This window comes from Acanthaster planci, linkage group LG08 (genome assembly GCF_054643075.1).
Source record: "Acanthaster planci isolate LZ-2023a linkage group LG08, COTS_SCS, whole genome shotgun sequence".
Taxonomy (NCBI): Eukaryota; Metazoa; Echinodermata; class Asteroidea; order Valvatida; family Acanthasteridae; genus Acanthaster; species Acanthaster planci.
The window spans coordinates 20,798,272-21,062,426 of record NC_141784.1 but is presented as its reverse complement, the minus strand read 5'-3'; the positions used below and the strand labels follow the sequence as shown (position 1 = coordinate 21,062,426).

Genomic DNA, 264,155 nt, shown 5'->3' with positions numbered 1-264,155 from the left:
CTTCCTTGGATGTCCATGGAGGATACCAGGATAACAATTATGCTGGGGGGGTCGATGACCGGTAGCAAGGTAACCATTGAAATATGGAGAGCCAGTCTTTCTTCTGACAGGTGCACTCTGTTATGCATGGATAGCAGTGACGGCATCCAATTGTTTGTTTTTCCCATCCTTTGCTTGCAGGTTTTTTTTTTACGGCAGTCATGTTAAAATTGGAATCAAATTTCTCATCTAGTCATTGTGCCACCAATGGAGCTCACTCCATCTGGTTTCACTGGTGTACGTGTGGTTTCCTGGTACCCATGCCATTAACGATAAGCATGATTGTGGAACATGTGCTGTTGTACTTTTCACCTTTGTACATGGACTAGTTCCTTTGTAAGAGGTGTAATTTAACAAGAGGCTCTTTGAGCAGTTAAAAGGTTTGTTGTCAAGATCAACGAAGGTATGTTAGGAGAAACGTGGTTGTTTTCTCGCTGCTCACTTCCAGTGTTTGTACTTCCAAGAACAGATGGGAGATGAAAATTGGACATTACGACCTTGCCTGTTGGACCAGTGTTGATACTTACATATTTCCTTTCTTGAAATAGCAGCAAACAATATTTCAAGTTTCCTGTAACACTTAAACTATCCTCCCTGACAACAAAAGCCGTAAATCAGGTTCTTATTCAACGTGCTTGAATCGACCAGGCTGCGTTTCCTTCTTCAGCCCCCCTTCAGTGTTTCTCGCTTGTAATTGACAGAAAAGCATTTCTTTAAATTGTGTCTCCAGATAACATTTCCAGTTTGCTTTTGCAAGGTCAATTTGACCATGCCTTGTCCAATGAAGTCACAATGTTTTGACTTTCCTTGTGTCTATTGTAAAAATTTAATCCTGGGTAAATGGATGTGTCTAGAATTGGCCCTGCGCCAAAAGCAGATAATACCACTTTGTGGATTTTTACTATCTCCAGCTGGCCATATCAGACCGAGATGTTTTTCAAATACCATCCGTTGTGCTGCAAGGCTCATAAACTGCATCTAGTTCTCGTTATTTTAGGACCCTCTCACATCAGTTCCCATGTGTACGTCCCTTTTCCCAGTTTTCATGTCCTCACTTTGGATGTTACAGAACTGAATTTATCTTCTTGAAGTGACAAGTGGCCACTTTGCCAATCGTAAGGGCTGTTTCATTATTCATGTGTACTGTGAGCTTTTAAATTCCTCTTTCTGGCGATATTTAAATCCACCTGCCTGTAGAAATTGTCTGATTCATCCTTATTGATCCTCTCAATCCCCACTTCTAATTCATCTCTCGGTAATGGAATCGAACAAAGAGCCAAAATAGTGATCGACAATAAAGACTGACTGTCTGGGGGGAAAACAGAACAAGATAGAAAAAAAAAATGAAATTGAAAAGTGGCTCCAATTTTGTACTGCTAATTTGTATCTAATTGGCCGTTAAGACTTTTAAAAGACTAAAGATATTGTGGGACCTTGTGTCTTGCGGTGTCCAATCGACCGTTCAGCGCACAGGCAGACAGTTGGGCTTCTATATATGGGGTCTCCATTCAGTAACCCAGGATCCCTGGCACCACAACGACTATCGTAAAAATGTATAAAAAAACTCTGCTTCCAGTAGTCTGTGGTGACGGAACAGAAAAAAAAATTAAGCTGTTGTTCACTTTGTTTGAAGTATTTGCTGGTTTTTTTTTTTCTAATGGGGGAATGTTTTGTGTGCAGTCATCATGCCTCATTAGTCAAGCATAACTCCGCATTGTCGGCAGTGAAGTTCCAAGAGCTTTTGTTTTGCCCATTGAAAAAAGGCTGGTACCATATTATAGCCGAAACATGTCTGCTGTATAGTCCTGAATGGTGGTTGCACTATACACTGACATTGTCTGTGGTCTGTTGATATACAGTGTCAATGTTCTCCCGAGGACTACTATGGATCATTGAGTCTTGTGTGAGCAATTTTTTTTTATTTCGTCATTCTTTCTTACAAATGCCCACAGATAATACCCAGGCTGTGTTTCCTGGACTTTGACCCTTGTCTTTTTCTTGTTTTCTCAAATATTTTCGCCTAGTAGCAACACTTTCCTTTTCCTTCATAAATTTTATTTTTTTGTCATGACTTGTTTGGGGACTACAGTTCTAACTGCCTCACCAAAGACAGTCACTGCTTTTTGGTTTGTAGCAAAAAACCACCTCCTCATCCAGAAAGGCCAAACTTGGTCTTTATATCATTTTTGAACCAGTTCAATTGTCATCAGCCAATCATATTACCTGTCTGGTGCTTAAACCCTCTCTTGTAAGCTGTTTAAAGAATTTCCCCTCACCATGAGTTTGGAAACCGGACCATGAGAACCCCTCGTTAATCATTTAGAAAAATCTGTTTGCACTCAAGGACTTTTGGGAAATTTCTGGCCCTGATGTTGTCACGGGTTAGTTTCTTTGGCTGCAGCATTAGTAGGGTTTGTATCTATATTGTAAATTGACAATTCTGATTTTGTCCCATTCCTTTGATGCCGAGGCAGAAGAAGAAAGTTCACAGCTGAAGAGCAGAATCAAATGGTTGTAAAAAGACAGGTGGTGAAAAGGATAGCTGTATATTAAGCCCACCCATGTAAAAAAAAACACACACAAAAAAAATTATAATGTAGAAAATTTGAATGGTGAGGGAATGAGCAGACTGGAGCAGGGAGAGACGCCAGTGATAATAAAGACAATTAGGAAATGGATACAGTTTGAAATTACTGATGAAGCATAACATTTCATCCCCTTGGCGCCGAAGTTAAATTAACAGCCTTGCTAATGGTAAAAAAGAACCTCTCCTTGTTTTTATGTCTTCGGAAGTATAGCCACCCATTTTGCTGATGTGTGAAACAGAACAAAAATTTGGCAGGATGCCAGACTTGAAGACTGTAATGGTTTTATTTTGCAGTTAGATTTCATCGTCATTGTCATCATTTGGATTGTCATTATTGTCACCATTGTCGACAGCGGTCCTTGTTCTTCTCTGATTAGGGTATTGCTACTGTCTCTCCTTACAACCCCCACCACCCCTTCCATCTAGACAGGGTCTGCAACAAACAGACAGTGAGGATTGCCGACCACTCAGGCAGACAGTTAACTGTTTCCTAATCAATTACACTGGTAGATTACATCGTTGGTTATCAGTGTAGACTTAAACTCCGCCCCCTTCTCTTCTCCCTCCCCCCCCCCACATCTGCTAACTCACTCGGTCTCGGGGGGGGGGGGGTTGCTATGAATTAGTACGTGCATCACAAAGTGGCGTCAGTGTTTAGAGTATGATTGCTAGTTGGCCAGTCAGCCTGGCACAGCATTGTTAGTTCAGCGGCACTTCCCCGAAATAAATAGTTCACTTATTTAATTTTTCATGCCCCGAGACTGTCATTAGCTTGCCTCGTGATTCACATTTGATTTCACTTTTTGTTGTTGCTGGGGCAATTTTTAACATTCGTGAATCAAGGGAACTTGACTTTTTTGTGGTTGGTGCAATTTTTGGTCAACACAATTTGGTGAAACATATACTCATGATAGTCAACTAACAGTGACAGTAAATTGCACTAGAGATCCTTCTGTCCAAATATTTTCAGTCCTTTCTACTTGACCTTTTGTGACGAAGCCATCAATGTAGCTCGCAAATTCAAGCAGAAAGAACAGTTCCAAGTTACTCTGTCAGAGATCTGTTTCAAATCCAATCCAGTTGGTAAGTTTGTCAGTTTTCCTCAATCTCTAACAGTCCCAAATCCTCCAATTTCAGTATGATTTTACATACACCCAACACCCTGGGGCAATAATACTGCACGTTGGTCCATTGAAATCTAATGCATGGACATCATAGGGGAAGGGACACTGACACCGTCCCCCCTCCCCTTAAAAAAGCGAACCCAGGGGGGCACCAATTTGTTTTAAAAAACCCTCCAAATTGGCCCCTTTGCAGTGTTAATAATAGAGTACCTCACTCGTCTCCACAACTCCCATAAATGTCCTCCCCTGGTAAAAAAACAAATCCTACCGACGCCCATGAATCTAATGCCACATCAGGTAAATACTTACCTGAAATGCAATGTAATCCCAAATATGCTTGAACACATATAAGTTGTGCTGTGTAAGGTAATTTTTACTGTTTTTTCCCCGTTGAAATCCCTGGCCGCAGTGCGCATGTCTAGCACATTCTAGATCTCAAACATGTTCACTGTGTGTTGACTGATGATTTCAATGTCTCCGTCCTCCAGGTCATTTGGTGCAGAAATGAAGCGAGCAGTCCATACAGTGTAATCAGAGGACTTCCCTAGGGTAGCCGGTGCTCAGACAACCGACCAAGATAAAAATTGCTCCCGTGAGGATGCCACTAATAAACATTGCGCCTCTTAAAAAAAACAAATGGATCATTAAGCGGACCAGACAAGGGTGGGAGTCGTGGTATCTGCCTCAAGCAGAAGCGCCCCCTCATCGGTTGAGAAGACCGTATTGGTCAGAAGTGTTCATTTTGTTGGTAGTGATGCAACCATAATGCATGCATTTCCTAGTTGTTCAGGAACCAACAAAGTTCAGTTCTGACCAAGAGAGCCTCCTTTGTTGAGAAAATAGCGTCCTCTCTTGGTCCAGCTGGAGGCTCGTAGCAGCTGAGGAGAAGATTGGGTGGAAGAGGAGTTATGACTGCATCATCCCTCCGGAATGTTCCTCCAATGTTGTACTTCATCAGCATGCTTTGCTGCACTCACTGCTGTATTCAATGAGGCAATAGCGATTTTCAAAGTTGGGGGGGGAGGCATTTGTGAGACCATAAGGGATCAGCCATTAAAGGACCTGCCAAAGGGGTGGGGCTATTACCCCAAGTCGAAAAAGTGGGGGCCTCTCTATTTCCGCTGCTTGTGCTGCGAGAGGGCCTTATATGAGAGCATGGCTGACGGGAAAATGCCATGGTCCCATAGCTTGGACAATGATGGATAGTTTAGGTTCACTGTTTTGAACAACTGTAATGGAGGAGGGGTGGGCTATCACTACCGAAAAGAGACATAGGGTCTCTGCATCGTCTGATGGATCACCTGTTAATAAAAAGTAATATGTATGCACGTGGGGGTGGGCGCTTGTGTTGACATGCGATGGTTGCAGGTTAAGTGAAGATAATTTAAATTACCACGTGGTAAGCAAGCTAAAGTTAATGTCATATAACAGTGCAAGGAGAAGGCTGTTATCCGCAGACACTGTTTGGCTTCTGTGTGAAAGAGTTGGCCTCTGTTTGCACATGGCGTGAGGCAACGAGTGCGATTTTCTATCTGACAGGTTTTAAGAAGAGCGTAATCATAACTACATCCATTATCTGTCATAAAACCCTCTTCGTTGCTGTCAGCAGAGTTTGAAAGGGTTAAGACCAGAGCTTGGGAAATGTGACAAAAGTGAATGGAAATCAAAGTTTGAGGTCCTGTAATTAGATGGTTTTGAAAAAGCAAAGGGATTTTCTTGTAGTTTCCAGATGAAGGACGACAAAAGCAGGATTGCAACTTTATTATGTGGAATAAAAGCGTCAACAATTTTTGAAAGTTGTGAAGACCATTTGTCAAGATGCATAAGTCAGAAAGCGTAAACTCAGAAGTGATATGTGACCAGGGATCGCATTCAACGCCATGATGCTGGCGATATTTCCCCACAGATATTTCCTGCCCTTGTGTCTCAATGTAACTGTTGTCTGAATGAACAAAAGAACACAAAGAAGGTAGACGACACAGTTTTTGAAGGAAGGTCGAGCTCGGTGATATATACCGCACTGTAGTGATACGTATACACCAGATGGTGATTACGGATACAAGGAAAGGATAATTTGTTCTGCAACATTATGCAAAAGAAATTTGAATTATTCATCAACTTGTGGGAGTTTACACAAAAACTGCAGGCGTTCCTTTCAATGCTCAGAATTTGGCTAGAAGTACCGGGCTAATTAACTTTGTTTCTATAGAAATGAGTGTAGTAAAGTGTCCTGCTTGTGGACAGCAGTGACGTTTAGCTAGCAGGGTTCAAACCTACTTGCCAGGATCCCCATTGCAAATGACTGTTTAGCACTCTAAGTATAGGGCACACACAAAAAAAGACCCTCTCAAAAAACCCCCAAAAACTAAAAACAAAAGCTGTGAGCAGGTGTCATCATGCGTTGGTCAATCACAATGCGCGAAATCTGTCGACCCAATGCGTGTTTGGAAATGGTCGACAGATTTCGCGCATTGTGATTGGCTAACGCGTTGCAAACTCTGGGAGGCGCACTATTGTAAATCGCCCATATTCTGTGGAACCCACTCCCCCTTATCTTGCCATGGCCCCGCCCACGTTACTACCATTGTCTCGTCTTGAAACGCAAAGGTTTGCTGTAGACCTTTTTCCAGTGATGTCACGGTCGTGCTGGACTTATGATGTGTTGTGATGGTTGAAGCTACCCCCCCATGCCTTTATGCGATCACCGTGGGCAAGGCAGTCCACACGTGGTGGTATTGTTTACATTTACTCACGTGGGTGAAAAAAATCTAAAGCCGTTCAGCTGAATTATGAGATGATATGGAAAACTTAGCACATTTTGGCTCCACTTGTGAATAATGTGGTGGAATCATTCCACAAAACCTCGAACTAATGAGAACTACAAAATATTTGTACTGGTAGTGAGACTAACAGTATTAACCATTTCGCCCCAAACCTCTGATTGGAAGACCCCCATACAAAGACATAAGGGATTTCAATCACATTCTCTTTTCGTAATCGTGCACTTAGCCATCTTTAGATTTGTTCCCATAAAATACATAATTTACGGGTTCTTCAGACGGAGACGTACGTTTTCCTAATCCATGCCATATTCTGTTTACTGGAGTTATTACTGCACGTGGCAATTCCTATCTTTCCCCTTTAAATAATTCGTAGGTTCTGGATTTACCGTCATAAGCGATGGGAACGTACGGTACGGAACGAATGAATCTTATAAATAAAATTAATAAAGGGTCTGAAAATAAGCAGTGGTACGCTTGGCAGACAAATGTTCTTGAATTTTTTTCAGGTCAACAGACTTTTTTCTCTCGCAAGCATTACCTACCAAAGTTTTGTTTCGACTACCAAAGTTTGAAGGGAGTTTATTCATGGCTAACATCATACGATTTTGCTTGAGCAGGGCTACTCAGTGGGAAAATCGAAATTGTTCCTTCGTAAGTTATTCACGGTCCGCCTGTTATTGCTCTAGAATAAAAATCGAGGACCTGAAGGACATTACATTCTGTCCAACACAGCGCAACCGCTTGTTTAATAATTACATTTAGCTGGTTGAGAAAAAAAAGGCCGACCTTGTTGTTTTTCCCGGGAGTCTGCAAACTGTCCAATTTTCTTCGATGATACTTGCTCGTCCCCATCGAAGCTAAAAAAAAAATTGGGGCTGTACGCGGCAGGCCTGGAATACATGAAGTTTGCTCCACTCTCGTCTCTCCTCTCAGCAATAATTTGTGTTTCGGCTCGCGTCCCACGGGCGCCTTGCCACGCACTTAATGATCGCACACAGCCTTACAAATGATAAACATATCTGTGAAAAATCATTTTCCAATGCGGCTGTAACTCCCCCTCCGGCGCCCGTGAGTTCGCGCGTCGGGCCGGCCCGCTCTCGCAGTTATGCATCACAGCCGCTAGACGCGACCGCAGATTAATATTTTGAGTGTGTGTATATACATTTTTCTAAGGCCATTTAAAAGGCTTGGCGTTGTAAGTGGGGGAGGGGGGGGGGTTGTATACGGCTGTCTTCGTAACGTCTCCGGAACATTGGATGGTGGTCTTAATGAGACAGAACCGAAGTAGCCGGTTGATGAGCCGAGAGCCAGGCATTGTTGCGTACGAAGCAAGTCTCTCGTGAACGGGACGGAACAGGAACGCGTCGCCATACAACGGACAGACATCCGTTATCGCTGCACTCAAACAGTCGCTCTTGCCGGTGGAAATTTCAAATTGCGTGTGAGTGATGGGGAAAAAAATCGCTTTTATTTGCGGTTTTTTCCAGCCTTTCCATCTCAGTACTCGGGGTTTCAGCCCCTCCTGATTGGGATTTTTATCTGTTAACCTGGTCTCATCCTTTCTTTTGTGTTTCTTTTCAATCTCATAAAAACTAAATTATATCTTTTTCGATCTGTTCTGACATTGCCTCTTGAACAGTCCTGATGAGTTTGTCCTTGGCTGTGGAATTAGAAAGCATGGTTTTCTCCATGCTGGATTTGGTAGTTCGAGCAGGAAAACGAAGGGTCGAATCTCACTGAATCTTTCCACGAACTCCACTCAATTCCCGTTTCATAATTAGGGATTTTCGGGGTGTCGAAACCATCCTGTCACCGGAGGTTTTTTTCCCTTCACCAATCGGTGCCAAACTTGGGTCTTGTGTTCCAATTTTACGGGTCAGATGGCGCGCCATATTCCGCCATCAATTTAAGTTTTATTGATGACAGTTGGGCTCTCTCAAGCTTGTCCTTTGTTTCCAAAAAATTAAATAAGGGTTATCTTTATGTAATTAGTCCGTTGACTGTGTGTCTCCATGCAGTGAGAAGAGACGTGGTCTAAAATTCAAGCCTACCATAGTTAAAGCAGAGACATACTGTCTGATGTTATTTCTGAAAGACAAACACGCCTTCGCCAATCAACCAAAGATGATGTACAGTGTCCATAACTCTTGGACACTACGCAACTGATTTGAATATTGCTGAACGTGTCAGCCAATTAGAGTCGCTCTTCAGAGAAAACTGACCACCGATTGGACACTTCCAATTCACTCTGAATTCATTCACATCGGTTCACACTTCTACACTGTAAGCCAATCACGGGCTATACGTGTGTCGCATGTCAATAAGCTAACTTTGAGTGATGGATGCGCGGGGTCTAGTCGCGTGAGAGTGTCTTGCTCGTCAGCCCGTGGCGCGGCCCCCAGGCCCGACGCGCCGCTCAAAGCGAGTCTCCCCTTAACGCTCTTAACGCGTTATCGCCGCCTAATCAGTGATTAACTGCCCGTGTATCGCCACCGGCCGAAGGCCTATCCGCAACTGTGATTAACGGATCCGATGCGCATGAGCAGTTGACGAGACAGAAGGAAAAACCCTTCTTCTCCGTTAGGTCTGAAATGGCTGGGCGTGTGCCTTGTCCTTCTTAAGATGATAAAGTTGTTTTTTTCCCTTCAGTAACATTAATCCTGTATGAGCATACGGGGAAAAGGCAACATGCTCAGCATGCTCCTTCTAGAAAGCTAGGCATCTCCGTCATAAAAGACACTAGACCACACGAACCAATCTTCCGATCGCTGTGGGCTGGTTGACTACGTTTGGGCTTATAGCTCAATTCTTCACCAGAAAACAGGAAAGGCATGGTATAAAGCAATCAAAGAGACGATAGAAATTACTGATTTCCAAAACAACTTTATTCGCGAGAAAATCCCAATATCAACATGTATGTTTTTTTTTCGCGGGAAAGTTACTTTGCTGAATCTTCCCTCGAGCCAGCAAAATGCCGTATGGGGGGGGGGTCATGCACCGAAAGTTCTGCTGCATGGCTTTGAACGCGAAAACGCATATTAGGCGCCTGATACGTTGACCAGCCGAGTATTGAACTCGACTGGTGGCCTTTAGCATCTTGCCGTGGCAAAATTTCCCCTGCATCCGTTGATACGTCGTTGTCACCCCTCAAGATAACTGCTCTGTCGTCGGCTGTACGTCTTTAATGTCCCCACCCATCTCTAGTCCACATCTACGGCTGGCCTTTGACGCTTGGCAGTCTGGCCTTATTAAGCGAGAGAGAGAGAAGAGTCGCACGACCTGGCAGAGATCAAAACCCTTGCGTCTGTAACTCTGCCCTGACCTCGGAAATAGACAACAATCTTCACTCGAGCCTGCACGTGTGTGTATATGGCGACTTTTAAACCGAGATTACCTTAGTCCGTAGCAAATGGATTATAGCGGTGTATCGGGCCGGGCGCTGACTGATAGCATTGCTATTGCAGACGATCCCTCAGATAATGCCAGCAGCCAGCGCCATCAAAGCAGACACTTTGGCGTGTAAAAGGCTTTATTTGCGAATTTAATAGTTTGCTGATGGACTTGAGTTAAGAAGCGGCGACTTAAGTGTGTGCTTACAGACCGCTTCAAACGATACTTTGATGGGACGTTTACTTCGAGTGCAATTTTTGACTTTCCTTCTCATTTTGGTTCCGTAGCCATCGGTGATATTAATGCAAAGCTTGTTTAACTGGTCGCATCAAACAGCGCACTGCTTTGTTGTGGCTGATATACAAAGCAGGTCAAAACCATTTTGGCCAATCAAAGTGCGTGTTTGTGGTGAACTTGGGAGACGTTAAAAGTGACGTTCGCAAGCCTTTTTGTCCAATCAATTGTCTACTCTCGTGTGACATGCAAATTAGGGTTGAACTTAGAACCAATCACTGAACTCGGTGGTCAGTAAGTCGAACCCCCGGGAAGAAACACAACAGTTGTTGTCCAGAAGATTGTGAGTGTTGTCGAGGAAGCTCAGTGTGATTTCAGAAAGGTAGAATCGGGTTTCAGAAAATCCGAAGATTGATGGCCCATCGCGGAAGGAAAGTGCACTGGCTGGAAGGGAACAAGTCCGGACCACAAACACTCGGGTACTAAAACTCGTTTTCATTCATAAATATTTACACGGTGTAGTGTATACGTCGCATGGTTAATGAGGCTCGTCTAAGCTTGCACGCCTATAGGGTGAAGCGCACTTTGAAGAAAATGAAATACTGGTGACAATTAATTTACGGCCTCAGATGACAGGATCGGAATCTGGAGATGTAAAACACCCGGTAATGTTTATACCCCCCCCCCCATCCGGGAGGCGAGATAGACTGTCAATGGTTTTGACTTCTACTCATTGATACGGTTTTACGTTGTGGAGGTAAGGTTTGCTTTCCTGTCTACAAGCCCGATGACTCTTCGAGTATTGAAACACATGCACTTGAACAAATTGAATCCTCAACCCTACACCTGACTTCATTTTCCCCGAGAATCGAGGAGAAAATGGCGTAAATGTTGAAATATGTCACGAAATGAAAGGTTGACTCGGCGCTGACTCGCGATTGTGGGCCCTGTGCGGAACCAAGAAAGGGCGCAATTTTCATAGAAACAGAGTCTCCTTTGGTGGGAAATTCACTTTGCTGGATCTCGAACGACTGTGAAATCGCATCGCTACCAACAAAATGAACACTCTCCACCAACATGGCTCTGTTCAACCGATGAGGGGGTGCTTCTGCTCAAGGCGGATAGCGTTGATCTTTTCGTCGCGCGGTCAACGACACCACCATGATGAACTCGTGCAAAAAGGAACAACGCCCTTACCCTCACAATTTCAAGGTGCCTTTATAAGCTCCTTTGTCGTCGTTTTGTCTGGCGTGTAATAACTTTGGATGCTACCGCCGGCAATTATTTTAATCTGCTTGTACACGATGTATCTGTGCTTTGGTCTCGTTCATGGGTTTGGTTCTAGCCATAAATTTTCATGCTTATCAAGGGACTCGTCCAGGGTTCATTTTTTGGTCTAATTACGAGCAACGCTAATGGTGCATAGTACGCTGTCTGAAATAATAGAAGCGCGTGTTTTGTTGACCAAAACTTTAGACAAGTATCAAAAACCAAATTAAATATTGAAACCACCGAGGAATCTGAAAACAAAGAGGAAAAGAATAAGGAGTAAGTCTGCATTGGTCTGTGTTGAGATTTCGTTTCTCTTCGTTGCCAATGAAGCCCCATGAAATCCCCACTAAAATGTGATTTTTGCCGGAGAATTTTGACAAAGACAATTTTGGTATAAAGTTAAAAGTGTCTTGCGGTTTTTTTAAATCGGAACTTTTTTCTAATGGTGCAAAGAAAGTCAAGGCAATCGCTTCCCTTTTTATGTTGTGATTCAACTGGCTACATAATTGGAAACCTTACATTACTAACTTCTGTTGCCTGTGCTTGGATTACCACTGAAGAATTAAACATAATTTTTCGATCCTTTTGGAAATGCATTTAATATGTTTTCCAGCCACAGACGCGGGTACTGTACATGCGCAATACATAAGAGAGCAAATCTGGTATAGGGAATTCTTGTCACGTACCATCCATGCAGTGAGCGCCGAACGGCTTGAAAAGGTGTCACAGCACATGCAGACATTCGTCGGGGAAAGGGGGGGGGGTTCAATGTTGCCGACACAAAATACCATTGAAATATGGAAAGTGGAAGGCCAGCAAATAAAGAGAGGAGTTAAAGTTGAACGGAAATTGGAAACAAAACAAACGATTGCGGTGTCCGGGATCGATGGGCGCCCAGTTAGCGCGGCCTGTGGGCTCCATCTGCTACGTCGGCCCCACGGGGGAGGCAACAGCGAGGGACTTACCGCCAGGAATCCCAGACATTAATATGATTTTAATTTCACATATCTTCGGCATCAGATCAGAGGGGTGAAACTGTGTTAAACAAACTGAAAAGCCACATGGCTTGCGAGATGACGAGACGCCGGGCTTTGAGCGTTTCTTTGAAGCACTGTGTTTAGTTTTTGTCTATTGTCTCCTCGTGGAGTCAACTGTGACGGTTCTGTATGTGGGAGCGAGCGTTTTGGTTGAATGAGGAGTCTGTTTGTCCAGTGTCTGGTCGTCCCGCATAGTTGCTTGTTGGTTGGTCAGTTGTTAATCACGATTGGTAGGTGGTTGGTCGGTTTGGTGGTCTGTGTGTCTCTAGCTTGTTTGTGTGTTTGTTGGTTGGTCGGTGTGGGCAGCTGGGTTGGTTAGTTCGCTACGGTTGGTTATGTCGCTAGGAATAAAATCCTAGGTAGGTTGCTGGTCACAGTGGTCGGTTGGTTGGGATACACCTATGATCGGTTACGTTGGTTGGTTGGCTGCGCATGCAATGTTTTTGTACAAATACATGTAATTTCTTGGTCATTTTGTGGGTTGATCGGCGAAATGTTGACTGGTTTGCCGATGGGTTGGCTGGCTAGTTGATCGGTTGGTCGGTTGACTGACTGACTGGCTGAGGGTTTCTATCATGGCCTTGTGTTCTTGTCTCTTAGTTTTCCAACGGCATTTCTCGTCTTGTATTAATCGATCGATCTCCAGTTTAGACATTGACCCGTGTATTTCCTGCACCGGAGTCAGGAACGAAAATTGCACCAATATTTTGTAATTTTCGTGGACTTGAAGCTGTGATTCTTCCCCTCCCTTTTTCAAATCACAAAAACATTGTGTAGCTTCATACTCCCCCGTTAAGTTATTGATCAGGGCGCCCTTGAATAATTTCCCCGAATTTCAGCGCGGATTTTTTTCCCGTTCCGCAGGGATTTTTTCTCCATTCACGGTCTAGACCGTAGACAGTGCCGTCTGCCGTTTGGACGGCAGCCGTTTAAGCTCACATCGAACCGTCACACGCAACTGACGTGCCACGTGTTGCGTTAATATTGTTAAAGCTACCCGGTCACTCTTTACTCAATCTGTCCTCCCAAAGTATGAAACATTTTCCTCTTCTCTGATTGTGAATGGATGAAAATAACAAATCCTTGCACTGGAGACGGCGCGCTCGCAAGGGTGTTTTGAGCTACATAAAGCGACCTCGATGCGCGATACGGTAGGGGCACGTTGTATGTTGGGCCTGGGATGCTTTGTAGATGATCTCAGTAAATTGCTTTTCCGGAAATCGTGTCTTTGTGGCGTCAAACTTGTGACTCCAGGATATTGTTTTTGTCGCCCGTATGGAAAAGTATTTTGGTCAAGTATGTCTCCCCCTGTATATACCCAAGTGAAAATGTGAGCATTACAGTGATGGTCTTGAATGCCAGAGATTAAACTGGGCAAAAGAGAACGAGGAACAATGTTACACGACCGTATGTCGTCTCAAGCTTGAATCAGACTGGTTCTTAGCTCACTTCCTCCATCACTGCGTACCGATTATAGGACGGAACAAGACTTTGCGTCCCTCGGAAATGGTTGTTCTTAGCTGAGTATGGTATGACCGAAGAGGGCCGACCATAAATATTCACATAACTTGTGCTTTCCTTTTCTCGTCCGAATAGGACATGAGACATACAGAGGTCGTGTTCGAAAATGTCAGCAAAATGCTCACGAATATATTTTTAGTGAATGTAGACATAAGATTGGGCATTTCTTGGATCAGCCAAGTTGGCGCATTGGTGCAAGATGACCTTGCAAATAGATGATCCAAAAGGTAGGCTTTGTAGCGAGTTTCTCTTCTTTGAGATGGTTTGTTGGTCAAACTTGCACTGAGATAACCTCTTCAATCATGGAATTATCGAAACCAACCATCACCTTGCTGCCTGGATACATAATCAAGATTATCACGGTGAACAATGGAATACAAAACACACCTAGATTGATGCGTCCACAGCCGGTGAGCTCACATCTACAATCATACATGCAGGCAATCGTAAGTGGTGATCTCCATCGAGACGAGGCCTGCGATGTAGTCTCTTGGCTGTTAATGGTAAACCTCATTGGCGCCGTGGAGTCAGTCCACGCCGTCCTGATGATATGAGGCAAAGTTATACAGGCAATGCAGAATGGAAAAGTTGATTCCATTTATGTCAGGACGATTAATGGATGATCAGCCATAAGAGGGCTTGTAATAAACCGGCCGTGAATCACATAGTGGTATTAAAGGCTACGAGACGGATAACCGTCATTGTTAAAGTGTGGAGTGCCTAACGTGCTATCATGTGGCTGGGTATTGTAACTGTAATCACCTAAGTCAAAATTATCATATTTTTCTGTAGATATTGATTTAATCATGAACCCCTCTATATTTAAACCAGGTTTTTTAAAAAATATTTTCTGTTTCCATAGCCGTTCTAGACGAACTAGTAACGAGGTTCAGCTTCGGTGATTGAGAAAAGGATTTGCAACCTAGCTTTGACGCGTTATGAAGAACTTATGAAGAACTTGGCTAGGGGTGTGGTTGTGGGTTGGGTCGGTGATGAGATGGTGGTCGTGGTTAGTTATTACGACAATGATGGCCAGAAGATGAGGGATAAGAGCTCCAGACTTTTCTCAGTATGAAGCCGATCAACCTCGTCATATATACAAAAACATTCGCGTCTACCCGACGCGAAAGCGTCAACGTGACGTTGTACGCACCAACTTCAAAGCTCCCATCTCATAGAACGTGATGCGCTGGTTTACCCAGAATTTTCTCGTCGTTTTATACTCACTCTGCGGTACGCGTTCGTGATTTATTTCCCCTTTCCAAACCCTCACACAGTCAGTACCTATGTTAATCTTTTACCCATCTCTGGGTTAAAAAAACCAGATGGAGGCGTCTTCGTCTCACGAACTGACTGCCTGCCGGCCGCGCCTGGGAAAGGACACGGGCGATTAAGACAGGCCGGCCGGCTCTGCCGAAATTAACACTGCATAGAAAGTCATGCATTTCTTTAAGAGAACATCTCTGTGGAATTTTAGTACAATGGGACGTTAAAATACACCGCTAATTTCTTTGTTTTCATTAGAAAGTGATATTGTTATAAGATGTGTATTTAGTGGTTTATTGGCTAACCAGGACTCAGGGACGGTGTTTGAACGGACCCTCCTCCAGGATCGGAGGAAACACCCACAGAAGGTCTCCTCATGGTCCATGTTTGATTCAATTTTGACGCAAGGATCGGTTTATAAGGAGAGTATAACTCCACCATCCTGCCAGTCGCTGTCCTTTCATCCCAACTCACTTTACAAAACCTTTTCGTTATTTTTTCTTTCTGTCCTGATCATCACTTACGATCGTCTCATTAATTCCACCGCTCTTCGGGATCAGTTGAGGACCCTTTGTCGTCAGGTTAATAAAACATTTACGAGATATCTCATGAATTCCATCTGCCTGTTGAGACACACCCAATACCTCGACCCCCCCATCCAATCCTCACTAAATCTTGTCACCATTGCAGCCCGCACAGATGCCATACGCGTTTAATTCTTCTAATTTTCCAATTTCTGCCAGAAGTCTTACACCGGAAACCTTGTCTGCAGCACTAGCGGGTGTATCAGTGTCCGCGCCGTCTTTTTTAGGGGGATGCTTCGCCAAGATAATGCCGCTTTGATAATTTAATTTCATCTCACATCTGCTAGAAAGTTCATTGGTCTCTGTTCTAGCTTCTCAAAACTTGAAGTGGCGACAAAAGTAATATATATTTATTCAGTGCTGGGGTGATAGAATTAAGTCAAGTATGGACCTCTTTGCTTTTCACGGATGTATCGTGATTTGTACTGAATCACTGTTTAATTTAAAGGACTTTGCATGAGAGAGCTTAGAACTCGGAGGCTTAATTGTTCGGGGTTCGAACCCTCGACTGTCAGGTTTTTTAACGCAGGTGTATCGGCCATCCGAATACTCCAGATACCAGGGTTTCCTGGCCGTTAATTCGAAACCATTGTGAGTTTATGACCGGACGAGTTCGCATCGGTTTTGAATGCAAACGCGACTAGTCTTTTCCATCACTACCAATGTGTCCTGTCACGACTTAACATTATGAACTGCGACAGATTCTAGGCGTTATTTGACTCTTAAACTTCAGAAAAAAAAGTAGATACCGTCACCGGACAATGTTTGCCATGGAAGCTATTCTGCTTGGGTAATTTTTCTCCTGACAGGGGGAGGTCCGTCCGACAAGGCTGTTTGTTCCTGTTGTCGCCCGAGTAATCTCTGCAGTTCGACACGGCTTGACGCTCTCGCCTGCTGACGATGACGACCTGACGGCCAGCTTGCCTCGCATGACTGAGCTTAGTGGAAAGAGAAAACGATCTGATCCGGTTCGCTTTTAGTTTGATTAAAAAAAAGGTGAAAAAAGCTCAGAATGAAACGTAGGCAAGAAACGTTGGATGTAGGCAAGAAACTTATAGTAGGCCTAATGGTAAAGACAATATTTGAATGAAAACGACTGAGTTACAATTCAAATTCCCCGCGTTGAAATCCATTCTTCTAAATGCATCAAGTGGGCTGCTCTCTTTTTCCTCAAAATAGGCACACACCATGACAAAGCAAGTCCATCGTGTATACAAACCTGAGAGAAGTGAACCCGGACAAATTGAGAATCTCATTGTGCAGTGTGTGAAGTTTGAAACTAGAAAGTCACTTCTTAGTTGGCCTGATGCAAAATAAAGAAACTTCGTGAGACTCAAAGAACAACAACAACAAATAATAATAATAATAAAAATCGATCTTTTAAAGATAAATTCTGCTGCCAAGGCTTCAAATACGTGTTCATAAGAGTTGGGAGGTAACCACCTGGAAAAAAAGGGGGGGAGGGGGGATTTGCAAAATCTCCCCCCACACAAATTCTTCCATCGTCATTCAGCAAAGACAAATAACAAACGCGTGCCTGTCAACCACCGCAGTGACAGCACGTGCCGTGTCTTATCGATAAGATATCCCTGCCTTGTCCCGTCCATGAACTTCTGACAGAAGTCGAGCTGATGACCTGTGAAGAAGAGTGAGCATAATCGAAGTACCACTGCCGATCCTCTTCTTAAAGGTATGCTACCTCATCTATCGAGGTTTATCCAGTCCGTTTACACATCTACCCGTCTGTCGTTTAAAGCCGGAATATGATCAAAGCTGCCGTCAAAATTCAAATTCGTACCTTCTTTTGTACAAGAGGACAAAAAGAATGTTTGCTTTAAGAATTGACATAAAGTGTTATCATTTCCAGTACTCCTAAATTATTCAATAATTTGCTGTGTTCTGAATGATAGTTATCTCGATTTCGTTTGCAGTGTTGCCATGAGTACCTTTCATTTTTAGAGAACTTGAATTTAAAAAGCGTCTTGTCACTTTTTGTATTGTCGGTAGCGGATTGAAGGAATATCATCCAGTGTCATTTTTCAGTAACGTGGGGGAGAAAGATCGTAAAGGGGGGGGGGGAGATTAAATCCTTTTCCAAGGAAGTTCCTGCCGCTCCTTTTTCAAATATATTTACCACCCGTTGAATAATTCAGTATTGACGTCACGAAATATACATGTCCATGTACTGTACACAAGTCATGGGTGCTGTGTGACCGATTCCTTCGTCTTTTTGAAGGTTTTATTAAGACATTGAAAACATTTATTGCAGGTCCTGAACAGGACTCATGCGTTTTGTAAATTTGATATAACATCTTGAAGTTTAGGGGACAGCTACTTTCAGGTTTAAGACAAAGATATGACTGAAATCAAAATGTCCCTGAAGAATTCGGTTGCTTGCAAGACACCACGGGCTCTGTTTCGAAGAAAGTCTTCATTAATTGGCAGTAATTTGTTAAGCTCAAAGAATAACGGCTAAAAGAGGTGGGGTGTAGAATTAGTTAATGCTTCTGCCCTAGAGGTTGAGAAGCCTACATGTAAAATTGTATTACCGAGCACCGAAGCAGGAAATTTGCGGTTTCAGAGTCCCCATTCCCCAAGTTTCAGACTCTCCGAAGAGAAGTTTCGAGAGGTATACTCTTGTACCAAGGCCTGTAATCTAATTGGGAGGAGCGGTGACAGAGACTGTCAACGCATGACCTAACACCGATGATGGTCGGAAAGGATTGATTAAGGTCGAGTTACCCCAGGTGACCGAGCAGGGGGTGATTGACTGGTACCGGGGATCGCAGCGGCGGCCCTGTATACCTCCCAGCCTGACCTGTGCTCCGTCGCATTCGAGCTGATGACGGTGGAAAACTTAGGATTTTTGTGAGCGCGCGTTGGTGATGTACTAGATTTGAGGGGGGGAGGGGCCTACATGACATTGTTTCAGAGGGCAAGTGAAAAACAATGATTTTATGATCCTAGACTGAACGTAGTTACAGTTAACGTTTAATGCCACTCCCCAACATTGCTTGATGAACACAGCCTTCCGTGGATTCCTTAACAAAAGAACACCAATCCATAACTTTCCATAAAATTACTGTTTATTCAATTTATTAAATCTCCTTTCCAGCGATTTCGAGGGCACTTGACTTAGCCTCTAAAATGGTCGAGTTTTAGGTAAGAATATTTAATGGTCATTGTTTGGCCCGTAGTCATGGGTCTCAGTGTATCTACCCCACTTACGGTAGGCTACCACAACCGTTTCACGAATGTTTACAATCTGCATAATAATTGGAAAATTGGAATAAAATTTTGCCGAATTAGCCCCACTTTTAAACTCTGTTACCAACAGTCTTAATTATGTGCTTCTCATAATTATTACTGTATAACCCACGTCACAGAAACACCGTAATACGACCCGATCTGTAAGATTTTCTCTTCAAACTTGCGGGACAATCATTATGCTGGATAAAGAGATGTGAACTAAAGGACGGGACTCTAAATTAAAGTGGTTGATGATTTCATTTCGCATCAATTCAAAAACTCTTAAGTACTTCAAGATCATATGTTTGCAAAGGGTTGTCTTATTCCTATGCAGACAAAATTTCACGATGACGCAAATTTGCAATCGACGGATATTCACAAACCGTGACCAGTCGCTCTCCTTTGGTTGTCGTTAGCGGGCGCAAAGAAAACCCACATTGACGTAAATAATTTTACAAGAAGAGAATCATTTATTGTACACACAAAAATAAACATCCGTTTTAAAAGACGTCTTGTTCTGACGTGAACATCTGTTTGCTTTACGTGCAGAAGTTTTTCTCATAACGTGGTAATATATAGCCATGCACAAATGGACTTTTTCATAATCACCGGCCGAGACTTTTTCAATGTACTAGTTGCATGGAATGAAAGAATGTCGTATTATTGATCTGAATTGTCTTACTTTGGTGTCTCTGATAAAGTCAAGGCCAAGATCGTTTCCAGGGTAATGAGAGGTGACGACAAAAACACTCCTGACTCCCCATTCCTAGCTATGCATTTCGTTTTCCAAAGCGGTCAAAAAATCCTAAAAACTGTTCGATCGGGCAGCAAATAATGTATAAGGCTAGATAAAACTGGACCGATGAAAATGTATAGGGCTAGATAAAACTGGACCGATGAAAATGTTGATCACAAAAGATAAATATTAATATTGTTTTCTGCAAAATAAATAATGCTCCTACGTTTTGAGCGAGACACTCATCCATGACGAGCCATAGGCACACACACACACGTCAATCTCGTCATCAACTCGTCTGGCAGACAGTCAGTCTCAGATTAAAACTGCTATACAACCCGGCAACCCGCAGCCCCCCCCCGTTCACAAATTCATAACACGTTTATGTAACAACTGGCCAAATACACATCGAAAAAAATCCCTGAAAACGAACGCGTAATGATATCCATATAGATGTGTTTTGCAGAGTTTTTGGAGTAGACATTTGGCGCCCAGTGTCATTAGATGTGCACACAGGCGGAAATTCTATGGCTTCCCTGCCATATTTGCAGGCGACATCCAAGGTTAGGGCTAGACCATGGCTCATATGCAATATTAATTGTCATTTCTTGGAGACGAGGGGGAATCACCCCATACACAGATTAGATGAATCAAATGTCATATGTATGTGAAAGCTGGCCGATATGTGTGAATTCAAAGGTGCTTGAAGGTTTTTTTTTTAATCGTTTGAAGAAAGAGTCACAAGGAAATAAAAAGTTTATCAATCCGGGGTCTAACAAAATGGCAATTAGTCAGTATGAACGTCTTTCAAAGGTGTTTAAAAATTGTTTTCCTATGTAAAGTTTATCAACAATAGCTCTGCATATCTAACATTACAGTGCTGCAAGCATTTCAGGAGATGAAAATACAAAAGCCTCTTTTGTGTAAATATCAAAGTTGTCAACTATTTTCAAAGTTGCACTTTGTGTCGGTGGTATGTTGAATCTTTAATGATGGGTTTCGCCTTTACAGTGCGTGTTGTGAATGTAATTCGGTGTGAGGGGTAAAAATCCATTATTAAAACAGTATCAAAGGTATTTTAATAATCCAAAACAGTGGAAGGTGCAAAAGTTTGGAACTCTTTGAAAGAAAGGCATTCGCAAACAAAAGTTGCTTAGGGATAAACTTATTGTTCGTCTTTCTTTATAACCAAGATGTCTTCAGGACAGTCTGAAGAGAAATGGCATAATTTACAGAACAGTTGGGCCACCTTCTGAGAAATGTTCATCTCGTTTCAATGCAATTACCGTAATACAAAAACCAGCACTCTCACACCGCAAGGTCAAATCATTAATATATTTGACATGTGCTTGCGAGTTAATAAACCAAAAAAAAAAACTGCACAAAACAGAAAACCACCAGCACTTATACTAGAAAGAACGCAAACAGACGGCCCTTAATCTCAAAATTACAAGCCATATTTTCCAGCTCTGGGTTTTTGAGGTATCAGGGGACAATCTCACGGCGCCTGGTCGGTATCTCGAGACTGAACATCGGGGCGAAATGTGCGACCTTCCTCCACGGCCTGTCACTCTTAATTAGCGTCGGAGGCCGTTGAAAATAACTTTTAACGGACAAGTTGAACCGACAACACTCACGGAAACCACTCACCGACTGCTTGAAACCTAGGCCATGCCACAGTGGGACCATTGAACAGTAAATGAACCAACAGCTGGAGTTAAAATTCCGAGTCGCATAATCTCCGTCATTTGCTCATATCTGCTAAATTTTAATTGACACAGGAACTTTCCTACTATAATTATTGTTTTGCTGTTTGGGAAACAACATTTTAATTCGTGAAGCTTTTTTTCTGGTTTGAAAAAAAAGTCTATTATTTTCATATTTTTTATTTATTATTCATTATTTCGATTTGGGCCAATTTGGTGCTTGCTCAGAGAGAAACATCCCTATACTTCACTTGAAACTCACAACGCATCAATTCAGCTACATACTTGCAATTGTGGACAAATCATGACTAACCTGACATAAGCAAGCGAACCGCGCGAGTAAGATTTGAAGATATGCCAAGTGGACGGACGAGTAAACTGTGCGCCATGTTGGCCGTCACGCGCAGGTTAATTAAGTGTCTTTAGAATGGTCAAGAGATGGTCCTACGAATGAATAAAGACGGGTGTGTTATTCAGTGGCTCAGCCCAAAACTAAGATCGTCTTCCGATCACAGAGACAGACTTTAACGACCATACAAGAATCTTCTCTAGTCCGACCAATCGTCTCGATAGAATGTACAATGTTACAATATTTGAGACATGACAGCGATACAATGAACATTTGATAACATAATTGACTTATCTTGTTTATTCCTTCCAAACAACCCGGCCTAGTGACTGGAGAAATGGTTGCAAGAGTGCACTCCGAGGTAAACAGGTTCCATTGCTCACAATGTTGGCTGGGGTATAGACAAATCGTCGCCCTCAAACACGACACCGGTACTGTGCACGTGTTCAGGACGCTGGCCTTGATATTTTCATGTGAACAGAAGCACAGAATTGTTAATCTAAAACACACGGAAATGGTGTGTAAGTTTCTAAAGACTGGTAACAATCCACCAAAGGTTTTTTCCATATTTGGTAAAATAGTCCTGTCTTTGACGACGTCATCAAGAACAGACATTAATCAGAAAAATGTCTGTTTCTAGAGCAGCTCCGAATTTCAGAATGGAAAACAGGCCTATTGGCACACATTCAATTCCTATCCTTTTCTTGATCCAGCGAAACATTGGAACACCGGCTCAAATTCCTATTTTTCTGGTCTGAACAAGCTGGCATCAATACTTGCCGACACAAATAAAAACAACCAGAAATGTTATTTTTTGATAACTAATCATAACAAGAAGATCAGCAACAATGACGGACAACCTACCGTCTTGCCTCCGCACAGCTGTGGCCGATTTTCCGCACAATTGGTATCAAAGGAAGATACCGCGTATTGGGGCCGTGCGTGGCCCGTCCTTTCTGGCCGACCCGAACGGGTCGATGACAGGCCGGCAACACCACAGTCAAAGCGGCCGCATTACACCTGATATTTATAGTAAGGCACTGTAAAATAATATTGATAATCTTTGTTCAACACGGGATCTGCCGCCTGGTACTGAAGCGACGGTTTTGAGACAACTGTAGCTGCAGAGGTCACACACATGGTAATTTTTCTATTTTTATGACTAAGGCGGTCTCTCCGATAAGGTGAAGGAATTTTGTTCAGTTTATTTTATCAAATGCCGCAAAATGTTCATATAACAATGTCCCACAATGCTCCGAATTCGTCACATTCGTAACTCACCACTTCCGTGAGCGAATTCTGATCATATTAATAGAGTACATGTGGATTGACAACTGAAGCCCTATCTGTGCATTACTTGTACGTATCTTATACGGGAGAATCTGAACGGTAGAGGGCGCTTCTTTTAAGACTGTGCCGTCGGCACGATGTTTGGGCGGACAGAGCGCAGCATGGCGTACGGGCAAGAGTTATATTCCAGTAGGGTGTACATTAACCTTTGTACATGTATTTCCAAAGGTGATTTGATGGGGCAATCCTGATAAAAATTTCAGCCCTTTCGACACCCTTGGGAGAAAGTGATGTCTCTTTGTCAGAATAATGCAAACAAATGGAAGAAGACTGGTCCCAAACCACTTTTTCCCGTCGAGTTGTAACTCGCCTTTGTTGCATTCGAGTGTCATACTTCACAAACGCAGTAATTTTTTCGCATTCAAAACTGAAAGGTTTTTTATTTAACTCGAAAGAGGAGTTTCGAAAGAGCCACGGCTACCTTCAAAAGCTATCTCTAAGTTAACAAATAATGGGCAGATATCGCTAATTAATTTGATCAATCCCATGCAACGATGACATTATCTTGGCGTATTATCAAGCGCTTCCATGAGCCGAGTGATCCGGGAACACGGGGCCAGAGAGCCGCCGGCCGCTACCCGCCAGCTACGCTCAATCTTCCACGGTGACATTGCGTCATGTCAACTCACTCCCTCTGGACGTCAAGTCAACAGCGGATTAAGCCCTTTTCGTACACTGACTCCAGCGCACTTCAGTGTCTACCATCGACGTGAGTGATCAGTGCATGCGCCAACCCACACCGGAATCAGTGCACGGTTGGGCTGGTTGGCTCCAGAAAGTCTGGGATCCCGGGTCGACTACACGTCGCGCTCCGCGCGCTGCCGCGTCCAGCAAAAACGCATGAATCACCCAGGCCTGGGCTTTTATTCCTCGGACCGCTTAGAATAAAGAGGAAGAGAGAGAGAGAGAGAGAGAGAGGGGGGGGGGAGAAAAAATGCCAGGGATGTTTTATTATTTGATTTCTTGCCGTTTCTTTTACGCCTACCATTGTTTTCATTTACCGCTGGAAAATAACGACGGGCAACAAGGCGAGTATCATCTCCGCTGTGGCTCGCTGCTTGACGGGAAGGGCAAGTCGACCGTCCGGATCGCTCTTCAGTCTCCGCCGATGATGAATTTCCTTGTTTTTGTTGCCGGTGTTTGCTTGCAAATGCTGAAGCTTGACTGATCTTTTTAATTTCGAGCGCAAATTACCCCTCAGAATGATGATAGGTACACAAACCGGTGCCCCATTACCATTTTTTTCTCAGGGGCGATAATTAAAGTTTTTGCCACAATTCATCTGTGGGATCTAACATCTCACACAGGGGGCAGGGTCAATGATAGGGTAATACGATTCACATGACACTGCGCACAGCCCTTTGTTCTCACAGTACCGAGTTCCCATCCATGCGAACCGATCTTAATATCTAGAATTTTACTGAACATTTCCAAGGCCTTTTTCCAGAAAGTCCCCTCCCAATCTACGCGTGCTTCATGCCTGGTTATCGTCGTCTTGTTCCCGTTTTGTCTCCCATCAACCACCACACGAGGCTCACAACGTGTCCTTTGCACCACCTTCGCTCATTTTATGTCAAAGCAATCCTTCCTATACATCAACCCAGTAAATGACACCAGTCAGCTTCGCTGGGATCCACACATCAACAAACATGCTCCCATCATGGCGTACACACCTAGCAATACAGGCTTTCCAGCACATACAACTCGGCATCCATTAATCTGTCTACCCAGCAACGTGCACACCGCCCAAGTCCAGTCATCATGCTGTCTTAAGCAATCAATTTCACAATCCATACCACAAGTCACATCCTCAATGTGCACAGCATTCTATTGTTTCACACCATGGCAATAATACTCCATTGAATAGATACAATAACCATGCATGCTAGTATTGGATGATTTGATCAAATACCACGCACTCTGTCAATCAAAACTCAATGAAAGTATGAATTGGAGGCCAAAGCACCAGAAAACCACGCCCATCCCTCTAATTTTAAGCTCAATGAGACAGCTCTTCAGCATATTCACATAATTTGGAAAAAGTCAAGGATGACACATACATATCAAGAGTGCATATTAAATTGTTTTTATTGGTAACAACCATCTGCCTCATCTCTGTAAATGCAATGTGAATCATTTCTGGTGTATAAAAGAAAATCTGTCCGTAAGTGTACAGAAATGGGGGTATATCTTAACTAACATGGATTTCCATGGAGGGGGATTTGTTTTTTTTTCGATCTGTGTTTGTTAATAACAAAGAGGAGAGTACAACCGCACCATAAATTACATTGTAAAAATGAGTCCATATTTACAGTATTATAATATATAATATATATATAATATATAAAATATTATATTAGATCTAGAAGTGTACATAAAATGTCTGCAGATTGGGACAGTGTCAACGTGGTCTGGTCAGGATAACCTCAAGCCAGCAGGGGCAAGAGGTGATGAACTGCCGAGAGTAACGGGGTCCCCATCCTTTGATGAAGCTGATGCGGATGGAGTGCGGATCCACTGGTCCATCTGGGGGTTCGGGCTCTCGCCTGGCGTGCTCCAGCATCTGCGACTTGGCAAAGTCGAAGATCTTGATGGAGAAGCCCGGCAGGAGCTTATGCACGGTCAACGTCCGAGAAGGGGGCAGGGCATCCAGCGTAGGGGAGTTGACAAATAAGGCAAAGTTGCTACGGTTATACATCCACACGCCGTCCACTTCCCGGCTCAAGGTCAGCCCGCAGCCGACCTTCCTTCGAGTTCTGATGACGGATTCCGAGCGCTCCTCGCGGTGTAACGACCGGAGGCAGAACCCGTCTCCGTGAGGTAGTTCATAGAAGATATTTACAGAGTCCAAGAATACTGTGTACATGCGTCCCACTCGTGACCGGTGCTCCCAATATGCTATATGACACCAGTGAGGCTGCCCTCTACTGTCCTGAGCATCTGTGCAAAGGAGAAACAAAAAGGAAAATCAAACAACATAATCAACGTCGCACAAAAAGTCAGTGACACTGGAAAAATTGACTTTACAGGTGATTTCCTGGTTTAAGAAAAAGGGAAAGGAATAGGGAGGAGTTGAGGGCTAGATGGGCTGAAATTTATCGGAAGTTCAAAACCTCAAACCTTCAGCTACCCGTTCTAGCCATAAATGCCCCTTTTAATTGAAAGACTGTTTTCTCTGAAAACAACAACAACAACAGCAGCAGCAGCAGCAGCAACAGCAACAGCAGCAACAACAACAACCCTCCTTGTCTAGTCTCAATACCTTTATACATGTACTTCGCTAACTGCCATCAACATTTCTATTCTCATGAACTTTGATAGCATCTCCATGATCAACCATGCAGGTACTTTCTGATTGTAAATCCTCCTACAGACACTCTGCAATATTGACAGCAACAACCTCCATTCTTATTTCCATTCTAGCATCTCCTTTCCCAACCCCCAAGTTTTTTCTACACCACATGAATAGCACAGGAATGCCACTGACCAAAACAAATGCTCTTTCCACCTGTCTCTAATTTTTCTTGCATGAAGGGGGCACCAGACCCCTGACATGGTAAAAAAAAAAAATAAAAAAATCTCTCCGGCCTTCTGTAAAATTACTGCAGAGACGAACAAGGCGAGACAGCAAGCAGCCTTCAATCTTAAAAAGCGTGGGACCGACCAAAGCAGTAGAGACAGTTATGAAGCAAAATGAAAAATAGCCAGCATTTCAATTCCAGGCCAGACTTTGCTAAGGCTGAAAGGGCTATTAATCACTGCACGATGTTGACTGCAAGTGAGCAGGGGCAGACCCCTGGCTCTACCCAAGGATTGCCAGAGAGAGGACAAGGAACAAAATACCGGCTAGGAACGCAAAAAGAGTCTGAGACACAAGGACACAGAGTAAATTTCTGGCCACATTTGAATTCTCGACTTGGAAAGCATATCATGTTCCTTGTTATCAGGTGTAATTGAATACTCCTAATAAAACGTAATATGGGCTGCATACATGCTCTCTCGACAGTAGAGAAACCCATTACATGTTGGCCATGAACTGCAGTCTATTCTATGTCATTCCATTAAAACCATGTACCCATTACAAAAATTCCATTAACAACACAAACACTTGGTTGAGGTTTCTAATTTCATTGGTCTGGATAGACTAAATAATCAAATACAACATAAACAACTTTCAGCACCCATTAGGAACCCATGTAAAAAAAGTAACAAATTTGTAAGTGAAAAAATTCAAAAATGACAACGGTGAAAATTTCCAACATTGCCATCTCACAACCTCCCTGCCAAGATCTTGACACGGGACCCAAAGTACATATTTAGATGACCCAGTTTCTACAGGCATGCCTTGTCAAGTATACCATAACAAATACAACAGCAAGTTATATACAAAAATTTATCTGGCCAGCAGGGCATAAAACAAGTACAGCCAAAAAACCCTGTCTAGGGCCCCTGTTCTATCTGCAGATATCTAGTGACAGTGAACATAAATCACCAGTCTCTTTTTTTCCCCTTGTGCCTTCTCCCCTTTCCACTCAATCATCAAGGCTTGTGTACATGCAGTCTTCAAAAGGGTCTTGCTTTTCCTCTTAAACGAGCCAGGGATGGTTTGTATGTATTAGTACTCTCCACCAAGCCTTTATGATATGGGGGATTACTTCATTTACATATATCTGGTTTAAAAGGGTAGTTTTGCGGTCTGCTTTACTCTTGTATTTTTTTCCTTCATGTTTTAGAAAATGCCCAAAGCCTTGTAAATTTTGGGTTAAGCTCTGGAAAAGATACTGGGGTTATTTTGTATCAAATTTGTCAGCACTGTGCTTTTGGGGTCTGTTCCGGGCAAAATCGTGATACCACCTACTATTACATTTCATTTTGCCTCGGTAGAGATGTCAGTGGAGTCATTTGTCTGATATAAATGAAGATGTTACACATCTGTGGGAGTATATTCAACATTAGTCTCAGAACCTGCAGCACTGAGCATCCATCCGCACCTGGTAACAACACCAGTAACTCAGGACTTCGACATGATGCCTTCACATTACAAAACAGACAGGACCCAGATCACTGGTGGGTGGGGGATAAATACAAGAGAAAGGATCTAAAACTGACATCTCAAACCCCTGCCAAAACCACCAGCTGAAGAAAAAATGGTATATGTTATGCAATCAGAATCTGCATAAGTGTGTGCTGTGAACACAGGGGGAGAAAGTCAGTAATGTTTCAGAAGGGATGGGGGGGGAGAGGAAACACTGCTGCCTTGAGAACTGCCTAGGCTCTGTTCCGTCTCCAAGGCTGAGCAGCCAGGAGGAGGAAGTCCTCAGCAGCTGTTGTGAGGTTGGGTCTCTGGGGATCGCCAGCCCCAGTTACAGCAGCAGGCTTTCTGACCTCCTATGAGCTTAATATGGTCCAGTGGAGACTGGTTGTCTGCCGGCCAAGGTTAGTTGGCCAGCGACTGGCAGGATGCTGGGGTGAACAAGCTGGTTTTTATGTCGTGGTCAGGGATTGCAGGATGGCTGGTACAGGCTAACAGCACATGGTTGAACGGTTAAGGAATTAATGAGATACTCGCAGCCGGCTGTTTTCTTTTCTTTCTTACCCCCCCTTCCTTTTTTTGGAGCCAGGATTGAATGAGAAAGGCAAACTAAGGCCAGAGGCGGCCATTTTGGTGTGCATGTGTATGCATTCATTGCATTGTATTCACACAGTATTCAATACTGCCAATGGAAATTTGTTAACTTCTGGGTAGGCAATAAGGCCACGATGCCGGGTACGGTTTAGCACACTCTTGGAAAGTACTGTGACATACAATTCCATGACTGTGAACGGTACGACGACCTCCAATCACGAGGATGTGATCAACATTTTATGTGGACCCATTTTTATTAAGACAGATAGTGTGTCCATATTCCTTGTCAAACTTGGCAGAAATACAAGCACATAATCACAAACGTCTAAGTTGAAATTCACTGTCAGGAAAAAGCCCCCTCTCAAGGAAAAAAAAATCTCATTCATAAATATGTAAATAAGAATTTAATACTGCCAGAATGGATTTGCCCATCTGGGAAAACATCACAGTTTAGCCTATGTCCCATGTTGACTTTATGGCTTGGGACCAGCATGTGTGTTATGCATGTTCACAGGAGGATTTTGTGGTTAGCGGTGGCAAGCTTTTCAGTGTTCTGGGGGAACCAAAGATGAAAGAAAGAGAAAGTTCCCCCCCCCCAGTCTGTGAACAGAAAGTAGCCAATTTACCCTTGGTCTTTGAAAGCTGGGGACCTCTAGGCTCCTAGTACTACACACAACAGGGACCCAAACGCCAGTGTTTTGATATACCCATGGCACTGTGAAAACAAGGTATTGTCAGCGCTGGGGCTGCTTGTTATGTTCAGACCGACGGTAAGGATATATAACTGGAGGGCTTTTATTCCTTAAGTCACAACCTCCACTCACAATTATGCCTCGTAAAAAGATAAACTTGGTCTTTTGACTGAAAGGCCCAAACACTGGCTCCCCCCCCTTTCTTTTTTCTCAGGTAGGTGACGTTTTTTTTTCTTTTCCGCTTCCATTTTGAAAGGGAATAAAGGGCCACGGTGGTATTGTCCCATCCCGATCAGATTCAACAAGGGTTCTGTGTAGACGGACGAAGAGGAATTTGGTTGTAATGGACTTCTCCAGAGCATGCATAATCGTGATAATGGGTTATTGTATTCATTTCTGCAGAACCTCCAATGTGAAAGAGAAAACTCTAACAAGTTGACAACAAAACTGAGAAATCTGATCCTTGACCCTTGAGGTCATTATGTTTTTGTAATACCAAATCAGAAAGTCAAAATAGACAGAATCTGGGGGAAAAAACTTCCAGAAACATTTTTTCCAAGATTTATTTTGACAGGTTAAAAGACCAAATGAAAGCATTTCTTTGTCATAAATGTACCGTAAGTTGTGATCTGGCCCTTTGGAATGCTCTGACAGACTAAGTAAACTTCAGGGAAAAAAAACAAAACATAACAAAACACAACAAAAACCCCACCATGATATACATGTACAATATCCATATTTTATAGAAACATGATATCAAAATTATCAGTGCCCAAAATATTAATAAACTCCTGAGTGGTCTGATCTCTGTGTCTCTCATTCCAGCGAGGTGGAAAGATTGGAGGGAAAAAAACCTTCAGGACGGAAAAAAAACTTCAAAACATAAACAGCATAGTCAGTTAATATTGATACAACACTAGCAGTGTGGCTGCCTCTCAATAGCTACCTAGCGACAACCCTAGATATTGAAATCATGATAATAGATCATACGAACGCTAAGGGTCAGCAGTGGGCAGACTTCCATCCAACTTGCATTAAATGGAAAATTAATAGACTGGATGTATTTAATAATCATGAGATTGGAGGGGCCATTTAGAAAAGCGGTCAAATGGGGGAAAGGGTGGTGTTCCATGGCACTGTTCAAAAGTTATATCTAGTGCCCTGTTAGTGGAATAATTGTTTTTAAAAAATATGCTAATGCCATGCAGGTATTCTGGTCTCACTGACAAAATAATGACCTCTCTGTCAAAGACAAGGGACAGGCACATCTATTCTTTCCCTTTAAGTTTGAATCAAATGGTGACATAGTGGTTTCTAAAGCTGTGAATGTGTGGCATAATGTTTGGGGCCAATTTTGGACCTTTGTTCCCTTCGTGGCTTAGATCATGAGCTGAGAACATACATTTCACTGGTACAAAATTACAAAATTTATGAGATTCACTTCCGACTACACAATGTATTTGAACAGGGAACATGTATTTTATTTATTGTCAAAACAGATCCGAGAGAGCTTTCATTTCAGAATTTCATTACACAGTTGTGTGTACCTAACCTACCTGCATTATTCCCACAAAAAATCCCCACATTATTCCATGGGTAATTATACCGTCTATTTTAATGTCATGCACTTCGATGGATTTCATTTTAAGTCGTTTGTAGTATACACAGACTTAATTATCATGAACAACATATTCAAGAAGGTTAAAACAAATCTGAACAAAGCACCTGTTTTAATCAATATTAGAGAGTGGTGTGCCTACCTGCAAAATTCTCTACCACAAACATTTTGGCAATGATCATGCAAAACAGCAAGTTTTAAAATTGAAATAAATACAGTACTCTCAAGGCCGGGATTAGTCTTTATGTCGTTTTCAAAATAATCATGTACTTCTTGTTGATCAGCTGTTTAGTAATTCACCATTTGGGCTATTTCACAGTGAATAAATCATTTTGAAGGTTCAAAATCAAGATGAAATAATCAAAAGCACAGTTTCTAAAGAATTCCCAAGGGTTTACTCCACCACAAGTGAGCAGACATCACAAAATGAATTGTAAGGTGAGTTCTGTTGAAGTTTACATTGGGAAGGGCAAGCTGAGTATTATGGGAGGGGGTGGAGTTGAGGACTCATTGATTTACATGGATACTCATGAGGTTTCTCAGCAACTTGCAACTCTAGGGCTTAGCTGTCTTCATGGATTTTTGGAGGGCTCGGATATCTGTGTCTGTACTACTGAATCCACATTTTCTCTTATTTGCTTTTTGCATTTATGATAATGATGACGACAGATGATAACGACCTAAACAGATATGTCAGGTTTAACAAACTCTGACCTTCTGAATACTTCTACAGGGTTACAGTTGGCCAATATGAACATCTAACAAAAGAAGTACGGTGTAATAACAATGGATGCTCATTGTTATAGTGCACTGTGTTTCTTTTGTTAGATATTCGTAGTGTGGACTGATAAACGGCAAGATTGCTATCTAAACTTCCTCTAAACATCCAATCGGGGCAAGTCTTGCGTTAAATTATTTCCTTTTTATTCCCATGGGGAGAGCCACTGAAAATCTGACTGTAATACAGGATTTTAACAGCACGCAGGATTGCTGGAGATTTTTTGAAACAAGCTCACCAAGCAAGGTGTATAGTCACTCTGACAGATTTGTGGCCTTTTCTATTGCTGCATGTAAATCTCCTATTTTTGAAAAAATAATGATCATTTCTTAAATTATGAAGACAAAAATAAACACTTTAAACCCTTAATCGAAGATTAAATTGGCCAGTAACATTCTAATTTTCTGCCACTTGAATGACTTTTCTTTGAAGTCTCTTGAAGGGAACAGTGCAAGTTTGACGACTGACCTTCTGGCCAGGATTTATGAACGCTAACTGTGCTCACAGGCTTAGAAATAACAAACAGGACCAGGAGCAGCTGGGCAAAAAGGACTCTCTGGGAAGGTCAGTTTTCAAAAATTCCAGACCAAAATTAGGACCCTGTACTGGACAGTCAGACACTTGTCCTGGTGGAAACGTATTTGAGAGGAAAGGGGGACGAGAAATGGTGCTAGGCTTCGACTGGTCACCAGTTAGGCATACAAGCAACACCAGGCATTGTGGCTGGTACCCTGGGTTTTGTTATCAGATGCAGTCAAGATGGGATTTTTTCACAATTTCTACCATCTACCTCCTCCCACCTACTGTAAGGCCGCAGCCATCAGCTAATGGGCCCTGGCTAGCACCCACACCCTTACCTTGCCACTGATAATAAATCACAATCCCATTTGATGTCTACAGGAGTGCCACCTCTCCTTTTATCCCAGTGGCAGTAATTTCAAGAGGAGGGGCCTCATTAATATCAGAAACACAATACACCTTGGTACTGTGGATCACCATCCCACCATTTTCTGTTCCAAGGGGCGCTGATAAGTAAAGACAGGGTGGATAAACCTAGACAGAAACACAATTTAGGGGGAAGGGATCTTCCAAAATTCCAAAGGAATGCCCCTGCCTGATTGTGAGAAGGATCTATTAAGACAGTGGCAGGTTTGGCTGGTGACAGTGGACAGCATGGGTCGGGCATGGCTCCGATATGGACCTGCAACTTATGCTCTGGCATTCTCCACTTAAAGCCAGCCAACAGGGTGCCAGCAATTTACCCAGGATGCTTATGCTCACAAGAAAAGCTATCTGATTAAAGCCAGGATCAGAATGGGGGACGTTATGTGTAGGCTCAGAAGAGCCAAGGCACCCAGAGTTGCAGGCTCAACTTACTCCCCAGGCATTCTTTGCTCTCTCAGGGCCAAACAAAACCTCCTTACAAAGTGTAATGAGCTGTTCCCGACACTCATGCAAAAAGGGGACCCCCACGCTGGGTGGGGAAAAAAAGTCCTGGCCAAATGGTGTTTTTTTTTTCTGTCTTTTTTTCTTTTCAGGAGTGAGGTCCTTCTCGGATTGCCACCAAGAGAAGGAAAGGGGAAGAGAGGGGAGGGAAATTAAGAATTATGTTCTTTCTATAGAGTCCTTTTTGCAGTGAATACCACCACTGGACAAACAGGGGCGTATGCAGTAAAGCGTGGAGTCACCTGAAAAAGAAAAAATGTGGCTGTTTACTTTGGGGCCCCCCTGTGTGCCCAGAACAAGGGCGGTCTCCAACTATGTCGGGTGGTTTCCAACTGTGTCCAATCAGGCAGAATGAAGCAGGGAGAAAGGTAGACTATTGGTGTATCAGCTGTGCCCAGCCGCGGCCTAACAGTAAGGGAGTCTTGGGTACACCCTGAATATCATGAAGCACGAGGTGCATATTTTTCTCAGAGATGTCTGAATGGGAGACGCTGGGTGCGTGCTGTGTATCATGCTCCCTTCCCTGCTTTTGATCTCTGCCGTATTTTTTTCCTACCTCGCCATTCCATCACCCATTTGCAATGATCAAATTAGATGGCTGAAAACCAAGAAAAAAAATCTTTTGGAAGTGAAAACAACTGTGCAAAGGGGTGACACTACTGAAATTATTCCACCATGACATTCTCCAAGGTTTGTGGGGGCAGGCATGGCTTACAGTATCCATGTGATTCTACCTCCATGCAGTATCGAAGTGTTGCTCCCGTCTCAAAATATTCTACTCCAAAGGTGCAGCCAACAGCTGCGTCACTCCTCTGCAAAAATTTCTCGGCTGCAGGGCTGTAGGGAGTGCGTCCACGTTTTAAAACACCATACAGAACTCTTTCCACTTGCTACTGTACCCTTCTTTGGGTACAATTAAGATTGGACGAGGACTTCCAATTAAATTTCCCCTCCAATGGGACTACTAAAGACTTCAATTTCGATCAAATGGGGTTATTAAGTGTAATTCATATTGCAAGTTACACAGTTGATTGGATTGATTCCTTCGACTCAAAGTCTCCATGTAGACTCAGGCCGCATCTGAATCTCTTGCCTAGAGCTAGGTCTAGGTCCTCGCTCTATTGGAAATGTGTGGAGATGCGCAGAAAATAGACCTAGCCGTAGTTCTGTAAGCCCGTTTTGGACACGGCCTCAGACTTACAATGTTCTTACATTTTCTAATTGGGGGAACTTGAAATAATTGGCTATGCATTACTGAAATCAATATTACGGGGAAATAAAAAATTCAAGTACCAAGCTTCAAATCTTACGAGACAGATAACAGCATCAGTGCTTGAACATAATTATTTAAAATACGGCACAAGTGATCAGATATCACTTTAATTAAAGGAAATGACCACATAAAGGAACTCCATCAACTTAGCAATTAGACATTATTATTTTATTGCTGCTCAACTATTTTGGTTGCCATCTTCTGTACGTGTGTGTTTGCAACTTTTACCTGCAAATTTAAATGAATAAATGAAATGAAATAAAATCCTGATCAGTGAACCTAGCAAATGTGACAATTGTTGCACTGGTTTATGTAACCCCAGTGATTTTTTGCCAGATACCCTACTTGAAGTTTGGAGTACTAGTGATTCCACCACAAAAATGGGTCAGGAAATTTCCAGCGTCACGGACAAACACAGCCGTGCGAAAATCCACACTTCCTTGGCAAAGCAATCTGATTAGAGCTTCTTTCGTCTCATTTCCCGTGTTAACTGTTAACTAGCTAGCCTTCAGAGACGGGGAGGGGGGGCTGGACAGTGGGCACACTAATAAACTGTTTTCCACCTAGTTTTATCTTGCCACAAGGACACCCATGCACACCACACGCTCACACAATAACACACACACATACCACCACAGTTTGGAAAAGACATTCTGAAGGGTGGTGACACTGATCGTGACTGGCAGTCAGTGGTGTGTGCTTCCAAGCCCCCAAGTTCAATGCAGTTCACAGGCTTGCGTACCAGGTCAGTGCACCACACCAGCCTAAATTGGTTACGGAGGAGTGGCGTCGCCAGGACTTGAGCACTTTTAAATATGTGGCCGGGGCTAAAATCTCATTTATTACCCGAGGGTGGATGGAGTCTGGATTGTAGATGTGCAGTATGTTTGCTTGACATCACGACTGCTGAGGGGAATGGGCTTTCTACACAGGAGATCAAACTTGAATGTTATTCACATATTTCACCACAGCATTTTGAGTTTGGGCTGACGCTACCGACGGCATAGTTTGATGCCTATAGTACATTCTGTACAAACTTCTGCTCAAGACACACACCCTTCCCTGTATAATCCTAAGGGGTTCCAAAGATATAGTTGGTGAGCCATTTCATCTACCTTGTCCTTTAGTTTCAAGTCAAAAGGCCTGCACTGAAGATTTTCGCACCCAAACCTCCCTCTCCTGAATTCTACACAAGTGAGCAGATGTTTTGAAACAATATTTAAGTCCAAATCAAAGTTTGGCTTCTTGGTTTTTAGAGGCTTTTTTAAAAAGGTACACATTCAAGGTTCATATCAGAAGTGCTTCCCTTTTACTACACGTAACGTCAGGTACCAGACCAGACAAGCACTTTCTACCATACATGTACACATACACCACATGGTCTGTAGAACGTTTTCAATATCAGAAAAGGAATCTTCTGGGTTTCTGCAGTTCTTTCGAGTGTTCTTCAACTTTCCTACCCCTCATTAGCATGATGTTGTCACAAGCCCAAAGCCTTTAGCAACTACCAGTATGCTACCCAACCCACAGCCCCAAATGGGCTGCGAAGGGCACCAGACTATGCCTTGCCTCTACCCTTGGCTTGGTTTCCTTTTTTCAGTGACAGCATCCAACAAAATTCCTGACTTTTACATTTGGTTCAGTTTTCATAACAAGGCCATCAAAGCTCAAACCATACAACCAAAAAGCCCCAGCTGATGTCATTCCTGTCTGAATATTTACGTCCTGCAAATCTGTACTCAGATCACTGACAAAGCAAAAGAAATGACAACGCAACAGACTGACATAAACCTTTCAGAAATGGCCACTACAATATAAGAATCCACACTGTGCGTACTTCATTCCGCAGTATGGACACAATCCCAGCAATGTACCTTTATCTCTCTCCCTGGCTGAACCAACCCCCCCCCTTCCTATCTCCCTGACCCCTGGCTGATTCTCCCTGGCGACAGTCACTGGATGCCTGAGGGAACCGTTACTTCTTTCACATCATGCTCAAGACATGCTCAGGCACTCCCTGTCTCAGCATCACCTTCTAATGCGTCAATCCACTCCATGTTCGCGTCTGCCGACGTACTGCACATTACTGGGGAAACACTGCCTGATAACGGGAAAGATTTACATCAGCACGTAGACATTTAATGCCTCCTTCGAACCCCAATTTGTAATAATTCCTTTGAATCCGTTCCCTCTCTGACATTTTGATACATTTTGAATTCCTGATTTCCAGTCCAGCTAATGCCTTTCTTGTATTCAAAGAAGCATCCCATTTTTGATTGAGTTTTGGACACTGAATTTCACCCGACTTTCAACAATGGACCAAATCCTTCCAGAAAGGGTCCACAATATATTTAGGTAAACAATTTTGTGCTTTATAGTAATTTTGTGCTTGATTATATGATATATGCCTACAAGTCAGAAATGTACATAAACAATGAATCAAGTGTATAAATGTGCACACTAAGCCATCAATGGTATCAAATCCAGGAAAAGTGTTTGACATTGAGTGAGACTCACTGAACGTGATGAATATCTCAGGTCCCACCGATGTCTTTCAATCCTCTTTTTACAGTTTCATGGAAACGTTAACATTTTCAGTTTCAATATTTCTCTGCATGTAGCTGCAGCTACTTATGCATAATTTTTTTTCCTCAGGTGCAGAGGAGGAAATAATTCACATGTTCAAATCCTACATACATGAGATCGTCCATAACTCAAAGTGTAATATGAACTACAACAAAGGCAAACATATCTCGCCACATTAAGATACAGATGAGCGTATCGACTACATGCTGTGCGCCTGCCCACGACAGGCCATTAGCGGACGGCCCTTAATGTTAGCAAGATATTAAATATGAATGTAAGTATCAGGCACCAACCAGACATGCATCCCGGAACTGTAATGTAGTTAACCACCACCTTAACTAGATATACGTCCAGGTGCGACCCATCAACCCTCAGCAACGGAGGTCACTGACACCTCACTGCCAACCTCACTGCAGCACTTCACTAACAGCACCTTGAGTCAAACTACGGATAATCTAATAAGAGGCGGGCCGCCACTGGAGGAAACACAGTGGAGAAGTATAGAGGTTCTTGTGCACAGGACAAATGTGAAAGGTAGTCTTGAAGGGAAAATTAAAGACTGTGTTTCATTCTTCCTTTTTGTCTCTCTTCTTTCTTGCTTGGATTGTTGGCCAGGTGAGGTTTTTTAGTGTTGTGGCAAAATTGTTAAAAAGCCTTAGTGAAAAGGGACAGACAATTACACGGCCTTACTCAGAACCTGCGCATAACCTTGGGCTGAATGATTTGATTAACTGTGCACAGTGCTCGTGGGATCTCCAATGTACAAAATGTTTACCTACTAAACATGCCCCACAAGAGTCGAGTTGAAGCGGCAAATGTTTCGGCACCTTTGATACAAATATTAATTAGATAAGCCAGATATCGGAACCTTCAAAACATATCTTATTGATGAGCTTCCTTTTTGAATAAATTTGACATTGTCACTGACCCTTGCACTGTTGACGAGATACAAACTTTTCTAACTTGTAGTGAAGTGCATGCATGCAAAGAATGGATATTTTATTGTACTTCCGTGTGTTTCCGCTCACAACCTGACGAACTAGTCACTGAAAAATGTATTTATTAAATGCTTCACCTGACTCTCAAATAAGCAGTTTTCCTGTGGCATTATCTCCCTAGAGTTGATGGAATGACAAGAGATAAAAAACAAATCATTACCCACATTTTGAAAAAAAAGATGGAGCTGAAAAAAAATTGACATTCCAATGACAGTCGGAGATAAACAGTGACTTTGAAGTTGAGAGAGGTCTGTCACAGCAACCGGGAGGGCTGCAGGCACCGTCCCTGCGGTGCCCCAGCCCCTGTGATGGCGTCTGTGGATAACCTTTGACCTTTCTGTTTGGAGAAAGGCCACCCAGGCGAGCAGCCAGGGCAGGGATCTAACATCAACACTATCTGATGGCAAGTGCTATGTCAACCCTGCACTGCTACATTAATCAACCCAGTCCGTGAGCCCCAGCATGGCAGCAGCCATGAGAGCTGCTGAGCTCGTGTAAAAGCTTCATCCCACCACAGCTCTCCGACTGATTGGATGGGGCTCGCCAAACAAAACAAATTTTACTCCAAACTCTGCATCACGCTTGGTGCTTTAACTACAGCACACACAAGCGTGTGTGTACATTTTGTCTTGAGAGAGAGCCTTTTCTCCGTCTGAAAATCACAAGAAAATGATTACGCTGTTTAAATTAACCTGCACCGCTGTGACATATTTAGAGATTGTATATTTCCTTAACAGGGAAAGCCATGTCCCTCAAGAGTCAATGGGGAACTTTTATTACCAGTTGACAGATACTAAGTTTATTTTGGAATGAGAACACGTCGGGAGGTTCTTTCAAATGAAAATCTCTCCAGTGAAACAAAATAGAGTTGTCACAAAAGAGCTCTTGTCTTCTCATCGCAACTGTTCTAACTCCTATTGGAACACTTTCTGGGCTAATTATTCCCAACTACGGTAAGACATTGAAGATTAATTCATGGTACACAAAATGTTGCAGCCCAGTGCATCAAAACATGTCACACATAGGCCCAACAAAACTCATCCTTGAAAAATAATAAATCTGTTAGTTTTGTCTGACCTTTGAACCCCTTCTTACTTGTTAGTTGCTATGGAACATTATAGTTTCCATAATGTGATCTGGGCTATTAATCAGCTCTCACCATCTGCAGCCACAAACAACGACAGCCCAAATGCTAAATGTTTCCCTCAAGTGACACCAACTGCTCATCTGAAAGCATGAACTATGAAGACGGGGAACCATTATCAGCCAACACAACGGGCCTTCTTAGCAACGGAAAATTGGCTACTGTGAGAGAACAAAACTCGTAAGTGCCCTTGGCCAGTCCACTCCCACCAAAGAATTTATATTCAAAATGTTTGCTCCTAATAATGGGGGGGCGGAGGGGGTGTCGGCCGGATAGTGGGTAGAAATGACCATGTTGCTGGATTGGATGATGAATGGAAGACCATCATAGCGCGCATCACAGAAAAACCAAGGGGCGCAATCGATAAGTACTAAGCATGTTGATGATGGCTTGCTACATATCTGAGATGCACACACAAAAAAACAGAAGAGGCCTGACCACTTGGAAATGTACATGTATGCCTGCTGCAATTTTCAAGGACTTAGTGGGAAGTTAGGGGCCATTAACCCTTACCACACATATTATGAGTGACACAACTCATAAAAGTTGAAACAATTTTCCAACATAATTTCTCTTATCATAATTTGCTTCTTGTTAGTGTTAACCTCCAAACTTCAGCCTCCACCATCAAGTTGACGGCCATTGTATCCAACTGAAACTAGAAACAAAAACAACAAATATGAAGAGGCCGAACAAAGAGGCAACAAAACCTTACTCAAAGTACACTTGGGAAAAAAATCACTGCTCCGGATCTTCAAAATAGTTCTACCCAAAGCTCAAAGAATCAGGATGCTTTTATTTACGCTAAGCCACAGGGTAAACAGACGAGGAGAAACACACTTTCCTTGCCATACTGTGAAACCTTTCCATGAATGAGAATGGGTACACATCAGCTGATGAATACCCCCTCCTGAAGTTGATTGTCCTTGACGAGATCTCTCCTTTTTTTAGGCCACTGTTTGCCCACGCACAAAGGGCTCCCTAAAATGCAAGACACTTGGCATTTCTTACCGGCTTTGGCAAACAGACATTCTCCGCTGTCTGTAGCTTACTTCAGCTTATTGTGAGCTACGATATTCTGACATTATCAAAAGAAGCTGGGATTTTCAGAAGTGACTTTGAGCCTTCTGAGCGACAAATCAACGACTGTACAGTTCCCAACCCCCTTCCCCCTAAAAAGGAAAGTCACGGGAAAAAGGGTGTCCAAACACAGGGAATTATCTTTGGAGAGGGAAACTTGAAACTGCACCCTTTTGGAAGGTAAACCAGAGAGTGAAGTAGGCCTATATCTCACTTCAGGTATGCTTGGGCATATCACTTGGTAACTCACCACCGCCAACAAGCTTCATTATTTAAGTCCGATGACGCCAGTCTCTGGTGATAAGGACCCCCCCCATATCAAACGCTTTAACAGCAAATCCCCTTTACTATTTACCAATCCCCTTTGCTGAGATAAAAAGTATCAAGTACATAGAGGTCAGTTAGTGCGCCAAATCTTCTCCGCATGGTTACTTTCCTCTGACCAGGAGAATGACATGAGCAAAAGAAAGCTTTGCCATGCGCGCAGATCATACCCAGAACAGGAGTTTTCACTATCACATTTTTTTTTGGGAGGGGAGGTTCCTTTTAAATTTATTGGCATTTTCCACATCCTCAGAGAAAAAAAAAACGGAATTTAAAAAAAAGCTGGAAACACATTTGATGAAAGTGGGGCATTTGGGACTTTGCCAAGAGCCTTTTATCTAGTCTTTAAGAGCCTTGGCTCATTAAATTTCCGAAATTCAGACATTAAGCTTTCCTATTCTCCATCTTTCCTGCAAGCAGTCTTGACTCCTCAATCACTGGCCACTATAAACTCTACACCACTTAAGTTGGCTGTTTACGGTTGCAATAAATAATGCCACAGCAAATGTTTACTTAATGTTCCTTGGGAAAAAAACAACACTGAATACAGCATGGGCCCCCTTGATCTCAACTGTGAAATCTGGAAGAATTTTGCCACTGATTGTCTCAGGAAACTTGGAACAGTTTGCTTCAGATTTGCAGACCTTTGAAGTTGAAACACCAGATTCAAACTCGCTATTATTGGGCAGTTTATAATCCTGTAATGGAATCAATCTCTAATGCTTCAGAATTCAATTTTGCATGAGTCTGCACATATTACCAGAGATGTTATAGCCAGCCATATTTTAGTGCTAGGCAACTTTGTAATGGCAAAGGGAGGAAGTGAAAAAACCACAGTCTCGGGGGTCATGGCCAGGGGTCCAGGGGCCCCCTCGAGGGAACCCCAGATCACTTTTTCAGTGAGTTTTTCTCTCCAAATTGATTAAGAGTTCAACTTTTTAAATTTCTTCAAGGTAAAAAATCTAAAATTTTCATGGTAACTGATGTTTTGCTGGCATTTTTAAGGATTTTTGTGCTGGTCAGTGGGCTGTTTCTTCAAGCTTAGTGCCGGAGAAGGCTGTGGTGGAGATACCCGACTGGTGCCGACCAGCGTAGCTGTAACACTGATTACCAGCTTTATTTCTGCGGAAATACTTCAAGCCTGTGGAATTGGAAGTTGACACATTCACAAAGGCCGGAAAATGAGAATTTGGCATTTTCTCACTTTTCAATAAATGATGGCTTCAAAATTTTTGAGTCAAAGAGTGTTGAATCTTTCCTGGGAACACGACCTATCTGTTTAACGAGAAGCAAAAAACAGCCCAAACTTTTGTCCATGCTCTGAAAAGCAACACAAAGCCCACGCGCATATGAATGAACAAACCCCCTTCCCTGAAAGACAGGGAAGAATTTGATGGCATTTACAGAGAGGGGATCTCTGTGTACACACCAACCACAACAACATTCTAGGCTCCAACACCATTTTCGCTCCCCTTTCTGCCGTCCACCCTAAACCCTCTTGTGTACACCCTCACCATAGGTCGCCCTGCAGCTTTTCTCCTGGCCCATTCAAATGCAAATGCCAAGAGCCACTTGGGCCAGTGCTTTTTTTTCCCCGATGGTAAGCCCTTCGAAGTCAAACCTCTGTGCAAGGCTAAATGTACATGTATACATGTCTGCTCTGCTCGCCCATCACTTAGCTTATCAGTCTGCTTCAAACACATGTTCATTCAGATGAAGAGAGGATTTGAAAGGAAAGGATGGTGTGGGAAAACAAAGTCTATGGTATTTATTTCCCATCGGAGACTTCTGAGAGTTATTACGGTAACCTCAACAATTCTCTACTCATATTGAAGCTGATCTTGACTTAAACCCTGGATCTGACCCAAATTTTAGTGGGCCGTCCCTGAACTTCGTTGGCTCAGGTAGGTTTTCCAGCTTTATGAGAAAGCCTGTCCAAAGTTAATATTCTCCATGTTCCGCTGATGCCCTATTGAGATAACCGTGGCATTTCCATGTCTCCTCAGTGGGAAGGCTCCACAACTTCTGTAACATGGCTCTCGCCAGTGCTTCCAATCCTATCTTGATGGGGCTACTTGAAATATTTCCGTGTCCAAACAGATAATCATACACAATCACTCAACTTTATTAAACTATTTAAGCGATGCCATGTTATCGAATACAAGAGTGTGCCATAGGGACAAAGGGCACGTTGATGGCACACAACCTACTCCACTGTACACAGGGCCCCTGAACGGTGGTTACACATTGCTGGCTACAAACAGGGCCGAGAGTATCCAACCAAAAGGTCAAAGGTTGATGGCAGAATAAGAGTTGGTCAAGAGCAAGGTCAATCTAGAAATAATCTGGCTGGAAAAACAACGGGGAGATACAAGAGCCCAACTGGAATGCAATGAAAAGCAATTCTATCCAAGTTGATGATGTCCCCATGCAGACAATTCTTTACCTTTAGGAATATCTGTTTACCCCTTCCATTTCTCCTGGGAGTTTGTATTTTTCTAATCTATCTTTAAGTAACTGACTGAATTATAAGTTTTTGCAAGTGTAGGAAGTATTAACTTCGATGAGCATATTCGCCACTAGCAACTGCTTCTCACTGGAACTTACTTCTACATGATGGCTATAAAAGATCTAACAAATACTTGTAATTTTTATTTGAAAGTCTTCTGAGGTTGAAGGTGCCATGAAGTAAAAGGCAAATGTGAACCCTGCTGAACATTCTCCAATAAAGTCATAGACATCTGGATGATTTCTTTTTTTTCTGCACCTACGGTTTGTGACAATGACATGCGACAGCAACTCTTCACAGCCAGAGTAAAAAAATCCCGCACTGGAACACACCCTTATTCAAATAACTCTGTCGAAAGTGGAACATAGATCACTGTTTCCCTCCCTTCATTCACTTCAAGCCTGTCCGGTTCCTATAATTCCATGCTTCATTTAATACAGAATTTTAGTGACAGGCATTCAGGCACACCGGAAGGGGCTCATGCTCTAAACAAAAATGTGGGTTTCTCCCAAGGTCACTTGGAAATAAAACCAAATTCATGGGATTACGCTGCTTTGCTCAAATTAAGAATCTGCATTTCAGACAAATACATGAAGAGCCCTGCACTCGTCCTGATCCATACCACACTTCACCCTCTTCGCTGTTCCAGTGTCGTGGGTTTTTTTCAAACCACAACACTACCGTGTTAACTTTGTGCCTGGCATACTTTTGCTCAGCAAGCATGGCTTAATAAGAATAACCATTATATCTTTTACTTTATTACATGTAAGGAGACATGTTTTAGTGGAAGGGGTGAAGCTGAGGGTTATGGCCGACTGGTTCTGTGAAGGAAGGCAGAATGCTAATTTAAGCTACGCTTTTGCTAACCCACCAGAACTCCTGACATTCAATGGTGGGACAGACACAAGCTGGCACAAATTTAAGCAGCGATTATTCTGCTCTGGGCTGTCATTTTCTAACTTTCAGGAATAAATTTTTAGTTCATGCTAGATTAGCAATCAGATAAGTCAAGGATGGTCATTAAGAATACATTATACAAATATTACTTGAACAACAAAATACTGACTGGTAGCATTTCGCTGGGCTCTGCCTTTCCTGTAATTCCTTAACAGTAAATCAAAGAAAACACCTATAAAACCCCGGTTTTGCACTTCAATGCAAATCCAATGATCATAGACGAACAATATAAACATTTAAAAGCCTTGTCTGACTTTGGGCTCTTGGTGGCAGAGAGTCTCAGCCAATATGGGCACACAATGAAAGAGCTCCATTTTCAAAACTGGGTTCTTCAAAACTTCACGACTAGCACGATCTGGTCTTCTTCAGTAGACTCCTGAGGCCAACCGGAGCAAGCTAGTCATTTCTGCGTGGGTAACCACTTAGCCTTCACAGTATATCACATGCTGTAACCGAATGGTACCGGATAAAAAGGCAAATGAACAAACAAGCCAGCCCATGGCTACAACCTTTCTGGAAGGAAAAGGCCAATTTCTAAATACAACTGTTAACTTTGAGCAATATAAAAAAACTCCCGAAGTCTGATTAACTAAATACAGCCCAGATTTCTGATGTTTAGTCAAGTCAAGCCCCTAGCCACGAGCCAGAACATTATGCTTACTAGAGAGGCCACAAAAAGGAAGACAGCGATCTTTCAGTGGCTAGATTGGGTCCCTAGCAATGAACAACTTCCTTCATGGGTTTAAGGAAACTGTGGGGGGGGAGGAGGAGAAATACCTGGGCTTCCAACATTTTCTCCTCGGGGCAATATCCTGGGACAATCTGGAAACACTTGCTCATCCAAACACTTGAACACTTTCCATGTTTCCTCCGCTCTCTTTTTCCTGTCGGTAATGAGACAGTCATGTGGATATGATTGCAATGCTACAGGGCCTCTCTAAACTTCTCAAACAGACTTCTAGAAGATTACAAAATGTGAAGGTGTAATCCAACAGTGCTCATCATGAAGTGTGCAGCGTTTCCCACCAAACAAAAAACAAACACAGCAGACACAGTTTGGCTACAAGACAGAAGTAAGCAAGCGATCAAAATACATGTAACTGCAACAGGATCACTGCTGATTCAATGTATAAGATTGGGTTTACATTGCTTACTTCTTTAAAACCGACAGTGACGGTGTTAACAACTACAAGACCAACATTTTCCAATTTTTAAGTAATTGCTTGGTTTTCAGCACTTTCAATAAGTTCAAGAAAATAATTTGGATGATGACATCATCTCTGCAATCCTGCTTTCATAGCCTGACTCCTGCCGTCCTGGTGCAACAGTGACGGGCAAAGATGTTAGGTATATACTTCTGTTGCCTGAAACCAGGCTACCATCTTACACGTTTGCACTAAAACAGATGGAGAGAAATCAGAGATGTCACGGTATACTGCACCACTGACTCGCTGCTGACAAACCCTGACTTGTCAAGTGGGATAGAGCATGCTGGGTAAGCTGGCTGTACATGCATGCTCAAGGGAAACCGAACTGTCTTTGGGGTTGACTATGAAAACATATGTGACCTATGGGTACCAACAGCCCCAGCGTGAGGGCTTCGGAAAGGGAAACAGATAGTCCAGATGTGGTTGTGGGATTAAAATGTGGTGACCTGAGGTTTCAATTCAAGAAGTAGCAACTGAAAAACTTTTATTGTAAAAGTAGAATTTGTTTGGTTGTAAGTTCGTTCACTCCTCTAACAGTCCGGAATGACATTCTCCCACACTTTTATTTATAACATGTATTTTGGTTTTTTAAATTATTCTTTTGGGGGGAAAATTGTGCAGGTATTGAAAGTCTGCATGAAATACTGCATGCAATGATCTAACAGGAACCTGTCGTAAAAAGAGAGCAGAATGGTAAATGTTAACTTGTACCACAGGATTTGTCAAATTTCAAGACTGAGTTCTTGATACTGTTGGTCTTCCCGGAAAGCAGCGAGCCTTAACCATGTCCATGAAAAAAAAAAAAGCTAAAAAGTGCATTCGGGTGGCACGCCTGTTACACGTACTGATCCACCGGCTCAATGTGGTACCCCGTTGGTCTTCTCTGTTTGACTGGACATGTTTGCCTCTTCCCCCATCGGAGCGGGGGAAATAATTTGCTAGCAATCACACGATGGGGTCTCCTCCGTGCGTGTATTTTTGGAATTGTTGTCTTGGGCTCCTGGCTCCAGTGTCGGGGCTTTTCACAAGATCGCTTTAATCACGTAGAGAGTATGCCATTGGAATCAACTGATGGGGGGGAGGGGAAGACCATGCTCCCCTAAATATTACAGTGTGGGAGTCCTTGCAGTATAATAAGCAAATCACCAGTACTCAGGAGGTTTTCATTTGTTCAGTGTCATATATTCAGAAATTGTACCTGTGCAGCCTTCAGTCAACAAGGTCAAAAAGATGACTTGGGTATTTGTTTCCATGATCTCCCTCCCCAATAAATTAACATATTTGTCAAGTGTTTGCCGTGTGAATAGTTTCATCCTTCAGTAATTACAGAATCCTCCCATAATTATTGCAGCTCAGGCCCAAAAGAAAAAGCAAGCATAAATTTTGAAGATTAGGCAGAGGATTGTGCAGAATCACTCGGATTAGTACTACTCCCTACACTACAGCTTCTCCCTACCCCCTGTCGGGCCCCATGGCAAGACAAGCAGCCTTTCTTGCCTCATTTATCAAACTCTCCTTCCAGCTCTTCCCTTCCCAGCCACTACCCCCTCCAGGTATCAAGGCTCAGGGCCGGTGCAAGCTCCTGTTCCCCTCACTCCATCACGGCCAGGCCAACAGGGTATAAAAATAAGAGCCAGAGTACAAACTAATGAAAATAACACCCCAAAGAATTACACCAGCTCCAAGTATGTCAGAGGTAAACCTTTTTACTGAAGGGCCTACCCCATCCAGCTCACCCTGCAGGTCCCGGGAGTCCTGCCCCCCTTAAAAAAAAGCCACTAAAGTTTACTTAGGAAGAAATCCAGAGCAAGACCTTGGTAATCTGATCTGGAGTCCACTGTTGTCAGGTTTCATACATGCAAGCCAACACTACCAAGCAAAGCTGTAGCCAGACCCACAAGGACATAGTCAGTTTTTTCACTGCATTAACATATTTTCTCTTTGCATCTGAACATGAAGCATTTATGCAGAGGGATAAGTTGATAAGGAAGGTGATTACCAGTAGTTAAGAATGTTACAACTCTTCTACCCAGATTCAATTCTTAGCAAATCAGAATGAACATTAACTTGATTGCCCTGATGATTCAGTGCAGGAAACTTTGCCTAAATAAAATAAAAACCGTAAGCTTTGTTTTTAGCTTTTAAGAACTTAAGAAGGACGGAGAGAGTCTTGTAACGTTTACAAGTGTAATTCCAACTTGAACCAATTTTGTAGCTGGTAAGATTATGTAAACTCTTGGCAAGTCTGTAGATCTAATAGTATTTCTAATCTGGCACACCTGTTTTGACTTTTGTAATTTTTGCCAGCTGTGTTTTTCTCTTGGGACCCTGGTGAAGGATGCCTTGTTGAGTGACAAACGCACGCTCTCTCCTTGAATACCTCTGCCACATGCAGGCCCCTGACAGTTGTGCTTACACCTAGTACCTACTTCCCTCCAAAGAAAAGAGAGAGATTTCTCATAACCCTACGCTCCCCAAATCTCCAAAAAACAGACCTGTGAAGACACTAGGTGTATACCTACTGATCACTGCTTTAGTCTTCTGTGTACTAGAGAGAACTGGCCCCCAAAAAAGTGGTCAGAAAAAGCATGTTTCACCTGGAATAGGATCTCACTGCAAATGAACAGTGGTTGTGAGGTATATGTCATTTCAATTCACATTACTTTATGTTTGGGGGAAGGGGTGGGACAAGAGAGGAGGGGGGGGTACGGCAGTGCTGCTAAGCGCATTTCCCTTCCTAAGCACATTTTCTCCTGTAGGCCTACACCTGAATTCCAAAATACCCTTTGACAACAAAAAGCCTGTTCCTTTTCTCCCTTTTTTCCCCCTTCTGGATGGGTGTTTCCAAAGGACTAGAATGCCATCACTGCTAATCTGCCCCTCACTTGTTCCACAACGCTGCACATGAATCCATCTCCACAACAGTCAATCTTTTCTGTAACGGGTACTGTTCTCTTGAAGGTCCTGGTCGTTTGTTTGTTTTTTTTTCCCCTGTTGTATGGCCCCTATTGTAACTTGTGTCAAAATTCTCCATGTACGGCCCCTTGTTACGCGTGGGGAAAATTTCTGATGCTCCAACATTCACCACAAAAAGGCTGTACTGCTAGACTACCCGTGCAATAAATGCACTCGGGGTTGTGACGATGGAATGAACCGACTGCGACTTGATGGGTTGAGGAGAATAGAACACGGAGAGCCACAGCTATTAGCTATGATTGAAAGACGATGTGTAGCACCAGTTAATGACCCACAGCATGCAGGACAGGGGAGATTTAATGAGGCATAACAAGGAAAAAGTCAAAGTGGATTTGCAAGCCCCAAAATGAATGTAACAAAAAAATGAAGCGAACAAATCCACCATTAAAATGTCTGCTAAAATGATAGGGAGATTTGCTGTATGGTCGCTTAACATTTTATGAGCCAAAGAGGCAATTTGGCAACTAATTGGTCTGGGAGGGGATACAAGAGGATGGCTTATTGCAAAGATCGCTGGACTGTGGATGAGCAGTAAAGCAGAGATACATTTTGCTACCAGAATCGGTCACAACTTTGTGTTCCCTCAGCACAAAAAGCCCAAAGGAATTTAACAACCAATCCACATTAACAACAAATAAGAATCTAACCCCAACCTAAGAACCACAACCAATGCTCACAGACATTTAATTGGCATGCCGATCAGGATTTCCCTGGCCAATTCGGTAATTACCAGGGGGAGTAAGACGCCTTGCTGCAATGGCCACATTCTCCTCCAGCCCAAGCTAACAGTACAGACCTCGGCTGAGCCAGCCTAGCTGGTGCCAGAGTGGCTGGAGAGGCATGGCCCGGCCAAAGACAGTGGAGCCACAGTGGTGAGGCCTGGGTGTACATGTACATGTACATGGGTTTGTGCAAAAGCTTTTACCAGGCATTCACTGCCTTATGCTAATGTCCAGAGCTCTTCTGGTCAGTTAGGCTGTGGGCCATCAGCGAAGCCACAGAAGAGAGGGGGGGATCTTGGGTCACTATTCTATTGCTGTTCCACTTCTGAGAATCATTCCTCCCAGGACGAAGACAGAATAAAAGGGGGAAAAGATCATTTGACCATGATTTGACATACCTCATACATGCAGAGATGCTGATCTTCACTATGTATTTTTTCTTTTAACGTCAGCATTCCGAGAGGTTTCCCACACCATTTACTGAGAATCCCAGCCTTCATTCAATTTCACTGAATTGGAAAGGTCATTTCAAACCAAGCCAATCTTATTCAGGTTTGTTGAACTGCACACAAAATACAGCATGTTACAGAGTTCCATGGATGATAAGGAATAAAAACAGAATAACATCCAGTTTAAGGATATCTAAAATTACTTCACAACAGCCAATTTTAGTTTGAGGCTAAACAAACCTTTGACAAGCGAAGCATACCCCATATACCGGTGCCTCGTTCGATATTCTTCAGTGAGATGCAACCACAAATTACCTTACATTTGTCACCTTCAAGATGTGCCTAATAAAAACTTAGGCCAATAATTTTAATTAATTGCAGGAAAAACATTTCAAGCCCTGTACAACTAATCCACACCTCTGACTGACTTATTCCCCCCCCCCCCCAAAAAATATGGCATGAGTGGGTGGGTGACAGCAAGTGCTCGCCCACAGTGCGGCAGTGCAGAGGCACATCTCCAATTCTAATCATCCCCCCCCAAGCGTCTTCTTGGGGCAGCTTTGATACTCCCGAGGGGGTTGGTGAGGGATACATTGCCAGGAGGTAATGACCACAGGGGGATCAGCCTTGCAAATGAGTTGATGGCATATAGGTGTGAGGGAGGTAGGCCCACAGGAATGCACAAATGCCTGATTGCTGGCAATATTTCACCAGGCCAAGTGGCAATGGGGGGAAAAAACGCCAGCAGCAACATAAGCAGTTCAACTTTGAAACAATTTCCACCAGTTATCAATGCAAACCATTCAGAATTCACTCCACTGCAATTTTCAGCCCGCTTCGATGTGTTACAAAGGTGAAACAATCAATATCAACCTACTTGAAAGAAAATCAGAACACACAGATCACTGGCCTACACAGGAAGCATGACGTAAACTGGATCCATTTCAAGAACAGTCATGGCGCCAGCTAATACCAACAAATACCATGAACAGAGACCATTGTCTCTGCAGCTTAATCCCCACATTGGCCAGAGCAAAAGGAGACAAGTCAATGTGCCTGGTTCTTGTAATACAGATTAGGGCCCAGGGATTTGGGATTTAGACCGCCTTCAGAAGAACTAATGACTTCAGCACACTTTTTTATGTCCACACAGCAACAGACAAAGTTGGACAAATCCTTTCCTGACAATAAACAGTCTTTGGGAAGCTTTTATTTACTCACCCGCCCTAATGGAACATAAAGATAAGACATCAATTACCAAAGAACTAAATAGAAGCCTTGCTCAATCATTGCATTGACGCACACTCGTGAAATAGTTTAACATTTACGATGCATGAGGTATGTTATTGTGTGCAAGAACTTTTTTACAGAACCATATTTTATGAGTTCACTTAGTCCAAGGACAAAACAACTATTAGCTTTTTCCATCACTCCATTCCAATATTTCCAATTAACAACTGTAACACTTAGGTTTTTTCACGTTCATAACTTTTCTGCTATTGGAAATTTCTCAGTAAAAAAAGAAACTTTAAAATTTGAAACCTAAATTTGTTTGTTCTTTAGTAAGTTTGCAGTAGTGATATTTAATATTTATGGCTTGGTTGAGCCGAGTCTTTGTTTAGTTTGAGTTAAAGAAATTTAACATTGACTTTAAGAATGTCTGTGAAATCCCACGCCATGTTCACCGAAATACGACTTCCAAAGACTGCTTTCAATATAAAAACATCAGCATAAATCATCTTTGGGCAGGAAGAACTCTTTCAGGTAACTGAAAAACAAGTAGTCATGTCCAACATCTGACTTCGACCGTACCCAACTCTTCCAACTTTTAACCTGAGCTGCACATTTACGCAGTGAATCTTTGAGTCGATTAATCATAGGCGAGGACATTACTACTATTGCACAGGCATGAACTCATATACAATGTATTCAACTTGTATGACAGCACTTCCTTCAGAAAGTAACAAATTAGTACAAATGTTTAGAAATTAATCATGGGCTGATTCATGATCAGACTAGAGATGTTGACACTGTGTTAGTTCGACACTAAAACAGATTTGAATGATGCCTTTCAATGCTACTGGACGATCAGGATATCCATGACGGCCAGGATTGCAATGGCATGACCATTTAATACATTTGGAAATTCAACATTTTGAAAGAACAAGCACCTTCTTATCTTAATACCTTTAATTGTGAAAAGTTCTTTCCTTCCAATTTCAGAAACGTATTCCAGTCCTGTTAGATTAGGGTATAGTAAATGGACATGATGGATTTTGGAATGGATGATTACGGGGGAGGGGGAAAGTTAACAGGGGTTTGAACTGTTTCACGAACCTGCATCTGCGTAGGGTTGATGCCGCTGACTTGGTGTATTTCCTGTTTCGGTGCTTTCGCCAAAATCCACAGTGGAGCCAGTCGTAGAGATGGAGGCCTGGGTGAAACGACTCTGGCTGAGGCTGGCGGCTGAAAGGTGGAGGCAAGGAATGAGGGAAAATAAAAACCATCTGTTATTGTCCAGCATAAAAGGTGGAAGTAATTACCAGCCTTCTATTGCAAATACTGTGCTCACTGTCAGTTGCCAGGACTTGGCTCTGAAACGCATGGGAGCCACTTGCTGAACTTTGCAGCATGAACGGTGCCAGTGAGGATTAGCAGCTACTGTGGGAGGCCAATTAAGAGTAGCTTTTCCATTCTTTAAGAAAAGACATGCTTTTACAGCTCCTACATAATGGCAGGTGTTGAGATTTGAGATGCCATGTTGAATAGATGGTTTAGCAGTCACTCATGAATATGCAGGACAAAATGTTGACTGACTTCAGCCAAGAAAAAGAAACTTGGATTATAAGTAATTTTCATTGTGCTTTAAATGCTTTAATAATTCTGATAAAAAATTAACTCCAGCACAGTTTCCCTTAATATTGTTATTCTTAAGGTTCATATTAATTTTGTGCACAATTTCGCTCCAATAGTTTCATTTTTTTTTTTAAATGCCTGTGGGTCAAACCCAATGTAACACCAACCTTCCGTTTTGGACCTCTCGACCGGAAATCTACTGTATGGAGGTGGCGGCGATTCTACAATGCAACACACAAAAAAAAAAACACAGGAGAGAAAACGTAAGAAATTCCTACTAACACTGTGTCTGTGTGTGTGGAGGTCAGCATTATGAGAAGACAGAAAGGGGAGAAAAAAAATGCTGGAGCATCCCCGCTGTGCACGAATAGACAAGCCAGGCCTGGCAGCGCTGTTAATTGGGGCGAAAGACTCCGGCTTGATCGGCACATAAATAACCGCGGCGCCATGTTGGTAAATCGAATGCGTGACTCAATAGCGAGCCCTGCAGCCAAGCCAGCCAGCTCGAGCGAGCCACCCAGGCGGGGCCCGCTATGGCGCGCGCCAAGGCATGCTTGCCTAGCCTCGCCTCACCAATGCATTTATAAATTCACAATTAAAATCGCTTGCATGTTTATACTTTTCCAGGTTAAGTCATCCACGGACAGTGGAGGGAAACTCCAACAGTGGAATGCAAAAATCATACACAATTTACAATCGATTCGAAATTCTAACATGAATGCTTGAAATTTCTATAGGCGTCTCTCAGCGCTCCGGACCGATCAATCATTGGCATGGAACTTCAATGATTAAAAACGTCTAGAAAAATCCCTCTGTAAAAGATGTCAGACATAGAAGACATTCCCATTCTATAACAACATGGTGAACGTGTCGAATTCTTTGATCTTCAGTGAAACATGTGAAAGATATGTGAAAGAAAAATCGGTTAAAAAGCGGGTGCGATGCGGCACATTGAAGTTTAGCGACTTCTTACGTGCACGTGCCGGCTGTCAGGTCATTTTTCCTCAACTGGCTGTAGTGTTCATTTTCTCGTTCGTGAATCTGCAAAAATTTGTCCGAATTTTTTCCTTCTTACCTGGCTGACACAAACGGCTGAGATGATAAGGGTTGCAGCATACATTTCCTGAGCTAAGGTCTTCCAAATCCCGGTCGGATTGACAGCAGAAATGAAGTCTCTTGAGTTCGGCAGCATGTTTGAGATCAGGCCAGCGGTAGAGCTGACAGCACAACACGTGCGGCAGCGTGGTCCGTCCCCTCCCCAGCCGTATCTCCCCCTTGGGTAGGGGGACACAGGCGGTGGTAGTGGTTCCACGGCTTTCCACGGCATCGAGCAAGAGCTCAAGTTGCCGGTCCTTGAGTCGTTTCAGGAGGCTGTGGGCGGCTGATTTGAACTCGGAGTCGATCTCCGAGTCGCGGTCGAATCCCTGACTATCGGGGCCTTGTTCGCCGGTGGGGCAAGCACCACCACCACGGCTCCTCCAGAGTCGCCGGATAAGTACCGTGCGCTTGGACTTGAACATGCGACATAGGATTGGAGCACACGGTCATAGCCCACGGAGTCTCTCAATGACCATTCCATACGCTGGACCCCTCAAAGCAAGTTAAATCCACTCCGATCTCGCGGCATTCAAGGTAGGTAGAATCATGCAGCAGCAAGGGGCTGGCATGAACGCACCGGCCCTGCTCGGTTGAGTGGTGGTTGATGAGGGCCTTGCTGTACGGCAATCCAGCTCTTCACACAGTATCTCTTTCCACACACCATTCGTTATCTCGGTAATGAATGCTCACCCAGCGTGCCTGGCTAAGCCTTATGTGTAGGTTCACCCCCGCGGTCAGATCGCGTCGTCATACGGTTGGGCCACAGTCAGTGCGTTGGCCTACTCCGCGGCAAGGTGACGCCAGCACAGCGCCTCGCATCCACAACCCGATTACGTACACTTCCGCAGCACCAATGCGAGGACAAATCCCACTGGTACATGCATCAGGCTATCCTGGATCGTCCACAGTCACGATCTCCAACTTACAACTTCCATGCAGAGGAAAAAAGATCAAGAATCACAACACTAGGCACGATAATAACACGAGCACATGTGACCCAAACCATGTACAACGTACATCTGAAGAAAATGTACACGAGAATTTTTCTTACTACACTGAATTATGAGCTCACAGCTACGCGCGCTCTGATTGGCTAGCTTTGGTCACGGGACGTCTAGACATTTTGGCGCGGCTCGAGTCTGAAATGATTGTTGAGCAAATAACATGGCGCTGTCCCAAAGATCGCAGCTACTCCCTCCGGTGAGGCATAGGGACCGCCTTCAATCATGCCGAACGTAGTCACACACGCTGTGCCAGCATCAATGCAGCGAAATTAAATAAAGGTGACAAACTTGATCTTGCAAAAATGGCATGAACAAAAAACAAAACAAAATAAAATACGAACAAACCTACGCGGTTATTGACCTTTTGTCTGGAGTGAAACAGTGTCCGGATTGCACGTTCGAGCATGTACCAAATGATGTAGGCCCTAGTGACACTCCCGGTTAAAATTAATACAAAAGATTTGTTTTCATAAATGTCACGAGAATTAAAACTTTCAATTCTCGTGACATTTATGAATCTTTATCTTGACTTTATTGCCATTTACTTCATAATTGAAATCGACATGGACGTGTAAATTCATCGTATGACAAAACAATCAAGGAAAACACTGACACCACCATGGCCGAACCAAAAGAATTAAAGCCTGTGACTAAACCATTAGACATTCTTCATAGACATATGACTAGGGGTATCATAATACATAGTTCATGACGTCGAAATTATCATTTTTTTCAAGCCATTTTAAAAAGGTTCTTCTAAAAGGTTCTTCTAAAGGTTCTTCTAAAATCTAGTCATTTACTTAGGTCCACCATGAAAGATTCCTCTAATCCATGGGCCCGCAGCTACAAACTCCACCCCAAAACTCGGAGGTCTTGCCTTGCATGCATTTTGCTAGAACGCGATAACGAAGTTGACGCGAGGAACGTGAATGAAATCCCGCGATCATGAGTGCAATTATCAAAGTCATACATTAACGTCGATCGCTTCATGAATCTATGGCCACATCTCACGTGCATGGGCGGGGCTAGAGGTCGCTGGGAGAAAGCATGTCACATTGTCATTAAACAAACCACAAATATCGAAATCAGGTTTCATTTTTGAAAACTCTTTGTATCTGCACTTTCAAATAGAAACAAGACCTTGGAATGCAGGATTCACCACTGCACACAGAAAGCCCGAAGGCGTAGTCTTCAAACCACCCAGGTATAGGTGGTGTACTTTTCAACACTGTACAAAAAAAGAACAGCGTCATATGATTTAAAAAGAATTAGCAGTGATCAACATTACGAGAGAAAGATGATCATGCATAGCCCCTTTAAAATCTTCGCTTAAATGCGGCGCGTCAGGGAGGCACCGTTAGCGAGGCAGCAGCGACGCACTTCGGCCCCACGGGCAAAACGGTTCTTCGGAGGTGTTTCCGGAACTCCGACACGTCCGTGCATTTTTGGGGGCTAATTTACGTATTACTATGGTATTAATATTACCCACGCGTTGTTGTCCCCTTGCAGAGAGGAGATCTGCGAGTCCTTGTTTTCGTCTTTAGGCCAAAGGGCCAGGTTTAAGGAGAAAGAAAAAAATAAAAAGAGAAACTTTCTTCATCTCCCCAGGCCGACCGACCCACTTGAGAATACCAAGAAATTGTCTAGATGGCTCGTCTGCCAGTCTGACCCTACAAGAAGGCTACCTCTAAGTGATCAAAAGTTAAGACCTGGAATTTGAAAAGGCTGTATAAATGTTAAGACTTTAAAAGCCGTGTGTTTAATCCTGTTACCACGCACTGAAGTGGTGCACTTTTAATGAGTAGGCCCACATGTTTGCAGCGTATCATTGAGTTCCAAGTGATATACGACCTTTGTTGTAAGTGATCAAAAACTAATTCGCTTTGTGAAAATGGTTTCGGATAAATGTTCGTCGCGGTCCGAAAAGATAAGCTTACTTTAAGTTCAACATCGCCGGGTATGCGAGGGACGCGCAGCGTCCATCTCGTCGGTGAACTTACTTCAGGGGGAGGAAGTGTGATTGTTGAGAATGATGACAAGTTTCAAAGATCGTCCTCCACACGAGCGACTCCAGCTCCTGTTCCGCTTCGGAGAAAATGCAGTGTTCCGCTGTTGCGACTTAAGCGCGTGGCTTTTTCGGGGAACAATTATATTATTTATTGACATATTTATAAATTTGAGATCTATTTGCGAGGGTTCAGGTAGGAGAACAGACTACACTGTGGGGTTCATTGTGAGTAATAATCATTGATTGTAAGGCAAAACCAGTGACACGCGGTTCATCACCAAGGTACGGTTCTTTCCGCTGAACTATCGGAAATCAACTCCTATGCCATCCCCAGACAATGGAACGATTTTTTTGTTGCAGTAAATTGTATACATTTTTGGCGACGGTCGCGCATGCACGCACGCAGGCGACGGGGAAGAGGTGATTTTTCAAAGGGTGTCGCCCCGAGCTATCAATGGTTTGGGGTTGGTCCAACAGACTGTGGCAGGATGCGCCGATACGGCGGAGCCTTCCATTCAACGCGGTCTTTTGTCGAAACCTATGTCACCGTCCCGAGTCACTGGCGGAACACTGACCAAAATCCACGGGCCCATTGTCCTGGGGATCTTCTCGGCGCCCACTGGTGTCAAAAGGCTTTGGAGGTTCTGACGGTGAACTGACAAAAAAAAACCAAGCGGATGAGGATTCGGTATGACCGGTAGAGTTGAGGCAAAGTGGCGTCCAGAGGCATCCGTATCAACACTACAGGATAGCTGCAGGTCACTCGGAACCTGCAGACAGTACTTGAAATCTTTCATTCGGTCTCGGATAAACTTGGATCAAGAGCATTAGAATCTAAAACTGCCGAATCTCACGTTCCCAGAAATGCTCATCATGTTGACTTCGAGAAAAATGATAATACAAAGGAAATAAAGCAATGATCATAAAGCAGAAGGGTAAATTAAGTTAAGTTTGTTATTCTGTCTGATGAAGCGCAGGGCTTTTTTCCTGCAAATTTCGAATTTAAGACTCTAGGCCTACACCGTGTTTATCAAAGCTGCTTGGTATTTCACTTTTAAACAGTTAGGCTGATCTAATCGTTTCATGAAGGCTCAGCCTATTCCGTTGAACTGCAAAATAAGAAGGGAGACATATCTAGTTGAACCACAAGGAAAAGTCATCATTTCGTGTAGTTGATGCTTATTGTATAATGTCACCAATCTAATTGCTACATTCGAAAGCTTAGACTCAGTTCAAGCAGTTTATGGGCTGTCTGAAGTTGAAGTTTGAAACACGAAGTCTCGAAGATATTCGTTGGTATTGGGGATACGGATTTTTTTCTTAACTTGATCGTGTAACATTGGTTTAAAATCGATTAGAATACTGGATATATTGACAACTAATTTAGCACTGAAATTTAATGACGAACTTTTCAATTGATTTATCAACTAATTTATTATTAGCTAAAACTATTCTGTTATATGAAGGGAATTCATGTGCTGAAGAAACTTATTCTACCGTTCATGAAACACAGTCCCTTTTATCAAAATTTGATTTGCATGCTCGTGAGTGAGACGTCAGCTTTGTTCAGAAGATCCCCAAGTGTCAACTCGCTCGGTTTATCTTTTCAATGAGAAGCAACGCCCGCCCTCTTGCGGTTGTTTCTGCTTGTTCTAATAACTCACTGACGGCGCCATCATGTCGTCGTCGGTAATTTCACAGAGCGTTCACTACAAAACGACAATGGTAAGGATGCGACCTTAATGAGCCAGCAACTTAGTTAAACCCCGAGACATTTTTTTTTATAAATGATTTTTTCTCAAGCACTCAACAACCACATCAAAGCTTTCAATTTAAAAGCAATTCAATAATACATTTTCTGTTTTTTTTATGGTTGATTTTTCTTGGGTTATATATTTGCTTTTTAACCTGACTTTTGGACCAATATTAGTTTCTCCAGTATCTAAGTTCTTTCAATTCTTACTTCATTATTGATATATCACAACAGTTTTAACGAACTAAAATAATTCAAAAATTAGAAAGTAAATGTAGTTATTAGTGGAGTAGTTTCTCCCGCCTACAAAAGGATCAGGATTTTATTCATTTATCTCCAACACCTTCTCTTTTGAAAAAAGTGGCCGTGCGAGCAATTTTTTTCCCCACAAAGCCTGGGCATGTGCACTTTTTTTCGGATCATTTTGGCCAAGTGGGCAAAGAAATTTGCAGTTGTGTTCCCTCCGGGGTTCAATGAACAAGAATTCACTGTAGGGAATTTTCCTTTATACAAAAAATAATATTGTACACAACTAAGGGGCGGATGCTCGGGTTGGACAACCGAATCAGTCGCGTTTTCTTAGCCTAGGCCTAAACTTAAATGAATTATTACACGCATACATGTTTCATATTGTCATGGACGTGTTGTGTAGGTAATAAAAGGAACGAGTTTCAGTGTTCTACCATTCCAACAATTCAGTTAAAAAAGCGATTGTACGAAGTTGAAGTTTCCATATCAACAGTTAAAGCAGCAAAATAAAGGTAGAAGTTTGTAACTGTTAAAAATGAAAAATGATGTCAAGGCATCGTACCAAACCTGGCAAATAGAAAGAGACAGAGCGTACTGTCGAGCATTCTCCCAATTAGCCCCAGGGTCGAGATTCATTAGATTTTTTTGGCGGGAGTGGCTAATGGTTACGGAATATTTGGCACTGATTACATCTTAAAGTGATTTTCTTGGGATATTGTGGTTGCTCTTTCCATTTCGACGAAACTCTGTAGGGGCTCAATGATAGCGACCCTTACAGGCACGGTGGGAACGCCTCTGTTTTCCAACTCTTCTGCGGACGAATGGCGCCCTCTTCACTCGAACACATCGGCTTGTATGAGGGCGCTCTTCATCACCAACACTTTCCTGATCCTATAAAGATCCGCGAGTCGCGCGGCAATTTCCGCACAATGAGCTACCAATTCTACCGAAATACTTCGCTTGGAAACAGTCTACAGGAAAGTTTAGACGAGCTAATTCAGGTGAGCATAATATATAAACGTCCAAGTTCCACGTCACCTTTCAAATTATCTTCCAGTTTGAGGTTGGAAGGTTTATTTTCCTGGCCAAAAGCTGGACGTCGCTTCGTGCCCGTAGGGCCCTACCCTTTTGTTTCTTATTTCGTTTCACATGTACCACAGGTCCTATTCCTAATCCTATGTTTTCATCGAAAGCATGTATTGCGAGTCGGGTGGGGGCGAGTTGTCCTCCATTTGATTGGGTTCGACTCGAAGAAGAAGGTGTACACTGGCCCCGACACACCTGCAACAGTGTATCCTGTTTGAGGAGTTTGCAGTACCAAGAAGAAGATTTGATGGAGTGGGGGGTGGTATAAATTGGTGCTGGGAGGTCACTGATATCTCGGAATGATTAGGCCTGTATTAATTGCCTAGCTAACATGTAATTAGAAGGTTAATTCATCTCAACTATTGATCGATCCTGTAGAAGATTTTAGACTTTACTTTTTTCCTAAATCTCTTAAAGAGTTCTTTATGTGGACATCACTTGACAGCTGTCTGCACAAAGTCTGGTATAAAATGGTTTGAAAAATTGTATTTTCTAAGTGCTTTAATATTTCCCCAGCTGCATGTTAATGTGATTTTTTAGGAAATGTTATTGCTTTCTGGTACATGTAGTTGATATACCACTGGAGGGAAAAATCGGGGAAAGAATTCCATGTATGGATGCCGCTTGACGCCCTGTGCACAGACCCTATGAGCCTGTTAAAAAGTCTGTTTTCTAAAGTGAATACCTCAATATTTTCACTGCTTAGGACACATTATTGCTTTCAGATGACTAATGCACGTAGCACACTGTAAGGAAAATTTAATGGCATCTAATGCCGTCCATATATTGAATTCTTGCCCAAATTGCTAAGAACCATGAGTTTGAAAGACAACTGATTGTTTGATGGCAGAAGGATTGATTGATAGTGCCACTAGATCAGCTGATGCCACAGCAATCATGCAAATCCACCAATAAGCTTCTTGCGGTAATGTGCACCATCTTGTGCATGGGGCAGAAAGAACATGCATTGTTGAGCACGCCCTTCCATCACATTGTTTGGCGCTTCCAAGTCAACCAGCATTCATTCTGGTATCTAGCAACGCCTGTTCTTTTTTGTCCCGTGGACAAGATGGTGCATAATACTGTCAAAATGCTTATTGTGCCAACATCCTCAACTCGAAATAGCGAACATCCGATGTTAAATTGTTTTCTTTGTTCTGCCTTTTTAAAACAGACTCAACAGATCTCCCCTAATCTTGCTCTGACCGTGCTTCTTAAGTTTGATCGCGCCATCAACGATGCGTTATCAAACAGATTACGCAACAAATTCTCATTCAAGGTGGGTTCCCCGAAAACAGAAAAAAAAAACCTCTTTAGAAACCAATTGTTGGAATTAGAAATTCACTCTGTGAATATTCTTCACCGCACATGCCTGTCATGTTTTGTTAGTGATGATGCCTGTCATGTTTTGTTAGTAATGGTGCCGTGCAGTAATCAGTTCCACCTAGTGTGGGACTGGATATCAGGCTGAACTATTCAGTGATTGGTTGAAATCTCTCTCATACTTTGAAATATAGCTTTGGTTTTTTTGCTGATCAGAAATGTAGTGCTCAGTATATTTTGGTAAATAAAATGTTGAGCCCTATTGTTCTGGAAGTAACATTCCATGTATAAGCATTTTGACTAGGAAAGCTAAGTTGTAGATGACATTTTTGTTTGGCTGTGTCGTTATAGGGTCACCTGAACACGTACCGTTTCTGTGACAATGTCTGGACCTTCGTGCTGAATGACGCCGAGTTTCGCAATGGCGACTCAATCACCGTGAAAAAAGTCAAGATCGTTGCTGTTGATGGCAAGAATTCTGCACCTGCTGACTAGGCAGTCTCCCTCTGGTGCAGGATGGTGTAATACTGGTTGGTCAGACTTGATGACAAGGAATCGACTGCTTGTTTCTCCTACATCATGTTCACTTCCGTGGTCCATACACGGGCTCATGTATTAAGTTTTGCTCACAGGGCGTTGTCTGATGAAGAATTTCTTCTGTAACGAGCAACAAACCTTTTGATCAGAACAAGACCCTCTTGTTTCTTACCCTATTTTTTTCTTGTTTGTAATTTGTTGTGTGGTGTATAAGGCTGCAGAAGAGTTAATGTAGCAAACATGTATGTAGTGTTAAACTTAATCTGTTGGAAATTATCAGTGCCATCAGTTAATACTGTTTGAATTCCGAGGTGCCGACCTGAACTTCACTTTGCCTAAATTCTGTTGTACGTTGTAAATCTGTCTGGAAATTTGTCTTTAGTCACAGCTGGACAATTACCTGGCATGAATGATGTTACAGAAACACTTGTTAAAGATTATTTAGCATGTAAACTTGACAAATTGGAATTCAGAAATTGTGAGCTGTAGGCCAGCATTACACTCCATTTGAATGTGGCTAGGGTAAACTTGAGACAGAAATGACATAGCCACAAAATAATCCCCGGGGGGTTTTGAGGTCCCCACAGCAACTATTTTGACTCGTCTTCAATCTCACCTGTAAGTAAAATGAGCCCAAATTTCCACCATTCCTTTATGCTGTGCCTTGCTGAGCAGCCAAGAAATCTCAGAAACACTGAATTAATTCAGGATTTTAATTGGCTTTTATTTTTTTTTGGGGGGGGGGGAAAGGAAAGGTGTAGTTTAGTTCTCCGTGAGGATTATGCCATATGCATGTTGCTATCTCCTCTGAATGGCTTAGTCGTGTTAACATTATCTACATGTACTTACTTTCATTTACGGCCAACTGTGCACAAGATTTTCCAGTAAGGAGGTTGTAGAAAACTAATGCTCTTATTGGGTGCAATCAGTCGATCTGCACGATTAGCGGATTGCTTTAAGTGCTTGGTTAATTCTTCATGAAATCTCAAACTTGACCTCCCTTTTTTTGACACAGTCTTTCACAACTGTGAATAAGAAAAACAAGGCAATTGGTTGATAGCAGAATTGTCCACATATTATGCAGTAAGATTAACTGATTGTGCAAAGACTGGGTGATCTTGCGTATCGACTGATTGCGCCCAACACTCTCATTTTGGTCAAAAAAGAACCAACCAGTAGATTAAGCCCTCCAAGTCATTCCTAAGAAATGTTGTAACTCAGTTTGGGAAGTACATGTTCACCAAGTTGAGGGTAACTCAGCATTTTCATTGGAAATCCGGAGGGGACGTTGCAGCTTGATTTGAAGTGGCCAAATACAGTCAGGAGTTCCGCATTTGTAATCCATTTGTCTGCATATCAAGCCTGTGATGGCGATCCAGTTCCTGAAATTGATCCCATTGGTCCCATTAATCAATCAAACTGAAGCACAGGTGCCTTGTTGGGGCTTGTGTGGGAGAGCTCATAGCAAGAGTTTCTGACAATCTTGGTGTCTTGATCAGTTGATGGCATTGGTAAAAAGAAAGTTGAAATGGTATTGAAAGTTCCAAGGAGCCCTTCAGCTCAAGTTCCCACAAGACCTTTTTCTATGACCCATTCCAGAAATGTTCACACTAGTTCTTATGTAATCTTAGTCAATTTTCACCCTGATCACACCCCCCCGATGTGGTGATGCTTCAGTTTGATGGACTTTGAAAGACCTTTTCCATCATGATGTATGAAAAATATTTCACTAAATGTTGAGCAGTTGAACCTCATTAGAGCACTGTGCAAGCAACATTCTGCTTATAGCAAGGAAATGTCTAAGCCCCAGTCCTTTGTTTCCATTCCAGATAATACAAGGTCCCTGTGTATTACATGTATAAAAGTCAAAAGGACCTCTTAATGAGACTGAACTGTACCCATCATTTAAAGCAAGATATAGGACGGAGAGAACCCCCCCGGCCTTTGTGTTGGTCATTGTTTGATCGGAATCTCAGGAATTCTTTACAGACTTCTGGGGGGATGTGTTAGGTAACAATAGTCTAGAGTGTGTATAGGGATTGGGCAGGTAGGGGGGTACCCCTTCGTCCCATATCTTGCCTGGTAGTGTACCCATTGCTTTTTGTACACGTCCATCATTTACCTTAATATCCACCACAGATTAATATATTACCATTAAATACTTGAAAACACTGACAGTCTTGTGTAATTTCTTTATTCTTGGATTGGTCTCTTAGAGTTGCTTTACGTTTTCTTTTTAGTGGTCATTATGGGCCTAGAGGTAGCAGAATAATCCTCGAGGTACAATTTAATTGGTTGTGGCCTTTCATCTGAATGGTATTACCTACATGCCTCCCACATAATGCCCACACCCCACCTTGGTGACGGCAACATGTCTTCTGTGTGCAGTGTAACCAGTTGCCCAGATACCAACTTCTTGTTTTACAAGACTCGTAAATGCCAATTTCCTTGCTTACAATTTCCCATGTAACATCCTGGTTGTAAGTACATGGCAGTATGTCAGTTTCTTTCTCCGTCTCTCGCTGTCCCAGTGTCATTTGCGATGTGACACATCAAGAACTTGGACAACACAGATCTTCATTTTTTCCTACTACTATCCTGGCAACACAATGCGCTCATTCCCAGCTGTTGGCTTGTCTCCATGGCAACGCATCTTCTGAGTCTGTTCATAGAATCAGTTCAAGCTGAGTTGAACAGCTTTTCATTTACTCTTCCCTACTGTCAAATCAACTCTGAAACGCACATCTAGCCTCCACTTCTCTCAAAAGTACTCTCTCCTCAGAAGTATCAAACAGTAACACTTCATGAGATCTTCACACAATGTCTTTTTTGCATCTCTCTAAATAATTCCCCCTCCCTGTGCTGGCAACGTTTTGTTGACCTCCTTTTCCCATCTCCAAGGCGACAATCTCAAGAATCATCTTCGTAGTACTCCTCTCCTTGCATCTGTCGCATCAGTGCCATGAGATCCTTGTTGATTTTGTTCTCCTCTTGGCTTCCCCGGTCGTCTCCAGAGTCCATCTCTTCCTCCTCGTCATCTTCTTCAGCATCCTCAAGGTCATTTGCATGAAGCTGTCGATGTGAAGCTGACTGAAGATCATCCAGTGGTACTTTGTTCACAGCGTTATCAACATCCAATAAGTCTTTCTGCTGTATACAACAGTACGGGGATTACTTTTGCATTGCAAGTTAATAAACAATTTGAAGTGCTAACAGGTACATCTACAACAGAATTTTGAATAAAGAACTCAAACTATTTGTACACTGTTCTCCATGTTTAGTCCTTCCTATGTCTTATTTACATGATCTAAATGCCTCATCCTGGGGTATATGTACAATACATGTATGAACATTTATGTTGGGGATAATTACATTTGTCATATTTGTCATGTTTTCTGTTTAGTGTCATAGGCCTACCTTTGGTTGACTCAGTGACAATGAAAATGCTGGGTTGCCTTTCTCACTGGAGTTCCTCAGAAGGCTATTCAGATAAAGCTCCTCTTGCTAGAATAACAGAGAGACATATACATTAACATTGGTTCCTTGAGTAATTAAATATCACATTACATTTACAAGACAAGACAACCTTTTGTCATGTAGGTTTCCCCACGAACTGTGCGTTTCGTCACAAGCTCCGTAGCGGAGTCAAGCATCATGCGTCATGGCGTCATGCATGTGCGGCAAACATGACGAACCCCTTGGACACCGGCAAATAAACTTTAACGTTTTCCTACCTTCAAACGATTGATCTGCTCCTTGATCATCATCTCTATGTCCTTTAAAGCCTTTTCTTCTTCTTTCAAGTATTTCAGTTTTGCCAACAACATTGTTACTAATAAATTTGCTCCACTTAAACAGTGTCAAGTACCATCACACATTAGGTTCACGAGCCAAGTGAGTCGCCATTTTGATAGCTGGTATGGTGCTCTGTAGCTCGAAAGATACAAATACTGGGCGACGGAAACCAGTTACAGTTTTTGCTGGCTTAGACGTCTAGCGCCACCAATTTGAACAAACATTGTACTTGATTGAGATATAATAATGTCAAGTTTCTCGCATCGTATCTTAGGTGATGTTGACGATACCAAATTTCAACTTAAAATGCACATCACTGTCGATAGAAAGGAGAGGCATTTCCCCCTTATAAAGACATTTCTTCTTGTTCTTCATTTTCTCTAAGGTTGTAAAGTTCTCTTCTGAAAAAAAAATAAAAAATCAAGACCGATTCTGTTAATACATGTATTTTGAAAATCGCCCGAATATCTTGGATTCGTTTGTCATTATTGTCTGTCAAAAACTGGAACACGACTTTTGGGTCTCATTTTGTTTCATTCGCATTCTTCACTACTGGTCCAACCCTTTGCACCCCAGGCTAAATTGACACTTGAAGATACACACCACTTGTAAAAATGTTGTGCACCTTGGTATTTCACCGTACATTTATAATTGGCGTGGTATCAGTGCGTAGTGCGTACGTGAGTAGTGTGCTTTCGCAATTTCAGACTGTTAACAGTTGTTCATTATGGTGATTTGAAGTTGTGCCTGCATTTTGCTCTTACAGTAAGGTAACGATGATACTGATTTTTTTCCTCTTATATGGTACACTCCATGTTCATACTCATCATAGGCCTACAGTGTACTTCTCGAACAAGTGCCATGATTGCTCGCGCTCTCAAAGTGCACACTCGCTGAGGTCATATTTCCGGTTTAAGGCAGAGTGCCGAAGCACCGAGTTGAACCAGCGGAGTGATAAACAACAAATCGTCATTCATTCCAAATTTCTACATGTTACCAATATCCTTCAGTCATAAAAATCTAATATTACATATCTGTCCTTAATCTCAGTTTAGGGACTGCTTCAATTGAGCATCTTTTTCTTGTGATGTGCGAACTATTTCATGGGACAATAGTTTCCATGCGGATGACTTTCCCGAAATAGCAGCGTTGTGAGTAGGCCGACCTCAATTCGTGTATAGTTTTAGTAATGTGTGCTCATCGATGGTGTACATGTATTTTGGTCATTAGCTAGCATAGATCCCCCGTTCATTCGCAGTGACCTCAAGTGTCAAGATATTTCCTTTCAAATTTCATCTGGGTCTGAAAGGCTCAGCATCTCCTCGGGGCTGTAGTGGCTAGAGTCACACGAACCAAGTCCCTTCCAATTTTACCGAATTTCGGCCGAAGAAAATGAGCCAATTCCTTCCGTTCACGCCGCCGATCGTCAAGCGGTTGTTGGGATGGAAGAAAGACGACACGGAAGATCGCTGGTCAGAGAAAGCTGTCAAAAGCCTCGTGAAGAAGCTAAAAAAGACAGGGGGTTTGGACGAACTGGAAAAGGCCATCTCATCTCAGGATGTGCACACCAAATGTGTTACGATTCCAAGGTAGGTAGTGCAGGACTGTGACATTTTTTTCGCAGTGGGTATAGGCCTGATCATATTCCTGTGATGCCAGTGGGTGCATGCCGCCTCCGGGTACATGTTCTATGAACTGGACAGTCATGATAGTTGCGGTTTTGGCCTAATTGTCCTGGTTAAGCTGGTTTACAGTGGAATTATCCACTTTTTTATTCTGTTGTTTCTGTTGGTCATATAATTAGTATACATGTATACAGTATTTTAAACTGTAATTTCACATTTAATTCGTTAGACTATTTTGAAAGTTTTATGAATAGGCCTACGCCTCATGCAGTGTACACAAAACTTAAGGGAGTCTGCATAGAATAAATGGTCGTGTTATTTAGCATCAACAGTCGTCAACAAACATCAAGTGTCGGCCCTCACTAGCAGTGTCAACAAAGCATCAACAACTTGAAAATGTCCTCTAAAGATTTAAAAATGTTTTTATCCTATTTCTTGTAAGAGACAAACGTCAACAAGTGTCGGCACTCATAATTGCATAAGCAGTGTTAATGAAGCATCAACAACTTGAAAAACCCCTCTGAAGATTCAAAATGATTTTATCTTGTAAGAGACATCTGCCAGTGTGTTAAAGACATAGCATATTTCCTTCCAGATTCTCGCATGGCCACGGAACAGTTTTTATGATGTATGGTAGCCACCTGCTTCCTTTTCTCTGCTGTCCATGCGAAAACAAGATTGCAGCCTGTCGGGCTGCACAAGCAGGCTCGACTTTGTTGCTCAAATTTCCACACTCAAAATATCATTTTAGATAAATGTGATACCTTGAGTGTAATATTTATGAGTCTATTAATACTGGAAATGCAAAATCTTTGCCTAAATATGCTCGAAGAACTTGTTCAAGCTCGGTGATGTTTGTTGACGCTAAACAGCATGACCCAAATAGAAGCATACATGCTTAAGATGATTACATGATAGTCACAGTATTTTACTTGAACTGCACATGCATTGTAAGTTGGAAAGTTTATGACAAATATTTAATTATACAGTACAGTTTTAACAAGGATGGAGGAAAAATTTATGAAGAGGTCCGCTCACAAGCAATAAACAGGATAAGTAGGTTATGTCTTTCCTGGGAAGTGAACAGAATCTTTGCATCTTCAAAATTGTATTAGCTTTTATTGAGGTCTGGTCTAATGCCCTGAGTTATCAACATTGTGTAGCTGTCCTCTCACCCTTTCATTTCACCAGAACGTCCGTAGTTGGATTTGCTTCAACACTGCACTTATCTACAGAAGTCTTTATTTATTGAGAATGTTGAAATTGCAAGGGGTCACATCAAGCCATTTAATAATTTCAGTTTTTCAGTAGTTTTGATTCCAGTCAGACTCCACCCCCCCATCCCCACCCCAACCTCCACCTCAAGAAAGACTTGAACAGATGCTCTTGCATCTGAAAAATCCAGTACACAGAGGTCAAGTTTTAGGGGGGTTTCTGGCAGGTCCATGGCTACAATGCATGTATGTAATGGTTGACCGACTTCCTCCATGTTGGGCTTGTTTTCCCTGGGCTTGGCCTCGATCCCTTGACAACTGAGGAAGTAACAACATCTAAGGAAGGAAGCTTTCAATGAGGTTGTTAGGCAACTTGCTATAATCAGAACCATGTTCCATTCTGAACTGGTGGACGAAAATAAATCAAGCTGGTACTTAGGACGATTGTCATGACTCAAGTGCCGTTTTAAATTGGTCTTTCCAGTGCACAGGTGTTCTTCCAGCTATGTTAGCAGTAGCGATCCAACAGTGGAAGTGAAATTACATGGCGTGCACATGTATGCACTAAACATGTGATTAATTGAACTGGTAAAAATTAAATGTAGCTCACTGTGCTAAAAAGGTGAAAATTCCATCATCAAAAATATGTTTGGCAATTTAGAGTGCCCCAAATAATCACCGACACTCTCAATCACAAGTTAAAAAATACATGTAATTGTAAGGACATAAGTGAGGCTGCATTGTCTCTTGAATCTGGTTGAGCATAGTGATTCTAAGAATTTGTCAAGGTCATGGTTTTTAATTACATGTTCAAGTGCTTCAGTCTATTTTGTTTTGAAACTTGTCCAAATAAAATTCCTCTTTACAACCCCCCCCCCAGAAGTGGTAGCAATTCTGTGGTGGATGAGCTGTTGCTTTCTGGGTCAGATGTCAAATGTGTTTTGGTTGTGCCTGTTTTGCAGGGAGATCCTGTGACATTGAACTCTGAGTGTTTGTGTGTCACCAGCTCCCAAAGTGAAGCATGTTTATAACAATAGTATGGTCAAGACAACAGCAGCTAGTGGAAGCCACAGACAAAGAAAGGATATTGGTCTATGACCACATAGCAACCATAGCAACTGGTTCCTTAGGATAAACGTAAACAAGTGATATTTTTAACACTTGTCAACAATTCACAAACTTGATGCTTAGTAACATTGTAGTGTGAGTGATTAGAATTGGTTGACAAAGAGTGCATGTATAAAAATCTTACATGATTTTCTGATATTTATGTAATTGTTATTGCATGTAGCTACATTGTACATCCTCATAGAAGGAACATTAAAGTGATTATAGGCTCAGGTTTACTCAGTAAATCGTTTTGTTTTAAATTTAGTATTCTCCTGGATTTTTATGGATATACGTGTATTTCTGAGTGAAGTGAGAAGGTGGTTTGTCTAGTCCATGTGCTAGGTATTCATTCTGTATACATGGACAGTACTGCCATACATACATGTCTACATTTATTGTTTATTTATGATGATTGATTGTTGATGAATCATAAATGTGCATAAAACCACCATCCAAGCTAGCTCTTCAGTTGTTCTTCACAACGATGGACAATCATACTACATGTGTATTCATTGGGTGCAGCATATGCGCACAGGATAAGGTGCAGATGCGTGATGACGCTTCCCTTGCGATGCTTTTTCACAGATATTCAACCATGTTCATGTGCATGTATGTATACTGTGCATTACCCACTGATGTTTTCATACACTACCAAGTATGTATTGTACATGCTGGAGAGGAAACAAACACACAAACAGTTGAATTAAGTTCTTTGAACCAAACTGCACAGGGAGCAGACCGGCCTGAAGATGTTCATATTATGGTCTCTTGTATTTCTCCAGATCGGAGCATGTGGTCAGTGGGACTCACGTTTTGGCGCACCCTTCCAATACCAAAGCCCAATCGTAAGTCACCGTTGACCCTTGCTTGCTCTCTTTTTTTTCCCGGTGCTTTTTTTTTATCCCCTCCAAAAAAGTACATGTAGAACAGAAAATGCTGTGGTGTGTGTGTGCTTTTTTTCCATGCTGTGATGATTTTTTTCCCCCTCTGGCTAGAAATAGTGCACCGTAGAGCCCTACATTTTATGAACTGTGCAAGTACCTTTTGTTCAATCTTCATTGTATTTTAGCAGAGAAATTCAAACCACACAAGCAAGTCTTGTTACCCATGCTGTACATACATGTACATGTAGTTTCTACTGCAAGGCACCGTGCACATGTTTGCAGTGGGTACATGGTTTTACTGTAGACCAGAAGTGCCAAAGTTACCGGCATAAATAACTTGTTAGATTGTGCATGTAGCATAATGTGTGACACAAAATACGCAAAATGGCGTAAATGTCCAGGTAATGATTGTGCAGTTGTTGGAAGCAGCGCCTAAAGACACAAATAGGGGGGTTGAGTATTGTGTACCTGATATCATAACATCATATCATCTTATCCCTTATGCTCATTTTGCTATGTTATCCATGGAAAACGTGAAAAATAGAGAATTCCGAGGCAAAACGGACGCAATCGTAAGGCCAACCGGAAGTTTCCTGTGCCGGTAACTCCAGCCAATGGAGCATGTATACATGCAATGCACGGTGCGGCTGCAGGAGTTGGCAGTCCATTGGTTTTTTCCTCCTCCAAGTCTATGGTTCTATGAAGGTCTATGAAGAGTGATAGACTCTTCAGGTTACATATTGAGGAGGTGTTTTCTTTGAGCAAGCAGCTTGTCTTGGGCTTCGGGCCTGCCCTTAAAGACCCTTAATAAGGCAGGCCCCGTTCTATTTCAAATAAGTCCACTTTTTGAACTTTACTGGCTATTTATTGTTTTGGTTTGGTAACAGTTACATGTGCAACAATTTATCGGTAGGCATGACCAGTGCTGTCGCGGTGTGACCAAAACAGTCGCATTTGTACCTTAAAGTGATGGTATGCGACCAAATGTTTAATTTTTCCGCCAATGCGACCATGATTTGTGTCGTTAGTCGCCGACATTGTCAGTCATATTTCACGATCGATTGCTCAGTGTTCTATGTGCACCGAGCGATGTATCTCTAGATGATCACACAGGTTTTCCGTCTTACTGTGTATGCGGCATGAGCTCACGTTAACTGCAATGCAGCTTACATGTAGACACCTGTACATACACGCATGTACAGGTACTAGGTACCTGAGTTGACTGGTTTGTGGTCGCACGCTGTAGAGTGTGTATGGGGAGCTGAGACATTTTGTGTATTCATCTAAATGGACATTTTTAATATATGATCCTGCAAAATATTTGGAATTAAATACGAGATGGGTTACTCTTTCCAAATATTACAAAAACCCCAAAATTGACCCCGACTTCAATATGACTTTGAACCTTCAAAATAGGAAAGAGCTGGATGCGGCTTTACGCTCATTTTGTGGTGACAGGTTACAAAATGTACTTGTACCATAGAGTGGCACAGGAGCAGATTTTGTCAGCAGCAAGCTTTGGGGTACATTGTCACACGTAGGTATGAAAAAAAGTTCACCTGTTAACATTGTCTGAAGTGTTACGAGTCATGACCCCCAATTTAGTATACACGGTACCTGTTTACCAATAACAGCAAAATCAAATTTGAGCCTGTTCATAACGTTGCTTCCAACATGGCCCAATTGTGAATCTTCCCCCTTCCTCCTCCTCTCCCCTCCCCCCAGCCAGTTCCAAGGTCCGTTACCCAGGAAACCATGACTTTCCTCTTCTTACTGATTAGATTGACCTTGTAAGTCATCACAATTCATGGCAACCTGCCTCCAAGAGATTTTTTTTCCCCTACCTGTTTGCTTCTCGAACTTATGCTCCTGTTTTATAAATGTGTACACGTAGTCTTTTAGGGCGTGCTCTGTGCCAATATCCTTTTTTGTTACCCATAAGAACATAACAAAGATGTTGATCAAAGTGAGTAACGTACCGTATCTTAAAAAATGGTATTGTTCCTGACCGTAAAATCAGCACATGTACATGTACCCATGTACGTGTGTACATGTTGCGGTGTCTCGATGACACCAATCTTTTGTAGGTTTACACAAACAGATCTATTGCTTGTAAAGTACATGTGGCTGCAATTTTGAAGTGTTGGAAAATGACTGTGTGCTAGTTACGTGTACCTGATTTATGTCTTACATTGTCATTTGCAAAGTTGCCATAGTAATGCTGAAATCTGGCAGTACATGTATAGCCAGACAGGATGTAGGTGTACAGACTTTTGCCATGCTGTGCCCACTTACTCGCGTGTGTGTAACTGATCAGATGCCTTTTTGTCTGAGTTTTAGATCTGAAGCTTACAACTGTACAAAAAGCTTAGAAATGCGTACTCCGCTATTCTGAAATCCAGATGTTCTTTTTTTTCTCATTTAAACGGCAAATATTCTGCTGAGGTCATGACTTGGTGTAAAAAAATTTTCAACGGGTATTTATCAAACACGGAAACTGTTAAATTGTGTGGGTCTTGAAAAACAGTTTGATAAAGATAACTCTACAAAACATCACAGAAAAACATATGCTTTATGTTGCCTATAGTTGCCAACTTTGGAAGTGCTTGGAGTTTTACAACATAATAACATAACACCGGGATTAGTGCCAAAAAAAACAAAACAAATAAACTCTGCCAAAAAAACAAGAACCTTCACATTTCCGTGAATAGATGTGCTGTAGAAGTCTGCGCTATGTGGGTTGGCAGGTTTAGGCACCTGCTGAGCTGTCTGGTGTCAGGTTCCCAAGGCCACGCTGGAATTCTTTGTTTTGAACTTGGCACGAGAGCATTCCGCATTTTCCACTTCCCTCCTCATCTTGGGCGGTTTCAGTTCCAGTGATCTCCCTCAGAGTTTACAACCTTCTTTTCCGTGAAAATCATGTACATATGTGGCAGGGGACAGTGTGTGGTGTATTCTTACTCTAAACATTATTCCTCTCCCTTTCTGTTGAGAGGATTCCTTCCAAATCTGTGATCATTTGCTATGTCTCTTTGGAATCTGTGCACGTCCAATAGTGAATGAATCTGGCAACTTTGTCGAAATTACTTGGGGACATCAAGCATCGTTACTTGAACCATCCATAGTTCAGCAAATCAAGCAAACGTGGTAGATTTTTTTTTGATTCGGGGATAATCACATGTTAAATGACATTGTCATAATTGTTTTCACAGAAAAGTCAATTTTTGTGCTGTTCCTTCCGTAGCTTGTGGACACAAAAAGTCATAAATGTACAAGATTTTTTATTGCCTACATCATCTATTGTCATTTTTGTTTGTACATGTACATAACATGTTTCTAACTACAATGTATTGATAAAAGCATTGAAATTTGTCATTTACGTACCGGTACATGTGATTCATGTAATGTAAATGCATCAAGTTTCAGACATCTCTTGGATGGTGCTCAAATTGTACACATCTTTAACTGTTAATGTTTTTGTACAGATCATAAGGTCATGTTTGTATGGTTTGCTTGTTCCATACACGGTTTCCAATATTAACTATGGCATTTCCTGAACTCTCTGATTATTCTGTCAACTTTTTTTACTTTGGGTTCCTTTCCAAATGCATTTTCTATTTGCTCATGTATTTATTGTTCCAAAACATTAGTGTACAAAGCCCCTTTTAAAGACAATGAACATGTTTAAATGACTGGATTTGGAATTTAACTTCAATTTAACTGCCGCTTGTGGCTAAATTGTGGAGATGGCATCACCACACAGGAGAGCAAGATGGTTAAATTATAATTTCAAACATGAAGCATGAAGGAGTTGGTTCCTTTTGCTGTGCATTCGTATTCATGTACCCGTCCATAATCATCCATTTTTTATGGTTTACCTAGGCAATATGCACAGAGATCACCCTTAACTGCTTGCTCTGAAGCTTTGACTGCACAAGTGCAAGTTTTTCAGAGTCCCTCTTTTTTCCCCCAAGCAACCAGTAATATCTCCACCGCCAGAAGTCTCACCTCTCCATTAAGCTCTTGTTATATTTTTTATCTCCCTCCGCATCTTATCCAATCAGGTCCTTGGACGGACGTCTTCAGGTCTCACATAAAAAGGGGCTGCCCCATGTCATGTACTGCCGTCTTTGGAGGTGGCCAGATCTCCAGAGCCACCACGAGTTGAAACCAGTGGAGCACTGCGAGTTTGCTTTTCGTCTTAAGCGGGACGAAGTCTGCGTCAACCCATATCACTACACAAGGGTTGAGACACCAGGTAACAAACGTAAACAAAGGAAAACTTGCTCTCGGGGAAAGTATGCTGCTGTTGTTAAAAAAATGGCTGAATTTTACATGTGTGTGCGTGTGACTTAATTGGACCTTTGTCCTAGTTTGTTTAGTGAAGCAAAAATGACTTGTACAAAAATACGTGATTTGATAGAAATGACATGGGTGATCTATTTTGCTTGTACAAAACAGCAAGCTTTTAAATGTCTCTAAGTAGCATGTTCTTCTTTAGCATTTCCTTTGTAGTACTTTCTACGATATCTTTACCCAAATCATTGCTATTGGTGAGGTGATTTGTAGGACGTAATGCAGTGCAGCTTCCTTTGTAATTGGGGAAAAAAAGTTGGAAAGAATTTTGACCAGTGTGCGAGTCATTTCTATGAACAAATATTTGTTGTGCTTTTCGCTAAACGCAAAATGACATCTACATCTAGCTGCTTTCTTGAGAAAGAAATGTTCTCCATGCACAAACTAGGATGTCACCGTGCAGGTTATAGAGCTTCAAACTTCTTAGCATAGAAAGATATTTGCTAAGCAAAGAAAATAATTACCTGCCCCAAATGTCATGCACTTCATATTTCACGTGACTGGTTCCCAGGTGATATTTCTAGCCACACCAAATTGCAAAGCAGTTTCCCCCCCCCACACCTAGAGGCTCTCTTAGATCAGGCCTCGAAGGCAAGGTTGATCTTCAGTAATTTCAGATTATCAAATCTGAAGAGCACTTCTTCAGAGTAGGCTCACACGAGGAGGAAAGCAAAATGTTAGCATTAGCGGAGGAAGGCCGACAATGTGTCACAATCATTGCTGGAATTAGCCTTCCTCACCCCAAGAGAGGGAAGAGGAAAGAGCGACTGAACACCGAGAGCAAGGTTGCCCGTGGAATCATGTGCAAAGGTCAGACGTGCATGCCATCCCAGGCCGGTTCGCCACAGACATATCTCTGCAAAGGTCTCCATACCCTGCCTGTCATTTATTGGAGGCTTTATTCTCGCTGAGCTAGAGAGCAAAAGCCAGAGATTATTGGCATACTCGGAACCAATGGCCGGGACAAAAATCCCATGGCTGCCTTGATTCAGTGCCTGTATGGCAACGTGCGTGTGTTAAGAGTTGCCTCCCCTTCCCCCAGGGATGGCTGCCAGTGTTGATCGCATTGCAATGAAATTTGGCTGGCTGATTCAAATACACACAATAGCAAAGCCTTCTCCTGTGGGTCCGCTTCAGCAGTACCCATACAAATACCTCAGGAATAGTCTACATGAAATCATTACCGGTAGTTGATGTTCACTATGTTATCTGCAGACCTTCAAGTTGGCCCCAATCCCGGTCCAACTTGCCCCATGGGTACGTGTTTGACCGTACCTGAAACAGATATCCAGTTCAGTGAGCTGTGGAAAAAGAAGGAAAAACATTCTAAAACTGAAATATTTTAGATATTGTACATATTGAGTAAGTAGTTCATGTTGTAATCTGCCTGTGTGTTTCTGATGAGTCCCTCAGGAGGTCCCGTATGGTGCATACTTATTCTCCTAATTCCAGTCATCATCTAAAAACCAGAATGCATTGCCGGAATATCACTTTCAGTTGCACTCTCATATAAATTCTAAAAGTAACTTGACCTAGGCGGAACAGCTAACCCATATGTGCACATTTGATCTGAACTCTCTTCACATGACCTGGATCCATGTATGAATCACATGATAGAAATGCTCCCGAGCAGTGGTGTACAAACTCTGGCAACTTGAACTGGGAGGGTCGGACAACATTACACCAGAGGGTGCATATGTAAATCCACATCTTGCACTCGCTGATTTACATCTGTGTGCCATCAACAACCAGGCGGTACCTTCAACCCTAACCCTCTTCAGTTCTCCAAAATCCTTCGGGTGGCTTTGGAGTATTTTGGGGGACTGAGGAAAGATGGCATTTTTAAAGTCGGAGGATTTTGGAGGATTGGGGGAGAATGGGGGATTGAAGCATGGAGGATTTTGGAGGATTGGGGGAGAATGGGGGATTGAAGTATGGAGGATTTTGGAGGATTGGGGGAGAATGGAGTGCTTAAAAAAGTCAGAGGATTTTGGAGGATTGGGGGAGAATGGGGGATTGAAGCATGGAGGATTTTGGAGGATTTGGGGAGAATGGACTGCTTAAAAGTCAGAGGATTTTGGAGGATTGGGGGACAATCGGGGATTGAAGCATGGAGCATTTTGGAGGATTGGGGGAGAATGGAGTGCTTAAAAGTCGCAGGATTTTGGAGAATTTGGGGAGAATGGAGTGCTTAAAAGTCGGAGGATTTTGGAGGATTGGGGGAGAATGGGGGATTGAAGCATGGAGGATATTGGAGGATTGGGGGAGAATGGATTGCTTAAAAGTCAGAGGATTTTGAAGGATTGAGGGAGAGTGATTTTTGAGCACTGGATGATTTCGAAGGATTGAGGTAGAATGGAGCTTGTAGTACAGGGTATTTGGAAGATTATTTTTGTAATGGCTGCTGAGGGTGGTACCATTCTGTTATGTTTTACCTGTGAAGGTAATAACTGTACTCCATTGTGCTGCACTTGTGCAAATACATGTGGGTTGGCAGCCAAAAATAGCTTTGTTCAGTGTACACAGGTACATACATATACATATATGCATGGTGTGTAATAATTTTTAGTAATTTATAATAGTAATAAATGAATAATAATAATAATAATAACACAAGGCCGTGCCTAACACTGGTCACCAAAGTTGCCCTCCATTGTTTACTGCTGGTCACAAATTTTAGCAGCAATCAGCATCGCGATGCGTGTACTTACTCCATAGGGTTTGTACACTGGAGGATTTTGAAGGATTGAGGAAAAGATTATCCCTTACCGGAAACTAAAGTGGGAAATTTTGGAGGATTTAGGAAGAATGCATTTTTTTGTACCCAGCTTATTGGAGGATTTTGGAGAATGGAGGAAGGTGACCAACAGAAAGGTCCAAGGGGGTTAGGGTTGGCATTGGTACATTTTGACAGTTGGAAAGTTCCAGATCAGCGTTGCATTTATTGTTTCTCACCCCCACAAAGAAGGGGAAGGGAAGGTGACCAGAAGGCCTGTCTTCTGCATCCACTCAGCGGACACACTCTCAACTCTGTGGGAGGGAGGCCTTGCCCGACACACTGGCTCTAGTTTCTTTACTAGTTCTTGACTTTATTTTTCTGTTGTCAGTGTTGCCACCGGTGCTGGTCCCCCGACAAACGGACGTCCCTACAGAGCTGCCTGCTCTCGATGACCCAAGCAGTATGGTTCCAGAAAATGCTAATTACCCAGTGGGTATGGAACCACAGAACCTTCTCCAACCAGGTAAAAGGAGATGCTTGTGGGGGGTTGGTAGGGGAGGAAGTGAACAGTTGTACCCATCATGATGAAAAGAATTACAGAGTTTAAGCTTGCACTGATGTGCACATTTACCGTTGCGATACATTGGGTGAAAAACAAAACTGTAATATTCAATCTAACCGCATTTTTTCAACCAACTGTGACCAGCAACATGTTGCAAAAAATATGCAAAGCATTGCTTTGTTTGGTGTCTTTTCCGCTTCTAAAAAAAAGAGAAAGAAAGTTGTTCTGCTTCATATATCAGCTTCAAATTAGTTTCTCATTGGCAGTCGTGTTTTTTCTCCATTGTAAACAAAGATGAGGTGAATCACGTTTGGTATCTCTGTGAATCAGCAATTAATTACCCCCTTACTTCCTCGTTTGCTTCTTCCCCCCAATTTTGCATAAGTGGCACCGTGTTACGCCCTTAACCTTCCCCCCCCAACATATGAGAATAAGTTCCTGCCAATTCGGCCAAGATATCTTTCCAAATTGAAGCTTCATTTAATAGTGTTCTTCCTGTGTTGGGTTAATGACCTGTACGATCCACTTACAAGCTTAGCAAGTTGGGTAATAAATTCTGATCTCACTACCGCCTTAGATAATTTGATTCTTCATTGTTTGTCATCACTTTGCCCTTTTTTTTGACAGTCGGAGAACAGATGATGAGTAACCATGTGGCAGAATTAGTATGAGCTGTGTGAAGTGAAAGTTTGGTTGAATTAACGAGAGAGTGCGCCTGGCCGCGTAACGTAGGGCATGTAGTCAGTGGGAACGTAAAGTGCAAACCTCTCATGCAACGTACCGTTGACATGTTCAAGGCTCACAGTGTGTCCGCTTCTGATTTGTGCTGACTACACCTGGATGAAAGGATTCCCAGTGTTTAATTTGCCCAAGTCCAAGTGTAGTCAGGATGTCTGATCACAGCGAGTTGTCTAAATTAGCCAGTGAGGATCGAGGTTCCAGGGTTCTGGCCACGGAATAATTTGGATCTTCCTGTGCCGGTAGTAGGCCCTTGCTAAACCCAGCCCTAGGAAGTTGGCAGATGACAGGATGGCCCCGGTATCATTCGTGTCAAAACCCAGACCACCACCCCCCCCTCCTCCTCCAATTCCTCCCCCATTGCCCCCTCCCCTACTTGGAACTTTGATTGTGGTCCTAAGTACAGCATCCATGCATTAATTAAACAAAAGATCACCGTTGTCTGTTGCTGGTATCGTTTAGTTAGAGTTACAAGGATGTGTAGCAATTTCCTTCCTGCACTTCCTTACAGATTTAGATCACATAACGGTTAGTGTCTTTCCCTGAACTAAACACATGCTAGGTGTTGTAACCTAGTGTCCCCCCCCCCGAGAAAGAAAAGTACATATAGATAAAGTTTCAAAGACTGGAATCACTCTGAGAAAAAATTTGTACAGTCTCATGCCACACGTAAAAATGAGGATCAATTAATTTATGCAGACGAATATTTTTCACGAAGGTATACACATAAATGCATTTGCGGGGGGGGCAGTGTACAAATTCCCTGTAAGTCAGTCTTATCTTGTCTCCCCGTTCCATCAAAGGAGAGAAGAAAAAAAAGATTAAAGCCAAAAGCAAGGATTTTTGGGGTCCAGTGTCAAAGACCCAAACAGTCAAGATCATCTCCCTGGACCCCTTGAAACTCAACTGGGGCCTTGTCAAGGGCTCTTAATGCTTGCCAGCCCTGTACTTAGAGCCCAGGTATTCAGGTCAGAAGGTCGTACGCCTGTTGTGGAGCCATGGGTATTAAAATGGGGGATGGGTTGGAGTGGGGTTGGATAGTAAGGATGCTTCACGGTCAGCGCAAATGGATCCAAAGCTCCAGCAGGATGGATGTCTTGCGTAGCTGGTCATGGTTCTCTTTGCGGTCAGTGCTTCCTATTATTAAAGAAGTCTCTCTTGAAAAGTTTCTGTTGTCCTGGGTATATTTCTCTTGACACATATACACGCCAGCTTACTGTTATATTTTTTCATCCAGGTTTGTTCCTGCTTGAAAGATACTTAATCTTAATCTCACTGGATGTTTAGGAATTTGTATTTGGCTGAAAAAAATAGTTCTGCTTCCAATTGCCTGACTAACCCTAATTTTACGGTGTGACCCTTGACTTTTTAGCAGCAAGATAAAAAAAAAAGATTTGAAAATCATGTTGTCTCTTCTGTCCGTTTGAAACGTCTTTCAACAATTTTTTTACGTCAAAACTGCTTGTATTTATTATTTACCAACATGTACTTATGCTACATGTGCGGCATGTATGTTTTGAGAAGAGAATCCCATTTTTTATCCCAAGTTTGTTTCACAATTGTCGCAGTGACAACATGTGCATCATAATGCTCAGTGAAGCAATGCTGTACTGCGTTGTGAACTAATGTTGCCAAAGAACACACAATACAAATGGTCAGCCAAGTAGCATTACTACGTTCCATGCATGCTGGGAGTTGCAGGCCAAAAGCATCAGTGGAGCCGATAATTCACCCAACTTGATCTGGTGTCCATGTTGTGTGTTTTCCTTGTTCTTGAATTTATTTTGAGGTTGCACCGCTTGTACTTGAAGCGAGCGTGTTTCCACAGAATGTCCTGCCACAAGAAGAGGTTCACTGCCCGACCTACTCATGCATTTACGTACACTTTTAACCACCTGATCTACGGACATTGTTTTGCCAGTTTCCTGTCATTTCTAGAACTGTGTACAGCAGTGTGCACAACCCGAACCCTCCGTTAAGTGAAACAATGAATTGACCTGAACAATCATTTTGCAGTAATGAAGGCAAGTTTGCACCTCATGTGGAAGTTTTTCTGTAGCTTTCAAATGAAATGAAATGAAATACATAAACTGCAAATGACATTTATTCTGGTTGAAAGTGCCAATAGAATTGAATACCTCATTCAATCAGGGCAAGAAACCTGGCTCCGCATTCCCTCCAAATGTTTTCCAACCTACCAACCTTATATTTGAAAGCCACATGCTGGAAAGAAGTATGAATTTGTTTGGTCCTTTTTTTTTTTTTTTTTTTACTCCCAGCATGTGTACACTTGATACATACATGCACCTTCACACACCACATACACCTGTACACGCCAGGCCAGGCACAGTTTCATTATGCAGAGTTGAAGCCTGGGGAATATCCAGGCCAGTGTATATATAGAAACTATTCGTACTAGTGATGTGTGTCATTGTTTATGCTACCGGCGAAGTCAAATTCCAATTAGCATTTACAAGAGTTTTTTGGGCCTGGAATGAAGTGGTGTGCATGGTTCAACTGCCTTCCATGCTAGTGGTTCAGGCTCTGTATAGTTCTTGTGTTGGGCAGTGTTGTACACTGAAGAAGATGATGCATCGTTTGTACGGACACCTTGTAGTTTGAAGAATTCAGAGTAGCAAGCAGTTATTTTGAAGATCTGAACCCAACATTGCTCATAATAATCTTCGTTCTTAGTCTCAGACTATTTGAAAAGTTCAGAATTATCCCAAATTTCATTGTGTAAATTTCAAGGGCATGCCAGCCTCCTGAAGTTTATTGGACAAACCCTTCCCTCAAAAGGGTTTGGGGCAAAACAGAAAAATCAAACAGAATCTGACGACTTACTTGTAATTTTGTCTGATAGAAACTCCACCACCGGGCTACATGAGTGAGGACGGCGATAATACAGAACAGAGTATGGACACATCTCAGAATGGAAGTAAGTCGGAAAGCTGCCTGTGTCTTCGTTCCTTTCTGCCACTTCTATAATTTCAAACTTGCTAATATGTTCATGTGAGTGCCATTAGATGTATCAGTGTCATTAATCCTAACTCCCCATTGTCCATCAGACTCCAACAGCAGGTTTGCTATATTTTGGCAGGTTTGGTACCATACCGGATTAACTTGTTATTGAGTTTTGTTGGACTTGGTATCAAAGGCCCAGGGTGATTGTGTTGGATTTTGTAGAAGTTGGAACACACAGGGGTCATTGTGTGCAGTGTCTGGCTTGCTGTACCAAGTGTTGAACTATGCTTGATTTTGTCACTTTGGTACGGCTTTAGTGTAAGTCATCCAGTACTGCATAGACCCATCCATACCACATCACTCAAATTCTGTTCGAGTTACAGTGACCTGCATGTACAAGTACATAGACAGGGATATGTACCTGTTGAGGTTTGTAGGGTTCAGTATGCTCTCTAGTGCAAAAGCCTTGGGGGGTGTTAGGGTTAAGTTGACACACCAGACAGATTGTCCATGAATAACAGCTCTGCCTTCATTACAACCACAGCCAACCATTACCTTGACCAAAACAAGGCAATATTTCAATCAAAGGCTATGCACAATTATTACCTACAGCCATAGACATGGAGGTGTGAGGTCCAAAGTTCAGTGTCCATGCAGATGATGCAATAGTATAATTGGCATATTTGTATGAAATGTTATGCTGACGTCTCTTGTTTTGGTTGCATCTCTTTACTACAGCAATGTCACCCAGTTCTACAGATTCACTAGGTAACTTTGCATTATTATTTATAGTTTGTGAGATAGTGGAAGTTATCTTACACTGTGTGTGACTTTATTTGATGTAATGTAAAAGTGGCTTTCTACATAAGATGACCCTTGATATATAAAATGCATGAAAAATCAGCTGAAACTTTTACGTTTACAAAGAATTATTGAAAACTAAGACACTGTTGAAAGTAGTTCTTATGACCAAAAGCAGCACCAAAGCCAATCTTGCCCCTTGCTTCCCTACAAAAAAAAAAAAGCAATACCGAAACTGCTAGACCATTCTGTTTAATTCCAACCATTACGGAGAATGTTATTGTTCCCAACCAGACCTACAGCCCGTCTCCTACTGTGAACCTCCTTTCTGGTGCTCCATTGCCTACTACGAGATGAACCAGAGGGTCGGGGAGACCTTCCAAGCCTCCCAGCCCTCCCTTACCATCGATGGTTTCGTCGATCCTTCCAGCTCGGAGCGTTTCTGTTTGGGCCTCTTGTCCAACGTCAACAGAGATCCCACAGTCGAAATCACAAGAAGACACATTGGTATGAATGTGTAGCTTTTTGCTCCGTGTTTGTTCCAGCCAAGATGTCGTGTGGTAACATTGCTGCTGACTGGTTCTCTAAGTTTGCTCAGTACATAAATTTTTCTCGGCAAAAGCCTCCGTTTAATTAACCAATTGTATTTGCTGACATTGAAAAGAGGTACAAGGCCACTACTGAATATATTTGTGATTCCAAAAGTACTCATTGAGCTGTGACGTATTTCTGCGATATGTTTCTTTCATCACTGCGTGTTTGTTGAAATCAAAGATTTGAGTCCATTTTGTCTGCTAAGATGGTGCTCTTGCCATATTTTTCCCTCGATGCATAATGTATGGAAGTGGTCAAGTTCTCAGTGTGCTGTCTTGAAGAAAACAAACTTTGAAGTGAGGTACTTTTGGGGTTTTTGTTGGCCTTCGTGCCCTTAGCCATGCATGTCTGACCTCTGCTGTAGTGGAGTTTGAAGGATTCCAGTGGATTTTGAAAGATCTAAAAGTCAATAGTCTAACATGTTTTAAACAGATCCCAATTTATGATGGTCCTCTCTCTTCGTAGGTAAAGGTGTCAGGTTATATTACATCGGCGGGGAAGTCTTTGCTGAGTGTCTAAGTGACAGTAGCGTGTTTGTCCAGAGCCCCAATTGTAACCAAAGATACGGCTGGCATCCCGCCACAGTCTGTAAAATACCACCAGGTATGTATCCGTACCAAGTCCTCCTGCCATCCTAACCATAAATCCCTAACCCCACAGAATCCATCAGTTTCTAACAGGGGCCGATTTCTGGTTGGCTTCTGTGGATCTTAGCCGTCGGTAAGACCATTGGTTGAAGTGTGTTGGGTTCTGAAATGTGCAGGTGCTTATAAAGACACCATCACCAAGTTTAATATCAAGAGTGTCCCTGAAAGTTGGCAAGTTGATCTCTTTGGTCAAGACTCAGTAACTACCCTTATTTGTAAAATGCCAAATATTGTTGCCAAGCATTGGAATGTTGAGAATCATCGCTGCCTGGCTTCTGTAAGAAAGCACACATGTAAATAAGCCTTGATTACCCTGACCATTTGTATTTCATGCCTAGATCTCATTTGTCAAGGAGAGACGTTGAGATTGTAATTAATGATGCCTTATATGCAGGGAAATAAAAGGAATCTTGGTTGGTCAAAGGAAAAGAAAATGTTTCACCGAAGAAGGGGCCTTTAGGGCCGTTTTCCAATACTCAACTTTGGCTCTGTCTCAGGCTTCAACTGTTTTTTTACTAGCTGACTTTGAAGCTGTTAGCGCAGAAATCAGTCTAACAGTGCCACAGAACATCAAATATAATGCAAGAAAGCCCAAAATTACAGGAATCCAATGTAATTTAAACGCTTCGGGGATTGGTTTCGGGAACGAAGCCTGAGACGGAGCCAAAGTTGAGTATTGGAAAATGGCCTAGATTGTTCCATTATAAAAATCATAAATGCTGCCCTCTTGTGGTGTAAAATTGAACTGTTGCCCTCAAGGGGGCAGTATTTGGATAGCTTGAAAGTAATCTCCAGATGTTTTGATTTGTTTTCAAATGTGTCTCCAGGCTGCAATCTTAAGATTTTCAACAACCAGGAGTTTGCAGCCCAGCTGTCCCAATCTGTCAACCGGGGATTTGAGGCCGTCTACCAGCTAACTCGCATGTGTACCATCCGCATGAGCTTTGTCAAGGGCTGGGGTGCCGACTACCGGCGCCAGACGGTCACCAGCACCCCTTGCTGGATTGAACTTCACCTTAATGGGCCGCTGCAGTGGCTGGACAGGGTCCTGACTCAGATGGGTTCGCCGGTGGACAAGTGCTCAAGCATGTCGTGAGTTGGGCAGTGCCCTGCCCTGCCCTGCCCTCCCTCCCCCAGCTGACTCTCAGTCTTGTCAAATTTCATCAGGACTCCCATGCCCAAAGCCACTTGTCAAGTGGTGAATTGTTTGATGAAGTCACAGTGGCTGACAGGCTTAGGGAGGAAGGGAAGAGGATTACTTATCCATAAACCCTGAAGAGTGCTCCCTTGACAAGAATTAAATTCATCTCAGAAATTCTATCCAAATTTCTCTGGGGCCGTTCATTTATTTTTTGATGGTGTATCTATAATCACGCAGAGCTGATGTTGTCACTTCTGTCTCTCAAATGTTTGAGGTGATGAAAATTTGCATACGCCACACTTATTAAAATCAAATATATATATCTCATCAGTGTATAAAATATTTAGAGATTCAGGCTTTTGGTCCCTTATTGCTAACTGTTGCATAAGAGACTTGTGACATTTTTGTTCAAATTTATAATGCTTGCAAACAATAGGGGGTTGCACTGACAGCTTTCAGAAAAATGCAAACTGCATATCTTCACGGGATGGTTTGATTTGGAAAATTTCCTTTCGCATTGCCTTTGAAATGGTATTTCCGCCCGGTCCAATTTTCTGTTTTCCTCCGTATTTTATCTGGCAAGGAGCTGTTGGCTACAGTGTAAGTGTAGCTCAACGCTGCTGCATCGCCAGGAGAAAATGCAGCTTTGAGCTTACTTGCTGTAGGATGTTAAGTCCTGTGCGTTACCACCTATACTCAAGTCTGGATGGCTGTTGAATTTTTACACACACCACCATCTAGGCTTTGTTCAGATTGAATCTTGTGGGACAGCCCCAGCAGTGACACTCGAAAAGTTTTATTTTTAATCGTCGTTGACGGGGAGAAAATGGAAAGAAAGCAGCTGTAAACAATTTTTAAAAAGTAAGAATATTTTTATGAGGATTAATAGTGTATGATAATCTTGCTTCTCATAGGTCGTTAAAGTGCTTGAACATGATGCATTGTGTGCTGATAAGACTGTAAGGCTAAACGTGTCGTTACTGTGTCATTTTGTTGCTGATTTGATCATTTTTGTCCACTTACCTTTATATCTCTCCCGTAACCCTGGTCATCATCACTTTTTCTCAGGCAGTTGTTCCTGGCAGTTTGATCTTTACAGTTTACGGATCTCTTAAAGATGGAAATTTCAAGAATTTGTCGACTGAACTTGTAAATCACAGGACCTGTATGCTCGGAATCTCACTGAACCTAACTTAGGTTCCATTTTTAAGGAGACCACAAGTTGACCTTTATGTATGCTACGTTTTAAAAGAGTTATTAAACCCCATGTAAAGCAATTGTGTGTATGCTTCATCTTCCTCACATCCTCCAAAATCAATCAAACCTTGATGGATCATTAGGGATCTGGTGGATTGGGTTAGCAATGAGTGTGTTCGGTTATCAATTTATAGAAAATTATATTACATTCTCATCGGGCAGATTTTCTGGAATGGTCCCGGTAGTGATCCTGAACCATTAACGAAAATCAAATGCAGGTATTTGTTTTTTGTTTTTCCCTTCATTCTTCATGAAAAAAAAAAAGCCAGATGACTTGACAAATGTTTTATTCAGAATGAAGGTACCAGTGATGCTCCCCCAGCCGCGAGAGTTCCACCGGCAGGTTTTGACCTTGGGACTGTTTGTTTGACACGGAGCTGGATCGCACTCAGTGATCCTAACACTGGTTAACACTATCCATTAGGCAAGTTTTGGTGTCCCTAAACCAACGAGGGATCACTGATTGTAAACCAAAGCTGTGTGAAACCTCTGGTCTAGGCTCGCAGAGTGAGGGTTTGCACGATTGTTCTTCCTTCATACTGTGCCCATTCATAAGTAGAGTTATCTTGGCTTCAAAACTAGAGGTGAGTCACGTAGCTTGGTGCATCCAATATGAAAATGTATTGAGACAATCACATCATCTTTTACTGTTCTGTTGTAGAAGGGTAAACCTTTTTTCCCCCTTTTTATTTTAAAATTGGGTTTTTCCTTTTTGAATGGATATTTGGTGAAGCATTTGTACATACTGCTCACTTCTGGCCAGTTTTTATTTTACATTACGTCGCATTGGTGCTATAAGGTCCTTAAAAAAATTGTGCTAGAAGATCCTTATTGGAAAATACTGCTTACAAAAGGAATTGATTGAGAAGATTGGGTGAAACTTAAATGTACATGTCCATGTACGGGTAAAAAATAATGTTGAAAATAAAACCGTTTGGAATGCAGTCTGTTCCACCCCAAAAATCTTTTAGTTTCAGAAGAAGGCCCTAAGCTTATTTTTGAAAAATGTCACGACTGCACTGAGGACCTCAGAGCACTGACTTGGCTCATTTTTTTCCCTTGACAGGCTTGGGAAGAAACAAAAGCCTAAATTTCACGACAGATGTATTTTTGCAACTCAGATTTGTTTCACAACTTTTTTTTTAATCGCATGGTTGAGCTCCTATCATGCATGGCCATGACGCATTTTTGTTTGTTTTTCTCTCTCATCTTCTCTAAGGCCTGATTCATTTGACAGTGGAAATGTTGATGTGAAGGTTCACGGTTGTGGGAATTTGGAAAGAAATGATAATGATCTTAATTTATAATTTATCAGTTGCATCTTGCATGTAGGAATGGTGTGTGTCTGGGCACTGTTTGAAAAAAAGTCGCCGTTTTATGTTTATTAATCAGTGTATTACTGTGTAGATTGAAGAGGATATGTCACAGGAAACGGACTGAAAAAAGGTGATATAAATTTAAAATACATGCCATGTAAAAACAAAAAATAAAAGCCATACGCTGTACATTTGTGTAAATATGTAACTATTGCTTAAAGCACTTTTCTGTAGAATTTCTTCTTGAGAAAAAAAAAAGCTGTTTCCTCTTTCTGTGCCCACTCTTATCCCATTACTAAGAGGAAAGTGCCCTGGTTACCCGCAGTTAAATTTAATCACTTCTCTCAAATGTAATTCACCATGGGACTTGCGAAGTATATCGTTTGAAGATGGTGAACTTCGGAAAGTCAGCAAGATTTGTGAATGCCATTATTGTTGGAGAGAGTTGCAACACGCAAAGCAAAATTGAAAGGGGCTGATTATTATTTTCAACTACACCTCAAGGGAGGCCAAATTTTAGGGACACATTACACATACCAGTCTTTGTGATCTTGAGACATGAAGTCGTGTAATACCACAAGTCCAGGATTTGTTTCGGTGCCATAACTCACCGCACTTTAGTGTAGGTATTTTCTTCTCAAAAAGACCTATGCTCACTCACTCCCTATTGAATTGACCAGCTACAGTTGTAACCATGAACAGCCCCTAGTGAACGAGAAGTTAATTAATTATATTACTATTTGGTTTAATTTTTCAGTTGCCTTTTGGTTGCTTACTTGAATAAGGAAAATAATTATTTGTCACTGGCTTAGTGAATTTATATCTTATCTTGAAAATGATGAGTTTATAATTACCATTCCAGAAAGGGTCTACCAATAAGCACTCTTTAATGAAGAGCATCACCCAATAATTCTGTTTTTATGAACTATTCTGTGTACATTTGACACATCATTGGCTGAAAAAAATGACGTATTGTGCTGCTATAGTTCTGCTGACGTTTTCCCACAGAATTTAGCAATGTCATATTTTCGTTTTGTGGTTATGTTTCATTCTGATATGTTTCTTGCGAACAGTCGGATAATTTAATGTCATAAAATGATCATAACGTCTGAGCTGTTGCACTTGCACATTACGGAACCGAGAGCTTTTTATGTAAGACTCAAACAGCCGTGTGATGTAATGTTCTGACGGCTGTTTCAGTGTGGTATTTGTCGTGTAGTCAAAATGTCTTCTGGGTAGCAAAGCTGAATGCTAATTCTGTGTTGGTGCTTGCATTGTTAATGTAGACGATTATTTCAATAAAATGACAAAATTGTAAACAAAAAATAAAATATACTATTATTAAAACAAATTGGTGTTTGTGGACGTTCTGTGTGTCTGTTATCCACAAAACATAGTTGGCAATCAGTTATTAAACTCGACATGTTTTCTTGTCCTAGAGACAAGTGAAGATTATCTGGAAGGAAGTCCATTCCTGTGGAAAACAAATCATGTTGGTATTTTTAACATTTCATTTAGGAAGTCCCGTCTAACTGAAGTTGATCTTCCCCCCTCAGTAAAACTTTCAAACAAGAAACTCCGTCCTCTAATCCTTCTCAGTTGAATCCTCAGACAACCCGTAAATCGACGCGGCGATCACACTCGTCTGTGACCTGTCAGATGGAATTAGGATGTCACGTCAGTTACAATGGAAGAGTTGTCGTTGCGGATATTGGAGAGAGACGATACGTGGAGACGTGCAGTTTCGTTGGTTTCGTTAAACGACGTGTACTTACTTGAATGTCGGTTGAAATGAAACGAACATTTACTTTGTAAGTAAATTCTCGATTATATTTTGCTGTGTGTGATATCTATCATAGAATGGAATGATCATTTGTCGACATCAGACGCATGGAGATGGTCTACAAAGACATCGAAAAATACGAACAAGCCTTTTTGAGGTACTGGAGACCGCAATAATAGAGGGCGCTCTTTGGCCTCTGTGTACAAAGGCGCGAGAGCCGGTGATTGCAACAAAGTGCTAGACAGTGGTAACGGAGGTGAAAGGCGCTGTTCATTATCGTGTCTGCCATATGTGGCTGACGATTAATTACGTTGACGTCTGACACCGTCATGAATAATTGCCGAAAAGGTTAGCTCAATTAACTCTTACAGTCTTCAGTCGTCCAATTTCAATATAATATTACCTACCACCCAGGGGGGTATGGTTTTATGACCCAAAACTTTGAATTGTTGCTACATGTCTTAATTTTCGAGGGAAAGAGTAAGTAACCAATGATTTTGGGGGACCCCAACTTTCAAAAGTTTCAAGATATTTATGCAAACTCAGGACATATTCGAAAGGTACATACAAAACTATCCAAAAGTTGTTTGTGCTATAGCTGTAATTATACGTAACCAATAAACGTTGTAACCATAACACCAGAAACCTGCTTGGATTGGACAACTGGATAATGTTAAATAGAGGACTTCGAGATGGACTCCTAGCGTCCTAGACTTGTTTTCAGACGTGAAATTACAACCCAAACCACAAAGCACCACATTTGAAGGCGTGGCCAGACTTCTTCCGGGATGTGTGCTCTGCATTAGCCTTTATACTCGACTGTCGTTTGGCCAGTACAGCGCAATCTTCAGACAAGATTTAGGGAAGAGAGACTAAAGGCATAAGAAGTAGCTGGCAGCAATACGAGCGTTTCACGATAGCGCGCCTCCAAGAGTTTGCAACGCGTTGGCCAATCACAATGCACGAAATCTGTCGACCCAACGCGCGTTTGGAAAGGGTCGACAGATTTTGCGCATTGTGATTGGCCAACGCGTTGCAAACTCTTGGAGGTGGGCTTTTGTGAATCGTTTGTATTATAAATCCGGCAGGTAAGTCCAAAACGCAGTGTTGCGTTTGAAAATGCCTTCACTCACTCTTGTGTGCAAATGCCTTGAACATGTCATTCACCGCCGTATAATGTACCACATTGAACGTCACCTGATCTTTACATACTGCCAAAAAAAAAATGGGTTCAGGAAAAATAGGGGTGTGATACACAACTTCTCATCGGGCGTCGACAATATCGCCAAGTCAACTGAAAAAGGAAAACAGGTGGATGCAACATTCTTAGATTTTTCGAAGGCGTTTGATCGCGTTCCACACCAAAGACTCCCCATCAGACTAAGCACGACGGGATCACCGGCAATGTGTACAATTCAACCATTGCAAGACTTGCCATGCTATATAAGATTACCCATGGCCTAGGTGAAGTCCAACATGACCTCAAAACCCAATCCAGAATTCATCGTATATCTCACCGGTTCTCCTACCACCGACCAAATGCAAAAAAACAACAAAATTCTACAGTACCAGCTTCTACCCATTCACCATACGAAAGTGGAATAGTCTACAGGAATCCACTGTTAACTTACCCGACTTGAACTAGTTAAAGAATGACATGTCTTATTTTATTTGAAGGGAGAGGAATCAAAACATTATCCTCTAGCTCTGTCACGCATCCCCAACTCCAGTGGGATGCAGAATCTTCTGTTTTGCTGGAGCAACTTGAAACATACAGGTGTAACAAATTATTATCGCCTTACGCACACAGGGGCGTGGCGAAGGCATTTTCTGGGGGAGGGTGAGAGTCAATTTGCTGATTTATAACATGTTTGCTAACCTCATGTCGTGTAAAATATGGAGAATGGAAATCTAAAAAAATCTATTTGCTGACTGGAATTAATGGGGGGGGGGCACACCCCACATTCCCCGTCTTTAGGCCCCTGTATGTACTTGCATTCAAAATGCAAATATGGAAACTTCGCCCCTTTGGCCAAATGCCACTCTCCTGATGGATACTCTGACTCTCAGTTAGCCAAAGCCTCCAGATTTTTTTCTCAAAAGTTATCCGACATTTCTCATGGGCTTCCTCCTAAAAATCCACAACTTCCCGATGGTTTATAGTGACCTTGGCCATGTCTCCACATCTCAACCGTCCCATCATTCAACACTCATGAGCTGCTACTGTCTTGGCCATCACTTTTACGGCTGTGGCTAGACGGGGGTGTCGGGGATGTCACAATCCCCCATTAGTTAGTTTTGTCTGCAAAATCATGGTCTGTCGACAAACTAAAAGAACGGGCCATGAAGATGAAAGGAAGGGGGATACTGTATACTCGTTTTGCGTGATGGTCCGTCGGCAAATTTCATGTGGCACCATGCCACCCCATTCACGACGCCCGTGATCACTTTATGTAACGACAGTGAACGGTAATTGGAAACAGACCCCCACATCATGATTCATTGAAACTGATGAATGGTATATCATTTTTGACCGGGTTATAGATCAGGGAGAGGCGACGAGTCCATGGTACTGAATAAGACCGCAGCAAAAGGACGATAAAAACCAAAATGGGAGGCGTAATGGCGGCTGAGAGGGATGTGTATGTTATTTATTTTTCCTCTTCTCTATCCGGGAGAGCCACGTACGGGAAGGGTGGTTAGCAAGTCTGAAATTAATGCAAGACTGGCTGTGGATAAAAAAGTAAGTTCTTGCTCACAGAACCTAAGAATCAACATGGCAAGGTAGAAAAGCCCTGAAATGTGTTCTACTGGGTTTTCCCGCTTGTACGTAAACTGCTCAGATGTGGAGGATTCTATGATAACATGATCCGTTTATCCCGCTGTAAACTTCTCTATCATGGCCTAATGAGGGCGCACTCTCCATGCGAGTTGATTTTCATGGTTTACTGGTGGTTGTTTATACAGAATAGTCATTGAAGATAACGCGCATTTCGGTTGTTTTTTTTTCTTACCCGGCATCAGATTTCAAAAATTTCGAATAGGCCACCAGTCTGCATTGTAATTCAAGTACACATGAATCCTGATTCTTAAATAAATTACTTTTTGCACACAAATTAATATTGTTTTTGTTCTTCGGTTATATCAAATAAATGAACCCTTCCAGCGGACATGAGATTATAATTTAGTATGTCGCAATGGCATTTTGTGCAAAATGATGAGCTCATGGAAATGTGACTGTTCCATTAAGGTCACCCCCACTTTGCGGTCAGTCTCTATTTACATTATTTGCATAATTCCAAAATGGAAGCCATGTCTTTTTCTGTCATGTAGAAAACATCAGTACTCACCAAAACCAGTTAAGTGGCTTAATTTAACCATTTCACTTGATGATTATTATCATCGTGACCTTGAGAAAAATTGATTGTTTTCAACATCTCCGAAAACTAGAGAAATGACCGAAACAAATGGCGACGTCAGGTTCACACCAACTACGCGTTCCGATCAAAACAGTAGTCTGGAATGTATAATTGATCATGTGACCTTAGCAGTCTAGACAGTTTATACATCATCGCAAAATAATAATAGACGGTCACAGTAGCCAGACAAGACGGGTTGCATGCATGGTCGCTGTGCACGTTGTGTGGATATCTTGAGTACAACTGAATGTGTTATGTGAAGACGATGTAGGCGAACTAGTTTGTCCCTAAAAATTCCTTCATCCGACACGATTCTGTGTAGATTTTGATGGCTTTCCACGTGCGGCCCGAACACCAGAGGTGATCGAGATTGTTGCCTGATCTTTTGTCTTTTTTATCCAGCGTTTTCCGGACGAAGGAAAACTGGGTCTTTGGGGGGAGTGTTGTCGTTGCAGGATGCCCTTCGGATTCAAAAAGCGGAAACCGACCAGCGATATGACACAAGGTAAATCAACATTTGCTTGGCTCACCATGGACAATCAGACAGTGACATGTAATTTAACGAGAATGGGTATTTTGGAAAAGAAGCACTTTTATTTTTTAAGACACTGCATTTATCCGTGCTATTGCTAAATCATATTTTGAAATTTCATTCAAAAAGCTGAATTGAATCATGGAGGTAGAAATAGACCTCCATAATTGAATATAGGGCCTTCAAAGCCTAGAATTGCATGAATTTCAATGACTTGCGGTCCTTGTGATCAAACCACGTACGCGTACCAAGGCTTAGGCCTACATGTATTTATATTCATTTTTTTCAACAGTTTTGCAGTAATTGACCTTCATGAAGAAAAAAAAGTCAGGATGCCTGAAGTATCTCTTTACTTCTGCATTTTCTAACCATATTGGCTTATTTTCAAGTTGGAAAACATAGGCCTACATCATACATGCCATGCATGTTTGAAAATGTTGTCAGTGTTGGACAAGAGTGGTCGATCTGCACAATCGCCCTGCGTGATTGATCGATTCTCCACAGAATCTCCAACAAATTTATTTCCCTATTATTGAAACACACAGCCAAGAATAAGAAAGAAAAGGCCATTGGCTGATTGTAGAATTATTGACAAATCATGCTGTAAGATGTGATTGCACAAGGATCAAGCGATCATCATACACATGGACCGATTACGCCTAACATCAGTGTTCCATAGACCTCTTTTTACACAGCCAAAGACGTGGGATCAGGATACAACATATTTCTCCAGCGCTGACTTTTACCCACAACCTTACTAGAGCATGACAGTTTACCTACACACCAGTAATTTTAAATTTTACACAAAGGATTGACCACCTCTTGGTTGTTTCTGTCATCATTTTTGTGTGAGGCGTATCTTTTTTGTAATTGTTTGCATGTCACCCTAAATTTATTCAAATTCAGGAAGAGGACTCCATCACTCTAGTTACCAGATTTTTTTTGCCATTTACTGTGAAAACCAATTAGACCTCATAGTACATGTACACGTAGGTGCCCGAATGAAGGCAACTGTTATGTTCACGGATGTTAAATCTTTCCGTGACATGTATAGACCAAACCGATTAAGGCAAAATTACTGGTAGTTGTCAAGTCCAATGTTAAGAGGGTATTTTCAAAATTATAATTGCCCCTCCTAACAATATTAGGAGAATAGCAAAGTTACAAAACCAAATTTCTTACCCAGTGGATTCTGTAGGCCTGTCAGTAAGCTTTGTGAAACATAAAAGGTCAGGTGGAATTACATGTAAGCCTTAAATAGTTTTCTCTCTGATTATATGCCTCTAAAACATAGGGTTGGTAGGTTGGAAAATTGGGGGGGGGTTGGTAGGTTGGAAAATTAGGGGGAGTTGGTAGGTTGGAAAATTGGGGGGGGTTGGTAGGTTGGAAAATTGGGGGGGGTTGGTAGGTTGGAAAATTGGGGGGGGTTGGTAGGTTGGAAAATTGGGGGGGGGTTGGTAGGTTGGAAAATTGGGGGGGGGTTGGTAGGTTGGAAAATTGGGAGGGGGGGGTGGTAGGTTGGAAAATTGGGGGAGGAGGGAGGAAACAGGATATAACTTTTTCACTCGCGGATAAAAAGTTTAGGGTCGTGCCATAAAAATGGGTGGTCGGGTAACTGGAAGCTGAACTTTTTTTTGACCCAACTAATTGGGACTACTGGAGGATGACAAATTCAATTAAATTATATTTCAATAAATATTCATATTAAAAGTACATCGACACTGAATGATGGAACTGGCCGGCATTGAACATTTCATGTTGTTAGCATGCAGCACATACATGTACATAAAAAAGACCAAAGCAGCAGTAATTAGTCATTTATGTTGACGAGAATGCTGTTAAATTTACCCTGACCTTAAAGACACAGCTGTTTTGTCTGATTTTGCTGTTGAGGAGCAGTTGGACCTTGAGGAGATAGGGCTCTTACATGTACGTTCCAATTACTGTACGGTACATGTACACATGTACATACATGTAGGTGGGACAGGCCCAACTACAGCACAGAGTGCAAGGGCATGTTTGTTTTTGCGGATCGTGATCAGTGATTTGTCATTGTTTTCCGGACAGCAGAACTGCTATTGAAAGTTGCTGACTGTTGTTGGGCCAGCCCAACTCCGATAGTTAGAGCCTGACGCGGTCATCATGAGCAAGTTGACATGTGGTGTGAGCACAAAGCATCATGGAGCATGTCCTCTGTCTCATGTACATGTATGGTAGCGTGTATTTGAGTATTTTGAGAATCCTACTTATACAATCTCTTTATCAAGGGGCTGAGCGTACGAAATAATTTTGTATTTTTCAATCACTGTAATGCTTCAGATAGTTCTTTTGTTAAGAAATTTTGAAAGGGATTTTGTATTGGATTCAGAAATGTTAAACCTCGTCATAAATCAACTCTGTGATGCCACACCTTTATGTATTCCAAACAGCGCTCAGCTGCGTTGTGTGTGAGCTTGTACAACTGCACATTGTGCAGGGTATATTTTGGGACCGAGGAATTAAGTTTGCAAATTTGCCACATAAAGTGTTGCGTTCAACTAAGTCAGATGTCTGAAATGAAGTCCAAGGTGTCTGAAAGAAGTGGAAGTACATGAAAATAACGTTTACCCCTCTGGTGAAATCCTCATCCCACTCCATAATGATGGACGGCCATATGTTTCCAAACCAATTCAGGACTCATCTGTATGTGGGTCATTCCAGAAATGAGGGGTCCATTTTTTCTGTGTCCCTGTCACATTTGACATATGATATTGTAAGTTCAGAACACATTTTCTAATTTCCAAGAGGGATGAATAATGCAAATTACCTGCCAAACAAATAGTAATAGTTTGAAATAAATTATGGTGATATTTTCATGTCAAATAACAAAGGTCAGATGTAACAGGGACCCATACACCGATATGTCACACTTTTGGACCCCTAGTTTTTGAAATTACCTGTGTTACTTTGATTGAATTGGCAATTATATGCCAGTGCCGATGGTGAGCTGTAGACCAATTGTGCATGACTTTTCACTTTCCACGTACATCATGAGACGTGCATACCTCTGTGAATATTCTTGTGCTTCGTTGATGATAGAGACATAAAGCAAGAATGATACATGTACCGGGTACGTACCGGTATTTGTACATGTACATGTGTATACAAGTATGTACGTGATTTTCCTCGGCAACCCGTGCACAACCTGTGTACTTGGCAAAAGCAACCTAGCAGTCGGCAGATGGTTGTCTCTGGAATTGGTCCATTACAGTAGGGCAGCCTGACGTTTTTAGCATGGTTAAAGTTTTGAGTCTGTCTCTCTCAGCATCAAGCCATACTCTGCACCCTGACTCATGCCGTTCAAGTCGGACCTTCACCATTCACAGATGTCGAGTTCGCTTTACAAGTCACAAGAAATTTAGTCAACAGTTGATTAGATTTCAAATTTTCAACTTTAGCATTCCGTTCCTAGACATCAGTTTCCAGGGGGTGATTTTTTGGGGGGCTGTTTTAATTGCCAGCGCGCAATCAGGACCCATGTACATGTACACGACCTCTGGGCGTAAAAGTCGGCCAGAAATAGAAACGTCGCTAGCTTTCTGCATGCTGGTATTTATGGCAACCAGCCCGGTTGACCTAGCTACAAGATGTCTCAATCTGATTGGACGGCATGAGCCCACAATGTATCTTCAATACTGAAGAAAAGGGAACTACCATACACTGTACATGTATAATAAGCCGTAAGGGATCCCCTGGAAAAATATTGTTTGCCTCCGAATGCAGGCATTAACGTGCATACTTACTGATACTGTTATCATTGTGGCATAAAAGTGGATCCCCAGGACATGATGAATGTGCTGTTTCAATGAATCTGCACCAAGTAATTTTGAGAACTAAGGAGACATTAAGGCATCTCAGCCAAATGTCGTTTTATTTTTGTTCACAGAGTCATACATGTTGAGTTCTCTGGAACGGTGGTTTACGAAGAATTTCATCTGGGATAAAGCTGCTTGAAGTTTCCATATCCAAATATTCTTGATTTTCTTGTTTTATTTATTCTGGACATGGAGTAAGGCTTCATTCAACAGTACCGGTATCAGCGGCATAATGGCATTGCATAATGAATGCATCAATGTCTGTTCACTACACATGAACATGTACTAGAGTACCTGTGCATGTGTGTGTTGTGTGTACAGGCACATGTACCTGATTGTACTGTATACATGTTGAAAATGTCATTGGTGTGTTCAGCGACCTGGGCTGACCCCATCTCTTGGAATTGGAGGTCTTGGTAGTGATAGGCTGCCATCAGTATCCATTACAAAGGAGTGTGACCCTCTAGATCAAATGCTGAAGAAGCAGATTAACATTTGACATGCTGGTGCTGTTATGGATTTTCATACACCTTACCATCGTGTACATGTACTATGTGCTTTCTAGGTGCTATATCCTGGGCCATCAAGCTAATCACAGGGAGCATAAATTTTCTGATCACAAATGCATACAGTATAGGGCACCAACCCAAGAAGAAGTCACTTAATGTGTGTTTATACCGACTGTTACCAGCACAGTTCCAACACTAAGCAATGTTGTATTCTGTGTAGTAGGCCCCTGTGATCGTCTGGATGTATCACTTAAACATGACCGTACTGGTACCTCTTGCTGCAACCATAGAGGAAGGAAATGTTGGAGGATTGAGGCCTGTTCGGGTCAAGCATTCTTCTCCAGTACAGCTGCTTAAATGATCAGCTTGATACGTAAGGCTGAACTCCATTCGTGTGAGTTGCAGCTTGTACACATCAACAGAAATAGGACACAATTTATATCAGTATTTTTCTCATACTTCAGGTTGTTTCACCAAATTATTGCTATTATTATTATTATTTATGGTTTATTGTGTTTGTAGCAGACAGCCCAAGGGCTGACAGTGTACAATTACAAGATAAAACTGAATTAAAAGAAAAGACTAATGAATATTATATTAATGTTACTTGAACTATAGGCCTATACAGTAAAACTCAACACATACATTGTACATGTATAAAAACTTTCACAGACACATAACATAAAATATTAATGTACAATCAAACAACCAGCCAACAAGAATTTTAAAAACATTTAACATGAAAAAACAAAATATAAGATCACAAAGACATCTACATACAATGATACATGTTTGTAGAAAAAATGTGGCAAAACAAGTTGAATGATTGCAAATAGGGGTACCAAACCACAGAACAAGGTCAATCCAATCTCCTATGCCATTAGTTTTATCTGAAAAGCATAGGCTGGTGTCAAGGTCCTAAACATGTAAAGTGCTTGTTTTCCAACTCACTTTTTACCAGCTTCAAGTACATGTACAGTGTACATGTATGGGCAAGACTGCTTTGTAAAAAGTAAAGTACGTATATTCGTTATGCACATGTGACTGTCAAAGACTTTTGATTTGTAACAAAGGTCAGCATGTGTCGCATCTGCTTTGATACCCCTCTGAATCTCACAGTTAGCTTTGTGAAGTCAGCTCTTTGTACAGCCCAGTGGAACACCTGCGTGTGGTTGTGACGGAAAAAACTTGTTCTGCAAATAACTGAAAAACTGAATCAAACCACAATAATAGCAGAAAATGTCTAGACTCTGACATAGTGTTATCAGCTAGCGTTGGGGAACTCAATCACCACGTTTACACTTGATCCTACAAAAAAGGATTGGATCGGAAAGAGCAATCAAGCGAGGGGAACAGATCCATGCTACGTTTACACTGGATCCTGATCCCGCTTGGCATCGATGAAGCTCTGCAACCTCAGGGCAAAGGTTATGGGAACAGTTCACTGATTATGCGCACTGGAGCAAAACCCATTTATACCCTGCTTTTTTGAGATGGGGATTGACCTTAGAAGTAAACATGTCAGATAAGCCAAATGAAACATTAAACGTTGAAAAATGGGAAAGTGGAAGGTTTTGGAGGAGCGATATGCAGCGGTAACGAAATAAAAGTCAGAAAGGCCACGCAGAAAGAGAATGGGAATGGGCAAGTACCAGTTTACTACCAACTCACAGTACAAAGCACACAGGCTTAATTGGGAACCAGCGTAATGCTGGTTACGTACACGGCGTCTGGGCCAACAGCGTATGTATGGTATGTGTACAATGTCATGTACGTAAACATGACATGTAGGTCTTCACAGCGACACAAACTTGTTTTTTACGCGCGCTTCAAGACTTAGACCGGATGCAGTTACATCAACTTCCGGGATCTTATCCGGATCTGATCCGGCTTTGCGTTTACACTTGCAAATTGATCCCTCGCGCAGGATCTGAACTGGATCTGATCCTTCCCGAGAGGAAGATCAGATCTTGGGATCAGGATTGGATCCTGCATTGCATTTACGCACGTTTTTGATCCGGATCTGATCTTCCTTGCCGAATCAAGTGTAAATGCAGTGACTTTGTTAAAATCATGTTCAGGGCAAGTGGAAGCAAAATGCATGTACAGTACATGTACATGTACTTGTATTAGATTTCATGTCTGATGTCTGAATGCTGCTCTTTCTTTAAAAGAAATTATGAAGAGCTTCTTTCGATAAGCCTCTCAACCATCATTGAGTTGGTCTCTGGCGTAAGGTCTCTGTCACATCGCACTTACCAAACTGTACTCTCTGGTAAGACTTAAGCAGTCGGAAAGGTTAACCTCATTGATTAATGTACACACCTTCCTGTGATGTCGTCAGGGGAAAAACGTCAATGTTACATCGGTTTGTGAACAAAAAAATCCTGCATATTTTAAAGGTTGTTCTGGCCTAAATTTCCTCGTCTTTGATGACTAATTGTTGTGTAAGCATACATCAAGAAGCAAGCAATCAATCCTTCATAAGTGTTTGCAGTGTGTTTATTCAGGGTTGACAATTTGAGGAGAAAACCTACGCATTAAACTTTGTCTTCCCTAGATGACATCGCAGCAGCAGTGCCCTCAGTTGTCCAAGAGAGTGTTGGATTTAACCAAGACGAATTCAAACATAGCACAGTGTTAAAGAAAAACTGTGTCTGAGAAAATTCTTTGCAGGTATACTTTAATGCAGGTTGTTTATATATGTAAGGCTAGGCTTCATCTACCCTTTGCCACATACACGTATTTGTCGGTCTAGCATGGCTGCACACAATGACAGAGCTCTTCATTCACTTTAGAATTTTAATTAAATGTGGGTGTGTGTCTCATACATTTGTGGGATTATATTTCCACTTGTTGTTCCATATCCCCGGATCTACTGATACTGTTGAGTATCTACTGTCTTGTCTTTCATGCAAAAACACTGTAAAGTTATTGTATGCAGTTTTCAATTAAAGAAACTTCATTCTTCTAAAACTATTATAAATTCATCATATTTGAATTTGGCATACTGTGAGAAGGAACATGTTTTGAACATGCAACTTTGTGAATTCATTGCATACATGGAGTTCATTTTTAAAAACGTCAGGTAAAATTGTGAAATTTCCCGTTCACAACTGTGATTAGGACTACGGTGTGTGCATATTACGTCCTCTGCTTTAAGTCCGATCTCCTTTGTTGGCTTTGCTGTTTTTTTTTTGGGCAAGAAAACTGTTTGGGTTCCTTGAAGGAAATCTGCAAGGGTCACCAGACGAGAGGTGTCGGGCTATGCTGTTATGACTAACGGCACTTGACTGTCTAGACAATAGGCATGAATGAGGACTAAGTCATCTGATCAGCAAGCCTTGACCTTATTTCATTGTCCTTCCCATGGAAAATTCACTTTTTTTCCCCCCGAGACACGGAAGCTAGACAAGCAGGTTTTTCAGACTTAACCTATAAGCGTACGCTCATGTACACTGTTGGACAGCGTACTGTATATATGCCCATATTTTGGATCAGCGCTTTTGCCTGTATCATGTACACAACCTTTTAGGATGAAACTGTGAATGCAAGTCAAGTGACCACTTTCTTGGAGATCAGTAAATGTTGATTGATTCAGATGTTTACAAACGGTATGTTTTGGCAGCACCCATAATTAGGCTTAGTTGTACATGTATATTGTTGGGTAGGATTCAGAAGTTTTAAATGTGCATTTGACCGAGTGTGGGTGCATGGGAAAACTGCATTCAAATATGATCAAGAGTTATGCGCGAGTATTACATTATCCAAGGAAAAAAAAACGAAGGTTTTCAATTATACTGGTTTGATATTTTGATGAATAAAATTTGTGATTGATCATGTGTGTGTTTGCCGTGTGCCAGACCAGAGTTGTGCATTTTGCTAAAAGTTACCACAAAAATACTTGAGTGGGCATACGCATAAACTCTATTTATTGGTCCTTACAACTTAGAAGTTAAGCTTTGTTGGCATCTCACAGATGTGATGTTGACTCATGTTGCAAACATGATCCATACAAGAGTGTCCAAACCAGCTGCTGGTAACTTGACAAGGCCATATCAAACCCCCTTCTGCATACTTTGATACTCTTGTGTACTGGTAATCATGTTGATTGCAAAGTGGTATACGGGATGGTATGGGATCACAGTCCGGCCGCTTTGAAACTTGAGTGCAGGTGCATGGACAGGATGGTTGGGTTTGTTTGATGAGCAGGCCAGACCATCAGAATTAATTTGCCATGAATGACCCGCATGTATCAGAAACAAAATGCAGCTGTAAACAAAACTTGGGTGGGCTACTTTATCAGGCTGCTTTTATGCATGAAAATCTACTAGTCCTGCCACTTATGAGGGGCTTTACGTCATGCAAAAATGGAAGGTCTGTTTGAGCGTGGAGGCTTGTGTCCTTCCTCCATGGTTTGAGAGGTGCATTTGCGGAAGTTTGAATGGACATTAGATACAGAGACGTGTATGGTAGTGGCTCATTTTCCATGAATCTTTAGATTCTAGATGCAAGAACCCGGTTCAAGTTGGAAAACTACAAACCAGTCTGTCTTTCTTTCATCAGTGAGGGCATTCTTCAACTCAGGGCGGATAGTTCCGCAGCATCATGACTTCTGTCTCAATTTAACCATCACCTGTCTCAAACATTTTAACATGTAGGCACTGTAAATGGGTGGCAGTTACATGTCTAGATTGGTCTGTGTTTTTGGTAATTTTGTTTGCCCACACACTGATGATGTGTATTCATAACACTGTATACTCAGTGTTTGTCCGAGAGCTTGCAATGAAAATCACAAGCTTTCTATGGTCTGTGTCATTTGAAAAATATGCATGCCAAGCTGTGACCAGGTGGGTTATCGTACCCTTTCCTTTGTCTTTCATTTCAGGCGTTACACGTTTTATGCTTTCTTTCAACTCCAATTTTTCTTTTTCTTTTCCCCCCTTCCCCGGTTACCTGACAGAAAACCATTCTCCAAACCATCAGAATGAGGAGATGGATACCAGTGAGGCCAGCATCGACACATCAACATCACAAAGTAAGCCACGTAGGCACTGTTGAACACTTTCTTGTATCGACAGCTTTCCCCAGAAGAAAATCTTGAATGAGAAATTGATTTAAGCTTGCATATTTTTGCTATCGGCACATTTTTTTCTAATCATATCTCTATTATATTCAAGTTTAAACAAAGCAAAATCTGCCTGAATTTATTTCTCTCAGCATTTCCCAACCTTCAAAACACTGCAGCAAGAAAAACATCCTCCATGTAAATTTGTCCCCTCAAAATCGTTTGATCTTTATTTTTATCCAGACTTAGGAATTCATATTATCAAGTACCAGAGGCTTCATTTGTCTGTTCTGTTTTTTCAACGTTGAAATTCCCCAAAGTAAAAAAACAAAATCCATATATTACACACATATACTACCTGCAGTGTATCCCATGTTTTTCAGAGAATTTTGGTTCCCCTGAACAATTTAGTTCACAGTTTGGCTGGCCGCTGACCCTCCCTTTTCCCTTCAAACCAACAAGCGTTCCCCCATAAATCATATTCGTCCTTGGATCCATGATAGATGATGCTCTATGTGTCAAGCCACCAAGGGGGGAAAAGACCCATGGGCCAAATGTGTCTACAGCTCTTCCTCTCTGAGGGCCAGCTGTGCTCAGTCTTACCAAAGGGGAAACCACTCCGAGGTCCAGACATCTACACGTGTGGCCCCGTCTGAAGGCTTATTGTGCAACTTTTTTGGGGGGTTTGTGAGTGAGGGATATCCCCTTACTCTCCCCAAAAAATCTTAAAGAAGAACAACACGAAAGAAAAGGCACAAAGAGGAAACAAACAGAAAAAGAGAATTATTTCATTGATTAGAAAATAATCAGAATATTAAAATAATGGAAACTTGCATGTACATGTACGTGTATGAACAGCACAAAGTACAATGGAGAAAAAATTACATGAAATAAGGTTTATTTGTATCTTAAGTGAAAAGAAAGTCAGACGTTTATTTTGATACATGAGAAATAGAACAGTAATGAAAAATGGAGGGAACAGGTAAATTGTGAGTGCTAAAAAATCAAGTAAGAATAAGTTGAAATGCCTAACGCACTAAATAAATTCCACATTTTTGTACCTGTAAATGATTCACTCGCTGAAGAATAAACGATAATTTTGTGAACAAAGGAGAATTTTATATAGCATAACAGAGAGTTCAGAGAACATGTATATTTACCGGTACATTGTTCAACCAGGAGTGTTTACTTTATTTCATATCGTGGCAGACCTACACGTACAGTAATTACTGTGCATACAGTAATCCACGTATATTTTGGTACAAGCTTGCACATGTACACTGTACGTGCAGTTTTTGCATGCATGTTATTACTCGTACACAGATTACATTATAATTTGATGAATATCACATGCACAGTCTCAATGACAGATGTATTATTCTAATGCTGCGCATCCCAAATCCAGTGTTTGATTTCTGACGTTGATGCAGTCCCATCTACCATGTCTACAGTCTCCCTTGACAACACTGGCTTGTATCCTCTTGCCCTGTATTTGGGTATTGATCATGGACCTGTAGACTTGGGAAGTCCTATGCTAAATTTTCAGGAATTAAGGGTTAATGTTAGAATCCTGTTACCTCCAGTGTACTTACATGTATCTTCTTGTTTCCAAGTTCAAAAGTGTTACATGTAAATATAAGTGAGAGAATAGATATTTCATAAATTGTACTATGCAAACGTGTTCGCGTTCTGGTCAAAGTCGGTCAAACGACGTGATATAATATACTGTGTTCCTAGTAGGGGAAGAGTCGGAAATTTGTGGGTTCTCTCTCTGTGACTGTTCAAACAGTGTGAGGCTTTCATATTTGGAGTCAAGATAAGGGAAATGATCACTACTTTGATTAGCTGTACAGGGCTGGTTAGCGCCTTTGACTTTGCGCCAGATTGAATGACGGGTCTTTCTCGTTACCATTATCTTCCATTCCTACAGCAGACGCTGGTCAGAAACTATCCTACACCCAGCCGCCCTTCTGGTGCTCCATCGCCTACTATGAGAAGAACCTTCGGGTAGGGGAGATGTTCCACGCCTCTCAACCCTCGCTGACCATCGATGGGTTCACCGACCCCTCCAGCTCCGAGAGGTTCTGTCTGGGTCTCCTGTCCAACATCAAGCGGGACCATTCCATTGAGATGACGCGGAGGCACATAGGTATGACAGGTTACGATGCTTAAATGCTGTGGCTCGTAACTATTTGTTGTTCCACTCCCACAAGTAGAACATGGACCAATATAGCGCATCCATGGACGTGTTCAAACTACTGTAAAGCTGAAGGCTGAGTGGTATGCAGGATGTGTGTTTGCTACATTTGTCTGTCTTCTGAGAGTGCAAGTGGGATAAGAAATTTATCTTCGAGTAAGCTGTCGCGTGTGCCGCTTTAGAACTGTGTCATTCTATAAATCAGAGGTCCAAGTTTTTCGTGTCCCTTTCACATCTGATTTTGTAAGTTCAGAACACATTTTCTAATTTCCAAGAGTGGTGAATTAATGCAAATTACCTGCCAAACAAAACGTAATTGTTCAAAATCGATTCCAGTGATATTTCCATGTCCAGTAACGAAGGTCAGATGTAACAGGGACACAAAAATGTCACACTTTTGGACCCCAACAGAATGACCCAACTGACAGCAGCTTCTGACTGCTACGATATGTCATGTAGTGGCGCAAAATACTTATTCTCAGAATAGTGCAATGCAAGGAGCGTAATAAGGACAGTTGGGTACACTCGTCAGTGTTTATTGGACACTTGATTACCTTGGATCAACCAATCTGGTTTCCAGTTTGCTTGATAAATATAGTCCGTTGATCTCTGCCTCCATTGCCCTTCTTTCAGAGTGGAGTTCTTTCAGTGTGGGTTTGATGCTTTGCTTTTGACGAGGCCCATACTTCTTAAATTTGTTTCTTGTGCACTAGAAGTTTTGAGATTTTGATTGTAGGAGTTGCTTACCAGATTCTTTGCTAATGGGTTAAAAATTTACATCTCACAGTTTGCTGTCACGTGTCAGTAGAAATGATGCTTGGTGAATCTTCTTACATTATACCGGTACGTGAAAGTTCACAGAAGTGCAACATGGCTCTCAATATTAAGGAGATAACACATTCCAGGAACCATTCTATATAAGAATGAAAGAGATTTTTTGGTTGAGCAACTTGGCCAAAATAGGACAGTGGTGGAGAATTACCTCCAGACCTGGCTGTTAATCAAGTCGTCGGAGTTCCTCGACATTGTTTACTCTCTCCAAAATGTTTTGACAGTGGCAGGACCGCTTGTTAATGCAACTTCTTGTGGGGGGGGGGGGGGGGAATGTTAACTCACATGGTTATGAATGTCCAAGCAATCCTAACCTGCCCATTGGCAGCTTCCGCAAAACATTTAAAGGAAGCAATCAATGTGGTCGCGGCCGTCTAAATTGGTAATTAAGGCAAGGATGGAACTAGACTCACGTGGCTATGTGTATGTACATGTAGCCATTTGTGGACCATGCACATCTACATTCATTGTACACATTCTATGGCAGGGTTGTGGCCAGTATTTGACATGTCCAGACTTGAACTGAATCACGAAATCATAAAATTGCTCAGGTTTCTGCATTTAGATATGTCTGCATGACAGAAGTTGAAACATTCTGCCGGCTGTCCGGAGGTGCCCAAACATCCTTCTAGCTAAAGAGTTGATTCAAGCTCCGAGCTTCCACAAGAGTTTATAGGGACCAGACGCTGAATATAATTAAGCTCACCACAGTTTGACTGGTTCTAGAGTGTTTTTGCCGTACAATGTACATATGCTTTGTCCACGAACACTAGGAGACGCTGTGTTACATAGCAACAACATCCCTTGAGGCTGAAACAGTGCACCAGTACTTATTTGCCTACTTGTACATGCACTTGACGCAGCGTAGACATGGAAGCCACCTTTGGATTGAGCAATGGGTAGTTATTGGTAAAACCCACTCAGGTTGAGACTGAAAAACTGCAAGTCATACATAAAGTGGCTCTGACTGGAGTTGAACCTAAGCCTTGGCCACGAGCTTTGTAAGGCTGCCACTCTAACCAGACTGATCCAAATAAGTGACTTGTGCTGGACGTACAAAAACTAATAGCCCCCTCTGACACAGGCCAGTCGTAACAAATCCAGGTCATCTAAAAGGTCTAGAACCCTATCCTTGTCCCCTGTATTTATCAACGTTTGTCTCCCTCTAATCCGTCATCTAATATCAAGCTCCTATCCTGTTTTCATGAGGTTTCAGAATTCACTCCAACACCCCCCCTTCCTTGTGTCTCCTCCCTCTCACGACCCGCACTTGAACTCCAAATAAACCTTTCACCGTCTCCCACAGAAGTCCCCGGTCTTAAGTGTTTATCCCTCCGGTTCTAGTGAGCTCAATGCCAAGATCTGTGTCTCCTCTTTAACTACTCTTCCTACACCGAATAAGGGAAAGAAATAAGAGTGGTCAGATTGGAGCAATAGCAGGTATTTTCTTCATCTGTTCAATCAAGCTGTGGTCAGGGAAGGGGGGGGAGTGTCTTGAAAACAGGAAGTTCCCTCACATTTAATTTGATATTTGAGTCTTGGCTGAGCTTTGTACATACATGTACTTGTCCCACTCCTGACCTAGACATGATGCGTCCTTGGAAGAAATCAATGCAAGAATACCTTTTCCAAAAGAAAAAAGCGTGCGAGTCGAAATGAATTAGTCCGCCTGTCCGTTTGAATTAATCACAGATTGACAACTCTGCCGTGTCTGTACATGCACTATCGAATGCCAGGGTAGCTGTTGTATGGGACTTGTTATCCAAAACATTAACACATGGACTCAAATATCACCCTCATTAAAAAAAGTCTTCCCCCTACAAACTAACAGACTAATTCAATTTTGAATTTTAACATCTTGTCTTGGATCCCAGCTTGTCTCTGTGTTTGGCTCATCTCTGCTGGCTCAGTAGATTTGGTTAGCATGATCCTTCAAGATCCTGTGAAGGAAATGGTTTATGGTTTACGTCATTCCGTAGCATTACATTTCTCCGTGGAGATACAAGGAAAAAAAAGAGGTTTTTTAAAATTTCTTGCACATCTTTTGATCTAGCACCCCTCCCAACAGGACAGAGAAGCCCCCAAGTAACGGGAATGTTTATGCTGCATTCACACCTTGATTTTTTAAACTGTATTTTTTTTTTTGGTGTAAAGGTCCTGCCCAGTCATTCCATTGTTTCGTAGCATCAGCAATTTCCCCTGCAGAAAGGCTTGTTTAACTTTCAGTGAAATGAAAGTTTACATGAAGCCTGACCTGAGCCTGGATCTGTTTTTGTTTTGATTGAGAGAAGTGGGAGACGTTGTTTTCTTTTGGGCACCAGACAGGAAACCACGTCCTCTACCTGCTTGCTGTCAAATGTAGATATTTGTGAACTATATCATTGGGCGAAGAACAGGGAAAAGATTTCATGCATTGCACAATTGAAAAAAATATACCTAGAAAATGTTTGTTGCTGTTACTTGTGCTTTGAAACTTTCTCTTTTGAAAGTTCATTTGTGGTGGTTGAGAATCACTGAGGAATATTTCCCTCTTTTCCATCCTTTTGTCTTTCTGTCTTCTCTCTAACAGGCAAAGGAGTACGACTGTATTACATAGGAGGTGAAGTTTTCGCTGAATGCCTGAGCGACAGCAGCATCTTTGTACAAAGTCCGATCTGCAATGTCCGATATGGCTGGCATCCTGCCACGGTCTGTAAAATACCACCCGGTAAGTTCATCAGTTCGGGGAAAAAAAAAGTTCGACTGTCATAGAACACCTCGACAACTTCCTCCTGGTGATTGGAACTCAATCTGCACTGTGTCAGTACTTCTGTGGTGATGATAACTGCTGTAGTTTATATGTGTCAGTCTGACGATGGCATCAGAGTTACAAGGTATTTCAGACAGCTACATATACGTGGCTTATGAGACCCTATTCTTAAAGTAATCTACCTGGTATTCTTTTTCTAAAAGATAGAACCGCTGTGAAATTACAGGCTTTTTTCCAGGAGCATTCAAATTTCAGAGTCTTATTTTGGCGACCTTCCAATGTGTGGTTGGGGGCCACATTTGGTCTTCTGTACGGCGAGGTTGAAGTGGCATTGTGTCTGGAAACTGTTATCTGAGTCTTGACCTTTGACCTTGACGGGATTTGGACTTCACCCTTACCCTCCCATATCCTGAAATGTGATTTCACGTCTTCTAGAGTCATAGTCTGCCAGGAGGTTTTGTAAGATTGTGTAGGATTAAGGAAGTCCAGCTCAGACATAGGTTTTTCTCATGCACCTGTGGCTTGAGATATAAGGCCTCAGATTCTTGAACATTGCGGGGTTTGGGAGGATTTGGGACATTTCAAGTCAAAAGTGCCCTGGAAGTTACGGCTGACTTTTAGATAGCTTTTCAGAGATGATCAAGAATTTCTACTCATATGGTATTTCAATGACGAGCGCTGCCGAGAAGAGATAAAATCATTTTGACACCTTTGTTGGAGCACTAGTGGTGTCTTTAATTTGATTAAGTGTCTCACACATTCGACGGTACGACTGATACGCTTGCAGCAGTTTGTTTGCAGTAACAGTCCTCAGTCCCAGATGTGAACCGTCACCAGCTTTACGAGCGTTTCCCCTAGGTGAATTTCCGCATTGCAACACGAAGCCGCCCTCCTTGATGCACAGCACAGGCTTTTAAAGGTGCGATCTCAGACAAGTCTGGAACAGGTTGCCAAAATTGTCTTCCCCCAAACCTGTTTGTAGTGTGAAGTTGAGGAAACCCGGTTTCAGACAATGGTTATATTTTATCGCAGGTCGCGTAGGTTGGAAGTAGCCTCATTATAAAGGTCGGTGCAGTGCAATCATTTTACTACAGCCCTCGTAACTGCACCATTATGTTTCAGTTAACCTTCTTTACAATTTTTCCTTTGCTATTTTAATTTGTATTTTGGAGCTTTTATTGGTTTTTATACTGAAGCAGATATCTGTTTTCTTGAACAAATCTGTGATGTCATCCCCGGTATCAAACCTCAATGTCGCATTGATTTTGGGAAAAAACGAAACAAAACTGCTGGACTGTTTTATATTTTGCAGTCGTAAATTTCCAAAGTATACTTTTCAGTGCCCTTAAACACAAGTCCATTCAAACAGTTCATGCATTGAAGAAACAGATAAAGAGGCACACAGAAAGCGGCAAACATCCTCCATCTTAACCGCCTCCAAATCCCCTCAAATCCATCACCTGGTTGGGCAATATTTCAACAGAATTTGTGACTTTAAGAGCCCAGTCAGTTTCTTGATGCGGTGTCATGATGTCTCAAATGTGAAGAAAAGTCAAGTGCCGGCTACAGAACAGCGTGTCTTGAGGGATTTGGAAAGCAGAAATGTTTGAAAAAGAGTCAAGAAATTGGGAAACTCTTGTCCTTGAACCAGACTAAGAAGATTCGGACACTGGAAGTCAAAACTTTTTGTGAGAACTTGGTACCCCCCCTTCCACTCCCTAATGATCACATGTTATGTGCTGAGTTGCCTATCCTCATGATTGGAGAAGGATGTCTTGCGTTCATTCATCTAAGACAAGATCCCTTTCACAGGAGCAACGACATCCGGAGACAGACTGAGAGTCTTGATCAGCAGTTCCTTGTCTTCAGGATGCCCTCTGGGAATTGGGGAGACATTCTGACTTCCCGTCTTGTTGTTACCATGACAATTAGTCAATATTTTCCCCCCTTTTTCGCCGGGGTGCCCCTGTTTGTTAAGGTTTGTTTTTTGGTTTTTTAAATCAGCAAGAACAGCAAAACTAAGAAATTCTAATTTATTTTGTGGCCATCTGTTCGACTGTAGTGTTGACAGTATTTACTGAAAATCCAACGTAGGTGAACCAACTTTATAATTTTCTTTTTGTTTAATGTATGTTTATTTTTACTCTGTTGTTTATAATTATAAACCTACATGTCAGTGCCACTAGGCTGGGTGTATTGTTGGAAGAGTCACCAACGGACGAGCATGTGTTGCTGGATTACATAGTCGGCACATAATTTATTTAACTTGCAGCATGCTGTTGGCCAAAACGTCAACATGATATAAAAACACGCCCAAAACAAAAACAAACTCTCTTGACGGGAAGCCATGCTCAGCGCCCGTTTACTGCCTGTACATGCTCATGTAGAGGTATGATTGCCCATGTCCATTTTTTTTTCAGCTTCCAACATTAATGGATGAGAGACTCTTCTGATAGATACTTGTCCTTGTGTAGCTCAAGTTTGTTTCCTGGAAGACATGCAGCCACATGCAAGTCTCCAATCTTGAAATTCCCCCGAGGCCATCCAATCAGGCTCTGATTATTATGTGAATCCTGGTTTCGGGTAATTTGTCATTTCCCTGTCGTCTTCCTCGTTGGAAAGGAAAAAAAAGGAAAGAATGGAGTTGTCACCACGTGTATATTGATTGAACAGAAAATCCAAATGCTGCTCAATGAGTAAATAAATAAAAACACCACAAAGAAACCACATCTTCATCGTGAACGGTACGTGTATCTTACTAGAAAAAAGTTTTACTTCAAGAAGATCAAATTTCCCTTCAGGAAGGGATAAAAGCTTCTAGCTCGGTTTATTTTGGACATTCCAGTCAGTCATTAGATCGTGGCAGCCTTTCTGTTATTGATTTTGGAAAATTATACATTTGCTGTCAGATGGAAAGAAGGTCACCCCTTTTGTCCATAATTGTACTTGAGTGCTGAGGCATTTACTTCTTTCCGTCACATTAAATTGGATATTCTGTTCTACTTAGCGGTGCCTGGTTATGTTTTGTGTTGTGTCTGGTGTATGGGTCAAGCAGTATGTTTAGAAAGTTCAGCCCCTAGTTTTTCCCCACAATTCTGTCGACTTTGTAAGGAGAATTAGATGGCTACAGTTCTCTAATATTTTCGCTCCTGTTTGGAAGAGTTCATTATATTTTACGGCAGCTGTAAACTGTTATGGATATGAAGTGATTTGTCAAAAAGTACATGTACATATACATGTAACTGACAGTCAGTTTCCTGAACGATTTGAAGACCAACGAACATCCTCTGATTCCCAGTATCTTGGGGGGAGGGGACCTGTAGGACATTTTGTTTTTGTGTTTGGACAGGAGTGCATGACGGTTTGTTGGTTGGTTTGAGGTATTTCCTTCTGTGCTAGCAGCACCACGGCCAGGCATTTTTCGAGCTCAGGATGTCATATGCAGACTCCGGATATGCTGCATAGACTCTTCCATCGGATGCAGTAATTGGATACTTTGAAGTTAAAAGTACGTGACCCGTGCAGCCGCGCCACACTGCACCACACTGCGCAGTGATCAATTATCACCCTGTGTGTTCCGTTTCCTCCAAGCCACCGTTGCAGTCACATCATTGGAGACATGGGTAGAGAAGCTAGGGCATGCTCAGTTATCATAGGGATCTGCATGATTTACACCGTCCAGGATTCAACACTTTCCTTTGCCTGCTAGAAGACAACATGTATGTCCACTTTGTCTGATTAAGTTGGATGAGAACTTGCGGCCCCCAAACTACCAAAGCCCCAATTCTGCCCTTCAAGCTGTGCTGTAATTAAGCCAACAAAACCGTCTTTCATTCAGTGCTTTCTTTACAGAGTGATAATTAGCCGTGTCTGAAAGTTGTGGCTATGGCTGGTGATAATACATACATACCTTTAATAGGAAGCCGCTGGCTAACTTCTAATGCCACTTCCCAAGGGCAAATGTTTATCTCCATACCAAAGCCAGTCACAAGGATCCTGTTTCATAGATATGCTAAGCAAATGATGTTGTACTGCATGACCCTCTATCTTCTACAGCATTCCATTCGTAGAAAGGGCATTGCTAACGAATGGAGTAGGCGCCCCAGTTGGTTCATGCACTGATTTTGTGCTGTCTTTGACACACTAATGGTGCATGTGACTTGTGCACTCTGGTACTCTACGAGAGAGAGAATAAATATGTGCTTGGGCAGTCTTAAAAGGTTTCTTTTCTTTAAGACGGGCTTAGGAGAATGAACGCTGATAATGCCCCAACTGAAGGCAAGGGACATTACCAAAATCTGTTCCCCTGAGCTGGTCTTAACCACATATCATTTCCATTCAACTACATTCATAAGTCAAAATAAGTTTACAAATTATGAATTTCCAACGATGTTGTTTACTTGTTTGTTTTTTTCAACTCCTCCTTAGCCATGTTATGGTATGTCTCTCTCATGAGTTTTCACAAACAGTCTCCTTATATGGAGATTGGGGCACATGTTGTATGTATTACATGAGATTGGCACACAGCCAGCCAATGCTTCATGAGCCCTGTAAGACCGGCTGTGTGATGGGCTTGTGACCATTAGGAAAGGCTTAACTGTCTTGGGTATTTATGAATCAGATACATCATTTCAGCTTCATGAGTATCTCTTCACGCTGATTCCAGCAGATTAATCTAGGCTGTTGAAAGTTCAACTATTGCAGATAGTGTTTATGAAGTCATTGAACAGCCAGAACTTTAGGATGTCTAACTCTGGGATGTTAGTTAATGACAAGCCATGTTTCACCAATATTAAGAGTTACACTTAATCATACATTTCCCTAGCATTTTCTGGAAAGACTAATTTACGGTCTTAGCATTTTCCGGACGTTCGCATCGAATTTTAACTTGATTTCCGCATGTCAGGCCTTATTCACGCTGTTGATACATGACAACATGCATGTTTATCAACACAAACATTACTGAAGTTTACAGCCTGGCTGATGGCTCTGTTTCGTCCATTTACAACAAGCAGAATTGCATGCAGTTTTGCCTCTTTATGGCGCAAAGTTGTTGTAAGAACTGTGTCTGTTTCAATCACATAAACTGTTCCACGTAACAATTTTTCTGGAACTCTGTACTCTTCTCCAATGCATGAAAACTTGTTTACATCCCTAGTCAGTTAAATCATAGTGCAAGCTTATCTGAACAACTGAGGGCGCTGTTGCTGTGATGTCATCTAGGGAAGATACATTTCAGTGCATAGGCTTTTCTGTTCAAACTGTGAGCCCAGAATTTAATTACTGAAGACATATCCGACAAAGGAATTGATGCTTGCTTGTTGCTATGCACGTAGACAACGAATCGGCAAGGAAGAGAAAATCTAGTCCAGCAAATGGACAAAAATGCAAAACTTTTTGTACACAAACCAATGTAACATTGAGGTTTCTTCCTGAGATGACATCACAGTTTTGCTCATGGAAATATCCATGAAAATGAAAATCAAAAAGGCAGTAAAATACCCTTTCAAAAAGCGTGGAAAAAAAGTCAAAAAGAGGTTAGCCGAGACACAAAGGTGCATTTTGAAGTTTTATAACAATTACCCTTTAAGAGCTTGTCGTTATACGGTGTATTCTCAAAGATTTCAAATAAGTTTCTTGGACAATGCCAGGTATAAACCTTGTGCTAGGCTGACCACTTGATATCACCTCAAGGAATCTGATTTTATGCTTGCCATCAGGAGGATCATGACTTGAATGAATGGGGCTGCTGATGAACCATTGCCGGACCAAGACAGAATTTCTTGGTTGACCATGACTGGACTAGGTCTAGTCAGTTGTTCGGAACCAACTCGGACCTGATGTCATCACTTGTGTTCGGTGTATCAAATTGCATAATGCTTTATATAGCGGGGAGCCAGGAGAGTAAGGTTTTCTGATGACAAAACTGAAGCTTTGAGGTTTATGTATGCCCGTGGTACGGTAAATTTGCATCTTTCTGGATCTGCAGTTGGTTCATCTGTCTTGGTCATAATTGTCATAACTCACAACCCAATGTGACAAAAACAAAGAACAAAGTCAGTAAGACCGTTCAAATTTGATTTAAACATCCATGGCTTTGTGTAATAGATGCCTGTGGTTATGACATGTGTACAAGTTTGGTAATTAATTGATGCTTTGTTTCAACCTGTTGGAAAGCAGTTCGTAACAGGTGGGTAGGATAAAGAGAAATCTTGCAGGGGACACGTAAGGGATAAATGTCAAGGTTGCTCCCTTCCATGTTTTGTCTGACCATCATGTGATGGACATTGGTAGACAACTCTATTCTGTGAGGGCGCTCTATCACAGTAATTACCCTGCCGTAATGTTATAGTGGGTATTCAGACAGTCTTCTTAATGTTACTTGTAGTTCTCAGTGCCCAGAACCGGTGGCATTCAGAGCAAATAAGCTTCATATTGTCCCCCTTCTTCATCATCTACTCGTTAAAACATCCTTTTTCTGTCTTTTCAAGAGTTCCTGGCAGATGACGTTCTGTAACAGGTGGTTGTGGTGCAAGCAAGAACTGACTTAGAGTGCGGGACATCAGATGAAGGAGTTGTTTAGCCAATTGCCTTCGGGGATTTGTTATCGCTAATTTCAGGCGACAGTCATGTCTGTCCTGCGGAACCTCACAAACAGCCTGCTTCAAATTGTTGACATGTCGGCCCCAGTTAAACAGAACTTTAAAATTCTGCAAATAAGTCTTTCAGTCAGTGTAGGGCATAACAATGGAACCTGTACTAGTGTAGCATGAGATGGACAAAGTACTGTTTTCTTTGAAGGGTTCTGTAAAGTTTGATGGTCACGTTTCTCGTACCTTCCATTTGTTTCAGGCTGCAATCTTAAGATTTTCGACAACCGAGAGTTTGCAGCCCAGCTGTCCCAATCTGTCAGCCAGGGATTTGAGGCCGTGTACCAGCTAACCCATGTCTGCACGATACGCATGAGCTTCGTCAAGGGCTGGGGTGTGGACTACCGACGTCAGACGGTCACCAGTACCCCTTGCTGGATTGAGGTGCATCTGAATGGCCCCTTACAGTGGCTTGACAGGGTCTTAAGACAGATGTCCTCACCCAATGAGAAGTGCTCTAGTAGCTCTTAAAAGGACGGTAACACCTCCATTAGTAATGTTGTCACAAGATCCAACACTTTTCAGGATATGCACATCTGACAAAGTCGTGGCACAACTCGGGGTGCTGATTTTTTGGAGAGGCATTCACTGTGACCGGTTCTAAAGTTTTTTTGGTGGTTTCAAATATTATTGACCTGAAAATTATTGACCTGAAACCACCACCAAAAAACAGAAATATCTACAATCAGCAACCCTCTTTCTGAATCAAGGGACTACACTTTCAATCCTGAGAAGTCGGGACATCTTACCAATGGACCACACCGTCGTTGTGTTTTGTGTATCTGTGTATAGTTTTACGAAAAATGTACATAGAAACTCACTGATTAGTGATAGTGCGGGCCACACTAAAAGCCAACACCATTTTGATGTAAAAGTTTACAGTAGCCCAAAAAAAAAACAAACTGTGTTATAGTGTACAAAGTGCATGCTGAAATTAATAAAAGTCAAAACGGCTGTGGGGAAACAAGTCATAAATCCTGCTTGGTCTTATTTTTGTTTACATTTGAATGCAATCAAAAGTGTAAATACAAAATAGATTGAGAAAAAATAGAGAGCTATTTTGCTAAAACATTTTCCATTCATAAATAACTAATCTATGCTTTTGTGCAAAGTTAGATATCGGTGTATGATGTGCAACACTGTTGATTGGTTCTTTAATTATCAAGTTTGACCAGGGCATTTCGAGCTTTGCTGCTTGAAAATTAAACAGCTTTGAAACTTTTTTTCAGAATCTGCACTAATGGATGCAAACCAAAAGCTGTGCTAACATGTACGTTTTGTTCCACCAGCACACAGATTTATTACAAAACATGTCTTGACAATTAGTTGTGGACTTCATCTTTATTTATCTGTGTTTTTTTTAATTGCTGCTATGTAATATTAAATACCTTAAGTCCTATGGAACAAAGTTGTGATTTCTTCTCCAGAACGCTGTCTGATTCCTGAAAGCTAAATTTTCTGTCCAAAGTGTCAAGGCACTTTCTAATGTTCTACTAATGCAACACAAACTTGGTAGAACTCACCCAGAAATGAATTGACTGATGTATTTTATCTTGCCCAAACTTGAAGGAGAGGGTCCATTCCATAGGTTTTTTCAATTAAAAAAATGTTCCATTCAACATGTTTTACATGATGATTTGATTATATCATTATAGTTGCTTTTGTAAGCTTTGATACCTGCTTTTTGGTAGTTGTTAATCTTGCCATTTATAATTCAATTTAATTGTATGAGGCCAACTTTACTACTTCCGTACTTGAACATGTAGATTTGGTTTTACACAGGATTTCTTCTGAGCAGAAGTAATTTAAAAAGGTAAATCAAAATGTAACTTTTGCAAGCTCTTAGGTGAGAAATGGTTGATCACTTGTTAATGTCATAAGCCTTGCAAGTTTAAAGCTGAAAGCTTGATTATAAATGTTTATGCGGCAACACGCTGTCCATATTTATCTGTTCAACCAGTCTTTTGTGTACATGGTGTTCTCAGTTGCAAGTTTGCCCACGAGTTTATTGCCCCATTGGTTTTTTGTTTTGAGGCTCCGTGCACAACTTGATATACTCAAGAGGGTACTCTACAGCCTAGCTACCAGTATGGAGGCAGGAACCAGTCTAACAGGGGCCATGTTTTCTTTTTTTCTTGACCCTCAACCAGAAACATGTTTATGGTGTCAAAGCAATAACCAGGAACAAGTTTTAGGTGGCGCACAAAACTGGTGTCATCTGACAGGGACAAAACACACATACTGTACAAGGAAGCATACTGTGTGTAATGTTGATGAATGTAAAGATTCTTACCAGGGCTGCTTGCTCCTTTCTAGAAGGTCTTGAAGAAAATACGTCTTGGTTTTTACAGCACGTAACAACAAATGTTGGAGTGTAGAATTCACTTATATGAGAAACAGCAAAAAATTGTCCGCTTATTTTAGCCATTTTCAACCAGCGCTGAACCTGGTTACAACTTTCATTTCTCGTTAGGCTGGAGCAGTGATGTTTCACAGGCATGGAACAGTGATGTCTCACGGGCATAAAACAGTTGTGACTACCCTCAACTAATGACGGAAGCCTTATCATGCGCATGGTTCCAGTTACCAAGCCACTTCCCTGAGCATCCTCTAGCCTCATTTGTATGAGGACATTAGTTAATTCAGCAATTCACTCACCCTTCACAAGCCAGAGAAATTCCTGTAGACGCACTGCCGTTTTTTTTTTTTAATGCCAAGGCAGGCCTTGTGCTTAAAGCCTGCATATCTCTGTCACCAACTTTGGATATATCCATGTATTCTTTCAATTTGTATTCACTTAAACCAGGAGTCACACTTACCCCAACATGGCTGGCAATTTTTTTTTCAGTTGTATACTGTTAGATTTCTCCGTGGTGTTGCCAGCTAGATTTTCATCAGGAATGCACGCACACAACATGTACATGTATGATGTCGGGTTTGGTTTAATGTACAGCCGTGCAGGCAAGTGCATAGAGTCAATTTGGCTACCCCGTAAAGTGCAGTCTGAGGAGGGAATATCATGGTACGCATGAAACATCCCATGATGCCTTGAGGCAAGGTACACAATTTTCAGCCTTTGTTAAATCACCAGAGAGGCAAGTTGGGCAGACTCTTTGGGGTTAGAAGGCTTCTCTACATAGCCTTACCACTGAATCTGTCGTTGGGGTTAGAAGGCTTCTCTACATAGCCTTACCACTGAATCTGTCGTCGTTACAGTGTGTCAAATATTTTCTTATTTTGTGTCACATGGCATTTTTCCCTTGTTTCTGAGGTTGATACAGGTTCCAAGTTGCTAATTGGTTCTTTGATGCCAAGTTGTCATTTCTAGCCATAATCAGTTATGTTAACACTTTGTTTATAAACTTTTAATAATGTAAAAATTTTACTTGAAAGTAATGCTTGAACTGCCAAGGAGAGTCTTGAAGGAGGGCAGAAATAAACCAGTGACTGAAAGTAATCAGTTAATTGCTGAAGAGCCCAAGAGGAATAATGGATATGGGTCATTTAGTAAATTTAGGGTCCAAAGCTGTGATATTTTTGGGTCCATTATACTCAACCTGTGGAAATTGACGTGGAAGTTTCATTAAGATTGACCTGAAGGTGCATTTACTTCTTTGGCAGGTATGTGTTTTGCTTTTTTTAATCACTCTTTAAATTTAAAGACCGAGTTCCAACCTTGCAAAGGTCTTTGTCAGATGTGAGAGGGATATGGAAAACTTTGGACTCCAAATTTAGAGAATGACCCACATCAAGTTCTTCTATACTTCCAGTGCATTGCAGCTTCTGTATTTAAAAAGAGATGTCTACCTATATTTAAATTCTATCTGATTGTAATATCCACCGTACCAAAAACACTACACGAAACATATTGATATTTTGGGAATTCTATAATGTTGATTTTTTTATTTAATGTGGTGTTTTTTTTCTGTGCAGAGTTTTGATGTGGAAAATGTGTATGCTTTTAAAAATTTATTGAGCAGCGGGCTCCGTGCTTATGCCGTAGATTACTGTATGAAGGCTTTTCATTGGTCAGTGAGACATGGCAGGCATTTGCACACGAATGGGCAGTCACAAAGTGGTTTGGACTTAGAGGATCATCGTCATGTGACCAGTTTTCAACAGAACGTGCACAAAATGAGGCATCTTAGTTGAGTATGGTTGCAGAGCACCGAGTCCATTGCTACACATGCCTTGGTTTCATAAAATGCGTGCTGAGAGTTTTTGAAAGGGAACAAAAGAAAGAAAAGCTACATGTCAGTGAACAAATTGATACTGTACAGATCATGCTGTGAGGAACCCGAGTTTTACCTCTGTTAGGAATCAGAACTTATAAATTTTGAAACGTTTTTGGAGAAACAGTCAAAAGTGATGATGAATCTACATGTACATGTACCTGTTATCAAACTAAATGTCCTTAAACTAAAACAGGGAATTTCACTTTTCAAAAACATACTGCACCATTCTAAACTCTGAGCATTTTTATTTTGTATTAGAAATAGGCAGCTATCTTTTGTATTAACCTGTCAACACACAAACTGCAGTTAATAAACTGCATGCATTTTACCTTTTGTGGTAATATGTATGCTTTTCAAAGTCAAGCTGTTGTTATAGTGGACATTTGTTTTTGTCAAAAAATGTCGAGTATATGGATGAAGTAAGCCTAGTTGAAGTATGGGCAAATTTGGTATCGCTACTCTGAGAACCTCCTGGCTGTTTCATACCAGTGATAGAGGCTTTGCGTGGTAGCCATCTTGCAGGGAAGTTCTTTTGTTCCAAAGGGAAACCTTTGTGCATTCCCTGAGGTACAAAAGCACTGGTCTGCAAAATGGCTGCCATGCAAACCTTCTATGTAGGTATCATTTTCAGATGGACGAACCTTACTGAAGAACTCATTGGTGATGACTGGCACTGTGGCAGGTGCCACGTTACATTTCCAATTTCTGTGCTTGATTTTGATCAAATCATTACCAAAAAATTTTTAAAATTACCCTCTCAAAAAAGCCAAATAAAAATTATCAACCCAATGATTTTTTAAATATTGATAGACTTCAAATGCAATAATAGGGGCCTACTTTCAAAATCTAACCAATCTCCCCCCCAAAAAAACATTCACCCTACCAGCTGTAAGAAGTTTTTGAAACTAAATTGACAAGACTGACATCCAGGAATTACTGCTTGTAAACAAAGTACTCAAAAGAATGGAACAAGAGATCAGAATTGTTTTGTCATGGTCTATATGGGCTACCGTTAGAACAAGATGCATTACAGTTGTGTGAAAATCATTCAGGTGTTGTCACATAACTTAAATGCCTCTTGTTCTAACGGTAGCCCATATGGACCATGACAAAAACCTTCTGTTCTCTGGTTCCTTTCTTTTGAGTAGTGTATTTTAAGAAGTAGAGAACTGAAGGAACAAGCTAATTAACTTCTTTATAATGAAATGGAAACTTTAATGGCAATGTACTTCACAGATAATGCAATTTAAATTAAAAGACCTTAAAAGTAAAACCTATGAAAGACCAACATAGCCCAAGTGAAAGGCTCTGTTCCGATATCAAAGGCCAACTATTTCATGCAAGTTAAAAACAAAAATAAAACTTTCATGGGGAGCTTAATAAATTACTTAGGTTTGAACATTCAAAATGAACTCTTGGTCCTTCAAGAACGAATTCTTCACTGCACACACATACACAAAATAATGTTCTCCAAACTCAAAGGATACTTAAGACAATCTCTACAACCCAGACCACTGCAAATAAAATAATTCCAAAAAAGACGGGAGAAATATTTGGTGTGCATTGGTGGGTCATCTGATTAGTCTGGTTGCCTCATCACCAGTAGCTCAGGAACGTTATAGTACCAGGTGATTCCGGAGAGGCAGTAACCAGACGAGTATCATTCATCCACATGGTGTGCACCAGACTAGGGTTCCGATGAACCACATTCAGCAGGTCCCCGTTCTGGGCATCCCAGACGACGATCTTTTTCCGATCACCCCCTGACACCAACCTGTTGCCACGGAGACACATGCAACGCACAACTCCAATGTGCTCACGCATGACCCTCAGAAGTTCGCCCATGTGGGTCCACAGTCGTATCGTGCTGTCTGCTGACCCAGACGCAATGACGTTCTCATTGAAACACAGGCAGTAAACGTCCCCGTCATGGCCCTCCAATGTCCTCAGACATTCCCCGGATTGTGTGCTCCAAACCTTCACCAGGCCGTCCCCGCTACCGCTCACCACAATTCTCTGGTCAAACTGACAGCAGAAGACAACCTCGGTGTGCCCCTGCAAGGTATGTAGGCATTCCCCCGTGTGACTGATGTCCCACAACCTCAAGGTCGTATCCCAGGACGTGCTCACAACCAGGTTACCATGGCAGCTCAGAGCCTCAATGTCGTCACTGTGTCCTCGGAGTATCTGGGTACAGATTCCTTGAGATAGGGACCACACCCTTATGGATCGGTCATCAGATGCACTGACGACAGTCTCTCCTTCAACACATAGACACTGCACTCCTCGTTCATGGCCACTGAATACCATTTGACACAGCCCACTCTTTACATCGTAGACGCGGACAAACCCATCCGAGCAACCAGTCATAACAATGCCGGTTTTCAGTCTCAAGCAGGTTACTGAGTCAGTGTGCCCTTCCAGCACGCGAGTACACTCGCCGCTTACAAGGTCCCACACACGAACCGTCTTATCCACGCTTCCACTGACCAGCACGGTTCCGTCGCAATCCAAGCACGTCACTTTCTCCCGGTGTCCCCGCATCACTGGTGCTACCCGGTAACGCCCTCGACACCAGTTGCGCTCCAGGTGCCACGCCCTCATGTACACCTGCTTCCATTTGCAGGTTGGTGACAGGACTGGGTGCCCGGTCAAGATGTTGTCAAAGTGGAATGTTGGGGTGGTGTGGGAGATGTCTGTGAATGATGGACTGAGGGGCACTTCTTGGCTCAGGTTGGTGACAGTGCCATAACGCTGCCATCCTCTCTCTTTACAGAGCCCAGACCAAAGCGCATCACTGTTTGCTCTCTCTCTCCATGCCCGTGAGCACAAGGCAGCCCGGCACAGGTCCTTGGCAGACAGAAAACCAAATATTCTTTCTGTCAGTTCTTCTGGAAGCAGAGCTGGGATTTCCAGCGTCAGGAATGCCTTCACGTCATCAATCAACGACGCCAACAATACTTTCTCTTCATTCTCGCCCATCATCAAGTTCTGTTACATGGCAGTGATGTTGCCTGCTTGACATCTTTTCGCACAGTCCCCAAGGTCTAGCTGCCCTGAAATTCAAAATTAATATATCAAGTGATTTACAGTCAGAGTTAAGGTTTCCCAGAATCCTTGATTCGGCACAAGTTCTAAGGCCAGAGAGTGTACTAAGTGATTAACAAATCCGAATATGAGGTTTCAACTTGTCTGGTGATTGACACATACTATTACGAAGACACAAGCTGACCCATAGTAGAGTCCCCTGACATATGGCGCACTTCAACTTTCACTTGACTTTGCTTCTACAGTTTGCCGAACCTCTTTTTGAAAAACTTCAAAAACTTCATAGTATATGAACAATTTCAGTATCATGAAATTTCGTAGGAAATTCAAAAATGGCAGTGTCCAGAAATTGGGCAAGAATTCAGCTGAAAGTTCTCTAATGTAGTGCACTTGAAAAAGTCTCAGAAAATCCCACATTTGTAAACATTTAACAAGTTTTTTAAAGTTGATATATTTTGAAAAATGTTTGTCACTGATTACTGTCTCTTCTTCTAACCATAAATTTGTTAGAAAGTGCTCTTGTAAGTATTTTGGAAGCATTTTAAAGGGCTCATTTTGCACTTTGCTTAAGAAAAAAAATCAGAAAATCAGGCAAAAATAAAAATGCATCAGAACTTTGAAGCTGGTGATTAAAACAGAGATTTTTCAATTGAATTAGGAGTTAATGAATTTCACCCATCATGAAATCTGGTAAGGCACATGAGGCCAAAAATCAAAGAGTGCCACGTTAGGGGCCATGCCACGTTACCTATACATCAACAACATAGGGCTCTGCATGTACATAAGGAACGTACGGGCATGACACAGGTAGGCCTACTGTTGGTTGATGACTTGATGTGTACGTTATTTTTTTAACACAACAGCAAGGAACATGATCAAGGAGACAACTTGTCTTTCATTTCATTTATTATTTTGTAAGAAAAAATTTACAATGGATAAAACAAAATAAATAAAAATATTATGTACAATATAGAAAAAAAAGACATAGTTTAAATATAGGGTCAAACCTTATAAAAAGACTAAATCCTAGCTCCAAAATGGTTGCATGCCCCTGTGGGATTACTATAAAGTGAACTAAATCACTGTCAAGTAGTTTTCCCATGGCATGACTAAGAACTCTTATTTGCAAAATCAAAAACATTATAGCAGAGTCACACTAAAACACATAATCCCATGGGCGAAAAGAATAACCCTACAAAAATTGTACAAAATCCTGGAAGTTATGTAATAATTTTATGTACTGCACCATATTAACAAGAAAAGCAAGGAAAACACCTCCAAGATAACTAAAAATCTAAAAACAAAACCCCCTCAAAACAAACTCCAAAGAGACGATCAACAGAAACAAATGACCCCACAGACAGAGAAACACAACATCCGAAAAATACCAGTAGCTAAAACAAAACAAAAAAAACCAAAAAAAGCAAGACAAAGGGGATCAGTAAGATGTTTAGCAACAATTTTTCGAGACATTTTACTAACTACGGAACAAAGGGAGACTGGTCTATAATTAGACGGATTGTGAGGAGTCCCAGTCTTATGAATAGGAACAACATTGGCGAATTTCTCTTCTTCTTATAAGATGCAAAGAACATATTTTCCCAACGACTGCATTTTAATGCAGAAAAGGTTGATAGTTTGTAAACTTTGCATTCATTACCTGCAGGAAAGATCCGTGTCTGCAGAACTTTTTGCAGAAACCTTTGCTTTAGTGCCGGTCGCGATGTACATGTACGTTAGGCGCTTGCTATACTATACACTTAGTTTCATAATAAGCGCCCTCTCGAGAGGAAGGCTCGAACACAGATAAGCCGTTACGGTGTCCGAAACGGGCTTCCAGAGCTACGGCTAGGTCTATTGTCTGCGCGTCTCCACACATTTCCAATGGAGTAAAGACGTAGACCTTGCTCTAGACAAGAGATTCATATACGGCCGTAATATAAACCATTGATCAATGTATAAACGCATAGCTATAGACCGCCACATCCTATTCAAAACTACAGAGGCTTTTCGTGATCCGCGTGACGGCCGACTAAAATCAAAACTATGGGCAATTTCACCCCCTTGGTAGAGCGAATTTACGCCCAGTTGAAGAATTACTGCCATGAAATTCTAGGAAGCCATTTTGGATTGTGGAAAAAATCCTGTCTATTTACTTAATCAGCTGGCCCATCACGATTCAAAACTATGCGGTGGAAACATTTGAAAGAGGAGATAGCAGTTTGTGTCCTTTCTTCATGCACTACCGAAGAGCAAAAAACCGGGGGAGCACATATAAACAAATACAGGCAAAGTAAGTGCGTAACTGCGAGTAATGCGCACCGAACGCGCTGCCATCCATCCGTTTCGCCCACTTTTCAAAATCACGGTTGTACGCGCAAGACCGGCGGTCTAGTCTATATGTTTATATGTCTGTGGGCGCCGGGGTGCGAAAATTTTTTCCTAGGATAGTTGGTACACTGTATGCAAATTATGCATTTATATATCGACCAATCCCAAGGTGTCTTTGGTTGTGGCAGGGACTCGAACTCATTATTATGCACGCATAGGTAGCATTGTGGTTGTCAGCTTTGGTTGTCAGTGTGACGGCAGAGCTGTGAGTGAATTTAAATCACTAAGGGTTTGCCTTTTTGCTGTTGGGTCACGGTCTTGTATTCAAGTTACATACAACTGGAGTGTTATTTTCGTGCACTGCAGACTTTTGGGATTGCATTCGCCCTCTCAACCATAATTGATGTGTATCTCTCACGTGTACGCACTAACGTTAGGCACGCGGCCTGCGTGCACATGTATTGTAATAGTGTTTACATCTTTCTTTGATATCACCCAGATAAAGAAATCTTGGTTAAAATGTACATCCGCTATTTAGTCGAAAAATTGACCAGAGAAAAAAAAGGTATTAGTTTTTGGTAAAGTACTGTAATTCTATTTGTTAAAAGTGACTCAGTAAACCCCAATGTCTTATTAAAACATGTGAGCAGAAACTAATAAAACGTTTTACACATGAATATGAAATGCTTCAATTGAGTTAATTTTATTCTTCACTAAGACATGATTACATAAACAGTAATTTGCTGACAAGCACCATTCCAAAATATGCAGAAACTCTACCGATCTTAGCCAGTGATTGCATCGACAAGTGCTGATTGTATAAAAATAAAAGTAAATTAAAATGTTAACGCGACGTGACTCAAGATCCGCGTACATGTACATGTGTGGACATGTACATGTGTGGACATGTACCTTGCATGTACTGTGTATGCATGCGTAATGAGTTCAAGACAAATCCCTGCCACAACCAAAGACGCCTTGTGATTGGTCAATAAACGCATAATTTGCATACAGTGTACCAACTATCCTAGGAAAAAAATTCGTCGCCGGCAGCGTCGAAGGTTCGATCAGCTCTGTGTCGAAGTACTCCCTCAACGGTATAGAAGGGAGAGGCTGGTGGGGCCGTGTGCACACCTTTTTTTAATTAAAAGCAGCTACCACTCTCTTTTCTCCTTTCAACATTAATGGGGTTGAGTTGCATTTTTGGGTGCAAACAAAGAGTGAATCAAATTTTTGCAATTTCTGGGAAGTGATAAATCCCATGATTGATCCCTTTAGATCAAGGCGCAAAACATGGATGGTTACTGTGACCGTGTGCGCGTCATGTGAACGTAGCCAAGGCTAATGGCTTACTTGGTGCAACCTCGACTCCATGGGCTGCGTGCGCGTTCCTTCACTAGATAGCACAATCATTGTGGGAACCAAATGGCTCGGTACGGTTCTCATGCGAGATTGGCCAATCACGCTAACGCACAGAGTATGTTCCAACTGGAACTGCGCCAGGCAAGATTTGAAATAAACATTTCATATCGCTCAACCGAATTGATTGATTCCTAAAAGAAAAGGAGAACGTCATACTAAAAACTCAGGACGCTGCATGCGTCGAGCTAAGCTTGAACGACGTGACTCTCTAAATGTTAAAACGGAAACGTATAAATTTGTACCAGCATAAATAGAGAGAAAACCGGCAACGGCACTTGCAGAAGAATCTTGAGTACCACGAGGCCAACACTTACTCGCGCCCACTGTGGCTAGCCTTGGTAACCTTAATACTCTTCGATTACTCCTTGCCAGTATTCGGTGTCGAAAGCGATACCAACAAACGGCCAACGCTGCTTGAAAACCATCAAAGGTTATAACTTACCTCTCGCAGGCTGATGGTTTCACCACAGATGTGATATATCGCGCTGTAAATCACATTGGCTGCGATCGGAAATCTCAGTTTCCACTCCGACACGTACAGAATAATTTACTCTTCCTGCGTTTGATATCACTTACGGGGTTACTTACTTTTTGAGGAAAGGAAAAAGTCGAAAAAATATGGTTAATTAAAAAAGATTTCGTTTTGAATTTGCCGCAACGCAGCAACGCAATTCGATTAGTAGAAACTCTACAGTATTTTAGTCCCCGAAAAAGCAACGGAATCAAGGACCTTTCCTACGATGAGGTACTAAATTACTCTCTTCAGTCCGATTTGGCAATTAAGAGATGAACAATTGCTTTAGTCTTTTTCATTTGGAATAATGATGTTTTGTTGAATAATTAGAGCCTGAAAAATCAAGCACTTTCCTTCAATGCCCACTTGCCGGAATTCGTGTTTCTTCTCATATTTTTACCGTCATTAATAAAATGTATGTTTTCCCTCTCATAAGGGTGATCCGGTCTTAATTTAACCCTGACAAGTAAGAAACAAACATTAAAACTCGTAGCAGCATCTCGGAACCAGTTTTAATATTACACTTTTACATTCCAATCTTTGCATAGACACCTCTAATTTGATGGCTTGTTCAAATTTGCCCTAATTACTTTTGGCGATAATTCGTTGTGCTATTACAGCCTGCAAGTTTTCTGAAACTCCGTTAAATTATTCAGCTACACACAGCATCAAGTAACCTGCAATTCTGCTTGTTAATATCACATGCTATTCAGGCAGTATTACAAATTTTAAAAGCCTACTTTTTATTCTTAGAAATTACAATAACTATGCTAACTTGTTAACAGTCATTTGTTACACTCTTAAGTGGGCCATATTTACACAGACAGAACAGGTCGCGCGATGACTCGAAGCGAGCATGTGTACACCGATAGTGGATAAGCCGACGGATGGAGTGCTAAATGGTTTTATACGGAAACCAATCAAAGATGATGACCTGAGACAGGGACACGCATCAGTTGACCAACGTAATCTCGTTATATGTGACGTCACGCATGGACAGGCGCGTTGAGCGATTCCCCGATTCGCCCACGTTGTCTACCATACTTCTAATGGGCGCCATTGTTATTGGAAAACACAGGAAATACATAAACAAAAATTGTTTGTAGACACGGAAAGGGTTTTTGCCTTATGCGTAAAATTAGAGCAAATTATCGCCGGGCATAGGCCTACCACTTTCAAAAACCGCCGCTCGTTACTGCTTGTCTGCGTAAATGGGGGCCTTATACAGCAAGGTACACATTACTTGAAAAGATAAAACTTTATCTTCCCTTCGGGACAAAATCAAATTAAGGAAAAGGCGGAAAATGCACACCCACCTATTCCCATTTGTGTATTCCAGATGAGCTAGTCAGCCCTACCGTATTGAAGATTCTCCAAGAGCATAATTAAGTCTAATAGGAATGACCAAATAATATGATAGGATTAGGCATAGCCAATGGTCACAGGATATTAAGGATTATTCTGCCTCCTAACTCATTCAATTATAGGTCAAATAAATCGGCAGCAAGAACTTGAGCAACAAGCACAGGCGAGTTCTGATGAAATGCCTGTGCTATGCTAGTGTGTGCAAGCTGCCGTGGGCTTACTGAGTAATCTAAACACAGCCATGTTTTTTGCGGTTTATTTATTCATTTTGGAATTTTGCAAGAATCGGTGAGAATGTTTCGATATATGGTGTCTTATGGAGATCCAGGAGAATGGGTTGAATAGGTCTCCATAAGGAATTTCTAAAGGTGTATAGGTCTCTACAAGGATTTCACGAAACTGATATTTGGAAATTGCTCAAAAAGGAGAAATTTTTAATGTGCAAGAATCTGTCGCAAATTGAAGTGTTTCATAATAATGTATGAGGGACCTGAAATTCCAGTCCAGGAGAGTGATTCATGTTGAAATGTGAACATTTTTAAAACATTGTTTCACACACAGCCGAATTAGTACTGGAGAACAAAGCCATGTCTTCACAAGGATACAAATTTTGGTATACATGATTAGGACATGGTCTTGGAGTGTGCAAACAGGATGAACTCAACTAACACTAAAATTGGAAAACAAACACATGCTGATCACCAAATCTAGACCCCCATTTTCAAAATGTATCAAACATCAACCACGGTGTTTTGGAAGTTAATTCTTACAAATAGCCTATTTGAGTTCATTGTCTAAGCATACCGACATGACTGTTGCTATAGCTTCTAGAATAGACCTAATTGTAGGCCTCATTACTAGAATTTATGGGATGTCGCACTCAGATTCCCGTTACAGGGAGGTTTTGTATTATGAAGTTTTATGTCTGCCTATTCTTGAGTATGGTGTACCAGCATGGCAACCCTATAAAAAGAATCAATTCAAATTTAATCATTTGAGTGCATTCGCCACAGCATTATTTCAAATGGTCGCACCTTCCCATCATTTTTATACTGATCATTTAGTTAACCCTAGCATCTCATACTTCAGTCAAGAACGTGGTATCTTACTTTTCCGTACAGGCTAGTCTTACGATTTAAGAGTTTTTAACTTGTTCTATCGATTAATTTTAGTCGAAGAAGTGACACTCTTCATTTTATTTGCATTTTTGCTTTACAACAATTACCTGTTCTTCGGACTTTCCTAGACAAAGAGTTTACTAACGGAGTAAGTTAGAAATGAATTAATTTTTAATTTTAAGAGTTTGAAAACAGGATTAAGACTGGTTTAGGCACGCAGCTGTGTGGAGGTACCGTATACTAGGTTGGTGTCAGTGATTTTTGTTAGTATCTTTAGATCGTCATTGTTTTTCATTGTTTGATGTCGATTGCCAATAAACTCCACATACCCTGCCTCATATCTTTGTAAGTCCTTTGTATTTGCTCCTTTGCTTACTTTTGTTCACTTGTTGGGATGTTACGTTCTTTGTTTTCTACGTCTTGTATGTTTGTATCTGTCTGTTTTATAAGTTGTCCTGTTTTGTCTGTCTCTGTGTCTTGGGAAAAGTTGCAATGTTGTAGTTGGACAGCCTCTCGACATGTTTATTGTATAGCTTTTTAGGCAATCCTCAAGTCCGCATAATGATACAATATTTTTTTTCAATTTTTCGTTTAACGGTTCTCTGTGTCTTAACCTCTTGTAGTTTGTCCTTTTCACCTTCTTTGTCTGGTCGCTTAATCTTACAAAATTGATTTTTAATACTGTTATAATATTTGCATTTTTCAATGTCCTGTATTTTGCCTGAGAAAATCAGCTAAAAATAGTTTTGCACAGACTTGGTCTCCCTTGGAATGACAAAATCAGTTCATATATTTTCATTTGTCGTAGAAATTGGAACACAAAGTTTGAAATAATTTCAGCTCACGCATGTCTTTGCATTATTTTAAACATGTAATCGTTTAAAATTAAACTCCTTTTGGATATAATCGTGCGTCAGTGTTCAGAAAGTGTACCCGATAACGTATTTCTGTGTCTTGTTATTAACACCAAAATGTGTCATTGTCTCTCAGTTTATTAACACATCAACACTACAACAAAGTGTCACAGGAAGGCGTTTAAAAGGCGTGCAAACATTAACTGTTATACTTGTTTTTAGGGTGTATATAAAGAAGTCAAGGACTGAGAAAAACCAAGCGCTTTTACAAAAAAATAAAGTCACATTAACACAATCAATTAACAGTTTGTGTAATTGATGCTTTTCAAACACAATAATTAACATTATTAAGACGTCTATTACTTGAACCTCGAAATAAAGCAGCAAAGTTTAGCCAGCGTAATGTTCACATTGATTCATTGCACCTTTCCTTTTGCACATAAATATACTCAAGCAAGCAAGTGCGGAATCTACTATTTGCAATTATTCATAAAATCTGTTCCCTGTCTTTCGTGTTTCCAATTAAATAATTTGTACAATCTTGTTTAGACCTCATTACCATAGAAGAGAAGTGTGTACTTTGAAATCAAAGATGGCGCCATCATGACGTCACTCCGAGTCCTTATATAGTGGCTTTATGAAATTCCGTTTTCCTAGCGTTTGCGGGGCGCGACACATCCAGATCCAGCCATCCAGAGCTTGCGTGTACTCGTTCCAGACGTTGTCATCTAAGATTGCCATTTGTGCTGGATCAAGATGGCGCATACGGCCCATGAGCTTGTCCAGTTGGCTGTCGGTATAGGAGGGCGAGATCACGATGGTGGAGTCATTGAGTATATCGGCTGCAATCGCAGACAGGTCATCCAGGTGTTGACGATATGTGTTCATAATGATAGGCCGGTCGCTATAAGCGCATTGACCCTTACAACGCATGACCTGAGTGGCAAGGACACATGCTGCTAGACACACCAGAAGTGTGTGAAAGGACCACTGGTGACCACGTCCATGAACTTGCCTGATATAGGAGCCCACAAGAGTAATTCCACCAGCCATAGTTTGTGGTTCTTGACTCTGTAGTGAAAGACAAACAAAACCGAAAAATGTAAAATCTTATAATTGTGGGCAAGAGTGGAAAGTATAGGTGTTGTAAGAAACATTTTATTCAATCTGTTTATTCTAAGTCGACTCAATTAAAGTCCAACGAAACGAAAGCACAGGATTAGATAACTAATAATAAAACAGAGCCCCCCCAAAAAAAACTGCTACCGAATGCTTAGTGATGCAAATGACCTCAAATGTACAAGTCTTAAAATTAAGGTGGTCCGACGTTTTGATCACTGCAGAATCTTTCTGAAATGACCTGGTCATTAGGAAAGAGTAACACTTCCCAACAGAAATCGAATATTCGTGTATGAGATTCAGCATAGCCTAAAGGCCCGCTTCATACTTCATGCAAAAGCGAAAACGAACTCGACTTTGTGACGTCAGATCAAATATTTGCTTTGCGAATGCGTAGATGCGTAATTTTGTCGTGACGTCAAATTCGCTTTTCGCCTGAAGCACGAATAGGCCTTAAGTCTGTACTCAGCGGCTTGATTAAGGAAATACATATGTGTTGGCTGAATTTTCCCCTTCTCTCATTACTTAAAAAACCAAAGGAGGGAGGGGTCGACTCCTGAGGGGCGTGGCCCCTGGCGTCATCCACCCACTATCCGTCTTTGAGAAGTGGTTCGCACGCACGCACGCATTGACGCATGCACGCAAGTATATTAACTAATAATAATAATAAATACCTAGGTACCAGTACGTATAATAACACTTCGCAGGATCTACCCAATAGTTTTCACGTCACTATATAGGTACGTCCTATTTTTCACATACCTGAGTAAGTACATAATGTGATTACTATAAGTATCATTCATCCTATAGCATCGATATAATTCATGCAGCCATCTATGAGAGATGTATTGCCGGTATTAACCGAACTAATACAGAATGCCTGGTGACAAAATCTTTATTTATTTAAGCCAAGCTAGTGTGCTTCTGGTTAAAAACAACGTGTGCCCCCAATTTCTAATACATTCTTAGAAAATTTGACTTCAGGTTATTCTCAAACCCGTCCACATTCTCAATCCACTTGATATCATATTTTACACCCGGAAGAGTAGTGTCAAGTCATTGGTTTTAGACCTAAATAAAAAAATGAAATATTTATTTTCTCTAACTGTTGGAGACGGGCGTTCATTAAGGGAAGTTGGCGAAATGAACACAGGATTTAGAATTTTATGTCGAAAACAAAAACACCCTTTCGGGGGTAATCCTCTTTGGGGGCGGGGACACAATTCATGACTGGGGTGCAGAAAAAGAAATTTCAACGATATTATGCCATCAAACCAAAGTATTGACAATTCTCTCTTATTTTGGCTTCAGCGGTCAAGTCAGAAAAGTTACTCAATTGAACGATTTCCACTTATTAAATAAAATATATTAATTTATTCTCTTGCTACTGTTTCTACTGGGATATTTGGGTGTGGAGAAATTCAAAGTAACTAAGGAACAACAATCCTTTTTCAATATTTCTCAAAACTTTGAAAAGAGAGTTGGGAGGTCTATTTTATGAACAAAAGCACTTTGTGAAATATTGAGGGGAATGGGCAAACCACAAAGAAAGATGATACTGAATGTAACAAGAAATAATATTGTGTGTTAATTAGATTTTTTTCTTAAAGTGAACGTTCAATAAGTGTGTTCTGCACATTTATTTGGTTGAATACAGACACAAATTTTATCTTTTGTGCGAAATCACTTTTTTCTCCAACTTATGGAAATATATTATTAATATTAGTTTAACGCCTAAAGCTGATGTCTGTTAAAATTTCCTCGGAGGACGAATGACTTTTCCTAAGTTATCAATTCAGTGTCTACAATATGAAACAAAAAAGAGTCTGATTCCTAATCTTCTGTATACCCTTTTTATAACGCTGGGTAAAAAAGTGGTTTTACAAATAATATTTTCTATAACCGTTGGGTAAAGAGACAAGTATAATATTGGGAAAGAATCATTGCGGTATGGTAATTATACTTGCCGAGATTTTTACAGTGACGTAGGTTTATTGGCTTCTGTTTAGCGCCCCCCGAACGGAGATATTGGTAAAGCTCTGGTACGGTGTTCCAGAGGTCGCAGGTTCAAATCCCGCTCCAGTCAATTTGTTTGTTCATCTTTGTAATCATTATATAGTTGACAGAGAAAAAAATTTCATGCCATCTAATGTCATGTCTGGGACACCGTGCATTACTTGTTCATTTTTTATTTCATATTTCCTTAACTGGGCGCATTGTGAAGGAAATTTGGCAACCGTCACGGATACGTTATAGTCAGACGAAACCTAATAAGTCACGAAGATGCGACATTACGGTATTGATTGTAACCACAATTATCATGTTGACAAGATGTCCCTACGTCTACAACTCAGAAAGGTTCTAAATTATTCGTAACACTACAGATGATTTCCAAAGTCAATTTCTCGGTTGAAGAGTTTTTTGGGTACTATCTATAAATTATCTATAATTTACCATGCTCACATAATGGGGGCACGATTTTTTTATCGAACAACCTTGCCTCGCTTTTGGCTATTTGTTGAAATCGGATTTAATTATCCACGAAATGAAGGCGGGACATTAATAGTAATTAAAGGTGGGAATGGTGTGCAGACTCTCGAGTGAATTCACCGAGTTCGCAAACCTTTTCAACCTTTTTAACCCTTTGACAATGAGTTTATAGCAAATACGAGGCTTTGGGGTACGTTGTAGAAATGGTAGGTTGTTAATTGACCGATTGAGTTTTTTCTAGGGTGAATTTCCGAGAGCAGAGTAGTTAGGCTTTATCTGCTTAACGATGTCAGGCCTGGTGCTAAATCAAACGAGCATAGGGCGGTAAGATTGAACAAAGTGGGCGGAGTAATATACACATCAGGGTTATTGTATTGTTCTGGTCTCCACCTGTGGCCCCACGTTTAGCAGATCTTGTAATGGGGTAGGTCCTAATGGATCCGTCTATTAATGGCTGATGTCGGTGGTTTAACAACTCCCCCCCACACACACTCTTTTGAAAATAGTTCCGCCGCTGTTGCCTTACTCCTTCACAGATGAATCCAATACTTTTTTGGGTAAACACACTGTAGAGATGCGCAGCAATCGAACCACCATCCGTGAAAGGGTTGAAAAGTTTTGCTTAGAAAATTGTGACAGACATTTAACAATCTTCCAATCAGGCAGCAGCAGTACCTTAACCCTGAGGTTTGTCTAATTTAAATGGTGATCGAATGGAACAGCGCTGATAAACAAGCTACCAACACGGCTACACTCAGACTATATAAAAATAGTCATGAATAAAACGTGATGTATTTCATGCTATTCCGTCCCAGATTATACAGTTGCGAATGAATCATTAATGTTTTTTAAATCTGATTTTTTATGTTATGTATTTTTAAGGGGTGAGACATTGACGCTGTTTTCAAATGCAGAGTGACTAAAATTAATTGAACCTTATTTGATTTTGAAGTGATTTGGAGAAAGAATACTTCGAAACTAAGCTGCGTTTCGCCACCACAATTTCCGCCTGTGATTAATGTTTACATTAAATACCACGAAAACTACAATTTAACTTGTGACAAAAAAACACGCACCGATCCACTAGCCCCATGGGGATGCTATTATGTCGGCAAATAAATAAAACTAAATCTAAGAAGAGGAGCAAAAAAGTTTTTTTCCCTTGCGACAGGAGCTACATGCCCTGTGTCTCAGACGAGACCATTACCGTAACCAGGCGCTTTTATGACAAGGCACGCTCGCTCCTCAAAATTATGTCAGCTGGAAAGTATCCAGCCGTAGAATTCAGTCGTCCAAACGCAAAGTTCTAAGAATGCATTTGCATGGATCAAGGGAGTGATTTTTATATAATGAATACATTAAACAGTGCTTTAGCGCTCTTTATTATATCAAAATCAAAATTAATCAAAATAACTTTGCCCTTGGTATCCATTTGACATTTTTCTCTCATAAATCACAACAGGCCAATCCCCCCACAAAAAAAAAATACACAAACCTGGTAATGTTGTAGAAATGAATAATTATATGAACTGTTGATCAAAATCATTTCAGTTAGATCGCATTTCAGAAATAAATGCTAGAAATAGTTTGGAAAAACATGACGGACGGTTAAAAAGTTAAGATTTTGAAATTTTCATGCGTTTTGATAACACTTGGTGACACAAAAACAAGTTAACATTCCACATCTCTGCCCGCCAAATTCCCCTTGGGTGTACTTGGCTTTGACAAACTAAACGGCTCGCTGTAAACGCATAACTTTATGACAGGAGTTCTGTACAAAATAAGTAGCCACTGATGTAGCAAGCAGACTACTGTTCTTGATTGAGAAGACGCACATAACATGGCACACATATATACAATGGTGAGAAATTTTGTGACCTGCTGTTTCAAAACCAGGCTGATCTCTTGAAAGTCTACATTTTGGCTGCAGAAGGGTATATACCGGTAGTGAGGCCTCTAAAAAGGCAGTGAAAACATAAACAGTGGAAGTTCCACTTTTTTCAGCCTAGTTTTGGGGTAGTGGGTCACATGGAGATCACGAGTGGGGTTCATCCTTTTCTTGAGTACTTGATAAAAATGTAATGCGCGTGAAAAATGGCCCATGGAGTACATGTATATAGGACACTACCCAACAATATTTGCTTCAGAAAAGCTACTGAGGATGATGCAAATTAACTGGTCAAAAGTGCCTGATTATTGCGTCTTTGAAAAAAAAATTGGGGGGAACAAGGAAATACTACACTTTGCCATAAATTACACAGCTAAAAAAATTTTACCGTCTCTCTGAGAATTTTTGATATTCTCATAGTAGCTAGTGAATTGCTTAGTACAGCTCTGCATTAACTTGAATACTGGAACATCTACCAGCGCTATATGCCCTGGGTGTCATAGAATATATGGCATGGGGGCTTAAAACCTTTGAAACATTGCATCTTGCCGGCTGCTGTTTTATATTACCCCCGCTCATGAAATGACAATAGTTGAAGATTAATCTTTGGGATGAGGGAAAATGATTTCATTTGTCTGTCTCAAGCTTACCTGAGTTTCCTCTCAATCGCACGCCTTAACGATTTTCCCGGGTTGTGTGATAGTGCTGGCCTCCGGCTCGAGACTGTTGAAACAATACCCGATGTGTCTGGTTGTCAATCGAAGACAGCAAGCCAAACCGACGGGTAGGACCGACAATGTGCAGTTTGCAACAGCTAGATAGTTTACTTCGAAGTACCTTTCCCGTTAGTGACCAGCCAAGGACGTTCAATTTACTTTTGACGAATTTTATCTTCTGAGCGCCCTCACGTGTTGTCGAAAGAAAATGCAGGTTTTCAGTGTACTAGACAGCAGTGGGAAAAGGTACTTCCGATTTTAGAAAATTGAAGAAAAATTAGTTGCAAGGCATGTATACTGGCAAAACTACAGATGGCCCAGCGCGTGGGTGATTTATTTTCCACGATAGAGAAAAAGGTTGAGGGGGTGGCTCCCCCGCCTCTTTAAGAGTAAAGGCATAGGGAATTTAATGCAACAGAATGCCCGTAAACAGTCTTTTTTCCTCGAAAGGTAGTTTTCTTAGCTGACAAAAGCCAATCAGATATGTAAGTTCAAATTGTGGATGAAATTTACGTCAAACCCATCAAAGCATCTTTCCTGGTACTGTATTTCCTAAACAAGTTTGGCGTCAGTTCGTGGAACAAAAAAATCAGTCCATGTCGCGTCAGAGTCTGATGTACGCACGCACTACCAGGTGTTTATGAAACTGAATTTGTTGCAAAGGTGGTTTACACGAACCAACACCCACTTCCCAATTAGTGTTAGTTCGTTGTGTTGGTGACGATATTTGACTAAATTCACAGAATGAATGAAAATAATTTGTAAAAGGAATTGGCAATATATTGCACAACTGTAGTAAAACCATAATCCATTTATTTCATGTGTTGAAGTCTAATGCACAGATGTTCAGTTGACCTGAGTGCACTTTTATTCATTTTTGTTGGAAGAGTTCTTCAAAGAAATTGACATCGAGTATCCGCTTTGAGCTACAGACAATATGAAAGTTGGGGGATCCCTCACTGATCTTCAAAGCAAAACTACCTAATTCAGGCGAGGAGGGTTATGCAACACCCTCTTCCAGGCGAGGGGGGTCATGCAACACCCTCTTCCAGGCGACGGGGGTTATGCAACACCCTCTTCCAGGCGACGGGGGTTATGCAACACCCTCTTCCAGGCGAGGGGGGTTATGCAACACCCTCTTCCAGGCGAGGGGGGTTATGCAACACCCTCTTCCAGGCGAGGGGGGTTATGCAACACCCTCTTCCAGGCGACGGGGGTTATGCAACACCCTCTTCCAGGCGAGGAGGGTTATGCAACACCCTCTTCCAGGCGAGGAGGGTTACGCAACACCCTCTTCCAGGCGAGGAGGGTTATGCAACACCCTCTTCCAGGCGAGGAGGGTTACGCAACACCCTCTTCCAGGCGAGGAGGGTTATGCAACACCCTCTTCCAGGCGAGGAGGGTTACGCAACACCCTCTTCCAGGCGAGGAGGGTTATGCAACACCCTCCTCCAGGCGAGGAGGGTTATACAACACCCACCGCTTCAGCACGTCATAACTTTCTGAAGTTCCATTGTACGCAGTTGTTGAAATCAGCATACATGGAGTTAGGAGCTCTAAGTTAAGTAGTGGAATCGGGAGTTTTTTTTTATCCTTTTCTCTTGCAAAAAGTGAGCCCCCCAGGTCAGAAAATCCGATTAAAGATTATGTAAAATTGGTTTAATCAAAAATAACGCCTTAAAGCACGTCTTTTAAGACGTGTGGGGTTTCATGAACCTCAAGCCTAGTTTGTGGCGATTGCTTCAGTATTAGACATGGAAATTCACAAGTGATAAGTACAACACAAAAGACCCTTTACAACTCTTAAGTGTTAATTTTGAGTCTTAATCAGTAAGTAAGTGGAAATTATTACATTCTAAATTAACTTCAGTTTAACCATGTATTTCAAAGTTTCTGGAAGATTTTTGCAGACTTTTTGAATGTCTGTTTTGGGCTAGAAATAAAAAAGATGAGCAAATAAGACTTTCACAAAGCCCCTCTTTATCAAAACTACTAATACCATATTTCAAATTACCGCAGACTTGCCCACCTAAGTCAACTATCTGTGGCTTTTTCTGCACATTCAGTTGGGGTAAGGCCTAATTTTCCAGAGAACGGTGAGACATATCTATGTGACTGCCGTGTTTGTTCATCATTTCAGAAAACAGACACGTTTAAAACGAACTAATCTAATGAAAGAGATTTGTGCATGCCAGTTTGAGGGCAGTACTGTTGGTACTGTTCGCACATGGAATTCTTCCCCAACAGTATTTCGTGGAAAAAAATTCTGTTTGAAGTATACTGGAAATATTTGATTGGTATAACTTATAATTGCGATATTTCTTGATTGAGAATAAATCTACAGTTAAACTTCAGTACAATATTGTTCATGTATTGAGTTACGTAGTGGCCGAGGAACTGATTTTTTTTATTAGAACATAAATAAATGCATAAATTTACCATTACATTTGTAACAATTATTACATAAACCCAATAAACATGTAATCCGAAGTAATTCTAAACACAATATCTGCACTTTTCAACCCTAGAACAGTTTAAATGTAAATTTACATAATCACGTTTACTGAGTTATAGGGAAAACTTAGGTATTTGTTTTCTCAGTAAAAATTTACCAAATTTTTATGAACAAACTTACCCAACACCTCTTTGTAAAAATTCAATTATCAGAAGGTTCGTATGGCTCCATGCAGTTGTGTAAAATTGTACACAACCTGGGTATTTTTCTCTGTGTGTAGTTATATACATTTAACTTTGACTTTAATATCATCCTTAAAGGTTTCTGTACCATGAAAGTATATAGCTTAATTCAAAGAATGGAGCATACAATATTGCAAGAAAGAGTAACGCAAGATTTGTTTCTTTGTTGAATTACAAAATTTTTCTTACATGTGTAAAACCTGTTGTGCTGAGGATTCTGGCTACTCAGATGCTGTTTTGGGGTGAAAACTTGGACAGAAATACAAAATGGCAACATTCAAACTTGAGAAGATAATTGTGATGTACATTATGTGATATGTTTGCCACAATAAGTAAGTGGAATAAAGTGTTATAACTTAATGATGAAACAAATCTTAACGCAACAAACGCGACCTTGGACAGCCGAACAGAGAGCCGTATGTAGGCCTACTAAAGTAGAGGATACTGCATTATTGAAACGTGTGTAGTCTTTGTTATCTTACGAGACACAACTGGAGATACACAAGTAACGAATAGAAAGTATTCTCAAGTAAATTTGGCTCAACGGCAAAAAGTGTTAAACTATTCAAAGTGTTAAACAGCAGTCGACTAGTTAAGACCTTGCTGCTGTCTTGAAGCGAGCTGTCGAGAGTCTATAACAATATGCAGCCGTGCTGGTTGAGTACCCGTATCAAGTGAACGACTGAGTGTCCGAAAACATCGAGTCGACAGCAAGTACCCTCTTCATCCTTGTGAGGGTCACTTAAGACCGGGAAAACCGTGTGTTTTGGGCTGTAGTTAGCGCTGGGAGGTCTGGCCTGACATGGTTTGTCTGACATGGTTTTGAAACTTCACTCCTCTCGGCTTTCAAATAGTCTGACGCTTGTGGTAAAGTTAGAATTAAGAAAAAATATGGGGCTAGCCGGTAGACGGGCTTCCAAAATACATGAGGATTAGCCACGCGTGTTACTGAGAGTTAAAGTAAGAGTCAAAGTAAGATAAATTGCCAATTTTGTGTTGTTCAGCTGGGTAGCAGTCTCAACTGGCTTGAAGTTTGCTACTTCGATTTGCACTCACGTCGTAATCCGAGCAACTAAGTAAATGGTCTGTTGATAATTGTAACAGGCGTCGACGCCACACTACGTTGACCCAAAATTATAGCACGACAAAACGTCTACTTGCATTTGTGCTTGTTATCTGTCCTGTAATGTTACTCCATACCGCAATACGCTGAAATACGTTCGCTAACACCCTTCCTGTTTCCCACATCAAAAAATCTCCCCAAACTAAGACCGAATATTGTTATGGCAACAATTAACAGACAAATCGAACTTCATGACATATGAAGCAAGATAGCACCCCCACCTTTGTGTTGGTCATTGTTTGATTGGATCCTCAGGAATTCTTTATAGACATGGGGGGGAGGTAACAATACTGTAGAGTGTGTACAAGGATCGGACATGTGGGGTGTGCCCCTCTGTCCCATATCTTGCTTGCGAATCCCATTACAAGAGCCACCTGTTGATATTTTTGATGTGGCTAAAGAAAAAAATAAAATTTGTTTCAAACTAGAAAAAAGACACTACAATGCTAACTAGTGAACGGATAAACAGTATCTCCAGCCAGTCTAGCGAGGCATCATGTTTCATTTTACTTGACGTTTGCGTGTGCATTTTTCTTAAAAAGTCGTGGAAGCTCCATGAAATCAATGCCGACGTCAATTTGGCGTCGGGCTTTTGATTCGTTTAAGGATCGACAACAGATTCTGCATCTGCCAAGTTTCTTAAAGACAAGGCATGAAGTAAGTTTTAAAAAAATGAATACATACTGCTGTGGGGGCCAGATTATAATCTCAACTTTTTGGTGAAGGCCTGATCTTTTTTATGAGTATTTGTGAAGTTTCAATTCTAAAGTTTGTTGTTACCATCAACATGACACATGTGGCTCTGTCTTGGGCGGAGTGGGGCCAACAAAATAAAAGTGCCTATAATATCCGTGGAACATTGAACGGACCTCATTCACCTGGTAGCCATTTCTGAGAATATTCCCTGGAACTCTTCTGTAAATTGCAATCTGTCGATGAAATTATCCATCATAGAAGACAGGTACAAAATTGGCTCCGGTTCTAATCTCAACATTCAAATATGAAGAGATAACCTCGCTTTCAATTCAATATGGCCGGTCCTGTGAATAAAATCTATTTGACAATTAAGGCAGAAGGCCTATGAATAGGCTTTTCTCAAATGGCAGCTTTCTAATGTATTTTATTGTATGTATTTCAATTTTCTAATGTATGTTCTATGTATTTTTAAATTGACTGCTTAAAAAGGAAATACCTGGTCCATGGTTGACTGTGATGTACAATTACGAGCAATGGAGGCACAGTCATCAATGTTTCAGCACAATTCAATTAACAGATGTAGTTCTAGAGGGGAAACAGGTTTCCGTGCAAACGGGAAATGTCACTATGTAACAGCATAGCAGTGCCAACTTTAACTGTAATTCCAAATCACATTGCAAAAACGAATAACAACAAAATTCGTTTCCTTATAAAACGGCGATTTTCTTTCATACGCAGCACCTGGTCACTCGGGCACTTGTATTTTTTCAGGCAAACGATGTTGGAAGAATTTTCCTGGAACAGGGCGATGAATTGTCGAGACGAAAAACCTTATAAAAGTAACACAAGCGGTTACATTCACAGGGAGATGTTGAGAAACTTTTACTCAATGTGTTTAGTGCATATTTAAGCCTTGAAAGGCTATTTCATAAAACCATGGTTCCTCTGCTGACTGATAAAGTACGTTGTAATATGTATCCGTGGAAGACACCGAGGCAATGAACCGTTTTGGTATTTAAAAAGGCAAGGCCATTCGAGACCAAAGTCAGTGACATCACGCCAGTTTGAGCATGTTCAGAGGGGGTGAATCGGCAAACGATTGTAATCTTCAGGGCCACGGGTCATGAATGACCTACACAAAGCTTCACATTGGTGATGCATTCCGCACAAAAGAATGGAAATCAACGGTCACCGCACTGTATATTTTGACCTCTTACAAAACCTTCACATTTTTATTTGATGTCTTGTGCACGTTATGACACAAAACTCTTCATTTTGCCTCCATATTTACATAAAACTTAGTGTACCATTCCCATGAAAGACATGCCAATCTGAATTGGAACGGAAAGGGACGAATGAAGGTATAATTGGCCAGCAGAGTGGAAAGGGTTCATGTTTTCACTGTGAATTGTCATTTAAAACAACCAAATCCTTTTAAACGACTACATTTGAAAGTTGAAGAAACTGCAGACAAACAAAACTGTCCCTGTATAGCTGAGATTGGGAAGGAGCTGAGGGACTGCACAAATACAATTTCTGGTTTAAGAAAATTTGTTTTCTACGTCTTGTATGTTTGTATCTGTCTGTTTTATAAGTTGTCCTGTTTTGTCTGTCTCTGTGTCTTGGGAAAAGTTGCAATGTTGTAGTTGGACAGCCTCTCGACATGTTTATTGTATAGCTTTTTAGGCAATCCTCAAGTCCGCATAATGATACAATATTTTTTTCAATTTTTCGTTTAACGGTTCTCTGTGTCTTAACCTCTTGTAGTTTGTCCTTTTCACCTTCTTTGTCTGGTCGCTTAATCTTACAAAATTGATTTTTAATACTGTTATAATATTTGCATTTTTCAATGTCCTGTATTTTGCCTGAGAAAATCAGCTAAAAATAGTTTTGCACAGACTTGGTCTCCCTTGGAATGACAGAATCAGTTCATATATTTTCATTTGTCGTAGAAATTGGAACACAAAGTTTGAAATAATTTCAGCTCACGCATGTCTTTGCATTATTTTAAACATGTAATCGTTTAAAATTAAACTCCTTTTGGATATAATCGTGCGTCAGTGTTCAGAAAGTGTACCCGATAACGTATTTCTGTGTCTTGTTATTAACACCAAAATGTGTCATTGTCTCTCAGTTTATTAACACATCAACACTACAACAAAGTGTCACAGGAAGGCGTTTAAAAGGCGTGTGTCACACCAGGGGTCCGACTTTCCCCTCAGTGGACCAAAAAAAAATAACTAACCAGTATGGTAGTAGGTACACAAGTTTTTGGAGGTCAAACAATCATACTTCAAAATCGATCAACCGTTTTTTTTTTTATAAGACAAGGAACATTTATTCTACCAACCCCCCCTACCAAAAAAAACACTTGTACCCAAAACCAGTTTCTAATCGAATTAGTAAAACGTGTAAATACCTAATTATATCCCCCCTACGGCCATTTCGTGAAAATAAATAAACAAATCTTTACCACTAATTAGTTAATTATTCAAGCCCCACCAGGCCACCTTCATAACAGTCAACAGTTTGCATGGGTGGAAGAATGCCCACGCTCGTGTACCATGCAGTTCTCTACAATATGTCTGCCAGCTCCTTGGAGTAAAGCTGTCTCCAGGTGGGTGCACGGATGAACATCAGCGCCTGGGCTGATCTTCCAGGAAGGTCGAAGGATGGTTCTCCCTGCTGACCTGATGGTCGGCCTTAAACCTCTCTGTACGGTTTCACCTCGAGCTGGGTGGGGTGGCTAGTTCACTAAGAACTGTGGAGCGATACTGGTGCTCGTTTATTCATAAAGATGTTTGTTCACTCAGAACAAATATAATGATCCCTTCGGAATGACGGTTGTTCACTCAGAACAAATGGTTTCCTCAGAATGAAGGTGGTTCACTCCGAACAAATGGTTCACTCAGAACCAGCAAGGTTTTAAGTTCCCCTCAGGGAAAACCCTTTGAAAAAGAATCCAAATAACCTGCAATAATTTTTGGCCATTTAAACACATCTTTTAAATGAGCTTACAATTATCTTATACAAAATAAGCATAAACATAAATAGAAACCAAGTAAAATTAACTTACAGTTTGATTTCCAAACTGGCTTTTCTTCAGGGCCACGCCCTATGTACAGTACATGTATGACATGTACCTCACCACACAGGTGGACTACCCTTCCATACACCACTAAGGCTGCATTGGTAGTGCCTGACAGCACACACACAGGGAAGTGCCTTGGACTATGTTACTCAAGCATGATTAATTTGCATAACATTCCTTGCCACTATGTATTCTCTGACAAATTTGGTTTTGAATAGCCCTCTACACTCTGCAGTGGGTGTGTGGGGACAAACTCAAATCTGAAAGTAACTCTTAGCCCAATAATTTTTCTTTCTACCAATATTTATATAACCACGGTTTTCACACATTTCCCAACTTGTGATGTTAATGTAATATAAACATGATTTATAAACTTCTCACATTGTGACAGCGTGCAAACATTAACTGTTATACTTGTTTTTAGGGTGTATATAAAGAAGTCAAGGACTGCGAAAAACCAAGCGCTTTTACAAAAAAATAAAGTCACATTAACACAATCAATTAATAGTTGTGTAATTGATGCTTTTCAAACACAATAATTAACATTATTAAGACGTCTATTACTTGAACCTCGAAATAAAGCAGCAAAGTTTAGCCAGCGTAATGTTCACATTGATTCATTGCACCTTTCCTTTTGCACATAAATATACTCAAGCAAGCAAGTGCGGAATCTACTATTTGCAATTATTCATAAAATCTGTTCCCTGTCTTTCGTGTTTCCAATTAAATAATTTGTACGATCTTGTTTAGACCTCATTACCATAGAAGAGAAGTGTGTACTTTGAAATCAAAGATGGCGCCATCATGACGTCACTCCGAGTCCTTATATAGTGGCTTTATGACATTCCGTTTTCCTAGCGCTTACGGGGCGCGACACATCCAGATCCAGCCATCCAGAGCTTGCGTGTACTCGTTCCAGACGTTGTCATCTAAGATTGCCATTTGTGCTGGATCATGTTGGCGCATACGGCCAATGAGCTTCTCCAGTTGGCTGTCGGTATAGGAGGGCGAGATCACGATGGTGGAGTCATTGAGTATATCGGCTGCAATCGCAGACAGGTCATCCAGGTGTTGACGATATGTGTTCATAATGATGGGCCGGTCGCTATCAGCGCATTGACCCTTACAAAGCATGACCTGAGTGGCAAGGACACATGCTGCTAGACACACCAGAAGTGTGTGAAAGGACCACTGGTGACCACGTCCATGAACTTGCCTGATATAGGAGCCCACAAGAGTAATTCCACCAGCCATAGTTTGTCGTACTTTTGACACTGTAGTGAAAGACAAACAAAACCGAAAAATCTAAAATCTTATAATTGTGGGCAAGAGTGGAAAGTATAGGTGTTGTAAGAAACATTTTATTCAATCTATTTATTCTAAGTCGACTCAATTAAAGTCCAACGAAACGAAAGCACAAGGATTAGATAACTAATAATAAAAAGAGAGCCCCCCCAAAAAAAAAACTGCTACCAAATGCTTAGTGATGCAAATGACCTCAAATGTACAAGTCTTAAAATCAAGGTGGTCCGACCTTTCGATCACTGCAGAATCTTTCTGAAATGACCTGGTCATTAGGAAAGAGTAACACTTCCCAACAGAAATCGAATATTCGTGTATGAGATTCAGCACAACCTAAAGGCCCGCTTCATACTTCGTGCAAAAGCGAAAACGAACCCGACTTTGTGACGTCAGATCAAATATTTGCTTTGCGAATGCGTAGAAGTTGAACACATTTCATTAATTGGAGTTAATTTTCGTTGTAAATTTTGTTGTGACGTCAAATTCGCTTTTCGCCTGAAGCACGAATAGGCCTTAAGTCTGTACTCGGCGGCTTGATTAAGGAAATACATATGTGTTGGCTGAAGTTTCCCCTTCTCCCATTACTTAAAAAACCAAAGGAGGGAGGGGTCGACTCCTGAGGGGCGTGGCCCCTGGCGTCATCCACCCACTATCCGTCTTTGAGAAGTGTTTCGCACGCACGCACGCATTGACGCATGCACGTAAGTATATTAATTAATTAATAATAATAATAATAAATACCTAGGTACAAGTACGTATAATAACGCTTCGCAGGATGTACCCCATAGTTTTCACGTCACTATATAGGTACGTCCTATTTTTCACATACCTGAGTAATAATACATAAGTACATAATGTTATTACTATAAGTATCATTCATCCTATAGCATGGATATAATTCATGCAGCCATCTATGAGAGATGTATTGCCGGTATTAACCGAACTAATACAGAATGCCTGGTGACAAAATCTAATTTATTTAAGCCAAGCTAGTGTGCTTCTGGTTAAAAACAACGTGTGCCCCCCAAATAAATTTCTAATACATTCTAAGAAAATTTGACTTCAGGTTATTCTCAAACCCGTCCAGATTCTCAATCCACTTGATATCATATTTTACACCCGGAAGAGTAGTTTCAAGTCATTGGTTTTAGACTTAAAGAAAAAAATGAAATGTTTATTTTCTCTAACTGTTGGAGACGGGGCGTTCATTAAGGGAAGTTGGCGAAATGAACACAGGATTTAGAATTTTATGTCGAAAACAAAAACACCCTTTCGGGGGTAATCCTCTTTGGGGGCGGGGACACAATTCATGACTGGGTGCAGAAAAAGAAATTTCAACGATATTATGCCATCAAACCAAAGTATTGGCAATTCTCTCTTATTTTGGCTTTAGCGGTCAAGTCAGAAAAGTTACTCAATTGAACGATTTCCACTTATTAAATAAAATATATTAATTTATTCTCTTGCTACTGTTTCTACTGGGACATTTGGGTGTGGAGAAATTCAAAGTAACTAAGGAACAACAATCCTTTTTCAATATTTCTCAAAACTTTGAAAAGAGAGTTGGGAGGTCTATTTTATGAACAAAAGCACTTTGTGAAATATTGAGGGGAATGGGCAAACCACAAAGAAAGATGATACTGAATGTAACAAGAAATAATATTGTGTGTTAATTAGATTTTTTTCTTAAAGTGAACGTTCAATAAGTGTGTTCTGCACATTTATTTGGTTGAATACAGACACAAATTTTATCTTTTGTGCGAAATCACTTTTTTCTCCAACTTATGGAAATATATTATTAATATTAGTTTAACGCCTAAAGCTGATGTCTGTTAAAATTTCCTCGGAGGACGAATGACTTTTCCTAAGTTATCAATTCAGTGTCTACAATATGATACAAAAAAGAGTCTGATTCCTAATCTTCTGTATACCCTTTTTATAACGCTGGGTAAAAAAGTGGTGAATTTCCGAGAGCAGAGTAGTTAGGCTTTATCTGCTTAACGATGTCAGGCCTGGTGCTAAATCAAACGAGCATAGGGCGGTAAGATTGAACAAAGTGGGCGGAGTAATATACACATCAGGGTTATTGTGTTGTTCTGGTCTCCACCTGTGGCCCCACGTTTAGCAGATCTTGTAATGGGGTAGGTCCTAATGGATCCGTCTATTAATGGCTGGTGTCGGTGGTTGAACAACTCCCCCCCACACACATCCTTTTTAAAATAGTTCCGCCGCTGTTGCCTTACTCCTTCACAGATGAATCCAATACTTTTTTGGGTAAACACACTGTAGAGATGTGCAGCAATCGAACCACCTTCCGTGAAAGGGTTGAAAAGTTTTGCTTAGAAAATTGTGACAGACATTTAACAATCTTCCAATCAGGCAGCAGCAGTACCTTAACCCTGAGGTTTGTCTAATTTAAATGGTGATCGAATGGAACAGCGCTGATAAACAAGCTACCAACACGGCTACACTCAGACTATATAGTCATGAATAAAACGTGATGTATTTCATGCTATTCCGTCCCAGATTATACAGTTGCGAATGAATCATTAATGTTTTTTAAATCTGATTTTTTTATGTTATGTATTTTTAAGGGGTGAGACATTGACGCTGTTTTCAAATGCAGAGTGACTAAAATCAATTGAACCTTATTTGATTTTGAAGTGATTTGGAGAAAGAATACTTCGAAACTAAGCTGCGTTTCGCCACCACAATTTCCGCCTGTGATTAATGTTTACATTAAATACCACGAAAACTACAATTTAACTTGTGACAAAAAAACACATACCGATCCACTAGCCCCATGGGGATGCTATTATGTCGGCAAATAAATAAAACTAAATCTAAGAAGGGGAGCAAAAAAGTTTTTTCCCCTTGCGACAGGAGCTACATGCCCTGTGTCTCAGACGAGACCATTACCGTAACCAGGCGCTTTTATGACAAGGCACGCTCACTCCTCAAAATTATGTCAGCTGGAAAGTATCCAGCCGTAGAATTCTAAACAGACTAACATTAAATATCCAGGCGCAAATCGAATGTACAGGATTAGAGGAAAAAGATTTCAGTCGTCCAAACGCAAAGTTCTAAGAATGCATTTGCATGGATCAAGGGAGTGATTTTTATATAATGAATACATTAAACAGTGCTTTAGCGCTCTTTATTATATCAAAATCAAAATAAATCAAAATAACTTTGCCCTTGGTATCCATTTGACATTTTTCTCTCATAAATCACAACAGGCCCATCCCCCCCCCCCAAAAAAAATAAAAATACACAAACCTGGTAATGTTGTAGAAATGAATAATTATATGAACTGTTGATCAAAATCATTTCAGTTAGATCGCATTTCAGAAATAAATGCTAGAAATAGTTTGGAAAAACATGACGGACGGTTAAAAAGTTAAGATTTTGAAATTTTCATGCGTTTTGATAACACTTGGTGACACAAAAACAAGTAAACATTCCACATCTCTGCCCGCCAAATTCCCCTTGGGTGTACTTGGCTTTGACAAACTAAACGGCTCGCTGTAAGCGCATAACTTTATGACAGGAGTTCCGTACAAAATAAGTAGCCACTGATGTAGCAAGCAGACTACTGTTTGTGATTGAGAAGACGCACATAACATGGCACACATATATACAATGGTGAGAAATTTTGTGACCCGCTGTTTCAAAACCAGGCTGATCTCTTGAAAGTGATCCATAATAAGTCTACATTTTGTCTGCAGAAGGGTATATACCGGTAGTGAGGCCTCTAAAAAGTCAGTGAAAACATAAACAGTGGAAGTTCCACTTTTTTCAGCCTAGTTTTGGGGTAGTGGGTCACATGGAGATCACGAGTGGGGTTCATCCTTTTCTTGAGTACTTGATAAAAATCTAATGCGCGTGAAAAATGGCCCATGGAGTACATGGATATAGGACACTACCCAACAATATTTGCTTCAGAAAAGCTACTGAGGATGATGCAAATTAACTGGTCAAAAGTGCCTGATTATTGCGTCTTTGAAAAAAAATTGGGGGGAACAAGGAAATACTACACTTTGCCATAAATTACACAGCTAAAAAATTTTTACCGTCTCTCTGAGAATTTTTGATATTCTCATAGTAGCTAGTGAATTGCTTAGTACAGCTCTGCATTAACTTGAATACTGGAACATCTACCAGCGCTATATGCCCTGGGTGTCATAGAATATATGGCATGGGGGCTTAGAACCTATGGAACATTGCATCTTGCCGGCTGCAGGTGTTTTGTTTGTTTTAATTTAAGTAACTAGTAATTAAGCTGAACCTAAAGTGCTGTTTTATATTAACCCCCGCTCATGAAATGACAATAGTTGAAGATTAATTTTTGGGATGAGGGAAAATGATTTCATTTGTCTGTCTCAACCTTACCTGAGTTTCCTCTCAATCGCACGCCTTAACGATTTTCCCGGGTTGTGCGATAGTGCTGGCCTCCGGCTCGAGACTGTTGAAACAATACCCGATGTGTCTGGTTGTCAATCGAAGACAGCAAGCCAAATCGACGGGTAGGACCGACAATGTGCAGTTTGCAACAGCTAGATAGTTTACTTCGAAGTACCTGTCCCGTTAGTGACCAGCCAAGGACGTTCACTTTACTTTTGAAGAATTTTATCTTCTGAGCGCCCTCACGTGTTGTCGAAAGAAAATGCAGGTTTTCAGTGTATTAGACACCAGTGGGAAAAGATACTTCCGATTTTAGAAAATTGATGAAAAATTAGTTGCAAGGCATGTATACTGGCAAAACTACAGATGGCCCAGCGCGTGGGTGATTTATTTTCCACGATAAATGTAGCGGCAGCGCTTGCGCGCCCGCTGGGGGCGGACCCTGACGATCCGGAGGGGGAGACTGGTCTCCCGGTAAGGGATGGATTGGATCAGCTTGTAACACAGGTCGTCAAATAATCACCTCCAATTTATTCGTCAATGGAAAGAAAACCCTATAAATTAATACAAAAGCATGAACCCTAATGAATTACATAAGTGCTTTAGTTGATTCATGGACAATAACTAAACAACAATGACATCAAATGCAATGGTGTACGCGAAACAGACGTTCTGTAATGGCATGAGTGCGTACTGCTTATACATATCACACATAATATATAGAAGCGAATATGCTATTTAAGCTAACAGCACAACCCAAATTTCTATTCACGGTGGCTTTGGGGCTTTATGCAAATGCACTGACCACGTGACGGTACAGCGCGAAGACGATGTACATGTCGAACGTTTATAAGTGACCATAAATGGCAACGTATAATGGATGAAATTACAAAATACCGGCGCTAGGATATGCCAAATACCCCCCAAACCCCGACTCACCCAGACACCACGGGTTGCGAGACCTACAGTGGTCTGCAGGGCCCAGCAACTCCAAGGGAACAGGCTGAAAACTGTCCGAAATGGTCCCGAAATGTTGCGCTGTCTCCACCGAGATGGCCACGGAAAGAAAAAAGGACTAGACGTGGTCGAAGGGTCGGTAACGCACACTGGGCAGACCGGCATATCCAAGCGCGGTATAAATAGTAAAAATGTTGACAATGCCCGTAATTACAATAAAAATGAATCCAAGCGTTTTAAAACAGATAATGAAGTCGGTGGAAGGTATTCCGGCTAAATCTTATGTTGTCATGATAGAAATTAAATGGAGCTAATTCCAATAGAGGCGCAAGGCCACGTCAACGTGAAGGGTGAGGGGACCCTCTCAGTTGCTATGCAACAACGTAAACATTGAAAGGATCTTAAAGGCGTATACCATGTGCATGTAGATTATACATGATAAATATACGGGCAACTCCCCACAAGTTCCCTACTTTGACACCATACGCCCCAGGATGGTGATGTTAACAGCATAACGCCGGGAATAACCTCACATAATATATCACTGATGTAAGATAAAGTTTGGAGACATAATACCGAAATGGGATTCCCCTATCCAGGGTAAACTTGTCTAAAATGATTTATCCTCAAAAGACACTCATTGGTGATCACTTAACGGCTGTCAATCACTTTTTTTTTTAAAGTACAAAAGTATAAAACATGTTAACAACATCCGATAAAAGTGATGCAAAAGAATGTGTGATCATCGGTGAGGCACAGCCTGTCTCTTTTTCAAGAGTGGACACCTTTGATCTTCTTCGATATAGCCTAGCTAAAAATCGTAGTTGCAAGGGAAAAATATATGTATTAGTTCTACAAACTAGTGAAAGCCATAGCGAACAATGGCCTATCAAGTCTTTTCACAAAAGAGTGCCCGAACAAATATACATTGAGCGGTTCAGACATTGCAAAGCCGTCGAAAAACAAACGAGGGCAAAATAACAAAGTAACAAGGGTACTTCAGAACTTGGTCTTAGGTGCTTAGTCTAACTCTAAACTACATGTACCAATATATTACATGTATAACATGTAATATAAATGCAGTGATAACAGTTACGGATGTGCTCCCGCACATGGCAACTCATCCCTGGCCAGAAGCAACGCCTTCTAATGAAATTAAGGGTCCTGCCAACCCCTTGGTGGCCCCACTGATCGTGTGACGCCTCAAGAATAACCCTTCGCAACCTCTTTGGAACTAAGAGCTGAGTCACCTGACCAAGTCCGGGGTCCTCAACAAACCTATATAGCACACCCTTACACTCTATCAAGCGTGACCACTCTCGGACCCATCCTTTTACCTCTGCATTAGAGCTATCAGCATCAGCGTGACCTTGCCCAGGGTCCCAGCGGCGATTCCAAAGACCCCACATAACTCCAAGGGCCTCATCTTGTTTCTGCATTGTCGCCAAGTCAGAGTGGGAATATGATGGGAACACCGAAGGTGTCACCAAGGGAGCGTCATCATCAGATGCGCTCACACCTCCTGCACAATCGGAATGGCCTGCTGAGGCAGGCCTCAGCTCTACGGGGACAGAGGTACTTTCCGCTGAAGTTTGAAACACACACGCCGCCCCAACATCAGTCACCTCAGGGGGGTTCCGACTGAGTGCATCAGCACATTTATTACTTCGACCTGATCGATATCTTATCTCTAAGTCGAACGGGGCCAACTGAGCAGCCCAACGCTGCTCAGTTGCACCTAGTTTGGCTGTCTGCAAGTGGGCAACAGGACTGTTATCAGTCAAAACCAGTGTATGCCTACCCCAAAGATACTCTCTGAATTTCTCTGACACAGCCCACTTTAGGGCAAGAAGCTCTAGCTTAAAGCTAGAGAGGTCAGAATAATTTCTTTCCGCTCCCCTGAGCCCTCTGCTGGCATATGCTACGGGGTGAAGACAACCCGAATCGTCGCGTTGGGATAGACATGCCCCGAGTCCCTTAAGGGACGCGTCAACTTCAAGCACAAAGTCCCTGTCAAACTGAGGGTAGGCCAAAACTGGTGTACTGCAAAACGCGCTCTTCAAGGTCTGAAAGGCTTCATCAGCTTCCTCTGACCAAGGCAGGGTCCCCCTAGAGTTCCCTACTTTTTCTGGGGCCTTGCCACTCAGTGCATGCAGGGGTGCTGCAATTTTTGCAAACCCCTGCACATAGCGCCTATAGTAGGACGCTAGTCCCAGAAATGAACGAAGCTGATCAAGGTTAGTTGGAGTCGGCCAGTCTCTGACTCTCTCGATCTTGGTAGGATCTACAGCAATACCCTGGTCACCGACAATGTGACCAAGGTGGGTAACGGATGTGCGGAACAACTGACATTTAGTGCCTTTTAACTTCAGGCCATGGGTCTCAAGCCTACTGAACACTTTGTCCAACCTCCTTAAATGTTCCTCGAAAGTATCCGAGAAGACGAGCAAATCATCCAAGTACAATACACATTCTGAAAGGTTCATGTCGCCAAAGATCAGCTCCATGATCCTTTGAAAAGTACTTGGACTGTTGCAGAGCCCCTGGGGAAGACGAAGGAATTCGTACAACCCCCAAGGCACTCTAAACGCAGTCTTGGCTACCGAGTCAGGATGCATGGCTACTTGAAAGTAGCCATGCGCTAGGTCGAGAGAAGAGAACAGCTTGGCCCCTCCGAGTGATTCTAGGGTCTCATCGATCCTAGGTAGCGGAAAAGCGTCTCTATGCGTTTTAGCATTAAGACACCTATAGTCGACGCACAGTCGCAACTGTCCATCTCTTTTCCTAACCAGCACTATTGGGCTAGCATACGGACTCGCTGATCGCCGGATTATCTTACGGTCAAGCAGATCCTGCAACAATTTCTTCACCTCTGATATCTGACTTGGTATTACTCGGCGGTAAGGCAAGTTAATCAGCCTTTCATCTGAAAGGTGAATCTCATGCGGGATCAAATCACAGTAGCCGAGATCAAATTGACCCTTCGAGAAAACATTCTGGTGCTTCCGAATCAACTCGGCCGCTGACAGCGCATCTGTGGCATTTAGACTCCTACGACTAATACCAGGAGGCAACAAGAATTCTGTACCATCATGGAACACAAACAACTCCCCTTGCTGATCACAAGAACCCTGCACACCACCATGCCCAGGGGATTCCGAACTCACCGGCCCAGAACTTTCAGCATCAACATCCGTCACGTCTGGCACACCTGCCACAACATTGTGCACGGACACATGGAAGCAGTTATCAACAGAATCAACCACAACCTGCTCTGTCAAACAAGCATCACTCACAGTACCTATTTTAGTGGAAGGTGGAACTACCAATGGATTGGGGCTTGTATTCGCGACCAACAATGACAAATGAGGTCCATCCACCTGCTGCAGACCCTCAACAATGTGGCACGCACCCTCTAGATCACGTACTCCACAATGAATTTCATCCAATGATGAACTAATTGGGTAAGGTTGGACTAACATAAGTCTACCTTGCGGGTCGACTACTGACCCACCTAGTAGACAGTGAATTTCTCTCACGGTCCGTGGTTGGATTGTCTCTTCACCACGTGTCAAGACGTCAAAAATGGTGGTCACAGGTTCCCTTACCCCTCCATCTGCACCAGCAGACGTCATGGATCGGAACCAACGAATGGCCAAATCCCAGTCCGAGTTTGGCCGACAGACCTCCAGAAACTTTGCATTGGATGCAACCTTCCTAAGAATGTTACACCCCAGCAAAACTGGGTATTTACTACTCTTGTCCCCAGGATCGGGACAGAGTTTACTACTAGAGACTACAAAACTGGCACAGAACCTCTGGCCTAAAATCTCAATTTGTGTCTCCAAGTAACCCTCAAGTGGTATTTCGAGGTGATTCGCACCCATCAATTTGAAGAACCCACCCACATCATCCAACTCCCCAACTACCTTAGCCAAATGGCCATGGTAGAACTGTGATGATATCATCGAAGTCTCGGCTCCAGTGTCCAAAATACACCTTGCCGGAACTCCATTGATCAAAATCACAGCAGTAGGACTGCTGGCAGAAAGCTTACGCCTGTCAGCTTCTACACAAACCCTACTTGTATCAGAAGTAATAGGACTGAATGTGGGCTCTTCATTAACACTTTCCTCCAACGTCTCGCCCTCTACGACGGAGGCGACATGTTTCCCTGAACATGTCTGTCAGATGCTTTTGCCTGGCTACCAGTTGGCTCTTTCTCTGCGCTAGCCTTCAAGTCGTACTCTTTCTTGAAGTACTTTTCAACTGAATGCCCGCTCTTCTTACAATAAGTACACTGCACAGGGGTTTTCCGATTCTTCGGAATTTGTTTCTGGTTTGCTTGGTCAGCAGTACTCTGACAAGCAATTGTGTTTGTCAACTTCTGTATCTGCTTTAAGGTTTCCGCTTGCTGTCGCGTGAGGCGCTCCACTGCTTCGCGCAGATGCTTCTGGCCCTCGATCAATGCAGTAAGTAACTCGTGATCGCCCCCTATACGCGCAGTCTTCGAAGAAGAGGTCACGGCATCCACATGCGGAGCCGCACCATTCATGTCAGGCACAGAACATGTCGGTGGGCATGTTCTTGCTGGTTCACCATCAACATCGCGCAAGATGTTCAAAGCAAGCTCCCTAAACTTGTAGAAAGGGAGTTCAGGGTTCTCATGTATAAGTCGACGAAGCTCGCGCTTCGTTAACACATCACGCGCACCACGCGTGAGTTGTTCCTTAAGAGCACTTTGTTTGAGTTTACCCAGTGCCTCTTTCTCACTTTGGTCTGTGGAAGCCGCTTCCATGCGGTCATATAGTCGCATGAGTACCCTACTATAGTCCTCCAGGCTCTCTCCCTCTAGTTGATTTCGGGAGTAAAATGTGCAGTTCAGTGACTGCACTGTCTCCTTGGTACCAAATCTAGACCTAAGAAGAGCCCGAAGTTTGCTAAACTGGTCTTTCTCGGTCTTTGGACAGCAGCGAACTTCTTCTTTTGCGTCACCACCGAGGTGATCTATTGCTACCAACAACTTCTCGTCCTCAGACAAGCCCAATTGACGGGAATAAGTTTCAAGATCGTCAAGCCACTCAGTCAGGGTCGGGTCCCCAGATTTCCTTGGGCGCCCGTTAAATTTCGAGAGCTTAACCGTCGAGGCCCTCTGGTATTTGAGCCCTTTAAAAGCATTGGCCAGAGTTTCTGCCAATGCCTGGTTCGACTTTATTATTACATCAGCCAAACCCTCAGGTGTCGCCATGGTTCTAGTCTGAAGTCAACTAAAGTCAAAACGTCAGAGTGACAAACAAACCACGTACGGGCCACCAAAAATAACAAGAGAGGCAAAACCTCTTAAAATGCAATCACCAACAGAGCTACGTACTAATACAAGCACTATGGTATCAAAATACATGTGCTGACAAACTGCTGGGCACCCCGGGCAGTTACAAGAAAAATGAGATATACAAGTACTCCAATAAACATGTAACATGTAAGAAAAATGACATTTAAATCAGGAAATTGTCTTAAGAACACGCATAGCCTTAAAAAAAAGGCAGGCACTCACATGTGATTACCTTTACAGTAGAAAGTGCATTTAAGCAAAAAGGTGTTATTACACAATAATAATAACAAACTATAACCACAGCGTGTCTTAACAAAAAGCAGTCTCGTCCCTCATCACACGACGGTATCTGGGGTACAGTAACATCAAGCTCCACATTCATCCAATCCTGTCTACGACGCCAAGAACTTGTAGCGGCAGCGCTTGCGCGCCCGCTGGGGGCGGACCCTGACGATCCGGAGGGGGGAGACTGATCTCCCGGTAAGGGATGGATTGGATCAGCTTGTAACACAGGTCGTCAAATAATCACCTCCAATTTATTCGTCAATGGAAAGAAAACCCTATAAATTAATACAAAAGCATGAACCCTTATGAATTACATAAGTGCCTTAGTTGATTCATGGACAATAACTAAACAACAATGACATCAAATGCAATGGTGTACGCGAAACAGACGTTCTGTAATGGCATGAGTGCGTACTGCTTATACATATCACACATAATATATAGAAGCGAATATGCTATTTAAGCTAACAGCACAACCCAAATTTCTATTCACGGTGGCTTTGGGGCTTTATGCAAATGCACTGACCACGTGACGGTACAGCGCGAAGACGATGTACATGTCGAACGTTTATAAGTGACCATAAATGGCAACGTATAATGGATGAAATTACAAAATACCGGCGCTAGGATATGCCAAATACCCCCCAAACCCCGACTCACCCAGACACCACGGGTTGCGAGACCTACAGTGGTCTGCAGGGCCCAGCAACTCCAAGGGAACAGGCTGAAAACTGTCCGAAATGGTCCCGAAATGTTGCACTGTCTCCACCGAGATGGCCACGGAAAGAAAAAAGGACTAGACGTGGTCGAAGGGTCGGTAACGCACACTGGGCAGACCGGCATATCCAAGCGCGGTATAAATAGTAAAAATGTTGACAATGCCCGTAATTCAAGTACAATAAAAATGAATCCAAGCGTTTTAAAACAGATAATGAAGTCGGTGGAAGGTATTCCGGCTAAATCTTATGTTGTCATGATAGAAATTAAATGGAGCTAATTCCAATAGAGGCGCAAGGCCACGTCAACGTGAAGGGTGAGGGGACCCTCTCAGTTGCTATGCAACAACGTAAACATTGAAAGGATCTTAAAGGCGTATACCATGTGCATGTAGATTATACATGATAAATATACGGGCAACTCCCCACATAAAGAAAAAGGTTGAGGGGGTGGCTCCCCCGCCTCTTTAAGAGTAAAGGCATAGGGAATTTAATGCAACAGAATGCCCGTAAACAGTCTTTTTTCCTCGAAAGGTAGTTTTCTTAGCTGCCAAAAGCCAATCAGATATGTAAGTTCAAATTATGGATGAAATTTACGTCAAACCCATCAAAGCATCTTTCTTGGTACTGTATTTCCTAAACAAGTTTGGCGTCAGTTCGTGGAACAAAAAAATCAGTCTATGTCGCGTCAGAGTCTGATGTACGCACACACTACCAGGTGTTTGTGAAACTGAATTTGTTGCAAAGGCGGTTTACACGAACCAACACCCACTTCCCAATTAGTGTTAGTTCGTTGTGTTGGTGACGATATTTGACTAAATTCACAGAATGAATGTTAGAAAATAATTTGTAAAAGGAATTGGCAATATATTGCACAACTGTAGTAAAACCATAATCCATTTATTTCATGTGTTGAAGTCTAATGCACTGATGTTTAGTTGACCTGAGTGCACTTTTATTCATTTTTGTTGGAAGAGTTCTTCAAAGAAATTGACATCGAGTATCCGCTTTGAGCTACAGACAATATGAAAGTTGGGGGATCCCTCACTGATCTTCAAAGCAAAACAACCTAATTCAGGCGAGGAGGGTTATGCAACACCCTCTTCCAGGCGAGGGGGGTTATGCAACACCCTCTTCCAGGCGACGGGGGTTATGCAATACCCTCATCCAGGCGAGGGGGGTTATGCAACACCCTCTTCCAGGCGAGGGGGGTTATGCAACACCCTCTTCCAGGCGAGGAGGGTTATGCAACACCCTCTTCCAGGCGAGGAGGGTTACGCAACACCCTCTTCCAGGCGAGGAGGGTTATGCAACACCCTCTTCCAGGCGAGGAGGGTTATACAACACCCATCGCTTCAGCACGTCATAACTTTCTCAAGTTCCATTGTACGCAGTTGTTGAAATCAGCATACATGGAGTTAGGAGCTCTAAGTTAAGAAGTGGAATCGGGAGTTTTTTTTTATCCTTTTCTCTTGCAAAAAGTGAGCCCCCCCAGGTCAGAAAATCCGATTAAAGATTATGTAAAATTGGTTTAATCAAAAATAACACCTTAAAGCACGTCTTTTAAGACGTGTGGGGTTTCATGAACCTCAAGCCTAGTTTGTGGCGATTGCTTCAGTATTAGACATGGAAATTCACAAGTGATTAGTACAACACAAAAGACCCTTTACAACTCTTAAGTGTTAATTTTGAGTCTTAATCAGTAAGTAAGTGGAAATTATTACATTCTAAATTAACTTCAGTTTAACCATGTATTTCAAAGTTTCTGGAAGATTTTTGCAGACTTTTTGAATGTCTGTTTTGGGCTAGAAATAAAAAAAGATGAGCAAATAAGACTTTCACAAAGCCCCTCTTTATCAAAACTACTAATACCATATTTCAAATTACCGCAGACTTGCCCACCTAAGTCAACTATCTGTGGCTTTTTCCGCATATTCAGTTGGGGTAAGGCCTAATTTTCCAGAGAACGGTGAGACATATCTGTGTGACTGCCGTGTTTGTTCATCATTTCAGAAAACAGACACGTTTAAAACGAACTAATCTAATGAAAGAGATTTCTGCACGCCAGTTTGAAGGCAGTACTGTTGGTACTGTTCGCACAAACCAACAGTATTTCGTGGAAAAAAATTCTGTTTGAAGTATACTGGAAATATTTGATTGGTATAACTTATAATTGCGATATTTCTTGATTGAGAATAAATCTACAGTTAAACTTCAGTACAATATTGTTCATGTATTGAGTTACGTAGTGGCCGAGGAACTGATTTTTTTTATTAGAACATAAATAAATGCATAAATTTACCATTACATTTGTAACAATTATTACATAAACCCAATAAACAGGTAATCCCAAGTAATTCTACACACAATACCTGCACTTTTTAACCCTAGAACAGTTTAAATGTAAATTTACATAATCACGTTTACTGAGTTATAGGGAAAACTTAGGTGTTTGTTTTCTCAGTAAAAATTTACCAAATTTTTATGAACAAACTTACCCAACACCTCTTTGTAAAACTTCAATTATCAGAAGGTTCGTATGGCTCATTGCAGTTGTGTAAAATTTTACACAACCTGGGTATTTTTCTCTGTGTGTAGTTATATACATTTAACTTTGACTTCAATATCATCCTTAAAGGTTTCTGTACCATGAAAGTATATAGCTTAATTCAAAGAATGGAGCATACAATATTGCAACAAAGAGTAACACAAGATTTGTTTCTTTGTTGAATTACAAAATTTTTCTTACATGTGTAAAACCTGTTGTGCTGAGGATTCTGGCTACTCAGATGCTGTTTTGGGGGGAAAACTTGGACAGAAATACAAAATGGCAACATTCAAACTTGAGAAGATAATTATGATGTACATTAAACGTTTCAAAATTATTGCAATAATTACCCAATAAGACAAACTTTGCAGATGAGGCAGGCAGTAAAGTTGACGAAAAATAAGCCAGCAGTATGACGTGTGTACCGCGACCTTGGACAGCCGAACAGAGAGCCGTATGTAGGCCTACTAAAGTAGAGGATACTGCATTATTGAAACATGTGTAGTCTTTGTTATCTTACGAGACACAACTGGAGATACACTGGTAACGAATAGAAAGTATTCTCAAGTAAATTTGGCTCAACGGCAAAACGGTTAAACAGCAGTCGACTAGTTAAGACCTTGCTGCTGTCTTGAAGCGAGCTGTCGAGAGTCTATAACAATATGCAGGCGTGCTGGTTGAGTACCCGTATCAAGTGAACGACTGAGTGTCCGAAAACATCGAGTCGACAGCAAGTACCCTCTTCATCCTTGTGAGGGTCACTTAAGACCGGGAAAACCGTGTGTTTTGGGCTATAGTTAGCGCTGGGAGGTCTGGCCTCACGTGGTTTGTCTGACATGGTTTTGAAACTTCACTCCTCTCGGCTTTCAAATAGTCTGACATGAAGATTAGCCACGCGTGTTACTGAGAGTTAAAGTAAGAGTCAAAGTAAGATAAATTGCCAATTTTGTGTTGTTCAGCTGGGTAGCAGTCTCAACTGGCTTGAAGTTTGTTACTTCGATTTGCACTCACTTCGTAATCCGAGCAACTAAGTAAATGGTCTGTTGATAATTGTAACAGGCGTCGACGCCACACTATGTTGACCCAAAATTATAGCACGACAAAACGTCTACTTGCATTTGTGCTTGTTATCTGTCTTGTAATATTACTCCATATCGCAATACGCTGAAATACATTCGCTAACACCCTTCCTGTTTCCCACATCAAAAAATCTCCCAAAACTAAAACCGAATATTGTTATGGCAACAATTAACAGACAAATCGAACTTCATGACATATGAAGCAAGATAGCACCCCCACCTTTGTGTTGGTCATTGTTTGATTGGATCCTCAGGAATTCTTTATAGACATGGGGGGGAGGTAACAATACTGTAGAGTGTGTACAAGGATCGGACATGTGGGGTGTTCCCCTCTGTCCCATATCTTGCTTGCGAATCCCATTACAAGAGCCACCTGTTGATATTTTTGATGTGGCTAAAGAAAAAAATAAAATTTGTTTCAAACTAGAAAAAAGACACTACAATGCTAAATAGTGAACGGATAAACAGTATCTCCAGCCAGTCTAGCGAGGCATCATGTTTCATTTTACTTGCCGTTTGCGTGTGCATTTTTCTTAAAAAGTCGTGGAAGCTCCATGAAATCAATGCCGACGTCAATTTGGCGTCGGGCTTTTGATTCGTTTAAGGATCGACAACAGATTCTGCATCTGCCAAGTTTCTTAAAGACAAGGCATGAAGTAAGTTTTAAAAAAATGAATACATACTGCTGTGGGGGCCAGATTATAATCTCAACTTTTTGGTGAAGGCCTGATCTTTTTTATGAGTATTTGTGAAGTTTCAATTCTAAACAGGTACAAAATTAAAATCATTTAAAACAACCAAATCTTTTTAAACGACTACATTTGAAAGTTGAAGAAACTGCAGACAAACAAAACTGTCCCTGTATAGCTGAGATTGGGAAGGAGCTGAGGGACTGCACAAATACAATTTCTGGTTTAAGGCTTTACGAGCGAATTCTGAGGGAAATTATCATTATCAAAAATCATTTTCACCAGCAATGCCACCTGTCAATAAGGAGCATTGTGTTCCTGGTGCATGCCACTCATTAAATAAATCCACAATTGCCACAAATTAATACTCAAAAAGAAGAAAAATAAGCTAATTTCTTTTAATTTAAAAGTTACATAGCCGGTTCTTCTTTTCCGATAAATGTCTGTATGTGAGAAGACGCGCGTTCAACTTAGAGCTTTCTTCACATTTATAAATTACGACCGCATTTTTGACAGGTAATAAGCTGCCAAAGGGTGATACAACAGACGCCATATAATCAAATAAAATGCACATGGGATTATACAACACTTCATTCTAAGTGTTGCTTTTGATGAAATCTACAGGAGCCCTGCTTCAATCGTCATACCATAGACATACTGAGCACTTTTCCAAGACAAATGGGATCTACAGAAGCTATGCTTGTTATTTGGTTTTGACATCAGACACAGAGCAGACAGAATGTTTTGTGTGTGTTGGTGCTTTCATATGTATGTTTTCGGTAGCGCAGTCTACCAGTTCTCACCAGCACCTTATAAAAATAGACAGAATATGAATTTGTGGTGGTACAGGTGGGCGTATTTGGGATTTTTTGAGGGGGGCATTCGTCTGTGATGACGAACCATTAAAGGAAGAAAGGGGCCAAGTCTGAGGTATTTTAAGCAAATCTGTCATTTTCATCCTGTCTCTTCGACTTTCCTTTCTCCCCCTTCTTTTCATTCTTCATTTCTGTTCAGGGGGCCACGCCCCCTTGCTTCCTGTGACGCCATATTCAAGGCTGCTATGTGATCATAAACCAGTGCGTGGAATGGAAAGGAATCCGTAACACAGAACAGCACAGCAGTTATCCACAATCTTTACTTCATGTTGCTGGCTTCTTACCTTATGAAAATAAAATAACTTGCTTCTAGCTGGCTTCTAATATACGCAAACGTACTCCACAATGCCAGAACGACATTGGACGAACAATATGTCGAACAACCATGTGTCGAACTGCCAACATTGAGAAGACTGGTGCACGCAAGTTCTATTATTTTTGCCAACACTCAGCACGAGTGTGTGTAGACAGGCTGATAAAACGCCCTCACGAGACAAGTCCCACGCACGAAAATGCATAGATTTTAATGCGCTGACGCTCAGCTTCAGCCTCATCCAGTATTCGCTCGTCACCCAGGGCCCCAACAGGGCGCTGGGAAGGGCTAACGACCTTGCACTGTGACTGGCTACATTGTGGACGGCCTGTGACCGTGAGGTTACCATTTCCTGTCAGCAAAGCTTTATGTAAATCTTTTGGTTCACCAACGGCAATACTTTGGCTAATTGTCAGCCATAAAAACATTGCCTTGGAACAATCACAGTGTGGTAAATTATCTTTTCACTACGTATCACTGATCACATGTCTTTTGGCGATCATATTTCAAATCATTGGTTGTGTTGATCATTTTGAATGAATGAATAAAGTGTAGTTACAATATTTTCAGTATTGAAAAAGAAAAAGAAAAAAATATCGAATTGATAACCACCGCTGGTGTAAGGCATTGAGCGAACTCGTGCGTCTTTCATAAATTCACCCACAATGCTCCGCGCATCTTTAGCTGTGACCTGTGTGACGTATCTCCTACACCGAAATTTGTGCAGAGCCATTAGCCGTTCCCAGCGCTCTGTTCGGGCGCTGGATGACAAGCGAAAATATAGTACAAAACCGTGTACTAAACGTTGGGGGCGCCATCACCTCCACCTTCCCGGTAAGCCATGTGTCGGCAACATGCCAAATACGCAAAATAGACAATTAACGATGGACTTCCTTAAAAGGGAGGGTTTGGGAGTTTAAAAGTACGCCCCCGATTCATATTGTAATTAGTGTACGCTCTCCATCATACATAGAAATTTCCCTTTTAAAAAATTAAAGGGAAGAGATCATTTTTTCCAGATTTTTTTTTAATTTTTATTTTTTACATCAATTACATCCTGAAAATAGTTCGCGGTACCCGCTGCTTCACCTGACTCGGACCGGCCAGCCGACCCCGACAAGCTCGGTGGTCGAGTGGTTAAGACGTCTAGTAAGCAGGGGGTCGTGGGTTCGAGTTCCACCCGAGTAAGCTTGTGACTTTGTTCGCAAGCTCTCTGACAAGCACTGAGCATACAGTGTTTATTAATATGTACGTTGGGTAAGGGCAAAACCCGTTATATTTGTAAACAATCAATGACGATATGCGTAACCTACTGATGGATGGACACATCGATTTACGTTAGCATCACTCCCTTTATCATTTTTGTCTAATTCATCCAATAAAATCAGGCAAAGTGCAATAAAAATGCTACTGACAATGAATCTTGGACAGCATGGGCCATCAACGTTAGGCGTGTGGATGCCTCTCTGGTCTTGACAAGTAGAAAATAACGTTCAGAAAACACAGAATGTGTCCATTTTTTATTTTATAAATTTTGTTTGTTGTATAGACAGAGGTTGCTACTGCTCGCATTGGACAGACACTTGCATACACGTGATCCTGCCCATACCTCACGGACCACGATGCAAGCAAATCAAGGAGCTGATGGCTAGATCGACCGGCGGTTCATTTGTCACCAAGACGTCCCCTGTGATGTGAGGTTCGTTCGGTTCAGTTTATGTTGGCACATAAAGGGAGCACACTCTGGAGAACTCGTAGGGAGTGGATGAGGAGGGGAGGGGTAAATATTATCATGATTCATGTTGCTTCATATGTGATTGCCTGCGCCACTCGGTTGCACTTGAAAGAATTACACGGGCGTCGACCATTAGGAATTTAGGTAGGACTCTTGTTGAGAGTCGAGTTATCAGGGATAGTTATTCTTGAATTATCGGGTTTATTTTCATCCCCTCTCTGTGTGTGAGTTAGTGCTCCCCTCTTTTGAGCATTCTTGTTCTTTGTACGCAAACACTGCACACTTTAAGTACTTTTTGTTTTGGAGGGCCTTTGTAGTATAAGGAATGCATTTTCGGGATGTCGAAATCGGGCAGCTCACTGCTCAACTAACAGTTCATCCGTCTGCCAACCCACCCTCTTTCGTTCACAGCGAGTGACAATAAATTCAAACAACCTTCAGCTTTGCATGTACCGTTACAATTCTGGACTACACCAGACAGTTCTTAGGCGTTGCAATCAGCAATCTGGCACCGTACGACGTGTTAGCACCATGGGGTCGGTGAAGCGACTTGATCTCCTGGTGCGACTCCTCAATGTTTATATCTAGACTGAAATTAAAATTAAAATTAAAACACACCTTACAGGTATATATTAAGTGTCACTGACTTGAAAGTGGTATTTTTGTCTTGTTTACTGCCAATCTTTTCTTTGTAAATCATAAACGTTCGTAAAACTGAAACTTTCTCAGAAAAATCTATTCAGACTGGTTTTCGAAACTAACTTTGTGTTGCTCGACTTAAGAGATTTCTGGTCCCTTTTAGATTTAGCGCCACCTCCGTTCTCAGTTTCTATTTCATTCCAAAATAAACCATTCTCAGCAGATAATAGAAAATTTGTCCAGGCCTAACTTAAAATTGACATATTTCCTCAGATGTTACCAAAATACCAGTCGTGTTTCCTCTTCTTCCACATTTAGTTGGTCTTGACGTCACTGATGATGGTATCCGATGTGCGCCGATGGTATCCGATGTGCGCCGATTGAAAGTCCTTTTCATTGTAGCACCAGAATAAACCTCCGCTTTTTTGTGCAAAATAGAAAAGCGTGTGGAGATGTCAACAATTATACTCCAATCAGCATTCATCCCCCGACACCCACGCCAGATAGGGTGCTAAGAAGTAGGCAGAGCCATCAGGTGTTCTTGCACCGATGTTAACGTGTAGATCATGCGCACCAGGCGAGCTGGATTGCGTTTCCCGTCACGCGCAGACGGCACATCGGGTGTCCCGTACACGCCTTCGATACTGCCGTCTCGAGGGCGGAAACAAGTACTTGTGGGCCGTAATTGGCCGCTTGAGGCCTCGTCGACCCCTCGTCCGTGATGCGTGTGGAGAGAAGGGCAGGGTTACAGGGTATCATATGCCGTAAATTGGGCAAAATAAGATGAAACCGTCCGCGTAATAAGCGAGCTGTCTACTCAATGTAAAAGGCGCCATTTGGCAGATCGTGACCGAGCGAAGTCTGAACAATATCACCTGTGTCATGTAAAGAGTCAGCTGCATATTTCTTAATACGACATTCAATTTGTACCTCCTTCCGTGTGAGGTATGCTCATAGTTCAGGGTAACCTTGTTGGGAGAGATTCAGTGAATTCCAACTCGGGTTTTAGCGGCATGTAATTTCCTGCACCTCTATACATGTATTCTTTCAATATTGGTGTGGCTGGAACAAGGTTGCACCTCCCCTAATAATTGGTTCTATGTCCACCCTTTTGCTGTAAAGCCTTACATGACCTATAACCCGATTCATTTACAGTATTTGCATAAGTCTTTTGCCACTGGATTAAGGATTAATGTACAGAGCGGCACAACATCATAGGTCTCGCCCCGTGCACCTCCTTTGGAAAACTTGAAAAACTACGGGTAACTCCAAAACATTGTAGGTATTCAACAATGAATGGAATCGTTGTTGTTTACTCCATGCCTGATCCTTTTAGGATTGTCAGTTCCGTTCAATGACGTATTTTTCTAATGAAGTAATTTAAATTGCTCCTGGGATAAATATTTCTTCATAAATGGAACGAATTCGAGAAGCTGTTTTCAACACGCAATCACAGATGTTTGTGGTCATTCTTTGCTTTGAAAATTATTAAGTATATATTACAAATCAAGTGTTGTTGTTGTTGACAAAGGGGTGTTCCATACCCTCTCCTCCAAGCATCGACTGGCCTTTGACATCAGTCGTAAGTCACTGCATAATTCGACAATCTCCACCGACTGAATCGGGTATTTGATTCTTTGTTCTAACAGATAACTTTGCATCTTATATCCTCTGAAGCAGAGGGAGACAAGGGGACATCGTACGGTAAATTTTAATTTCCGTTGCATACGGAGACCGACAATCATGCTGCGCTCGAGAAGATCGATTTCTTCACGGGATCAGATAAGTGCTGTTTAAGGGCGCGATCCTACGCACTTCGTAAGTATCGATTAATCAACTGTCTGACTGTTTTTTATTCAAGGACAACGATCAGGATTAAACCTTTAAAACTAAGCCTGTGTGTGAGTGTGTAAACGACTTCAATCGTGGACCTATAACAATAGGGGACAATAGGGTCCACGGTTGCCGAAGAGTCCACGGTTGGAAAACGTGTACAAAACATATGGGAGGTCTTCCGAAAAAGTTGAAGTATGAACAAAAGAGGAACAATAGGGAATCTACAAAGGAAGGCGTTTACACACGTGTGTGTGCGTGAAAAATTCAATGAACCACGCTTTAAGTCAAGCGAATGAGAGCCATTTTTTATGTGGACAAAAATGTACAAAACAATTATGTGGGCTTTCAGTTCTCCCACAAACGAGCGGAGAAAGAGGCAATGAAGTCTAGAATTATTCCAGTCATTCTAAGATTGCAAACAGTCAACATAAACAGTAAAAACAAAGCTCGTAAACTGTGGAACCTTTAGAACTCCAAGACACATGGTATTTTGAGTTGGCCAGATGCCAAGTTTGTATCTGGTGTGGTATCCATTTATTGGGTAGAAATGGGTAAAACAAAGAAGAGAACCGAACAGACAACGGTCGTTATTCTCACATGATTAGTCAATTTGGACAAAAATGTAGAGTTTACCTTTGTACAGATACCCTGACATTGTCCCACTTGTCTAAATCGGGCGAAAGTCAACTTGGAGTAGAAGCTTTTTTCCACAGTGTTTTTGGGTCTGAAGCTTATGACTCGTCAAATAAAGAAATAAAAAGGAGAGAGCCATCAAATTTCTCTGTCGAAAAATACTGAAAGACGTGTTGGTATTCAGTGCATATTCAGTATTGCCCGGGTGTATGAATATTTGTCACTCGACTGGGCCACTTTTCGCAAATAGTTGACTCAAATTAGGTCCTGCAGGCTCCCGGCATTGTGTCTACCCAGACTTGGGAAATGCATGTTCCAAGTGTCAGCGACCGCTGTGGATTCTATATACAAAAAACCGACAATCAAAGACGAGACACTTTCCTTTTGCAGTGGCGGTTTCATTCATTATTCAAAATAATGCCACTTGCGACTTACCTCCCTCTCCTGTAAGTATAAGCTGTCAAATTGCCCTGATGTTAACCTGCATATTTGCTCAAATAACACCCCATATGGGCTATATTAGCTGCATTTGGCGTTTTCAGGTTCTCAGAAAAGTGCAACTCCCGCGCGTCCGTAAATGTCAGTCGTAATCACATTTTTTCCAGAAAGAGACCACAAGTCGCGCACAACTTGGTTTCGAAATCGCACATAGAGCGGGCTCTTTTGGTGTTTACTTATTGCCACCTTGTGACACTGTTTTGAACCTTAATTGAGAAATCGCCGTCGATGACCCACACACGTACCTGGTAAAGTAAGTCTCCTTTTTCTGTAGTCTTCAACCCCTCTCGGTCTTCACAACGTGTGCACCCGACGTCTCTGCTCAGCCGATATGTAGCAGGAGAAGATAATTAGGTCGACTGTAATCATCCAGCACATGAAATGTGTGGTGCTCGGGGTTGATTATCGAGTTGGTTGTGAAGACACAGAAAGAAAGCTGGAGGCATTTAACATCCCAAATATCACTCAGTTGACATAATTTGTCCGTTAGTAAGGCAAGCAAAGCCCCACTCTTTGCCTGGTTTGGCGTGCACTTTTGATATTTCAACTGAAAGAACAAGCGATGTTGACATTTTGAGTGATGGATAATAGCTATTACGTTCACTGCGCATTTGGGCAGTTTCTGATCATGTCAAATTTTGGCAGATTTTTCCCCTGTTTTCTTTCTGCACATTCTACATTGTGAGCGTTTTACACGTCATGATCGTTTTCAGTGTTGCTTTCGTATTGCTTTTATTTCATCTGCAGTAAGTACATGATTATATACTTTGTTATCTGCCCGGTCATAGACAACAAAAATTAATTCAACGTGAAACAAGCCTTCATGAAATAATATAAATAAGATATATAGTAAGATATGTCAGCAAAAAAGCATATAATTTGCATATAAACATTGAGTTGATGAGAAAATACGATTCTAAACAAAGTAAATAGAAATTGTTTACTCTAAACATTGTTTATATCAAATAAATAATTTAGAATAAATTAAGAAACCAATAATTAGTGGTTTCAAGGTTAAATTGTTGTGTCCAAATAAATCTTAAGTGGATGAAATTGATAGGTAACCAGCCACTAAGAGCAACACACATCGCAAACATCTTATTTGATATTTTAGTTTGTAACCCTTTAGTCCATTATTTAAAAAAAAGGTTTGTGTGGATTCTGCACGTATCAATGACGTGAATTGAATCTGATGATTTTCCGTTCGGGGAAAATTATAAAACTATCTTCGAATTTAAACAAAAACTCTTCTGTTTGCTCATATCTCAATATCTTACTGCACCTAACAATCTTGTGCGGCTTCTTTAAGTCACGTGGTTTATTTCCAAAAGCGCCAATCTCCCGCATCATGCAATCCAACCATTACCACGGTTATTAGATGCACCGAGACAGTATCGACCCATTTTCGAGAGCGCTTCTCTTCTTCGTGGATTTTATTAGATTTTTCACTCCATTATTAATTTGTCAAAGCATCTTTTGTTCGAAATAGCTAGTTTGCCATTGCCCCAGATAAAAGTAAAATGGGTTTTGGGGTAGGCTGTACGACAAATGAGTTACCTTTACAAAACCAAGTGCAAGGTTTTAGGTCAGTAAAAAAAGAGTAGGTAGATAATTTCACGCCGTGCTTTACAAAATGTCATGAAGAAAAACGAGATCATGCAGAGCGTTTCTGCTTCATCTACAAATTAAATGCACACCTGTCAAAATGTAAGAAAACTCCCCATCTCAGCTCTTTTATCAAGCCAAAGACTAAAACTGTGTGATTGCCATTTTTCAATTCAGTTCCAGTGGACTAGGCCTTTAAGAAATGCCATAAGTCGGGATATATTTCATAACGGTTTCACAATCGCCAAATGATGAGATTCTGATGACACGTGTACTTTTGAAAAGAAAATTGTCGTTCAAATTCTACAATTGTAAAAACTTTCAACAGCGTTGACCGATTTTGAGAGTCTGAACTTCCAAAATTATGACACGTTTATTGATAATGTCTTAACCTTCAGGGCCTTTGAGACCTGGAGAAATTAAGAGAGAGGGTCGTTGTGTGTTGACTTGTTAATGTGCTCACTAACAAGATAGTTATCCTGTTACAGAATCTTTCTTGACCTTTCTCCAAGTCATTTTGGGTAAATATTATCAAATCTCTCCCGAAAGTCCAGAGTTCAAGAGAAAGCACTAACAACTCGAGGCCAAATCATTGTGTAGTTGTAACCCTGGTGTTTTTCAACGCACACAATTGTTGCCGACTGTGCCAACCCCCATCCTGGTGTTGTTGTGCAATTAAAGAATCCCAGGGTGGGGGAAACAAAACAGGGCAGAGTGGCTCTACTTGCGTCATCTTGAGCCTTGTTTGTCACCTTGTGTACTTGGCTGTATCGCAGACTTGTACACACTGAACAAAACAGCGACCTGGGGAGTGGGGACTTGCTCTTAAGGATAGCAGAGGGTGAGCCCACTTCTTTCTCGACAAATAATTAGCAATCACAGAACAAATCCCTAATGGCCTAAATTAACTTTTTAACAAGCCTTAAATAATTATATGCACGATCAATGAAATCAAGGAAAAGGGACGAAAAAGGAAGTGTGTTTTTACTACGTCACCACGGTCTATATTTGACATGCTTTGTATGATTGGGCATTATCTAAAGAGAGAAAATATTTAATTCTTATCTCGTTAGCTGTGTGCGCGGTCTCCTGCGCATTCCTCGCTTCTTTATTGTGGTTTGTAACGTGACACCGAAGGCACTGCGGGGGATCCTCATGCATGCATCATACAGAATCATATATCGTGTTCAGTCATGTATCTACGAAGACAGAGAGAGATAGAGAAAAAAGAGACCTTCCACCCACACGGAGCCTTGTCGCTTGGTCTGACCAAAGCCAGGTGTGTTAACAAGACGGGCTAATGTTACGCCGTACCAAATGCCTAGAGAATAGCTGCCTTGATATCGCTACAAAGCACTCATTCATCAAGGTCCGCGCTATCGTAGGTAGATAGCTGTGTTATCAATACGATGCTGGCTAGCGCTTCTGCTTATGGCGATTCCCCCCCCCCATTAATGCTCCCAGCTAAACAAAGAAGATTTGCCACAGTGTTCAACCAGGAAAGTAAGAAAAGAAGTTTTCCGAAATCGATCAAATATTTGTAAGGGCTTTTGGGGTTTCCAGCAATTACGTTTTAAATACCAAACTGCTTGAAAAAGCGAATAATTACGTTTAAAAACTTATGGAGGTAAAAAATATCCAGGATTTTTAAAACTTCATTTACCGCAATACTTCCTCGCAAAATCACAAGACTGGATTACAGACAGAGATAAAAAGTTCTAAATTTACACAGAAAAGGACAAGAAGAGCATTACAAACATCACAACAAATATGAATAAAAATACAATGTTATTACGATAAACAAGGGGAACTGCAGCAAAATTACTTTCAGGGAATTAGAAAGACAGGTACTCTTGACTGAGATTAAATAATTTCTGCAAGACGATACTCAAAACATCTTATCCTCCGGCTTGGCCATAAAAATTGTCATAAACAAAACAGACTCCTTGATGGTCGCAATGCTGAGGGTTCCTTCCAATCACATTCAAGACTTTTTTTACAAATACATCATTGCAGGAAGTTGGGAATTTTCACCCACACTGGACACGAGTCAAGACTTAGTGCGTCACCATTTTCACTGAGAGAGGTAAACACGAAAGGTGTCATGGACACTTGTATAGACCCTTATAGGATGTCATGTAGCTTCTCTAATACGAAGAGATGTTCTTACCTGATAAATTGCCTGTACGTTTAATTATTTAAAAAAATGCTTTTCTGAAGCTTACGATATGGACAAGGTGTTTCCTGTTAATTTTGCGAGTGATATAACTTGTTTAGAAGTCAGTGATAGAATGTACCGATATGCATCACGAAATTGTTGGTTTTGTTCTAAGGTGTAGTTTAATGTCACTCTGAAAATTGCTGTCATAGAAGTCTGACAAAAGTGTTGTAAGAACTTTCAAGTATGTTTTTGTCTCTACTTTAATCTGACTTGTTTCACATATTTACCATTACGTCTTATTTGCTTGTGATGGGAGCTAGGTTAATTCGCCCAGCTACTTTTGCTGCAAAACCACTCAGCTATATCATAAAACCGATAAAATAATATTTTGAGAATCGAAGACAGCTGTAAGAAAGAGTTGAGTGAGTTTTATTGAGCTCAAATTGAGATCCCCTGCCACCCCTGACATTTTGACATAAGACTATCTAGTTTTCCCCTTGTTTCTTAACTTCAAATCGTCGATTACAAGAGGCAAAATGTAAAACCTTACCAAACACAAATAGCTCTCGAAATGTCAAGAACAAAAGAGTATCTGCTTTATCGTGTTTTTTTCGAAACCGTGATAACTGTTGGAAGGACGACGTGTATAATTCAGAGCATTATGTCGACAAGGGTACAGACGTGGGACACCAAATGCCAGTCATAAAAAATAACGAAAATGTGGGCTGGAATTACAGAAACCGACACCGTTCAAACTGGAGACATAAAGGCTGGGAGTTCACGGAAAGGTTCGCAAGGGGTGTACCTATAGAGAAGGTTATTTCATGCATCTCATCTTAATTGCCTTACCAGCACACAGACAGACTTGATGCACTTTTTTTCACCCACAATGTTGTGCGCGAAGTTCGCGAGTTACTTCCACTCCCCCGCAGTGTGCTTTGCTATAGGCAAGGATGTTGACGGGGCAAACTCCTCTGCGCGCGCTCAGAACCTAGCCAGGTCACTGCACGTGGCGTAGCGTCCCTCGAGAACAGCGTATGTGGCAGTAACAGTCCAACCACTGGATTGCCGGTGACCAATAATATGAAACATTTCCTTACTTTGTATGTTTGTTTCATCGAAGTATTAGCGTTACATGTCGATAGAGCGTTGACATTTTGCTACAAAGGGCGCGTTGCTTTTTGTCTTTCACCCAGATTTTCTTCAAGCGTCTGAGTAAAGAAGGGCATAGGTCGATTTAGGGCCAGCAGAAATGCACGAAAGAGCTGAGGAATATTCCTCAATTTGTCAGATGAATCCAGAAAGGAGAGTAAATAAAATATACACTTGAAACCTGAAGTTGTTCTTTAAGGTCACATATCAGCGTCTACGATAGGCTTCAGGAATGTATTCTCCGTTACAAGATTTCAAAATTTAAGAACTCCGTATTCCTTTGAGTTTTAACAATTTTGTAGTTTTCTAAAAAAAAAAGGAATAGTGTAAGAAGGAGACTCCTCAAAGCAAAGCAAGTCAAATATTGTTTTTCATACTATTTCATTTCTTAGAGTAAAGATTATGAATTCGTATCAGCAAAAACAGCAAAACAACAAATTATCGTACCCTTCATATCAAATGGTGATGATAAAATACTGTTAAGCATTGAAGGTTAATATTGAACATGCCGTGTAGCATATACAGCAGATATACCTACGATTTCGTAGTCTTCTATTTTTATCAACATGATACATAATCTGATGCGAATCTTAAAATAATACCCGCTGAGTGTATCGTAAATGTTATCCAACTTACATGGGATGCGATTTTATGCATTGGACATTAATTAAGCCAAATAGGGAAAGATATCAGTCGATGCCCACGCATTGGCCAAAAATTCCTATCGTTCGTCATCCATCATAAGAGCAACAAAAAGCACTTACCCATCAGGCGTAAGAGTCGACTTTTTAGACACTTCATTCACTTTTTTTTCTCTAACCGAGTAGCGTAGAACCTGTAGTTAGCGCACTCGATTTACAGACCCCTACATCTCCTGAAGTTATTCAGAATTATCGCCAGTCAGAAAGCTAGTTTTTGATCCCAATGTGAATTATACACGATTCGATGTTTTTTAAATGCTTCTTGTTTCAAAAGAATGTGTAAAGACCCAAGTGATTAGGTCAGAAAAAAATAACATGCACGATTCGAACTGTCATCATCCGTCGGTGTTAAGCATCAAGGCAGATAATAATTACTATTCAAAGTCTATTTTGGTAATGTTCACGCATTACAGGACATAAAGAACACAGTAAATTTTATTTCAAAGTCATGCAGCTTGGAGTCAACACATAGATTGCTTTCTTTTCTCATGCATGTGTTTGTATTTTGTGGGCACAGTGCATGAAGGTCATAAGAACAGAAGGATTAAGTAAAATTCTCTACTTCAAATAAATTGCCTCTTCTCACAACTAAAGCTTGATGATTGGATACTGTACATGGAAGTTTACTTTTAAACCTGAAAGGGGTTTCCGTAATCACAGACCAAATACTCAACTGATAATGCATTCGGAGATCTGCGTTTTGATTCTGTCAGGTTTCCTCGGCAAATACTTAAAAAATAACTACCTTTTATTTTTTGTTTTATTTTGTTATTTTTTTTCCAATTTTCATTTATTTAGAATGTACAATATCCTTGCCCCTGAGAACTAAGGTCTCAGCACTTTATGCAGTGCAGAACTTTGGTTTGTCATGATCACGAAATTCACCAAGCTCATCCTCCGCGTCATGACTGACTCCAGTTTCTTGTCTCCACCCTTTTGTTGTGATGTCTCTTCCTTGCTTCATACCCAGTCCCACCAGTTCAAGTCTTGCTCCACCGGCGGCCCGGCGTCGAACTGCCGCCACACGGTTAGGAATAACTGGGCCACGATGTCCCGTCTCTTCGGGCGGTACTTGGATGGTCTCGCGCCCCAACTCCATGAAACGCTAAAGAAGGCTGTGCTAGAGCTGTTGGACGCACCGGATGACGGGATCCAGAGCATGGTGAACTCCGTTAACGATGGAAATGGTTATTGGAAATGGTACTTCACTTGGCTCAAGAATTGTCAACCTCAGACGCTTAGGCGCTGATGGCGATCGAAGAAGGCAAATGATTCCTACAAAAATCTTAAACTTTGAACATCCGAAATATCAATTCACATTATACAATCAAAATGAGGAATTTCCGAGAAGACCTATAAATCGTGGGATCACTACTGATTTTCTACTCCTCTGAATAAAATTGATTCTTTAGAAAAAGACACCGCAAATGATGAGTCTCTTTTAGTTCATTCAAGGTCATTAGCATGTGGTGTTTTTGAACCTGTGGATCCATCAGCTAGTAATTTATATCTTTGGTATTGGTTGAATGAGAACGTGGGCATTAATTTATTTAATGACACTGATTACGCAAACATACACAGAAACTTTAGTGCATGTATACAGCAAAGCAGAACACCATTATTGATTTGTATATCGTCAAAGTTGCCAGCAAATTCACCTCCAGAAAAGTGTTAATTATGGGGAAAATAAATTTCCAAATACCTTTCATTTTAAAGTGGATAGGGATGTATGAAATCAGGGTTTAGGAATCTATGTGGTCAACCCCCCCCCCACCTGCTGAGGTTGTTAAGCCATGTCTGCTGGCTGCTGCGCAACGACTTAGCAACCTAGCTGCATCAAATCGACATATATTTGTCTGTTTTCTATGCAAGAATGCAGCTACACAAATGCAATGCCAGTGACACGTCTGCTCCGGCTTAGAAGCTAAAACGATTCTGTCTCCTTTCATCCCTTGATCGTTCTCTGACAGGTGAAGATATGGGTAACAATAACCTGTCCAGAGGAAGCGAAGTTGTCTTTCCGGTGTTCCATTTCTGTGGGGAATTACTCTTTGCTAGTCCATCCCGTACTGTTTTTTCCCTGTCAATCTAGCGTCTTTTGAGGAACAAGACTCAATATAATATGAAATCGACAGTGAAAGTCTGTGTGTCATATGTTAAACGAATCTACACTGTTTTGATGCAGTTTCATCGACAGGGACGAGGTACAGCGTGGACACGAAATAAAATTATTCATGGGTATAATAATTATTGCAATTATTTTTTCATTTTTCCCCTGTGAGCCAACTGTATTTCCAATCAGCCAGGTCGTTTCACGTCAGTATTAAAATTCCTGCGTAAAAACTGAACGTCACGCCATAATGTGCAAACCCGCCTGTACACGAATAGCTTAAAGCCCACGTCTGAAAACAAAACAAAACAAAACAAAACAAAATAAAAATGGCCAAAATCACAAGCCAGAAAGAACCTCAAAAATTCAAGGTTCCCAGGAGGGCTTTGAGAACGGAGAGTGATCACGGTCCCTAAGGTATGAATGATGTAATGCACCATACAAAGGCTACTTGCCCGGAGGTTGTACGTTTTCAAGAACTGAGGTAATGCTAGGAGAAAGCTCACAAACAGCTAGCATGATTTGTCTTAAGCCATAGACTGAAATGGCTTTCACTCATCTAAATTCTCTTGGCAAATTCTCGATGAGTGTTTTTCCCTTTTGACGCAAAGTGACATCTATTGTATCAGCCAGTGTTGAATTTACGAAGATTGCCTGTTCAAGGGCAGATCTCAACAAAATTTTCGGAGGCTTAATTTTGGTTCTTAGTACATTGCAAAGGAGGGAGTGGGGATTTCATAGAAGATGCATCCAACAACAACAACAACAACAACAACAACAACAACAACAACAACAACAACAACAACAACAACAACAACAACAACAACAACAACAACAACAACAACAACAACAACAACAACAACAACAACAACAACAACAGCAACAACAACAACAGCAACAACAACAACAGCAACAACAACAACAACAACAACAACAACAACAACAACAACAACGACGACGACAACAACAAATAACAACAAACAAACAACAACAAACAAACAAACAAACAATAACAACAACGAACAACAACAACAACAAACAACAACATCAAACAACAGCAACAACAGCAATCAACAACAACAAACAAACAACAACAACACAATCTCACAGGTAACACTGAAAACTGAAACGCGTCTTTAAAAAGACACTTTGCTTCATACAAGTGCGATAGCCGATGGAAGTATATATGAGATAAGACTGTAATGCAAGATGACAACTCTTTAAAATGAAAAAAAAAATGATAGAACGGTAAATTACAGAATGACTGACAACTCCCGAAGGCTGGCTGAAGTCCAAACCGTACCGAGAAGGTTTTCGTTTTCACTAGCACAAATGACAGGCCCGCACGTTTTGGGTAATCCCATCCGCTGGTAAAAAAAAACCACTTGTCCAAGATGGGTATTCAAACGTCTCTTTCGACATTTAGTGTCCGGTCGATTTTGTGCCTTTCCCGCAGGGGATGTTTCGAAAAATGCTTGCATAGGCAACATTCATACCATAATTGGAGATAATTAACCGTATAACCTGTTGTGGTAAGTAAACCCAAACCAACATCAGTCCATTTACTTTTTCCCCTAAGAACAGCCTGTCAGGTGAGGTATAAGTAAATGTTCTTTTGGTTTACTTCTTCATCTCATATTCATTAGGGTACAAATTAGTATATCACTGACAGTTTGTATGGTCCTGACGAATGTTTGTAGTTGTGGGGTGTTTATGTCAAACAGGAGAGATTATATTCCACATATTCATCAGTCCCACAGTGAGGTAAAGTTATGTCGAACTCCCCCGAATCTCAAGCTTTCCCTATTTTTGTCTCAGACGTTGGAGCAAGACATAAAAACAAAATAACCTGAAAAAACGATCTGTCCGAGTAAGAGACGTTGACATTCGCTCTGGAAATGACCTGATCGAGGTTTAGACCAAATACAGAAACCGTTTCACTCGAATGAAATGCATGTACCGAAACATTCCAAACTGGCGAAACAGATGCGGTCCTAATTTAATGTTTAGGCCTTTGTCGCGCCAACGAGCGCCCGCGAACAACATTATGTTGTTATTCTATCTTAACGTATAATAGACATAGTGGCAACGGGTTCGTTTGTTTGTTGGGTCGTTGGAGTGTTTGTTTGTTTTCAATCTTCATACTAAAATCCTCACCATTAGTTAAAATCAACGCACCACGATGAAGGTCAGCAGCATATAGCGTACTCTGGGACAAGACAGGTGGTCAAATTTCTCCTGTTTGCGGTCTGAAATGACCCATGAACAGAAGCGCTCGGGTGAACGATTGGATATTGGGAAACAACTCAGTTTGACGAGACAGATTGGTTTTTTAATTGGAACTGATTGCTGCGTTCTTTCTTGACAGACAAACTGACCAACCAACCGACCGGGCGACCAACGTAATTGCTGAACGACCAAAAGAATGTCTAGGTCTCAGTCCAGCGATTCGCATGATAAACTTACCAACTTATGGACCTAACTTCGGACTAACCGAGGGCCGACTTCTCTGCCATCTGCCATTCATCTGCCCTCTACCGCCTCTGCCAGTTTATTTCAGGACATGACATGCTCTTACAGCATACAATTGTCTTCCCCGAACTTGCCAAATCTTGACGCATTATCGCGCACACATCTCACCTGCCTATATCGACTCGGGTTTATTACTACTCATTTGCCCACAAATCACACTTTGTGTTGCCACGGTAACACAATACGTTAACACGTAAATCTTGCCTCATAGCACCTCATTAATTAGACATCGTCCAACCACATGTCGCCGCTTTTTCGAAGAGTTAGGAAACAACATGCAATGACCTCCCAGCTCAGCACGTGATGTGCTCACCTACCCAGTATCAGTGATGATATCAAGAAAGATGAACTCAGTCTGGGGGGCAATCGGAAGCACTGATATACGATCCACACAAGAACTTTTTCTCGCACAATCGTTTAATACCTCGCCAAGAGAGAAAGCACTGTGATTGAATTTCACGGGCACCCGGGCCTGCACCGAAGACAAAGGAACAAGAGTGAGTGGGGTAGGAGAGTTTGTTAGCATCACCAAGCGAGGCATCCTCCCACGAGGAGCCATTTGAACAAAGACTTCGCGGGGACGTGAGCCTGTTGCGTAGCGCTGTTGGTCACAAAACATCGCAATTTTTTTTTTGTATCTGTCTCTCCAGCACTTGATCTTTGTCAAAGGATGATTCGAAATCTGTTAGAATGATTGCAGGCTCATCACCCGCGGGTGTATTATAAAAGCTACTCGCTGAAAGTGGAGATTGCACAGACCAAATCGCACTTCTGAGCGGCCGGCACGCATCGGCAAGTGAAGTCCACCAAGATTGTTTTCATTTTCGAGGATACTTCGGACAACGCACTCCTGGCCCTATCGATCTGAACAGCGGCAAATTAACAGCGACTTCCGAGACCGTCTCATCGTATATCATATCCCGGGGGAATAGAAGGTATGTTTGTAGACACAGAACACACCAGGCTTCAGGGGAAGACTGAGACAGATTTATCTTTGTTAATTGATTACGTAAAAATCCTGTAGGACTATATATTCGATTCACTTTTTGTTTTATTTGGTTTTTTTTTTCTAGTTCTTTTTCTGCTGAAGGACTGACTAAGATAAAACAGTTTTAGACGAATTTCCGTCTTCAACGTATTTGTAGGAAGCTCAGATCAAATTACCAGGAAAAATGTTGTTCGAGTTTTGTCAGGAAAAATTGATTGACATTATCAATGAATACCCTTCCCCAGAGACCTTAAGTTGAATCAGTTCAGTGCGTAGTCTAGAAAATAGCAGACACTCTTTGGAAACGTCATTTTGCATTTAGATTCATTTAGCTTCCACTTTTACTGGTGTCGCGCTCTCTGACTTCCAATAATGGTCATTCCTATTTTCGACTCCCGATTCGCATGTCACTGCCTTCAATATCCGTTCAACGTTATTCCCTTTGAGTGTCATTGTAGAAATTGTATCTCGATATTCAGGCAAAAATACTGTCGCAAACCCTCGAGCTTTCCCACTTTTTTCCGGTAATGATGAGAAGTCAGTTCTTTTCAATTTGCCGGAGTGCCTTGTGCCTTTTACTTTACACCCATACTTGAGTCGCCTATAACTTTTTTTCTTGTTTAATGTTAATTGTGCGGATCGTTGTGACTCGGAGTGAATGATCGTCCCGATGAAAGCTAAGAGATCTAAACAAACACGGGCGCACGACCGCAGTTCCGCAGACTCCCCTGATTTGCTCGGCTGCACGGTGACGTACATGCGACACCATTGCAGCTGCTGCCAGTTGCATCGCGGGCAAATCACCATATATCAAAAATGATCGCGCCGCCAAAAAGACCAATTCGTCATTCTTGTAGTCATAGTAACCACACTTTTTTTGTACAAGTAGACAGTGCGTCTGGGTATTATTGTTTGAAGAGATATTACGTTTATATTCATAATGGAAGTGGGTCATTACCTATTAATTTAAATGAAACATTCGTGGTGGCACAAAAGTTAAAAATGCAATCATAACTCGAGAGGAAAAACAAATTTACTCAAATACCATCCACTTTGTTACTGTGAATCCAACTTGTTTAACATTCTACAATATTCGTATAATTGCGATTTATAATTTTCCTGTCGTAATCAAGTTCCAATATACATGTACATTCGCTTCAGTACGTGTTGGATCTTTTTTTGCGGAGCGGTAGCAAGTGTTCGCGAATGCATCAATCATGTAGTAAATACATGCACATCTTGACGCACACAGTTCGACGTCTCACCTTTCTAGCGCTACCGACAAGAGTACGAAAATTCAAATCACCACCACCCGACCCTTCGAGTGTTCATTCACCGTTAGCGTAAACGATGAAATATAATGTGTGTGTTTTTCATAGCACGATGCCAGTGATCACTACGCAACATTTGCAATCCGTGTATAACGAAAGTCATATTTGCGCGTTCATGATTCTGAGATGTGAATACTGGCGCAAAGAAATGGCAGTTTATAACATGTCAGCCCCTTGTCTTAGATGTACATTTGATATTACACATAGCCTGTGTCATGAACCGTAAAAATAAGCGTATGGGTCTATTAATGCGACCTCTAATATGACGAAGGCAAGTAAAGAATCAACCAAACTATCCGGTAACTCTGTTCACTCTTTTCACGGCCACGCTTAACCAAAAAAAAAACCCCAAAATAGATCGACTTTTTTTTCAACAAGATTACACATTTGCAGGTGTAAGTGCTTTTTTTGATCGATGCCACATTTTAGCAGACCTGCGGATATTTTCGTAATTAAAGACACGGTTAAAACTGTGTAAGGAGTGTAACAAATGATCTGAGCGAAAACTATGTTATCAAAAATGTAAGACAACGTCCTGCAGTTTAAGAATTTGTATAAAAAATTAGATATTCTTTTTATGATTTACATGTATTTTTCGTAGAAATAAAACTATGAGAGTTTCGAACCAGCTTAACTCAGATGCCCTTTAAAGACCTCTTTTCATGTAATGGTAATTCAGACATTGGCGGTGATCACGCCCTCTGTTTGTTTCGTGGGCTTATACTACTATCAATACAACTCATTTTCATGCCACGTCATTTATTTACTTTAAGGTAGGAATCAAATCTTTACTCCAAATACCGACTAGAAAAATGCTGCCCAGTTGTCTCCTTTCAAGTCTTATTCTATCCCAAAGAAATCAGCTGGCAATGAAAAATAAACTGTCCCCTTGAGTTTCGTGAAGATTGTGACATCTTTCCCCCTTCGTTTAAAACTACGTTGATATTTCTTAAATGCTGGGGAGTCAGAAAAGATGATTTTAACCACTTAATGCCCGCTTTGACCGATTGCCAAATCTCCTCTGGCGTCACTCGTGGCCGCCGAATGTTATAAGGTTGTCTATATCATTTACTGATGGCATCTTTCGTTCTGCTTGGAATGTGTTGTGTTGAGCTCAATACCGATTTATTGAATTGGCATGGCTACAGATTCTTGTCTTCGTTCCTACGGTTACCGATGGTCACACTATAACGTTGATGGTCAATGTGGAAGAGGCTGGTATCAGATTTGGGCATTAGATAAGGAAGATATCTGTCACACACGCAAGAGGCTGACTTTTTCGACGCCTGCATGCATTAATGTCATTTTTTTAAATCGTTCATGATACTTTTTTGCTCATGCGCAGTGGCAGCTATGGCTGATAATACATATTGATTAGCTGTGAAAAAGAAACGTTTCCAAAAATTTCGGGGCAACTAGTCTTTGGCATTACGTACATAGAGGTCCTTCGATCATAATATACATCATGACGTCCACAGTGTCTGAAACTCCATTTTTTCCCACAGATAATCAAGATGGAGCGGCGACTTTTTCTTGGTTGGTCCACGGTCTTAGTTCTCCTCGTGCCTTTGTTAATAGAGCTCCCACGACAGTCGTCAGCGGCGCCCTTCAACTACTCGGCGCACTGCCGCGATATGAACCGCGGTACAAACGCGCTCTTCCTATACACAGTACGCCAGTTCGAGGACCGGGTGGCGGCGCTGTACAACCGCCACTTCAGCAAGGATTTAACGCCCCCTCACGGCATTAACCGCCTGGTCAGGATGTACTACCGTCTGAGGGAGGTGCGGGACCAGGCCCAAGACATCGAGCAGCTGGTCAGCGAGGTGGAGGAGGTGTTCCTCCTACGATTGGGGAGGCTAGAGAGGGACTGTAAGATGCAGATACACGGCTAGATTTGGAATGACCCAAAAGATGACCTGACAGATGACAGAACAACCAGTGGCGGGGACAGGATAGTTTGAGAGGAAAGAGGACTTCAGTAACTGGTGGGCTTCAAAGCGATTAGGCACTCGGAGGAGTAGGCGCTTTGGGTTTAAGAGTGATTCAAAATGCAGTATAATCTGAGCAATGTAAACGGGCGCGAGGGTTGGGAAGGAGGGACTTCAACCCTTAATTCCTGTTCTGGCCACTGAATAACCACGTCTGGGACAAGAACTCGTGTTGTCGACCTTGTCTGGGACAAAAGCCACATTCACCGCCGGATCGACAGATTAGAGACTTCCTACATAAAAACTTAACCTATTTTAGATCCGCTGCTAATCTTAATGCGAAGGTAAAAAATCTATGTTTATCTCCGTTCCCTGTGCAGGATTTGTTACAATTTAGCTTATAAAACAACCTGTAAATAGGAGCTTTCTCCATAGTAACATTACACGTAATAAGATGATACTGGCGCCCACTCGCAATAGCTCCATAGCTGTAGTGAGTTACTGAAGAACGCGCACTCTAGGTATCACTTCAGTATACGACATATAAATCGTATTGCCCCACTCTCCTACAATATAGAGCTACAAAGAACACTTGAAATAAGATATTGGTTTCTTCTAATATTGCCTATCACTGGTCTGACCTCCAAGTCACGTAGTCACTCTAAACTACACACACCGATCATCTTTACAAGTCATGCAATCCCCGATCGAAAAAAATGGCACGAGAGTGGGAAATATAAGACGGAAATGAATAGTATACTTTTATGCATATTCAAGTTCGCCGTGAGGTAGATGGAATTCATATCTTTGCTTTCAAACACAACTCTTACGAATTTAACCTGTATCAATATTGACATTTTGTATCATTTTCGATCAGATCCTTCTTTGGCGCCCACGCATCTCATATTTTTTCCCTCCAAGTGAACCGTATACTAACAGACGACGAAAACTGTCAATCCATACTCTTGAAAAAACTGTCTACATTGTGGACAGCCCAAGGCACCTAATGTCTGACAAAATCGAATTCACAGTTCAATTGCGCGCTGATAAAAGTAGTTACATGAATACACCAGGCAATCACCGTGCCTTTGTGTTTCGCCCAGGCCTTTTTATAGTGTGACCTGTCCTGCTGTTAGTGTCGATGACCATCAAGTTATTGACAACAAAATGAGCTCCCAATGAGAATCTTTTAGTTCAGAGTTCCACGCCATAAAAACTTTCATTCAGTGAATACTCAGTGATATGAAAAGATGTTGTAGTCCATAAATATTAACATTAGATGTTCTCTTACGCAAGGACAAACTGTAATACTTGTTACGATTGGCAACGCCCACATTTATATTTCCCAATGTTATTTCAAATTCAGAGCCATATTATGCAGGGAGACTTGCGACATGAGGTCATGCATGCCGCCATTTTGCTTGGGTTTTGGCGCGTGGGCTCGCACTGATCGCTTGGAACTTGACCAAACCCCGACCAAACTTTGACTGGGTTCCACATTTGCTGCAAACTTCCAAACATGTCCCAACTTTCTCTGTATACTGCTCTGTTCAAAATAAAGAACGCCCTGAAAGGTTTTCATGTTTACGAGAAATAGATTCGTTTAACTCTTAAACTCAGCTGCAATGTGAAATAGCCAGTCATATATGCAGATGCGGTATATAATGTGCAGAGTTCCACAGCCCGTAGACTTAGTGTTTTTAAATTAGGTGTAATACCATAGGTTATCTGAGAAATAATTGCGATTAAAAAATTGTTAAAATTAGCAAAATAAAAGCAACTAGTTGATTTAAGAATGACTATTTTCAGGTTGAGTCTTTCACCTCCGAAGCCTTTATTCTGTTGGCTTTTCGGTGCAAGAAAAATAAAGATTCGAAATTATTACCAAGTATAAATAGTATAAATAGTAATAAACTGAATGTTGTACTTGCAGAATCAAAAGATGCACGACATTCGTAACTGTGATTTGAATAAAATCAAACTTCAAACAGCAATCGTTATCTATACCTGTAATGACTCGTTTACTGTGCTTTGCTGGTTGGTCGGAACTTACTGAGTATGAATATGCTTGCTTATTCAATCCAGTCGGTTATAAATGGTAACAATGTCCTTTATTAGACATCCTGATAGAATTCCAAAGTTCGTTTTACCTTGTTATTGTCTGCACGTAAAATGTTGGAGTTCATCAGCACTCTTGTTCCCTTAGTCCTACTTCACAAGCGATGAGCGAGATAAAACAAACATAGAAGCACATAACAGGAACAGCGCGTAAGCAGCAGACAATAGTATCTCCTTACCTCTTGACACCGACTGCCATATTTCTGCTGAAATACGCTCGTGATCCATAGAGCAGCTCATGCACTCCTGAGTCAACCGAGATTGACAACTGGAGCGCATTTTAATTCAGAATGTCTGGGTACTTTGAGGGAGCAGCTTCATAGCCACTGTAGGAGGCCAGCAGGACGCTTACACACGTACCATGGGCCTACAGGCGCCAGTTCACCGGGGCCCTCGTGCATTTGTGCCGATGGTATCTGTTATTTTATTAGCTGGTTGCCAAGTCCTGGCGGAATCGGCGGGTGTAGATAGTGCGAGAAACGCCCAAGGACAAGGGGCACACGACAATGACACGGTGAGAATGGTTTTCCTTAATTTTGTATGCAAAATCGGTCACCATTAACAAGAAATCCAGGTTAGAGACCGCTTGGTAAATACAAGACGCTTCATCTTGCACCGAACATTTGTAAAAAGTTCTAAAGATTTCATTTTAATATTCAACGAGGGATCGTGGATGTTGTAAAGGAAGCGCATGATTGTGGAGAATCAGTTTCCATGAAAACAATTAAATTATTCTTCAATTGCAGGAATGACTCCTGACCACATAAATCATTTTTCTTTTAGGCCTTAATTTTCTAAGTTTTCAAACACTTCCCACAGAAAAATGTGCCCGACACTTAAACCATTTGGAACTTTTCAGAGGATGTAGGTTAAATTTACATGTGCGTTGCATGGGGGGGGGCAAGAGGGTGCTTCCCCCAAAAAGTTTTAAAGGGGGGGGGCAAAGGAAATTTTAAAAAGGAGATGGAAGTCACCAATTTGATTGAAAATACCTCGAAATTGACCCTCTTCCACTGTGAATAGTTTACCTGTCTTGTTATTGATGAGTGATTTGCCCCCTCGAGGACCCATCCAAAAAAAAAAAAGGTTCACCTCTTGAAAGAATCCTGGCGAGATCTGCCTTTTGTAGACCTAACTGTGCCTTGAATGATATAAAGCTCAGCCATGCTAAGCACAACAGGTTAATTAATAGAGGTACACAGGGAATTATCGGCAGTTCGTGTGTGATGAAATGCTCGATATCCTTTTGTTCGGAGACGAATATAATGTTCAGCATATACACTCGTCTTCCTAATCATTTGTTTATCTGGGTAAATCCTTAACGGCAACTTTATCTGGGCATCCACTTTACGAATGGTGTTACCCAATGCCAATTTATCTGATCCATCTGAATGAAATTGTAGTTGGGAGTGACTGCAAGCGGCTGTAGGTTCGTTCTGCGTTGTGATTTTCCTCCAACAATTGGGAATAGGTTATTCAACACGTGGATCGTATTCATTTGGTTTACGGCAAGCAAGCAGGCAAGCAAATTATTCGGTGTAATGGTAAGGTAGACACGTGTTGTTTTACTCCGTTTGTCGACTAGCTAAAGGAAAGATTATCACCATTGTCGAGAGATAACCTTTTGTCCTGCCACTTGCTGTATAGGCCTATACCTGTTGTCGCTAAACTTCACGTAAATGTGTATGGTGAATCCTTTTCTGTCTTTGCCCTGTAATTGCTGCATTTGCTAAGTACAGTCACTCCGGGGTTATTGTTGTAACACCAATGGTTAGCAATGGCACCAGCACTGCATTTCTAAAGTTTCCGTTATCTGTTGTTGTCGATATACTCTCCCTGCTTCTTTTTTAAAACAGTGTATCTATTACCACGAACTGAACTCTGACGAACAATGCAAGTTCATCCAGACTACGGAAGATTGCAAGCCCGATAGTGGTTTCGTCAACTACTTGGAGTTTACGTACTGTTCTTTCTCGGCTGGTCTACAACCACTCGCACTAGTCATACTGGTGAGAAAAAAGAGGGCGTGTGAAGTTGTATTTTGGGTTTGTGATGAAGCAGCCAAAAAAGGTGTAACGTTAAGTGAGCATGTAGAAGGCAGTTTTCTCAGTACTTTATGTCTTTCCGCCATTTGGACTGATAGGTTTGCTCCTCGTGCGTCCTCTTTGTGTTTCCGTGGATGTGTGTTGTGGCCACAGAATGATTAGAGTTACTACAGTCACTAAAGTATATTCAGCACGATTCCAGCGCTGCGGGTATCGTTTTTCAAAAAGAACTGACGAAGACATTGGGAATTCTGAAACAACTCAGTGATTTTGTTTTTTGGTTTGCCTGTTTGTTTCTCTTCCTGATTTTTTGTCTGTCTTTGCCGTTACAGTTCGTCTGGCTTTCTTTCTTGTTTGTCTGCCTCGGGGTTGCGGCCAAAAACTTGTGAGTGTAAAGAAGACATCTGATGCTTCGGCAAAATTATTTGCATGATAAATAAGAGTTGATTGTTTAGCAGTTACTTGAAACTTTGGGAAGAAAAGTTGTTCCTTGATAGTCACATGCGCAGTCACATGCCATGCTGCAAGGCTTCGTTTGCTATTAGAAACTTATCCAAATAAGCACGCCACAATAATGTTGACTTGTTGATAAACGCCAAAAAAGATAAGTAACCCCAGGGTCGAAGTGCAAAGTCCAGCTCAACTCAGGAGACCTGGCTGATTAATTTCTCTCAGCCACTCTCATAATGCAAAATCATAACAAATATCGTGGAAAAAAATTGCAAGAGTTCTTGTTTTTCATTTGGAAAAGGTTATTCCTCCATTGATTTGCGACTTTAGTCTGGTTTTCAGTGTTTGCACCGTTTCTTTTCTATCTTGTACAGCTTTTGTCCGGCGCTGCTGACCATCTCTAAGGCGCTGAAGCTTAGCGACAACGTTGCAATATCCTTTTTGCTCTGTGTTGCTCTTGCTTCAAGTGTATTCATTTTGAAACCCACTCTAGGGGAGGAAAGTGCTGATTTGGTTTGCTGAATACTTGGTATCCTGGTTTCTAGACGAGTTTATCAGTTATTTCACGTATCGCATCATTCAACTTAGACATTTATGATAGGCCCCTCCTTCTCTGGCTACGTTAGTGCATCAGATTTCGAGCAACTGTTCTGGGTAAGGTGAATGTCAAATTTGTGTCACATTGGCACTGAATCCGCCATAAAATCATTTTAGAATATTCTTGATTTAAAATGCACGCTGTCGTATCAGTGACTGACACCAAAGCTCTTTTTCGGAGTCGTTGTTCAGCCTTAACCTTTTAGGTGTCAACACGGAGTGACGTTCCTAGCCTTTGGCAATGGCGCCCCTGATGTTTTCAGTGCTGTTGTGGCCATCACGAATTCTAAAGATGGAGATGCAGGGTTGGCCATTGGCGCACTCTTCGGTAAGTTAGAATTGTTTGAGCTTTTGTAATCACAATGTAATCCTGAGCTCCTTTGTGAATAATAACATTCTATATAAAGGACAAGCAACCTTTGAAAGTACCTTTTTTGCACAATCATTCCAAATGTTTGTCATATTGCTACACAAAATAATGTTTCAACGACGACGACCTCGCTTTGAAATGAGGGGTCAGCTTATCATTTCCTCTTCAAACATACCAACGAAGTTGGACTTTTTAAGCTCTCAACGGGTCCATCCTCCCCTAAGCCTCTAAGTTCCTTAGTTATTTCCTAGCAAAGCAAGCCAACCCACCAATACTTCGTACATTCCGGTACTGAGCCCGCCTCCAAGCTGATAAACTCCCCTTCCTATGAATGAAATTGCTGCTGTTGCTTATGCTTGACGCCGCAAACATGATCTTCCCTCAGTCTCGGCAGCGAGAACCTTTAATCAATCTTGCACACTTTCAAGGAATGGCTAACCAACTTCGCCTTTCATAAAAACAGGAGCCGCTGTGTTCATCACGACCTTTGTGGCGGGTACCATTTCCGCCCTGAACTCCTTCGAGGTAGCGCAGGTGCCGTTCCTGAGGGACGCCATCTTTGTCGTGGGGGCGTCCTACTGGACTTTCTACATCCTGTACACAGGACAGATATGGACCTCGGAGGCTGTAGGTGAGGTGAAGTGTTCTGAGGTTTCGTGCCCCACCTGCCTCTGTAAACCACATCTGGTGTGGCTATTCGGTGCACTTATTAAACGACGACGTGGGACAAGTAGTAGGCCTAACCCACAGCGATAAACTATTCTCGCATATCGTGTACCCAAATCCAGACTCTTTGGTATTTATTTTACTTGGAAAAAAATTGCCTTCGTCATTGTCAAGAAAATCCTTGTATAATTTGTTTTATATTGAGAGTAATCGGTGTGGAATTCCTTCAAAACTGTAGTAGCCATCTGAAGTGATCAGTTTCATCTTTTAGGAAAAATCAAGAAACAAACAAGAAATTTGAATATTTTCACACAACATTATATCTTTCAGGATTCATATTGCTGTACATATTTTACGTGATCGTCGTTTTGGTTTCAATACGATTCACGAAGCCTGCCAATGTGACCATACCTAAGATAGACGGTAGTGGGTCTTATAAGCGTCTGGAAGAGGGTCCAAACACTGAGACCCAAGAAGTAACTAGCGACATCGATCAACTTGCCGAATGCCCTCTTAAAGATGAGCAACATGTATCAACAAACAGCTTTGAATTGGCAAAAGATGACGCAGACACGGACATGGACAATAAGTGTCAGATTGAAGATGCCTCTTGTGACTCACCCGAAGAAGTTAGCCCTGAAAGAGACTCTAACCTCAAAGATGACGACGTGGAAAAGCCAACAGCAGACGGCATAGGCGAGAATCTCATAACCGAAGAAAATGACCTTAGCGAGAACGTAGTAATCTTCAGCAAGACGCCGGAAAAAGAACCACTTCCAGCCAAGCGGAAAACTAATTTTGGAACCATACATCCCGTCGACGGACCAGGGGAGCCTTCTGACATAGGCCTCATAAAATCCAATGAGTTCTCCTGGGGCTGCACCGAACAGGAACCATTGCTCCCCAAATCAAAGAAACCCAGTGGTCCGTGCCACCAATTGGGGGCACTGTTCAGGGACGTCAACCCTATCGATTTTGAGGGATGGAAAAGCAAAGGTTACGTCATGAGAGCCTTTGAAATATTCAAGGTAACCCACCGCGTGTTTTCAAAGAGTGATTTATCAACTAACACAACGATGAACTAAGAGGCGGGCACAAATAAAGAAATTCAATTAAAAGATTATAAGAAAATGTTCCAAACTGTCAAAATGCATACTCATTATGCAAACAGCGCCAGTACATTGGAAACCCTGCCTAGGTATCCTTGCCGTGTGAAATTTCCCCTTCTAAAGATAGATGACGAATCCTCACTTGGACCTGCCTATACATTAAGTTCATTGTCCACAGTTAACAAGATGCGTCTGCCAACATTTCATCCAAGACTGCCGAGATAATTTCAGCTCGCATGGGATCATGAAGATTTTGCTTTTCACATGTTGCTCTTTTCCATTCCTAGTCTCCAATCAAGCTGTTACTGCTAATCACGGTTCCCCTTGTCCATCACGACAAGTGTAGTTGGAATAAGCCTCTGAATTGTCTACAGCTTCTAGTTGGAACAGTCTGCTGTGTCTTCATTACGAATAGTAAGCTCAGTTCTTAAACGATAGATACTAGATACTAGACCAAGAAGGACGAGACCGTGTATTTTCTTTTCGAAAGGCTCTTCACTCCGAGCACTGCTTGACTTAAAATATCTTGAAATATTACTCTAAGGTTCATACAGTTTTACCTTCTTGATTCCTAGGTTACAATACAGTCATAGCAGGTCAATTCTACCTGTGGCATCTGGTGTTGTGTCTCGGTGCTCTTCTATTCATCATCGCTTTCCTCACATCTAAGCCAAGCCAACCTCCAGTTTACTATATAGTGAGCAAACCCAAGCTTTTCAAAACAATCCTCAAACACGAATTTAATTTTTTGAAGAAAATACAATAAAAACAAAAGCATAAAGTGACTGAAATGAATGCTGCAAAATTCAACATTGTAATAAGTACAATATTTGACTAAACATCTTCACAGTCACATACAATTAAGTTGACCTTCACGGCAGGATGTCACGCGTATCAAAGGGAGGTATCTGGTAATAATTTTACAAAATTGTTTGCCGGTATGGTTGTTCTTCTTGCAGGCATTTGCATTTCTCGGCTTCGTCATCTCTGTATGCTGGATCTTTGCCATCGCTAATGAAATCATCAATCTTTTAAGGGTGAGTTGAAGCAGAACAGACGTAGAGATGCCCCGGCTTTCATGCAGGAAATGAATAACATAAACAGTCTCCCTTAGAGAATAATTAATTTGTTCGATTATTTCTGTGAATGGGTCTGTTTTTGTGATCCAGAGCAAATTAACAACGTTGATAGAAGCATGAAGATAACACAAGTAAGGTACATTAAAATGAGACTATTTTCGATGGAAGAGGCAAGTTTGCTCTTTGGCTCTTCTCAAAGCATTTTAGGAGCTTGCTCTCTCTCTATGCATACAAAATTTATTATCATTTCTTAGATGTACGGCATTGTCTTTGACCTCAGTGATGCCATTCTAGGACTGACGTTTCTGGCATTGGGAAACTGTATAGGAGGTAAGATCAGAAATTATAATTCGAGATAATCTTGCGGTCAGAATTTAACAATGTAACATCAGAATTGCTAGTATTTTTAATGTGTTGTTGCACATTAGTTTTTGTTAAAGTGGAAAGTAGAGAGTATCTCAGCACCACTTTATTGCAGTTTGATTTTCCTTTTTGTTTCAACCAGATCTCGTGAATGATATAGCTATGGCCAAGCAGGGCGCCCCCAACATGGCCATATCTGCATGTTTCGGAGGGCCCATTTTCAGTATCCTTTTTTGAATAACGTATAAATGAAACAAAAGAGGTATAGCTGTTGGGGAATTAATGTTGTAAAAAGCCTTGTAAACTTTGTCATTTTGTATTTTTAAGAAGCGTAGTTTGTTGAGATAAGTCGTGAATAGGTTTTTTTTTGCCTACCAGTTTGTGTTCCGATGCAAAGGCTTTTCCTCTTTGGTTTATATGAGAAGTATAAATCGTCGCACAAATCGTCCAAGCACGAGACGAAAATTTAAAATCAAGCCACTAAATACAGCAATATAATTACAGCAGTTCTGGCAATTAATAGTTCAATGAATTGACGAGGGCAGAATCATATGCAAGGTAGCTCCGATATTTTGGGGAAATATTGGATGTAACGTGGCAGCCACCGTAATGTTTGATCCGAGAGTTCCATCTACAACAGCCCATTGATTTCCTTAATGCGCCACTCGTTCAGATATGTTGATTGGGATAGGAGTAGCAACTACCATTGCAACGGCACAGAACGGTGGCATTTTCAAAGTAAGTTATTATTTTGTCCTTTTCACGTGCTCACGGAAATTTCTAAAGTTTTGGCAGGATAGGAGATAACTTCAGTTCACTGCACATTTAGTTAAACGTGATGAAAGGAATGGTTAAAGTTTTCTGTTTATTTATGGTCGTGTACAGAGCAGCGAATGTAGAGTCAAACATATTCTCGGCGCACTCAATCTCGCTTTCGGTTTTGCTACTTTTATTTCAGTTGAAGACGGACACACTGCAGTTTGTATTGGCCGCCGGTCTAGGCATCAGCCTCTTCACGTCCATGTTCTTCATGATAGCGGCCAGGTTCCGGGCAACTAAAATCTATGCTGTTCTGCTGTATATCTTTTACGCGGTGTTTCTGACTATCGCCATCTTGACCGAAACCAAAGTCATCAAGTGGTGAAAAATAAATATAAAATATCCTGCCTTCCTAGTCAGTTTATTCAACTCTCTTTTTTATACGTTTAGGCAATATTTCCTTCAACTATGAAGTTATTTAAATCTGTTTTCTCAGATAATATTTGAGACTTTTAGGGGAGTTACCACCCCTTCATACTTCTATTTTAGAATTTTGTTAACCCGAAATAATTGTTAATGCTAAACTCATCAGTTCAGTGATACTAAGATATACAATACCAAGTCTGATACCTCAGTCGTGATCTGTGCCACATACACCTTTTTAGTTAGTTTTTCAAATGCATCCGCCAATTTTTTGAATTTCCAAGGGTTTGAAATATTTCTGGTTAAGGAAAAACTTTTTTCCATTTATAGTGTAATGATCCAGCGACGCTGTGACCTCAAAGCTATCGGTTATCTACGTGTAAATTCTACCGAAAAGAAACACAGAACACAGAACCAAATAATTTTTCTCTTTGCCAATAAAATCAAACGTTAACTGTTTATTAATTCCTTTTCGTTTTCCTTCATTGATCTTCAGCCCATTTATCATTTTTGATCGACAAAAAAAACTACAAAATATGTTTGAAAAACATGAATAACCTGAGCAAGTAAAAAAAACAAATACGGAATAACTTTGACCTTAGATTTGGCAAATTATGCAACTAAAAATAATTCGAAAACTTAAAAAGGATTTTGCTTAAAGAAAGGGATTTCAATCCAAAGAATTTATGTCTGATCTGATTGAAATCAGTCTGCAGTAAATTTAAATGTTTTGGAGATTATTCGATACTATTCGATACTATGTAATGACTGAGGCACGTGATAGGTATTTTGTGTAAAGGATTAATTCGGCACGTACGTTGCTCTACTGAGGGCGCTTTATTGCGCCATGAGCATAGTTTACCAGCTAGCACAATTTGGGATTTTATTCGGATGGGTTCCGTGGCTATTCAAAATATTTGGTCAACTTTAATACTGCTAATGGATATTGATTCAGTCATGTCCAATTTATAAAACGAGATGGTTTCATTGTCTTGGAATGTCTTCACGGACGCATGTCTGACCTGGAGTCCTTTAGACAAGTGGGTAGCTTGCATTGGTCGCGATACCACACTGGTTGTTCTCGAAGCGAGACATCATGATGTACCCCTTCATACCCCACTTTTTGCCCCAACTGAAACCAAAACACAATGAGTGTATTGTTCTATTAAAAGTCGGTTTTTATGTTTCTTAAAGAGTTAGCACGCTTTAATTGCAAACAATAATCAAGATCAGTCCTCTAGAGGGCGTTCTACCCACCTGTTCTTGACCAGCCAGTAGTCTTTGCCCTCCTCCACGCCATAACCGACTGCCAGCACGCCGTGGTCAAGGACAGTCTGGCTGCATTGAGGCTCACTGTAGACACCTACAGGGGTTCGAAAGGTACGTTTGATAACTGAGCGACGAAATGACAATGACAGCTTAACGACACGGACACAAAGAGCAGAAACAGAATAAAGAGGAAAAGCGAATGAAGCCGCCAACGCAATAACAGTATTGACAACGATGACGATTAAAAAAGTGGGAAGAAAAATACCAAAAAATAAAGTAAAGGGATGTAATGATACAAATAACGTCAATTAACGACAACAGTACTAATATCAGCAATAGACACCACAGTGACGTTACAAGACGAGACGTTTTGTTACCGTTGTTGTACAACTGAAAGGACATGTGACTGGCGTCAATGGCAACGCTAATTGGTCCAATGGTTGCTACGGCCTTTTGCAGCGCCTTCTCATCTTTGGCGGGCAGCAGAACGTGTGTCTTATCGGTGGCCACTACGTTAGCTGGATTGAAGCGGCATTTCCCATCCTAAATAAACGCCAAATGCATGTCGAAAATTATAGAATATAGGTAAAATTGCCCTAAAATTAACGTTTCACAAAATAAAAACCGGCTTTTAAAATTTAATCTCAAAATAAAGGGGGCCACCCTCAAAGAGAAGATATTTTCCTTACTCGTGCTTTATATGGGTAGGATGATTCGGAATCGATTCCATTGTTGTCATGGACGTATTGGAAAGCACCGTTCATGGTGCCCCCTTCGCAGCCGTTGCAATCATACGAGAGTTTCTTGGCGCAGTCCACCAGGTTTTGCTCGCTGATACTGGGTAGTTTACCGGTCCTATTGAAAGTCTGACCTTCCAGAGCACCGGTGGCACTGAAGGCCCAACACGAACCGCATTGAAGCTGTAAAAATGTAATAGAAGAAATACATTGAAACTCTCTAAGGTTCACGTATTAAAGTCTGACAACTCGTCAAGTTGTCGGCCTATCGTCACCGTTACCGGTACGTCTGTTCGAGTAATGTATGTTTGAACTTTGCATGATATGTAACTGAAGCTGTTGAAAATGAAATACTAAAATTGAAATTGTCAAATTTTTTGTCAGTTCAGGAAAACAACAAAAACTACAACAACAGCAAAAGATATGTGACTTTTAATACCTGATTTTTCACTCCAGTAACCCATCCCTTTTTGCGCCAGTCTACAGTGGTTGGAAGGTTGCTGATATCAGTGAAGGTGTCCATTCCCTCGGGGGGGACTTTGTCCATCACAAAGCCGTTCATCTTTTTCTTGAACTCAGAGGATGTCTAAAAGTTGGAAAGCGAATATTTTCAGGAGAGGTAAACATAGAGGGGTGTAATTTCGATGGCAAAGTGGTTTGGCCTCTTCAGAAATAGAGTGAATGTAGTTTATGTAATGTGAATCTCTTCATAATAGCTATAAGTGTGAGAGTCGATTCTGACTTTCAAATCTAATATTGAAATAGATTACATTGAACAGTTGTGATTGCCAGGGTGTACGAAATACACTTTTGCTGTAACTTTACTTCATTTAGACCAAGACGAATCGATTTTAACGGTACTCTGCATAAACTGATGGCATGAGACGGCAGAACTCACTATGTCGGCGTACTCGTTCATGGCCATAGTGAAGGAGGTATGCCCCAGAGCGTAACGCTGGTTGTGCTCGGTCACTATCTTGTAGTTGTACTCCCAGACAAAGCGACGGTACTCCTCCTCTTCAGCCTCGTACACTCTCTGGTTGTTGTCCTTCCACATCTGCCATTCTTGGTCCAGGTCGGGGCTGGTGGCTAGAGCCACAGCCACGCTCAGTGCAAGGATCAGGAACTTCATGGTGCTTGGTTTGAGTCTGTTACGGAAAGAAAAAGACATCCTTCTGTAAAAAAGTTCAAGATGCAATTACCACTGAGGTGGTTAAGCCGTTTTCAAATCATATTCTCTCCCCCCAATTTCTCTACATATGTCTTTTGATTTTATTGAAGTTCCCCCTACACATGTGTTTGCAACAAGTGAGGAAGAAAGCCCACTACCACGCAACTATTCCACATCAAATCTCACGAAAATTATAACAAACTATTACAAACTTACTCGTGTTTCGATCACAGAAAACACAATGATACGGCCTTCTCAAAAGCGGCAGCTTTTATGCTATAATTGTCCAGCAAGTTATCTTCGATTCATCACGTGAATTCGCAAGCTATTCATCCAGAGTTTCAAGTATTTGCTTAAGTTTTACGTATACCCAGCTTTATGGGCTAAAACCGAAATAGAGCCCTGGCTTCTTTGTTTGCCAATGACATGCTGTGTTTTGACAATTTATGGGGAGGTAATCGCTAAATGTGAAAAAACGAACTTAAGTGAAGTCCTCTCAAAGTCCACCGATTAAAACGAATCCACACTTTCCTGCAGCTGGACAATTCTAGGACGGATTTTATTTCGAACGAAGTTTGCTTTGGGCGTATTTTTTCCCCTGTTGCTTTCAGAATGGCCGTACTACTCACCAAGGTTTTGCGCTTGTATGACAACAAGGCGCACAGAAAGCAGTGTTGTCGATTGACCCTGTATTTAAGGTACACAAAATTCGTCTCCTTTGGACCTGCAAACAACGATTGCTTGCAGGCTTGCGTTTATTTTATTTGACCTCTAAAAAGCCTTATCACGTGGTTGTTTCTCCTGATTGGGTCTTGTGTAAGTGCAACATAAACAATTACAGGTTAAAATAGATGCTGCGTAAGTAACCAAATTTACCTGCAGGTTACTCAGCAAATCTTGTCAACTTAAATTGGTTGGGCCCAAGTTTGATTCACGTCAACCACGTTCAGCATTGAATGATTGCATTGGCTAACCGATTAAGCGATCTCCGCATGTCGTCAAGGGTCGAGAACAGAGCCGCAGCCCCTGGGCGCAGGAATTCAAGATGAGGTGGTCACGAGTTTAAGGAAAACAAAAGCTATATTGCCTGATCCATAGTCCTCACTTTTCGGGTGAGAGCAGCACCGGTAAGTATGTAATTTTTTTCAATATTGGCTGTTTCTTCACGCATTCCAGGTATAGACAAAACTCATCTCTATCACATCCATATTGTAATTAATACCACTATCAGACCGCCATGAAAACGTGCTCCGTTCAATATAGCTTGTAGATTATTTCATGATTGTTGGCCCAGCGACCTGCCATTTTTTGCCAGCCCTGCCGAAGACGTGCTCATCCTAACCGAGTAATTTTCGAACCATTAAAGCAGTTTCGCCGTGGGTATTGTTTTATAAATGTTCTCGAGTGATAAGTACTGTAAACCGTAGGACCAATGAGAGGTTCAAAGGATTATTTTTTCTTCTCTGTTCGTCCCAGTGTAGCACGGCAAATTAGGCCTACGTTAGTCATGGGTGATATTGTGAAGCCGTTCCCCTCCGACGAAGGCGAGGGCGCCCTCTTCTTCGAGGCGCGGTGCGTCGGACGGCACGCCGGAGAGTCCCTGAGCGGCTAGGGAGGTGTCTGTTGGGACCGGAGTATACCGTCCCCCAAGAAAGTTGGTCTTCGTCGAGATGATGGCTAATCTAATTGGTCGAAACTTAAAGACGTAACCCAGACAGACCTGACTTGAAATAAACTTCGCCTGGACTCCTGACTTATATACAACAATTAACAAGCGGCTGGTTTATTCATCAACAAACTCAACCAATACACCAGTAGAGGGCGCTATTGACGGGGCGACTGTGTGATTATACGTGACCGGACTTGGCCCAGAGCAGCGAACACCACAATTAGTTGTGGGCATCCAGTGCCGAATCAGGAACTTTAGCAACTCTACGGGGCTTATTGTCAGGGCTGCCTAACACGCAACTGACGTCACGAGATAGCAATCCGCCCTTGCATCGACCGCACGCTCCTGTCAGGAACTATACCGCACCACCAATCAGCCCCTCAACCTACCGAGCCCCTCAACAACACACGCACCACTCGGACTTAGGCACAACACTAGGCTAGGTGACTTTAACCCTTGTACAGGATTCTCGACCCTTACCTTGGGATCAGCCCTTGACCAGGACGACTAGCCCTGCTTAGCGCGCGCCTTTTATAGCCTTTGCGCTGCTTTGACCACGCCCGCGCACGCGCTCACGTGACCAAGCAGTGACGCGCTCACGTGACCAAGCAGTGACTGCCGCTGCCCTATCGCACAACGCACAAGGCGGAGCCTATGTGCCGCGCTTGCTTAACACACAGCTATGCGCGCATAACGTCGGCCTCTGTGACTGGTCAGAGCGCCATCTATAACTTTGCACCGCGCCTAGTGACTAGCGCCCTCTGTCACGTCACAATATTAAGCTGTGTCGAGGATGCACGGAGATTAGCAGAGCTTCGGATTGCTATCGTTAATTATTCATAAAGGGGAGTATCCGGTGTTATAATTTTTGAATGATTGTTGCATTTCGTGATAAATAGGCTTCCATCGCCGGCTAAGACGGTCGGGAACTGTTGTTGTCTTAACTATGGAGGCCGAGTGGTGCCATGGTTTCGGTACCGATTTCCTTTGTGTGGAAACCTTTTGAGCGTTGTTCGCAGTCCTTATTATTACTGTTAGAGAGTTCCTCATTCCAAGATGTATGGTGAACCATGTATGTCACCATAAGATAAATCAGAATACTGAAATTTGCGGAGATTGTTCAAGTGATAGCTTTGTGAATTACTTCGCACCCCGGTAATGTTTACCTTGTGTTTCAATGAACATTGTAGCGAGATGTTGGTTAATTGTTGTGTGCATCTTGCAGGGAGGTGGTAACAAGTGTGCTCATTTTGTCATATATGTATTGAACCTGATTTGTGAAACTGGTTTTTGATGTTCATGTAGCTACGGTAGCCAGGCTGTGCCATTACTAGGGGTAAGCAAGCATAGAACTCAGGCAACACACTCACTCAGCCGATTGTTTGAGCGTGTTGTGGTATTACCACGTACTTTATTTAGCTTTTGTTGTACTTATAAAGTTTTCTAATTTTATCAGGTACTCGCCAATTGTGCTGTTAATTTTGCCAATTTTTGCCAATCAAATCAACTATTTACTGTTTCTTATCTCCTTTTCGTGTTCCTTCATTGATCTTCAGCCTCTTCGTCATGTTTAATGTGAAAAAGAAAAATTCAACATATTTTTGAAAAAACTCAACATCTCAAGAACAGAACAAACAACATATACAGAATAACGCTGACTATAGCTTTGGCAAATTAGTCAACTAAAAACAACTCGAAAATGTGCAGACATTTTTCTGCTTCAATGTAAACAAAAAGATTTTGATCCAAAGAATCGATGTCTGTTCTGCTTGAGGTAAATTTGAATTAAATTTAAAGGTTTCAGAAGAGTATGCGATAATGTACTGACAGAGGCACCTTATACACTTTATTGCGCCATGGCCTTAATTTACCAGCATGCACCATTTGGCCTTTAAATCGGATGGGATTCGTTGCTGTTCAAAATAAAATTGGGCAACTTTATAGCTGATATTTGATATTAATTCAGTTAGTCCTATTGATAAAACGAGATGGTTTAAGTGTCTTGGAATGTTATCATGGATGCATGTCTGGCCTGGAGTCCTTTAGACAAGTGGGTAGCTTGCATTGGTCGCGATACCACACTGGTTGTTCTTGAAGCGAGACATCATGATGTACCCCTTCATACCCCACTTTTTGCCCCAACTGAAACCAAACAAAATGAGGGGAACTGTTATATTAAAAGTCCGTTTTTAATGTTTCTTTGAGATTTCTAACGGGTTTGCATGCCTTAACTGCTAACAATAAATACGATCAATCCTCTGGAGGGCGTTCTACCCACCTGTTCTTGACCAGCCAGTAGTCTTTGCCCTCCTCCATGCCATAACCGACTGCCAGCACGCCGTGGTCAAGGGCAGTCTGGCTGCATTGAGGCTCACTGTAGACACCTATAGGGGTTCGAAAAGTACTTTTGAAAATTGAACGACGAAATGACAATGACAGCTTAACGACACAGACACGAAGAGCAGAAACAGAATAAAGAGGAAATGCCGATTAAAAGTGATTTAAAAAGTCGGAAGAAACATAAAAATAAAGGCGTGTGATGATACAAATAACGTCAATTAACGACAACAGTACTAAAATTAGCAATAGACACCACAGTGACGTTACAAGACGAGACATGTTGTTACCTTTGTCGTACATCTGAAAGGATGGGTGACTGGCGTCGATGGCAACGCTAATTGGTCCAATGGTTGCTACGGCCTTTTGCAGCGCCTTCTCATTTTTGGCGGGCAGCAGAACGTGTGTCTTATCGGTGGCCACTACGTTAGCTGGATTGAAGTGGCATTTCCTATCCTAAATAAGCGCCAAATGCATGTCGAAAATCACAGAAGGTAAGGTAAAATTGCCTAAAATCCGTAAACATCCGTCATCTTGAAATTAACATTTAACAAAATAAATTTTGGCTTCTGAAATTAAAATCCGGTCTTGAAATAAACAAGGCCACCCTAGCAGAGAAGATATTTTCCTTACTTGTGCTTTATATGGGTAGGATGATTCGGAATCGATTCCATTGTTGTCATGGACGTATTGGAAAGCACCGTTCATGGTGCCCCCTTCGCAGCCATGGCAATCATATGAAGGTTTCCTGGCGCAGTCCACCAGGTTTTGCTCGCTGATACTGGGTAGTTTGCCGGTCTTATTGAAAGTCTGACCCTCTAGAGCACCGGTGGCACTGAAGGCCCAACACGAACCGCACTGACGCTGGAAAAATGTAATAGAAGAAATACATCGAATCTCTCAAATCACATCAAATCGAGATATATTTGTCTGTTTTCTATGCAAGAATGCAGCTACACAAATGCAATGTCAGTGACATGTCTGCTCCGGCTTAGAAGCTAAAACGATTCTGTCTCCTTTCATCCCTTGATCGTTCTCTGACAGGTAAAGATGTGGGTATACAATCACCTGTCCAGAGGAAGCGAAGTTGTCTTTCCGGTGTTGAACAAGTTCCATTTCTGTGGGAATTACTCTTTGCTAGACCACCCCCGTACTGTTTTTTTTTTCCCTGTCAATCCAGCATCTTTTGAGGAACAAGACTCAATATAATATGAAATCAACAGTGAAAGTCATATATCAAACATATGTGTCATATGTCAAACGAATCTACATTGTTTTGATGCAGTTTCATCGACAAGGACGAGGTACAGCGTGCTACATGAAATAAAATTATTCATGGGTATAATAATTATTGCAATTATTTTTTCATTTTTCCCCTGTGAGCCAACTGTATTTCCAATCAGCCAGTTCCTTTCACGTCAGTATTAAAATTCCTCCGTAAAAACTGAACGTCACGCCATAATGTGCAAACCCGCCTGTACACGAATAGCTTAAAGCCTACGTCTGAAAACAAAACAAAGCAAAATAAAACTGGCCAAAATCACAAGCCAGAAAGAACCTCAAAAATTCCAGGTTCCCAGGAGGGCTTTGAGAACGGAGAGTGATCACGGTCCCTGAGGTATGAATGATGTAATGCACCATACAAAGGCTACTTGCCCGGAGGTTGTACGTTTTCAAGAACTGAGGTAATGCTAGGAAAAAGCTCACAAACAGCTAGCATGATTTGTCTTAAGCTATAGACTGAAATGGCTTTCACTCATCTAAATTCTCTTGGCAAATTCTCAATGTTTGTTTTTCCCTTTTGACGCAAAGTGTAATCTATTTTTAAAATCACAGCCAGTGTTGAATTAATGAAGAAGATTGCCCCGTTCAAGGGCAGATCCCAACCAAATTTTCGGAAAGCTTAACTTGCACCACTGTAAAAGTCGTCTTGGGTTCTTGGTACATTGCAAAAGAGTTTCCCAAAATCTGAACTTTAGACTGGGCTCAACATAAAGGATAGATCAGATAAACGGACTTTAGGACAGTGAAACAGTTCACGATGAAACAATATCGAACTTGAAAGTTCTTGTGGGAGGGAGTACGAGACAGTGGGGATTTCATAAAGGAAGCATCCAACAGCAACAATAACAACAGCAAAATCAAAAGCAGATGTGACTTTTAATACCTGATTTTTCACTCCAGTAACCCATCCCTTTTTGCGCCAGTCTACGGTAGTTGGAAGGTTGCTGATATCAGTGAAGGTGTTCATTCCCTCAGGGGGGACTTTGTCCATCACAAAGCCGTTCATCTTTTTCTTGAACTCAGAGGATGTCTAAAAGTTTGAAAGCGAATATTTTCAGGAGAAGTAAAACATAGAGGGGTGTAATTTGGATGGTAAAGTGGTTAGGCCATTACAGATTAGAGTGAATGTAGTTTACTTAGTGTGAATCTCTTTATAATTGCAAAATGTGTGAGTCGATTCTGTCTTCCGATGTGTGATAGATCATATGTGATTGCCAGGGTGTACGAAATACACTTTTGCTGTAACTTTACTTCATTTAGACCAAGAAGAATCGATTCTAACGGTACTCTGCAGAAACTGATGGCATGAGACGGCAAAACTCACCATGTCAGCGTACTCGTTCATGGCCATAGTGAAGGAAGTATGCCCCAGGGCGTATCGCTGGTTGTGCTCGGTCACTATCTTGTAGTTGTACTCCCAGACAAAGCGACGGTACTCCTCCTCTTCAGCCTCGTACACTCTCTGGTTGTTTTCCTTCCACATCTGCCATTTTTGGTCCAGGTTGGGGCTGGTAGCTAGAGCCACAGCCACGCTCAGTGCAAGGATCAGGAACTTCATGGTGTTTGATCTGATTCTGACTTTAATGGAACTGCATGAGAATAAAGGCTGCAAATGTTTAGAAAAGGAAAGAAATATGTAAAAAGAAGTGCGACTTTCAATGACCAATGAAATAATCTACAAGTTATTGAACGGAGCACGTTATCATGGCAGTCTGATAGTGGTATTAATTACAATATGGATGTGATAGAGATGCGTCGTTATTATTAAATGTTTATACACAAAATGCATGAAGAAACAGACAATATTGACGAAAACATGACTTAATTACCTACCGGTGCTGCCCTTACGCGATAACTGAGGATTATGGATCAGGTGATTCAGCTTTTATTTCCTTAACCCCGTGACCACTTCAGCTTGAATCCCCGTGCCCAGGGGATGTGGCTCTATTCCTGATCCTTGACGACAGGGAGACGACTTAATCGGTAAGGCAATTCAACCATTCCATGCTGAATTAGGTTGACGTGAGTCGAATTGGGACTAACCAATTTAAGTTGACAAAATTTGCCAAGCAACCTGCAGATAAGTTTGTTTACTAACGCAACCTCTATTTGAATCTGTAATTATTTACATATAATGTCGGTTTCTGTTGGTAGTCTGGTATCCAACCTAACAAACCAGAAAACGAACCGTCAATAGCGGAAAACTAGAGCTTCGGCACTTATTGCCCTTTACATATTTACACTCGTGACTACATGATACCCACTTACCTGTCCAGTTATCACCTGTGTAAACTGACTTTGCCCCCCCCCGCTGCGTCACTTGAGCAACATTTTTACCAACACTAATCTGCTCTATTTTCAACAAAAAGCACCACAACTTGTCACGAAGACGACAAAAAAGAGAATGTATGAGATCCACAGCGGCTGCTGTTCTACTGTGGTATACTTGGGGTGGAATGGAGGGGGGGGTAACAGGTGTGAACGCATATTTTTCATGGAGGCCAGTGGCCTAGGGGAACAGATTTTGCCCTCTTAACGGTTGTTAAATTGTTTTCAATCCATCAGAGAATCCTCTAGTACCCTTTGAAACTGCTGGCTGGTGCTTTCAATTTCTAGAAACAAAAGGCCGCTGGGTCCCCCCCCCACGGCACCGAGGGGCGTTTCCCTGATTCATCCCCGTCATTTTGCACGAGACCCAATCACGAGACAAGAACCACGTGATGAGGCCCTTTTTTTAGATCAAAGAAACGCAAGCACGCAATCATTGTTTACAGGTCCAAAGGAGACGAACCTCGTGTTCCATCAAATCCAGTACTTATGTTTGCAGAACAAGGTCCTAAATACGGGGTCAATTGACAACATTGCTTTCTGTGCGCCTTGTTGTCATACAAGCGCAGTGCCTGGTGGGTATTACTGCCATTCTGAATGCAACAGGAAATAAAAATCACACCCAAAGCAAAATTCGTTCGAAATAAAATCTGTCCTGGAATTGTCCAGCTGCAGGAAAGTGTGGATTCGTTTTAATCGGTGGATAATCGGTTTGATAAGGAGTTCACTTAAGTTCCTTGTTTCACATTTGACAAATACTTCCCCATAATTTATCACAACACAGCACGTCATTGGTAAACAAAGTGGCCATGCCTCTATTTCTGTTTTAGCCCATAAAGCTGGGTATACGTAAAACTTAAGCAAATACTTGAAACTCTGGATGAATAGCTCGCGAATTCACGTGATGAATCGAAGATAACTTGCTGGACAATTATAGCATAAAAGCTGCCGCTTTTGAGAAGGCCGTATCATTTTGTTTTCTGTGATCGAAACACGAGTAAGTTTGTAATAGTTTGTTATAATTTTTCGTGAGATTTGATGTGGAATAGTTCCGTGGTAGGGGTCTTTCTTCCTCACTTGTTGCAAACACATGTGTAGGGGGAACTTCAATAAAATCAAAAGACATATGTAGAGAAATTGGGGGGAGAGAACATGATTTGAAAACGGCTTAACCACCTCAGTGGTAATTGCATCTTGAACTGTTTTACAGAAAGATGTCTTTTTCTTTCCGTAACAGGCTCAAACCAAGCACCATGAAGTTCCTGATCCTTGCACTGAGCGTGGCTGTGGCTCTAGCTACCAGCCCCGACCTGGACCAAGAATGGAAGATGTGGAAGGACAACAACCAGAGAGTGTACGAGGCTGAAGAGGAGGAGTACCGGCGCTTTGTCTGGGAGTACAACTACAAGATAGTGACCGAGCACAACCAGCGATACGCCCTGGGGCATACCTCCTTCACGATGGCCATGAACGAGTACGCCGACTTGGTGAGCAAGATTCCCTAATTCTTCGAAACTCCTTGTTCAGAAAAATACAGTTCCAATTTATTCTAAACCTTTAAGATCACACATCTTAACCAGCCTTTCTCTACTTCTTTATTAACACTTAGACTAATGTTGAGTTTAGAAAACAAATGAATGGTTACCTGATGCGGAAAACGCCTTTAAAGCCGGCTAATATTACCACGGATACCAGCGACCTCCCTACCACCGTAGACTGGCGAACCAAAGGCTATGTCACTCCCGTGAAAAATCAGGTATTTTGTAACCTCTGCTCACCATCTTTAATCTTCAACCCCCCCCCGAACAGAGCATACGTGTATGATGGACAAGCATGGAAGTCAAATCATCATCACTGCGGTGATCTTTGTCACATTTTTCACCACTGTCATCATCATCATTCTAATCATTCTGAACCTCGTCATCTTCACCTCACACCACGGTCACAGGCTTTGAACTCATCGGCATCATTTCAGTCAGCCTTGTTTTAACTTCAAAAAAGCTCTCAATTCTATTCTGGTCTCTTGTACATTGCCACAGCTGTCATCATTCCCTTTCGTGTTTTCTGTCCATCAACTTCGGGCTTTGACGGAATTTTGTTGTGCAGACGAGTCTTGAATGTCATTGACAAGGTCTTGAGAAAAACCAGTTATGAGAGCCCAAACCCCTCCCCCCTTAAAGTGCAGCATAGTTATTAGACCGATAGCGGCTAACTCTGAATACCCAAACTCGTCCTGATTCCGGCAGGGTCAGTGCGGGTCGTGCTGGGCCTTCAGTGCCACCGGTTCCCTGGAAGGTCAAACCTTCAAGAAGACCGGTAAACTGCCCAGTCTGAGCGAGCAGAACCTGGTGGACTGCGCCAGGAAATCCTCGTATGGTTGCCACGGCTGCGAAGGGGGCACTCTGCAAGGGGCGTTCCAGTACGTCATCGATAATATGGGAATCGATTCTGAAGCATCTTACCCGTACGAAGCTAAAGTAAGTGAGATACGAAATTTTATCGGAATTTCAGGGTTACGCTCAATATCGAGGTCAAAATGAGCATAACGGCAATCATCTTTAAAAGACGCTTTGTTTCCTAAACAGTCATTCTTTTCGTGAGCAATCATCCTCTCAATTAAAATTTTGATACAGCTGCAGGCTTCGGCAATAATATTGTAGTACATCACTCATGGTTTATGGATTGGTTGATTATTAGGATGACACGTGCCGCTTCAGTCGTGCCAGCGTGGCCGCTACGGACAGGATGTACACGAATCTCCCCAGCATGAACGAACAGGCTCTGCAGAGAGCGGTGGCCACCGTGGGACCAATCAGCGTCGCCATCGACGCCAGTCATACGTCCTTCCAGTTGTATCACTCAGGTATTTCAATATAGATTCCTGGTTGACTGGTTAGATGGCTCAAGTAAGGTCGATCAAGTAAACCCAGGGGTTTTCTATGTGACGGGTTACAATTAATTCTGTGTCTTTCCTACAACCCAAATGTAGGTGTCTACGATGAGCCTAAATGCAGCCAGACTTCCCTCGACCACGGCGTACTGACCGTAGGTTATGGCGTAGAGGAGGGCAAAGACTATTGGCTGGTCAAGAACAGGTGGGTAGGAGGACATCCTCTTTATCGTGACTGACACGACTTTATGACTACTAGGAGAAATACCTTAGTTGCTTTCAAAGTGTTCTAGCAATCCATTAAGAGTGTAAGTTTTCAAGTGCAACCTCGTTCTCACTTTCTCTCCTTTTAGCTGGGGCGCAAACTGGGGAATGAAAGGCTACATCATGATGTCTCGCTGCAAGAACAACCAGTGTGGTATCGCAACCGACGCCGTCTACCCAACTGTCTAAACCAGCGAACGAGCTCCCTTTTTTACCTGAAGAGGGGGACGTAAAGAGTTGCTCCAAGGATAAACTTTAACAGTTAAACCAATTTCGAATGATAGATTCATTATAAATATCACGTCTTCATATCGACTCAGCATAAAACTTTAAAGTTTTCAACCTGAAAGAGCCTGGGTGGAATCCCCCTCCATTAACATTTTTCCCGATATCGCTGCAATGCATTTTTAAGGCGTTGATCCTTTAAAAGTTTTAGAGTACCTCTTTACGGTCATTTTGACAACAATTTCGCAAAAAATCAGACAAACCGTTCTTGCGCAGTGCGCATTTTTCGGAGACGGGTCAGCCCCTCAAACATGTATACTCTTTCTACTGCATTGCTCATTTCACGCTGGCTGGCTCGCATGTAGCCATGAACGTCAAATGACCGTAACAGCAAAACCGTACGTTTGATCAAGTTCAGGCCTTGCATTTGTAATGATAAGGTGTGTCTTTACATGCATGCCAAGTTTCCAAACATTCTATATTTGTTGTTGCATTGCAGTACAACTGATTACAACCATTTTGCACCCAGTGATATCAGTATTACTCAGTGTACAGCTTAGTTTTTGACGCTTCGTTTCGCATAAATCTTTAGTTGTTGACGGTTCGAAAATGAAGTAAAAAGGACACTTGTACCGTTTAAAAGAGACAGTCTGGGCAGCCTTATTTTGTTTTTGTGATCCTGTGTGTTGATTTTGTATTTTGGTTTGATTCAAATGATTCCAGTGGCCTGACGTGACTACTTACACCATCATACTGAAAGTCTTTGAAAAAGTATCTGAAAACCCACACAAACTTTTAAGAAGTTCTTCAAAGCTGATAAATTCTAATAAAATATGATTTCCTCAACATACATACCCAACCATACGTTGGCTAAAAAATTATTTCATGTTTTTTGGGTGCATTTTAAAAGATTTCATATTCACTTCAGAAAATCCAGCCAAAATCTAAATTTCATCGGAAGTTTAAAGTGGGTGAGAAAAACGAAGATTTTTGAAACAGAAAATGGGGACTTTGATAAAATTTCACTATAATGAAATTTGAGGTCAAATATTGCTCCAGCAATTAGGCATTCTATAAAGTGCGTTCCATTAGGGGCCGTGCCTGGTTACGGCTTATCAACAATATCGTCGCAGCAGTTCTCATACCCTGAATGTCCTCTTCCTTTTCAATGCTTAATATTCCCAAGTGCATGCACCTTCGTGTAACGGAACAAAATTCACATTTTTGTACTCAGAAAGGAACAAGGAATCTTATGATATAGGTTTGAAGGTATCCCCTTCGAGTTCTGTATGTCAAAATATAGAATAAAATGGGATTGGTCCATTTACTGAAAAAAATGACCAGAAACGGAGAAAAGAGAAAAATTCTCACCGTTTGACATGCGATAACAACTTCGAGACTCTTTACTTTCTTCTTTGGTCAATAGATGTCAGCATTTTCCGACTTAACACTCAACAGAGGGCAGTATTCTTTGAGAAACAGTAGGCATACATTTCTTGCATTTGGGTTTCGACAACTCAAATTAGCCACGCTCGGCGGTCATGTCAATAGTCACGCTCTCAATATTTTTGATTTCTGAAATTATTTCGGTATGTCTTTGCCTTTCTGTCATAATTTTATGAGAGGGAAGCTTAATGAACTAGTTGGAGTGACTCGAAGCCGAGATAGCTCTTTGAGACAGAGTAGCAATCCTCTAAAAAACCACTTAGTGTTTGGCCAGAATAGGAAATGTTAATATCGCGGTACCTCTAACACTAACAGTGCTAAACATTTTCTATATTTAGGTATAATCATGTCCTGATTGCAAAGGCGCATCTAGACTGTAACTACAAAATAAAAGTTCTGTAGGCTTTGGGAAGGAAAACACGTGTAAGTTGATATGAGAAACCACTTGTTTTGAAGTTGAACACACATCTGGAATATCAACTTGCTTATGATTTGAGAGAGCGCCAATAAATTTGCCTAAGACTATTCATACTTTATCAATGCAAATCTGTCTTGATATGTGAGATTTATAGAAATTCCAGCCTCAAACCTCTAGAACAAACCCGCTCTCAGACGCAGTATTACAGAAATACTGAGATTAGAAATACTTGATAATTCTCTTAATTACACATTAGATATCAGTAAATACTATGAAGATACAATCATGTTGCTTTGAGCTGCTTATTTTACTTGTTGTTTTGAAATAAAACTTGCCCCTTTTGAAAGATTAATTTAAACCGAAATAGGTAGGTCTAAATCAATCGAAGGTATTTTTTGCTAAACTTGTGTCAATCTGAATTTTACAAGGAACATGCGTGCGTCCTTAAGGGCCTTGATGGACAATCGCATTTCGTAATTTAGACTGTAGTGGTAGTCGTAAAAACTGAAAAGAAATTGTAAAAGTTAAAAATACTTTAAAAGATTAAAGTCTGCTGATTATCAACGTGTGCACAAAATTGTAGCTTTCCATAACCAGATAGCGCCACGGTGGTTTTTCTTGATTTCGTTTCCCCCTTGGTACTTAAAAACAATGCCACACCACGTGCGTGACGAGATGCAACCATGCAATTTAACAGCAACGCCCGTGGCACTTCAATTGTTTCAAAGTTTTATTTAAGCTATCAGAAAATAACGCACTCATTAAAACGTATCAACTGCAGAATGCCCTGAAACACAAGTTAAAAACATCAGATCAAACACTGACTAATACATGAAGAGACTTTAAGTCTAAAACGTCATCCAGTTCAATTTAAAAAGTTACATTAAACATTTCCCTTTAACAATGTGATTTTACAATTCACTAGATTTTAGTATCATGCATTTCATTTTTTTAAGTCAAAGTCTGCCGTACAATAAGTTTAAACGCAGCAACGATCAATATAATCTTGGAGAGTAAGGGGCAAGGAAGAAGTCTTGACGGAGGGACTGGTCTCATGGTACCGATTCGCGGGGTCGAGAGAGGGTGAGGCCGCAGTCAAAGGCCAGAACTGATTTGTCTAGGAATCGGCTGTAAAGCTTAAAGTACTACATGTAACGAAATACTCAGCGGGTTGACTGTAGTCGGCATTGTGGCATACCAACATGTGGCTTGGTATTTTCACACCCTCCCCTTCTGTGATTGGTCGTCGCCCCGCCTTCCATCCTGGCTTCACTGTCCGTTAGACGCGCATTCCCTGCGGTAGGATATTCGGTAGAAGGTTCTATAGGCAGCCTCATAACCCATTCTGCAATGCAAGCACAATCACAAAAATAGCATTTCTTCTTGACATTATTCCAAATTTGCGCCAGCATACCAGTTTTGGGGTTGCCTCCTGTTTCGTATTGTTTTAAAGACTTAACCGACTCGACACCATAACTGCGGTAGCACTGCACCCACATGTACAGCTTGACGCGCGCGTGCATTTGGCAAATCGGGCAATGCCCTACTGGTCAAAGAAGTATGTGACACACGCACAGCGCCTGTCCACGAGCGTCGCACAACCGCAGTAATGGCTTCTTGTGCGGGCGATTCACAATAGTGCGCCTCCAGGAGTTTGCAATGTGTGGACCAATCACAAAACGCGAAATCTGTCGACAACATGCGCGTTTGGAAAAAGGTCAACAGATTTCGCGCGTTGTGATTGGTCGACGCGTTACAAACTCTTGGAGGCGCACTATTGTGAATCGTACGTATTCTGGTTGTCGAATTACACAACAGGAATTGAATTTGGAGACATTTTGATCGTTTACTGGTAAAAAAAATGAAAATAGGGATTATTGAATGGTTTACCTAGTCTGTGTGCAAAGTAATGGTTGCCAGTAGCCACATCGCACCTTCACAGTCCGTGCAACCGGCTTGACGTAACTCCGCTGGTAAGTGACTAACGAAGTCCGTAATTTACAGTGGTGCCTCCTCCTATAAATTTTAAACACACCAACTAACAAACGGATTCAACCTTGAGTGTTTTTTTTCCATGTTTTCATTTCAAATTTGACGCTGTGGTGTTGTGATCAACATCTTAACCTGAGGTACTTCAGTTGGAGTGCGTTTCAATAGAACCCTGATATAAGTCCTCACAATGACAATTTATATATTTATTTATATATTCTTCCAACAACGCATTTGGCGCCAATACGGGCGATTCACAATTGTGCGCCACCAAATCTTCGCAACGAGTTGTGATTGGCTAATGCGTTGCAGACTCTTGGGGGCGCACTATTGGGAATCGCCCTATTATATTACAGGACGAATCGACAGTTAAGAAGGCAATGAAGCAATGTACAATTTTAAAGGTGGGAGGAGAACCCGGATAAATATTCCTGGGGAAAACCCAGGAATCAGGCAGGGACTGAAAACCAACCCACATGCTGACCTAGACGGGATTCAAACCCGGTTCGCAGAGGTGGAAGGCGAGGAAAGACCCACTACACCAAATTGACTCCCCAAAATAATAAAATAATGTGTTAAAAATCTGTGTTTTGTGTTTTCATCATCTACCTGTACTAGCGCTGGGTAACACAGTTGACTCAGAGATATGTTTTCTTTTTTATGAGCGTAATCTTTTCGTGCCTTACCTACGAGATGGTCGAGTTCTTGCAAAATTTGAGGGCACTGGCGGGCTTGGCTGGTTCCCTCTGGATGCGTGATTTAAAGTTTTGGACCCTGTTGAGAATTGTGCAAAGGATGGTACCGGTGAAATACTGGCCACACTATTCATAGAGTTTAAAGGTATTGTAAATGAAATGTACGGTCATGACAGTGTTTTCTACAGACAACTCTGTCAGCTGAGAGTCGTTGATTTAAACATAATAAATTTAAAGATGGCCCATGCAGAGTAATACCTATGGGAAGAGAATGTATGTTGTTAAAAGACAGAGCTGGTTCAAGATCATACATTGTCATTTCGTGCTGAGAAATCAAGCTCTGATGACGCATGAGGGCGCCAGTCTAGATCGCCTAATGGCAGTTTGATTTGATTTCATTTTGTTTAAAAAAGCCCTGGATAAACGACACCAACTCCCGAGATCATTGGGAGATAGAGCCACCGGCGGCGAAGCAATTTTCGAAGGGGGGGGGGGCAGTTGTTAGACCATCAGGCATCGGTCATTAATAGCTTGATCCATTGAGCTCCACCCAATTATAGGACTTGCAGAAAGTAGGGGGGGTGTAGCCCCCGGTCGAAAAAGTGGGAGGTCTCTCCCCCCCCCCGCTTCCGCCGCCAGTGGATAGAGCACCAGGCGAATCAGAAAAAAAATGCCGGCAAAGCTCACGTACTACGTGTATTCTCAAATGATCGAAATCAAGCGCGCCCACTTGCGAAATTAAGTGCGCCCTCTGGCGTCATCAGATGTTTGTACTAATTTTTTGTCCTCACATCTCTGACAGAAAGCTCCTCCAAATCCGGCGGGACACGTGCAACCGTCTGGGCCAGAACAGCGCCCTCCATTTCGGCAAGTTACGCGACAGTAAGCTAAGGAGGTAGGGTGGGGTGCGGAATAGATACAAGAGGGATGGGGAAGTAAAATAATTCGAAGCGGGTGTTCACAAATTGGAGTCGATTCCTTTCAGCTTCGATCCTCTATTTAGGAAGGGATTGAAAGGCTATGATCGGTTCAAATAAAGGAAAACGATGAACATTTATGGGGAAGTGTTAAAATCTCGTACAATCGTGCCAATTTGGCCAAACGTACATGCAGTTTTGTTGGCCCATATAGTATCCAGCCTGTTTTTGTCATGAAAGCTTATCGGCAAGGTTTGTTGGACTCTACTTGATACATGATGTACATGTATGTCCACCTTTCTTCATATCAGACAGTCAATGGCTGCATCCGAATCTCTTGTCTAGAGCTAGGTCTAGGTCTTCACTCCATTAGAAATGCGTGGAGACGCGTAGACAATAGACCCAGCCGTAGCTCTGGATGCCCGTTTCGGACACGGCCAATCTCTAATACGGGCGTGTCACAATAGTGCGCCTCCAAAAGTTTGCAACGCGTTGGCAAATGACAATGCACGAAATCTGTAGACCCAATGCGCGTTTGGAAAGGGTCGACAGATTTTGCTCGTTGTGATTGGCCAACCCCTCTTGGAGGCGCACTACTGTGAATCTCGCGTATTCATTCACCATTCCAACTACTTGTTCCTCACCTGGACGAGTGGTCGGTTAAATTGTCAATTAGTCGATTGATTAATAGATGGATGGTTGCTATTGCAGCACCAGTTTTTCATCTGTCTGTGTGTTTGTCTTTATATCCCGTCCTCTGGCTGCCTGAATAACTACATTTTTGCCTCGTTAATTGGTTCCTAGTTTCTGTTTTTTTGTGGCACCACACAAACAATAGCCATTTAATTTTGAAACATACACGGTTTTCACTTGATGTCATTCGAGCTGTCTTACCTATTTGACAAGTAGGCCCTCTGTAAGCGGGTGGACAGCGGCAGAATCCAGGTCGGACACACCTTCCTCCATTGGAACAAGCCGGTGCGCAGATTGCTAATAACGGGAATATAAAATTCATAGAGTGTCAGACAAAAATCTGTCTCGCAAGAAAGCGACAGATATTCACGCAGGTGAACTTAATATTACTTGATTGCAGCATTGAGATCAAACCGACCCCTGGTATAAAAACCGCCGGCTTGCAGCCGTTCGTGGTTAGCATATTATTTTTTTTACCTTTCGTCGGTTGAGACATGTTGACACATCCCTGGTTGCGGCTTTCTTTAGTTTCATTTTTCTATTTTGTTCATTTTTCTCCCGCGTACAATCGACAACGGCTTCAATGGAATCGGGCAGACGGGGGAAAGGTTTGAGGTTTTCTTGAGCATTTAATTACCTAAAATATATTTATTACCTACATGACCAGGAACTTAATCATAGAGAGTGACGTCATGTCATCCTACCTTGCTCGCAGTAAGTTCCCTGGTATCCCGACCTACAAGAACACGTATTGGCGCCAATGCAGGTACCGCCATTTTCGCACGGTCGACTGCAGGCAACTAATAAAGCCAGAAAGAAATCGACTTCAAAATCTGTAGGTGAATGATCCTCACTTATCAAAAAACTGTCAACAATATGGGCGTTTCACAAAGCGCCTCCAAGAGACAGATGTCACACACTGTGATTGACCAGTCTCATGGGAGTTATAAGCTGCATCCGAATCTCTCGTCTAGAGCTAGGTCTAGGTCTTCGTTCCATCCGAAATGCGTGGAGACGCGTAGACAATAGACTTAGCCGTAGCTCTGGAAGCCCGTTTCGGGCACAGCCATATTTACATTTTGCCTCACCTCTCTCACAAAGTGAACCAGTGTACATAGACGAGCATGCACATTCGTTTGGTGCAACGCAGGTCCCGCCATTTTGACATCTCGGGTTGCAGACGGCTGTTTCAAGAAAGAGAAAGTGCATCATAGTTTAATTGAAACAAAAATAGTATCAATTACGCTTATGACACACTGCGGCGCCAAGTACTGGCTTAGTAGAGTATGCATACAGGAAAAAATTAACAATTTAAATAAAATAACGAAATGGGCAACATTTGAACTCTGGTCTAGTTCGTAAGCTACTATGACGCAACATTCTGCTCTGATCAACCCCAGCGTGTAAATGAAGTTTTGACAGCTAGTGGAAAAGTCATAGGTGTCACATCTTTCCGGGCAGGAGAGCTGCTGGGTCAACGACTCACGAGTGCATCTCGGTGGTGCAAAGCCGCTCGGGCACTGACAGTAGTTCTTGGCCACACATTGACCCCCGTTCTGACAGGGATGACTGCACAATTCTGGGGAGACAAGTAACAAATGGCTCAAGATAACCCACTTGCACAACTTGCAAACATTACGAAGGAAGCCCTTTAACTAGATAATGATGATAAATTTGGTGGCCTTGGCAATCCGAGTGACTTAAGGCTAAAAATTCTCCGGGATGTTTTCTGTTTCGTCCATTTGGGACATGATACATACCTCGTAAAATTATGCCATAAATGGATTGTTAAATGACTTATATTTGTTCGCGCTGGGTCTTCACAAACATGTCAGAGAGGGCAAGTTTTGTCAGACAAATGAAACATGGAAACAACAGGACAGCTTTCACTTGCGACAGACATAACAGCTTCTCCCTTCAGAATCCAAAGATGCCCACACTTTACATAGACATCCCAAAATTGAAGGACAACAATGCCAAGCCACAAACGAGGAATAAAATGTTCGATTTTACTCAGGGAATTCTCAAGGATCGTTTTCAACGGAACATTAACAAGCAAAGGGCAAAAATCACCAATCGTTACCAATTTCACAAGTATCTCCAAGGTAACCTGTAGGGCAGTTGCATTTTCTGTCCAGACCGCACACGCCACCATTCTTGCAGCTTGGGGTGCAGACATCTTAGGTGAAAAGGCCAAGAAGAATACAGAAACGATTTTTTTTTAATGGGGGGGGTGGATAAGTCTCCAGATGGAACTTCTTTAAGTAGATATTTATGCTGCTTGTGTGTGTATTTATTATTGTGTTATCGTTTTTGCTGTTGGTTTTTTTCTTCTGGTTACCATAGCAGTGCCTCCTGTGGCACCTCTGTCTCTCCACCACAGTCTTCTGGCCACTCTCGCATCCTGGCACTTCTTTGTTGTCATAGCAATAAGCCATCCTCATCTCAACCCCGTCCCCGCAAGTTCGGCTGCACATGCTCCACTCCGACCACTTCAGTGACGGTGCTGCCAAACACAAGGGAGGGAGTCGCAAACGTATGATAAAAAATCACGTGGAGGAAAGCTAGGCAATCAGCCTTTGGCAATACGGGCGATTCACAATATACAGTGCGCCACCACGAGGTTGTTGCTTTTGCGTAGTGCATTATGAAAAATGGTCGACAAGTTCCGTTTGCCGGCTACGTGCGGGGAACTTGAATCATTTCCGGTGTTTTCAGGGCAGTTTTAATTAATCCTCTCTGCTTTCTAAAGTATGGGATGTCCCAATCTATCAATATTCAGCAAGTTGTCTACTGAAATATGTTTAAATGCAAATCAAGCAAGGCGCTCATGTTTTGTGGACCTTAAACTTGAAAAATAGCATCTCTGTGGTAACATCTGGATGGCACACTGTATTATCAATCATCCCTTTTAAAATGGCAAGGACAGAGTTCATAATTCAATTAGTAGCTGTCGAGTGATTTGCTGAATTGGTAACTAAAGAGCCTTATACGGGTTCAAAACTCTTGCTTAGAGCACAATTCACGTTTTCCTCTTTCAATAATTCCCTCATAATTTTACATCAAAGAAAACCACAAATCTCTCAAGGGAGAAAAATTATTTCCAATTTCAACTATTTCTGTGCAATAATTCTGCACTTAGGAATTTCAAGTATGCTGGCCGGATGTCGACAAATTGTTATTCATGCGGACAAACGGCTCCAGTTTACGAGCGGTACTGATTAACGCTTTCCTGGATGGACAGCCACTTGGCATCTCAGCCCCAGTGACGGATGTTCAGACACCTACCCAATTAATGCTGCAAAGATGCTCCCGATAAGAGGATTTTCTCTCTTCCGCAAAGAACTTGACTTTCAGTGGAAAACATTATTTGGGTCAGACTTTATACTAATCCTCTCTTAGCTGCGAGTTTCTTCTTGAATTTCCTGTACTAATTTTTCTAGGTATGTATTTTTCAAAAGTTCTGACATCGCAGTAGATATCTTAACCTCGCATAAGAAGGGAAAACAAGTTTCGATGTTCAAATGATAATGTAGCGCTTCGTCTGCAAATTGACATCAAGGTACGTAACCCAGTTGCCATTTTGTTTTACTGTAAAAGTTACGAATGTCTGGTCACTTTATAAAAAATACCACGCACCTGTCGAGATAAGGTTTACTGAGGATACTGGGTCAATGTTACCAATACAAGCACTAATTAACATTAATAGACAAACAAGGAAAGGTACAGGAATACACAGCAAATAGCACAGACTCAGCAATGGGAGATACTTAAGAAAAAGTACAAAATTATGATCTCGTCGATTTCACCTTTGTGAATTTTGATGCTCACCTTTGCAGTCGCTTAGGTGACACGTCTGAGTCTGCGCCGTGATCCCCCGTCCAGTCTTACAGTCCAATAGTTTGGATCCCGGGTGACAGCGAGAGAAGCGATACCGAGTACCAGTGCCACACGTTCTGCTACACGTGCTCCACGTGGACCAGTTTTCTAAAACTAAAGCAACCGTAAATCTGTTTGCGACATGATTTCAAACTATTATACTTAATCAATAACTTCAAGTTCTAAAGTGAACAGTTTCCACAAGTAATTCACAAGCCATTTCAACTGACCCAAAGCGCCTTTAGGCAAGGTGAGCGGAGGACTTCCTCGCAATCTTAAGGTTATGAACATTTCGAAATTTATCGAGTTTGATACCTGCTTTTATCTGCTTGATACTAATAACTAGTCTTTTTTTTAAGTAAGATGGGTTTCTATTACCTTCATTGTTCCGCCGAATGAAATCCACTAATTGTGTAAAAATAATCTGATATAACCTCTAACACTTCAAGGAGAGACCATTATCGACAGCCGCAGACAGCAAACAACGAGGCTTGACGAATACTAATGGCTCGATTAGCCCATCGTAAAATTAACGCAAAACGCAACAGCACGCAACTGGACCAGCCGAAGTTAAAGTTGTTATTATTGTTACTGATATTCATTATTATTATTAAAATAATTGAAAAGGCTGACAGTTATTGTTAGTACTACCAGTTAGTATTACAGATAAGGAGTGAGTAACGAGTAATGATTCGGTATGATTCGATTTGATTTCGATGATTTGGTTTCCATGCAATATGTTTGTTAATCTGTCAAATCAATGGGACGGTTACGCAGACGTACCCTACGCTGCAATTTTCCAGTTCTATAGTCGAGCACCGCTAGATCAATTGCGCCTAATTTCATCCATATGAAATCAGCGCTCAAATACAAAAATCTCGAAGTTCACCTGTGTATAGGCCCAAAGAAACGAATTTCACCAGTTTAACATTTAAATTAGGAAACGATAGCACTCCTGTGGGGAACCACAAAACAAGGAATCGGCTGTCTTAACGTCACCTTCTCCGGCCTCTTCATCGCTTCCCGGTTCGGCATTGGGTAGCCGATGTCCAATTTCCCAGCTGTCCGGTCGGTGTGCACTCTCCAACCTCAACTTAATTGTTGGAGCTTTGGTGGGCTGTGTTGTCGTGGGAACAGTTGTGGGTCCTAGTGTGGGAAGTGTTGTTAGTAGTGCAGTGGGTCTTGTGGTGGGTACTGGTATTGCCACAGGTGTAGTCCTGAGAATTGACGTGGGTTCTGTTGTTGTAGTCGTTGTTTTTATGATGTGTGTAGTCGATTCAACTGTTTTCAGATCAGTCAACGTGGTTGTTGTTTCTAAAAATTCTTTCTCAGTGACAATATGTCCGGGTGACTCCTCATCGTAAGATCTCTTGGTTTCATGTTCAGTGTTACTTTCAGGTGTACTTGACGGGAATGAGCCCGTGTCCCTCTCTGGCATGGGCAAAATGTCATTTCCGCTGTCAAATTTAATATCTATCGGCTCTTCCTCTATCGGGCTCGACGGATCGCCGCCGTAATTGGCCAGCGAATTTTCGAAAATTTCGACAACGAAGTCAAAATTATTTTCGTTGTACAACGGTGCTGCTGTGCTCGTCTGACCATCGGACAATCCTGGGGTGATGGGTGGAATCAACTCATGTTCTGGGGCCAGTTCGACGTCAGGTGCGCCTTGATTGGTGGATTCAACGATATCTTGGGGAAGGATGGGCGTGGTGGTTGGATCCTTTCTTGTGATTGGAGGATCTGGCTTTGGCAGTGCGCCAGGAATCGGGATCACAAGTGGAGTGTCCATACCTCCGTGGAGATCGCCAGTTATGTTCACGGAGGGCCAAACAGATTCTGCCAGGAACTTCAAAGATAAAGCAGAAGCTTTAATTAACGTATCAGTATCTCATCAAAAAATAATGCTAACATCAGTTTCCTTATCTATTTTGGCTGCGGCTTGTTAGGACATTCTAAAGGTTTCATGTCTCGTGACACAACGAAATTCCTCATGCTATAGACAAAATTTCCTAAGGTATTCCACTTCTGAAAACGACCATTTGACAAAAGGCCAGTTATTATGATCGTTTCTAACAAACTATGAAGTTTGCTAATGACACATTGACTTGTGCAATTACCGGTTTTGAATAGGTATGCCACGTGTGGAGATAAAATCGTTTGGGAAACACATACCGTTCCCACTGGGGCCGAACACTGTAAAGCTGCTGCATCCGGATCGGCAATAATAGCCAGCTGCTCAAGATCTCCCTGGGAACGAGGAATACATCAGTCACGATACAGAGAGATAATAGCTATGACTATTCAGTCAAATGTGTAAACATGAAGTGACATGATCTGATAGGTTAAAGATTTTCGTATGGTGGTCATCCAGCGTGTATACGGTCTCTGAGGTATGATTAGGGTCACAACTAAGGGTGTGTGTTTATGGTGGCTTGTGGGGTAGCAGAACAAAAGGATGTATTATTTGTTCACTGCCTAGCCTACCTCAAAGTACATGTCAATCATATTCGGCTTTGGATTCCCGATCGAGATATCCCCCGATCCGGATTGGACTCGGATCCCGCCCCCTTCCTCCTTCAAGTCCACCTGGTACTCCTTGGTGCAATCGGCGTACAAGGTAACGGACTTCTTTCTCACGCTAAATGCTAGCACGTTCCACTTCCTCTTCAGCACCGTGTACTCCCCGAAACTGACGGCGTCGGGCCGGACCTTTCCGGTGGCCTGGTCGCGCCGGCTGTAGACCAGGGCCGGGGAGGAGCTGAGCTGCACGCCGAGCTGTACCCCGCCGTCTGGCCCCATCACCAGCATAGCGTACAGGTAACCGTTCTGCTGGCTAGAGAAGTACCGCGGAGGCTTGACCACCAGGAGGATGGAGAACTCCTCCGGGAAACCTTCGGGGTAGACAGTCGAGATAGGCAGCTTCAAGATGGCATTGGAGGAGATGTGGTACGCCCTCCTTCGGGGAGACCTTCGCACACCGGGTGGAAAAGTCGATAGGGACATTAACTGCAGAAGATCTTTCACATCTGCCAATAGAAGAAAACAGAAAGATACGTTTATGTTAAAAACGCATAATTGATATTAAGTTACAAATAAACTCGATAGTTGCGGCTTACAATTAGTTCATAGTTGCTCAAGCTGTGAAGAGACAGAAGTGTGAAAGCAGGCCAGTATCTTTCATTGTTACATGACCTATGACTCTTCAGTGCTATTGGTGCATCGCACTTTTTCAGCCTATTTAGGAGAAAGCTAATGTGTGTTTTACAGGGCAAATTACTAATTCGTCGTTTAATTGTCAATTATTTCACAAGAAGCTTCATTCTGCTTTGGAGGTGAAAACAGCTCAGTGATTGAATGCGTTGATAACTTCGGCAAGAAATTTGAATATTTTCATATCACAGCACAGCATCAATCGCGCCAGACTTGTGCGCAGAATGTAATACCCGTGTGTTACTGCCAGAGTCCGCAGTGCCCCTTATGTTGACCTCTGCAGAGCTGCAAATCTTTCAAGAAATCGAAGCCGCATCGCCCTCTGATTATATCCAAGACTAAGAATAGCTTTTTAAGACCAACTGAGGGGAGGTTTGAATCTGTCATTAGCTGGGCAGATAGAGGAAGACTTATGATACGAGGCATTCCGTAGCGCATGCCGATGGGCAGGAGTTGTGTACACGGCCTCCCCAAGTCGATACAATTCATTTCTCATCTGGTTTCCGATTTCCTCGGGTTGAGTCATAGATACATAAACATGCCACGAGATTGTCATTTTTTTCGGAATGGTCAGTCGGTAACGTTCGCATGTGGTGGTGATAGCCACGCTTGAGGTCTAATCAAGGTTCTGTTTGATTCTATTCACGGACTGTGTCAATTTCTTGAGAAATATTTAGCATAATGCACCGTACTAACGTTGCAACAACTCCATTTAAGAACCCCCCTCGTAACGTTGGCTTGGGTGGCGCCATCATATGTCATATCATATGTTTCGGTTCTCCCGTAGCAGACATAATACATCAATAAAATCCTAAAAAGCTCATAACTGTGTCTCATTGGATGCTGTAGGATTAACCTGCGGCTAGTTTTCCTGTTCATGGTAGCGCCATTCAGTTATTACAGTACATCAGACAATCGCTGTCTTGGTCCTTCAATAAAACTTACATTCAGTATGAGAAAAGATAGTTCTACGTGTGATTGAGCACAAGGTTACCAAGTACATCTAGTGCAACCATCCACAAGGAGCCTGGCAACGTGACAGGGTCATACCTTGGCATTTGAAGCTGTTACAATGCCGTCTCTGCTCTGCTGCGCCTTCGCAGGCGTCTGGCACGTCTTGCACGCACATACGGCGCCTAAGCTGTACGCCATCCCCGCAGGTGACCGGGCAAGGCGTCCAAGATGCCCAGTCTCGCCATCCTAGGTGTAAAAAGACATGAAAAGTAGCCAGTTTAGCATTTCCTGCGGTATTTCGTAGATCTTAGCGACGATCAATGACTTACACAAGAACATCTGAATTTGATTCATTGCTATACATTACCGATTACGCATCATTCACTTTTGGTACCAACACGCTCGTGTATACCAAGTTTTATACCGGGAAATTCACAGCATTGTTCAACGTGTGAGGCACAGCATTAATCCCATCATATTCAGGGAATCTGATAAGGATATTGATATGGATAGCCACTTTGACCGGATCAAAGGATGCCTTCCAGCGGGGACATCGAGCAGAAAGCACGGTGCTCTCATCTCAAACAGAAGTGGCAACCATAAATTATTTGGTGACGACAATTTGTCTTTATGCCTGACACTGTTTTTCCTTTGCATGGTGTGTCAAAAGGATTTGCATTTCTGTGTGGTCCTACAGATTGACACTGTCCTGAGTCGTTTCTTTTTATATTTCTCTATCGCTTTTGCGTATGACTCACATCTACTGTGAATAAAACAGCTAAAGAAAACACGCGTTTAAGACTCACACAGTTACAAAAAAGTCCTTTGATAGTGAGTTGGTTAAATTCGAATTTTACTATTTTCTCATTCGTCGCATCTCCAATAAATCCCCTTATGAAGCCCACCTTCACCGTACGGTTGTTGGTGGCAACGCTCAACTACGCGCTAAAACTGTTTTTGTTTTGAAGCCGGAAGTTTCACAAATTTTACGGGTGACTCACGGTATTTGGGCGCTCAAGTCAAGGCACTTTTGTTCATTTAATTCCCCAAACAGGCCCACCTATTGAAAGTGCAACAGGTGAGTCGTTCTCGGTTTGAGACCCTCAGGAAATATAATAATAATGAGTCCACTAAAAGATGTTAAAAATAAACATGCCGTTTTCTCTGCAGCCGTGAGAGGACTTTTAAAAACGGGTCAAGTTTGGAATAAATTGCGATCACTTGTCGAGTCGATGGCACCCATGGCCCATTAGCGCCCTTTAGCAAACACCGTGGCGACCCCTTACCCCCCTGAGGCCAAGGCCACGTCAACATCTCCGAAGTGAATGATTAAAAAAGAGAGGAAAATGTTGAGGTTTCTTGACATCAGATTAGGCTCGCTTGCCCCCCTGGGAAGTTCGCAAAACCCCGAGAGCTTATGCTATTAGTATTAGGGATCCATACGCTGGTGTGTTACCCACACGCTCGTCCTGCCTTATTCGTTTCATCCTCAGTAAATGAGGATTCTCCGGGCCAAGGGAAGAGGTCGAATTTTGTCATAGCAAAAAAAAAAAAAAAAAAAGCTAGAAAGGCGACATAATCTGATGCTTTGATCAGGATGAAATATCTGGTCCAAGAAGTACATTAATCAATCAATAAAAAGAATCCGTCAAATGGAAAAGTTCTCAAAAGATTTGTCAAGTAACAATTCGAAAAATCCCCTGGAAAGCCTCTAAGTCTGTTGGGCCTCTGCCAAGTACAGATAATCATAAGTTCCTACAACTCCAAAAGGAAACCATTTGTAAACGTTTAGTGTAACCATTAAGACGGCCATTCCTCTAGAATTTCATTTAATTGAAACACGACATAAAAGTAACATGTACTAGTTTTGCCACCAGTAGTTTATTAACGTTCAATCTTCGATCCAGTACAATAAAGCGAAATCCGAATGCCTCAATTCGGACTGTCTTCCCTACTTTTTAAAGGCACTGTACAGCTATACCTTAGACGAAATGTTTCGGTAACGAAAAAGCTGATTACCCAATTGATTCTACATAGCCCTTTGCTGCATTTCAACATTTCCAACAAAAACGAGCACTCCACGCTACCCGACCCCTCAACCTCACCGTTTATTTATCATGGTGAGGACTGACATGACCAAAGCTATACAAACTACTCTCCTAATGACGCAGAAAGGTATGATGAAAATGTGACATTATGCGCGATGTCAACGACATTGCACAATTAGACCAGGCGGGCTTGGAGTACGTGGTTCAAAAGACAAGAGCATTAAAAGCTTCAAAAAACCGTCTGGTTTTTTTCCTCGTGGTTTGTGCGAAATCATAACTAAATCAATGTGAGATATCGGAATGATCTGAACGATTTGATCCACGTACTTTACTCGTCTTCTTTTGGAGCTATTTCCCACTCAAAATGGTTTCTTTAAATGGTTTTTGCTTAATTTAGATGTAAGCAGATATGCCCAAGCGGACAAGATCCCCGGGATACCATAAATCCATACCAGTTGCCTTGGAACCCGTAAACACGCCAGTCGTTGTCCAGTACTTTAATAAACTGCACTTTGTATGCAATAATTCAACCAATAAATACATGGACGTGTACCATAGTTCTCTCTGTACAATGGCCGTAATCCACAAGCAAAGCGTGATTTATTACGGGGGCGCTGGGACAAATCTGCAGAGCGCTTGACCTTTAGCAGGTGTAAGTCCTCCATTCTTTAGCTGTTTAGAGGTGTAAATTCATCCAAACCACTGACAAAACTAGGTCTTTTTTTCAAGGGCAAAAGACTTAATTGTCCGAAATTCATCCAATCAATTAATGACGTAGTCTATAGCTTACAGTAGGGTACATTTCCTGTATCTTTCCGCCATACTGTCTTTCCCTCTCATGAAAATCTCACAATACTACTACGAATTATACAAGGTAAAACATGTACAGTGTTAAACGCAAATTAACAAGGTTGCACCCTACTTACGACTCGTATGCATTAGCAGTGGCAGCCAAACATTTATCTTTATAATTGACTTCTTTTCCATTTCTTTTGACAAATCACCAAGCTTCTGGTAAAAGAAGCAGGCATAATGCTGAACATACCTCAGGGAATTCAGGGATAATTTAATTTCCTTAACTACAACTTATCACTATTCCGCCTCGAATTTAAATCTGAAACTCGCTGCTCTTTGCAAAGAAACATCGATGAAATCCTTAACTTTAATTGGAGGATATTCTAGAGAAATCTACCAGAGGAAATTCTTCTAATGAAGAACAAATATCCAGATCTCATCATTTAACAAAGTAATCCCCCATATCGGAGATGGAAATAATGCTTTAGGGGAAAAAGCCACTACAGAGTTTCAAAGCAGCGTAACGTATCTTGCCCAGAGATTAAAGGAAATGTGCATCGGATATTCAGCTCAACTTGTTTTTCGCACATATTTCTCTTTTTTACAACAACACAAACAAAATCTAAATTTTTTTTTAACTGGAAGTGAAAAGAAGGTGATAGTTTTTCAATTCTTAGACAATACTCTCATCAACGTATGCAGGAGGGCGCTATTTTGATGTGGTCATAGAGGGCGCTCCTTGACAAAAGAGCTCAAGAACAGTCAGTCTCAAAATCATCCCCTAACAATAGTGTGAAGAATATGGACCACCGGTATTGTTAAAACAAGCTGTTTCATTAACAACGATAACAACAACAAAGAGGAACCTGCCTTCTCCTCCCAAAAAAGAAAATGTAGGAAATAATGGTATATTAAACTGTGCACAAAGCTATGGAGGCACTCATCCTGGCTTATTCTGGCTAGGTAAAATCATTGACATCACACTTTGGCTCATGAATATGGGAAAAAATCAGTATAAAATTCAGACTGTTGAGATTTCTCCCTTTTACAGCTGTAAAGGAGGTTTAAAATCATTATAACATGTAAATAAATCTGTGCTTCATATATCAATCATAAAAATCCTACAGAGCATATTAGACATCCCTCTAAAGACAGATTAGACCCACGCTCACTTTTCTCCATCCACCTATTGTGAAGGGCTGTTGAGGGCGTTATACATATACTTGGAAATAATTTCGTGCCTTTTTAATCTCCTAGGAATGACGCACATACCGGAAAGAACAGATACAATGTATTTTACCATAGAATAGCACCCTTGCCAGCCTAAAGCTAACAACTTTGTCTTCTTGATCGGCGAGAGACAAGTAAACAAACAAACGAAGAAACAAACATCTACTCTGGGAAACCTTTGAGTCCACCCATCTTTGACAATGAGTTTTGCGGTGGCCATTTTGAAGCTATATCGTAAAAATACGACGAAACAATACCTCTAATTGTGGGTGACGGAATAGACCTCCGTGCTCTGTCAACATGGCGGCCGGGTCGATGTCAAACACTGCAACACAATTCTGTCAGAGTCGGCAGCATAATCGAGATATTCCCGGCGAAGTGAAGAGCTGCACTGCGTTGGCCTGCACTCTTGGTGAACCCACTTAGTGTTTGCCTTCGATTATCAAATTATTGACAGCGAATCTGACAGCTATCAGATGTGTTTATAGTATACGTGGCGCGGCTTCTGTTTCCAAAGACTTCCTATGTACGGTCGGGGCTTGCTTTCAGCAGTTTGGGACCGTCGTACGGCTCCTTTCTGGCACAAAAGTGACCACATTCACGATTCCATGGTAGACCGTCTACCAGCCATGCCACCACAAGGAGTGCGCAAAATGGTGGCCAAGACGACCGGGTGGCTTAATTCTTTTGAATTATGGCACCCGGAGGAATTTCGGGTCAGTCTGTTGTAAATAGACATCATTTTGTTTCAGGCAGAAATTGAATAACTTTCCTAGACCAAGAAGATCCCGATCTGGCCTAGTCGTGCAAAATTGGAAACAGCTGAGTGAAAATGTATACGTGAGTGAATTTCGCCCATATTAAAGGCGCGCTACAAATGCATGAGTTCTAATGCAAAAATCACAAAGACGTACATGTAGATGAAAGCTTCTGTTTCATATCCAAGTATCGAATTATGCATGGATTTGGGTAAAATATGGAATCAGCATTGAAACTCTTCTGAAGTTGCGGCGCAATGCAATTGAAAAGAAGAAAAAGCACCTTCAGGCTTGGAATAATCTTGGGGTGGTATTTAACTGTGAAAGCTTTCGTATTGAACGATGTTACCGGACGTGAAAATTCGTCCACTACATTGCATGAGCAGAAACGTGCCCAAACTTGGTATTGAGGCTCCCTGAGTAAAGCACTAAGAGCAAAGCAGCGCGTCCGACATGGTGAGCCCCTACCAGAGACCGTCCCGTGAAGCCGGACCAAGGAGCCCGCCGGGCGCCCGGTGATGTCGGCTCTCGGCGCAGCTGGTCGTGCACCTTGACTTAAATTCCAACGCTGATGCCTCCCAATTTAATCCCGTGGGATGTCGAGCAAATAATGGCTTAGTTCACGCGGTGTTGGCTGATGCTCTGGTGCCGTCGTGTGACAGCTGCTGAGGGCATTTCGCTCTGGCCCTCATCCAGATTATTTAATGTTGATGTACTATAAATCGGCGACACAGCTCTAGCCATCTGAGATGCGACATTAAAGGCAACTTAAGGTCGTCCGCAGAGCAACTTTAATACAAGTCCCTCCAAAATTAAAGAATATATTGGTGAAAGAATTGCACTTTTGTTTTCATGAACACCTTAAAGAAAATAAACTGAGCATGAACTAAGAAGAAGAAATCAAGTGGTAATTCCTATTTCGAAAGCCTAAAAAAAAAAAACGAAAGAGAAGCCATGATAACAGTGTAGCGTAAAATCGTTGCACAGAAATCTGGGGTAAACTCACTTAAATGTGTGAGAAATCAATAACTGCCATCTTCATGTCGACCTGTGGGATTCGAACAGCGCATCACAAAAGATGGAAGGCAAAGAAAGTTGCACTGTGCCAACCTAGCTACCAGGAGAAGCTACTTTAAAGTTTACGGGCATTGCCGACAGGTATTCTGAATTAAAACGAATCCAAAAACGTAGATATTGTTCATTTATCGCCGAGATCAACTGAAGAAGATTTGGACGGCTTGAAAATTTTCAGGAATTCATTTCTGCTGTAAGGGACAGTAAATCTGGACCAAGTTACTGATGAACGGAACAGGAAGAAGTGTCATTCTTTAGCATTGGTACTTATTATTTGCGTTTGACGGGACATCCGAATAACCAGTCACTTTGTTGGTTACTATTATTAATGCAGACCGGACACAGAGACATTGTTTCCATCTTCTTCAAATACCAACCGAACACACAATTTCCTTCGATATCTCAGGGGTTAAGTGAGGTTGCTTCCTGGCCACATCACTGGAGTTTTGTGAGTTCAGCAAATCAGGAAGGTAGTTCTCTGTTTGCCTTCAAGCCGTGTTTTGCCCGCTGTGTGTCGTCCCCTGTGTAGAGTCGAGTATGTAACGGATTCGAGGTGTCCGTATCCGTGACAATGCCGATAAAATTGACCCGTACCCACGGGATCAGAGTCGCCCTGGGGGCAATGAAAGAGGATTTGGCGGTCAGCATCGGGCAACGAGAACTGTCTGTAATGTCGTTGTGTCTGGCAACTGTACATGTACTTCAGTTAGTTTTTGTCATGCATGGTGTGTCGCATTTGGAAAGCGTCAGGCTTTGACCTACAACAGAAGAATTTTTTTCTGTGAATGGAAACGAAGCCCCTTGCTGACAAGCCTGTCGTGACTGAAAGAAATATCATAGTTGTTGGCGGACCTTTCATAACTTTGCGTTGTTTACTCAAGTGTTTCCAAAATTTCTCCATTGCTTTGATTTCCGTTTCATTTTTATTTTTCACACGCGTCAAATTACTCACATTTTAAGCATGATCTCTGTCAAAGTCGGGTTTGAAGGACGGCGTGCTCTGTTAACAACTCCAGCACCTGTGACGTTTGTCTGACTGCGGGCGGTCAACATTGAACCTAACACTAACTGGTGGTCGGAATGTCCCGCATGAGCTACCGTCGATTCCTGCTGTTCATCAATTTAATGAAAAAGAGAGAGCGGCGTTTGATGAGGCATCAAATGTGAGAATCAGCGCAAGTGTTCGGCAGATAGGAAGCTAATACTTTCGTGGAATGGAGTCTTGGGTAGATTGCCAACAAATCCATGGTGTGGTGTGGCGTGTCAATCAGACGGCAGTTCAATGCCGTGAGAAGCTAGGTGACTACATGCCGCGACGACATGTTAAAGTCAGGCAAGGCGAGACTCCCCTGCCAAGTACAGTCGCCGTTTGCATCCGGAGGGCGAACTGCGCCTCGAGGTGACATCAGTTAGTTGGATGTGACGGGCCGTGCAACATGTAGTCTCCAGACCACGGCTTCGCAAGTTTTAAAAAGAAGGTGATTCATTAACGAAAAAAGAAGTCAGTCTTTGGCACTGCGACCTGGACCTCGAGACATCAAGATCACGTCGCGACTCTCTTTGGAAAACAAAAACAAACAACAACAACAACAAACACTTCAGGGGGAAGTGATAAATTAGATTGGGAATTATCTGCGATCTTGAGGGGCAAATTTTGAGGTCATGAACGTTCTCTGAGAAATGGGAGCTTTTTGAATTTACGATTAAAAAACAAGGCTGTTTATCATGAAACTAAGTATTACGGTGTGCTGCATGCTGAAGATATAAACAGTGTGGGTGTGTGTGGGGGGACTAGTTCTGTCGTCAACGAAAGGCCACGGTCACATGAGAATTTTCAATGGGTCCAATCAATTCCCTCCTTTCCCTTTTTTTTCTAGATATGTCAGGAATTCGGAAAAATTGAAATGCCCGGGACACGAGAGAACACCGTGATGCTCTTAGCAGATGTCCATATCCAGTGGAATTCGATAGTTAAGAGAGCCCCAAATTTCAAGGCTGAAAGCCAAACTTATACCAGAGAAAGGAAGTTCCCAAGGAACCTCACCGGGACAGACAGAACGCCAACAGCCGGTCTGCCCCACAGAAGAAAGAAAGCTGTTGTCCGAATTTGACATCTTGATTACTTTCCGGTGACTGTCTTATAATGAATGCAAAGTTCGGTTCCCTTTTATAAAACAGGCCGAAACAGGTGTTACCAAAGTCAACTAAACGGGCAATGGGCAATTTTGCCTACACTTGTGCTGCACGTTGGTCCAAAATGATCAACCGCCTAACGTATGAGTGAAATCTCCCCCCCCCAAATGGTAAAATTCAACCATCGATCGAGGTGACCTCGTCGGGTAAAAGGACACTGTCAGATATGATCTTGTCGTGACAACTAATTTTTACATTCACTCAAGAGAAAAAGAGAGAAAGGTGTCTCCAACTCCCTGTGGCAAATGATGACCCAGAACTCTTACACACTCCCAACTACAGGAGACAGAACATACATGTACATTAGGGCATTTCCATACCTGAGAGGGCCTTGGAACATTACCTGAAGCCCCAAGAGCTGATATTCCCGGTGCTGGTGATGGCACAGTGCTCATTTTACACAAAATAGCTTAATCGGCTAACTCACTACTCAGTCCCCCTAAAGACTCTGGAGTCACGCCCACCTTCCTCAAATCAAATGAAATGTCTTCCCATGACTCAGTATTCCCGACAAATGTAAGTGGTTCTCATTTTGTTGATAGTATTTCAGGTATAAACAATAACTTTACAACTTTCAAACAGGTGACAGGAAAAAATAAAGTCAGGTGAAATTGTTTTATCTGTACTCACCAACAACTCTATGCACCTTTTTCTCTTGTTCGTCGTCAAATTCCACGGCCGCTCCGAAGATGTCATCGTACCTTGCAATCAATCTCATACCGTCTGTCTCTCGCCCGCTCGTCATGGGGACGGCGGTCAAAAACATGATGTACTTCTCGTTGGGCTGCACCTCGGCACGGCATCTGTCCCGTGACCCGAAGCCCTCGATCAGGTACACCTTCGCGAGCCCGTCTGCCTCCTCGCCAGTCAGAGAGGAGACTTTATGGAAGTACGGGTAGCCCTTGTAGACCTCGTTGACGGCGACCTCGGCCGAGTAGACACCGCTGCCGCCGGGCGGTGTCAGGGCGTGGTCCCGCAGTCTCAGCACCGTGCCGGAGATCACCACCGGGGCTAGGACGGTGCGGTTCTCGAGCGATTTGGGTCTCCAGTCTCCGTTCATCATGACGCAAGCCTCAACTGGGATGACACGGAGAGTGCAAATCGTGCACACAATCCAAGCAATAAATACAGTCCCAAGTGCCCAAATCATCTCCGTTTAATGTGCTCAGCCTTGGTTTTCTAAATATCAATTTATTCCCTAAAATTTACACAGAATATTATCCAATCAATCCAGAAAATAGGCAGTTTTAATTCTCGCGTGCGACATCTGATGGTGATTGAATCAAATTATACTTTCATGATTCGATTTGAAAGAACCCTCGTGACAAGATACATCTCCACCATCCCCGAGACGCCACAGAATTGTCGCTACGCACGGCCGGCGTTCGCCTGGTCGGGCACAGCTAGAGAAGTCTGCTCCCTCCAAGAATCGGCAATTAGTTTTATACAGATGCAGAGCAGAGTAGCGAGGAAACCTCCACCGGAAGAAATGACAAGGCAACGGCTGCAGGATTTACTCCGCAAGCCTGGGACTTGTACAACGCAGGCAAAGGATTAAAACTCGGTCGCCTGTGAAGCTGTGAAGCTGCAGGACACACAGGCTGGTATCTGTTAGTGCGTGCACGCCAGCGTGCAATGTATACCATTTCTTTTCCACGCCGATTTCTTCCAAGTGCAGCTCTGACACGTCAAGTCTACACGTTCGCGGATGGATTAGCGCAACGCTAGTTCTTATTCATAATGTCCTCCCGAAGAAACCTGACGTCACGTCACGACAGCAGCATCGCCCGTGTCACTGCGTACATGCACTTCCCGCCCACACGACCAGGTTTTGACTCCCAGAAAAAAACACACATGCACCCCCCCATAACACACCAGTCCCCAAAACAACCCCTCGCACGCGGGGGGGGGGGGCGTGTTTCGTAAGTCAATCCCCTCACACAATATCCTTAAGCTGAACAATATTTGAAAGCTTTTAGCCTGAGATATGTCAATCCCGTAAGGGCAAGAGAGCATCTTTTTGTCCCCTCATTGCAAAGGCGACACAGAGGTGTGAAAAAACAGGGAGTGAAGCTGTAACCACAGAGGAAGGACGGCGTACATGCACGCAGGATACTGAGTGGAAAGCCCCATTTATTACCGAGGACGAGTTCCAGACAGCTACGAACCTCAAGCCGCGCGCTCAGCGATGAACTTTGACCCTTTTCTATTACTTTCTGTATATCGCTAAAAATCACAAAACTGGGTAGTATTACACATAGTTTACAACCCTCTGGCCGAGGGGAGGCGGGTTCATGGAGAAGTGTTTAGTATGAAGGTTCAAGGAACTGAAGTGCCATAAACTTGTTCGGGCCCCTTTCAACAAACTACATTATAATGTAAACTTGGTTTTCATTTGAATAGGCCCAGGCCTGATAGTACCAATGTAAAAAGCTTCAAAACTACATGAATTTTCTACAGTCATGATTTTTATTAGTATCAGTACATAATCATCCTGGAAAATTCAACATTGCCCCCCCCCCCCACAAATATCCAAGTTCGTCATTTTGACATCCAAAATGCGAAAAATGCTGAATTAAACACTGCGGCCGCAGACCTATTTCTGCAATGAGAATAGCTCGTCATCGAAGTGCTAAGAAAAAGTGTCATGAATCACTGTGGAGTTGTTAAACATAACACAAGCCCCTGTACATTCGCATGTGACACGGTCTATGGTCACCTGTCAATGTCATCATCATTGGATCCATCTTACACTAACGATTACCTTGACTTGCTCCCCCATCAGCTTAACGATCCTGACAATGTAAGTTAAGTTGTATCACGCCTTTCCAATCATGCGTTGCTGTAATGCCTTTTTTTCAGGTGACGGATCGGTATTTCCTCGGAATAGGTTCAGTTTGAGGTTGTGTGCTACAACATTTGCCCACGTCTTGTTGTTCCGGAAGGAGCGACTGCGTAATGTCAGGTAATGAAACGATAAACAGCTGATACGAATGCTGGCTATATACGGAGACCTTTGACCCCTGTGTAATCTGAAGGGCATCTTCCCAGCTGAAGCCAGCAGGATTCCTGGTTGCCACGGGGACCTCTTGTAACCATGGTTTCTAAAACCAATCCTGTCCAATCTAGAGGTTTATTGACATGATAAACTTTATGTTGTACTATTTATTCTCATTTGTTGATAAATTACATGGTTAAGCCTATTAAGAAAAATAATAAACGCTTTTGTATTGGCCCACACTTATGAATCAGCGCGGTTTTCTTATTTGAAACAAAATCAAAGTTCTCACTCCCCATTTGTCAAACAAGTGTTGCTATAACATCAACTGCCGTCCCTTTGTTAGGAAAGTGATCATTCATTCTTGTTCCCAATTCCACCACATGTTGTTTTAAACCTTCTTCTAGGAATTCTCTCTCCAGTTCTGGGGATGACGCTGGAAGAAGTAGGAGCCTGTGTAGAAGGAAAAAGTAAGACCAATACGGTGTAATGAGTCGTCGATTATAATTTGATTGAAATTATATTAAAGAATGATCAGCTGAAAAAGAGAAAGTTTATGTTCACATCCTTTGATTTTCCAAATTAGATTTCCTGCGATAACTTGATTTTAAGATAAATCTGCATCAGACTTTTGACACGCAATACTTGACTAAATAGATTGACTTCTTCCGGTATTCTACGAGTTTTTCCCACAAACGGCACCAAAATCCTAATATTAAGGAAACATTGTTGAAATTTCACATTTAGCTTCCACGCTGCTTTGGTTTTCCTTCCTACATGGTTTAATGCATGGTTTGACTGATAAATGTGTTGCCACTTGAACGGCCGTTTATTTTTTCAGCATAAGAAGTATTTTTTTTCGGCGACCGACCACCCACATTCTAAAAAACCATGGAGGTCTAAACTGCTTATTCACATACACATTGCACTGGCGAGAACAGCCAGCGCCGTCAAGATGACGTCAGCAATCCTTGGTAGCGCCACCACCGTCAGAAACCCAAGCAGACCACCCGTTGTAACCACTGAGACGAGCAGACCAAGCCCCGTGGCCCTGGGTGGCGGGGTGGGGGTTGGGGAAAGGACGAAACAAATCAAAGAGCATTACATCGCGCCGGTATAAAATTTTTTTTATGCATTTTAAAGATTTGCTCGTTTAGCCTCGGGAAAGCTTAGGCTACTGTCTGTTGGAGCAGATTTAACAGCAGGTCCTCTACGGTTTGATTGGGACTCACACAAACACCGCTTACTGCCAAGATGAGATTTATAAGTAAACCCAGCCAAGGACGATAGCCACTGAAGTAACCGACTCATATTCCAACTTGCAATGAGCCTGGAGAGATATGCTTCGTGTATGTCCCACGCACGAATGGCGTCGGGCTGAATTTTTTCCTTGTGGCAAGGTTCCTTCAGTTGGAAATAATCCCACTATAGGCCAAGTAGCCATTAAACACATATGCTGGTTGAAGTAGAGTGGTAACAATAACCACTTGGTCGAAATAATTTGACAAACAAAATGTGACAAGAATTGACCTGATCGTCCTTTCTATAGGACTGAATGAAATAGCACGAAGACCGTCTTTTGTCAAAGGAATATCGCCCATGTTGAAGAAACTACATCCAGTCTGAATGATAACATTCAGTGCATCATTGGAATATCGCTTTCATTGGAATAAATTTGCCTAAATAAACGCCAAGTAATTAATATTCCTTTGCTGAGATCGGAGTCTTTTTGTATTTTGGTTCTAACACTTCTGAAGGCTTCTGCTTTCTCAAGCAGTCAGACAGACGTGCGCTTCTCTGCCCTTCATTTTGCCATTTTGCTAGCCTGTCATGGTTACCTTTTATGGGTTGGGAATGACATCGTGGCCTGGACGGTGAGGGCGCTCCAGGCCGTGAACCCGCCAAACTGGAGAGCGAAGAGATGCGCAGCCGCAGTCCAGCCGGTCAACGGAAAGAATCCGAAAAGAATAGTCACTGCGGTGACGAGAGCGCCACACACTGGGAATGAGGAACAAGCAAGAGTGGTATGAGACGTGGGCCAATGTGCGATTCTAGCATCTGGCGTAATTATGGGTTTTGTTTCCCAGTGGTTCTACGCTATAGCCTTGACTTTCATGGTAGGAGGCACAAACGACCAGAATTCCCTTGAAATGAGCCCATCCATATTTGAATCGGTTATTTTCGACCTCTATTAAGTTTGGCATCGGTCATCGATATATGGGTATAGAGAACATTCGGACCATTTGATTTCTTTTCTATTAAATAGATATGTCGATGTTGAAAATTAATTCATAAGATTTAAGAAAGGACTCCTCAAAGTGACATAATACAGGAACAAGGACACCGGACAATACCGCAGGGTTAAAGACAAGATTTTGAGACTTTAAAGAAAGGAACGTTTGGTAGCAATAAATGGTACAGGTCTTGCCAAGTATTGTGGGCAGATTTAGGGTCCAGGTACAAACAGGTTCTTGATGTGCGAGAAGCTTTTAGATGCTAACTTATTTTAACAATAAATTAAAAACAATGCTGATCATTTCATAAGATAATGACACACAGTAAAGATACTTCTCTAGCGCGTTAAGAATCTGGACGTCATGTGAAATCACGACCATTCCATCGCCCGGAGAAATAAATTATGGCCAATTTTACCGATATTATTCCAATCTCGCATTTCAGATAAGAGAATCGCTTTTAATCTGTATTTCAGCCGACTTACTGAATAGCCGCCATTGTTCAATTACCCTGGTAATGAAAACCGACAGAAGGAGACCAAGTAAGCCTCCACACTGCCCGAACAATATCCGCCAGTACGCAAGGGCAGGGGCGAAGGGCACGTCCACGGAGCAGCCCCGGTTCCGCACCCCGCCGGCTACCCCGGCCCCCGGCGGCGGTGCCAGGCTGGAGTTCACCGGCTCCGTCCCGCCCACGAACTGGCGGGGCTGGAAGTCCGTTTTGCCGAACCGCGTGTCCAGGAAGCGACAGTGGGTGAAAAGCGTGGCCTCGCTGACGACTCCCTCAAAGACACAGGCGGTGAAGGTGCAGCCGGTGTACGACATGTCTCGGAGGTAGATGTCTCGGAAAGAGACGCTGTCAAATGTTGTGTTGATGAAAGTCTGCCTCTCCAGGAATTCTGTGAATGTCTCGTGACTGAAAGTAGCATTTCTGATGATGCTTGCGTTATAACTAAGCCCATCCGCGATGATGAAATCAGACATCCAAAGGGTCCAAGCACAATTCCTGAAAGAATAGGGAAATCAAAATTTTGATAAGCTTGCCGCATTGAAACTGTTCAGTTTTCTTGTAACTTGGCTTTGAATTCACGGTCAGATTTAGCCTATCAGTGCCTATTTGATCATATCCTTTTCACAATAACCAATGAGGTTCCCTCAAGTAGGCCCTGCCTATGTTTGTACTTCCTTCTTAACTCTTCTCTCAAAAAGATGCTTGGTAAAAGATTAAGTTAATCAAATGATTTTTCCCAAAGAATGCTTGCACGCGACTTATTTGTATGTTAAACCCTTATGCCGCTCATGGTAAGACTTGCCAATCTTGAACGCCCCGATTCACATATCACTGAATGTCAGTCGGTTCTCGGTTGCGAAAGTGACTCTTCACGCCACGAACTATGTCGCCATATGATCATCAAGTGGTCGAGGGTAACATGGAGTTCGAACACAAACGAACAGAAGGCGCTTCGTAAGCAGTGAAAAAGTAACGGTCATGTTGTCACAGCAATTTCGAACAAAACACCTTGGCATTTTCGAGCAGCAATTCAACCGAGATGAAACATTGACTCGCAGATGTGACACTAACCATACGTAATCAATTGGATTTTCCGCCATGTCAAAGTGCAATGTTCCCTATGTGCTCGAGTTTCAGCAGTGTTTTTATTCGATAAAGATTTTTCAAATCTAATTTAAAAACTTCATTCTGGGAGGACACTAACGCTTACTTTGAACATGACGCCAAGTGCTTGCACAAAGCCTCAACGCATTACGAAATTACAAAGTTCTCGACAGTGCGGGTGGGAACGAAACAGAACGTGTGAACATGGTGCTCGAAGGCGCCCTCGGATGCTATTAAAGGGAAAGCATATTAGTAAGTGGAGTGCCCTTTGGTGCTATTTCCCGTCTTCCAAGTTCAGATTGGCTCCATCAAAAAATAATTTCATGAATCTGTGCACATTCTGTCGTTGAATGACTATGAGTAAAATCCTTGCCGGGCTCACGAACCACTACCTGGAAGGACAGTGTCTTTTATGGGTGCAGTGTCTCAATTGAAGGAATATTCTCCGCCAGGACGAAGCGCGCAAAAAGTACCCCCGGAGATTGTTTCGAAAAGAGGGGTCTGTTTGGGCCTAGAAATAGTGGGATTGTGTCAGTATGGCCCAGGATCATCTCTGTAGATTCAGGGGCACCCATCCGGGGGCAAAGTAGACAAAAATGGGATTGAAAATTAGTCAGAAGAGCCCGAGGAAGGTGAGGGATGTCATTTGGAAAATGGCCGCTGGGAAGACTTGGCAACATTCACTTTTTGGGGGGTGAGTTTGTTTTGGGCGGATAATTGAATAATTCATTGGTTAACCTACTAAAAATTGAAAATCAAATGAAATTTGAAGGACCAAACAACACATTGTTTTTTGTTTGAGAGGCCTCAGGGACTTCAGTTGCCTGCCATGGGGCTCCAAACTTGGTTGATTTTACATTATTTTCAATGGAGCTTGAATTAATTCAGAGCACCCTTATTTGCACTCGTGAGTAGGTTAATAAGAGCGCCCTTTGCCGTTTCCAGGTTGAGTACATACCCGAATGCAAAGCAAAAGGCGCCGGTCGTCATGACGAAGGTTGTCTTATCCAAGATGGCCGTTACGTTCTTGGCACACTGTTTGGAGAAATTAAAACAGTGAAATCAGAAATGAAAAACTAATCTGGATACCTTTGTTACATTTAATGGGAGGGGGTCGGCAAATCCTTTCCAAAGAAAAATCATCATTAGCACTCCTCAAATTATCAAAAAATACTGTTACAGCTTAAGAGGTAGCGTCTGTCCAGAGGCAATGTGGCCTGGTTGGCCAGCGTTTATCTCTGGTTTTCTTGGCAAGACACTTCTGAGGATGTTTCTGTCCTCCGATGGGATGATAGTTCATCACAGATTATTCGGCAGCTAATGCTGGTATCTAATCCTGGTGAACTCGGAGAGAGGGAAGCACAGGTAAAGTGATTTGCCCAAGGCAACAGCGAATGGAAGCAACTAGATTCGAACTGCTGTCCTTCTGTTCATGAGTCACGAACTCTTACAACTTTAAGGTCACACTCCCCTGCATCCCTACTGCAAAACAAGCAAATGGGAGCTCAATCATATCAGTACCCCGTCCTTCGAAGACTTAATTACGTAAGCCTCACGCCGTGTTCGAAACGGATTTCCAGAGCTACGGTTATACATGCATAGGTCTATTGTCTGCGCGTCTCCACTCATTTCCAGTGAAGTGAAGACCTAGACCTAGCTCTAGATAACAGATTCAGATGCAGCCTAAGTCTATATAACTTTTCACTCTTTCTTGACATGAATCTTTTGCTATGGTAATCTGATTCGTTGCTCTAAGGCCAGTTATTCATCCGTCTTCTGCATTCAGGTTACTGAAGAAAGAAGGCGACTCCATAGCAGATAGATAAATATGTGCCAGCGTACCTGATAGAGTGGTCTCATGCAGCTCTGGAGAGTGGTGCTCGGAGCGTGTTCCTGCTGGTCTCTGCTGTGCCGCTTTAGACGATATAATCCACTAGCCTGAATCGAATTTATATCAAATTATCAAAAATTGTAGTTAAATACTAAGTGCCCTCCTGCAAATTGAACCTGGGTAAGTCTGGGAACTAGTCAAAGACTGCTTCCCATGTGCTAAACTCTCAGCGTTGAAAGTTGGTAAAAGGTGAATTATCCTTACTCTGTCTTTGAACATTTCAAGTCCTGCTTCACCGTGGTTGAACGTGTAAACCTTCCCCAACGCTTGGATCGCTTTGGCCCACAGCCTTTTCTGCAAGCAGAAAGATCAAAAGAAGGGAGAAAGTATTGATCAAAAGTAGTAAAGTTGCCAAAATCCCAAAATGTGTCATAACTCTACGATTTACGTGGTGTATTATAAGATTTTACCCTGCTCCATACTTTCTGAAATCTATTTCATTAGGCTAGGCCTTAGATATAAGGTGAAACAACACTGCCGGTTGTAGTTTGAACGCAGTTCGAAACAATCAAAATATCTGCGGATATAAGTACTTTGCATTCAATTTTTGACCGTTAGCTGAAAACGTATATCCTTTACCTCGTACCCAAGGCCTCTACAGGGGCGGGGATTCAGTTAGCAGACTTGTCTGCCAATGGGCTACGAGCTGGCTCAAGAGAGGGTGCAATTTTCCCAGCAACGGGGGCGCCTTTGCGCATGATTCACGAACGACTATGAAACGCAAGCTCAAGGCCGTTTTCCAAGGCCATTTTACAAACTCAACTTCGTCTCCGTCTCAGGCTTCATTTCCAAAACCAATCCCGAAGCCGAAGTTGAGTATTGGAAAACGGCCCAATACTCAACTTCGGCTCCGTCTCAGGCTTCACCTGTTTTTTAACTAGCTGACTTTGAAGCTGTAAGCGCAGTAATTAGTCTAATAGTGTCACAAAACATCAAATAAGATGCAAGAGAACCAAACATTACAGTAATCCTATTTAATGTCAACACTTCAGGCCCACAATCGGGGATTGGTTTCGGGGACGAACCCTGAGACGGAGACGAAGTTGAGTATTGGAAAACGGCCTTGCAGTTGCATCGCTACCAACAAAATGAACACACCCGACCAACATGGCTCTTTTTAACCGATGCGGATTGACGTTTGCAGAGGTCCTGTATCGATGAAATAAGCTCGATAGTTCTTTCTTTACCTCAAGCAAGAGATATGGGCTTCTTGGGAGGATGGCCGCGGCGAGTAGCATTGCCGACGCCACTAGCAGGACGGAGAGCACTAGGCAGAAGATGCGCCAGTTGGCGAAGGAACTTGGAGAGAAATCTCCGGAGGAGACTTGGAAAAGAAAACAAGGTGGTAACGATTATGATTTAACAACAAAGATGAAAATTTAAATCATCAACGTCAAGATATAAACCCTCAACATTTAGCCAGGCAGATTTTACTTTGCAAAGAAGTCCTCGTGGCCAGCGCAACACAGCCTGGCCCCACGGAGCTGTTGTAGGGTAGTTTTCACAGCACTCACACTGCACAGTGGTAGTGTGAAGACTTTGAAGAAGATTAAGATGATTAAGATGATTATGATGAAGATTAAAATCCTGGAGCTTGTCTGTATCATGACGATTCAGTGACGGTTGACTAATTACGTTAAGCAGGCAAAAGTCTTGTTTGTGGTTGGCACGTGCGAGCAAAAACGAGACAATCTGAGACAAACGGCGAAAAGGACAATCCGTTTTATTTTTTTCAGGAAAAAAGTTTCTTTGCTCGGCTTACCGCGTTCAGCGACGCTGGAGGTGAAGGCAGGCGTCACAAGAGGTACGAACATGGCTCCTAAAACCGTGAAAATGAGCAGGGCACATGTTGTCTTCTGGGCCATTCGTCTCGGCAGGAACTCCATCGCGTAGGAGAAAGGGGTGGAGATGAGCCCACCAGTACTGATGAGAGGATACGTGGAATAATGGGGGAGATATCATGTTGAACTTTAAAATTTTAGATTTCGGGGATAATTTAAGCTATTGCCTCTGGACAATGGCAGAAAACGATTATTAACGAACGGAACAGAAAATCGTGTACATTTTACATATCATCCTGCTCAAACAAACTCATCAGTCAACAAGTCGTTCCCATGTTTGGATTCCATTACCTATTTTGGCTACAGTTCCCTTTTTCGGAATATTTTTTAGGATTTGTTATTCCTTGACTGTAGCAGGAGAGACGATACGACTTAGGGGGCACTTCGCCATGTAATGGAAAGCAGGCGTTTGAAAGGAAGCTGGGAGAAGTCTTAGCACGCACCCTAAACTAGTAATGATAAGAAACGCGAGGAGCGCCGTGCGGCTCTGAGCCAAGGACGCTGCCATGACCATGGACAGGCAGGTAATCCCCAAGCACACTGCGAGAGAAGTACGCCTAGAACCCAAGTCGGCTGCACAGCCCCACAAGACACTGGCAAAGACGACTCCTACGAAGACGGAGCCTCCTGGAAATTGAATAAAAGAAGCTTCGTCACTCGACTGTATAACATCTTTTTTTTTAATGTGTACACGTCACGTTACTATACTCAATATCGCTTCGTTTTCTTGTTTTGCTCCAAAAAAGATTTAGACTCAGTACTCATTCTTGGGAATGAAATCCTTACTTACGTAACCATCCGGTTGAAGAGTCACTGAGGCACAGGTCACGAGCGATATCGGGTAGAAGAATGCCTACAAATTCTAGCTGCACACTGGCAAAGAACAACCCACAACCGCACATGAACAACAGTAGCACGTGGAACTTTCCAAAGCCAATAATAGTTAAAAGTTTATCCACCATTTCTTCAATCTCATCGGCTCTCTGCTGTGAGTCTCCTCGGGATGAGGCGTTTGTGCCGGCGGTACCAGCCTGATATGACGGCATAGAAACTGGCTCCTCTCTGTTAAGTTGTTTATCTCTTGAAGACACCTGCTGTTTATCCACCATTTCTTCAATCTCATCGGCTCTCTGCTGTGAGTCTCCTCGGGATGAGGAGTTTGTGCCGGCGGTACCAGTCTGATATGACGGCATAGAAACTGGCTCCTCTCTGTTAAGTTGTTTATCTCTTGAAGACACCTGCTGTCGAAAGTCGTCCTCTTGCCCACTGTCCAATTGCAACTCGATGCCATCGTCGTCCAACGCCCCAAAGCCGGACGACTGGGCACCGCGAACTATCGGTCCTCTCTGCCGCCCGCTCACCGAGAAAATCTCCTCATCTTCGTCAGAATCCTCACCCGCCGTGCTCACTATCTTATCCATATTGTATCGACTGGATGTCATGTCGGTTTAGGATGCAATGTTTCAAGCTCGCCTATATGATATGCAAGTGTCCGTAGGTTGTCAATTTTTAGGGTAGTTGTCGACATTAGCTAGCCTCGCCAATGTGTTGCACATCTGCGCACCACAATCGATGTGGCTTTTGTTGTAAATTGATTTCCAATACCATGCTGCACGGTTGATTTTATCGTCGCATGTTCGTTTGCCACAGTAAAATACTTAATAAAGGAACAGTATTCTGTGTAGCTTACTGGACAGAGGCAGAAAAACAATCCAGGAAAAACTTGAAAGATTATAAATAGGATGGGGTCCTGTTCCACAGCTCTTATTTCATTCTAATTTGGAATTTGATTGTAATTTGGAGGGGAACGATGACCCGTCTTTAAAGCAGCATATTGCCGTGATTCTGGGCAATTTTAGGACATCATGATTTTATATTTAAAAAAAAAACTGGTGCAGTTGCTTAGCATCATTTCACTCCATGGGTAAAACCAATTCATCTGACAGCAACAAGGGGATTTAATCGGCTTAATTAGTGTACCGACTATGTGTCCTCGAGATGTAACGTTTAGTTTGGAGTAAAGTTTTTAAATGAAAAGAACTTACTTTGGTATTTCTATAGTTGAACAATTTCAAAAGGGACTTCGGAAGACTTCCCATTCCCCACCCCCACATACAGCCCCCCCCCCCCCCACCGTCAGCACACGGTTTTTCACATAATGCCGCGGCCTTGATGGTGTTTCATATTGCCCATATAGCTATAGAGGGCGGGCTCTATTATAAACGCAAACAAGACGAATTTAGCCAGCGAGCTCGCAACCAACAGACTTTCAGAGGTGATATGATAGGCCTTTGAGAGAAATTGTTGAGGTAGGCCTACACAGAGTGTCTTTATCTTTTACAAATTTTGTGTCTTTTTTAATGAAAGAGTTAGAAACTGACGGTAATTTCATCTAGCCATCGATTGTCGAGGAATTTACCGCAAGGTCCAAGGAAAAGTGGTAGGCTCCGTATGCCTAGATTTATTCACGAAATACATTTGATACAGGCAGTCGACAGTGATGCTTTTTTTGTCGTCTGCTCAGCTCAGCTTGAACGTGTGTGTTGAATGTTCACATTTGTAAATGTGTATTGTGTCAAGTGAGTGGACAAACTGTGTCTCATCCAAATAGCATAAAAACTAGTTCGTGGATCCATTAATTTGCATGATTTTTAGACGTGTTAGGCAGAAAGAATTCCACGTTTTTATATCGATATACAAACATCATTTGACATGTTTGATCTGTTAGACCATGGAGGTAACAATCTTAACTTACAGGCCAGATAGGCCTAGGCCTACTTGATAAGTAAACACTTCAATAGTTTCCTTGCTAAATTTGACATTTTAGGACATGTTGCCCTTTTCTGATGGCGGATATCATCTAGGCCTACTTTGGGCCATGAGAATAGAAGTTGTAGATTTCCATCCTAACAATTTCAAAACACAGGAGGTAGTTTTTCATTTTTCATTAATTTCTTTCAGCCTCTAAGTACGGACACTTGTCCAGTATAATACTACCAAACTACTGTTATAGGCACTCGCTGTATCCAAAGTCTATTCGTGAGTGGAATCACCTCGACCAAGACCTACGCATCGCCACCGATGTCAAGAGTTTTAAAGCCAAGTTAGAGGCCATCAACATCAAGATGCTGACTTGAAAGGCTCACTTCAATATCTAATCACAACTTTGCACATGACCCCCCCCCAACGTATGCGACAACCAGCAATGGTGTTTGTAAGTGAATGGACAGATACATTTTTCAAGGACTATTTTGAAATTGTTACTTAGTACTACTAGTACCGTCCTCATTTTTTTTTTCAGTTTGCAGCACCTGTGGTCAATCTTGTTCAGTAACAGAAGTTGCCAGAAATACCTCTGGCAGCTAACGTACACTCAGACTCATACACCGGACCTTTATGGTAGCATGCAGTCCCTTTAGATTTGAAGGGTGAAAAGCACTCTTTCTGGGCATCAAGGACTGTAGCCATGGCAACAGACAGTGGTGCAGATTTGGCTCGCCTCCCAGATGAGATCGTTTTGTACCATGTTCTGCCGCTGCTCTCCATCCGCGAAGTGATTTCGTGTAAGCTGATATGCAAGAAATGGCGCCGCCTCGTGACGAGCTACATCAAGAGGCTAAGGGTTGTTGACTTGTCACCCTGGGATTGCATGGTGACGGAGGACCTCCTCCTAGGCATTGTGAAATACGCATCCAGTGTGAGGGAGCTGAGGTGATTACTTGACGTGAATTGACGTAAATCCAGTTTTGTGTGCTAAACTAGAACCAGTCGTGGGAAAGAAATGACCAATTGCATTTTGGATGGAATGTAATTTTCACCAAGCAACTGTCTCCAGTGCTTCACCAATATCTGTGCTTAAATGGCATCATGAAATTGGCCCCTGGAGTCTATTATCGAGAAGTCATAATTTCTTGTGTTCATGAGCAAGATATAGTACAGCAATTCCTTTTAACTGTATTTCTTAGTTTCTGGAAAGAATTGCATGAGTTTGGAACACTGAGATGTTTTGCATACAGGCTGTCACAAATTTGCATAAAATCTGGTACACCAAGTTCTTTAAATTCATGTGAACATAACAATTTGAATTTTCCATTCTCCACTGCAGCTGTACCTCGTGATTCAGGGCAAGCTTTTGTTTGGTTACATAAGAGACGCCTTGCACCAATACACTGTTTTCAATGGATAAGGGCACAACGGAACCAGTCCATTCCAGAGATGGTGGTCGCTATGTAAAAATTTGCCTCGAATCATGAGGTACAGCAACTTTGTCTTTAGTCTGGGGAACTCAGATTGTTATGTTTATGTCCAATCAGAAAACTCAGTGTACCAGACTTTATTCAAATGTAACTCGTGAAAGGCTTGTTCTCTGTGCATGAAGATTAGACGGCTGTTGGCGTGCCGTGAGGGATGGAGCTGTTCTCACCATTGCCAGTGTGTGTCACAAGCTAAGAGTCTTCACTGCCTATAAATGCGGGAACTTAACAGATTTTGCTGTGGTATCGATGGCGGAGAAATGCCCTGATCTAGAGGAAGTAGACCTGAGCAGTTGCTACGGGGTGAGTCTGTACTTTGCAGTCAAGCTATCAAGTCACCATGGTCAAGTCTCAACTCACTCAAGTCAAGTCTAAAGTCGCTCTGCTTTAGTTTCTAGACACTCTGTTTAAATGCCAGACGGAAGTCTTGTGATGTGTGAAGTCAGTCTGGTCAAGTATTGAAGTATCCTCAGATGCGTTTTACTCAGTCGTGGATCTATTACAAATTCCTGTCTCTTAGATAACGGATGAAGCGCTTTGTGGTTTGGCAGACCACGCCAAGAACCTGAAGGAGCTACATGTCAGCAGTGTGTATGGTGTGACAGACTTTGGTGTCAGCCAGCTGGCCTTCAAGTGCCATCACTTGCAGAGCCTCGATGTGAGTTACTGCTACAGGGTCAGCAACTTTGGGCTACAGGGCTTCTTAGATAAACAAGCAGGGCTCGCCTTGACTGAACTACGAATAAAGGATTGTGTCAAGGTAAGCTGCAGGGATGCCAAGTTTCTGCCTTGTTTCTTTTTTGTGTGCATGTAGTTGTTAGTACTTCCAACTCGCGGCACAAGACGTCATAGTAGACAGTGGATATGCTTGTCACTCTCTCGTGTCAGTGCCATGTTATGGAAGATTTGAACTTTCAGTCTGCATCATTGTGGCTTTCAACTTCCATAGGATTGAAAGTTTTCAACTTTAATAAAACCCTTGCTTAAAACCTTGACTAAAAGCCAGTTTCTAGCCTTTTAACCGTATTAACAAAATTTTTGGGGTCATTTTTCACCTTACTGCGGCCAAAGCTCAGAATATGCCCCAAGACATTAATTACCATGGCGCCCTCCATTGATCATGCATAGGGGCAATGGCATGATGACTTTTTCCTTTGATTCTTCCCCTTCAAGGTCACACAACCCATCATATTTAAACTTATGCAAGCTGGTGTGGCAGTCAACAACATGTTCTGATCATCCAGAGAAGTACTGTCCATGTCTAACATTGAAGCGAGCAGGCCTGAAGGGATCCAGGTGGTTCCCTGAAGCCTAGTAGGGCGAGTACCAAGCGTGCCATACAGGACCACAGCATCACTGGTTGCCGGACTGTGGTGCACACTCCTCTTCGAAATATGGCCTAGCGACCCACAGCTTGACCCAAGTTGGTCTACAGGTGCATTGTACAGAGATTGGTGTCTAACCACAGTCACACGTCTTGCTGTGTGACTTGCATGGAGACTCTATGGGAGTATTGCCCGTGTATCTACAGCACTGGTTTTGAGTGAAATAAAATGCCGACTGATAACCCTGGACAGTGTGATAGTCAAGTACCTTTCCATGAGTTATACAACACTAGGGATAGGGGATAACCAGTGTAATCAACCCCCCCCCACACTTTTTAAGTCATTTACTATGCCGTCCCTTGGCTTACACCACTGACTTCATGATCTCACCCGGGATGGAGGCCATGCATCCCCTCCACAAGAAGAAATCTCCGCCCACAGTCCCGGGATATGGTCAATGAAGAACAAGTTAACCAGCAAGTCAAAATTAAGCATGTTGTACACAGCCACTAAGCCATGGTCATCTCAAATTCTTTTTTACAGAAGCACGTCAGTTCTTGTTCAGAATTAGTACAAGGGACGGGTAATTTTTTCACAAAAATCACTTCTTCAAGACCAACTGTAACTCCAGAAAATCTTTGTTATTGAGAAGTGGTACCAAATGTGTAATAATATCTGTTTATGTCTATTTGTTTATGAAAACAAGGCTACCACATGGTGAAGAAATAATGGAAGATTGGCTTTGAAGTCTGTTCCATAAAACATTTCATAGTCTGGAATTTCCTTTTCAGAATTGTTGGCAGTATAATTGCAAGATAAATTGGTATTCATTTTATCAGGTTTGAGACATTCTTCCGAAGAGTGAATTTTAACGAAATTTTACGTCCTGGAGACAACTTTCTGTTGTAAGCTGAATTTTTATTTTTTTTTATAAATCAAAGAAATAATAACAGACGAGAAAATGTATCCTTTGTTTTGTGCCTTTCTTTGCTTGATTTGTAAATTAACAATATATTAAAAGTGAGCAATAGTTGTTTATACTAATGTAAAAAATATTAAATTTGATATCGAAAATGAATTTCAGTCTACACTTTCAAAGAGCCCATCTAATTTCCAAATATCAGTGAATATTTGCCCACCCTGAGCCATTTCTTAAAAAAAAACCAAGGCTTCCCTTGTGCTCTTATAATAATGCACGGCAAGTTTGCTATCACCTGAAATCCCGTCACAAATGTTTGCATTAGCTTCCAAATAAACCCTGGTAACGTGGAACTATCTGTGTAAATTGGCTTGCTCGATGCGTTCATTGACGGCACTGCGCAGAGTGTGTATGACTTGTCGTTGGTTGTCGCTCTTCATAATGGCGCTCCCTGATACGATCATGTTGGCCCCTGCCTGTCAGGACAAAAAGACGAAGGGGAACAAGTCCTTGCAATCTTTAGCAAAATGAAATATCAAAGGGGGGGTGGCTTGATTGAGTCCAACTTGTGGTCTAAGGCAGCAAAAGGGGATGACCATGCGATTCAAAAGCTGGGAAAGTAGGGTCAGGGTTAGACTTGTCTTGAGTCTAGGGACTAACGTAATGCTGACTCCATTTAGGATTCTTCAGTAACTTTATTTCAGGATCATCTTTTACTTACACCTAGTCTGAGTGATCTTAGGAAGTCAACCCTCCCTGACTCGACTCGTAACCTTCAATTTCACTGCCACCACTATTTATGCTGAATAACTGTGACATCCTTTTCTCCAGACTACGAGTTCATTAGTATGTGCCCCTGTAAACTTGGAAATATCAAATTCCACTTAGCACGAGATGACCACAATTCCAACAACCCAGATACTATTGACCAGTCTGAGGACTGACCTTTGCGACTGCATCAATGGTCGCTGGGCCCACACCACCATCCACTTCTATGTCCAGTGACTGGTACCTGTTTCTTAGCTGCTCCACCTTAAAAAAAAAAAAGAGACCAACCATTGGTCAACATGTTCAGGAGCCTCTAGTGCATTTTAAAAAGATTTATTTGTGACATATTTAGCGGGATTCGAACCCCTGTCCTCTGTAACACTGTACAGATTCTCTACCGCCTAAGTCATCAACCCTGTTGGTTATCTCTCAAATCACCAACATATTTGTTCATGGATACTCGACTGGGGCTACAGTGCCATCACCTGGTGGGACAGATCATGCCAAGAATCAAGATGCTAGTAACATTGCCCATGCCGGTAACCCGGGAATGACCATCAAATATCTCTCAACGGATGCCTCTTGTTTTAACAAGTCATCAAATAACCATCAAGATTTAAGAATCCTCTTATCGGCTCCCACGGAGAATTGTTCTACGTAGCTTCTGTTTAATATCGAGAAAAGATAAGAAAGATCTGACTGTAGTGTTTCAGCCGCCTCCAAAAGTCTCGCCCACGTCTGTGAGTGAAGATGAAAGTCTCTCTCTAGATTTGATTTAAAGCCATACAAATTATCCATTTCTTCTGTTACCTTGGACATCATGTCTTCCATGAACTTTTGCCCTCCGAATCCTGGCTCCACCGTCATCACCAGTATCATGTCTGCATCTTCCACATAAGGGAAGACCACTTCCACAGGGGTTGCTGGCTTGATACCAATTCCTGCCTGGGTGGAGAAAAAAAAGTGGATCCGAGTTAAGAATTACACCAGCACTAAACAAGTCACTTTCTATGTTTTAGATTGAGAGAAAAAATGTCAGCAAAACTTAGCAATGAATCGAGCTGCATCCTGAACAGATAAAAAATCCATGGGATGTTTCATTTTGGTCTTCGCAGTTCAAAGTTTGTACAGTTAAATGAAAAAAAAAACCAATTTCGGTTGGAGCAGAGAGCAGTTAGGGACAGATTGGATGGCATGGGAAGGGAAATTTTAAAAATCTGTTTCTTCGTGGTAAGTTTTATCCAAAGAGAGGGCTTGTGGTAACACTGTGTGGATAAATCTCTTGTTGGAAGAGGTATGGTTCTGAAAAGAACCAGTGAGTGTGTACACTGGTCGAAACATCAGGTACACACAGGACGACCACAGCACACTGGTCGAAATGTCAAGTACACACTCGCCAGTTCTTATCAGAACCGTACCTCTTCGAAAAAGAGATCTATCCACATGGTGTTACCCTTCTCTTAGTCTATCCAGCAAAGGTGCTCAACGTGTTATTTCTACATAGAATAAGACGAGTCACTCAAAACAGATAGCCCAAAGAAAGAGGGGGGAGGAGACTAGAAAGGGGAGGAGAAGGGATGTGAACTTGAGCCAGACCTTCATGCCTGCTTCTTTGATGAGTCTGATGACGTCTTTGGGTCTGTCTGTCGCCTCGATGTGGAATGTGTACTGGTTGGCACCTGCTTCTGCCATTGGTTGGATCCACTGGGAAAAATCACAGAAAATGACCCAAATACTGACATACATATGTGCAAGGCATTGTGGGAACTATACTCCGAAGTATTACCAATTCTGCCTGCTCCGCGTGTTAATGCTTTTGAATGAAATCAAATGAATGATCCCTGAAAAGTTCATGAATCCTCACTTAATGGTTTCTTGCGATTTCTTTTCATGTCAAATAAAAACAAATGCCTTTCAGGGTTACCTTCTCTGGATTCGCCACCATCATGTGCATATCTGAGGGAAACAAAAAGGATTAAGTTATATCATTATTATTAATTATTCTGGTAATGACACAAAGGATTCCTCAAAAGCTCCCTGGGCAATGTAGCTTGCAAGCCTGAGGAAACCTGTAGAGAGGAGACAATGAGAAGCAGTTACAGTTTTAGTGGTGGGAGGAAAACCCCAGAGGAATATTCTGGGTAAAACCCATGCAATCAGGTATAGGGACTGAAAACTCAATCTACTTGTGGATTGAGCCAGGATTCGAACCTGGACCGCAGAGGTGGAAGGCAAGGAAAGAACCACTGTGCCAACCTGACTCCCCGAAGTCGCATGTAACCATTTGACATACTCGGAACATTTTACATGTATTTGTTTAGAGCTGTAAAACACCCAGATAGAGGAAACAGGGAATGAGTGAAAACCTGTCGACTTTAACTCATCTTATTAAAAAAATGGGCCGAATGGATGGTATCTTTTGGCAGAAAATCAGCTGATGTGTAACAATCTACCGTGATTTCATTTGCAAATACGTCAAGAGTTTATTCTCTCTGTTGACTCTTTGAGACCTGACATTCAATACTTGTTGCCATGCCAACCTACCAAAGAAAGCTGTCTTCACTTTCTGTCTGAGACACTGCACCATTGGGTGACCAAATGTGATGTTAGGCACAAAATTCCTGCCCCGAAAGAGGAGAAAAAAAGTAAACAAGGACATGGTTATACACGAACTATTTGATGTAGTTGAAACTTTCTCATCAGCGAAAGAAGCCAAAAGCTCAAAATTGGTACATTCACCTGACTTCCTTGAGCTGGCATCTCTATCATGTCCACTGTATTCATGCCATTCACGTGTGCACATTCAGTTGAAACACAAATGTGATGTAATTCCAGCGTCACATCAGTATGGAATTCCTAACCCCTTCCTTGGATTTTGTGAGAGGCACAGCACCACTGGCGGCGGAAGAGGGGGGCCCTCCCACTTTTTCGACTGGGGGGGTCTGCCCTCCCACTTTTTGCAAGTCCTATAAATTGGTGGGGCTAAATGGATTGACCTATCAATGACTGATGCCTGATGGTCTAACAATTGGCACCCCTCCCACTTTGAAAATCGTTCCATCGTTGGTGCACAGCGCCCTCTACAGGTAATGCACAGAGTAATTAAATTCAAAAGTGCTGCAAAAGTCACTGCAAAAGTGCTTACCCGTCCATGACGTCCAAATGCAAGTAATCTGCCCCGCTGTCAAGCACACGTTGGCACTCATCAGCCAGTGAGGAGAGGTCAGAGTTCAGAATGGAAGGTCCAATCTTACACTCGTAGTGAGCCGGCATCTTGTCCACTTTGCAGGTGTACAAATAATTCTGCAAACAAACATGTTAGTACTACTGGTAATAAAGATGAACAAAGAAATTGACTGGAATGGGATTTGCACCTGCGGCATCCGGAATACCATACCGGTGCTATATCAACTGAGCTGTCCAACCCAAGTATGTTGGCAGGTTGGTGACTCTTTAAGTTCCCATTTGTCAGTATCTTTATTTGGGGGCACTAGCCAGAAGCCATTAACCCTGAATCACCATGTAGCCAGGGATACACCCCAATAACACGATACAACCTGCAAAGTGGTGAACAGGAATCATTCAAAGAGGATAGGCCTACAGCTTTTTCAACATGCTGGTACTCAGTTAGGCCCTATTTCCACACTGAAACACCTTTGTTGCAGTGTGAAAATTGGCAGTTTAACTTAACTGCATGATCAGACAGCAAATACAAGACAATCATCAAATATATGAATGTGGCGTCACACTGTCAGAAACTCCAAGAACTCGACGTCCGCCAGGCTACTTCGTGGCAGCGCGGCGGCGGAAGTCGAACCCAGTTCGGGGGGTAAGTGCGACACTCTCGATTCTGTCATGGACGCACTGAAATAGGAAACACAAATTTAAATATGTAAAGCGAGATGGCTCTTTGTTTTCAACATCAGTGATCTGTATAACTCACCGCTAAAACAAAAACATTCTACAAAATTTTCGCTTTAAAACGGCACGATCCTCCACTCTCTTTCTCACATAGGCCGTTTTCCAACTTAATTCGGCTCCGTCTCAGGCTTCAACTGTTTTTTAACTAGCTGACTTTGAAGCTGTAAGCGCACTCATTAGTTTAATAGTGCCACGAAACACCAAATAAGATGCATGAGAGCCAGAAATTAAAGTAATCCAATTTGATCTAAACGCTTCAGGCCCACAATCGGGGATTGGTTTTGGGAACGAAGCCTGAGACGGAGCCCAAGTCGAGTATTGGAAAAGGCCCATAAGCGAGCATTACGGAAGTAGTTTACAGCGCCCTCTTTTGACGTATTTGCAACGAAGAACAGGATTTCTCAAACCAAGATTCCACGTCCACTGCAGGGCGTCTTTTCGTAAATTTGGTGAACTGTTGAGGCAATATGGCTCATTGCACCAATCTTTTGCTACAGAAACAAATAAATTCAAACTCGGAATCATCATCGTTGTATTATAATTGCAAACCTTTGAAAATGAATCATTAGCCTAGGGGGAAAGCCAAAGTGGAGACGAAGCTAGGATTCTGAAAATAGTGCTGACAGCATCTCGGCTTTGCACAGGGACATCGATCCTCACATGCACCAACATAGTTGTCGACGTGGGTTTCTTATACTATCATCTGTGATCATAAGAACGGTTAGGCTTGAAAAGGACTTAAAATCTAAATACAAAGTCTTGTGAATCATGCACTTTTAGTTAATTGGAATGTTTCTTCGGTGATCACGTTGGGTCTTGTACCTCTGTAACTTTTCTATAATCATTCCCAAGAACTTTAATGAAGTACGAAATAAAGGAAGAGCAAGTGGGAGGGCTGGCTATCAAGGCTGTCTTGATTGATTTGACCACCAGTTACTCCTAAACCTCCAGAAACGCTTTGACCGCGTGACTTTCCAGGTCTCAGGTCTGGGGAATTGAATTTTTTTTTCTAAAAATGTCTCAAAATGCCTCCGCTGTTTACGCCACTGTCTTTGACCACGAGCTACCCCAACATCACGCACAAGCTACTTTTAACCACCGACTATTTTTAGACCACTGACTTTTTGAAAAACAACCAACGCTTTATTCTGGAAACTGGACGACAGGTGTAAGAAGTATAATACGCTTTTTTGAGAGATGGTGAATCTGATATATTGTAAAACAATACCTGACTTTTTCAAAATTATTTAATAATCTGAAATATTTCAGAGTTATCTTGAAAACCAACATGAATCTACATCAACCTTGTTTGGGAATGATGGGTCACAGTGTATTGTTTTAAGAGAATCGTTTTTGATATTGACCCCCTTATACAGTCCTCAGCGTGCCCCCTAACTTCATCTGACAGTCAACAACTACTACCCTTCCGTCATTATAAGCTTTTGTTTACTGAAGTCATGTCACAATGTATAAGCTCCCTGGCGAGGTTCAAGACAGGCCTCGGAACTCTCTCATGACACTGAACGCTCTTTTTGTCACGTACATGGTGTCAAGCTGAGGTCATGAGAAGTCATGTCATGAGGAATGCCCCGGTGTAACCTCATTACAAACATCCGGCTCGAACGGAGACCGGAATGAAGTTTCTCACATAATACACGCAGCAAAATTTGGTGGACGTGACTTTGGGGAATCCAGGGGAAAGCTCACGATTAAAATCGAAAGGATATTTTTTTAAATGCTTTTCAAGTCACAGGTTAGAGATTTTGGCGATTGTCAAAATATTATTACTATTAACACACCACAAAAAAGCAGTAATTTTAGTGCACTCCGTCTACTCTTTCCCGAAGGGGTAAGGTTATTGTTACTCAAAAAGTAACAATTTCTACCAAGATAGGGCAGAGTGGGGGATGGAAGAAACGATACTATAGTGATTAATGGTTTCACCCAAACATCCACAGGAGTCCTTCTCTCTGTATATGCTTACAAAAATCGGCAGTTTTACCTCACAAAGGGGCCTTACAATTCTCAGAACATCCTGACGTCAGTCCGGATATTACCATCCGAAACGGTGCAGGTTTGACTATAAATATTTGGATTTTGGTCTTCCGAACCAGAGTGATCTTCAATTGAAACCGTCTAAGTTTGTATGTACGTGGCAGATTGCAATCACTGTCAACAAGTGAGTATCGTCTTTTGAATCATTATTCGGAAAAATAGTAACATAGGGCCTACTGTCTGTCCCTGTGTGTACATTTTGTTGCTCCATTTTACGTCATGTTCTGGAAGTACATGTATGTAACGGTTGAATCGAACATTAAAGAACAATGTGAGTAGAATTACTTTGTTTTGCTCTGTCGCAGTACGGTGACGTTTTTATCAACAAGTGGTAGGCAAACTAAATCTGGTCGTCAGTACAAAAAGGACATGGTAAATCACTAACCTCAACAAAAGAGTTGTTTTTATTTGTAAACAAAAGCACCTGGAAGATTCATAGGTTTGTAGCATTTATTTCAAATGACCAAAAAGACCCTCCTTCCATAGAACTAAACCCAGACCTGAATGGCGAAAGAAAGAAAAAATGACACATTGAAGCCAGAGAGAATTATGTTCAAACATTTGGGAAGATTGGTATATTTAGTAAAAGACGAATTAAAAACCTCCGTGAGATTTACATATGGTGTTATTTTCTTCTAACGAAATTTAGGATAACAATTCTGAACTTGGAAGAGTCAGGAACCAGACGGCGCAATGGCAAGATTCAGCGTGTTTGGGGTGATCTTTAGTCTGGTCGTTGCGGCTTCAGCGGAGAGCGGTGACGACAACCCTTTCGCCTTCGAGATTTATGACGATGTGACCATTGAACCGACTTACGACCCCGACAGTGGCGCAGTTGGCATCCTCGTCACAGTGGAGTACGACCAAATCTTCCATTTTTGCTTTTTATACTTCATAACTTTGTTGACATTATACAAAGTAACATCATTTTGTCGCAATATCTTAGGTTTAAGAGGTCCGTCAGTCAACCATTAAAGTCGGCCGCTTTCTCTCTCCTGGACAAGGATGGTGACGGTTTGCTGACAGTCGAGGAGTGGCGCGCTGAGAGAGGGTGCGTAGCCAACTTCATCGCGTTCCTGACGGATCTGGATGCCAATGGTAACACCACATGAATCTTTTGGGAATATTTGGCAAATGAGCTGGCTTTTGTGATGGAGTCCTGAGATGTTTTTATCAGTGATATTACTTGCTAAATTTGATCTTTGGACTGAATCGCTTTGGCTGCTTAATTGGCTTCGCCTCGTGGAAAATTTCATCAGTTATCTCGTGGTTGCATTCAAAACTTTTTTGTGTGATAAAATTGCGCAATTTCATGACCTTGCATTCAAAATACGGGATTAGGATTTGTCAAAGACCAGGCATCCCCTTGTGTTAAATGCTTATTTTTTCATGACGTTTGCCATGGTATTGACTATCGTAACAAACAAACTATTGTGAAGATGATTATTTTGGTTCGTACATGATTTTGTATTTGTTTGACTTTGGTTACTTTTTAGGAGACAAGAGGATCTCTTGGGCCGAGTTCCAGTCAGTCAGACATGTCTACACCAAGTACTAAAACGCATGCGACAGATTCCAGAGTACCGCCAACATCAGGGGAAGGTTGGGAACCTTATGCGTGGACTCAGCGGCTCGATTTGAATTTCTCTCCATGCCATCCAAGAGTGCAGTGATGAGCTGATTTCTTTCAGCTAAATTGGCGATAAATCGTTTCGGGTGACTTGGCCCACAACATGTCCACCCTGCTTGCACACCAAGGCTGAACTACAATTTATGAGCGTGACTTGAAAATAAACCGCGCCCCCAAAGGAAACTGACTTCATGCATTGCACATCAACGCCTGTGACATTTCAGTGGCAGCCATGTTGCAATATCATATGGCTGTATTCGGACTGGCCGCAATGCTTTGTATTTTTGTCTTAGAACTTTGAAAAAGAAGCTGTTGACCACAAGTAAACACCACAGGATAGGCCACCGGTGTAAGGAAACTTAGCACTCATAGTACACAAGTAGAATGGAAAAGGCGCCGGCGCCGTGTTTAAAGAATTGGAGAATACTGTCACGTGATAAGTAGCCATTTCTAGTTTTGGACGACAGAAAAAAATTTCGCTCCAAGTAAAAACAGAACACGGTCAGAAATGTGTGTGGAACTGAACTATTAATCATTCAAGATTTGTTTTCATTGCTAAGTCTGTTATGGTTAATAATGTATTATGTTATGTTATAATGTATTTGATATATACCTTTAGAGCAATTTTCCAACAATGCTTTAATTAAAAAAATATCATGGAAACGAAACCGAAATCATTTTCTGGATGTGCTGTATTCGATTGTCTCTGGATGTGTGAGAGTGATTTATCGATGGAGATCATTGCTGCAGACAAAAGTATCAATAATTTTCTTGCAAAAGACAAAAGAATATGATATTGTATGTGTCCAGTTAACACATTTCTCGGTTAGCGCCTTCACTGACAGGAAATATTCCCAATGGAGAAAGGAGTGTACTCATGCTACACGTCTTTCCGCAGCCAATCAAATCTGGCTATTTCTGCCCAGTGTAGGACAGCAAGACTTTTTTTTAAAATTTCACTTGTTCAAACACCGCTTGGCATGATTTCCGCAGAACCTTTTGTGACAAATCTCAGTACTCTTGATTAAGCAATGATGTAAATCTATCACGAACTTAATATATGGCATTCTGTATCTACTTGCCCTTTTTCTTATTCAGAAGAAGAGATGATCTCAAGGGCCCATTTTCAGACCATCAGTGACGTCAATAAAAAGAACTAAACTGCACGTAGCTAACCCCGTGATGCGAGACTTGCAAACGGCAATGATCTAGGTTCAAGTGATGTGGTGACTTCTTGGTTTCTTTTGGCTCTCATTGGAAGGATTTTGACCGGTGAATTTCGTCATCACTTCCACTTGCGCAGAAGGAATGCAAACAGGATCATTCTGAGTTTGGATCAAGGTTGAGTCAAAGCTTCTCCCGAGGTCTCAATTCCTGGGTCACCTTATTTTGTCAAATGAAATGAAAAGTCACTAGCATCCTAGAAAAGGGCACTTAACACTGAAAAAATTGGCAAGTAGAATGGATCTGATAAAATCGCAACTATCAGTTTGTTTCTTTCATTGTTCAGATCTTCTGGGCAAAGTTTTTGTCTAAAATACTAGAAACAAAGGAAAGGAGCCTCCGTTGCTCTGGGGAAATCGTGGTCTCTTGGTCCAGCGCATGGCTCATAGGAAAGGGAACGACGTGATTACAAAGTTCTCCAAGGTTGCTTCAGTATAAGGTGGGTTTTGCTTATGGCAACATTGGGTCACCAGATGGGATTCCATGTGCTGTATATCACTCGTGAGAGTTCACTGCCAATTTAAAGCAGGGAAACTTGTCAAGCAAAAATGTTGACGAAGAAGCTGAGCCCTGATTTTACAGCAGGCCCAGGACCAATTTACAGACTGAGACAATCCGTGGACAATAGTACATCAATAAAACAACCGTTTGCAAGTCTAATATCTCAAAATTCTCTTTATTTCAGTCATTTAACTTTCCACGATTTCTTGAAGGAAATTTACTCACGGTTGAGTTTGGTTTAGCTTTCCACGAAAAGCCCTGGAAACTACCCTGAGAGCCTTTGTGTAAACAATCGCAAGCAGGGGAAACCAGAAATTAATCATTACTGTTTCTTATAGAGTTAAAATTATCTGTCATTCTTTCAAAATTGTATTTATGTTGTGTTACCATGATCCTTGTACAAAATCATTCCAAGACTCGTGCGGTACGTAAAGAAATTTTGTAGGATTAGAACGATTTCACAGTAAATTAAAAGCTTCATCAAAACATTAAGAACGCATCAGAATGAAGATTTCAAAATAAAATTCATGAAGCGATCTTCAAATCAGAAATTTTCAAAGTAAATGAAGAGAGACGGTCAAAATTTTCATACTATCGGCTAGATTTACAAGATAGTGCGCAAGTGCAAAGAACAACCAATCATGAATTTTCTTATATCACCTCTTCTCTTCGCATAAATGATTCAAAACGAAAAAACTCTTCAGTGCTGTAAACAACTAATTATTTGAATTCGTTCCTCTTGACATCTTTGGGAAGAATGTAAAACAGAGAACACTCTACATTTTTCGGACTGTTAAAATGAATTTACCACCCCATGGCAAGCAGATGATGCTTGTGCAAACTGCCCATGTTGATTCCAAATACCCGCGGATATTTCGTAAAGATATACTCTGGTTACTGCAGTTTAAGCAATGACCACTCAAGAGAAGACTGTTGTTGAGAATACGGCCATTTTAGTGGCAATTGGGTGCGAAGTCCCCGATGCAGGCGGCATACTGCATGGCGTGCATGATGTAGTTCTGTTCGTGCACGGAGTGGAAGAGATGCGACATGGGGCCGTGGGCAAAGATGGCCACGTCATCCCCAGCGTGCGCTCCAGGTACTGCAGCTATCAAGGCGCTCTGCATGTAATGGGGAGCCTCTGAAATGAATTACACACAGTCGACAAGGAAAAATGAACTCACCACAATTCGGTCGAGTGGAATTCCATCAGTTTTGCCAGATTGTTTGCTTATTTTTCTGGTAAGTGTTAGGTTAATTGAAATATTATGTGCTACTCATACCGATGACGAGTTTGGTGGGTTTTTAGTAAAGAAACAAAAATTAAAATCCCAGAGAATATGACGAAAAATTCAAGAATTTTAAACTGGACATTCACGCTTGTTACCGCCATGTCTTTTGACCATCCACCCCGATATTACGTACACAGAGACTTTGTCTTTTCCAATATCACTTATATGCCAGCTTCACTCCTTTAGAAATGTTTTCGTGTTACAAAGCATCTGATCTGAAACGCTTCAGAAAGACAGAATTAGTTAAAATAGCCAGAACAACTAGATACCATTTCATTCGGTATTACTAATGGCAAAACACGATTTAATGGGATTCTCTGAAGAAAAAAAATGAACGAAGTCAGAACACCTGAGAGAAAACGATCAACAGAGTCGCAACGCTGTACCTTTTCAATGGCCAGCTCACGCTTCTTGCCGCCAAGGCCATTTGTGCGCATGCGTGCATAATTATGAATTTATTAGTGAAAAGGTCTATGCCTATGCGCACATAATACCTTTGTAAGTGAAAAGGTCAATGAGTCTGCAATTAAATGTGATTGAGATTTGACCAATCAGATGACAGAGAGGGAAGGATCTCTGAAGATATGAGGTCGATTAACACCTGTGTACTTCCTAAAAGATAACGGGACGATTTCAGCTTACGTGTGTCGGTCTTGCTCGGGTCGGGGCGATGACTGTTTTCTTTAAACGATTTCTGGACTTCAAAACCTCCAGGCCCGATACCGTAGTTCAGGGTCGTGTAGGGCAGCCCATCGCTGAAGATAATATCAGACTTTTGCTGGTTGTAACCTGAAATTATACATAGGTTAAAAAACCAGTTGAAGGTAGGTTCGTTTGATGTCTTCAATGGGGGATCTTTTTTTCTACACATAATTACAGCCTAACACACAGGAAGCGTTAGGACAGAGCGATCAACGGCGCGGTGATGGAAATCGACAGATATCACCAAATATGGTCATAACTGTGGCGGTCCAATAGCAGAAAATGGTGTGAAACGCAGGGCGTGGTTTCTACGCCCAGCGGGCGGTCGGTCTTACCAAGGATGGGATTGCCTCTGACCGGGTATCCAGTGATGGTCAAGGTGTGGCTGTGGTCAGACGTGACGACGGTCAAGGTGTCGGTGCCTTTTGTCAATTCCAAGGACTTCTCCACGGCCTTTTCCATACCCAGGGATTCGGTCAGAGCAAGGTGGGCGACATTGACGTGGTGGGCGTGATCGATTCTACCCCCTTCAATGAAGCAAAAATTAGTTAAATAACAATATTATCATAAAAGTAAACATTATAAAGGGGTCAGTGATATGCAGTGTCGCTGTTAATTCTGTGGTGTTACATAAAGACCTTGTTAAATCTTTACTGGACCATGTTGTTCAAGCAGGTTAAATGCAGATTTGTTTCTGGTGCAACACATGTAACATAAAGTAAAATCATCCTCAAACTAAATGAGCTCTTTCCCGTGGCTTATTTAGAAGGATTAAGGCGTATCAGTACGGAGGTCAGAAGGTAAATGGAAGTATAAATGGAAAAACCACTCCAGTTTTGACCAGTGCGATTTAGTTATGGTAAATCGGTAAGTCCATACACACACCTTCCACAAAGAGGAAATACCGCCTGCCACCCCTGGACAGCAAGCGGATGGCCTGCTCGGTCATCTCGGCCACGGTCGGTTGACCAGCCACGTTGTCCGCTTCGTAATCAATGTGGTCCGCGTTAAACAATCCTGGATTTAAGTTTTAAAAATGAAAAAAAGTTTATCTTGATTATTTTTAGCCACTCAGCGGCAAATCTGTCGGGGAACAGCAAACTAGAATCTTCTCAACGAGTACCGGTAATTTTCTGAGAGTGAGGTTATTTTGATTGACAGAAATCTTTAGAAGGTTGGTCGAATGTTAAGATATTAATTTGGGCTTAAATAAGCTTTGGACAGAAACACAGGGCCAGAAGACACCTGCGCCCCCCAAATAGTGCATTGTTTTACATTCATTACCAAGGACGTAGTCCGTTCCCTGTACATCCAGATTTTGTAGTTCATCGAGTTTCGTGATGTACTTAGCGTTTCCTTTTGAGTTGTATCTTGCTTCCCACTCTTGGATCAGGTCCAACGAGTCCTCACGCTTCCCAGAGCTGCCGCCCTCGATGTAGGAGGTGGGTCGAAACTCCCTCCATCCACCTCCCAATGCCACCTGCAGGATGCAGTTCAGGCGTAGATTTGAATAAGGGTAGGCCTACATTTTTTGTATTCAATTGAATCACTTCTGCCTTTGTGCTTGCCTACAGAATAACAACGAAATTGAAACGCTCAGATGACCCATAAAACAAGAGTGAAACTGGTACCAAAGTTTAGTCTTTTGTTCTACCACTAATCTGCAGCAAGAGGAAAACCAAATCTACTGTTTTCTTGATGCATGGTGGTAGTGTCTTTAAACTGTCTCTGAAATTGTCTTTCCATCGGCCGAGCCAGATTCTGTCCGCTGTTTTCATTGGGTAATTTCTGTCATCACACGAAGTCATATCGTTTGGGGAATCGCACCCCCCGTTGTGTGTTCTGAAACTCTTGTTTTTTTTTCTTATTTCATCATCTGCAGAGATGCAAGAACTTTACTCACGTCAATGTCCATCTCACTTCGAACGAACTGTTTAGCGATGTCATCGCAACTGGTCCCGTCAGTGTCGTGTTCCCAGTGACGGTACGGGACGTGAGCGTACAGGCCAGCCGGCGAAGCGTGCGTGATACGGGTGGTTGTCACAAAACCAACCGCCATCCCTGAGTAAAGAAATTGTGACCAGCTCAAGTGTGCCAGTTGTTGTTTGTTTAATGGTTTTTGAAAATTTGTAAAGATCGTTAAAATTCTCCCAAAATTTTGAGGTGTGGACAAACATTTCGCAGCAATTTTCATGCACTTTCGAACCAAACTTGAAATCACATTCGGTGGGGATTCGAGTTCTGCTATAACCTAGGAATTGTTTACCTGCTTCCTTGGCGACTTTGAGGATGGAGGACACCTCTCTACCAGCAGCGGTGTCGCAATTGCGGTACAAGGCGCGACCATCTAGTCCAATGACTCCCTTCTTGGTCTTGACTCCCGTGAGATAAGCCGTGGCAGTCCCGGCAGAGTCTGGCACTTGGTGATCAGTATTGTAAGTCTGACGAGGTGGAAAGACAAAAAACGATACCAAGCTTATTAAATTCTCATTACAACGGTCAAATGAATTATTTATTCGCTCCGTGCTATGAAAAGACTTCCTTATTCTTTTTTCAAATTGTTACAAATAATGAACTATTTAACGGCATATTCCATTAGCATGCAGGATATCCATTACCAGTTTGTCACATGAAATGGGGAGGTAATTTGGGGTTCCATTTCTAACCTTGGACAGACCGATGTGAGGGAACGCCTCGTAAGACAGCACCGTCTCTTCTCCCGGATTCCCTGCATTCTGACCTTTCAAGATGCGCGTGCTGACCACAGTGGATATACTCATCCCGTCACCCAGGAACATTATCACGTTGTGGGCGATTTTCTTGTTCTGTTTGGCGTCGTCCAGGGCCTTATGAAGGCTTTCGTAGGCCTGTCTCCTCCAGTGCTCCGGATAGTCAGTGGCTAGTGACATTAAATTGGATTGGCGATAATGTCAATGTCGGCTGCAATACTTGGAATTTTAAGAAGGGAAATTTTGTCAAGGTAAAGCAGTCAGTGTTGTTGGTGCAAACTTGCCACGTGGACGTCAGTTAATATAGCATCAGTGACGCGCCTTTGATAAATGTTTGCTGCCACCAAGAGTCTGGAAGAGGCTTCATTTGGCATGCGCCTCATACATCCACTTCCGCTGATATTTTCGTGTCTTGAAAAGACCCCGTAATGGATATGGTGGATTTGCACGACTGACAGACCCCACGTTTCCCTATGTAACTGTTCGTTTGCTTAAAAATACCTGAGAATTTTCTATTCACAGAAATGGTGTATGCAGTTGCATGAACTTTGGACGGCAATGTCTTTGGGTGAGCCTATGAGGGCGCTCTGCAAAGCAGCAAGTAACACGTGGAGGTGTCATGAAAGGTTGCTATAATCTTTCCAGTCGTGCAGTCAACTTTGCAATGCCCAGTGTGTGTATTAAGATTATGCGCGTGCGCGTTGTGGAAATGTCACCGTAAAATGCGCAGACACCTCCTCAGGAGTAAATTCGTACGCTGTCGAGTTTCACAGTAGAAAGATCACTAGACAACCCAGAGAAAAAACCTAGAGACACGGGGCAGATTCGTTGTACTCGTAGGGTCTGGACTAGAAAATGAACCAGGCCCGCGATGGTGACTGTGGGCTTCATACACGCATTAGACACCCACGCCAGCCTATCATGCTTTGATCTCGATAAAAAAAAATGATTCTCACCTATGAGAGCTGGTTTCTTGCAAACGTAGTAGAATTCTTTGTCGCATTCCACATTGTTCCAAGTTTCTGCATATTTGTCGCCACCGGTAATTGCGCAGAGGTTGTTATCTAAATCGTTTGGTTGACCAGGATTCCAACTTTCAAAGTTCCTCTGTCATTTTGACGTAAAGGAAAGTATATCCTCGGTGACTGAATATAATCAACTAAGAAGATCTCGAAGTCAACCTTTTTTAATTGTGCAAGTTATAAAGCATGAAACACCAATGGTGTAAGTTTGAATGGGGAGGGGAATTTTGGGAGCCCTCATTTTCGGGGGGGGGGGCGCTCAGTGGGTTCGTTCACGGTGTACAATCACTAGATTGTGTCCCCCTCTTTTTTTGAGTGAGGCACGGAGGAGACAAGGCTACATACCTCGAGCTGTCCCTCCTAGTTACGCTATTGTCACGGTGATACAAAGCAAAAGCTTTAGAATACTTACACTGGGATTTTACCCCAAAAATCACCAAAATATGTACATGTATTTCCAAATAGAAACTAAAGAAATGGAATTGGAAAGAGGGGAAATAAGACTGGAATGAAACCTCCATAATCTTCAAAAAGTACAGGCCACTTTGAAAGAAACTCGAAGTGTGTGTGAAAAGTCGATGTATACCTTGCCGATGAGTTCACCTCAGTTAAGGTGTAAGGTTAATTAGCCTATTATGAGGTAAATGATGAACACAATAGGAGGGTGCTCTTTGGTTTGGGAAAGTTCTTTTGCGTTTATTCCGATTTCACCCACTTTGGAGGTATCCTCCAATAATTCTTGTCTCCGCCATGTTTCAAGAGGGCTAATCGGCTCTTTTATTTCTCAGGTTATATGCACGTGGGGAAATTAGTCGCAGACTCACATAATTATGAGTTTGACTAGCGTCTGCATCGTTCTAAGGGGCAATATCTTCTTGGCCGATCAAACGTGCCGTTCCTTACCTCGGAGAAATCACTCCACCTGAACTGGCCTTGGAACGAATCCCAGATGTACCCGATCCAGAATTTAGTAGCGCCGAAGTTCTCTGTCAAAATAGTCAACGGGTAAATGAAGGCTTTGTGAAACTTTGGATTTCTGTCGATATAAAAGCACGACCCAGTGGGCAGAACGTCCAAGAGGCGATTTTTGCTTTTATTAGTAGTATTTTTTGTTACGTACAACACGCTGGGGAAACTTGACTTGAATAAAGGCTGTAATCATTGCTCTCGAGATTTTTTTTCAAGAGAAGTAAATTCCGACATTTCATCGGAGGAAGCTTCCACGAAGCGTGAAGACTATCCCCTCTTAAAAACATAACAACTGCTCATTATAAAAAAATTCTCGTAGACATTTAGTTATACGATTTATAGCATCTGGATCGTATATAAATACGACGCTCCTGTTGTCTTACTTTAAAAATGATCACAGAAAAAATAGGCCTATGACTCCCCCAAGAGTTCAAAATACGCACGTTTCAGGAACAACTGTTCTTTATAGCTGCCAATGCTGACAACTGCCGCCCCTTCCTTCGCGCAGTTTTCGTGGGACTCCAGCCACTCCACATCCGTCTTGTAAAGTTTGTAGCAGTAGTCACCGAATGATATCCAGTCACTGTCACAGCCTGAGGGAAATCAATCAATACTCATGATGATTATTGTGCTACTGGGAGTGTACCCGAAGGACTAGTTTCGATTCGTTTTCGAGAAAGGAAAACCCCGTGCAAGGACGAAAATAATGCATTCAGCTATTTTTATCTCTCTCTTTTGATCTCAGTTTTAAATTCTTCCAATTTAACATTTGAGTCGTTTTCGTTTTTGAATTGTCCTTTGTTTCATGTTGAAAAGAAGAGAGCACCGTAAGGTGTTGTTATGTGGTGCTCTGGTGTTGAAAACAATAAACATTTTATAGTGTTTTGTGGTAAGACTGTAGCCTTGTTCGATATGTTGACGATTTGGGGCCAACCAAATACGCTCTTCAGAGATATTCGCTTGAACAGATTTGATATAAGAGTCATTTCTAGATTTCTGCCACAAAAAGTTTGGAGAAAAATGTTGGAATGTACTCACCTGCTACACAGTAGTGAGTGGACGCCGCTAGCAGCAGGACAGTCAGAAGCCTCAGACGCCCCATGGTGCTTGAAGAAATCTCGCCTCGGATGGTTAGCAGGGAGAGAGAGAGGCAAGGATTATGTGTGCTTTCACGAGACCAACAGCTATGCCACACCACCAACCGAACCCACGGCCTTTTTATTGGCTATTGGTTCTTTTGAAAAACAATAGATCCAGCTCACCTTTGTTGGTTTAGGAGTGGAGAAAACAAAGTGAGTGCTTGATAAGCCTCTTTAAAGAATACAATGGAGACATAACATCTGGTGATGATCCTTTGAATCGTAGCATTTTTTTTTCTTTTCCTAAAGGTTATTTCACAATATCATATCTTTCAGCGGCTTTTTGAATGATCACTACTCGTTAAGTAAAGTAAATAAATAACCATTTAATAACACCTCACTACAAATTCTTTATCGTGATTGACAAAGAGCCAGTCACATGATATTCTCTATTTTAGCCCGGTGCGACTATAACCGCAGCAAGCAAAGTAGGCCTACGCGTGGCCATCGGGGTTGCTTGCAAATTGTGCTGGCGCGGCGCGCCGTCGCGTGCGAAGAACTTGCGCAACAGAGCTCGGTTCATATATTTTGTGAAGATGTAGTTTAGTAAAGGGCTGCTGCATTTTTAACAAATTTCCTCGCCAAATTGACGTATTTGTATATGTAGTTAGACCAGATTAATCAATTATAGCTAAAATCAAGCAAAATACGTGGGGACAATTTTATAAAACAAACATCGACTGCTTTATCTTCTGGTATAATAAAACTAGCTTCCCTCGGGGATCCATGGAGCATTCCATTTTTCATGTGGCGAAATAGTCAATATTTGTA

The 264,155-nt window shown here is 41.9% G+C and overlaps 18 protein-coding genes and 1 long non-coding RNA gene across 29 annotated transcripts; 8 read left to right on the top strand and 11 right to left on the bottom strand.

The window, feature by feature from the left end:
- Positions 1–25,290: 25,290 nt before the first annotated feature.
- Positions 25,291–54,605, bottom strand: LOC110975627 (SMAD family member 6-like). Its single transcript, XM_022228244.2, has 4 exons — positions 53,545–54,605; positions 52,637–52,690; positions 51,951–52,079; positions 25,291–26,167 (listed from the first exon to the last, which is right to left on the bottom strand). Exons 1-4 carry the CDS (start codon positions 53,987–53,989, stop codon positions 25,629–25,631), a joined length of 1,167 nt encoding a protein of 388 aa, XP_022083936.1. The 5' UTR covers positions 53,990–54,605; the 3' UTR covers positions 25,291–25,628.
- Positions 54,606–59,433: 4,828 nt separating this feature from the next.
- On the top strand, positions 59,434–63,704 carry LOC110976403 (transcription initiation factor IIA subunit 2-like). The gene is made up of 3 exons (XM_022229636.2): positions 59,434–59,582; positions 60,842–60,946; positions 61,342–63,704. Exons 1-3 carry the CDS (start codon positions 59,511–59,513, stop codon positions 61,483–61,485), a joined length of 321 nt encoding a protein of 106 aa, XP_022085328.1. The 5' UTR covers positions 59,434–59,510; the 3' UTR covers positions 61,486–63,704.
- Positions 63,700–65,461, bottom strand: LOC110976393 (uncharacterized). Of its 2 annotated transcripts, none has more exons than XM_022229623.2 (3): positions 65,262–65,461; positions 64,945–65,031; positions 63,700–64,674 (listed from the first exon to the last, which is right to left on the bottom strand). In XM_022229623.2, exons 1-3 carry the CDS (start codon positions 65,352–65,354, stop codon positions 64,438–64,440), a joined length of 417 nt encoding a protein of 138 aa, XP_022085315.2. In that variant the 5' UTR covers positions 65,355–65,461; the 3' UTR covers positions 63,700–64,437. The 2 variants fall into 2 exon arrangements, with proteins under 2 accessions (XP_022085315.2, XP_022085304.2); XM_022229612.2 differs by having other exon boundaries at positions 63,700–64,677; positions 65,262–65,459.
- Positions 65,462–66,487: 1,026 nt separating this feature from the next.
- On the top strand, positions 66,488–88,601 carry LOC110975164 (SMAD family member 3-like). Of its 2 annotated transcripts, XM_022227375.2 has the most exons (9): positions 66,488–66,911; positions 70,054–70,116; positions 74,220–74,413; positions 77,619–77,753; positions 81,394–81,468; positions 82,233–82,262; positions 82,590–82,802; positions 83,355–83,492; positions 84,364–88,601. In XM_022227375.2, exons 1-9 carry the CDS (start codon positions 66,715–66,717, stop codon positions 84,630–84,632), a joined length of 1,314 nt encoding a protein of 437 aa, XP_022083067.1. In that variant the 5' UTR covers positions 66,488–66,714; the 3' UTR covers positions 84,633–88,601. The 2 variants fall into 2 exon arrangements, with proteins under 2 accessions (XP_022083067.1, XP_022083075.1); XM_022227383.2 differs by lacking the exon at positions 70,054–70,116 and having other exon boundaries at positions 66,489–66,911.
- A 4,004-nt stretch (positions 88,602–92,605) lies between these two features.
- Positions 92,606–119,440, top strand: LOC110975123 (SMAD family member 2-like). The gene is made up of 5 exons (XM_022227268.2): positions 92,606–92,957; positions 102,311–102,385; positions 104,346–104,564; positions 108,013–108,150; positions 115,045–119,440. Exons 1-5 carry the CDS (start codon positions 92,909–92,911, stop codon positions 115,311–115,313), a joined length of 750 nt encoding a protein of 249 aa, XP_022082960.1. The 5' UTR covers positions 92,606–92,908; the 3' UTR covers positions 115,314–119,440.
- An 823-nt stretch (positions 119,441–120,263) lies between these two features.
- LOC110975112 (uncharacterized) lies at positions 120,264–123,885 on the bottom strand. Its single transcript, XM_022227263.2, has 2 exons — positions 123,786–123,885; positions 120,264–122,133 (listed from the first exon to the last, which is right to left on the bottom strand). The coding sequence occupies exon 2, from the start codon at positions 122,060–122,062 to the stop codon at positions 120,674–120,676; it is 1,389 nt and encodes a 462-aa protein (XP_022082955.2). The 5' UTR covers positions 122,063–122,133; positions 123,786–123,885; the 3' UTR covers positions 120,264–120,673.
- Positions 123,886–126,882: 2,997 nt separating this feature from the next.
- On the bottom strand, positions 126,883–136,164 carry LOC147798477 (uncharacterized). Its single transcript, XR_015426241.1, has 2 exons — positions 135,877–136,164; positions 126,883–130,800 (listed from the first exon to the last, which is right to left on the bottom strand). It is a non-coding gene; the product is annotated as an uncharacterized LOC147798477 (long non-coding RNA).
- Positions 136,165–149,823: 13,659 nt separating this feature from the next.
- Positions 149,824–156,978, bottom strand: LOC147798476 (uncharacterized). The gene is made up of 2 exons (XM_087140278.1): positions 156,490–156,978; positions 149,824–156,104 (listed from the first exon to the last, which is right to left on the bottom strand). Exon 2 carries the CDS (start codon positions 155,458–155,460, stop codon positions 154,363–154,365), a length of 1,098 nt encoding a protein of 365 aa, XP_086996404.1. The 5' UTR covers positions 155,461–156,104; positions 156,490–156,978; the 3' UTR covers positions 149,824–154,362.
- Positions 156,979–178,011: 21,033 nt separating this feature from the next.
- On the top strand, positions 178,012–183,895 carry LOC147798475 (uncharacterized). Its single transcript, XM_087140283.1, has 2 exons — positions 178,012–178,586; positions 181,476–183,895. The coding sequence occupies exon 2, from the start codon at positions 181,485–181,487 to the stop codon at positions 181,863–181,865; it is 381 nt and encodes a 126-aa protein (XP_086996409.1). The 5' UTR covers positions 178,012–178,586; positions 181,476–181,484; the 3' UTR covers positions 181,866–183,895.
- Positions 183,896–184,149: 254 nt separating this feature from the next.
- Positions 184,150–192,345, top strand: LOC110974345 (mitochondrial sodium/calcium exchanger protein-like). Its single transcript, XM_022225923.2, has 14 exons — positions 184,150–184,533; positions 185,876–186,028; positions 186,397–186,449; positions 186,889–186,946; positions 187,328–187,439; positions 187,945–188,112; positions 188,478–189,175; positions 189,544–189,670; positions 189,832–189,953; positions 190,216–190,293; positions 190,590–190,665; positions 190,841–190,921; positions 191,372–191,436; positions 191,657–192,345. Exons 1-14 carry the CDS (start codon positions 184,381–184,383, stop codon positions 191,840–191,842), a joined length of 2,130 nt encoding a protein of 709 aa, XP_022081615.2. The 5' UTR covers positions 184,150–184,380; the 3' UTR covers positions 191,843–192,345.
- Positions 192,346–192,363: 18 nt separating this feature from the next.
- LOC110974571 (procathepsin L-like) lies at positions 192,364–195,757 on the bottom strand. 2 transcript variants are annotated; one of them, XM_087140282.1, is made up of 7 exons: positions 195,687–195,757; positions 194,785–195,034; positions 194,326–194,472; positions 193,839–194,069; positions 193,527–193,692; positions 193,138–193,243; positions 192,364–193,012 (listed from the first exon to the last, which is right to left on the bottom strand). In XM_087140282.1, the coding sequence occupies exons 2-7, from the start codon at positions 195,016–195,018 to the stop codon at positions 192,913–192,915; spliced, it is 984 nt and encodes a 327-aa protein (XP_086996408.1). In that variant the 5' UTR covers positions 195,019–195,034; positions 195,687–195,757; the 3' UTR covers positions 192,364–192,912. The 2 variants fall into 2 exon arrangements, with proteins under 2 accessions (XP_086996408.1, XP_086996407.1); XM_087140281.1 differs by lacking the exon at positions 195,687–195,757 and adding an exon at positions 195,274–195,430 and having other exon boundaries at positions 192,366–193,012.
- A 2,347-nt stretch (positions 195,758–198,104) lies between these two features.
- Positions 198,105–202,366, bottom strand: LOC110977780 (procathepsin L-like). 2 transcript variants are annotated; one of them, XM_022232209.2, is made up of 7 exons: positions 202,181–202,366; positions 201,672–201,953; positions 201,231–201,377; positions 199,697–199,927; positions 199,354–199,519; positions 199,005–199,110; positions 198,105–198,868 (listed from the first exon to the last, which is right to left on the bottom strand). In XM_022232209.2, the coding sequence occupies exons 2-7, from the start codon at positions 201,903–201,905 to the stop codon at positions 198,769–198,771; spliced, it is 984 nt and encodes a 327-aa protein (XP_022087901.2). In that variant the 5' UTR covers positions 201,906–201,953; positions 202,181–202,366; the 3' UTR covers positions 198,105–198,768. The 2 variants fall into 2 exon arrangements, with proteins under 2 accessions (XP_022087901.2, XP_022087911.2); XM_022232219.2 differs by having other exon boundaries at positions 201,672–201,936.
- Positions 202,367–203,516: 1,150 nt separating this feature from the next.
- On the top strand, positions 203,517–206,698 carry LOC110974578 (procathepsin L-like). Its single transcript, XM_087139989.1, has 7 exons — positions 203,517–203,672; positions 203,913–204,162; positions 204,285–204,431; positions 204,922–205,152; positions 205,373–205,538; positions 205,665–205,770; positions 205,919–206,698. Exons 2-7 carry the CDS (start codon positions 203,929–203,931, stop codon positions 206,016–206,018), a joined length of 984 nt encoding a protein of 327 aa, XP_086996115.1. The 5' UTR covers positions 203,517–203,672; positions 203,913–203,928; the 3' UTR covers positions 206,019–206,698.
- A 729-nt stretch (positions 206,699–207,427) lies between these two features.
- LOC110976450 (uncharacterized) lies at positions 207,428–230,051 on the bottom strand. Of its 3 annotated transcripts, none has more exons than XM_022229721.2 (16): positions 228,987–230,049; positions 220,355–220,504; positions 218,579–219,120; positions 218,267–218,341; positions 217,091–217,940; positions 216,044–216,205; positions 214,554–214,718; positions 214,296–214,391; positions 213,699–213,791; positions 213,301–213,396; positions 212,917–213,012; positions 212,414–212,509; positions 211,394–211,489; positions 210,594–210,681; positions 209,809–209,934; positions 207,428–209,263 (listed from the first exon to the last, which is right to left on the bottom strand). In XM_022229721.2, the coding sequence occupies exons 1-16, from the start codon at positions 229,504–229,506 to the stop codon at positions 209,188–209,190; spliced, it is 3,327 nt and encodes a 1,108-aa protein (XP_022085413.2). In that variant the 5' UTR covers positions 229,507–230,049; the 3' UTR covers positions 207,428–209,187. The 3 variants fall into 3 exon arrangements, with proteins under 3 accessions (XP_022085413.2, XP_022085423.2, XP_022085420.2); XM_022229731.2 differs by lacking the exon at positions 228,987–230,049 and adding an exon at positions 224,589–225,224; XM_022229728.2 differs by lacking the exon at positions 211,394–211,489 and having other exon boundaries at positions 228,987–230,051.
- Positions 230,052–230,565: 514 nt separating this feature from the next.
- Positions 230,566–240,463, bottom strand: LOC110976328 (uncharacterized). Its single transcript, XM_022229513.2, has 11 exons — positions 239,726–240,463; positions 239,379–239,562; positions 238,857–239,017; positions 238,282–238,418; positions 237,299–237,388; positions 237,046–237,141; positions 236,162–236,238; positions 234,074–234,594; positions 233,193–233,352; positions 232,275–232,405; positions 230,566–231,807 (listed from the first exon to the last, which is right to left on the bottom strand). The coding sequence occupies exons 1-11, from the start codon at positions 240,375–240,377 to the stop codon at positions 231,758–231,760; spliced, it is 2,259 nt and encodes a 752-aa protein (XP_022085205.2). The 5' UTR covers positions 240,378–240,463; the 3' UTR covers positions 230,566–231,757.
- A 694-nt stretch (positions 240,464–241,157) lies between these two features.
- On the top strand, positions 241,158–245,479 carry LOC110976891 (uncharacterized). Of its 5 annotated transcripts, none has more exons than XM_087140350.1 (6): positions 241,167–241,244; positions 241,897–242,149; positions 242,237–242,646; positions 243,314–243,491; positions 243,709–243,948; positions 244,362–245,479. In XM_087140350.1, exons 3-6 carry the CDS (start codon positions 242,402–242,404, stop codon positions 244,422–244,424), a joined length of 726 nt encoding a protein of 241 aa, XP_086996476.1. In that variant the 5' UTR covers positions 241,167–241,244; positions 241,897–242,149; positions 242,237–242,401; the 3' UTR covers positions 244,425–245,479. The 5 variants fall into 5 exon arrangements, with proteins under 5 accessions (XP_022086279.2, XP_086996476.1, XP_086996478.1 ...); XM_087140352.1 differs by having other exon boundaries at positions 241,168–241,244; positions 241,949–242,149; XM_087140351.1 differs by lacking the exon at positions 241,167–241,244 and adding an exon at positions 241,251–241,375.
- Positions 245,480–245,668: 189 nt separating this feature from the next.
- Positions 245,669–250,463, bottom strand: LOC110976881 (ribulose-phosphate 3-epimerase-like). Its single transcript, XM_022230565.2, has 8 exons — positions 250,144–250,463; positions 249,346–249,503; positions 248,745–248,821; positions 248,125–248,156; positions 247,797–247,904; positions 247,011–247,145; positions 246,378–246,464; positions 245,669–245,908 (listed from the first exon to the last, which is right to left on the bottom strand). The coding sequence occupies exons 2-8, from the start codon at positions 249,471–249,473 to the stop codon at positions 245,786–245,788; spliced, it is 690 nt and encodes a 229-aa protein (XP_022086257.1). The 5' UTR covers positions 249,474–249,503; positions 250,144–250,463; the 3' UTR covers positions 245,669–245,785.
- A 1,613-nt stretch (positions 250,464–252,076) lies between these two features.
- On the top strand, positions 252,077–254,480 carry LOC110976159 (uncharacterized). Its single transcript, XM_022229220.2, has 4 exons — positions 252,077–252,300; positions 252,826–253,033; positions 253,123–253,274; positions 253,673–254,480. The coding sequence occupies exons 2-4, from the start codon at positions 252,870–252,872 to the stop codon at positions 253,732–253,734; spliced, it is 378 nt and encodes a 125-aa protein (XP_022084912.1). The 5' UTR covers positions 252,077–252,300; positions 252,826–252,869; the 3' UTR covers positions 253,735–254,480.
- Positions 254,481–255,677: 1,197 nt separating this feature from the next.
- Positions 255,678–263,446, bottom strand: LOC110976336 (alkaline phosphatase-like). The gene is made up of 12 exons (XM_022229525.2): positions 263,284–263,446; positions 262,689–262,838; positions 262,180–262,262; positions 261,211–261,361; positions 260,192–260,424; positions 259,792–259,966; positions 259,429–259,586; positions 258,810–259,005; positions 258,411–258,542; positions 257,861–258,052; positions 257,466–257,612; positions 255,678–256,672 (listed from the first exon to the last, which is right to left on the bottom strand). Exons 1-12 carry the CDS (start codon positions 263,345–263,347, stop codon positions 256,485–256,487), a joined length of 1,869 nt encoding a protein of 622 aa, XP_022085217.2. The 5' UTR covers positions 263,348–263,446; the 3' UTR covers positions 255,678–256,484.
- Positions 263,447–264,155: the final 709 nt, after the last annotated feature.

What these genes read in the sequence shown, in the direction of transcription:
- LOC147798476 (XM_087140278.1), bottom strand. Translation starts at nt 155,460, where the DNA reads ATGGCGACACCTGAGGGTTTGGCTGATGTAATAATAAAGTCGAACCAG.
- LOC110975112 (XM_022227263.2), bottom strand. Translation starts at nt 122,062, where the DNA reads ATGATGGGCGAGAATGAAGAGAAAGTATTGTTGGCGTCGTTGATTGAT.
- LOC110976328 (XM_022229513.2), bottom strand. Translation starts at nt 240,377, where the DNA reads ATGACATCCAGTCGATACAATATGGATAAGATAGTGAGCACGGCGGGT. An exon ending in TTGAAATGTTCAAAGACAGA is followed by an intron (nt 237,142 to 237,298) that starts GTAAGGATAATT and finishes AATTCGATTCAG; the next exon opens with GCTAGTGGATTATATCGTCT. An exon ending in TGTTCTCGCCAGTGCAATGT is followed by an intron (nt 231,808 to 232,274) that starts GTATGTGAATAA and finishes CCTTCTACACAG; the next exon opens with GCTCCTACTTCTTCCAGCGT.
- LOC110975627 (XM_022228244.2), bottom strand. Translation starts at nt 53,989, where the DNA reads ATGTTCAAGTCCAAGCGCACGGTACTTATCCGGCGACTCTGGAGGAGC. An exon ending in CAGCCGTTTGTGTCAGCCAG is followed by an intron (nt 52,691 to 53,544) that starts GTAAGAAGGAAA and finishes GTTGCATTGTAG; the next exon opens with AATCGCCGCCACCTCCATAC. An exon ending in CGAGAGGTCCAAAACGGAAG is followed by an intron (nt 52,080 to 52,636) that starts GTTGGTGTTACA and finishes TCCACCTTTCAG; the next exon opens with CCGCCAGCCTCAGCCAGAGT.
- LOC110976450 (XM_022229721.2), bottom strand. Translation starts at nt 229,506, where the DNA reads ATGATTTGGGCACTTGGGACTGTATTTATTGCTTGGATTGTGTGCACG. An exon ending in TAACAGCTTCAAATGCCAAG is followed by an intron (nt 219,121 to 220,354) that starts GTATGACCCTGT and finishes TTCTATTGGCAG; the next exon opens with ATGTGAAAGATCTTCTGCAG. An exon ending in TCACCTAAGCGACTGCAAAG is followed by an intron (nt 214,719 to 216,043) that starts GTGAGCATCAAA and finishes TGTGTTTGGCAG; the next exon opens with CACCGTCACTGAAGTGGTCG.
- LOC110976393 (XM_022229612.2), bottom strand. Translation starts at nt 65,354, where the DNA reads ATGTTGTTGGCAAAACTGAAATACTTGAAAGAAGAAGAAAAGGCTTTA. An exon ending in AGCAGATCAATCGTTTGAAG is followed by an intron (nt 65,032 to 65,261) that starts GTAGGAAAACGT and finishes CTGTTATTCTAG; the next exon opens with CAAGAGGAGCTTTATCTGAA. An exon ending in TGTCACTGAGTCAACCAAAG is followed by an intron (nt 64,678 to 64,944) that starts GTAGGCCTATGA and finishes TGTTGTATACAG; the next exon opens with CAGAAAGACTTATTGGATGT.
- LOC110975123 (XM_022227268.2), top strand. Translation starts at nt 92,909, where the DNA reads ATGCCCTTCGGATTCAAAAAGCGGAAACCGACCAGCGATATGACACAA. An exon ending in GATGACGCGGAGGCACATAG is followed by an intron (nt 104,565 to 108,012) that starts GTATGACAGGTT and finishes TCTCTCTAACAG; the next exon opens with GCAAAGGAGTACGACTGTAT. An exon ending in GGTCTGTAAAATACCACCCG is followed by an intron (nt 108,151 to 115,044) that starts GTAAGTTCATCA and finishes CATTTGTTTCAG; the next exon opens with GCTGCAATCTTAAGATTTTC.
- LOC110974578 (XM_087139989.1), top strand. Translation starts at nt 203,929, where the DNA reads ATGAAGTTCCTGATCCTTGCACTGAGCGTGGCTGTGGCTCTAGCTACC. An exon ending in CTTCCAGTTGTATCACTCAG is followed by an intron (nt 205,539 to 205,664) that starts GTATTTCAATAT and finishes ACCCAAATGTAG; the next exon opens with GTGTCTACGATGAGCCTAAA. An exon ending in TATTGGCTGGTCAAGAACAG is followed by an intron (nt 205,771 to 205,918) that starts GTGGGTAGGAGG and finishes CTCTCCTTTTAG; the next exon opens with CTGGGGCGCAAACTGGGGAA.
- LOC110977780 (XM_022232209.2), bottom strand. Translation starts at nt 201,905, where the DNA reads ATGAAGTTCCTGATCCTTGCACTGAGCGTGGCTGTGGCTCTAGCTACC. An exon ending in TTACTGGAGTGAAAAATCAG is followed by an intron (nt 199,928 to 201,230) that starts GTATTAAAAGTC and finishes ACATTTTTCCAG; the next exon opens with CGTCAGTGCGGTTCGTGTTG. An exon ending in TACTGGCTGGTCAAGAACAG is followed by an intron (nt 198,869 to 199,004) that starts GTGGGTAGAACG and finishes GTTTGGTTTCAG; the next exon opens with TTGGGGCAAAAAGTGGGGTA.
- LOC110976403 (XM_022229636.2), top strand. Translation starts at nt 59,511, where the DNA reads ATGAGCTACCAATTCTACCGAAATACTTCGCTTGGAAACAGTCTACAG. An exon ending in GTTTAGACGAGCTAATTCAG is followed by an intron (nt 59,583 to 60,841) that starts GTGAGCATAATA and finishes TTTTTAAAACAG; the next exon opens with ACTCAACAGATCTCCCCTAA. An exon ending in GCAACAAATTCTCATTCAAG is followed by an intron (nt 60,947 to 61,341) that starts GTGGGTTCCCCG and finishes GTGTCGTTATAG; the next exon opens with GGTCACCTGAACACGTACCG.
- LOC110976891 (XM_022230587.2), top strand. Translation starts at nt 242,402, where the DNA reads ATGGCAACAGACAGTGGTGCAGATTTGGCTCGCCTCCCAGATGAGATC. An exon ending in TCCAGTGTGAGGGAGCTGAG is followed by an intron (nt 242,647 to 243,313) that starts GTGATTACTTGA and finishes CTGTGCATGAAG; the next exon opens with ATTAGACGGCTGTTGGCGTG. An exon ending in GAATAAAGGATTGTGTCAAG is followed by an intron (nt 243,949 to 244,361) that starts GTAAGCTGCAGG and finishes TTCCCCTTCAAG; the next exon opens with GTCACACAACCCATCATATT.
- LOC147798475 (XM_087140283.1), top strand. Translation starts at nt 181,485, where the DNA reads ATGGAGCGGCGACTTTTTCTTGGTTGGTCCACGGTCTTAGTTCTCCTC.
- LOC110975164 (XM_022227375.2), top strand. Translation starts at nt 66,715, where the DNA reads ATGAGCCAATTCCTTCCGTTCACGCCGCCGATCGTCAAGCGGTTGTTG. An exon ending in GGACACATCTCAGAATGGAA is followed by an intron (nt 81,469 to 82,232) that starts GTAAGTCGGAAA and finishes TCTTTACTACAG; the next exon opens with CAATGTCACCCAGTTCTACA. An exon ending in AATCACAAGAAGACACATTG is followed by an intron (nt 82,803 to 83,354) that starts GTATGAATGTGT and finishes CTCTCTTCGTAG; the next exon opens with GTAAAGGTGTCAGGTTATAT.
- LOC110976159 (XM_022229220.2), top strand. Translation starts at nt 252,870, where the DNA reads ATGGCAAGATTCAGCGTGTTTGGGGTGATCTTTAGTCTGGTCGTTGCG. An exon ending in GGCATCCTCGTCACAGTGGA is followed by an intron (nt 253,034 to 253,122) that starts GTACGACCAAAT and finishes GCAATATCTTAG; the next exon opens with GTTTAAGAGGTCCGTCAGTC. An exon ending in GACGGATCTGGATGCCAATG is followed by an intron (nt 253,275 to 253,672) that starts GTAACACCACAT and finishes GTTACTTTTTAG; the next exon opens with GAGACAAGAGGATCTCTTGG.
- LOC110974345 (XM_022225923.2), top strand. Translation starts at nt 184,381, where the DNA reads ATGGGCCTACAGGCGCCAGTTCACCGGGGCCCTCGTGCATTTGTGCCG. An exon ending in GGGGTTGCGGCCAAAAACTT is followed by an intron (nt 186,450 to 186,888) that starts GTGAGTGTAAAG and finishes TATCTTGTACAG; the next exon opens with CTTTTGTCCGGCGCTGCTGA. An exon ending in AGAACGGTGGCATTTTCAAA is followed by an intron (nt 191,437 to 191,656) that starts GTAAGTTATTAT and finishes CTTTTATTTCAG; the next exon opens with TTGAAGACGGACACACTGCA.
- LOC110976881 (XM_022230565.2), bottom strand. Translation starts at nt 249,473, where the DNA reads ATGCCGGCTCACTACGAGTGTAAGATTGGACCTTCCATTCTGAACTCT. An exon ending in CATTTGGACGTCATGGACGG is followed by an intron (nt 248,822 to 249,345) that starts GTAAGCACTTTT and finishes CTTTCGGGGCAG; the next exon opens with GAATTTTGTGCCTAACATCA. An exon ending in CCATTGATGCAGTCGCAAAG is followed by an intron (nt 245,909 to 246,377) that starts GTCAGTCCTCAG and finishes TTGTCCTGACAG; the next exon opens with GCAGGGGCCAACATGATCGT.
- LOC110974571 (XM_087140282.1), bottom strand. Translation starts at nt 195,018, where the DNA reads ATGAAGTTCCTGATCCTTGCACTGAGCGTGGCTGTGGCTCTAGCCACC. An exon ending in TGAACGAGTACGCCGACATA is followed by an intron (nt 194,473 to 194,784) that starts GTGAGTTCTGCC and finishes TCCAACTTTTAG; the next exon opens with ACATCCTCTGAGTTCAAGAA. An exon ending in TTACTGGAGTGAAAAATCAG is followed by an intron (nt 194,070 to 194,325) that starts GTATTAAAAGTC and finishes ACATTTTTACAG; the next exon opens with CTTCAATGCGGTTCGTGTTG.
- LOC110976336 (XM_022229525.2), bottom strand. Translation starts at nt 263,347, where the DNA reads ATGGGGCGTCTGAGGCTTCTGACTGTCCTGCTGCTAGCGGCGTCCACT. An exon ending in CAAGAAACCAGCTCTCATAG is followed by an intron (nt 260,425 to 261,210) that starts GTGAGAATCATT and finishes TAATGTCACTAG; the next exon opens with CCACTGACTATCCGGAGCAC. An exon ending in GTATTTCCTCTTTGTGGAAG is followed by an intron (nt 258,053 to 258,410) that starts GTGTGTGTATGG and finishes GCTTCATTGAAG; the next exon opens with GGGGTAGAATCGATCACGCC.